At 39.5% G+C, this 259951-nt stretch overlaps 2 protein-coding genes across 3 annotated transcripts; both read left to right on the plus strand.

Moving 5' to 3' along the window:
- The first annotated feature begins 5418 nt into the window (after positions 1–5418).
- On the plus strand, positions 5419–131209 carry npepps (aminopeptidase puromycin sensitive). 2 transcript variants are annotated; one of them, XM_061224874.1, is made up of 23 exons: positions 5419–5895; positions 26145–26229; positions 26523–26600; positions 42144–42265; positions 53302–53409; positions 64162–64362; positions 72011–72107; positions 72196–72229; positions 75604–75718; positions 79993–80157; positions 90590–90694; positions 93471–93531; positions 93750–93859; positions 100584–100647; positions 109640–109779; positions 110283–110417; positions 113433–113652; positions 116288–116430; positions 122110–122166; positions 122923–123030; positions 123155–123310; positions 126897–127008; positions 129183–129320. In XM_061224874.1, exons 1-22 carry the CDS (start codon positions 5773–5775, stop codon positions 126996–126998), a joined length of 2529 nt encoding a protein of 842 aa, XP_061080858.1. In that variant the 5' UTR covers positions 5419–5772; the 3' UTR covers positions 126999–127008; positions 129183–129320. The 2 variants fall into 2 exon arrangements, with proteins under 2 accessions (XP_061080858.1, XP_061080850.1); XM_061224866.1 differs by having other exon boundaries at positions 5420–5895; positions 126897–126944; positions 129183–131209.
- Positions 131210–138850: 7641 nt separating this feature from the next.
- On the plus strand, positions 138851–191534 carry zbtb45 (zinc finger and BTB domain containing 45). The gene is made up of 6 exons (XM_061229242.1): positions 138851–139307; positions 157088–158318; positions 164860–164991; positions 167006–167173; positions 180589–180856; positions 188294–191534. Exons 2-6 carry the CDS (start codon positions 157341–157343, stop codon positions 188644–188646), a joined length of 1899 nt encoding a protein of 632 aa, XP_061085226.1. The 5' UTR covers positions 138851–139307; positions 157088–157340; the 3' UTR covers positions 188647–191534.
- Positions 191535–259951: the final 68417 nt, after the last annotated feature.

Genomic DNA, 259951 nt, shown 5'->3' on the forward strand with positions numbered 1-259951 from the left:
TGGAAACATCATGCTTTGGGGCTGTTTTTCTGCAAAGGGACCAGGACGACTGATCCGTGTAAAGGAAAGAATGAATGGGGCCATGTATCGTGAGATTTTGAGTGAAAACCTCCTTCCATCAGCAAGGGCATTGAAGATGAAACGTGGCTGGGTCTTTCAGCATGACAATGATCCCAAACACACCGCCCGGGCAACGAAGGAGTGGCTTCGTAAGAAGCATTTCAAGGTCCTGGAGTGGCCTAGCCAGTCTCCAGATCTCAACCCCATAGAAAATCTTTGGAGGGAGTTGAAAGTCCATGTTGCCCAGCGACAGCCCCAAAACATCACTGCTCTAGAGGAGATCTGCATGGAGGAATGGGCCAAAATACCAGCAACAGTGTGTGAAAACCTTGTGAAGACTTACAGAAAACGTTTGACCTCTGTCATTGCCAACAAAGGGTATATAACAAAGTATTGAGATGAACTTTTGTTATTGACCAAATACTTATTTTCCACCATAATTTGCAAATAAATTCTTTAAAAATCAGACAATGTGATTTTCTGGATTTTTCTTTTTCTCATTCTCTCTCTCATAGTTGAGGTATACCTATGATGAAAATTACAGGCCTCTCACCTTTTTAAGTGGGAGAACTTGCACAATTGGTGGCTGACTAAATACTTTTTTGCCCCACTGTATTCCCTCACAGGAATAATAATAATAAAGGAATAATAATAAAGGAAAAATAAATCAAAACCGTGCTGTGGCTTTCACTCTGTCGCTTTTCAGCTCTGTCACTTTTAGCCCTGGCTCTCTTAGACAACAGCTCTTTCATCCATAGTTCCCTGGTCTCAGATACCTACTGCAGAAAAGAGCACACATTTAACAGCCTGGAAAAATTTGAAACATAGTCCAGGTGTGTGCCTACTTAACCAGTAGGCATGGTCCTCAGTTTTTGCCCTGATTCCTTAAACCGTGCCCTTGCCACTAGCAATGTGAGGTTTTTGAATTAACTGAGTACATTTTGGATTTTTTTTTTTCAAAAGTCTCAATTTAAAACAAGCGTCTTTGACTGCATATCTCCTTACCAAAAAATATTTGCTTGAAAATAAATGCACCCATTATCTTACAATGATGTCGCAATTCTTAAAGGAAACAATTGACTAAATGATTCATTTATAGACATATACCTGTCATCAGTACAGTACCTGTAAAAAAAAGCTTGTGGTCCCCTCTCCATTTGTTAGCCAGGAACTGTGTATCTTGTATTGCGAGACAATTGAGGTCTTGCCAAAGTTACCAAATTTAAAAAGAAATGGATGGAGAATTTAATTGGTCCTTGTTCCATTAAATTTTGATTCTTTATATTGGCCATGATTTATATTACTATGGAAGAATATCACATTGTAGAATATCAGAGGTAAAAATACTTTTCAAATGGATTCCCTGAAAAACCAGGACTCATCATTTTCAGCAGTCTTTCATTGTTTGTCACTGTATTTATCCATACAGACAGAGGGAACCAATCGCAGACTCAGGGAAAACGTGAATAAGGCAGGCTTTAATGACAAAGGACAGATCCAAAACGTAATCCAAAAACAGTCAATGGCCGTAATCCAGGCAGACAGGTACATGCAGGGGAGGCAGAGCGTAATCAGGAAAACAGGCAGAGTTCAAAAACCAAGAAGACAGACAAGCAAAGATACAAAAACGAAATCCAACAACCAGGCGGAGATCAAAAACCAGAAAAATCCAAAAACAGAGCAAAAGGACTGGAGTTGAGAAACACTGCTCTAAAGCAAGTGAAATGTGCAACACAAATGAACTTGATTTGACTTTCATTTAATTGTGAAATTGCACATACAGTCCCCTCCAATATTGGAACAGCAAGGTCAATTCCTTTGATGAAAAGATATACATGAAATGACAAATCCAAATTTCAGCTTTTATTTCCTGGTCTTTTTATTTTGATTTGTTGAATAACTTAGAGCATATCACGTTTTGTTCAGACCACCCAAATTTTAGGTCAGCAAAAGTATCGCAAAATGTGACTGACAGGTGTTTCTTGTTGCCCATATGTGTCCTGTTAGATTGATTGGTTACAATAAATAGTTCTGAAAGTCTACTCTTGGTTTTGCCTGTGTAGACTGTATTAGAAAAGATAAACCAACATGAAGACCAGATAACTGTCTTTGGAAGAAAATGAATACTTTTGGAGGGGACTGAATGTCCATATAAATTTCCTTCCTCATGATGCCATCTATTTTCTGACGTGCAGCAGTCCCTCCTGCAGCAAAACACGGTTGGGATGCTGTTCTTTGGCTTGCAAGCTTCACCCTTTTCCCTCCAAACATAACAATGGTCATTATTGCCAAACAGTTCAATTTTTGTCTTATCAGACCAGATATTTCTCCAAAAGGTAAGTTCTTTGATGATGTCAAGCAAAGGAGGCGAGTTTGAAGGTACAGTGGGGCAAAAAAGTATTTAGTCAGCCACCAATTGTGCAAGTTCTCCCACTTAAAAAGGTGAGAGGCCTGTAATTTTCATCATAGGTATACCTCAACTATGAGAGACAAAATGAGAAAAAGAAAAATCCAGAAAATCACATTGTCTGATTTTTAAAGAATTTATTTGCAAATTATGGTGGAAAATAAGTATTTGGTCAATAACAAAAGTTCATCTCAATACTTTGTTATATACCCTTTGTTGGCAATGACAGAGGTCAAACGTTTTCTGTAAGTCTTCACAAGGTTTTCACACACTGTTGCTGGTATTTTGGCCCATTCCTCCATGCAGATCTCCTCTAGAGCAGTGATGTTTTGGGGCTGTCGCTGGGCAACATGGACTTTCAACTCCCTCCAAAGATTTTCTATGGGGTTGAGATCTGGAGACTGGCTAGGCCACTCCAGGACCTTGAAATGCTTCTTACGAAACCACTCCTTCGTTGCCCGGGCGGTGTGTTTGGGATCATTGTCATGCTGAAAGACCCAGCCACGTTTCATCTTCAATGCCCTTGCTGATGGAAGGAGGTTTTCACTCAAAATCTCACGATACATGGCCCCATTCATTCTTTCCTTTACACGGATCAGTCGTCCTGGTCCCTTTGCAGAAAAACAGCCCCAAAGCATGATGTTTCCACCCCCATGCTTCACAGTAGGTATGGTGTTCTTTGGATGCAACTCAGCATTCTTTCTCCTCCAAACACGACAAGTTGAGTTTTTACCAAAAAGTTCTATTTTGGTTTCATCTGACCATATGACATTCTCCCAATCCTCTTCTGGATCATCTCTAGCAAACTTCAGACGGGCCTGGACATGTACTGGCTTAAGCAGAGGGACACGTCTGGCACTGCAGGATTTGAGTCCCTGGCGGCGTAGTGTGTTACTGATGGTAGCCTTTGTTACTTTGGTCCCAGCTCTCTGCAGGTCATTCACTAGGTCCCCCCATGTGGTTCTGGGATTTTTGCTCACCGTTCTTGTGATCATTTTGACCCCACGAGGTGAGATCTTGCGTGGAGCCCCAGATCGAGGGAGATTATTAGTGGTCTTGTATGTCTTCCATTTTCTAATAATTGCTCCCACAGTTGATTTCTTCACACCAAGCAGGCTTCCCAGCCTGGTGCAGGTCTACAATTTTGTTTCTGGTGTCCTTTGACAGCTCTTTGGTCTTGGCCATAGTAGAGTTTGGAGTGTGACTGTTTGAGGTTGTGGACAGGTGTCTTTTATACTGATAACGAGTTCAAACAGGTGCCATTAATACAGGTAACGAGTGGAGGACAGAGGAGCCTCTTCAAGAAGAAGTTACAGGTCTATGAGAGCCAGAAATCTTGCTTGTTTGTAGGTGACCAAATACTTATTTTACCGAGGAATTTACCAATTAATTCATTAAAAATCCTACAATGTGATTTCCTGGATTTCCTGGATTCTTTCCATTCTGTCTCTCATAGTTGAAGTGTACCTATGATGAAAATTACAGGCCTCTCTCGTCTTTTTAAGTGGGAGAACTTGCACAATTGGTGGCTGACTAAATACTTTTTTGCCCCACTGTACCTTTTTGCTTATTTATAAGTTCACTCTCGCTCTCTCCATTCTTGGCTCCTGATAAACCTGAATAAAACAGCAGTGCAATCCAATATCTCCCTGTGTCACATCTTTCCTCTGTGTGTGTTATGATAGTATTTTTTCCAGGTCATTTTCCAAGTCATTTTTAAATATAATCACATGTAGGTAACAATGTCATCCAATTAGTATAGCCACTAATGTATACTTTTGCTCTTTAAAAGCAGATCTAAGGATAACATCATGATATACAACAAAACTTTGCATTCTAGGAAATTTCACCCCCTTTCATTTGATAAAAATGAATAGTTTTCAAGTGATCTGCTACGGAACTGAGCTGATTGGCAACTGACAGTCTAGCCACCCCACATTGGAAATACAGCTACAATTGCTGGAAACATGATTTCACACAAATGATTGTACAATGTTAAAGATATGAGTCTTTAACATTGTTACCTTTCATTTGGTAACAACTAAACTGACAGTCTATAGCAAAGCATTTGCGCCCCACACTTGAAATATAGCAACAATTGCTGGGAAAATGATTTCACAGAAGGTACTTTTCTTTGTTAAAGATTTGGGGTCTGTAAAACATAGTTTTTGAGTAATCAGCAATGCAAATGAGCTGGTTTGGCAACTGATAGTCTAGAGCAATGCATGCCTGGGCCACACTGGAAATACAGAAATGATTGCTGGGAACATGATTTCACAGAAATGAGTCGATAATTTTAAAGCTATGCATCTTTAGATTAAATATGCCATTTAATTTGGTAACAATTTATAGTTTTGGAGTTATCAGCTATGCAAATGAACTGGTCGGCAACTGACAGTCAATAGCAAAGTATGGCCACCCTACACTGAAAATACAGCAACAATTGTTGGGAACATGATTTCACAGAAAACAGATATGGGTTTATAGATTTAATCTTTACCCCATTTCTTTTTGTAACAAATTATAGTTTGTTACAAAAATTATAAACAATTATATACAATTGCTGGGAACATGATTTCACAGGAAGCACTGTACAATTTTAAAGCTTTGGGTCTATAGATTTCATTTATATCACCTTTCATTTGGGAACAATTTATAGTTCTGGAGTTGTCAGCTATGCAAATGAGCCACAAGTGAACTAACAGTGTATAACAATGCATGCTTGGGCCACATGTGAAATGCAGCAACAAATACTGTCAAAGAGGTTTTATAGAAATGAGTGTAGAATCTCATATTCTCTGTAATTACATTACAATTATATCAAACTGTATAAATTAATCGAAGAAACCAACAAAACTACAGTTCAGGAACAATTTTATATACCGAACTTTTATTTTGATAAATGTTAACCGGAAGTCTAATTGTTGCCAGCAACAATTACTAGCTTCATAGAGCTTACTTGGCCCTGGTTAGCTCCTATGAACTGAGAATTCTCTGGCTAGCTCACTGTGGGCTAACGAAGGCGTGCTTTCCTGTCGAGTTAAATATGCATGTCTACGGAAGGAGGAGAGGTAGCTAGGCTAGCTAGCTGTAGTTCTTTGGATTTTATGTTGCATGACTTTGGTCGTAGATTTCGTCTAACATTCTAGATTTAATCCCGTGAAGTTTTGCTCTCGAAGCTTCATTTGATTAACTTTTGAGAACAGCTAACTGAAATAGCTAGCTAGCTAGCTAGTATAGCTACCGTCCATATTTAGCCACATAGCACCGTATTCGTAAGCGCTGCCAGTCAACATTCAGAGACCATGCCTGAGAGAAGGCCCTTTTTCCGGCTGCCCACGGACGTCTACCCCGTTAACTACGGGTTGTGTTTGAAGCCGGACCTCATCGACTTCACATTTGAGGGCAAGCTGGAGGCCGCTGTGGAGGTACGTGGTTCATGCGTGCGATAATACGACACCGAGGAGCCTGAGTAACAGCTTCCATGGCGTTGATTTTGTTACGTAATATAGTGTTAGGTAGCTGGCTAGGTAATTTATGTGAGAAGGTAAGCCATAGCCAAACGTTAGCTAGAGCTAAGGGAGCGAAAAACCACGATTTCTTTATTTGGCTAGACTAACATGCTTGCTAGCTAACTAATATTTGCTGTTGAGTGTTCATTCTCATTTAACATTCTAACAAGCTATGACTAAGCCGTAACATTGCAGTTCGCGTTAGCATACAGCTCTAGCTAATAGTAATGAAATCATAGACAGCTAAAGTTAGTTGCACTAGCTAGCTAGCTAGCTAGGTATAGTGTTGAAAATTCTAAAATATTCGGAAGCTCGACTCACGTTACCTCGCCAATATGATATTAGCTAGCTAGCTCATTTGCACGCGCTCAAGAGACAAGCCAACAACAATAACTTACTAGCTTGCTGTCATTAGCTATGTTTGCTAGCTAGCTACCTAGACAAGAAAGGTGAGCAAACGCTAGCCAGCTATAAGTTAAATGAGCTGCAAATAAAGCTGCTAACCGATTCCAACTTTGAAGAAAACTATTCATGTTTATCAACGTAATCAAATTCGGTCTAATCTCAAACATGTCATTAATCACTGGGGACCTAGCGAGGTAAGCGAAGGCCAGTTAGCGTTGACGTTAGCTAACATTTAAGTCCGCATTTTTCACATTGTTCTTGCCGTTCTCAAGGCGTGAAATCTAGAGAATATGCTTTGCGCACATCAAGACGTAGCTAGGTCCAATTTCTGCATTTTTGTCTTTCTCAACCTTCTAAATGTGCAAATCCTATTTTTTTAATGGGGCCAATATTGTAGGCTTTGTGTACCAATTAAAGAAAATCTAGTCATTCAATATTGTTGAATGAAATGACCTGTCTTTCATTTCCATCTCTTGCACTGTTGGCGTGTGATCAGCTGCACTTGTGTAATTTTTATATATTTTTTTAATTGGCACTGTTTAGGCAGTAGCAAATAAAGGTATAATTACCTTCAGAAATATCTCTGCATTAGGTATTTTCCAGCCTCTGGACTAGGCTGGTGTAGGGCACCCACCCTCCTGCCGAAATTGAAGTTGTGCACAGGAAGTCATACGGTTTGTGTATTGTGTACTGCACTAATATTGAAGAAGGCAGTGGATTGCAGACTCTTAAAAGAATTCGTAGAATTGCTTGGTGAAGAAGAAGTTTGATGACATATGTCTGAGCTTCCACAGGAAAGACTGGTGCCCTGTTTCAAGAAGCAGGATTACGGAGATAGGTGGATAACTGCAACCTGGGACCCTCTCAAATCTGGATCATGGCCTGAAGTACAAAGAGCTGAACCAGTTCTACTCAGCACAGTTGTCCAAAATCAGAATCACTTTTTTTGTCAAGTAGTTTTCACATACAAGGATTTTGCTGTGGTTTGTGGGTGCATGCAGACAACATAAAGAATAATACTGAAATTGAAACATAGATATAAAATAAAGTAGAATGTAAATATAAAAAAATAAATAAAAATATTACAATACAAGATGATACTAAGACGGGGTATGTGAAATATTATTAAAGTGCAAACTCTAAAGTCTATGGGGTCCAGGTGGCTAACTCTGTAATCCATCTTTGTGAAATGGTATATTCCCTGGGTTCTTCAACCTTGGCTCAGGCCACTTCAAGTAAACTGAAGCATCAGTCTGAATGTAAGCCTGTCAAAACAGAAAGCAATCTTTGGCAGAACAGATTGAGAATTTAACTAGGATACTTTTTATTTGTTAGATTTGGGGAGTTTTAAAGAAGAGCTACAGACTGATGCACGCCTAAGGAAACATTAGGGCATTCTTTTTTTGTAGCACTTATCAGAGTGCTACTTTTGGCTAACCAGACAAAGCATTAGGCTAGCTTGTTGAAGTGGATTTATTACCTGTTGAGTTTTGATAGCCTTCGATAGTCCTCGGTGTGCAACTGCAACCACTAGTCCGCTGCATCTTAGCCTGTTGCGCCACCACGGCCCTGCAGTGTGCAAATTTAATGGGCTATGTGAGCACTCGTTTTGGCTATGTACAGTGAGCACCATAATTTATTGTATATAATGTATATTCATCCATGTCAGAGAACCTTTTAGGAATTGGAGAACCTTTCGAACATACATTTTTTTTGATGCCCCCCATTTTTGGGCATCAAAATGTATCGGACAGTTTAACAATGTGGAACAAAGTAATAATTTTCAATATTTGGTTGCACATACTTTGCATGCAATGACTGCTTGAAGTCTGTGACAAATAGCCATCACCAGGTGTTCAATATCTTCCCTAGTGATGCTCTTGTACTGCAGCCATTTTCAGTTCCTGCTTGTCTCGGTGACTTTTGCCTTCAGTCAGCATGTAAAATGCATGTTCAATTGGATTCAGATCCGGTGATTGACTTGGCTAGTCAAGGATTTTAACTTTTTGGCCTTTGTTGCTCTAGCAGTATGTTTCCGGTCATTGTCTTGTTAAAACTATTTGCAATTTATAAAACCTTACTGCACAATTAAGCACCATCCGATGAGTTTGAAGGCATTTCATTGAACTTGAACAGATTAGATGCTTCTGAACATTTCAGAAATCATCCTGTTGCTGCTGTCATTCATTGATAATGTAGCAGTTACCACCTGTGGTGGCCATACATGCCGCAACACCATGTTCCACAAATGAGGGGAGGTGCTTTGATTCTTGGTACGTACCTTTTAGCCTCCACACTTTGCTCTTGCCATCACCCTGATAGAAGTTGATCCTGGTCTCACCTGTCCGAGGCGTTTTTTCCAGAAGTCTGCAGAACTGGTTTTGCAAAGAACCTGCATTGGTTCTTGCGCAGTTCCATTTGGATTTATTAAATGAATTTATTGACCGAAGTTGCCCCTGTGAGAAAGTAATTGCCCTCCTAATCTTAAATGGTTTCACCTCCTTTAGCAGCAATAATTGCAGCCACTTCCTAATAAAGACAAATAGGTAGGTTTTTGAGCATTAACTTTTCAGGCCTGCCACAGCACCTCTATTGGATAAAAGTCAGGACTTTGGCTAGACTACCAGAATACTTTCATTTTGATTATTTTCAATCAATTAGAGGTGAACTTGCTTTTGAGTTTGTTTGTGCTCCATAATTACAATTCAGCTTCAGCTCAGACATAATGGGGCCCGTATCTTTCAAAAACTCTGCTGTTCTTACAGATGCAGTCAGTTAAAACCAGCTTCGGTTTCTGCCGGTCTTGTGGAATTCCAGAGGTAAATCCTGTGTTTTTCCCAAGGCATTACTGTTAACTCAGGTTGTTGAAAATAAATGAATTCCTGCAATGACCAGGAAGTGCATTCGTCCTTGTCAGACTGAACTTTCAAAATGGCTGTTTGATAGGCTTGTGGTAATCTTTAGCAAATCATTTCATGACTTCACAGAGCTACAAACAAGAAGTAGGCTACATTATGGGATTATTATTATTGTCTCATAAATCATTAAATAAATATAAACTGTACACAAATACATTTATATTTTCCCAATGTTTTTCTTACAAAATAATTTATTAACAAATAATATATATATTTTTTGTTTTTACAAACAAAAACGCACTCACAATCTCCACCAAACGGACATATTCATTTTGACACACGTTATTACTGTAGTCCCTTGATGTCACTTGGAACAATACAGACACTTCCTTCCTTAAATGGGCTACAGTAAAACCCTGTGATTTCTGATTCAATGGACCCCCCCCCCCCCCCCCCCATTTCCTCATTTTTCTTTTAAGTTTAGTGCTTTTGTTTTGCTTGTTTACTTCCACTGAAAAGATAATTTCGTTAGGGAATGGTAACTGTGTTATATGTTATCACATATTGTCTACGTTCCTTAGTCTGAGTAAGAGTGTGGTGCTATTTCATACTGTAGGCTATTCATCCCATAAAGTGATTGTGTGATGCCATTTCTCCCCTAATACACATAAGGGAGACCGGGGAACCACACAGGTTTTCCTGAATTAAGAAAAAAAATTACGCATTGGAGTAAATATGTTCCATCCCGAAAAAGGTGCATGTCTTTGCAATGACGATCGATACAGTTCTAGGGCATTCATGGCAGTCCTTACAGTTCATTCGAAAGTACCGGGAGTGAAACTGTTGAAACTGCTTATCAAATCTCTGAATACGTACTGGAAAAGCTTTGTTTTTAAACGAGTCAAAGGTTGTTGAATCTACATTTACTTACTTTTTAAATTTTTCATCTGATAATTGTCCTGTAGAAATGGTGTGTATTTTGTCTATGCCTACCACTTTTTTCAAATATCACTCCACGGCGAAGCAGCTATTCGAGTCAAAATGAAAAACCGTTAGATGCAAGACGATGCACATCACCTTGCAGCAATGTTGCCCTGAATTTGCAAGCATGCAGGGACACAGAGTTGCACACTACCTCCGCTTCCACATTATTCAGAAACTATCCATTGCGGGTCTTGATTTGTGTCAGTAAGCAGGCAGAAGTGGGAGAGCTTTAGGGTGACTGACACGTGGAAACTTGTGGAGCGGAAAAAGCAGAGCAGTGCTTCTCCGAATAAGAAAACAAGTAGGCATATGCAACATGAGCTCACTAATGTTGGACAGTTTTTCAGTGCTTGCACAAATAAGCATCAAAAAGGCATACATTCTTATTCACTCACTCTAGCTTGCAAGCTCACTAGCTGGAGAGTTTGCCAGAACAACGTTAGTTCACTCATGTTAAAGTCACTTAGATTACATTTCTTACCCATTCTGACATATTTGGTCTGAATAATGGCTGAACCTCTTCACCATGTCTGCATGCTTTTATGCATTTAGTTGCTGCCACATGTTTGACTGATTAAATATTTGCATTAACAAGCTGGTGTACAGGTCTACCTAATAAAGTGATCACTGAGTGTATATTATTATGTTTGGTAACTGTTAATTAACTGGTAATCTGAAATAAAAGCAATAACTCACTCCGGATGTGGTATATAGAAAACTCCACTGTGTGTTAGGCCGAACAACACCCCTGAGCTATGATAAAATGTCTGTATGCCACGTCCTATGGCTTAAATAGGCTACCTGTCAAAAATAACTAATTCTTCTCTTCTGAGCTCAGTTGAAAATCAATTTTCACCACCAGTGACACAATGCACAAATTGGTTGGACAATTGAAAGAAATATTATGGCTGCTTATAACTTTCCTTTATAAAACAGGCTGGACAAATCTCGCAATCTGATTGCTTAATAGCAGTGTTATTAATGGATATACCACTGCTATCAGTTGTTTACAGTTCCATTTTAGTTATCACTCTGAGGCTATTTAGCTAGCTAGTGCAATGATTGTGCCTGGTGGTTGCTACGCATATAACTATTTTCTGGTAAATTATTCTTGTAATGACATTATTAATAAAAAAGCTTTAATGTGGTTTGTGTCTAGAATATCTATATCATGGTTGGTAACCATTTTCCAGGACCTAATAGTTACTATTTTAAAAATCAAGTAGAATTGTTTGTGGAGACCGGTATCCATCTGACATTGAATGTGAAACTTCCCTCCCCTTAAATGGACTACATTAATCGTTTCACCAGCACGATTGCCCTGCACCAGATAATTGCATTCATTGGCAAAGTCTATGGTTACATAAGCCAAAGTATAAGCCAAATTGTACGGAAGCCTGTATTGACATAAAGGTAGAGTGGGGTGCACACATTTTTGCACCCCTGGTTTAAATATCTGTTTCAATTAATCGGTGTGTCGAAGTGTCCCTGAGCAAGACATTAACCCCCAATTCGTTCTGATGAGCTGCCAGCCAATTGCCGTTGGTGTGCAAGTCTGTGTATAAACGGTTAAATAAGAAGTATCAATTGTACAGTTCTTTGGATAAAGGCGCTATATAAATGCCAACAATTTACGATTTATGTGATCGAAAGCAAACCTGAACTCTAAATGGAGCTAAACAGTAAACACTTAAACACTTCTGCATATTTTAAAGCAAGATTGCTTTTTATTTTCATTTTACAACACTGTATGAATTGTAAAAAAGGGAAAAGGGCCCTGGCGGCACGGATGGTGCAGTGGGTAGCACTGCCGCCTCACAGCAAGGAGGTCCTAGGTTCGAATCCCCGTCGGCCGGGGCCTCTCTGTGCGGAGTTTGCATGTTCTCCCCGTGTCTGCGTGGGTTTCCTCCGGGTACTCCGGTTTCCTCCCACAGTCCAAAGACATGCACGTTAGGCTGATTGGAGAGTCTAAATTGCCCGTAGGTATGAGTGTGTGAGTGAATGGTGTGTGTGCCCTGAGATAGACTGGCGACCTGTCCAGGGTGTATTCCTGCCTTTCGCCCAATGTATGCTGGGATAGGCTCCAGCCCCCCTGCGACCCTGATCAGGATAAGCGGGTTCAGATAATGGATGGATGGATGGATGGAAAAGGGCCCTGTGCAAAAGTTTAGGAACCCTTTTTGATTATTCTTTGTTACTTTTTAAAAGTTGAAAGGCCCAGACTCGGGTGATTTTCTTGATAGGGCTTCAATTCCAGGGCTAAATTGTTTATTCTGAATTAACTCCATGCCTTCTAAAGTATCCAACTGCAGTGTTCTGTCTGGGGTTAACAACCATGGGTTCACCTAAACCGTTCAAGGATTTCAGATTTAATTTCCACCAAGAAGAAGAACACCACAAAAACTCTTAATGTTTCAAACTACCTATTCCCACTGTCAAAAACATTATTAGATAAATGGAACAGTTGAAGTCACAATGTGTTTTGGACTGACGAAAACAAAATTGACCTTTTTGGTAGAGATGTTCTGATACCATTTTGTCCTTCGATACCTGAACCGATACCTGTTCGTTAATTAAAATGTAAAAAATGAAAATAAAATAAGATACAACCCCTAGCGGTCATAGTATTGGTTACACATGGTGTTTTAGTACTGACAAATGTTATTTATTTTTCCAAAGTTTATTTTGGGCCATCTTAATAGTTAAATGTCAGCATTGTAAGTCAGATAATAGCCTAATAAAGATTTACATTTACATTGTGCAGTGTAACCTCACAGTTGCAGAAGACTGTAGTTAAATCCCTGTAGTTTACGTCCAGGCATGCTGGTCGATTGTGTGTCATTTTAATTTTTTTAAATGCATCGGTTAAAATGATAATTCTTCATGTTTTCGTCCCTCTTCCCTGTGGCTTCAGCCTGATAGACTTGATTGGCATTAAATCTATTTTATCATAGGTGACTGGTCTAATGATTTTGCTTTTACGCCAATACAGGTCTCTGTACAATTTGATATATTTATATGGCACGGGATAATCGTGGTGGTGAGATTAATGTGGTCCATTTTTTTGCTGAAAGCAGGGAAAATATATATCTGATGCATAAATAGTCTATTGCTTTAATTCTTTTTATGTAGATATCGCATAGTGGAAAGCGATGTTCAGTTTACCGGTAGTTTGAATTTGCGTGTCAATGAATAAACATGGATGAAGAAACGCTATACAATAAGACATAAGTGAACAGATTTAAAACACAGAAATTATTTGATAACTATAGTACCTTCGCATTCAATTCCCTGTGGTGATTGCATTCTTCCCTCTGAGATGGCTGCAGATTGCTAGTTTAGAATGGAAACAGCGTATTGTAATATTCTGTGCAGCATTTGTCCAAAATACTTTGAAATGTAAAGTAAATTTTTATGTAGATACAGCATAGTGGAAAGCTACGTTCAGTTTTGCGGTAGTTTGAATACACTTTCAGTTTGCCAGTAGTTTGAATTCACATGTCAACGAATAAACACGGATCCTCTCTGAACCTAACCTTTAAAACTCAATTCCCCTTTGCCTTGATGAACCGATTGTGCTGTTTTGTGTGATGCGCCATCAAATGCTTTATAAGATTGTTGGTGTTGAAACTAAAACCTTGCATGCTGTGCACATGACTGTTTTACTGCACAGGGTAAAATGTTTGAAGGTCAGTCCCGACAGTGAAGTTGAAGAGAGGTTGGCTGTTCAATCAAGACAATGATCCAAAGCATACCTTGAAATCAACCAAGAAGTACCTCCAGGAAAGACAGATGCAGGCTTCAACCTTTTTTGACTAGCCCCAAATCTTTTTGAGTTTACCCGCTGTGTGCAGAGTTGTTTGCTAACTTCCCGACTGACTGAAAAGCATAAGCCCCTATTTCGTCCACATTTTCGTCCATTGTGGACAGCCAATGCGAGTGTAGCTGTGGGCGGGCTGTCTGAGACTTCTCCAGCCTTGTAATATTTCTCCCTATGGTTTCCCCACGATTCAAGCAGACTCAATTCCAGAAGTTTTGTTGCGTTCCATTTTCCATCGGAGATCGGAATTTCGCAGTTTAAATTTCCAACTTCAAGCGTTCAGGTGCACAATGCCAAACTTTAACAAAAAACATGGGTTACCGTGAACTGGTGGTTTTTATGTGGCAAGTGTATAACCACACAAACTCTGCATTCTGCACTGACCCAACGGCAGAAATTATACCACTCATTAATTGTGCTCCAGTCTAGCTACATGGTAGCTAATCTGTAAAAAAAAAAATAAATAACACAAAAAAAAAAAAGTCAGTGAATGGTATATTTCCATGGTTTCACATGTTTTTGTTTTTAAAAAAAAAAGAATTTACTTTTTTTTCCCTAAATAACGTTTGTGCAGCGGTGATAGCTGGTTAGGGAAAATCTCTGAAAGTTAACTCATAACATTAGCAACATTGTTTTACATCAGTTTGCATGCAGGCTTTATAATATGACAGTGTACTTCAAATAAATTAAAATGTAATGCAGGAACGAATACTTTGCGTTGTCTTTTAGTTGATGGTTTTCTTTAAGATGTGTGCCTCTATGGGTGCTGCCATAGTTGTGATGTCAGACAACTGCTTCTAGTAAAGTAGGGGTAGATGGATTTGCCCTGCATTAGCGGCAATAATTTTGTTATTGTGATCTTGATGATCAAAGTATTGATAAGTATTTCTCCTTTTTAAAATCTTCATCTGGCCAACAAATCTATCTTTATATAACTGTGAAATATTCCTTACAGTTGTTAATCGAAGTGTAAAAAGAATTATAGTGTTATTATTTGAAGTCACATCCCTGGTAACTATTACGATGGATCATTAGAGAAACCAAACTACCATAAGAGGAACTACTGCAAATCTGCACCACTGTAGTCTGCACAACAATAGCTTGAACAATGTCATTAATGATGGCATGCAGCATGTGGAGTGTCAATTTCTGTGTAGATGGAGCATTCCTAAATTCATGAAATAAGAGGAAAATGACAATGGAATATGTGAAGTTTTATATCTTACCAAAATGTATGTTGATTTAGGATAAAACAATTGAGTAGTCTGGGTTGGAATTCTGCAAAACGCATGATAATCCGGTGGCAGTTCAGTTATTTGTAACTGTTGTAAATTCTTAAAGGCCTATTAAGTCCAGAAAATCTTAACTTGTTTTTCCAATCTGTTTCTGGGGGATTATAATTGGACTTAAAAGGGAGGGAAAGGCTAATAACCTTCACCTATTCAATGTTTGACTGTTCAAGCTATTCAATTAGGTAGCCTACTTTAATTCTTAAAGCAAATGTTGGGAACTCTGTAGACCCGATTTATATTAATTCTTACAAATTTGCAAAGCCTATTGCTGCCAGAATACAGTAGCCTGCCTGTGCTAAATGAGCGAACCTATAAACCAAATATCCTTCAATAGCAAAGCGTTATTGTAACTAACCAATCTGCCGATGTAAAAAATGTACTATTTCCTCTTTGGAATCAGGGAACTATGCTTCTAACTGCAGGTGAAGAACTGCAGTTCCAACCACAGAAATTGTTGCGATGGTGTTTGCAAATGTTTGTCTACGAACTACTGTTTTCAGGCACACCAGATCATCTAAGGACGGTTCTTCCAAGGGCTTGCGGCCATAGTTAGACTAGCTTTCAGGAAAAGCGCCCCTGAATGGCTTGTGTGTTAAATGCTCGGAAGCTGTCAATGGTATTGAAGCTAACCACTCATTTGAGTAGATGTAACTAGTAAGTAATGTGTTCAATGCACTCTTTGTTGTCGATTGTTCCTAAATGATATGCACCTCAAATGCAGATCTCCCACGAGGAGATAAGACACTGATTAGCCTATTGCTCGAAATGAATGCACCCGTTACAACAGCAAACAACCAGCAACACTGTGCACACCTCAAGCCACACACACAATAATGATAATTTTGTTATTGTTCAAAATTTTGTCATTGGATTCACATGGGGAATATCTGCCACTATATCTAACCAAGCAACATGCCGTGCCTATAACTAGGGTCACCAAATTTCATTACATAGGCTTCAGAATCATAGCATGATTGATCATTCTCTCCTGTTGTAGCCTGATTTGTACAAACCAAAATGTATAAGAATACCCTTCAAAAGTTAAGAAAGCTTTAACCCCATGTGAATTGTTTGATTGCAATTCTAAACCTGTTGGCAGGTAATGTTAAGTGATTTCTATGCAATCTTAACATTCTGCCTACTTATTTTTTGAGAGCTAAAATATCATGGATTTTCATGCAGGCCACCTTTTGTGGCTTAAAGTGGCTCCACTTTTAGAAGTATCGACCACCAGTTGCGGTCTATACCTGTCCCCTGTGCTGGCGCTAGCAGGGCGACATCCAACCTATTTCACATCATACCCAAAAATGACAAATCGGCTAATGAAGGAAAAAAAAAAACTCCGGATAACAACTACATTTTCTTCGACATAACTAGTTACGGAGTGGACAGCACAATTTTTTTAAATGTTATCTGATCTCCAGCAACAAACTGTTTATTGTGGGAACTGGGTTAATCGTATGGATGACAGTTAGCCAATGTTTGTTGAATTAAACTATTTTTAGTACATTGAGGAGTAGCAAATTGTTATATTTGGAGCATCTTTGAGAGGTCCGGCAAAGGTGTGTGTGCAGACGCCAGGGACATGCGAAGGAGAATAAACTGGAACATGACAGCACTGTATTATGAATAAAAATACAATTTGGTATCAATAATTAATCCTACCAATCTCCAACATTTTATTAGTCTGACAATAATAACAATCATACAGTGCATCCGGAAAGTATTCACAGCACTTCACTTTTCCCACATTTTGTTATGTTACAGCCTTATTAAGTCCAAAAAACTAAGAAATCACATGTACATAAGTATTCACAGCCTTTGCTCACTACTTTGTTGATGCACCTTTGGCAGCAATTACAGCCTCAAGTCTTTTTGAATATGATGCCACAAGCTTGGCACACCTATCTTTGGCCAGTTTCGCCCATTCCTCTTTGCAGCACCTCTCAAGCTCCATCAGGTTGGATGAGGAGCGTCGGTGCACAGCCATTTTCAGATCTCTCCAGAGATGTTCAATCGGATTCAAGTCTGGGCTCTGGCTGGGCCACTCAAGGACATTCACAGAGTTGTCCTGAAGCCACTCCTTTGATATCTTGGCTGTGTGCTTAGGGTCGTTGTCCTGCTGAAAGATGAACCGTCGCCCCAGTCTGAGGTCAAGAGCGCTCTGGAGCAGGTTTTCATCCAGGATGTCTCTGTACATTGCTGCATTCATCCTTCCCTCAATCCTGACTAGTCTCCCAGTTCCTGCCGCTGAAAAACATCCCCACAGCATGAAGCTGCCACCACCATGCTTCACTGTAGGGATGGTATTGGCCAGGTGATGAGCGGTGCCTGGTTTCCTCCAAACATGACGCCTGGCATTCACGCCAAAGAGTTCAATCTTTGTCTCCTCAGACCAGAGAATTTTGTATGGTTCTGAACTTCTTCCATTTACGGATGATGGAGGCCACTGTGCTCATTGGGACCTTCAAAGCAGCATACATTTTTCTGTACCCTTCCCCAGATTTGAGCCTAGAGACAATCCTCTCTCGGAGGTCTACAGACAATTCCTTTGACTTCATGCTTGGTTTGTGCTCCGACATGCTCTGTCAACTGTGGGACCTTATATAGACAGGTGTGTGCCTTTCCAAATCAATGTCCAATCAACTGAATTTACCACAGGTGGACTACAATTAAGCTGTAGAAACATCTCAAGGTTGATCAGTGGAAGCAGGATGCACCTGAGCTCAATTTTGAGCTTCATGGCAAAGGCTGTGAATATTTATGTACGTGATTTCTTAGTTTTTTTATTTTTTTATAAATTTGCAAAAATCTCGAAAACCTTTTTCACATTGTCATTCTGGGGTATCGTGTGTAGAATTTGGAGGAAAAAAATGAATTTAATCAATTTTGGAATAAGGCTGTAACATAACAAAATGTGGAAAAAGTGAAGCGCTGTGAATACTTTCTGGATGCACTGTATTATGTTTAATGTAAATGCGTGTTTACAGATCGTTGGTTTGAATAGGCAACAGTACCTGCTTTAAAACAAAAATGTGCTCTTCAAAATCCAATTTAGCTGGCAAATTTGAGTAAAGGATTCATTAATGTGCTACACCCCTGTTGTCTGTATGTCTCAATGAGTGTATTGGCCACCATAATTATCTATAAATAAAGGCTCTAGATGACATGAAATGACGGTCAGAAGTCCATCATGAATGCAAAATGCCCCCGCTTCCAGTGGGTGTTACATCCCATCTGGACCTCCCCCATTTGTGTCCCTACCAATGTCAAAATCAAACCTATGCCCTTGGACTCTTCCCAGTCCATGTCAAGAGACACCAAGGCTCTGCTAAGCTTGTCTCGGAGACTGGGAACTGATGTAATCTCAATTTGAACTGATTTGTTTAGTAGGGGATGGGCTTCTTCCTCCTCTATCTCTGCACTGCATAGAGGCTCTCTGTGCAGCTGGTATTGGGGCTCTCTGTGGGCCTGTCTGTGAGGCTGACTTGGGCCTGACTGGTTCTGGTGTGGAGGCTCACTGATCCCCCTCTACAAAACCAAAAACCATTCCAATATGATATTTCATCATTCATGTCCTTCAAATTAATTTTCATAAATTAATAATGAAAATCACTGAGATCTTTCTTAATAATAAAATACGCTATTGGTAAAATGGTTAAGCATGAATCAAATCTAGAACATTTTTGTCAATTCATAGTCACTGATCAATCAATTTAACTCCATTAATGTTTCTGTTAAGTTGCCTAAATATGCATTTTCTGCTGCAACACCAAATGACTTATGGGTTCGCTAAGACAAAAGGTGGATACAGTGCTTTGTCCTGTTCACTTATGGCCTAGAAAGCTAAGTGGCTTTACAACCTTGATCACCTTTGCTTTTTCTTTCCTTAAACTGATCAGTTTGTGATGGCTAATGAATTGAACCAAATTTCAATTTCTTAAAGTGATAACTTTAGATAAGTTTATATTAACGTTAACTCCTCCATTTTACAATTCACTAACTTCACCTTTCTATGCCAGACAAATAAAGAATATGTATATCATTATTGTCTGCTGTCTGGTTCTGGGATCTGCCTTCCTTTTTAGGAAGTCGCTGTCCACTGTAAGCCTCTGTGAGAAATTGTGAAATTCACGTTTTGTTGCAAATGGTGCCCGGTAAGTCTTGGTAAACTACGCTATGAGATGAGCGCTATTCTCTTCACTTTTGCACATTCGCCTACTTCAGGCTATAAGTATGCTGAACCCAACTTCAGACTATGAAACTCTTGTCTATTAACATTACATTACATTACATTGCAAGGCATTTGGCAGATGCTCTCATCCAGAGCGACATACAATGAAGTGCAGATCGAACACAGGAACAAGTGTGAAGAGCACCCGAGAGGACAGTACGGTTCCTAGTCCTAGCGTGACTATACAGATATAATCGGAACCCTTGAAGAATACATCAACACAACCACGGTTGGCAGCTAGAATACCCAGAGTACAACAATACAATGGCTAATACAAAACACAACAATATCTATATATAACTATATAAGTGCCATTATAGTCTATGGCATATACAAGGCTAATCATGGTGGTGAGGTAGGGAGGGAAAGGTGCACCCTGAAGAGATGAGTCTTCAGTCTGTGTTTGAAAGAGGTCAGAGACTCGGCTGTTCTGACATCCACAAGGAGGTCATTCCACCACCGTGGGGCCAGGACAGACAGCAGTTGTGAGCGAGAAGTGCAGGTGTGGCGAGTGGGAGGTACCAGACGGCACGAAGTGGCAGAACGGAGGGGTCTTGCTGGTGTATGTCTTGATAAGCGATTGAATATATACAGGGGCTGATCCCTTAACTGCCTGGTACGCGTGCACCTAAGTTTTAAATTTGATGCGAGCCATAACAGGCAGCCAGTGGAGGTTGCTGAGCAGGGGGGTGACGTGCCAGGACAGGACCCTTGCTTGGACAAGGAGCTGAGTAGAGTAATAACTGGATATGCCACTTTATTGTGTGTGTTAATGCCACTGAACTACATATGCCACTTTATTGTGTGTGTTAAGTCTGATTAATTACACAGCTTGATTTGGAGGCATATGCAGAAATGGGTAGTTGGAAGAGTATTCAGATGGTAGTATATTCAGAAACTTTGCTGAAGTGTACTCAATTATAAGAAATAGTGGCCTGTCTGGTCAGAAAACTATTCAAGTACAAATTCCTTATGTGACAAATACAAATTTTATTTGGATTATTTTGACAGCCGAATAAAATATTTGCTAGAAAAACGGTGTTCAGAAGGACTGCTTACAACTTTTTAAAATAAAAAAGCAGGAGAAACAAAACAATTTCTTGTACAGAATTTGCAGTGAGATGAATTATTGACATTGAAGCGTTATAACATTGTGTAATTCACAGCGATAAAATATTTAAATTCCATTTTATTTTGTCTAGCCACATAATTCAAGAGTGTATGTGTATGCCTTCAAGCTTGTTGGGTCTAAGAAGTGTAATGTGAATGCAGAATAGTGACACATTGGTGTCCATTCAGTTGCTATTGGATCAGCAGTCTTTTTTCCATTCACATGCCAACCTTGATTCCTTTAGTGAAAGGGCAGAGAGGGAAACAAAAACAGAATTCAAGGAATTCTTTCCATTCTCGTAAGATTATAACTGAAAATGGCCTGTTTTAGTCGAAAGCCCTCTCACCGCAGCAAGGTACAGGCCCAAGAGTCTTAAATATTTGCAGGTCTGGAACCGTCAGATATACAAACTAACATTATTGGATTGTACCATTAAATGTGCCGCAATTAGATCTAATAAATTAAGTTGTATAGAGAGACACTCTGACACCGTGACTTCAGGGTACATACTCCGCTTTATTCCACTCCTCGCACCCCCCCTTTCCCTGGGGCATAAACCACTCCCACATCTCCCTTTCTAGAGGAACAACAACAAACTCTATAGAGTAATCAAATAATAATGCTGAACTCAGTATCATATGAATAGTACCCTAAATTAACATTCAACATGTTAACAGTACATCTGTTGTTTCCCCATGTTTTTATTTTGTAATTTTTTAACCATGACTTCATTCTTTCTATCATTGTGCTTGATGTGGTTGTGGTCATTTTAGCAATTTCTATGAACCTTGAAAAGTAGTTGAAGACCAGAGGTTGAGTTGTTGAGATGGAAAAAGGTCAGCACCTAGTTTTCTCCATGGGCCCTCTGGTATCGAACCTGGGTCTGGGGCTTCTGAACCTGCCACAGGTGTCACACTTCTCTGATTTTTCCTGCAGCCGTTTGCTGAGGCCGGGCCACCAGACAGATGACAAAATGGCCAGCCATTTTGACAGTGTTGCTTTACCTGGCACAGAAGTTTGTCTACCTCCTGTTCCTGTTCCTGTTGGAGCTGTTGGAGACATTTCTCTGTTACTGGGAGAGTGGAAAGAACAGTGCTCATGTGTACGCCTCAATAATCTGCTCCTCTGTCTGATTGGTCTGGGGAGAGGTCTGAGGCACCGGTGCCCTTGACAGTGTGTCTGCAGTGGCTAGATTCTTGCCTGGTACGTGAGCAATGGAGAATTTGAAGTGCATCAGTCTCACACGAAAGGGTGACGAATTCTGGGTGACGGTTCATCAAGCCATTTTGGGCAAACGTTCCTGTAGTTCCCTGATGGGCCTGGATTTGTCAGCGAGGTGAGGGATGTATTTCCCCAAGTGATTGACTAAGCCCATGAATCTCCATACTTCACTCATGTTAGTGGGAGCCGGCATTTGTGCGACCTTGTCTGGGTCTGCTTGAACCTGATTTCCATCAATGATCTGCCCTAGGAATTTCACCTGTTTGGCGATCTTACAGTTCTGTGCATTCAGGGTCAGCTCCGCTCGTGCTAAGCGCTCCAGGATAGCGTACAGGCATTTGTCATGTTCATCCCGTGTTGCTGCGTAGACCAGTATGTCATCCATTTGGCAGACAACCCCTTCCAGGCCATCAAGGAGCTGTGACATTTGGCGCTGGAAGTGTTCAGGAGCGGATGAGATGCCAAACGGTAACGCCCAAAGGGCATGATGAACGTGGTCAGAATCTGCCAGAATCCTGCTTGGGCATCCCGTTTGGTGAAGATCTTGGCGTCTTAACTGCCCTAATGTGTGTTCCACACAGGGTAGCACATGAAGCTCCCACCGCACACTCATTTAGAGGGCTTAAGTCCACGCAGATCCGGACTGTGTCATGTAGCTTAGGCACCTCTACCATCCCTGCACACCATTCGTTGGTTCCTCAACACAGGCTATGATGTCCAGGTCATGCATGCGCCCAAGTTCTGTTTTGACCTTCCCCAGCAGGGGGAGGGCCACTCGTCGGGGTGTAGTCAGTGCTAAGGGCTGGGCATCAGGCTTCAGTTGGATGTGGTATTCACCTCCAGTTTTCCAACACGTTGAAAGAGGTTGGGGAAAGTTCCTCTGACCTCCTGCTCTAGGTCAGAAGACACTGCGTCCACCCCAGCCTGTGTTGGCCTAACCACCAATTAGAGCGGGGTGGCCTAGCAAAGGCGTAGATGTCCTCTTGAGTTGACTGTTCACCATGTAGCAGCATGGTCTGGACCTTACTTCTCATGTTGCGGGGTGTTTGGCTGGGGCCTTGAAGAACTTTAGCTGTGTGCAACAACGGGCCTGTTGACAGCTGGTGGTATAGACTTCCAGTATGACCGTGACGGTCTGCCCTGGTGTCTATTTTGAATTGGACGTTTGGTCTATCTGAGTCTGCTCCAACAGAGCCCAGAAAAGCAATCTGAGTCTAGGAGCTCTGACACTGTAGATTGTTATCTGCAGACTGCTGCGTAGTGGCCCTTTTTCTGACATTTCCTGCAGATCACATCTCTTTCTTGGATTCTCTTGTTGAATCTGGCCCTTTCATCGATTACATTATGTTTTGTAATTGTGTAAGCTTAGCTATCTACCGTTGTCACTTACTTAGTTTAAACTATCAAACTAGACACAATGCTCGGGAGTGGGGTTATTTGCTGGCAAGACGTTACCGAAACCCGACCACTTCTTCCGGTTGTATTCACACATTTTGTTGTTATCCCACTCTGACACCGTGACTTCGTGACTTCATTCCACTCCTCGCTCCCCCCTTTCCCTGGGGGATAAACCACTCCCACATAAATGACCATATGAATGTAACATATAGATCTCTGAGATTGTTTGTAGCCGCATTGTAGCCTTACATGATGCCGGTTGGTCACTTGATGAAAAGAATCATCTGGTGACATAAAAGTTATGACTTGGCCTGCTCAAAGACCTTAATCCGATTGAGCAAATCTGGGATTTGCTGGATACCATAAATCTATTTTAACATCGAAAGAATCTCTTTGAAATGAACTTCAAACCATATGGAATGGTTTAACGAGTGAAGAAATAAAAAAAAATATGAACGATTAAATGCTGTAATCAAAGCAAAGGGTGGCCACACTAGATATTGACTTTTCTCCACAAGAGACTATTTTTGTTTTCACAATATATTGTTATCTGTTTACTTATTTTCATCTACATGAACCAATATTGCATGAAATGAATACTTGAATAGTACTTCTTCATTGTGTTTAGTGTATAATCATCACTGCGCACTACTGTACATCTAAGATATATTGAGACGGGACTCATGAAAGGGTCTACCACATCTCCTGCAGAAGCCCAGTGGGTCCCTACCAGTATGGATGCTCCATGGCTGCAGTGGTGTGTACTGCCTTGGCTATGGGGTTTCTCACAGTTCTGGGGAAGGGTGTCAGATTCCCAGCCTGAAAAGAGGCGAGGTCGCATGGCTGCCTGGAGGTATTGGACCATGGAGGGGTCTTTTGCCGTCCTAGACAGTCAAAAACATTAACTGTACCCAGCGCTGTGTTAAGACAATGGGCTACAGGGGCTGCAGACCCAGGCCCCAGCCACTAGGGGGCCCCATGACAAAGCATGATTATCAATAGGAATTGCATTAATGTGATTGAAAAATATTATGATCGCTTGGTCTCTTTTGTCCTTTCAGTGTACCCATAGCATAGTGTACCATTATTCCTTCATGTTGCACTCAAGTGTAAACCACTAAAACTCTATGGTGTAAACCAGCGCCATATAACAAATTTATAATAGCTCGCTAGTAGTTACAGGCAGTTAACTGTGAAAATCTCCAGTCAATGGAAATATGAAAGCAGGGCCCAAAAAAGAAGACTTCAGCAACAGAAACAGGAGAGAGCGTTTGATTTGTTAAAGAAGACACCAAAATTAAAAAACGATTTTTTTCACAAAGCCAGCCGGTCAGGCCTGGCGCCACCGAGAAAGGAATATCTTTAGATGTTGCATGCTGGGGAGTTATTAGAGAAGAGTTGCGTTCCTACTGGCTCTCTCTCTTCCACGATCTGTGAAGAATTTATCCATCTAATGGGTCAACGGGTTCAATCTGAAATAATTATGCAGCTGCAGAAAGCCAAGTACTTTTCTTTAATTGTTGACTCTACCCCTGATTTAAGTCACATAGACCAGCTAATATTTGTAGTGCGTTATGTTTCTCAGGAGGGCTCTTTGAGCGTTTTCTGAAATTTTTGCCAATCTTTAGTCATACATGTGAGTCCCTGTTTGAATCTGTTACCAATGTCCTACAGAACATGAATGTTGATATAAAGAATTGCAGGGGGCAGTGTTACGATAACATGTCTAATGTCAGGGACAAGGGGATTGAGGGCTCGTATTCAGGAAATATGCCCACTTGCTGATTGGATTCCGTGTGCAGACCACTCCCTGAACCTAGTAGGATTGTGCAGTGTAGATTGCTGCAATGAGGCTAATTTGTTTTTTAGACTAGTCCAATCTATTTTTAACTTTCTCAGCCGTGCCTGCCCAGTGAAAAATATTAATGAATGGGCTAGACTCAAACGAGAATAAACGTGTCGAAACAGTGAAAGTGGACTGTCATCAACAAGATGGTCTGCACATACACATGCACAGGCAACAAAGGCTCTTCATTGAAATTACAGAAATATTTACAATACTCTTAACACGCATAGCAGAAGATGACACTCCTAATGCTGTTGTGCGTGATGAGGTGTGGTCCCTGGCCAAAAAAATGAATCAATTGGAAATGGCATTTCTAACTATATTCTTGGACACGGTTCTGCAAAGATTTCAGCCTATAAGCATGGCCCTCCAGAATGTTGCGTTGGACCTAGTTAACTCTGTGGAATTGATTAATTCACTCATCGATAATGTAATATTCTGACAATGGTGTAAGGTGTCTGCCTCTCTGTCGTTGTGCTTTGGGTTTTGTGGAATTATGCTATTCTCTGGCTGTTCAGTTGGGTTATTATGTGCAGTAGTGCTATTATCTGGTTTAGTAGGCCTACATGTGTTTTGGCTGCATAACAGTATTGCTTTGTTATTAAAGGTTTAGTAGGCCTGTGTGTGTTTTGGCTGCATAACAGTATGCCGTTCACAAAAAGACACGCTATTCAGTTGATGCTACCGTAGGCATAAGGCGAATGTATCTTATAGATCGCATCATAGCAACCAAGTTTTGCAAGGGGGAGAGAATTTGTTGTGACCGCGCCAATCAGCTTCAGCTAAGTTTAGCACGACACGTTGCAACATTAACACAGTCACTTTTGGAACAGATTTGCTACAGTGGCACACTTCAGTCTCACTGCAAATATTCAATGTCTTTATTGTGATTATGATTGCTGTATTCCTGTAATTTCTGTGGTCTCCTATTTATTTTTTCCTAATTCTTGAGAATTTACATTCTGTTGACCCTTCTCCTTTTGTTCTTGGGTGCAGGTTGTACAGTCTACAAGTCAGATTGTGATGAACTGTGCTGACATCGATATCATTACAGCATCTTTTGCCCCAGAGGGTGGGGAAGGTGAGTGCAGACAACATAATCTTCAATAAGTGAACACCTTTTGTTGCAAGCTTTTTCATTCAATACAAGCTGCTACGGCCTCAAGAAGCAAAAAGTCTTGCATAGTGAGGCAACACCAATTTGAAATTTGATTGACTACTTTCTTGCTGTGCCAATTTTGTTAATTATGTATTTGGGGAAAATATTTATTTTAACTATTTTACCTCACAGATTATTTTTCTCATCTGAGTGCAAGATAATATTGATAAATATTTGTACAAAAAAAAGAAACCTTTATCTTTTCGCTTTACCAGAAATAAACGCAACAGGATTCAACTATCAGAATGAAGATGAAAAAGTAACGTTGTCTTTCCCTAGTGCACTTCAGAAAGGTGAGTCGCAAAAAAATTTAATGAATTGTTGAAGACGGAATAATGTGGTTTGTAAAGAGCCCTGGATATTATTACTCATATTATTTAAGGTTTCTTCAGTCTTCAACTCTTCAGCCACTCTTTCCTTTGGTGCATCAAAGGTGTTTCATAGGTTAGAATGGAATGACCTCTTGAGCCTGTTGCCCAGTCTGATGATCTGTGAAACACATCACCCAATCTCTATTTATATGGATGTTGTTGCGATTTGCTCCCGATGAGCATTTTGATGATTTCAGGTAGGTTTCTGTCCGCCCAGTGAAGTGGGAGAAATTCACTATATTACCCCTTAATAGTGGCGCATTTCAATATCTTAATCTTGTTAGTAGAGTAATTTAAAAGCCTAAAAACAGATTTTTCGAAATCGATTAACCTATTTGCACAGCCTTCCTAATGGTTGTGACGCCAGTATCTTCACCTTGAAAACATTGGAAATGCAGTGTTTATGCAACTTCACAATCTCATTCCTTGACTGAACTCAAGGAATGTACTGTGTTTATTGCATCAGTATTGATGCTTAGCATTAGTATTAGCTTTGCACAAACGTTAACCTCAGCTTTCAAACTGTGTGGGCGGACAGAAACCAGTGGGAGAGCGGCAAGTGGAAAGTTCTGTGTCTTACTCTTCTTGTCAATCACAGAAAGTGCCATCCAAAATGCATTACTATGGAGGAACAAGTCTCTACCCCGGACATTGAACTGTTAGCTGTATGGCCTATGGCCATATGATTTGTTGCAAGAGTTTTCAAATGCCATCCTGCCTTCTGCATTTTCACTTTGTTTGTATAAACTGTATTGATGAGACGATTGCAAACTATGGCTGTCACTTTGAGCAGAAATTGCAAATATGTACATTTTAAATGCATATTAGTTTGAATATGTTAACTTCAGTAAAAATGTTTGACAATAATTATCGCGTTTGAGCACCTACTATCGACCTCCTAACGTTTCTATTTCACTTTGTTCGAGAAGTGAGCGCTGTTTACCATTAAAATATACAGGTGCATCTCAAAAAATTTGAATATTGTAGAAGTTTTTTTCCGTAATTTTTTTAAAAACGTGAAACTTTCATATTCTAGATTCATTACACATAAAGTGAAATGTTTCAAGCCTTTTTTTGTTTTAGTCTTGATGTTTACAGCTTACAGATCATGAAAATCCAGTATCTCAAAATATTAGAATATTACATAAGACGGGATAAAAGGATTTATATTACAGAAATGTCGACCTTCTGAAAAGTATGTTCATTTATGCACTCAATACTTGGTCGGCAATCATGGGGAGGACTGCTCTCACTTGACAGTTATCCAAAATACACTCATTGACACCCTCCACTAGGAGGGCAAGCCACAGAAGGTCATTGCTGAAAGGGCTGGCTGTATCAAAGCATATTCATGGAACTTTGACTGGAAGTGCTCTGCAACCAATTGTCAAGCCACTCCTGAACCAGAGACAATGTCAGAAGCATCTTACCTGGGCTAAGGAAGAAAAAGAACTGGACTTTTGCTCAGTGGAAAGTACATTTTGCATTTAATTTGGAAATCAAGGTCCGAGAGTCTGGAGGAAGAGTGGAGAGGCACAGAATCCAAGTTACTTGAAGTCCAGTGTGAAGTTTCTACTGTCAGTGATGATTTGGGGTGCCATGTCATCTGCTGGTGTTTTATTAAGTCCAGAGTCAATGCAGCCGTCTACCAGGAGATTTGAGAGCACTTCATGCTTCCGTCTGCTGACAAGCTTTATGGAGATGCTGATTTCTTGGTACCTGCCCACAGTGCCAAAACTACTAGTAACTGGTTTGCTGACCATAGTATTACTGTGCTTGATTGGCCAGCCAACTCACCTGACCTGAATATATATAGATTCTCTATGGGGTATTGTCAAGAGGAAGATGAGACGCCAGACCCAAAAATACAGACAAGCTGAACTTTCAAAGCAACCTGGGCTTCCATAACACCTCAGCAGTGCCACAGGCTGATTGCCTCCATGACTCATTGATGCAGTAATTTATGTAAAAGGAGCCCCAACCAAGTATTAAGTGCAAAATGAACATACTTTTCAGAAGTTTGACATTTCTGTATTATAAATCCTTTTTTTGATTGGTCTTATGTAATATTTGAATATTTTGAGATAATGGATTAAAAATCATATCAATAAAACAAAAAGGCTTGAAATATTTCACTTTGTGTAATGAACTTTTCCACTATATTCAAATTTTTTGAGCTGCACCTGTTAGTCCTGTAGAAATACACAAGCTGTCTAAATGGGGGGGAACAAACCTCATACATACACATTTTGTAATATTGGTAATTAAACATTATAAGACCAAAACATTATAAGACCTAAAAGTTACTAAAAGTTTCAGAATGATCTTACAAGAGGTTATGAGTAACGTATCCATAGCAAGCGAAACCCCAGGTGAAGTATTTGTGCTGACAGGGCTGGTGTTGAAATATGTCACATCAGTCACGGTTTGTAATATCAATCACGCAATTTATTAATTTGTTAAATTGTAATAAATGCACATTCATCACCAGGCGTATTATTGCGGTCCTAAACTAACAATCGACTAGCTTCAGTAGTTTGAGCAAGCAATCTAGCCATTTCAAGGGGTTTAACATGCAAACACCATAGGGAATTGAATGCTACAGTATTAGATATCAAATAATTTCTGTAGCTGTTGGTTGACTTATTGTAATGTTATGCCGTTTCGTAAGGTTTGCAGAAGATCCGTGTTTATTTGTTGACACGCGTATTCAACCTACTGGCAAACTGACTGTAGCTTTCCACTATGCTGTATCTACATAAAAATAAATGAAGCAGTACATCGTTGCACGAAATGTTGCAATACATCGTTTACATTCAATCCACAAGATAGTCGTTCAAGCAAGCAATCAATCTGCGGCCATTTCAGAGGTTTAAGAATGCAAACGCCTCATGGAATTAAATGCTAAAGTCCTATAGTTGTCATTTTCTGTATGTTTTAAATCTGTAGCTGTTAGTTCACTTATGGCTTTTCTATGTCATTTCTTCATCCATTTTTATTCGTTCACATGCAAATTGAAACTACCTGCAAACCGAACTTCACTTTCCGCTATGCGGTATCTACATAAAAATAAATAAAGCAATACATTATCATTAGGCTATTTATCCATCGGATATAGAAAGCAAAAATGGGCACATTCATTTCACCACCACGAATCAAATTGTAGAGACCTGCATTGGGATGAAAGTAAAATCATTAGACTAGCCGCATATGGTAAAACAAACCCGGTGTTATATTCTATCAGGCAAATATTGTGTGACAATGGAATTTTGAGTGCACAACCCTGTCTAACAAACAGCAGCATATTCACAGATTTCATGCCAATCTAGTCTATCAGGCAGAAGCCATAGAGAAGAGGGATGAAAACATGAAGAATTATAATTTTAACCAATGCATTTAAAAAAAACAGTCAGTTCTAGCATTTTCATCTCTTCTTTTGAGATGATCAGGGGAAATTCTGTGTTCACAAAGTAGGTGACAAGGAAAATTTTTCCAATCGTTATATCCTGATGTGTGGCAACTAGCTTTCTTGCCAAAGAGCATGCAGTCGTGATGGAACGAGAAGTAGATGGAGAGTAAATTACACAAATGGCACAATCGACAATGATGCTTTCGGAACTTCACGTCTGTTTACTTCCAGTTAGTTCGCTACCTGAGGAATTTGTATGCTCGCTTAGTTGTACTTTGACTTTTTAAACTGAGGTTTCTGTTTTAAAATATACCTTTTGTACATCATCTACATATTAATTTTACCCATCTTGGTTTATCCATGGCTAATATTTTTTTACAACTAACACAAAATGTAACACAAATAAATGAGAATTGAAAATGAATGAATTGTTTTACATTTATTAAGTTTTGGCTCTTGGCCTGGGCTTCATAAGTGCTTCATATCTTTGTTTTCAGCACAAACTAAAAAAAACATATAATCTATTGTAATAAAATTTTTGGATCGCTGACATTTCTTCATCTCCGTCTTGGGTATCAAGAGATGACAAAATATTGCAACGAAGGTGGAGCTGAAGCAAGGGTCAAGATGGATGGCGGTGTTCGGAAGCATGAACACTTCCTTGTCTTTTGGGTCACGCTTCTGGAAATCGGCAGCTATCTTTTCCTTAATTTATTTCACAACTGCTGTGTCCTCGGCAGGCGTTCTGCGATGAGACAGGAGTACATGCTTCAGTGAGAGAACAGCTGATGCTTTCAAGTAATTATCTTAGCTACTTTGAATTGCTTGAACATCCTTTATATGCAAATGAAATACAGTGGTGTGAAAAAGTGTTTGCCCCCTTCCTGATTGGGCCACCCTTAGCAGCAACAACTGCAATCAAGCGTTTGCGATAACTTGCAATGAGTCTCTTACAGCGCTGTGGAGGAATTTTGGCCCACTCAACTTTGCAGAATTGTTGTAATTCAGCCACATTGGAGGGTTTTCGCCTTTTTGAGGTCATGCCACAGCATCTCAATAGGATTCAGGTCAGGACTTTGACTAGGCCACTCCAAAGTCTTCATTTTGTTTTTCTTCAGCCATTCAGAGGTGGACTTGCTGGTGTGTTTTGGATCATTGTCCTGCTGCAGAACCCAACAATCCCAGCAATCACTGATGATCTGAAACATTTAAGTGTGACAAACATGCAAAAAAATAAGAAATCAGGAAGGGGGGCAAACACTTTTTCACACCACTGTATATCTCTGAAATATTTGAAGAAAAAAAGCCGCATATAGGCTAGTAGTCAAGTTGCCTTACTAAACTTCAAAACAAGTTATATACGGTGTGTGTATATATATATATGTTATGTATGCATATATATACGTGTACACACACACGCAAACATATACATACAGGTGCATCTCAAAAGTAGAATATCGTGGATAAAAATGTTTTTCCATCATTTAATTCAAAAGTAAAACTCATCCATTACACATAAAGTGAAATATTTCAAGCCTTTTTTTGTTTTAATCTTGATTACGGCTTATGACCAAAAATCCAGTATCTCAAAATATTAGAATATTACATAAGACCAATCAAAATAAGGATTTATAATACAGAAATGTCGACCTTCTGGAAAGCGTGTTCATTTTTAAATTGCAACAATGGACCCCACCCGCCAAGTTGTTTACCATGGGTGAGGTCAGTTGTTAGTAGTTTAGAAATTTAAATAAAAATGTGGGAAATTAATTAATAAATTATTTTTCATTAATTGTATGTATTCAGGTACTATTCAGGTTCCCTCACTCTGTTGTTAAAGATGGGGTTAATACGATATGTAACTGGTTGTTTTTATTCAAATTACTTTATGTTGTAGTTGAGCTCACAGGAGCACCTCGGTTTGTCATCCAGCATGATGGGTCCTGTCTATGGAGGACGCTTTGTGACATATTAATAAATAAATCCTTCATTAAATCCATCAATAAATACTTCAATATATCCATCAATAAATCCATTAATAAATAAATCCATTAATAAATCCATCAATATATACGGACATTTATGTATTTATTTAATCATTTATTTACCATTTTATTTTATTTATTTATTTTATTTTTTAATGATTTATTGACACTTTTATTTCAGGATATATTTATGGATTTATTTATGGATTTATTTAAGACTGGAAGACTGGAAGACTTTGTAGACAGCGTTGTAGAAATTGCAGCACTGACTGATTCTGATGTGGACGAGGTTGTGTGGAGCAACCTGCAGACGATTCTGCATCGTGCTGCATTAGAAAATCAACAAGGGAGAAGTGTAGGACGACCCTCTTATGAGATTCCTCTTGAGGTGTTGGAAACGTACATCCTGAGTGGCATTAAACCAGCAGATGTTGCTTGCCTCTTTGGTATGTCTACACGAGCTCGATTTTAGGATTAATGTAGCAAGCTACATTAGCCTACTAACCGTCTCCTGTTTGCCGTTCTCCTTTCCTCCATCTTTTTCTGACATCATTGCAGCAGTGACTGACAGCCTGTGCAGTCCAACCAGAACAGCTCTTATTTGCATGTTGGAGCATGAAATCCTTAAATATATCCTTAAATAAATCCATAAATAAATCCATAAATAAATCCATACATATATCCTTAAATATAAGTGTCAATAAATCATTAAATAAATAAATAAAATGGTAAATAAATGATTAAATAAATAAATGTATTTATTTCCGTATATATTGATGGATTTATTTATGGATTTATTTATTTAAGGATTTCATGCTCCAACATGAAAATAAGAGCTGTTCTGATTGGACTGCACAGGCTGTCAGTCACTGCTGCCATGATGTCAGAAAAAGATGGAGGAAAGGAGTATCGCGGACCTGCTGCGTGAAGCAGCAGATCGAATTGAACGGCAAACAGGAGACGATTAGTAGGCTAATGTAGCTAGCTACATTAATCCTAAAATCGAGCTTGTGTAGACGCACCAAAGAGGCAAGCAACATCTGCTGGTTTACTGCCACTCAGGATGTACGTTTCCAACACCTCAAGAGGAATCTCATAAGAGGGTCGTCCCTACACTTCTCCCTTGTTGATTTTCTAATGCAGCACGATGCAGAATCGTCTGCAGGTTGCTCCACACAACCTCATCCACATCAGAATCAGTCAGTGCTGCAATTTCTACAACGCTGTCTACAAAGTCTTCCACTGTTTCTATAATATTATTGAGTGGTACATTACCACTATCAATGGTATCTGCCAGTCTTAACATTTCATTTCTTAGCTCCGATAAAAACTCAATTTTGGTACCTAGCTAACCGGTAGTATAGTCACACTTGTAAAGAACTTGTAGACAATCCAATCCTAGCATAGGCCACTGCAGTCCAATCAGAACAGCTAGCCCAACTGAAACCCACCCCCTTATTTGCATGTTGGAGCATGAAATCCTTAAATAAATATAAATAAATAAATAAATCCATAAATATATCTTTAAATAAAAGTGTCAATAAATGATTAAATAAATAAATAAATAAAATGGTAAATAAATGATTAAATAAATAAATAAATGTATTTATTTCCGTATATATTGATGGATTTATTTATGGATTTATTTATTGATGGATTTATTGATGGATATATTGAAGTATTTATTGATGGATTTAATGAAGGATTTATTTATTAATATGTCACAAAGCGTCCTCCATACCTGTCTCGGCTGACCTGCGCACTTCTGTCAGCTCAATCAATACAAATTGGAAATACTACAACTCAATGCGATTTTTCTATCTGGTATGTACACTAAGTAAATTGTTTTAGTTTGTATCTCTGTTTTTGGTTGATTACATCTGTATGTCAGGCATATGTAACATGTGTAACAACGTACCCCACTTATGTGTAACAATCTACTCGGCCATGATTTGCAACGTCTGCAACGGCCTGTAGCGTCGTGGTTAAGATGAATTACTGGGACACGCAAGGTCGGTGGTTCTAATCCTAGTGTAGCCACAATAAGATCCCCACAGCCGTTGGGCCCCTGAGCAGGCCCTTAACCCTGCAATGCTTCAGGAGAGAATTGTCTCCTGCTTAGTCTAATCAACTGTACGTCGCTCTGGATAAGAGCATCTGCCAAATGCCAATAATGTAATGTAATGCTAGCTTGCCACAACAATTTTCTCAGTCAATAAGAATATCCAGTGGTTGCCCACATATAATCATATACGTTCTGATTTGTTCACAGCTAAGCACATGACAGTAGTTGAGAAATAACGCGATGCCAGTGACTGCAACCAAATGCATAAACCCACTACCCTGTATTAAATTGCCAAATTTGTTTGTCGAATATGACCCACAAGAACAAACTGACATTTCCCAATCTAGGAAGGATGTGTGATAATGACACAAAGATTTGCCTAAATATTTTAGCATGGCCTAATTGGGGGAATTAAAGTTCCCTGCCATCTCCCCTTTCTTGATTTGGTGGGTTGGGTTTTCATAGTAGCCGATGTGGGTGTGAGCATGATGAAGTCACCCAGAAATGTGAAAAGACTTCCGCTGAAAGATACATCATTGTACAGTACGCTGGGGGAGTGGAGGAGGGCGGAGTTTTAGCAGTTTCGTACCTACACTTCGAAAAATGGGACTGTGGTGGGACGGAGTCCACAAAGATTGGTTTCCATGACACACTCGTTGTCATGTTAGGCTATTTCTGACCACTTCCAAGATGGCAGTTAGCTCGGCTAACATTAGCTATTGATAGCTAACTATCTTGTTAGTTACTAGTCGCTAGCAATACAACTGTACAAAGCTATAATTAAGCAAGTCAACTTAAATAAATATATATTTGTTACCCCAACTTATGTTTTACTTACCTAGCTATCTATCTATCTATCTGATTTCGCAAAATAACTTAGGAACATTATGTCTTACCCTGGATCAATGGGTAACATACTTTACATCACAGAAAACAGCATCTATGGTTACTCTGTTGCTATTCTAGCCATCAAATGTCTATTGGTGTGTGTTGTTGGGATAGCTAGCTCTATGCTTCTATGCTTAGCTAGCTAGTCTATATTGGCTTGGTAGTAATGTTAACATTACTATCTAATTGTGTTAGCTAGCTAGCTAGCTATGTAATGTTAAATAGGAAAATTTAGCTACGATGGCAGGCTAGCTAGCTATGTTATTAAGTCCTGTAAAGCATATACTTTAAACCAACTCCAGCTGGCTAGTTGTCACCGCCAAGCTTACAAAACGACATTGCCTTAATGTAACTTTACCTCCAGATTTGCAGCTATCAACAGCTAGCACATCCGGGCATGAGGTCTTACATCTTCATTCTTTCACTGCCCGCCACCACATTAATTACATTGATAGCTATCATAGCTAGCACGATAGGCAGAGCTAGCTAGTAACCGTCTTCGATCATGATGTAACGTTAGCTAGTTTGAACAGTAGAATTAGTGTATGGTTGGTTGGTTGGTCACATGGCTAGCTAGCAAATATATATTTAGCTAACCTGTGTTGTCAGCGGCTATTGAAATGATCTTGTGATGGAGCTCCCCAAATCCTAACCTTAACCATTAGTAAATGAAAAAAACAACAGACCCTCGATCACAATGGAAAGTCTGACTTTCTTATTTTTATCCTTTTATCCGTTTTTTTAACTTCTGGCAATATTGCTATGGCAAGCTGGAAAGAAAAAAACGTAATATGCTCACACAACCCTACAGAAGTTTCACCACATGCAGTGCCATCTAATTCCAATGGAGGGAAGAAAGGTGAAACTGATGTAGGATTAGGTTGATTGGCAAAAGCCGAAAGACGGGAAATTCACAGAAGCACCTAGAACATTATCTTGACCTATGCACTGCCAAGGCTTCCAACACACATGCATTCATACCTGCTATGGGTACTGTCTACTTCAAACAACATGTACCACTGGGAAGGCTGCTGAGGATTCAATCAAATATTCTCTTTGTATCAACAAACAAATGGAACAGAGGAACGCAGGAGTTGATTAATTTCTGATTTTCCTAAAATCAATTCGGTACGTATTTTGTTGCTATATGTACTTGAAATATACCAATTGTCTTGTTACTTTCTAGGAATTAATGCTCTGTAAAAAAAATTAAGACGTAATCACTGCCAAATTACATAGGAACATAGTGTATATCTGAGCTAATGGTAGCAGCCATGAAAATCGGTGTTCAGACTGTACAACGAGAAAATCACAGCAGAGAAGATTTGTACATGTTTTGTAGAATTTGTGATTTGATTGATTTTACTTTCATTTGAACTATTAGTTTCTATTTTAAAGTGAATAGTTCAATTTGAAATGTATTTCCTGTTGTATTGTACTGCTTCTACTGATTTTTGTTAACACGGAACTCTTGAAAATGAGACGTCTCAATGAGTCTGTGAATAAATGATAAAAAATAAAAAAAATAATCTGAATTGTATTGTAGTCACCATAGTAATTGTCCTTTCCCCCCAAGATTTTGGAAAGTATTTGGGTTTTTGAAAAGTGCTATATACAATTGTATATAGAATCTTCTTTATTATTATTATCATTATTATTATCATTGTGTGTAACATCATTATAACATTATTATATGAGAATGGTATGATTTAGCAGTGCAACCCACATTAATATTTTATGTGGGCTCACATAGACATTACACATATACTCTAAATCAGTTTTGAAATAAATTTACCCACAACTGCACTAGCATTTATATTTTGAAGATATGAGCCTTAAAGCAATAGTTTACCAAACAAGTATCAGCTGATTTCTAATGGCAAAATTAATTTGCATTCAAAAGGATCTTTTCCATACATACATTACCTTGCTCAATCACACATGAATGGTAAAGATAGTAACGCCTTTGGGTTGAAATTGGATTGTATACACCACCGAGCAATACGCCTTCTTTGGTATGTCATGTTTTATTTACATTGTAATATCTTTGTCATGGTGCCTTAAATGACTTTGCAATCAGGGTTGATTTGCCAGAAGCACCTTCACATTACTGGTGTAATTCACTATTTTCTCCCGAGTAGCTGATGTTTTCATTAAAAGTGCACCAACAAGCAAAATGCACCAACACAAAACCAATGTAAGCTACGGCGGGAAAGAAAGAAACTGTCCCACAGCTTCACAGCAAACGAAATGGAGATATTGTTAGAGGACGCAGCATGTTAATTATTTTACAGTTTTAGGACTACGGTGTCCAACAAAACAAAGAAAGAACTATGGTTAAATGTCGCTCCAGCCCACAGAGAGAGTGGGAAATCGTCAGATTATAAATATCATTTAAAGTGCAACATGCATCCTTTGTTTTCATGCAAATAATAAAATTGTACATTACAGTCTCATTAATATGGTCTTTTAGTAATATTATTAGCCAACTACAACTGTACATTACATCGGCTATACATTAATGGCATTTGGCAGATGCTCTTATCCAGAGCGAAGGACAACAAAGTACAAAGTGCATATCCATAACCTGGGATAAGTGTGCTGAAAGACCCTAGAGGGAAGTACAATTTCAACTACCTGTAGAATTATTAGTGTACATATTGCTTAACAGATTGAGATGTAACTAAGAGCAACAGCTGATTTCAGAAGCTTGCGGTCGTAACAGTAGTGGGCACTAGAGGAGTGAGCTGACAATGTCGATAAGGTATAGCTAAGAGTGGTCCAAACCAACCTTACAGAAGTACCACTTACAGATTGTATACTTGGCTAAGAACATTTTGGGAAACACACTGAAATGTGATAGAGCTTAAGGTATAACTTATGAACGACGTAGCGTTAAGATGGCTTCGGGAAATGCAGCCCTATTTGGTTGTTTATTCAAAGAAAATATTCAATCCTCAGCAGCCTGCCCAGTGGTACATGTTCTTTGAAGTAGACCACTGTAGCTACAGTACCCATAGCAGTTATTAATGCCTTGTCAGTGCATAGGTCAAGATAATGTTCTCGGTGCTTCTTTGGATTTCCTGTCTCTTTCAGCTTTTGCCAATCATTATCACTTCTTTAAAACATTGTTTTTGGGTTGAATTTCCTGACTTTTTTGTCTTTTGCCAACCATTATGACATTATCTCTCACTTTGAATGGAGTTTTTGTGTTGAATATATATATATATGTGTGTATGTATATGTGTGTGTGTATATGTGTATATATATGTGTGTATATGTGTATATATATGTGTGTATATGTGTATATATATGTGTATATGTATGTGTATATATATATGTGTATATGTATGTGTATATATATGTGTGTATATGTATATGTGTATATATATATATGTGTATATATATATATATGTGTGTATATGTATATGTGTATATATATATGTGTGTATATATATATATATGTGTGTGTATATATATGTGTGTGTATATATATGTGTGTGTATATATATGTGTGTGTATATATGTGTGTGTATATATATATATGTGTGTGTATATATATATATATATATATGTGTGTGTATATATATATATATGTGTGTGTATATATATATATATATGTGTGTGTATATATATATATATGTGTGTATATATATATGTTTGTGTATATATATATGTGTGTGTATATATATGTGTGTATATATATATATATGTGTATATATATATATATATATGTGTGTATATATATGTATATCTATACACATACATACACACACATACACCGTTAAGTAATTGTATTATTCCTAGGGATGTTTTGCAGTATAAGCAGGACACACAAGTAGAGGGTTAAACTTCGCCTATCTCAAATATATGGCCATTCGTAGAGGTCCCCTGTACAAACTACAGGCGTAATGCTTTGGACTAGCACATGAGTTCAAGCAATCATGTAGTTCTGTCTAAAAACATTCATGCACTTCTACAGCTGTCAGTTTTGATATACTATTTTTTTATTTTGTGTGCATGTTTATGTTCCGTATTGCACAGAGTGTAAAATAAATAAATGCAAGAAAAATGTGTATGACTATGAATTACATTGCATTACATTACATTAATGGCATTTGGTCTGATACAAAAGGTGATATTTGAAGTTGTCTTAACAAATCTAGATATAAAAATACCAGGAAATAAAAGCTGAAATTTGGATCTGTCATCTCATGTACATCTTTTGACCTCACACTCAATTTTCATCAGTGTATAGAAAAAACAAAGGATTTGACCTTGCTGTTCCAATACTTTTGGAGTGGACTGTATAACACTAAGTGTTATTAGTTATTTCTTATACTTCTACTGCTGTAGCAGTGCTTACAAAGCATTGGCATTAATGTTACATAGGCCTACAAACTGAATTGAACAATTAAAAACTAAAACAGATCGAAACACAAAAACTGCATTTGTATTTCTTTAAAGTTTGTTTTGTTACAGTATGTAGGCTAGATTGCTAGATTTTAGTCTTACTGACACATGACCGTAATTGGGAAGGAATGCTTGGCATCAACACTGCATCTGATGGCAACAACTTGACGTAAACTAACCTTTTTTCTCTGTTATTCGGGCTGAGCCATATAAGCCTGCCCGGTTTGTAGTCTCTTGTTTAGCAACAGCTTCCCCACCACAGAGTTACAGTCCAACTGTATGCTGAAGTGGATTGTTTATGTGACTTGTACAAAGTTTACACACACAAAAACCAAAGCTGATCTGAAAGTCATTTATTTATTCTCCATGAAAGTTGCAGTGTTAGGAACACCGTGAGTTTGTTACATGAATGGGGATCTTGATCCCAGCCCATTGCAGAATCTGTGTACATTGTTGCACTTTATTTCCCTCAGAATTTGACAATATTTTTGAAACAGTCAGCCAAATTATGGGAAAACAATACAATGGGAAAATCTTGGTAATAGGAAAAAAAAAAAACTGGCAAAGTCATGAAACTGCCAAAAAAGGAGACAAAACCACCCACTTCTGACGGCCATAATTAACAGATGCAGTAAACCTCACTCATTCTTCACAAGTCCATGTACCGATGAGAACCTGGTCTATGCACACGTCTCTAGTTTAATTTGTTTATCTCCCAGCTGGCTTGTGGAAGGTGTAGGAACCGCATTTCCCACAATTCCACAGGACAATTCCCCGACGTCCACCCCGCACGTCTAGCTCAGGTCAGCCAATCCCATAATGGCGGGAGCAATAAACTTTCCCGTATAAGAGCAAGGCATGATCTTGGGAAAAATCCTTCTTCTCACTTGCTTTTTCAACACTCTTTTCTTCGCCTCATCTGCTCCGATACCCGGACAGAGGCTGAGTTTTACACAGCGCATGACCAGGCCTACGGACACACCTAGTTACCTCGAGGTAACTTAGCGGCCTATAGTGAGTGGAAACTGGTGTATGTGGAACTCTACATCAGTTTACCCCTGCAAAACACAGCAACAAACTTTTCCACCCGGATAAAGGACCAGCGAACATCTTTTCAGCAACCGAACGGACCAGACGACAACACGCACCCCAGCTTTGCGCGCCTCTCCAGGACATCATTCACATTACCATCGCCGCTTCTACAAGGACAGCACGTCTTTTGAATCCAGCAATGCGTATGGACTCAGTAAGACAACAAACATTCAGGCATAGCCAGTGTTTAGTTTAATCTTAACTGATTTTGTGAATCTGTGTTTATATATTTGCTGTCTTATCATTTGAATGTATTTTGTTAGCTATATATATATATATATACCTGAATTGATTCGCCGTCTTTCGCGTATGTAATTATAGAGTAAAACTACACAAGTATAGTCTCTCTTTCCCCAGCTAACACTAACACTCCCACTTTTACCTTTCCTTTGTTCAAGGGATGCTGATAAGAGTAATTTTATGAGTCTGATTACTTTTTGCAGTTATACTGCTACACTACATTAATTGGCGCCCCGGTTTCGTAGAGAGTAAAATCCCTACGTTATTTAAATTCTGGTTTCAAAGTGTACATTTGTCCGGTCGTCAGCAATTAAAGCTCATTGGTTGAAAAATGGTTCCAACTGCCACAGCCAATGGAATTCTGGGGGCTTATTCTGATCTAAACTATCTAGTTCTAAAACAATACCAGTTTGTTATCGGTAGCAACAAGCAAATTAGCTATAGTTAGCTTGAAGAATTTACAAATATCCACTTACGGTAAAATATAGGCAATACGAACATAGTATCGATTGCACAAGCGTTGTGCTTCTGGTGGAAGCTAACTAGTAATCCCTAATTTACTTGTTATAGCGAACTGGTATTGTTTTCTAACTAGTTAAGCAATAGTATACAGAGTTTCAGTGATCGCTTGTCTGGAGTGCAATTTCGGCAGCCACACGTTCCTTTTGTCTTTTTACATGTTCAATCATCCATGAACCTTTATTTCTCTCAAAGTTGCAGTTGGATTGTTTGTGGTAGACTGACATATCTTAGATATATAGCCAGCTAGATACGCAGCCAAATAACTTGCTTGCTCATGATATAGTTGGTTAGCTAAAGTGAAAACTATAAATAGTGTTATGTAGCACACTGAAGTTAAGATCTGTCACCTCTTCAGCGGAGTCCGAAATGACCTAGTGTACCTTTAAGTAAGATGTATTGTAAAAAGACCTTTTATAGGTTTATCTTTTTTAAAAAAATTGTATTTATTTATTTTTTTAATATATAACAACAGAAGTGGTTACTGAGACTGGTGACCAGGCAACCACAAATGGTGGCCAAAACCACTTCAGCAGTAATTTGGCTGCTCTAAGCAACTGTTAATGTTGAACCTTTGGTGTTTGTCTGCCTCCTGTAATCCATATGTACCTAAATCAACTGTCATATTTTATTATTAGTATTAGGATTATCCTATTTTATTTTTGTTTTGCTAAATTTGTGCAATTAAATGGTAATCTATTTTTTGATGGGTAAGATACCTTTGACTCCCCAGCAACTGCAAGCCAATGTATCTAGGAAACAATGGGGAAGCAATTATTTATGATTGAATTTCAAGTAAGGTTCCTTTTTCATGGTATAAAAGCACATGCTTACTTAAACACAACTTCTTACAGGTTCTGGTTTGTTGAAGATTGACTTTGTTGGAGAGCTGAATGACAAAATGAAAGGCTTCTACAGAAGTAAATATGCAACTCCTTCAGGAGAAATCCGCTTTGCTGCTGTCACACAGTTTGAGGTAAACATTCTGTCTTTTTTCATTTGGCTGTTCTGTCAAGATTTCAGAAGCCATTTCATCCTCTACTTATTCAGTTTTTAGACTTAAATTTTTTAGTATCTTATGCTTTCATGGGTCAATTTCTGTAAAAGGGCCCTTGGACAGTATATCCTTGTAATAGGTGCAAAGAAGAAAGCTCCCAAAGGGAAAGAGTATGGGCATTATGATTATTACTAATCTCTATATATCTTTGAGATAATTTGTTCATATTTTATTAATGTTTGGATGTTAGAATGTAAACCGTAAAATTGGGAGACAAGTATTCGATTGACACCTTTCAGTGACTTGATCGTCAGGAAATTAACCCATGCTGTGTGTTTGCAAAATTCTGCAGGCCAATTAAAGATTTTGTGATTGATTGGTAGGAGAGAACATAATTTTTCTTGTCCTTTTATTTATCCATTTAAACACTATGAAAAATAGAGATAGCACTTTCAAATAACATATTAAATGAGTTACGGCTGTTTTAGTAAAATTGGCCATCGACATAATTGTCTGACGTGAAATTTGGTGAAGAATGGATTAAATTGTAAAAGCAAAAAAAGTTATCTTTGGAAAAACAAGCATGCCGGAAAAACAAAATTGTTATCGACATCGTTTCTTCAGGCAAAGTTCTTCTGAAGGAGTAGGATCTAGTGATGCAAGTTTTAGGATTTTACATTAACAAGGCTCATTGTCGGTTTTACCCGATTTTCCCTGGAAAATTCCCAGATTTTTTAATAAGGACAGTCCAGATTAAACCCATTTTCACCCAGATTTTTTATTTTCTATTTTCTTACTGCTATTTCTCCACCTTTGAAATGTTTTTGGAATTAACATCTATTATAGATTTGGTTCTCCGGACCATTGCCATTGTTGGCAAATGAGGGTATGCTGCATTAAGTGTGGGAATCATGGGGGGTTGGAGTGTTCCAATTTCCCCGTATGAATATGAGGTGGCTGGGACAATAAACATTTTTTGGGACAAGTTTTTGCTTGTGTGAGCATTTTGAAAGAGCATGGTCACTGAGAAAAGCTGAGTAAAGGGAGTTAAAGCTGGGGTAGGCTATTTTTCTTTTTTGTTTGTTTGTAAATTCTCTTCACATTTGAAGAGGAATAGGGGTTTGGTTTGCCTCTGTCTCCCAACGACAGTTTGGCGACAGGCAGGAAAAAGTGACACCTTGAAAAGAATACCAATTTTTGTTTCTGGTGAGCGGAGTCTTTCGGAGGACCCCTCCCACCATCCTGTAGGGTCTTATTTTATATAATCGGTTCCTCGATTATTTCAGTTCAGATTTTTTTTAACTAAAGCAGCATCAATTGTACAGCACTTTATATAAATGCTAACCATTTATTGTTGCGGCAATGTTAAGCCTATTTCTTGTATACGTCACTGTGCGAATGTCCTAAAATGTGCAGGCGCACATCATTGTTCCGTTAACAAAGTTAACTGTTTATAATTAAAATAAAAGATTTATACTGGAAATTTGCATTATTACATTGCATTTACATTATATTAATGCCATTTGGCAGAAGCTCTTATCCAGAGCGACGTACAACAAAGTGCATACCCATAACCAGGGATAAGTGCGCTGAAAGACCCTAGTGGGAAGTACAATTTCAACTGCTATACCTGCACAACAAAGATAAGGGCCCATTTTAATTTTTTTTTTTTTTTTTAAGAAACAAACAACAAACAAAGCAGAAGTATGACCAAACCCCTTAACTAGCTGCTTACCTAGCCAAACTAAAAATACTGATACACAAAAAAGTAAATCACAGAAAGACAACAATTAAGGTTCACAGGGAGGTAGGGAGGGACGGGGAGAGGTGCTGCTTGAAGAGGTGCGTCTTCAGTTTGCGCTTGAAGGTGGGAAGAGATTCTACAGTTTTGACCTCAACGGGGAGTTCTTTCCACCACCGTGGAGCCAGAACAGACAGTAGTCACGAGCGTGAGGTGGAAGTTCGGAGAGGGGGAGGTGCCAAGCGAGCTGTGGAGGCTGAACGAAGAGGTCTGGCAGGGGTGTAGGGTCTGATGATTTTTTGTAGGTAAGCTGGGGAAGACCCCTTAACTGCTTGGAAGGCTAGCGCCAATGTTTTGAATTTGATGCGAGCCATGCCAGGCAGCCAGTGGAGGGAAGTAAATGGGGGGGGGGGGGGGGGGACGTGTGTATTTGGGAAGGTTGAAGACCAGACGAGCTGTTGCATTCTGGATAAGTTGGAGGGGTCTGATGGCGGACGCTGGGAGGCCAGCCAAGAGGGAATTGCAGTAGTCCAGGCGGGACAGAACCATCGCTTGGACCACGAGCTGGGTCGAGTAGGGGGTGAGAAAGGGGCGGATTCTCCTTATGTTCTATAGGAAGAACCTGCATGATCGGGTCACCGCCGCAATGTTCTCGGAGAGGGACAGTCTGCTGTCCATCACCACGCCAAGGTTCCTTGCACTGGGTGATGGCATAAGTGTGGTATCCCCTTGGGGAACAGAGAGATCCAGATGGGGAGAGGTAATAGCAGGGATGAATATACTTTCAGTCTTGCCTGGGTCGAGCTTTAGATGGTGGTTGTCCATCCAGCTCTGGATGTCACTCAGGCAAGCAGAGATACGCGCTGAAACCCGTGTATCAGATGGTGGGAAGAGTTGGGTATCGTCCGCATAGCAGTGGTAGGATAGACCATGTGCAGTGATAACAGGGCCAAGGGAACGAGTGTAAAGAGAAAAAAGAAGCGGGCCTAGGACTGAGCCCTGGGGAACTCCTGTGGCAAGGGGCCGTGGTGTCGATACCCTACCAGCCCAGGCTTTTTTAGCTGTGGGGTGATTTGGGCCCTCTTGGAGGATGCTGGAAAATAGCCAGAAGACAGGGAGGAGTTAACAAGGGAGGTGACAAATGGGAGAATGTCAGGTGTGATAGTCTGGAGAAGAGAAGAGGGGATAGGGTCAAGGGCACAGGTTGTAGGGCGGTGGGAGAGCAGGAGTTGAGAAATATCAGCATCTGTAAGGGGGGAGAAAGTGGAAAAGGAAGGGGTGGGCCTAGAGGGGTGAGGAGGTCTGAGGTGGAGGAGGCGGTGCGTTGAGGAGAGAGGAGAAAATGGAGAACAGTTTCCGGGGGTTAGAAGTGGAGTTCTGAATTTGTGTTTGATAGTATTTTACTTTGGCGGCAGTGACAGCGGAAGAGAATGCCGCCAGGAGAGACTGGTAAGTTGTGAGGTCTGAAGGGTCTCTGGATTTTCCCTACTTCCTCTCCGCTGTGCGGAGGCTGGCCCTGGAGGTACGATGGGCGTCAGATATCCAAGGACTGGGAGGGGATGTGCAAGGTGGCTTTGAGACATTACATTACATTACATTATTGGCATTTGGCAGACGCTCTTATCCAGAGAGACAAGGGGTCAGAGAGAGTCAAAGGCGGAGGAGATAGATGAAAGGAGGGTGGCAGATGCAGAGTCAGCGGGGAGTTTGGAGAAGGATTCGAGAGGGGGGAGTGAGGCGGTGACAGTGGTGGCAAAGAAAGAGGATGAGAGGGACTGGAGGTTACGGCAGGCTGAGGAAGTGTGGGTGGGAGGAGGGGGGGGAGGATGGGGAGGAAGAGGGAGAGAGAATGAAATGAAGTGATCAGATGTATGCAGAGGGGTAACCGTGAAATCGGAGCATGGGCAGTTCCTCACAAAGACAAGGACATTGCCTGCCTTGTGGGTTGGAGGAGAGTGTTGCAGGGAGAGGTCAAAGGAGTGGAGTAATGGTAGGAAGGTAGCAGCCTGGGAGGCTTCAAGGTGGATGTTGAAGTCTCCGAGGAGAATCAGTGGGGTGCCGTCCTCAGAGAAGGAGCTGAGAAGGGTGTCTAGCTCATCAAGGAAGCTTCCCAGGGGGACTGGAGGACGATAGAGAACTGTAATAAAAAGGTTAGTAGGGTAGTATACTGCAACAGAATGGAATTCAAAAGTGGATATGGACAGGTCAGAGAGGGGGAGAACAGAGAATTTCCATGAGGGGGAAATGAAAAGACCAGTACCACCTCCACGGCCGGAAGGCCGGGGAGTGTGAGAGAAGGAGAAGGAGGATGAGAGGGCAGCAGGAGTGGCGGTGTTGTCAGGTGTGATCCAGGTCTCAGTTAGGGCAAGGAATTGTAGGGACTGGAGGGAGGCCTATGTGGGGATGAAGTCAGCCTTCCGAGTGGCTGACTGGCAGTTTCATAGTCCCCCTGTGACCGCAAAGTCCTCGCAGGGGGGTAGCTGAGGTTCGAGGGGTTCCGACGCCGTGGAGGCCCACGTTGCAGTCTTCGAGGGAGAGAGCAGACTGGGATGGGGTGAAACATAACATAACAAAAACTGGGACGGAGCGACGCTGCTCTGAGCACACCTATTTCAATTGCCTACAATCGTTTACAAGGAATATCAAGGCTAATCTACTGACAAAACAAACATTCAATCACTTGACAGGTATGCAGTCAGTTTCAGTGATTAACACAGCAATAAAAACAAACTAGCTCCAGCCCTAACCTCTGCTGTTCAAAATAGCAATTACAAATCTACTTCACCGCGTCTAGTGGACGGCCCGCAGCGATACCAGCACACCTGGTTAAAATGATGCACTTAATCTGATTTTCAGTTTTTTGTCATTTTCCATCATATTTTCACCCGTTATAAAAATTTAAAATGAGAAATAAAACCCGAAAAATCCCCCAGATTTTAAAATTAAGAATAAACTCCGAAAATGATGAGCCTTGTCCATTAACCATTGCCAAAGATACGCTATTTTGAACCCTGAATATTAGCTATAGGTGCTTTAGCGCCCCCCGATGGCCAAATTTCTCATGGTGGTATCAAGTCAAGACGAGAACATACTCATTACATTACATTACATTAATGGCATTTGGCAGACGCTCTTATCCAGAGCGACGTACAACAAAGTGCATACCCATAACCAGGGATAAGTGCGCTGAAAGACCCTAGAGGGAAGTACAATTTCAACTGCTGTCTGTACAACAAAGATAAGGACCAGGGCCTATTTGAATTTTATTTTATTTTATTTTTTTAAATTTTATTTTATACGAACAAATAAACAAACAAGCAAACAAACAAAGCAAAAGTGACCAAACTTAACTATCTGAACACTGCTTACCTAGCCAACTAAAAATACCGATACACAAAGTAAATCACAACGACAACAATTAAGGTTCACAGGGAGGTAGAGAGGGACGGGGAGAGGTGCTGCTTGAAGATCTTCAGTTTGCGCTTGAAGGTGGGGAGAGATTCTACAGTTCACTCAAATTTTATGATGATCGGACATTGTTAAGCATGTCCAATGACTGCTCACATCTGATTGCCTGATGGTGGTCATGTTTTTGAAGATGATCAGACATAGGGTTCACAAGTTACAGCGGTTTTACAGGAAACGGTCACGCCCACAGCAGTTAATTGACATTTGCAGTATCAGAAAATAAGTGATAACTTTAAAGGTACAATAGGTAAGAAATTGTAGGGCATTTTACATAAGTGTGCCTCTCTGCAGACCCCCAAAAGGAAACCGACTGTGTTGACCATGTTGACGCAGGGTCAGCAAGGTTTGATGAAAAGACAGTGCTTGTCAATACAGCACTATTGCTCCCATCATTGTGCTGCCTCTGTGCAATTCTGCCACCTCAGTGGAATGCTCCCAGACCTGATGAGTTGAAATAGTACTGTATAAACCATGGGTTTTCCCGCATACAGTGTTTGGTGTCTTTAGATGGCTAATGATGTGGGAAATGGTTTGGTGTCATTGGTGGTGTAGTACACTGGTTGCTGAATAAAGATCTTGTAGGAATAAACCACAGGTAATGCAAGTTACCTGTGAGTCAGCATCCAGCTGTAATAAAAGGTTAACCAGGTTTGACATACAGAGATAACATCAGCAGGACCATTGTTACCGCCATCTTGTGACTCTATTTGATGATTTCTTGTTTTCCTGTATACCCTGAGTATATAGAGGGGAACGTGGAATGGTTCGAGGAGACTCGCTAATACGATCTCCTGCGCACTATTTGCATATAGCCATTCAGGTTGCAACTTGTCATTCTTGTAACACATTTTCATTCTATTTCTGCAATGCACATTGTTTAATAAATTGTATTAATTTGAACCTGCATCCTCTTGGCTCGCACCACTGCACACTTAGCAGTTTAGAGTCCTAACAGACAGACAACCTAGGATACCTGTACCCCGTAGTCACTCGCCTATACACCAGTGCCCTCAGAAGATACATACTAAGTGTATAATTGTAGGCTATACAGGCCACAGGCACGTCCGCGTCTATACAAATAGATAGCGAACATGGCGGACATTTGCTGTTCCTTTCGTTGAACTGTTAGAACAGAGGAGCAGTTGAACTTATCTTTTGGAGTCAGATAAACGAGAATAAATTAACCCTGTTCCAGTAGCATTGGTCAGACTACACGCGTTTCCTTCACCTCTCGGATACTTCCGCCTTTTGGTGTATTTGGGGGGTTTCTTACAAAATGAAGAAAGCAATTCATACAACAGTGGAGACTGCAAGAAAAGTTACATAGCAGTCTTTTGATTTGAACACTAAGTACATTACCATACAATGCTTCTTTTTATGAACAGCTTGCTTATTAGGTTCTATCTGAGCGATCATTTAACGATGTTAGCTAATTGTTATCTTCGTTAGCTAATTTGTATTCCATATTCGCTGGGTAACAACGGCTTTCTCAGAAAAATGGGGTAGTGTTAGCTTAGAAAAACCAGTGTTCTGCCTAACCTAGCAGTACTAATTGCAGTACTAATTCATTAATTACCATTAACCCAAAATTAAAGCCTCTTAATCTGTAAATCGTCATTATTTATACAGGCAAATGTTCCTTCATCTTATTTTTGCCTTTTGTGACTTTGCTTCCTGACCATAGTTGGGACAGCTTCAGGGAAGTTTCAACTGACTTGACTAGAATCTGCAGAATGTGGTGATGCCGAGACTAATTCTGAGGTTACTCCACTTATAAAATGTGGAGACACTAATGTGATGTTATCAACAATGTGTGGAAAGTGGGAGGGCACGGTCTGTCAATCACCGTTTTCATTACCAAACTGTTTTTATGATTGTTTTTCTTTTCCCTTATTCCTTTAACAGTATATACTTCTCCTCCCCCGTCCAATTTGGTTTCCTTTTTTTGTTTTCCGTATTTTCCATTTTCGCAAAATAAAATATATAGTTAGGCTACTGTAGGTTAAAACCTATGCAGATTGAGAATGTACGTTGCTTGTTGTAACTATGTATAGCCTATGGTCAATGATCGTAACCGATGAGACATGAAAGCGTCAACCACTGCAGCAAAGCACTTAAAGGAGCACTGTCACGCTTTTTGACTTGAGCTTATTTGGATGAAATGCTTAAATTTATGTGTGTAGTCATTTTAAAAATCACCGTCAGTGTAGCCGTTTCCAAGATATGGGGCAAAACTTATCAGAACAAACACATCCACATGGACGTGACTTCACTGACTTCGCCAAGTTAGAGGAAGAGATTTTTGATTTTGACAAAGACATACAACCTTACAGTTTTGGATTTGATTTTACTGAGAGAGACAGACAGTGAAGGACGAGGCAGCTGAAGCGAACAGCTTTCACGCAGCTCTGACCGCTTATTGTTGGCTATTTGAATGGATACTCCATGGCGAGCAGCTGAGGAGAGGTGTGCTGCCATCATGTGTAGGACACTGAGGGAACAAATCCGTTACTGACAGCGGCTCTACTGTAGCCATCACATCACATTCGATGGCAGCGTGAAAGTTAGAGAATCGCAGAGGTTCATTTCTTGATGGTTGATGCGTCATTCCCATATAGTGAATTGATTTTAATGGGAAATGTAGTTCTACGTTTTTTCTCATTTAACGCCATACAAATTATGAAGCAGGTGGCTATTCACATCGGCTACGTCATCACAATCTGTTGTGTCCAAGTTAGCCCTGCTCTCATAAGAATTATGGGAGACTGGTGCTAGCTAGCTATCTTAATTGGTTACAAATGAACCAGAGCATTGTTGTTTAATCTAATGAGTGAAAACATCTCAGCTATTGACGACCAACGTACAGTGAGCTAACAAAACGCAACAGTAGACTGACGGATTTATTGATGCCTATGGCTAATTTTGTTCCAGAGAGCGTATTATACAAGATGTAGATCATTCTTCAGGAGAAATTTGAAGTAAACAACTTTACCAAGATCTCTTGTTGTGTCATCAGAGGCCACAGGAAATGCTTCCAGGAAGAAAGTGGTGTTGATACCATTGATTTTGTTGCAATGGTCTCAGATGAAGGTTCAAAGCTTTGCCAGTGTTCTTCCCCAGCATCATGAAGTTCCACTGGCTTTTCCTTGCTCTTCATGACAGTGTGACTGACTGAGACCTCACAATTGGCAATATTTATTTTGAACACAGTTGAGCAAAGGTTTGTTCACAGGTGTTTTTTTTTTTAATGCGGATTCCGAACACAGAGTGCTGAAACCCTATTGGTTTTGTTCCGATTATTATTATTAGGGGCCGAAACTGTGAAGTTGCTGGAACCCTGTTGTTTTTGTTCTGTGTCTATGATGTTTAAAAAAAAAAATTCTCAGATAAACTGAGTAGGCAGCAAACACTGGCACGTGTGTTTCATTACTTTGCCACTACTCAGGTTATCGCAATGATTGCTATCAGCCTTATGGTAATGCATTTAGATTCATAACTCATGTACCATGTAGAATCTCTTTTTCGGCAGATTCCATGGCTCATACCAAACTAAATAAATGTCCCCGATTTAATTTGGGTCTGCCAAACCTTTCTACCATTTTGAATTTTAAAAAATGAACACTTTTTTTGCTTCTCCTACATGTTTAATCTTCATCAAATTTCACACAGTATGCTGGGAGTAGCCCCAATGAAATTAACCCTTTTTTTATGCTGCAAACCGTCAATGAAATTGTGAGCATGGCCATTTATTTATAAAACTGCACCAAACATGGTACACATATGTAGCCCCAGGTCTTCCTCAACTATGTCGAAGCGTGGTGATAATTTATGTCCTATTCATAAAAGAAAAAAATTGTAAAAATCCTAAAAAGTATAGCTAACTGTAATCACACTTAAGTATGGGAGATGGATGCATGCAAGTCACTTTGATCACATTTCTTCCCCATTCTGACATTTGGTCTGAACAACAGCTGAACCTCTTGACCATGTTTGCATGCTTGTATGCATTTAATTGCTGCCACATGATTGGCTGATTAAAGATTTGCATTGACAAGCTGGTGTTCAGGTCTACCTATTAAATTGCTCATGAGTCTATATACACTCTTTATTAGGAACATTTTTACTTTATCGCATTAATAAGTATGTGCAATAATCTAATCAGCCAATTGTATGGCAGCAGTGCAATGCATACAATCATGTAGATATGTTTCGGGAGCTTCAGTAATGTTCTCATCAAGCATCAGAATGGGGTAAAAATGTGATCATGACTGACCGTGGAATGAGCAGCAGTTCTAACAGAAACCCATTGTTAATGAGATGTCAGAGGACAAGGGTCAGACTGGTCGAAGGTGACAGTAACGCAAATAAGCACACAGTACAACAGTGGTATGCAGAAGAGCATCTCTGGACACACAACACATCATATCTGGCTAGGCTACAGCAGTAGAAGTCTAAAAAATAAGTCTACCTAAGTCTACCTAATAAAGTGCTGACTGAGTGTATATTTAATAACCATTTATCCATTATATTACATTACATTTATCCAATACGTCTTTCCAGCTCGACAATGTATTATTGCCGCATGCCTCTTGGTTATGTTGTAAAACCCCACGCTAACCCAATGACGGAATTTAGCGAGGGCCGAAGGGGTTTGCACGCTTGTCCTTCTGGTGTTGCTGGAAGAATATTAGTAGGGTTAAATAATAATGACTGCTATGCGGAGAGTCTAGATCAGCTAATGAATAAACCACATTACAAAGACAGTAGTACCACTCTGCCTTCCGCTCTTTACTGGTCTGGGCTGACCAAGAATCTCCACAGTAGGGTCAATACATCTACCTTCGTTATCTGACTCCATTTAAGATATAATTTAGAAATTTGGAACATACGTGTACACTCGACTCGTTCCTGCGCCACCATTACTCAATATATGCTCCCGGGATTAGCATTATTGCTGAAATCTCAGTTCGGCGGAGAACTCAGAGGCTGAGGGTCTAGCCAACACAATACATGCAAAACACTGCCGTGATAGTTGCGAGCCCAGGTTGGCATGTATTTAGAGGGCTCCTTAGAGTTAACTTGACAGGAACCGGCGTATAAACGCCCATGGGTTCCCTTCACGTCAAATTACAAGAGCCATACACCACCAATCCTTTTACGGGCCGAACTAGACTGCCTTTCCCAGCTTGGAAACACCACGAATATACCAAGCCGCAGTTTTGAATATTTAATCTAGGAGAGCAGTCACCGGTGTAATAACAGCAGTGTCCAAATGGGGGCACTGTGAGTGTCCTGAGCCTTTCCCAAAGGTGGTGGGTTACTGGCTTCTACAGAGACAGCGTTTGCCCAGTTTCCCCTCGGCTCCTGGATGGTTATGATATCAAAGGTAGACTGTTACAAAAACTAGACCATTACACCAGTCGCACTGAACCAATCAGAATAACACCAAACATTTCTATATTCTGACCTGGGATTATCATGAAACATCTTTATGCCATCTCCAGTATTCCTGTGCTCTAACCCTGTAAGGAATGTGAGAGAAGGGGGGCTCCCCAGGTGGCCCAGGAAGGTTCCTCCAGGAATTCTTCTCTAGCTCTCCCCCACAGGCATGTGTGCCAAAAGGTGGGGGCTAACAATGCATGCTCCAGGAGGGGGAAGTCAGCAAGCTGACCAGCATATGACACCAAATGTTACTTATTACTGGCTTGCTCATTTACATGCTTAATTTAATTTTCTCTTCATAGAGCGTTTTATTGGAGTGGGAAATTATGATTATGATCACCCCCTTTTTCTCCTGTCTTTGCAGGCTACTGATGCTCGTCGGGCCTTCCCTTGCTGGGATGAACCAGCCATCAAAGCCACCTTTGACATTACCCTCATTGTTCCAAAGGACCGTGTGGCCTTGTCAAATATGGTACCGTTTGCACACTCCATTAACCGCTTAAGTATCGCCCCCTTTCAACACATGCTTGACTACCCTTTTGACTATAGGCATAATCTTTTGAAAAGTAACCCTTTGGGGTTTATTTTCCAAGTGTCAGAATTACTCTATTACTATATTATTAAATCTAAGTTTTAGAAGCTCAAACACGCTGGAAGTGGTATTTTATTTGTATTTTTTTCCTTGCAAATTCAGTTTGCAAGCAGGGAGGAAAAAGGGTAGATGATGAACAGGGATGACGGACGGAGTTGAGGAAGAGCAGGAGTGGCTGGGTAAACAATGTCGTGGCTGCATTACTCATTAAATGAAAAAAACGCCACATAAAGTTTGAAAACCTGACCTATTTAATGAAAAACCCTGTTCCTTTAAAAGCTAAATCTAGCATTGGAGAAACTGCCTTAATTGAGCAGGGAAACCCCATGTAGCTTCTCCTCTCCTGGATTCAGTCTTTAAGGGAGGTATCATATTATTTAAAAAAATATATTATTTCCCCTGGGAAACAATGGTGGTCTTGCTGGTCCTGCTTCATTCCTGCGTGGAGATCCAGGCTCTTGGTGTTGCCTAGGTCCTTCCCGCCACAGTAAATGAGCAGGATAGCCGCGACTGCTCTTTCTCATGGGGACTGGTGGACGTAAGGGAGAAGGTGATCCCATGTCAGGCCTTTCCAACCAAACCAGTGGACCCTGGCATCCAGACCCAGGCTGGTCCCCCGTGGTCTCCCGTGCTCTCCTCCCCATACCGGAAGTAGCTGGTGGCCACAATCTAGACGTTTTTTGCTGTGAAAGAAATGCACTCACTGAACGCTTTATTAGGTAGACCTGTACACCAGCCTGTCATGTGGCAGCATGCATGAAAGCATTTAGATGTGGTTAAGAGGTTTAGCTGTTTTTCAGACCAAATGTCAGAATGTGGAAAAAATTTGATCCAAGTGACTTTGACCGTGGAATGATTGTTGGTACCAGACAGGGTAGTTAGAATATCTCAGAAACTGCTGATCTCCTGGGATTGTCATGCACAACAGTCTCGAGAGCTTGCAGAGAAACAAATAAATAAACATCTGGTTTGTACCAAATTCTCCTTCTCTTGAGCAATTCTGAAACCTTAGTTGGAAGGAAGTAGGAACTGTGAGGAACTGCTCATGCTCTGATTTCACGGTTACCCCTCTGCATACATCTGATCACCACTTCATCTCATTCTCCCTCCCTCTTCCTCCCCATCCTCCTCCCCCTCCTCCACCTACCCTTCCTCAGCCCGCCGTAACCTCCGCTCCCTCTCACCCTCTTCCTTTGCCACCACTGTCACCGCCTCACTCCCCCCTCTCGAATCCTTCTCCAAACTCCCTGCTGACTCTGCATCTGCCACCCTCCTTTCATCTCTGTCCTCCGCCTTTGACTCCCTCTGTCCCCCTGTCTCAAAGCCGCCTCGCACATCCCCCCTGTCCCCTTGGATATCTGACACCCTCCGTACCTCCAGGGCCAGCCTCCGCGCATTGCAGCGGTGACCCGGTCTTGCAGGTTCTTCCTATACAACATACGGAGAATCCGCCCCTTTCTCACCCCCTACTCGACCCAGCTCCTGGTCCAAGCGATGGTTCTATCCCGCCTGGACTACTACAATTCCCTCTTGGCTGGCCTCCCAGCGTCCGCCATCAGACCCCTCCAACTTATCCAGAATGCAGCAGCTCGTCTGGTCTTCAACCTTCCCAAATACTCACATGTCACCCCCCTGCTTACTTCCCAGCTTATCTACAAACAATCATCAGACCCTACACCCCTGCCAGACCTCTTCGTTCAGCCTCCACAGGCCGCTTGGCACCTCCCCCTCTCCGAACCTCCACCTCACGCTCACGACTACTGTCTGTTCTGGCTCCACGGTGGTGGAACGAACTCCCTGTTGAGGTCAGAACTGAAGAATCTCTCCCCACCTTCAAGCGCAAGCTGAAGACACACCTCTTCAAGTAGCACCTCTCCCCATCCCTCCCTACCTCCCTGTGAACCTTAATTGTTGTCTCCGTCACTTGCTTTGTGTATCGGTATTTTTAGTTAGCTAGGTAAGCAGTGTTTGGATAGTGAACTTTGGTCACTTTTGCTCTGTTTGTTTCTTTGTTTAAAAAAAAAAAAAAAAAATTGGCCCTCGTCCTTATCTTTGTTGTACAGGTAGCAGTTGTAATTGTACTTCCCTCTAGGGTCTTTCAGCGAACTTATCCCTGGTTATGGGTATGCACTTTGTTGTACGTCGCTCTGGATAAGAGCGTCTGCCAAATGCCAATAATGTAATGTAAAGTAGTAGTCATCTCGTCTGGTTCCATCTGGATTGCAATACCATTGACTTTATGCACCACTTTTTAGCGGTTGAGCTTGTTGGCAGTAGACTAGTTGTTTCTCTAATAGGGAGATGAAATTCAGTCCGAAAAGTCTGTTCTAGTCACCAAGTAACTTAATGAAAAAGACACCACGCAAACTTCTGTCTTCAGCAGGTGGTAAACTTGCATTTGAAAGTGCACTGAAATTTTATGCCTGCAAGTCAGTAATTTAAATGTTTGACAGATTTGTTAACCACTAGTGATGGTGTTCTTGTGACTTGTGAAAGGTTGGTGTTAGCTAGTGTTAGCCAGCAAGTGATCGGTTAGATTAACAGCAGCTACACATGTAGCTATACCAAAAACAGCAAATGGGCACACCTGTCTTCGTCAGTGCACATTAGTTGATGTTCATCCATGTACGAGTGCTAATATGTTAACCTATGGTGTGAACTAGCCAGGTTATCTAGCTCACTGGTAAGCTGTGTGGTAGTCTAAGTGAGCCAAGTCAGCATATTAGCTAGCTAGCTGATGTTTAGCTGAGAAGCCTAAACTGAAGATCACTTAACATAATCATATAATTAATTGGAACCAATGGGATGAAATAACATAGTAGTTAACTACAGTCATTGATAAAGAAGGAAAATCTGAAAACATTTCGTAAAACATGAATTAGTCTTAGGCAGACGGCCAGCTTACCTTCGTTTAAAAAAATCATGGATGGTTCAGTCTCAGACTTCCAATCACACTTTCCTCTCCTTGGCACCATGGTCTTCATGACCGTATATGGTTTCTTCCTTTTAGCGATGAACTTAGTCAATCTTAGTCTAAAGGAACTATATTCTGCCATAGCTATCACTTCCTGTTTCTCTATGGTATAAAAGTGATGTAATGCGGATGCAAAATCCCTTTCAATCATCAGCATGGGAAAAGCCAAAGCACTGTCAATTCAGAAGTCAGATGGTAATTGACCATCACAACTCCGGTAATGGGTACAAAAAAAGCGGTTAAACATACCAATTAGCGCTGTAAGATTAATTATAAAACCAATGTGACCCGATGCATGTAAACCCTCCAAATTGTGCGGAGATCTTTTTTATGGGAGTGCATAAAAACCATGGGGAGTCAGTATTGTTTCAAAGTCATTGTCTTCCTTTTATTGTCTATCTGTGAAAAGTCTCCCATTATTTAGAAGAAGCTATTGTAAAATAATGGGACAAATTCTGAAATTTCTGGATAAGTGTAATTGGGGAAATAACGACATTTGGAAATATTTATAGTTATAATGTAATAGTTAAAATGTAATGTAAAATAGAAAAATGCAGTGCAATTTTGAGAGAATGGTTATTTAACAATTCATACATTTCCCTGAAACATTTAAAAATATACTTGTACATTTAATAAAAGTCCTCCATCGTTTGTCTGGTGCCAGTTAATTTGTAAAAGCAGTGTGTGGTTATTTCAACGGGAGAGTTTATTCATTCATATATGGAGTTACCGCCAGAATTAAGAAACTCTCCCGCGAAGGCAGAGCAGTGAAAGTATTTAAGCTGGGTAGCCAGGGCTGTGGAGTATTGGTTACTGCACATTAAGCCAGCTGGTAAACAGTGGAATTTAGAGGGTTTAAGTAGTTTGTTAACCATTCCATGGAGGAACAATCGTCCCTGGTGCAGAATTACGAGTGTGAGCCCTATCAAACAAGTGATAATTTGTTACTCCAAAAGAACCTTTGTTAAACCTAGGGTTGGCTATAGTTTGGATTTTATTGATTTTGGTTACAGTTTTGTTTATCGGTTCCAATTCCAATATCCAATTATAGTCACTTCTTTAGATAACAAAAAACTTTTCCAAGGCTATTGTTTCATTAAAATAACTAAACTCTAGGTCTTTTTAACCTAATTTTCACAAAGTAAATGCATAAATAAACACAAGATTTTCACGTCCAAAAAACAGAGCAGACTTATTACTAAAAACATAGATTTTTTAAAATCCTTGAAATCTATATATAAGCATTAAGACCTTATCAGATCTAATTTCAGCTATTTTCATCATAGACACACTACCATTCAAAAGTTTTGATGTCAGGGTCAAAGGTATGAAATGAGCCTCAAACCTTTATGCTGCTGTCCGATATGCAGTTGATACTTCAATAATCATTTCTCCTCAATATTTTTTACATTGAGTTCAGCAGGGAAATTAGTCAAGGTCAAAAATATATATAAATGTAAGATTTTTCCAATTTTCTCCCAATTTGTTTGCCAATTGTCTAATCCAATTACTGATGTTAGCTGGGGATACACCGCCTACAACCCAGTCCCGGAAAGATCCTGGGATCCCAGAGGCTGACACGCCTTCTCCAAGCCTCATCGTCTCAGACCCCTAGTCCGGGGAGCTGTAGGCGGCGATCCTTCTGATGCCTGCATTAAGGTCCATTACTTTAGCCGTTTGCCACCACGGCTCCCATTCTTGTATCTACTGCTTATCTGGTAGCAGATCTGGTTGAGGCTAATTTGATACCTTGGACTCTTGATGGCTTAAAGCCATTAAGGCAACAAATGTGTTCCATACTGTAACAGCTGAATTTATAGTGTCCCTTTGTGTCTCCAAATATATCCAAATGGATAAATTGCATTGCGGTAAATCATAAAATCTTTTTTGTTGTTTTGAAACTCACTTCTACATCATTTCCAAGTGGGAATTACTATATTTTCAACAGCATAGGGTCTTATATATATATTGGTTCAATAACATGCCCAAAACCTCCCCAAGCAAGAAGAAAAAGTTTTTATAATATAAAGTTTATATTTGATATTTTTTCACCAGAGCCCCGTTAGCTAGCAGTTACTCATCACAATAAGTATATAATTGAATGGGTTTATGCCACGATAATATCAACCAGTTAGAAGACAATGTGTTATCCTTCAATCAGAAGCTCAAATGCTAATTAAACTTTCCAGGTCATCTAGATGAATCCTCCAAACAAATACTGTACATTACATGTATGTAAGTGGTATATAAGGCAAAGCGGAATAAATAACTTGGCAAGATAGCTAGCTTTATAATTCAAATCTAATGACTAATACAGTGGGGCAAAAAAGTATTTAGTCAGCCACCAATTGTGCAAGTTCTCCCACTTAAAAAGGTGAGAGGCCTGTAATTTTCATCATAGGTATACCTCAACTATGAGAGACAAAATGAGAAAAAGAAAAATCCAGAAAATCACATTGTCTGATTTTTAAAGAATTTATTTGCAAATTATGGTGGAAAATAAGTATTTGGTCAATAACAAAAGTTCATCTCAATACTTTGTTATATACCCTTTGTTGGCAATGACAGAGGTCAAACGTTTTCTGTAAGTCTTCACAAGGTTTTCACACACTGTTGCTGGTATTTTGGCCCATTCCTCCATGCAGATCTCCTCTAGAGCAGTGATGTTTTGGGGCTGTCGCCGGGCAAAACGGACTTTCAACTCCCTCCAAAGATTTTCTATGGGGTTGTGATCTGGAGACTGGCTAGGCCACTCCAGGACCTTGAAATGCTTCTTACGAAACCACTCCTTCGTTGCCCGGGCGGTGTGTTTGGGATCACCAGTGCTTCTCTTCTGGCTTTTCTCTTCTGATTCACAGTCCAAATTCATATTAGCCAGGCAAGGATATGCCTTAGCCCTGCTGAGACGTTCTCAAAAATCTATCTATTGAAGATGAGAAACAAGAGTTACCGCTGTATGTTTTTCCTATGGTCCATGAATACGTAATGCATACACAATGCTATCATTTTTACGCCAGCCTCTAAGAAGCTCTACCGAAGCTGAAATGGGACAAATTATATATCATTGGAAAGTACTTACTAATACTTTACTGGCTGAACGGTGTGTCACTCAAATAATAATTAATTGGAATGCCCCACAACAAACTAAAGGGCTGGTTTTATGCACGGCTTGTTCAGACTATGGACAGACTGTGCAAATGAGCCTATTTTTCCCAAATTGGATTGTCCCAGATGATAAATGACTATCAAATCTTGAAATTTGTATGAAATGAAATCTGTAGCCTATCCACTTAGAGGTTTGGTCCGTTGTGTATTCAGAGATGCTCTTCTGCATACGACTGTTGTAATGTTTGGTTTTTTGCGTTAGTGTCACCTTCCTGTCAGCTTTGATAAGTCTGGTCCTTCTCTCCTGACCTATCTCATTAACAAGGTGTTTTTGCCTGCAAAACTGCTGCTCGCTTGATGTTTTTAGTTTTTCACACCATGTTGTGTAAACTCTAGAGACTATTGTGTGTGGAAATCCCAGGAGATCAGAAGTTTCTGAGATATTCAAACCACCAACAATCATTCACTTAGATTCTTCCCCATTCTGACATTTGGTCTGAAAACAGCTGAACCTCTTGACCATGTCTGCATGCTTTTATGAATTTAGATGCTGCCACATGTTTGGCTGATTAAATATTTGCATTAACAAGCTGGTGTACAGGTCTACCTAAAATGCTCAGTGAGTATATATTCTTAATCTTGGAAGCTTAATAAACTGTATAGGGTTAATATAGAGAAATATGAGAAATAAGAAAATAGCAACACGTTGCCCCAATTAGCCTCCTTGATGCCGCTCGTTGGTGTTGCGCAATACACGCTTCCACAAAAAACCCCCAAAAACGTCCACTTCATATGGATCTCCCCTGACACTTCATGAATTTCAGTCTTGGGAGCATTGATTTGTTTTTGACTGTCAAGAGATTGATGAATTAAAATTACCCTTGACAGCGAGAGGCTATCGAGGACAGATATGGATGATATTGTAATATACACAAAGGGATAAATACATTACAACTCCGCTTCTCTTTATAGGGAAGCAACACAAAAGATAAGAGAAACTGAAAGCCTGCAACTCAAACATTGGACCCACTATAATATTGTTTACAGTGTGAAAATTGTCTTAAAGAAAACCTCTGGCATTCAGATAATTCTTACTTAATTTTCTTTTCAGACTATGAATATTCAAGAAATTCAAGCAAGAACATTTTTGAGCTTTAGTTTTTATTTTATTTACTGCAAAAGTAGGGGCTTTTTGAATTTCCTGGGCCATATTATTGAATTTTTCTAAAGCCATATTATTATTTAGTTGGCAACGCACCTATGGAGCATGATGTCACATGGTTGCAGTTGTTTACATTTCGGTGTAGGCATATCTAGAAATTGAATAAGAGCTGACTTGTGTGTAGAGGTAAAGTCTTCACTTTCCCCTCATTAGGTTAATTTAAGGTGGAAGTTCGTTGGATGAAGATGAAGGAAATAATCTCACAGTTTCAAATACCGTTTCACCATTTATTGACCATGAGCTCATGGGAAGTTCATTCACCTACACAGAGGATTCAGGACTTCCTCGAACAAATGCCTTCTCCTCCTTACTAACGAACAAATTAAATGCTTTTCTGCTTATGCCTTCTTATGATCATTATACAATTCAGGCGAAATGAAGCTCGCTTCATACTCTTTCTACCACATATGCTAGGGGGCACAGACGGCTTATAATAATGTTACAAAGTTGTTTGAGCCTTCCTTCCCCATTGTCTATTGCTAAACTCCATATCCTGTGGTCTACTTTCCCAGCTCCTTCTGGGTCATTATGGCCTGTCCTGTCAATATGTGACTATTACATCCTGCAACTTAGCATGGGAGACAGCCAACCCCGATCCTCCCTTCATTTGTCACATATTTTTAGTCTTTCAGTATCACACAGCTGCAGTTTTCTACATATGACGTTGCAGGCTGTATGCCTAGAACAGTACTTAATTTTTGGCCACTACAAAAGGTGCTCGCCTGTGCAACCAACACTTCACTACTGATTGCCTTGACGATGGACTTTAATGGTGATTCCATTACAAATCTTCCGTGCATAACAAGCCACAATAGCTTTCAAACTGTGTGTATGAATAAGGACGTGCTATGGATAGCTATTGTAAATCTGCATGATTGAGATTGCCTAACTGGTGTGCAGTACCAAACGGGTAGGTCCCTTATATGCAAACACACAAACTGAATACTAATTGTGTAGTTATTACTGTTTGAAACTCTCCAATGGGATATCACGTAGCATACTAAAACATACTCGTCAACAAATATGATCTTTTAAATAAGAATTTTCTGAATGCCAGAGGTTTCCTGTAATTAAAAACATATATACAACTCTGAACAACAGATCTAATAGTAGACAAGAAAATATTAATATATGCAAGTAAACCGACAAATAAGGATTCACAAACCATCGCAAATTGTTCTGATTCTGAACACATTATTAGTTTTTACAAGAACAGCTTAACCCCATGAGTGAAAACGCAAAGACAAGCCACGACCCATTTCCACAAATAAGGAAGTTAATCATTACAATAGTACGAACTGTGCAACTATCAATAGGTTGCGATACAACCATTTCTTTACAACATGCAGTAGGAGTACAAGAAATACACACAGCGATGCATCTCAAAAAATAACTGAACAGTTTATGATGCATCGCTGATTAACATTTCCAAATCCAAACTTCTCGTTTGGAGGGGAGCAGGATTAAAACACAGTTTTGCACAGTTTGCATCTCTTCCTAAAATAAAATGAATAGTTCGACCTGCTGATTAGTATGATACCCCGATTTGGTTCCTTGTCAGAAAAACATTGTAATAAAACAAAAATGCTCATGAGTTGTGGAAAGTGAATATATTGTATTCGCTATATACTAAGCTACATGTACTCCCCAAGGGTTTTTTAAAACTAGCAATATAATCATAATTCGGGAACGGATACATTTATTTTTTCGTTAACTAGTTAGATCTTGGCAGCATCTATTTTTTTTAATTTTTTTTTATTTTTTAGGCCTTTTTCAGCTTTATTGGACAGTATATAGAGACAGGAAGAATGGGGGCGAGAGAGTGGGAAAGACATGCGACAAATTGTCAGACGGTCGGATTCGAACCGTTGACGTCGCGGCTCGCAATGAGCATGCGGTCAGTGCTCTACAGGCTGCGCCACCGAGACACCCCAACACAGTAGCGGCATCTTGATTTCATACACTAGTGTATTCAAGATAGGATTATGGTAGCTATTTAATGAATAGCACAAAGTAAGATTTGTTGGTTAGTTGCCCAGTCAATTTGCTGTAGCTACAAGTGTTATGCTCTATAAGCTAGCGATGAAGGCAGGCAAATACGTAAAGGCCCCAGGCTCCTGCTACCATTAGAATTGCATTCAAACACCCACTGTAAACCAACGACTGCCAGTCTTCGCTCTCGCAAAGTTTCTCTGGGGTTCTGGGCATAGCATGTCTATGGCCAGGGGCAAAAAAGTGTGCCTGCTGGGTTTCTGGCAGCAACCAATCAGCCTTGCAAAACAAAACATGTTTGCACGCTTGGGGATTCAATTGGAAGCAAGTAGCCTGCCTAGACAAAGCTGATATGACAAAAAAAGAATAAAATGATTAGTAAATATTAAGTAAATCGGCAATGTAGAAATTACAATATTTTTATTACAACATTTATATTCAAATATTTTCATTTTTTTCTCACTGACAAGATCGGGTTTTCCCACTGACAGATTGTGGGTGGGCCTGATGCACTCACGGATGTGTGTGTGTGTGTGTGTGTGTGTGTGTGTGTGTGTGTGTATATATATATATATATATATATTGCCATGATGTTTTCTTATAATAAACTTGTACTTGACTGAGATTAACTCAATTAAGTAAAATTTGTGCCAATTTCACATTGATATTATTTTCAATAATTGTTAGAGGTGCCTATCATTTTGGCACTTGTGGTTTTCAGAATTTTTAGAAACATGAGAGTAAATGTATTGAAATAAGTATATAGTTTTCCCATGTTTGAACATAAAATACAGATGATTATCCATGTTTGTATTACATGCAGCCTTTTTTCTCCATTTTTTAAGGGTGCCAATAATTCTGGATACCAGTCTATATATAGATTTTTTTTTATCACCCTCACTGGGGGGACAACAGCGGGCAGGCAAAATGAGCCCCTTAACTCATTATGGACTAAGAAACCTATAGAAAGGCCTAGGAATATCAAAGCATTACAACAGTCATGTGTCAAAGTCATATGATCAAATACAACGATGGCGTTGCGTCCGTCTATTTAGGGAGATGCAACTTGCAGGTCGCATCCACCCCTAAGGGGTTAAAACCGAGCCTAGAGAGACTAAGTGAAAAAGGAAACTACTAGGCTTGACTGTGTGGAGTAAAAAATTAAGTGGCAGTATTTTAAATTACTAGTTTAAATTAGTATTTTAATTTGTGCATTGCAATGATCTCTTTGTGTTTTTACAATGTCTGCGAACACCATTTAAAGTCTTGCAGCTGAAAGTGTAGCTCATTAGTGTTGTCTGAATTACTTTTAATCAAAGCTATCTGTCCACTTCCACAGAATGTCATTGATCGGAAGCCATATCCAGAGGACAACAGCCTTATAGAGGTGAAATTTGCTACCACACCCATCATGTCCACATACCTTGTTGCGTTTGTCATTGGCGAGTATGATTTTGTGGAAAGCCAGTCATCAGATGGTGTGAGAGTACGGGTCTACACCCCCACCGGGAAGGCAGAACAAGGGAAATTTGCATTGGAGGTAAGTGTCATTGTAAAAGTATACTTACTGTAAATTGGTCCCCGTCGTGCTAGTAATGCAGTTCTTTTGAACAAATGTTGTCAGGTGAACCTTTCCTTTTTCATATTAGGCAGACTATGCTATGCTGGAAAAAGGTGCTAAAAAGCATTGTTTTAGCCACTTGTGTAAGACTATGTTTGAGCAGAGGACATAGTTCCACTGATTGCGAGTTAGCCTGCATAATAAATGGCAGTTTGACCAAATAACGTAAAATAGCCTTTCTCTTGAAACTGGACATTAAAACTAGTTTATATGGCTGTTGGCGGCAATTATAAGTCCAAGCAATAGCCTGTCATTTCTGAATAGTTTGATACAGATGGATTTTTATCTACTTGTAGGAAGTATGATTTATTGGTGAAATGGTCAACTGGAAATGCGGTCATTTGCATACTCAGAATACATCTTACAGCTTTGTTTAACCAAAGAACCCCTTTATTGTAAATTACGATAGTGTCTCTTGAGAAAGGGTGCAGCAGTTCATGGAACTCATGCTTTGGTTTGGTGTTTTTGTATTGTACTGTACATAATTTTTTTGGGTTGCCCTTCCCATTCTTGTGAACGCAATATCTTAGGACCACTCAGACTTCGGTGGTCAAGGTCGCCGTTACCATAACTCAAGAATTCATACATATTATGACAGAATGTCAGACATGTTTAATAGCATAAAATTATGATTTTATATTCTAAAGGTCAACTTCACATTATAATGTGACATTATAATCTTATTTAGTTTGTTGATTGGTGATTGGTTGGTTAGTTATTTTAGAGCTAGTATCAAACACTTTTTGTTTAAATATTCGGTTATTTTGCTCTAGTTTGTAGGGTACCAGTACCATTGCCAGTACCCATCTAATTTTTTTTTTAAGTGTAATAAAAATGGTTACACCACGGCACTGAAATAACCGACCACCTAGGGGGAATATGGCATTCTGATTGGGCGTGACATGTCACGTGGTTGCGCATTATTTTTGAGTAACCTTTCTAACCAAACGGGTGTGTAGAATTTTGTCACAGCTAAAATATGCAACAAATATCAATGCGCGCAACATCATGCACAATGGATTTACTCTTGACCCCTCTGCCCTGAACAACTACCGGCCTGTCTCTCTTCTTCCCTTTCTCACTAAAACTCTGGAAGGGGCGGTCTGCTCCCAACTGTCCACTTATCTTCTCCAGAACAATCTCCATGACCCCAACCAGTCTGGCTTCAAGAGTGGCCACTCCACTGAAACCGCCCTGCTCGCGGTCACTGAGGCACTCCACTCTGCTAAAGCAAAATCCCTCTCCTCTGTCCTCATCTTCCTCGACCTGTCAGCCGCCTTCGATACAGTCAACCATGAGATTCTGCTCTCATCGCTGTCTGGGATGGGTGTCACAGGTTCTGCACTCGCTTGGTTTTCCTCCTACCTCTCTGGTCGCTCCTACCAGGTGACTTGGAGGGGCGCAGTCTCCGACCCTCAACCCCTACGAACTGGTGTCCCGCAGGGCTCGGTTCTTGGGCCTCTCCTCTTCTCGCTATACACCATGTCTCTTGGTTCTGTTATCTCTTCCCACGGCTTTTCTTATCATTCCTACGCTGATGACACCCAACTCTTCATTTCCTTCCCCCCCGACACCCAAATCACCACACGGATCTCTGCCTGCTTGGCTGATATCTCTGCGTGGATGACTTCCCATCACCTGAAGCTCAACCTTGCCAAAACTGAGCTTCTCTACATCCCTGCTAAGTCCTCTCTCCGTCAATCGACCTCTCATTGACTGTTGAGGACTTTGTAGTTTCCTCCTCCCGTACGGCAAAGAATCTTGGGGTGACTCTTGATAACTGCCTCACCCTGGCTCCACAAGTATCCTCCACTGCCAGAACCTGCAGGTTCTTTCTGTATAATATACGCCGTATCCGTCATCTCCTGACTGAGAAAGCCACCCAGCTCCTAGTCCAGGCGCTCGTCATTTCCCGCCTGGATTACTGCAACTCCCTCCTAGCCGGTCTCCCAGCATGTGCCATCAAGCCCCTCCAGCTGGTCCAGAATGCTGCAGCCCGCCTGATCACCAGTCAGCCCAGGTCGGCTCATGTCACCCCGCTTCTCATTGGCCTCCACTGGCTTCCTATTGCCGCACTCATCCGTTTCAAGGCCCTAGTGTTGGCATTTCAGGCTGCTAAGGGGACTGCCCCACCTTACATACAATCCTTAATCACTCCCTACTCCCCTGCTAGACCACTCTGGTCTGCCAGCTCTGGTCGCCTTACGGTTCCCTCTCTACGTGCACCTGGCGGTCGAGCTGCACGTTCACGCCTGTTTTCCGTTCTGGTTCCTCAGTGGTGGAATGACTTGCCTACCACTGTCAGAACAGCAGAATCCCTCCCCCTATTTCGACGCAGACTCAAAACCCACCTTTTCAAACTCTACCTTAGTCCTCCCTCCTGATTTCCCCTGCCCCTCCTTTCTGATATCCCTATCCTGCACTTCTGGTGACAACTATGTTTAGAACAGCATTTCCTGTGTATTTTGCTAGTTTCTGGATGTGATGCTCTGACTTATGGTAGAACCTATGCACTTGTAAGTCGCTTTGGATTAAAAACGTCTGCCAAATGACTAAAATGTAAATGTAAATTTGTAATTCATGAAAATAGTCTGGTTATAGCTGACCTTGGTAACAAAAATGTTACTTTAGGCTACATTGCACTTTGCATTGCAGTTACACTTTACATTGTTGGAAAAATAACTAAGGGTGATGTTTCAAGCATGATGTAACCAAGCGTTTTAACTCCGGCAATAATGATAACATAACTTACAACACACAAGGGAGTGAGGAGAGAATGTTCAAAATTGTATTGTCTGTAAATCATTCCGTTAAAAAAAAAAAGAAAAAAAAGAATGTGCCGCAAGTGTAGAGGAATAGCAACACAAAAACTGTTTTAAATAAAAAATAATGATTGGCAAAAGCCAAAAAAATTCACACGCGTACCGAGACCATTATCTTGACCTATGCGCTGACTAGGCTTCCAACATACAATGCATGAATACCTGCTACAGGTGCTGTAACTGGTGGTCTACTTCAAACCACATATAGCACTGGGCAGGCTTCTAGAAATCAATTAGGTAAGTATTTTATTGCTGTATGTACTTGAATTGTATCAATTGTGTCTCGTTACTTTCTATTAGTTAATGCTCTGTAAAAGAAACTAAGAGGTAATCACTGCCAAATTACATAAGTTCATAGTATATATCTGAACTAAATCGATGTTCAGATGACTGTATCCCAATTTTTTGGAATGAAAATGAAAAGGAAGCATAGGATTTCAATAGCTGCTGACTACACATGTTAGCTAAATATATGTTTGCTAGCTAGCTACGTGGCCAACCAACCATAGGAGACGATGTCTAACTTTACTGTTCAAACTAGCTAATGCTACAGCATAATCAGAGCCGGTTACTAGCTAGCTCTGCCTGTCTTGCTAGCTATGATAGCTATCCATGTAATTGATGTAGTGGCGGGCAGTGAAAGAGAATGAACAGAGAATATCATGCCTCATGCCAGGACGTGCTAGCTGTTGATAGCTGCAAAAATATAGGTAACATTACATTAAGACAATCATCCTACCCTGTTGCATAGCTAGCTAACATTTCATTGGCTAGCTAGCAAGCGGCTTTGCATTGAAGGGGCATTCTAACAGCAAAAGGTGTGTTTTTTTCCATTGGTCTATAATTAAAACTGGTGTTTTGACGGCATGTTTCCTCTCCATAATTCAGTCAGTTACACATCCTCCTGATAGTAGGCCTCTCAAACGCAATTTGTTTGTGAATATCAAAATCATAGAGCTAAAAGAGTTCAGCTATCAAAACCTAGGCTCATCAAAAGCATTTTTCCTGTGCATATAGAAACAATACATGCAAGAACCTGTGCTATCACACAAAACTGCTGTTCATCATGCCAAACAAATTCCGTTTAGACCAACAACCTAAAACAAAATAAGTGCATTTCTCATGAATAAAACAAAGACATCCCGGTAGGCTATGTCTTACTGGTTCGTTCTGTACCACTTATGAACTGCTGGCTGATTTATACCTTGTGAGTGTTGTAATATGTGATCTAATTTATAGCCTATTGCCAATATAGCACATTACTCCAGCAGCATAAAGTAAATACATTTACAATGTTTTGGTAGGTTCAGCATTACTGGAGCTTTCTTACAAAGTAGTCATGACATCTTTTTTTAATGTTGATGGACCTCTCCCCAGTTATGTTCATTATGCTTTTCTTTGGGCTGTTTATACTAGTAAAATGAAATTGATGTTTGAAACTCAAGTATTAATGAAATATGATTTAGGAATTAAGGGCATAAAAATACTTTTGTGAGCAGCAGTTCTGCAGGCACAAAGGCCTTCTTAATGAGAGGTCAGAGGAGAAGAGCATCAAACCTCTAAGTGGATGGGCTACAGCAGCAGAAGTCTAAAAAATAAGTCTAATAAAAAGCTAATAAAGTGCTTACTGAGTGCACATATAAAGCAACAACAGAGTGAAAAACAAAATAAATAAGTATATTGCTACAGATATTTAAAGGTGAGAACTTACTGTCCAGCTAGGCAAAATTTGCCTTTCGCCTGAACACAGGAAAGCGTTGTCTCCCACTTCATAAACTACTCCCAACAGAATCTTCTGCAGTTCATCTGACAATTATGAGTGGAGCTGTCTGTACTTCAGCGACAGGCAGCATTTTTTGGTTGAACAGGGACTGGTGGACTGGTTTTAGGGCATGGTTCATTGTCCTGCTGGCACTTTATCAATCAGATTGATAAATGTTCATTTTGGGGCAGTAACAGCAATGAAAATGTTTCATACCTACATCATAATGCTACTTTAGTGATTAATATAGAATGCATTAAATATTAATGACTTTTTTTTTTTTTTTTTTTTTTTTTTTTAACTACTGTGACAATTTCTTCATGTTGACTTCACTTCACTTTTGACCTTTAAATCCTAATGTGGCCCATACATTATATTGTGCTATAAATTAGTATGTTCGCCAACAACCAGCAGAGCTTCATATTTATTTTGCCAACAAATGGTAGAATTGTGCATTGGTCACCTATCAGAAATCATAGTTTTGCACCATTATCCAAAACGTAAATGACAAAGAGTGTTGTAGACAATTACAGTAGTGTTTGAAATTAGGTATAAATTATACTTTATCATTTTTATTTTATAGTTAGGCTGCTTATCACCAGACTTGTTTCAGGACACTTAACCACTTTCTATCTGCTTCATTTATATTTACTATTGCCTGGACAATCTATTTTTCTAAAATAAACAATCACATCCAGGAGTTCTTTGTGTTATTAAATACAAATGGTGCCCTTTAGCTGACATCCAACACAAAGAACTCCTGGATGTGATTGTTGTAGTGGTAGGCTACCTGCACTGTGTGAAATGCATGCGCAGCGACTATGTGCCAGTCATCGTGCTTCCATAAAAAATAACCAATATCAACAGCCAACATACTTGTGATGAAATGTGTACAGCAATTAGTGTCACAACAAGCTTGTTAATATACAATACATCAACATACAATACATTAACAACGTACATTCACAGTACTAATGTCTGTGGGACTCCAGGTGTACACTTAATTGGGTTGCTGGCTCGGCTGATAAACACTTGTGCAAAATGGGCAGTGGTAAATTATACCACTGACGCACAGCTTCAATGGACGGAAGCTAGCTTCGTAGTTTAACTGTGACGTGTTGCTATCAAGCAAAATAACGGGAGTTATTCAATGTTAAGTGGCATGTTCCATTTCTCTCATGCTCCTGCTGAAGCTTGTTAGCTACCTAGCGCTAGCGCACATTAATCGGCTAATGTTCAATTCTTAAGCCTCACTTTTAATAGTTTTGACTGCTGCAATACCACAATAAAACCTGTACTTTATTGACAATCAAATGCCATTTCAAATAATGAATGTAACAGTTTACAGAAACAGCTTTTGTTTTTGAGCATAATTAAGCCGCCTGCGTTTACTGAGTGAATGTACTATTTCCTAACAGTTTTGATACACACTTCTTTGGAGGATGCTTTTGGTTGGATAATTTATGTGACTCACTGAATTATTGACCAATGGAAACATGCTTTCGACACACCAGTTTTAATTATTGACCAATGGAAATATGCTGTTGAAATGCACCTTTTGCTTTTTGGAATGCCCCTTATTGATACGCCCCTTACTCCAGTCTGTAGTTACTCTCAACTCCATTTTGAATCCATGGCTCTGGCAATGTATAATTGTTCTGTGTCACTGGCTAACTGACAAGCAAACTTTTCACTGTTCATTTTCAATTGCCTCATTTCCAGAAATATACATTTTAATAACCGTAGCACATGAAAACCCACTTAGTGGAAAAGGCACTAGTAGGATGTGTTCTAATTGGGTGAGAAATTGTATAATGCTCTAAAAAAATGTATTGAAGGGAGCAACATTTTTTTTAAATGCTAAACTCTTCACTAATCTTTTTAAGAAAAACTACCAAAGAGATTTTAATGAAATTTTCAGGATTATCGTGTTGGCATTACCAAAAGTTTTTTCATGTACATTGGTGCTAGAACAGCGAAGCGGCAAGACTGTGATTTTTGTGTTTGGAATGCAAGTGTCTTGATATGCTTTTGTCTCAGAAAGTAGGACTTCAATCTCCGAACTCATGACTCATTTTTGTTATTCTTAGATACCACTTTTGAGTCTTCCTGACAGGCCTAGCATCAATTATGCTAATTCACTATAGTCATGAACGTGCACTCATTTCTGAACAGGTGGGATTCATTATGTTTCTACGGTCATTTAGGACAGTTTTCTGAAGTTATGAGTGTTTGTTGAATCTGATATGGCGCAATTGTATGGGCCCATCAAAAAAAAGTAAGGGAAATACATTTAAGATAAAAATATGAAAATGTTCTTGCATGAATCCCAATGTTTCATGTTAAACCACCATATGGGGAAATGTGCTTAATAGCATTTTATTCATTTTCATGGTTTAGGCGGGTAGGCTTTTGGACCCCTAGATGTGTTGCAACCCTATACTGCAGAAAAGATAATTCCCTCTTGGAAATGATGAAGAGTTTCATGAGTCAAAACAGTTGATTTGTCAAAAAATTATTATGATCTCCAGCAGTGTACAATTTTCCCATTTTGGCTAAATCTATTTTGAGACATCGGTGCGCACACGTGATCAAGTTTGTATGATTCAGGCAATGTATACCTTTATCCCTTACCTGTTTGTGACAAATATTACCGTTGACAAAGACAAAATAAATGGACTAACATAACATCAGCACTGCACATATAATCAGCAAATATCCCAGCAAATATACTCAAACACCCCATCCTCACCATGTCTCCTCAACACAAATAGGCAGACTGATCACTTGGCAACCTTATTTTAGCAGCAACCCATATCAATCTATTAACACTGAGATTTAGTTAGTGGACAAATAATTTAAAAGCAGAACAAGTGGTAACAATTCTTCTAGATACTGTGCAGTATTCAGACATTTAAAAATGTGAATCAATAAAGTTCTACCTGGAATCTAATGTTAATCCTCATCTTCTCTTCTTCCCCAGGTTGCAACAAAGACTTTACCTTTCTACAAAGACTACTTCAATGTTCCGTATCCATTGCCTAAAATTGATCTTATAGCTATTGCGGATTTTGCTGCCGGTCAGTATACAAAGCAAATTGAAATCATTATTCTGTTTGAGAAGTTGCATAGTGTCCAATTTCTGACATGTGTTTCAATGTCGTTTAGGGGCCATGGAAAACTGGGGCCTTGTAACATATAGGTAAGTGTGTGTGTATTTGCTTTCATATCGAGGACACCACTGGGAATTGAATGCTGCAGTATTACAGCATTATTCTTGGTTCGCTTATGGTGTATTGTATGGCGTTTCTTAAGGTTCACAGAGGACTTTGTTGATGTGCAAATTCAAACTACTGGCAAACTGAATGTAGCTTTCCACTATGCCGTATATATATATATAAAAACAAATAAAGCAATACATGATTGGACAAATGCTGCACGCAACATTGGTAAATCGGCAAGTTGAAAAATAAAGGCTATAATTATGTGTAAGCACTGTTCATAATTGTATTATATCCAACAATCCTTTTTTTTTTTTTTTTCTTAAAATTTTTTCCAGATTTTTCCCTTTTTCTCCCAATTTGGTAGCCAATTGTACCTCGTCTGATTCAATTGGAGGTAGTCGTATTAGATGTACCGCCCGTACCCCGTCCCTCGGCGGCCCGAATGAGAGCGACACGCCTTCTTCAAGCCGTCTCGTCTCGTGCCCGTTGCCGTGATTCCGAGGCGCCCGAGGTGCTTATTGTGCGGCGATCTAATAACCCTGCCAAGTCCCTCCCTCTGGAGCAGCGAGCCAATTATTGCTGCCCCACGTGAGCCGGCCAAACTTGGCTTTTGGCAGGACCGAGAATCGAAACAATTAATTTTTTTAATTGAGACTAACTTCCTTAACCTAATAGTGCAATCACTATCCAACTATCCACTATCCTTTTAAAAAAATATATATATATATATATATATCTAATGTTGACCAGAGCTAGCTTACCTACATTTTCCAGGACTGTGTTTAACTGCTTCAAAAAAAAAGTTGAATTGTTGGCATAAAAGAAAAAGCCCTTAGACCAGTAGTCATATCCATCAGATATTGAAAGTGGAAATTCTCGGCTTTAAAAGGACCACATTAATCATGTCACCTCCTAGATTTCCCTGTGCCATATGAAATCTAATTCGCATAAAAGTAAAATAATTAGACCAGTCCACTATGGTATCTGTACAAAATCCCATTTTTATATTTACAATCAGATTTTCTGCTAAAATAGACCAGATTTATTGACGGCGCCATGACACGGTGTTATCGTTACTGTATATCACGCAAATTGGTCAGAGCCACGGTGGCGCAGCGGACTAAGATGCAGCGGACTTGCGGTTGCAGTTTGTTAGTTAGCTGATCGCCACACAAAAAGCACCTTGGGCGCCTCGGAATCACGGTCACGGTCACGAGCATGAGACGTGACGGCTTGCAGAAGGTGTGTTGCGGGCCTGTACGCGGTGTATCTGACTCGAACTCTAATTTGATTAGATTGGGTATAATTGGCTACCAAATTGGGGGAATTATTTTTTTTAAACAAGTCAGACAGAAGCCATTGGGAAGAGGGATGAAAACACAAAGAATATTTTTAACTGATGCCTTTTTAAAAAATGACACGCGATCGACCAGCATGCCTGGACATAGCCTGCACCGACTGCTGGACATGATGTTGATGTAAATGTAAATCCTTAATTTGACAATTAGCCTATTCTTTGACTTACTATGTTGACATTTAAATGAAACTAAATGGTAAATGGTAAATGGCTGGCATTTATATAGCGCCTTTATCCAAAGCGCTGTACATTTGATGCTTCTTATTCACCCATTCATACACACACTCACACACCAACGGCGACTGGCTGCCATGCAAGGCACCAACCAGCTCGTCAGGAGCATTTGGGGGTTAGGTGTCTTGCTCAGGGACACTTCGACACTGCCTGGGCGGGGGATCAAACCGGCAACCCTCCGACTGCCAGACGGCTGCTCCTACTGCCTGAGCCATGTCGCCCATATATTTTAAGATTGCCCAAAGTAAAATGAGAAAATGCAATAACATTTTTGTCAGTGGGCTACTTGTTTTGTTTTTTTCTCCATAAATTACCTAAATATAAATGCGTCCCCGTGCAGTCATAAGCAGAATCAGTTACATGGTTAATCATTTTCAAAATGGGATGGTAACTGTCAGGCTTTGATGACTAACCTGGGGTGAGTTTTCCAGTAATGATGCGTCGTGAAAATGCGCAACATACTTCACAAATAATTTCAAGACAGCTCTTGAATTTCATGCATGTTTCCAAAAACATTTGAATTTTTCAAGTTATTTGAAGATAGCCTTCCCTTCAGTTAACTCTTCAGGTGAGTTTCAATACGGAATCAAAATGACAATTAAGAGGTTTGTGCCACTTTTTTCCAACACAATTGACATTAAAATATGCTACACAATTTACTGAGTTGGTTTGAAAAGCCTTTTTAATCAACACATTAATCTTGCTGAAGCATGAAGAACGCAAGACCACTTTCCCAAAACTACTGGTATCTGAAATGTGTTTGAGGATAGGGGACAGTAGTTTTAGGTATGTTTAGATAGGTAATTTATTTATTCTCTGTCAGTGCGAAGGCTGTAAGGGATTAACAGGAGATACAACTATTCCCAGGATGTTGTGTAAAAACATTCTTGTCTTACTTGAGTAGCAACAGGTTTTGGGAAACACTCATAAAATCTGTGAATGTCTTGAAGAGATACTTAAAGCCAATACTTCAAGAGATCCTTTGATATTAGTGATTTGATAGTGATTTCAAATTGTATTTGTCATTTAACACAATGTGAAGAAGCTGTGTGTTAATTTACAATTGATTCGTCAGATCGTTGAGACACTTGGTAGTCAATGTAAATGAATGAAGTTCAATGATTAGTTAAAAGAAAAGTATGGTGAGCTCACGAGATGCCACTGATATGAGCCCTTATGATGTATTTGATCAATGTGGACCTAAATAAAGAATTGCGATGTGTGCCTTTGCATGTGTATTTGTGTCTATTTGAATTCTACATTCGGGAAATAAATTATTATTCACCCTTTTAAATTATTGGTTCTTACCATACAAATGGAGGTCTAGGTGTAGTTATAACATTAAAGAGGCCAAAAAGCTTGTGAAACCAGCAGTGCCTTAAAGTAGTAGTTCATCCCAAAATGAATGTTGCCATGGACTTGCCAATATTAGCTGGCAAGGAACTTGTGAAAGTTTTCAATAGTTTTACATGCACACATAGCATTTAGAAGACGCTGATTGTTGACTTTATTGCTATGCCTCCTTCAGGTTTTATTTTGGGTTGCTCCCAACATCAGTGTTAGGTGCCTTGCATTATCTTAGAAGTCATGCAGAAACTCATTAAAACAAATGTTTTTAATCTCTGAATTTGACGTTACAACTGTTTGGAGGTATGTGTTTATACACCGCTGAGTGTACATGTCTGTTTTCTGTTATGTTTGAAAGTAGATGTGTCTCATTGATTGTTTACACTTCCATCTAACACACATTTTTCTCTCTAGGGAGACAGCCCTGCTCATTGACCCCAAAAACTCCTGTTCTTCCTCTCGTCAGTGGGTGGCACTAGTGGTGGGCCACGAACTAGCCCACCAGTGGTTTGGCAATCTCGTAACAATGGTAATCCTTCTCACATGAATACCCTTCTTGCAAAATCATAAGAATCCGTTCAGGACAACTGCCATTTAAGAGGATGCCGACAAATCCCTCTGTCACCCTAGGGAACTAACAACATCAGTGCTGATTAGTCTCTTATCTCTTAGAACTCTAAGGTGACTTTTGATATATTTCACAATCCTCAGTTTTTTACAGATAAAACCAGCCCCACATTTTGTTCACAAGACTTGTCTTGATCAGGTCTGGATATGATATTGATTAGTTGATAGACCCTATTATTTGAGAAAACAATTTTCCCTTACTAAAAAAACAGTACATAAGTGCATCAACAGTTAAAACCCCTCAATTATCTGCTGTGTAAAATGTCTTTATTCAATTTAATTGAATTATTATGAACATATATTAATTATCAGATAAATAGCCAAATTTGTTGATGGGCAGAGCAAGTTGGATCAACCTTTTCCAAATTTCCAACTCACAATGTTTAAAATGAAGGATTTTATAAAGTCTCAACAAAATATTCTAATAGTCTAATTCTGAAGATGAGGGTCGACTAACTGAAACTAAGAATGTTACAGACATGGACAGAATGAAAGAAAATACCATATCATAGCTTTTGTTTCCCAAGATCGTCCCAACAAGGCTGAAATCAACGTCCAGAAACCAAAAGACCGCTGAATCTTCCTGAAATCAGAGATGAAAATGTAAAAATACTGGCGCAGCTGTAAGATTAAATCATCACAATGTGCTCACCAAACACCATGAAACACCAGGCCTGATGGAGAGTTCAGATTCCTCAGATGGTAGCAGCAGATATCATCCCCCAAATGTCCATCACCTTGACTCCCTGTGAGTGTGTCATCCGCCTACCAGAAAAGAAGGCCCGCATTCTATGTGGTTGCCAAGGCAGGAGAAAACACTCCCCTTAATGATCAGAAAGGCAAAGATGTGCTTATTGGGAAAGGTGGAGGTGTGGGAGAGGCAGAACTGTCTTATCTGATACTGTCCATTTTTGCCGTTAGAAGCTGGGCTGAGCACTATGATACTGTTATCAAATAAATTGTATTCTCTCTCTAATGAGACCATGAAACATGAATATAGGATGTACACACGCTCAGTTTCATAATGAAGTTGGTATTGGTTTTCGCTTGAATCAGGGTCTTCTGAAAATGCAGATTTTCAATGGCAGGCTTCAACAACCATTATTTGTTTCAACATTAAGATTTTCAATCAATGATTTTAATTTGATGTTAAATTGCCTTCAAACTTAACATCAAATGGACTTTCAGCATGAAGAAATTTGGGTGTGGTTTAGTCAAAAAGTAATAAAAACTTTGAGGAGCAGTGATAGACAAAACAGACCACATTCCTGTTCATTAACAGAGCAGGCCACTTAATTATGTGGACAATGCAAGTTAGCAAAAATAATTTTCTGGGCCTCAAAGCCAGTAATCAAAATTGGTTATCCAACAATATAGATTATTTCTGAGTTCATTATATGCAGCCTTTTTTTCTTTATTTACCAACAATTCTGATACTTGTGGGGCAGCCGAGTGTACATTTTGGTGGAATCTTTCACTTTGTGATGCAAGCATCAAATTTTACACAGGCGGTTAGTTGAAAATCAACCTCTATATGAGTAAATGTCATGCTCTACCAGGGCACACTGGTGATATCGCTGCTGTGAAACTCAGTTCAGTGTCAGCTTCTGTAAAGTAATACTATTAAAGGTACAATGGGTAAGATTTGTTAAAACATTGTTTTAAGACCATTGTAAATCCCTTCCTATCTTTGAAAAAAGCTCATTGATATGCCGACTCACCCTCTGCCGGTGTTTATACAGTTGATGGCCTGAAACTCTATACCAAAACATTGTATAACTGTACAACAATTCAAGATCATTGGTTCTAATTGCCATAGCCAATGGCGTTTCAACATCAGTGCACTTAAAGAGAAGAGGGAGGGATAAATTGTGGTTTGAAGGTGTTTGTTGCTGCTATTGCTCTCTTGACCATTAGAAGTTTGAAAATACCTATTGTACCTTTAAGTGTCCAAAATAATATCTAATTCGCCCCCATGTCAGTTAGATATCCATAACTGAATTGACAGGATGTACCGGCACGGGAGAGCCGAGCCAAGGATGATGGGGCTTTAGTCATCCGGATGGTGGACAAATCGTCTGGGACAGTGGATGAATGATCGGACTAGATGTAGGGCACTTTAATGCATCAACCTAGTTATATTCTATACAAGAAAGTGCTTACAATTAAAGTGGTGGAAGGATAAGCCCTAGGCCAGTGTTTCCCAACTCCAGTCCTCGGGACCCACATTACTGTTGTAACCAGTAACTTACATACTTGATTTAATGATTGAACCAATCAAACCACAAAAATGCCCTTGATTAGTTAAATCAGGTGTGTGAGCTACTGGTTACAACAAAAACCTTCTGGCAAGTGGGTCCTGAGGACTGGAGTTGGGAAACACTGCCCTAGGCCTTTAATTGTTTATTACCCTATGTTCTTGAATATGGCTGACATTGGAGAATCTTTCTCCAAGGGGCGAACAGATTGGAAGTGTTGTCTTTGCAGATTCAGTGGCAGTGGCCAGAGTTTTATGGCGAAGAGAAGTTTGTTCTCATGTTTGGTGGTCTGCATATAGAGATGGCTGTCCTGAGATCCATAGGAACACTACTTCACACCCTATCAGTCAGGTGCTCTCGTTGAGTCTGGTGTAGCAACTCAAGGTACAGCAGATTTGTTCTTGTCAGTCTCTAGTGTCACAAAGGCACACTAGATAACAGCCTGCAGTCTCTACAAGCTCTTGACAGCAGCTTATGAGAAATTCAACAAAGAGGCTTTAAAAGTCAATTGATTTGTTGAATCTGGAAGACTGGTTTGGAATGTGCAAGCAGTTTCAATTTTGGTACCTGGTGTTGACAATGGAATTTTTACGCTAAATCGTTTCAAAGAAGCACATTTTGGTCTCTCCTGTGAAGCCATCACAGAGCTGATACCTTATTTATTTGCCAATGACAATGTGAATGATTTTTGTTGCCGTTCTGTACACCTCAGACATGTTATCACTTGAAAAGCAACACCCGATGTGGCGAGAGCTCTCTGCAGGAAACTTTGTTGTCCACAAATCAGACCGACTGTTCTCAGCAATGGCAATAGACCAAGCCCATGAACAGGCAAATGCTGTTATAAAGGGCGATTGGCCTAACTGAAGATCCATCAACACTCAACCGATGGATGGTTACTCGGCCTGAAGTGAGCTAGCCATTGAGAAGAATTAAAAATCATCAGATGTCAAGAATGAAGCTCAACATAGTGAACCTCATAATCTGGCACAAAAGGCTCAAAACATATTTCTTGATATTTGTTGAGGGTAGAAAAGCTAACCATTGTTTTACAGGAGTTTCGTAATCCTTTTCAGAAGAGTCAGATGACCTTCTTACCCTTAACACAAAGGACATTGCCAATCCTGAGAGTTCTGTGTTAGTAGCCGTCAAATGTATGACTTCTCCATGTTTCAAAACATTGGTATTGACCTCTCAAATTTTGGACAGTTTGTTTTGATTATAGGAAGATCATTTGTATTTGGTGGCCATCTTGAGAAATGTTCGATTTCTGTCAATTTCTTAACAAGCAGCCTAAAGGTGAACCACATGCAAATTTTCATGCATGCATCACAAACTGAACGATTTTGCGCTTAGCTGCCCCTCTATTTTCCCGCAAGAAGGAAAATACTCAAGAAGCAACGGGGGAAATGATGGCTATAGAATGCTCGAGACTCCGGTACTCGCGTAGCCTCCATGGTGTGCACTTCTTTGTGGTAGATAGCCAGGAATAGGCCTTTGCAAGCTTGTGTTTGCCAGTGTCTAACGGCGTGCATACTGAAAAGTTTGTTTATGTAGGCAAAATAAATGTTTTATGCAAGCCTAACAAACAATACACCATTGAAAAAATAATTTTATTCGCTAAAATGCTGCTCAGTCATCACTTTAATACCGTACCTCTAGCCGGTTATAGTCTGTTGCTTGCACACAGCGGGGGGTCATTGCTGATGGAATGTGATTTCTTAATTGAAGCACCACTCTTAAATTTAAATTGGTGTGATTTGTTATTTTAGAGAATCTTTTTATTGTACCCTCTATTTTAGTTAACTGTAATCCCAAGAAGTTGTATTTGCATATTTTCTGAAATAACATTGCCTTCTGGTCCTGTTTTTGTTGTTTTAAGATGTTTTTCATCTGACCAAATATACCCTGACTGCAGGAGTGGTGGACTCATCTGTGGCTGAACGAGGGCTTCGCATCCTGGATTGAGTATCTGTGTGTGGACTACTGCTTCCCCGAGTATGATATCTGGACACAGTTTGTGTCTGCCGACTACACCCGAGCACTGGACCTGGATGCACTGGACAATAGCCACCCCATAGAGGTACTTTTCCCACTCTAATCTGTGCACTTAATTCCTTCAGGGTTCCCACAGGTCCTTGAAATCCTTGAAAATTTGTGAATTTGAGGGGGAAAAAACCAAGGCCTTGAAAGTTTTTGAAAATAGACATGGGTCATTGAAAGTGCTTGAATATATATATTTTTAATAATGGAAATATAAGTTATTTATATATATATATATATATATATATAATTTATTTATTATTTGTACTTAATTTTTTGGTACTGTAAATAACATTTGGTTACATTCCACTGTGTGTGTCGCCTGCCATCTGTAAATAGCACCACCTGCCTCAGTGCGACGGTCATTGGTCAATAGCTGTATTTACATGATGCAGGTTAAACGGCGCCAAGCAAGCTAAAAAGCTATATCGACGGTCAGCTAGTGCCTGGAAAATGCAAGTTTTGGAACTCATGGCTCACAAAAGCCATATGTAAAGAATGGCTATTCAAAGATTCCACTGGACGTCCATATGGCCCAATGTAGAGCCTGCAGTAAATCAATTAAAGTTCACGCGATGGGCGAAGCTGTGTTGACGAGTCATGCAACTGGGGCATCATACCGGACGGCACTGCTCAAGCTAAAAGCAGGTTAACAGGTAGAAGGGAATAATAACCATTTGCTAGTTACTAACTAGTTACTAATGTTCATACCTAACGTCTTTTTTTTATTAAGAGAAACTATTTTGAGGAAGAAAGGTTTTTGTATTATTTTTTTCAAGAAGAAGTTGAGACTGTTTCAGTCTTGTGTATAAAATAGTTAGCTACAACAGCTACTGAAACATTTTCTTGATAAAAAATTAGGAGGAGAAAACTGGCTCTTGCTCTGATTTTTGAAGTTGAATAAAGTGGAGGATGTCCATTTTCTGTAGCTAGCTACATAATAAAACCATGTGAGACCTGGCTTAATTAGAGACCCGAGTTAATGACATGATAGCCTACAGAGGGGGGCACAGTATGCTGGTTACTCCATCTAGTTACACTACCAGACAAACAGTCTAGTTTTGCTAACGACAAGCAGTAAATGCACTGTGTATGATCCATTGAGGTGTGATCGCAGCCCAACCCTGCGCTCTGGCAGGATTGCACGCAGTCATATTTTCAGTTTTCAATCTCCTGATTGACGGTTTAGCTTGTCATAGTGCATGCCTGATCAGATTACAGTCTTGGTTGACTGGTGAAGTTGTGTACCGTACAGCTATGGCGATATATTGAGAGTAACGTTAGAGAAATACCCCACTTTAATTGGAATAATTGAAATGAACAGTAATTTAATGTATTTATTTTAAGGAGAACCATAGTGTTAGGGTGCACCTATGGTGGAAGACATGAAGGACGAGGGACTGCGGTGATGAGGTGCTGAAGGTGTATTTTATTTACAGGTGCAATGGTGGCGGTGCAGAAATATTTACAGTGACGACAAAGTGACTTTGACTGTGGAATGATTGTTGGTGCCAGACAGGGTGGTTTGAACATCCGGTGAGCAACAGTTCTGTGGGCAAGAATGCCTTGTTAATGAGAGCGGTCACTGGTGAATGGCCAGACTGGTCAAAGCTGACAGGAAGGTGACTGTGATGCAAATATCCACACATTACAACAGTGGTAAATTAATTGCTAATAAAGTGAGTGTATATGTAATTTAATCTGGAGACTGAGATGGCCATTGCAGAACATGGTTGTTTTTGATGTATGCTAGGAGTCACTATCCTGCTGGAAATCTACCTATGACCAAGACTTCTTCGTAGCAGAGGCGACCAGATTTGCTGCCAAGATTTCCTAGTACTTCGTTGAATTTGTTGTGCCATTGATCTTAAATAGTGCACCTGGACCACTGGCAGCAAAACATCTCCAGAGCATCAATGACCCACAATACATGTGAGGTGCTTCTCCTTTTATGCATTCCATTTTGCCGCCAAACATGTTGATGGTGTGTGGCCAAAACGTTCAATTTTGGTCTCATGTGACCATAGCACTCAACAGGCTTGGTTTTGTTTATTGTGCTCAGCAAGAGCTGTCTTTGTGCCACCCTTCCAAAGAGTTCCAAAAAATGTATCATGTGATGATGGCTCATTCACACTATTCAGGCAAACAACAACACATGCGGTGCTAGCGGAGAATGTAGAAAGAGATCGCAAAATGTCAGCAATCTGGCACTATTTTATAAAATCTTATAAAGCATTTGAAGGCACATAATGCGAAAGAGCATGATTGGTTCATCGTGGTTCCCCTAATAGAAGATTTGACATGCAAATTCGAACTACTGGCAAACTGATCGTAGAACAGAATGAACAAAGTAGCTAATACAAAATTGGATAAATGCTGCACGGAATATTACAATACGCAGTTTCCATTCTAAACAAGCAATCCGTGGCCATTTTCATGCCAATCAAGTCTATCAGGCAGAAGCCATTGGGAAGAGGGATGAAAACATGAAGAATTATCATTTTAACCGATGCATTTTAATAAATGACACAATTGACCAGCGTGCCTGGACGTAAACTCCAGGGATTTAACTACAGCCTTCTGCAGCTGGGAAGCTACACTGCATAATGTCAATGTAAATGTAAATCTTTAATTTGGCAATTACGTTATTATCTGACGTACGGTGTTGACATTTAACTATTAAGATGGCCCAAAATAAAGTTTGAAAATTAAATAAAATTTGTCAGTACTGAAAGATACGACCCCTAGCAGTCATAAGCGGTATCGGTTACACACAGTTAACGTTATATACGTGTGTATATATGTGCATATCTATATAAATGTATATTTGTGTGTATATATATATATATATATATATATGTATATGTATATGTATATGTATATGTATATGTATATGTATATGTATATGTATAGTTGGCCGTCTGGCCAAACTGAGTTATAACCAGGCAAGAAATCCCTTCAACTGACTATCAGACCTTCAAAAGTCCTTTGTTGAGAACCTGCCAGAAGGACGAGCATCTCAGCAGCACTCAATCAGGGTATAATTAGGTTGTACGACCAAATTTTACCATGAATTGTGCCGATGCTGAAATCCATGCCTCTTCAGCTGTATTGCAGGCATGAGATTATTTTCCATCTGTCAACAGCCGTGATGTCTGAAGCATGTAACCTACAAATTGGGCAGTATAAATGTTGCCTAGCAGTTTGGCGATATGTGAATAATGTAGACAGAAATGTAATTAATGACCTCCCTACATGCGCTTATTTTCATGCGCTTAGTGTGGTTTGTATTCAAATCCATCATATTGCACAATAATGAAAAGGAACTTCCTAAAATAGGCATTCATGAGACATTAACCCTCTGGGGTCGGAAAACATCTGATCAACTTTCCTTTCCACTTTGATGATTCACTTTGTGAGATTTTACCCGCCAGGTGCAACGAACATATTGACAGAAACCTTAAAATCGCAATGCACCTATTGACACATAATAGTAATAGTTTCAAAACGTTTAAAATTAGGTCAGTAAGACCACTGCGATTTCTTGATCTTTACTCATATGTGAGTTTCGCTGAACTCAAATTCGGGCCCATTTCATTCTAATTGAAACGAGGTGATAATTATTCTCTGGCAGCAGTGGGGCGATGCCATGTGCGAGAACACCAACTGTAAAGCATGATACAATGACATACAGAAGCATAGGCTATTCACTTATTTTGAGGTCAACATTTTTCATCACGGAACACGTTTCATTATGGAAACACACTGTGGAGCAAAGAGTGTGATGTCCCCCTGTGCTTGCAGCTAAACAGGAAAAATGAAAAATGGCATGCAAAACTTTGAGGTGTTTGCAAATGGCGTCTTCATTGTATGTGGTTTGTGTGGTGATTTCAATAAATTCCTGCATCAAAAGATTTATTTGTTTCTGTCTTCTAAATGGCTCACTGAGTATTACTTTGTGTAAGGGCTTTGTCTTCGAGGTAGGGAGAAGTCAGGGCAGGTGTGAAAAGACTACTTACCTGGCAGGACTGCAGACCACATAAATATTCATTGAAGAAAGGTCATTAGCCCTCCCATTGTCAACTGCTGCTGACACATATCAGAGCATGGCACAGTCACCAATTTTCCTCATTTTGCCCTCAGCCGAGGCATTCAAATATTGTGTTAAAGCAATAGAAAAAAAGAATGTGAAATGCACTGCGCTACAAAGTAAAAAACGTGTTTGAAACCGTGCACTATTTCTGAAATCGTGGACCACTATTCTTTCTGTACCTCACATTTTTACGTAAATAAATAATATCTACCCGTCTTCCCTGTGTGACAAATTTCTACATGCATGTTTTTTTGTGCAAATGATACAACATATGGAAAAAGGGTAATATGAAGTATCACCCAAATTATCCAACAATTGCATTCAGTGTTTCATATTGTATTCCATGAGAGATTCTTTTTTTAATTTATTATATTTCGGCAGAACTCCAAGCATGTTGGTGGCATTACATTACTTTACAGGCATTTGGCAGACAATCTTATCCAAAGTGACGTACAGTGAAGTGCAAATCGGACACATGGACAAGTACAATGTATGACAAAAGTATGGTTACAAGTCCTAGCGTGACCACATACAAATGAAGAATACATCAACTAACTTGAAGAATACATCAGCGTGCCTACCACGATTGGCAGCTAGAATACCCCGAGCAGCATCATGCTGTGGGGGTGCTTTTCAGTGACAGGGAGACTAGTCAGAATTGAGGGAAGGGTGAATGCAGCCAAATAGAGAGGTCCTTGAAGAAACCCTGCTCCAGAGTGCACACAATCTCAGACTGGGGTGTCTGTTCACCTTTCAGCACAATGGCTCGAAGCATAGAGCAAAGATTCAAAGATTCAGAGATTCAAGGGTTCAAATTGTATGTGGTCACGCTAGGACTCGGAAGGGGTGACATGGTCACAACCTGTTTTTCATGACTCATTTTATTACTGGAATTTCAAAAGTAATTTTTTCTATTAACATGTTTCACATGTGTATAGCCAACAAATATCAGACCAAAATATGAAGTAAGCAGCTGGAGTTTAATTGTGCTTATAGCGGACACTCTTCTGTAGGTTTATGTGGTGACTGTCATTGCAGTTCGCAAGACCTTTTCACCTTATTATTGCTTGATAGCATGCCTCAAACTATTGCCACCAATTCTTGACCAGACTTTATAATTTCAGAGATTTTCTTTTTGTGGCTTCCGAATCCTTTTCGAGCCATCATTCCTCCGCCACTGTATCGTAAATCCTTTTGCACAAGGTGCTGCTTTTCCCACTCTGACTTCAGCCGCCTCTGTGTCTTTCAGAAAACTTCTTCATTTTAGCTGGAAGGCCACAGCATTGCTCCGCGGACCTCAATCAATTGTCACCTGTTTATAAAGTCATCTAATTTTTTCTGAAAACCATAGGTGTCAAAATGATTAGCACCCATAACAATTATTGTAAAGAAACAAATTGCCAATAGCAATTTATTTGAGTTAATTTCAGTCTAAATTGAGTACAGTACTGTGCAAAAACTTCGGCACATGCAAAAAAGTTTCTAAATATTGAAGAGCAGTAAACTGTAAAAGCTAAATCAAATCAAAATTTGTTGTGACCCATGTGATTTACAGGCTTCAATGAGTCGGGTTAATATAATTCCAAGGCTGAACTTTTTTTTCTGAAGTAACTCCATGCCTTCTAAAATATCCAGTTGCAATGGCTGTTCTGTCTGGTGTTAGTGATCATGGGTTCCTCTAAACAGTTTCAGAATGAAATTTCCACCAAGAAGGAGAAGGCTACAAAAGCTCAAGGTTTCAAACTGCCCATTTTCACTGTCAAAAACATTATTCAAAAATGGAAGATAAATGGAAGGCAAGGTCTGGAAGACCAAGAAAGATTTCAGATAGATAGAATGGCCTGGTGATAAATGCTCAGAAGAACCCATACATCAGTGCAAAAAAGCTGCAAAAAAGAGTAGCAAACGCAGGTCTGTTCAACAATACAATGTTCTTTAAACAACAAAGACCTGCATGGCAGAGTTGCCAGAACAACCCCAACACAAAATTAAGCGTCTGAAGTATGCAAAAGAAAACTTTGTGAAGCCTGAAGCCTTTTGGAGCAATACTCTGGACTGATGAAACCAAAATTGAACTTTTTGACCGCATCCAAAGAAGGTATGTTTAGAGAAAAAAGGGGGGAAGCCTTTGTAGAGAAGAACACCTTGCCAACTGTGAAGCATGGAGGTCGCACTGGAAACTGCGAGTGGAAGGAAGAATGGATTCTACCAAATATCAAGAAATTCCAGAGGCTAATATTGAAAGGACAGTCCAGACATTGAAGTTGAAGATTGCGTATTCTGGCAAGACTGATCCAAAGCATCAAAATCAACAATGAAGTACCTCCGGGATATACTGATTAAGGTTTTTGGAATGACCCCCAGGCTTGATTATTATTGAAAATCTGTGGAGAAATCTCAAACATGCCGTATAAGCAAGGAGGCAGAATAATATTTCTGAGCTAGAGGTGTTCTACCAAGAAGAATGAGGAAAAATTCCAAAAGCAAGAAATGAAAGACTCAGCTGACTACAGGAAGCATTTACAAGCTGTTATAGTTGCCTGAAGTTACAAAGTATTAACTGACAGGTTTCCCCAAACAGGGTCTTTTTCCTTTTTTGCTATTTTGAAACCAAAAAAATACAAAGTAATCTTGTATTGAAGAAGTGTGTCACGTTTAATTGTAAAAGGCTTTTTTTATTTTTTCACTCTACTGTTGCCAGTGCATGGGAACCTAGCACTGGAATAATATGCTCATATTCTTTAGTCCTAGTCAAGATGCGTGCGGCTGTATTCTGCACAAGCTGAAGATTCTTTAGTGAGGCACTAGAGCAGCCAGATAGCAAGGCATTATAGTAATCTAACCTAGGTGTAACGAGCACAGATCAGTTTCTCTTCATCCCCTGCTGATAACAAGTATGTAGTTTAACTATGCTCCATAACTGAAAGAAAGCAACTCTGGATACATGTTTTATGTGCTTGTCAAAAGTTAGGTCTGGGTCAATAGTAACACCAAGGTCTTTTACTAAAATATTTGATTTAAAGGTATAATAGGTAAGATTTTTGTGTTAAAACATTGTTACAAGACCATTGTAAATCCCTTCCTGTCATTGAAAAAGGCTCACTGACATGTTGATTCACCCTCTCGTCCTTAAATTTGGGTTTCAAATATACATCACTCTGTACCAAAACATAGTACAGCTGTGCAATAATTCAATCTCATTGGTTGAAAATTGGTTCTTATTGCCACAGCCAATGGCATGGAAGCTTATTCGGATTGTTCCCGTGTAGCTGCCAAAATTGCACTCCCGAAAGGCTTTAACTGAAACTCTGTATACTATTGCTTATTATCCAAGCGAAGACTACATATCTAGTTATAAAACAATACCGGTTCGCTGTCGATAGCAACAAGCAAATTAGCCATAGTTAGACAAATTTATGAACATGGTAGCGAGCGTTGCAAGCATAGTTGCAGAAGCTTTGTGCATCAGGTGGCTATTTGTAAACTAATAACTAATATGCTTGTTGCTACCGATAACAAACTGATATCGTTTTATAACTAGTGCAATTTGGGCAGCTATATGTTCCTTTTATCTCTTTACGTGTTCAATCATGCATGTTTAGCTAAACCCTGATTTGTCTCAAACTGTAAGTCACAGTTGCATTCAGTGTGGTAGACTATCATATCTTTCTTATATTACCAGATAGTTACAATAAGTCGCTTGCTCATAATATAGTTCTAACCTTTTTTTCCAAGAACACTACGAAAAGGCGGCAGGCTCTGTCGCGTTTGTCACTATCAGCTTTCCAAAATGCATGAGAACACAGGACTGTATAATAACACTTTATTGTGTGTTATATTCCTATTCATAGACTGGGAAGGATCTGGGTTGTGGTTTAAGGGTGTTCGTTGTTGCAGTTCCTCTCTTGACCATTAACAGTCCAAAATGATCTATTGTACCTTTAATTAAAATAATCATGATAATAATTTAGTGTAAAGGTACACATTTTCTCCCTTATTCTTCTTGCCTGAGACCAATAATTCAGTATTTTCTGAATTAGCAGAACGCAGAAATTTCGAAAGCATCCAAACCTTTATATCTACAATACAAGCCTCTAACCGAGAGATTGGTAGCGCTTCACCAGGTTTCATTGTGATATACTCAGTGGGCACCTTATTAGGTTTTTTTTAGACTTAAGTCTTCTGCTGCCGCTCTTAGAGGTTTCACACATTGTGTGTTCAGAGATGCTCTTCTGCATACCACTGTTGTAATACGTGGTTATTTGCATTACTGTCACCTTCCTGTCAGGTTCAGCCAGTCTGGCCCTTCTTTTCTGACCTCTTTCATTAACAATGTGTATCTACCTACATAATGCTGCTTTTTGTTTTGCACCATTCACTGCAAACTCTAGAGAGTGTTGTGGATCCCAGGAGATGAGCAATTTCTGAGATACTCAAACCGCCCTGCCTGTCACTTTGATCATCGCATGGTCAAAGTGACTTATCAGAATGGGGAAGAAATGTGATATATTTGGTCTGAAAAACAGCTGAACCTCTTAACTCTGTCTGTATGCTTTTAGTTGCTGCAACATGATTGGCTGTTTAAATATTTGCTGGTGTATAGGTGTACCTAATACATTTCTGACACCGAGTGTATCAGTGTCATCCGCATAGCAGTGAAACTACATTCTGCGCATGAATAATAGTCTCAATATAGTAAATATTGTCTGCCTCAGATGTTCGATATAGGGATATTGTCAGCTTTAGGATATAATTGCAAATCCCTCATTCTGAGGTGCACCTTGCACAATTAAAGTTTTTTTGCAGACTGCTCTCAAAAGTGGCCTGTTACTTTCTATTTTTCTATTTAATGAAATAGAAAAAAATGCTCTCAAATTTCTCTTTTGCACTGTACTGTATATTTTGTCATTACACTTGCTGTTCCACTGGAGTATAAAAATGAAGTAACAAGCATGCAAAATCCCTTTGTCATCCATCAGCTGTTAATTAACATTTTGTAATGGATACAAAAAATAAACTGTTAAACACACCATTTAATTTAAATAAAAATAATAATTTAAAAAAGTGTACTTGCCAGGAAGAGTACTGAAGTCCACATTGTCCCCACTGATAGTGAGGAAGATGGTGAGGTAGGCCATAAAGGTCCTTAGGATTTCAGTGCAATATTTGATTGAGAGAGGAAAATGACCAATGGTGACTTCATAAACTTCGCAAAGGAGCAATTCGCATCTGTAATGAATGAGTTGACTCAGTGAATTGAATATTCTGTACTATTCACAGGCAGTTGGATCCCTCTTGTGGTTAACGTTAGCATATTTTTGAATGCAGGCTTTTTATATTCTGTCATGGACTAATTTATCATGGAGGCTATGTGGTTACTTCATTTTCAGTTTTTTTACATTAACAGTTACCAGGAGAGTAAATAGTTTCCTTGTTGTTTTTAAAATATGACTTGCATGTGGATAATGTATTATTTTGCTATCCCACCTTTAAAATTGTAGGTTGAGTCCTGTCAGTAAGAATGATGTATTCTTAAGGAAAGTGAGTAAAGAACGTGTGTTGCTTAAAATTTGCCTACCTTGGCATAATTGGACCTAACTACTTTTTGCTTCACCATCCTCAAATTCTGCATTTGCTGTAAATATAGGACAGAATTTGTCTGTAGCAGCGTTCACACAGCGGATGGTAGATGGCAGTGCGAAAATTGAATGTCATTGTTGTCAGTGAGATTGATTGAGATTCTTTGATCGTGGAGTGATTGTTGGTGGCAGACAGGGTGGTTTGAGTATCTCAGAGAATGAGAATATAATGAGAATATCTGCAAAGAATGGTGCAAAAAACAAAAAAAAATTCAGTGAACAGCAGTTCTGCAGACAGAAACGCCTTCATGAGACATCAGAGGATAATGGCGAGACTGGTCAAAGCTGACAGGAAGGTGACAGTAACGGAAATAACCACACATGACAACAGTGGTATTGCAGAAGAGCATCTCTGAATGCACAACACATCATAACTCTAAGTGGATAGGCTACAGCACTAGATGTCTAAAAAAAGAAGTCTAATAAATGCCTAATAAAGTGCTCACTGAGTGTATATGATCTACGGCATAGTCCAACATGTCATCCAACAAAAGATTTTTCTCCCCCTGGCAGAATGTTTTGTTTTCTCAATTGATGGGAACCATACCACAGTTTGATTAGAATCGGCCTCAGACTACTGTACAGAGAAACTTGGGTACAGTTCCTTGGTCTGCACATGGCTTCAGAAAATGTTTTGAACCATTCATATCGATTCCATGATCATTTGGTTGTGTTTTTCAAGGCATTGAATGTCAATGTGTGTTCAAAGTTTGAATTAATTATTTCTTTTTGGAATGCAGGTGAATGTGGGGCACCCATCAGAAGTGGATGAAATCTTTGATGCCATATCATATAGCAAAGGAGCATCTGTGATTCGTATGCTGCACAACTACATAGGAGATGAGGTGAGGAGCTAGAAATAAATACTTAATTTTTATTTGATATACATTAATAAAATCAGTGTTCTCCCCAGCATGTTCTTTTTTATTATTATTTTTTTTCTTCATTGGAAGTCTCAAAAATGGTAACAAACCCACTTCCAGTGATGGTCAGCGATTTGATTTGCAATTCTTAATTTATTCTAACAATGGCAGCATCCAAGAAGGCAGCTGAATTACCTCAAAGGTTTTCAGAGATCAACAAAAGGTTTACGCCAAACAGCAAAGAAGTTGCTACAATAGCTGGCCAAGCTATTCAGGCCCAGAAAGATGCAATGCTGACAGATGTAATGAGGACTACTCTAACTTCATTACACAATTTCATTCCTGAAAATGTTACAGTGCTTAGATCTTTGAAGGAAGAAGTGGTAACTTTAGCAAAAATAATGGCCTTAAGACTTTTGATACACAAAGCTAATACCTAACATTAAGTATGAGGATAAAACATATTTTATGTTGCTTCATGTTACCTCTAGTTAAGTTTCTTTGTGGTTAGGGGCACCCTGAAGGCCTTTTTGGGTCCCATGTTACCATAACATAACTCTATGGCATTGTCGGTGGCAATGTTTACGTATTTACATTTTTAAAAAATTGATAATGGTTTATAAGTTACGGTATAGTTAGTATCTTTAATATTTTGAATAGCTTACATCTGCACGTATGGTAAAATAATATGGTCATTTTGTAAGGGTTGTATAAAGACTTGGATAGGTTTCCTATATACGATATACAATAATAATAATAATAATAATAATCATAACAATAATTATGAAATGTAGAAGATCCAGAGAAAGAAAAGTAGTTTGCAATAAGAAGATCCTGAGAAAGAACAGTACTCAAATGCAAACTAATAAAAATAAGAAGATCCTGAGAAATTAGTTTGCAATAAGTAGATCATCAACTAACACCATGTTAGGTCTTTAAAGGCATTTATAATACTTTTTATTAAATGTTTAACTTTTTCATAATTTCTCCATTATATGCCGTAATTAGACACCATGATGTGGGCATATTCCAATACTAATGAACATACCTTTTCACATATAAACATGTAACAATATCTTCAGAAAATAGTTTTAAAATTTACATTTAAAATTTCATTTGTTATCTTAAAACGCAACTGCAGATGGGTTGCGGTTATGAGGCTTCATGAAAAATGTGATAAATGACAAAATAAATGCGCAAGTGGAAAATTAAATTAGCCAAGATTTTGACAACATGATTTTCAAAATGACATTTATCCTATTCATTCATCATTAAGTCCTTTAAAAATTGTGGACAAAGCATTTTACTCTTGTGTGTGCTTAAAAATATTTTGAAAACTGATATAGCTTTTGTGGATGCTCACTCTTTATCAATAACACAGCTTCACTACTGACTGGGAACTGGGGGGGGGGGGGGGGGACTGGCACCCCCCCAGTTATTGGCTTTGTGATGTCTGCTTTTCTTACTTAAACAGAATGACTTGAAAGGAAGTTTGTAGCTTAGTAGTTATTTGAAGAAACTTAATGGTTAGGAAATGATCCAGAATAAGTCATGCCAAGTGAAATGTACAGTGCAGTTAGTATTTGGACAGTGGTACAATTTCACATTTCACATTTTACAAGATTTGGTTAATCACAGTTTAAAGGAACTAGATTGCGTTAATCCGTAATTTTGTCATCCATCAGCATGGGAAGAGCCAAAGAACTGTCATTCCAAAAGAGACCAATTGTAATTGACTTTTTCAAGTCTTGTAATGGGTACAAAAATACATAAACAGTTACATACCACTTAGGCAATAATAAAGCAAATGGAATGGTTGCAAATTTACAAGGAAGAGGATGCAAGTGCACCTTGTCCCTGTGGATGGTGAGAAAGATGTTGAGGGAGGCAGTAAAGAAACCAAGGATCACAGTTCAAGAACTGCAGAGCTTGATTGCATCTTGGGGTCAAAAAGAAAACCAATAAACTCTTAGGAAGAAAAACCCCTTCCTCAGCTCAATAAACGAAACATCATGTTTGCCAAACTTAATTTAAATCATGCCTGGAAGAGATCGGTATGGTCAAATGAGACCAAAATTTAACTTTAGCCATACACACCATTGATATGTTTGGCGGCAAAAGAGTAATTCATCCAAGGAAAAGCACCTCATTCCTACTGTCAAATTTGGTGTTGGGAATATTTTGCGGCCAGTGGTCCAGGGGTGGTTTTTCCAGGAGGACAGTGACTCCAAACATACGCCAAAATCCACACGGATATGGTTATGTGCATTGCAGAATAACATCCTTGTTCTGCAATGGCCATCTCAGTCTCCAGACTTCAATCGCACCAGTCAGTCCATAAGCGCAAGCGCGAGAGCAAGGATATCACTGATCCTGATCTCAATTATAGGTAAAAACTAATGGCTGCCATCTTTGCCAGGAGTTGTTGAACAAAGTATTAAACCAAGGGGTCCACCGCCCAGGCTCTGTTAAAGTGTTCCTGAGCAAGACACCTAACCCCCAAATGCTCCTGACGAGCTGGTTGTTTCTTACTTACATTCTTACATTGATTTCATGTAACCTTTCCCATACTGTTTGGAAATGCAGATGCTTGTACAGTAGTGAGTAGAACTACAGAAATGTTAAATGAGAATTTCATAATTAGCACAGACTTATCATTCAGTACCAGTATTCTGCACTGTCATTTTATATGTTTAATCAAGCAAAATCCCCACATCCTGTTTTATAACACTCGTTTTTCCTGTGTTGTTATCTTTAGGATTTTAGGAAAGGAATGAACTCTTACCTAATGAAGTTTCAACATAAAAATGCATCAACTGGTAATAAAGCAACTTTTCTCCAATTTTCTATTCCCAAAATTTGCCTTTGAACTTTTTCCACATGCATTTTAAAGCCAATTCTGCATTCACCTCACCTCACCTCACCTCTCCAAATCTCTACATGTTTTGTATTTGGTTGCATATCCTTTGCAAGCCACGACTTTGTGATGTCTGTGACTCATCCATGGTACATTGTTCCATCTTCTTCCCCATCACAGAAGATCTGTGGGACTGTCTGGAACAGGCCAGTGGGAAGCCTATTGCTGCTGTAATGAGCTCCTGGACAAGGCAGATGGGCTTTCCAATCATTGTTGTGGATCAAGAACAGGTAAAATTGTGCTTCCCTCTTTGAATTTTTTGTCGCTTCTGTCATATGCAATTTATGTTCACCAAGAATGAGAAACAAAGCCATAAAAATATACACTGTGAGCAATGTATTAGGTAGTCCTGTACACCAGCTTGTTAATGCAGATATTAATCGGCTAATCACATGGTAGCAACTAAATGCATAAAAGCATGCAGACGTGGTCAAGAGGTTCAGCTGTTGTTCAGACCAAAAATTAGAATGGGGGAAGAAATGTGATCTAAGTGACTTTGAGTGTGGAATGATTGTTGGTGCCAGACTGGGTGGTTTGTGTATCAGAAACATCTGATGATCTGGGATTTTCATGCTCAAAGGTCTCTTTGGTTTACAGTAATTGGTGTACAAATATCATCCAGTGAGCGGCAGTTCTTTGGGCACAAATGCTTTTGTAATGAATTAAAGTCAAAGAAAATGGTTGACAGGAAGACAAGAGTAACTGAAATAGCCTTACAGCAGTTGTATGCAGAACACCCAACATGTCAAACCTTGAAGGGGATGGGCAGAGGACAGTAGCAGAGGACCACAACGGGTTCACCTCCTGTCAAACTGGACAGCTGATTGGAAAAGCCTCACCTGGTCTGACTAATCTCTATTTCTCCTGTAACATACAAATGGTGGGGTCTGAATTTGGCATGAATGAATCAACATGAATCATGGATCCGTCCTGCCTTATGTCAACGGTTCAGGCTGGTAGTCGTGGTGGACTACTGGTGTGGGGAATGTTTTCTTGGCACACATTTGGCCCCTTAATACAAATTCAGCATCATTTAAATACCACAGCCTACCTCAGTATTGTTGCTGACCATGTGCATCCCTTTATGCCCGCAGTTTACCCATCTTCTGTTTGCTTTGTGCTCCGATGTGGAACTTACATTTTAAAAGCATTTTTAAATTCATTTTTCTTAAATGAGCACTTGGAGGAAAAATACATATTAAAAGTTTGTTGATTGGGTTCATATCTGCACCAGAGTTATGTTTTTCATGTTCTTTCATTAAATGAACAGATTAATTACAATAAAGCCATGACACACCAGAGGTAAGGAAACTACAGTATACAGATCAGATCTTAAAAAGTCCAAAGAGATGCAGATTAGAGACTGCAGATGAAAATTTGCTAACTCAATGCATATTGCATTGATGTGAAAACTGAAAATGTTGATTAATGCGCACTGTAGGGTCCTTGCACTGGCCGCCAAATAATGTAGGGATTTTACACTCTACAAAATAGTGAGGATGATTATTAGAATGCACAGGGCACACAAATTGTTTGGGATACGCTCCTACACTTTGTGTAGATTGCAAGAATTGATGCATACCATGTTTTGTGATAATAATCCTCATTTATGGCACCAATTAATGTTATGTAGCAGTATAACTGCAAAAAGTAATCAGTCTCATGAAATGATCATCTGAAATATTTAACTACAAATTTAGTATTTTAATTAATAATTAAAATAATCAATATTAATGATTGAACATACAGATAACCTGAAGGTTGGAAGTTCTTTGAAAGACTGATTTGACTCTCATGTCTACATGACACCAAAACAGACACCAGTTTTAATAAAATATATTTACAAACACAGAACTGATATGGGGTTGAACTAACGAGAAGTTAGTAGGATAAGGTATGGTAGGAGTGTCTGTGTGCAAGCAAGGGAAAGGTAAAAGTAGCTTGCTTGGGTAGTTAACTAGAGTTCTGGGTGGGGGTGTTAAGAGTGTTAGCTGTCAGAAAAGAGACTACTTGCATAGTTTAACTCTATATATGCACGCAAAAGAGCAAATTCCATCACGTTAACAGACGGCTAACAGAATGCATTCAAATGATAACAAATAGAGAAGCACAGATTCACAATTTCAGTTAAAACTAAGCTAAACACTGGCTATGCCTAGAATGTTTGTTGTCGCAAATATTGTATTTCACATTTTTCACTTTGGAACGTGTTTGCATGTCCATGATTACAAGCCTGCATATGTGAGCATTGGGGTAGGCTACCTTACTGAATCCATGCCACGAAGAATTCAGGCAGTTCTGGGGGCAAAGAGAGGTCACACCCAGTACTAGAAAGGTGATAAAGTGGTCACGGAGTATAAATCTCCAATATCGACCCCTAATCACTCAAATATGTTTTTCTTTCTGGCGTTAGCCCAGTATGTGCCGGCATTGTGCAGTGGTGAAAGTCGCAGTAGCGTTTGGTAGGTTCAATCAACTCTGGCGCATGTTGCCATTAGCTGCCGATTACAACGTATAACCTATATTTATCTAAGAATTTAACCTGATTATGTAAGATGACAGAGAATTAAGACCTCAATTGATAAAATGCGGGGGGAGAGGGCATCAGCTTGTCATTCTGAAAAAGCAGTTGATAAAAGTTTCATTTGTGATATAAAAAACTAAAAGAACCGGGCGCAGGAACTCAAACGACATCTGCACGTTAGAAGCAGAACACGATTTGATCGAAGGACCTTTGGTGGGTTTAATAAAGAAAATTACTGAGCATACGATTAATATCTGTGTTCATTGTAGTCAGCATTTTTATGTTTTCTGGTTGTTTGTCTGTCGGATGTTGTGTCAAGGTTGCTGTGACCTCAAAAAATATGTTTTTGGCCATAACTCAAAATTTCTGACATGTCTAATGGGTTAAAATTATCAAGTGATGACATTTTATATCTAAAAGGTCAAAGGTCAACTTCACTGTGACATATTTTGCTTACCACTGTATTTGAGAGAACTATCTTTGGTTATTTTGTTTGTTGATTGGTGATGTAATCATTAGTTGATATTTTAGAGTTAGTATCAAGAAATACTCTCAAAAAGTGGTTGCACCATGCAAGATGAACAGAAAAGTATTTGAATTCAAAACAAATACGTATTCCACCCAGGTCTGGATGTGTCACATATGTAGCGTCCTGTCACTCTGTAAACCAAGTCTGGAAGCAGAGGGACCCTCCTCCCACTGTTCCTCAAGGAGGGCTTGTTCCCTCTCCCCCACACAACAGCACAATGTTCCCCAGTAAAGGGACCTCAGCCCCATCCTTACAAAAACAAGCACAGACAGGCCTGTGGTCAGTGCCTTGGAAGGAAAATATGATGATGCAAATCAATTCATACAATGTTGTTTAAACCTGCAATTTTATAAAAATGTAAATCAAGTATTGTTCTTGGTCTTGTCTTATTCCACTACTCTGCCTTTAACTAACTACTCAGGTTCTATTGAGAAAAAAATATTGTATTCAACATTTAATGTTCACATTATAGGCAACCAACAATCTTTTTATGAAATGTGTACAAATAAAAATACATTAAGCTCTACTTGTTGTGGATTCATAAACTTTAGAAGTTAGTTATGCCTGGACAGCAGACAGGGATGTAACCTGCAACTTGACTGTTTGGCGGAGGCGTGCAGTCCCATCCAAAAGTATTGGAACAGCAAGGGCAATTGCTTTGTTTTTGCTATACACTGAAGACTATTGAGTTTGAGGTCAAAATATGTACAGATCTGAGATAACAGATTTTTGGTATTTCTATCCGTTAGATTGATTGGTTAAACCATAAATAGTTCTGAATGTCTTCTCTTGGTTTTAGCCTTGGGTTTTGCCTGTGAAGAGTGCATTTGTGTTAGAAAAGATAACCAACATAAAGTTCAGAATGCTGTCTTTGGGAGAAAAGCATGCCATTTTGAGGCTTGGTAAAGAGGGAGGAAATCCATTGCACAGGTATTGGTGATAGCTTGTACAACAACTTGGAATGTCCTGAAAAACAAAAAAACGCAGGCATACTGAGCAACAGACATCGAACAGGTCGACCAAGGAAAACAACAACAGCACTTGTCGACAGAAACATTGTGAGAACTGTGAAGAAAACCCCCACAATATCAGTCAGAAATCACAGAGCAGGGGTGAGGGTATCTCAGGAAACCTTTCAAAGAAGACTTGGAGAACAGCAATATAGAGGCTATACCACAAGATGCAAACCATTCATCAGTGGTAATAATCGGGAGGCAAGATTATAATTTGCAAGGAAGTACCGAGATGAGAAAGTTCTGAAACAATGTTTTAGGGACTGATGAGACCAAGATTAACCTCTACCAAAGTGATGGGAAGGCCAAAGTGTGGAGAAAGAAGGGATCTGCTCATGATCCAAAATATACAAGCTCATCTGTGAAGCATGGTGGTGGAAGTGTCATGGCTTGGGCTTGCATGACTGCTTCTGGAGTGGGCTCACTAATCTTTATTGATGATGTCACTCATCATGGTTGCAAGTTTTACAGACAGTCAATTCGGAGGCTGTTCTGTAAATAGTTGGTTTGCTCTCTTGTTCCTCCGCTGTGCCAGGTCTAGCCTCTTTGCCTTTCACCCTGTGACTTCCATATGGGTTGGCTTTTTTATGTTCTTTGTCCTTTGGGGTCTTTTGGCCTGACTGTCCACCTAATTTCCATTTTATTTTCTGCAATCTGCCAGATGAATCCCCGCCCACATCCAGGTTGATCCACATTGCATTCTTAACCCCTTGAAATAGCCAAAGACTGCTTGCTAGGACTAGTCTGACGGAAGTTCTTAGGAAAAATCTTTCTTTCAATTGTCCCATCAATTTGTACATTTTCTCACTGGTGGTGAAAGTGCATTTATTCAATTAAATTAATCCGTGTTTACCATTAACATCGGTTAACTGTTTAAATGTTTAACTGTTCACACCCCTTCTGTGCACATGCTGGAAAATAAAGCTTGTGTCAATATCTGTTTTATTTTTTAGTTTACTGTATTTTTGTGCATATTTATTAAGGGTGCCAATAATTCTGGAGGCTGCTGTATATATACCAATGAGCCAAAACATTGTGACCACTCAGATTAAAGGTACAATAGGTTATTTCGGACTTCTAATGGTCAAGAGAGGAATAGCAGCAACAAACACCTTATCCCTCCCTCTTCTGAATACGGTGATGTTGAAACACCATTGGCTGTGGCAATTGGAACCCATTTTCAACCAATGAGCTAGAAATATTTAACAGTTATACAATGTTTTGGTACAGAGTGTTGGGCCGTCAACTGGACTATAATCACTGGCAGTGGGTGAGTCAACATGTCAGTGAGCCTTTTTTAATGATAGGAAGGGATTTACAACTGTCTTGTAACATTGCTTTAACACAAAATTCTTACCTATTATACCTTTAAGTAAATTACATTGATTATCTCAACGGCGCTTGTCAAGTTCTGGGATATAATCGACAGTAAGCCAACCGTTTCTTCTCGTAGTCAATGTGTTGGATGTAGGAGAAATGGGCAGGTGTAAAAACCTGGGCGACTTTGACAAGGGCCAAATCGTTATGGGCAGACGGGTCAGAGCATCTCCAAAACTGCAAGGCTAGTGGGGTGCTCCCGGTCAGCAGTGGTGAGTACCTACTGACAGTGCTCTGAACCGCACCGGTGACTGTGTTGGCCACTCAAGGCTCATCGATGCGCTATCTGGCACTTAGTATTTTTGACTACTTTTTCCTTTTTGTGATATGTCTTGCACATTTTACTGCTTTTCTCAGTGTGCGTGTATATGCATATGCACTTTCCTGTAGCCTATGCCAAACCACTATAATTTAGATTCTGTTGCTAAAAAGTTGTCCAAGGATTTCAGAATGAAATTTCCACCAAGAAGGAGAAGGCTACAAAAACTGCCCATTTGCATTGTCATGAACATTTGAACTCAAGGCATGGTCTGGAAGACCAAGAAACATTCCAGATAGAATGGCCTGGTGATAAATGCTCAGAAGAACCTATACATCAGTGCAAAAGAGCTGCAAAAATGAGTAGCAAACACAGCTCTAGCTGTTCACAGGACAACAATACAACATACTTTAAACAACAAAGGTCTAAATGGCAGAGTTGCCAGACAGAACAACCTAGAAACAAAGTCTGAAGTATGCAAAAGAATATATTGAGAAGCCTGAAGCCTTTTTGAACAACAAGACAGTGATCCAAAGTATACCTCAAAATCAACCATGAAGTACCTCCAGGAAAGACGGATGAAGGTTTTGGATTCTGTGGAGCGATCTCAAACATGCCATACATGCAAGGAGACCGAAGAGAAGCTACAGGTGTTCTGCCAGGAAGAATGGGGGAATTTTATTTCGTTGAGGTGAGAGAGTGTATTGTTGCAAGGAGCTTCACTATTCCCAGAATTGAATGGGAACGTTTGATGGGATGTTTTAGGTCATCTTCTGCAGTTTTTTATAAATGCTTGGACCAACTTATTAATTTATCCACTGACGGCAACTGGCCACTGACTTTTAAATGTTTCTGGGGCAGAATGCATCATATCTGCAACTAGTCACAAAAGGCTTGGTATATCTGCCCTATCATTTTTTTTTCTATCAACCCATATGCAAAACACATTTTTTGGAGAATGAGGCTGTGTAATTATTTGCTCAGATTTCTTTTATGGGCAAACCCCAGTGTTTCAAACCACTTCCTATCTCAGCCAGGGATATTCACCTGTTTTTTTTTTTTAGAAAATTGGAAACCTGAGGAAACCAGTCTCTCAAAACCTTTTTTGTTAGGTTTAAATTGTAAAACTGCTCCTCCCCATGTCACCAGGGATATGTGTGGCTAGTAGCATTTTCTGTTTATTCTTTCTAGAGGATTCATGTAATTAAGCTCCTGATTACTGATATTCCGTAATTCACTTTGTGTTTTCCAGCATGGAGAGGATCGTGAGATAAAAATCTCTCAGAAGAAGTTCTGTGCCAGTGGACCTCACAATGGTAAGGCAGCCTCAAATAATATTACTGTATCCTATACAAAAGACAAAAGCTGACCAAGCAACACATCTGTGGCTCTCTGCTAGTAATATGATTTTTTTTCACTATATCTTTGTTCTATATTTATGGTCAATGGGCCATTATCTATTGTTCCTGCTGTCAAATTGTGTATCCCAACACATAGTCCTACCAATTGAAGGATTGATTTTGAAATACATTTATTTTCTCATCATTTTATATAGACTGTATCAGTATTTAATTAATGTTAAGATTAACCAGCTAAAGATTTAATTAGCAAAACAGGTGTTTGGAACATCATGAGCTAACAGTCTTCAGAGCACAGGGAAGTTGTGTAGTTAGTTATTTGAAGTTTTCTCTATAATTATTGGTCCAATTTACATGTGTGGCATTCCTCAGGAGAAAAAGTACAATTGAAAGGACGTTAACTTCTAGTGGAAATGGCTGCTTACCCGTGTTCTGTTTTGAACACAGTGAGTCTATTAGGCTATTTCTGTTGGTCATCATTCATACCGACATTTGGAAGCCGTTCTTGCCTGTGCAGGGATTGTTGTAGTGTTAGCTGATTTGCCTGGCTAGCGCTCAATAGTTGCTGCTGTTTCATTACAGTGAATTAATTGTGCTCATTTGGGTGACAAATTGTCAGATATTTTATTAGGTTTAACGTGTTAAAGTTTCTTAAATTGAGCCTCAAACCCACCCAATCTTAAATCCATACATGTTGGAATTAGATAGATAAATAGATAGATACTTTATTCATCCCGAGGGAAATTTTAGGCATCCAGTAGCTTATACATACACACATATACACACATAAAGATCAAAATCACTCACAGAAAAGTAAGAAATAAAGTGCATGTGAAGTGATTACAAAGGCCGAGTAGGGACTGGCCCTGTGATATATTGACCATGATAATCTACCATGCTATGGTAGATTGTGTGCAATGGTGGTAGTGCAAAAGTACAAAGAAGTAAACTCAACAGGGGTAAAAGTGAGGATTACAGTCCAGATTGTGTAGAGGGCTAATATAGCCTGTTAGGACAGTCAGACAGATATTGGATAGAGGATGGTAGACAAAGGTGATGTGGTGGAAGGAGCAGGAAGAGACTCATGCTGAAAAGTCCAATTCTCTCCTCCCGTTTTGTGTCATATTGTATAACTGAATGGCCCATGGAACAAAGGACCTTCTTAACCTGTCTGTTGAGCATGTCAGAGACAGGAGTCTGCTGCTGAAGATGCTCTTCTGTCTGTTTAGTGTGTTATATAGTGGGTGGCGGTCATTGTCCAGGATTGCCAGCATCCTGTTCAGTGTCCTTTTCTCTGCTGTTGATATTTTGCACTCCAGCTCCATTCCAACTACAGAGCCAGCTTTCCTTACCAGCTACAAAGACTGATGGAAGAAACAGACAAATTCCTGAAATCCGGCATCGTGCCAAAGAATTAGATTGCAAATATAGCTGTTCTCCTTCTGAAACATTTTTGTGCTTACTACCTTCACATGCAAAAATGGCAACTTCAGCACCATTGAAATACCAGCAGCTCATTTCTCACCCATTACAGTGTTCTCAGACTTTGTAGCCTAAACCAAAAACAGGGCTTAAAGTTCTCAGGCATGTTGCCGGTTTTCTGGAATTTGTCTGTTTCTTCCACAAAAATGTCTTTGTTTTTGTTCTGGATCCATCCTATCCAATCACGTTCAGTCTTGCAACCATTTATTCTTCAATTGCCAATGGTGTGTGAATAAGGCAGTTTTTTCATCAAATGAGTAGGAAGCTACTGTCTGTCCGCCAGTCACCGTGTCAGTCTTTGTGGTGTGCACAAAATTCAAAGTATCAGCTGAAACATGGAAGTGAACTTCGGAAGATACAAGCCTAATTGAGAGGGGAGTGAAAAATCAATGGAGATGGCTTGGGTTGAATAAAATGGTGGGGACGGGCAACTGCTTAACACTTGGTGCAAGAAACTCTGTGAAGCTTGTTGTTGTTTCTGCATGGTGTGTGACAGGAAACTTATACGGCAGTAGCAATTGTTTATCTGACAAGTTTAAAAAAAGGAACGTTCTCTTTAAATGCTAATGAGTCTACAAGCCTGAACATGGATAGAATTATCAGTGTCCTAGTTAGCTATTATGACGACGATCTTGGCAAAGTTATAACACTGCATCTAGCATATTCAGTGTTTCCCGCAGTGGTTTATACTTCGCTAACGTTGGATTAAAAAATGAAAATCGATTAAAAAGAAAAATACGACATCGAACAGTGGCATTTGCCAGTTTAAAATAACATTGCGCAGTTATAGAATCATTATCAAATTGGAAAGTGAGTAGTCGTAACATAAAATACCAGCATAACTTGTCTAATATTTTGCTAATTATTAACCTAATTGTTTTGTCATGGTATTGCAAAGCCATGGCTTTTGCATGTCTGTTTGTTGACATACAGTGGAAGTAATAATTATTTGATCCCTTGCTGATTTTGTAGGTTTGCCCACTTACAAAGAATGGAACTGTGTAGAATTTTAATCATTTTAACATTGACAGACAGAATATCACAAAATAATCCACAATAACATCATATAAATTTTATAAATTTATTATCGTATTTTTGCATGAAATAAGTATTTGATCTCCTACCAATGAGCAATAATTCTGGCTCCCACAGACCAGTTAGTTTTCCATTAAGAAGCACTCCTAATCTCAACTCATTACCCAAAACACCTGTGTCAACTCGTTACATCGTAATGTAGCTGTGTAAAAGACACCTGTCCACACAATCAATCAGATTCCAACGTTTCCACCATGGGCAAGACAAAGGAGCTGTCTAAGGACATCAGGGACAAAATTGTAGACCTGCACAAGGCTGGGATGGGCTACAAGAAAATAAGCAAGCAGCTTGGTGAGAAGTTAACAACTGTTGGAGCAATTATTAGAAAATGGAAGAAACACAAAGTCACCGCCAATCTCCCTCGGTCTGGGGCTCCACGCAAGATCTCGCTAGAGTGTCCTTCAGAAGGCTCTGATCAAATTTCCAGTAGCCATGCCCACAGGGAGATTCTGTTGTCATAAGGTTCATAACATAATGTGGTGATCAGACTTCATTCCCCTTCCAATTAACAGTTTTTTGAACATTTGGAACAAGGGAAAAAGAGTCATCTCCATGTAAATGAGTTTTTGTAATCTCCAAATATCGACCAGGTCTACTGTGCTCATAGTATTTGATATCTCTTTGTATGCATTTGGGTGATAATTGGCGGAATGATTACCTTTTCTATCTAAGGAGTTATTTTGTACCATTTTGTAATCCCCTACCATGATGGTTGAATGCATTTTATCTTGCAAATTAAAATTGTTATCCAATATACTTTTGAAAAAGACGGTCATCATTATTGGGTCCATAGAAAATTATTTTCTCATTCACCTTTATATTTAGTATCTTTCTCCTGTATCAACTTTAGCCTCATGAACAGGCGGCCTGTAGCATAGTGGTTAAGGTAAATGACTGGGAACCACAAGGTTCGTGGTTCGATCCTCGGTATAGCCACAATAAGATCCGCACAGCCATTGCGCCCCTGAGCAAGACCCTTAACCCTGCATTGCTCCAGGGGAGGATTGTCTCCTGCTTAGTCTAATCAACTGTATGTCACCGTGGGTAAGAGCATCTGCCAAATCCATTAATGTAATGTAATGTAATGAATTTACCAATTATGTCGCCCTTCCTATCAAACTGCGCCCTCCATCCCCTACCCCACCTCCCCCCACCCTCCTCCCTACACCATATGTCTTCAGCCTCCAAAGCTACCTCCCCCAACAAAACATCACACTACACCTGGAAGCACGCTTCCTGACTGCCCCTTCATTCCAGCCCACCCAAGTATCTTAAAGTAATGACAGCATGGAGATGCCACATCTCAAATGGTAGTTTATGAACACAGGTACCGCAAAAAAAGCTAAGAAAAACAAATAATAATAACAATAATATTAATAATACAAATAAATTAAATTAAATAATAATAGTTCATGTAATCAAATGGTTTTGCAATTGGCCTATGTTACCAATAAGGATCCGGACGAGAACATGTTGCCGGTGATTCGGGACCTAACGTTACAGCCTGTTGACCATTTAGTACTGCAGAAAGACCTTTTACCTTTACCTTTTCTCTGGTAAGCAATATCACCAAACATGCCAAATTGGTTACTGCAATTAATCTTGCATATGGTTCCTGTTTTGTCAATGTTTGAGAATATACTGTTCGGATTTACTAGCACAAACAAGTGACTTTCAGCTTACAGCCAGTGCATTATCTTTGGGTCTCAAAACAGTTGCCCATTTATATAAAATTTATACACGTTTAGACGCACTTTTTTATTTTATTTTCATTATTGGAAAAAGTTTGTGGATGTCTTTCCACTATCTCCGTTGGATACTGTTATGCTCGATATATAGCAACTTCAGTTCGCTACCTAGTTATAAATTTGTACAATGTCATACAAGGGTTTGCGATGATGTGCCAAAGTGTTATGGATCGTTCTTCATACACATCACAAACCCTGTGACCTTGACCCCTGGAGGACAACCTTCCCATAGAACACATTCATTATTGTTGACTGCACAGTTTATAATTGCTCGAATTGAGCTGACCGGGAGGCTGTTTGTCATAGATTATAACCCACCAGGAATAAGAACATTGAAGGTTGTCAACAGAAAGAAGATCAAGATGGATTGCTTGGATTGATTGGATGGAAAAAAAAATTCATATATACAAGTTTGTTCCAATCACTTTGTCACTGGTAAGCTTATTTTTTATGTGTTCTATCATATAACTCAGTGATATACCTAACCAGTGAGCTAAAAAATCCCAAGGACCAGTTTTACCAAGTGTAGTCCAAACGATTTTATCAAACAATGAAGCGTCTTCCTCTTGGCATTGTAGCTAGTTTGCTTGCTATATCACACTGAAATATCATTTCCATAAATGAAACATCTACTTGATTACCGAGTTGCAAAATGCCATGGTGTTACGGAAAAAATCATGCTGTGTGCAGTAAATATGTTTTGCCGTTATAGTGAACTAGTATACTATGAATGTAGGTGTAGGCTGTAGGACTGTTAGATAGTTACGTTATTCGCTTATTTCCATTCTGTCGCCGCTTTTATGTTGGAAATGTATAAATCAAGAGTATTAGTGGGATTTAAAGTTATAGCTAAGCCCAGATGGACTTTTTCTTGGTTTTCTGTGCTGTTTCAGGAGGAAAATCTGCAGGGTGAATTTTCACACCAGAACTGTACAACTGCAAGATCTTTGACAGTCTGATCTTGCCTATCGCAATATATGGGTGTGAAGCATGGAATCCACTCAGTATGTTTAATTCTGTAGAAATAGCCTATATTAAAAAATTCTAAGAAAAACCCCAACACATTCAAGCAGGGTAGAATTCAGGTCATTCGACTAATTTCAACAGTCTCCTCTTTCAGCTGGTCCTGAAATTACCAAACCTTCAGGTTGAGACAGAGATGCACTTTTTCCTTCAATATGAAAAATTATAAACAAGCAGAGAAAATTATTTTGAGACATTTGAGACTATATACCCTAATCCAGTGGTATGATGGTTTTCGTTCCAAGCACAAGCTCTTACTCATTTATTTTATTAATTTCTTCTTTTTAAAATATATTTCTTAATTTGGTGCTTTTCTTGCCTAGAGGGTTTATTTACCTTGTTAAGACCCATCACGTAAGAAACATCTAAGCACTCCATGAAGGATAACCGTTTGATGTCCATGTTGTGCTCATTATGCTCCATTGCAAACAATTACTTAAAGATGTAACAATATTATTTCATTGATCAAATTGAAGGCTATCGTGAAGCAATAGGCGACTAACTGATGAAAGTGTGGACACATGGCCACTAACACTAATAATTTGGCAGAGCCAAATCTGCATTGTTTTAATAGGTTTAAGGAACAATATTGCAAATTGTTTGCAAAATGGAACAATAAGCATAGGATTCATATTCTTCATGCCACGCATAGCCATTTCAGACATAAGAGGGTAAATAATTCCTCTAGACATTAAAAGCACATAAAGTAACACTAGCAGCCTTCAGGGATTGCAACTTTGCTTGGAACAAAAACAAGCATAAACAGGTCCAAGTTTGGGAACCATGTCCTAATCTGCCCCAACCCACACTACAAGGTTTTTGTTTTTTTCTCCTTTTGTTTTATTATTAATTTTCTTTTCTGAATTTATTTTACATGTCTTATTGTTATTCTTAATGTAGTTAATATAAGGCCAACTGTTTACTATTAGTAAACGATAATGTTCACCCTTCCCCGTCGCGGTTTATAGGCAAAAATAATTAACCAAAATAAGAACATAAATTCTTATAAAGCCAAAACATAGCAAAAGCTTTTCCGCTGCACTGAACTTTTCCAGCCCGGTTGCTTTAATTTCACGTTCAGTGTCATGGACTCGCTCGCTCACTACATGCTCCAGTCTCAGCCTTGCACCATGGAGATTGGAGAACAGCACATGTTAAGGCTGATTTGTGAGCACAACCCACTTATGTGTGCAAATAGATTTGGCTGAAACTGCTCATGACCACCTGCGCTGGATCGAGTGCCATAAACGTGCAGACAAACTGTTTGCGGCTAAACCGCCTGACACCACACTGCATCGATTGTGGGCATGTAATTCTCTTTTTTGACAGACAGTAGGCTAGTGGAAAGCCATAAGTAACCCAACTATCAGTTTAAGAATTGCAGAAATTTGTTTCATCTTGGGGTCACAAAGTCTTAGGAACCATAAAATGGTACCTCCATACCAACAAACTCTTTTGAAGTTGGCATGAAGACAAATGGATCTGGAGCTTGCCAAACCTTGTTGGAATTATGACCGGAAGAGGGTGCTGTGGTCAGAAATAAATTGAACGTTTTGGCCATACACACCATGTTTGCTGGCAAAAGAGGAATGCATACAAAGAGAAGTACCTCATGTTTATTGTCAAATGTAGAGGTGGGTCATTGTTGTTGTAAGAAAAACAGGAAGGTCTCCTGAACTTGATGAAAGTTGTTTATTTACAGAATCATCAGTTGTCAGAAATACATTAAACTTATTCTGGATTCAGCAGAGTCAGACTCAACCCAGAACCTTTGCTGTGCTGACTTTTTAATCCCGTTCCTAGCCTTGATCATGAATGTTCAATACACATTATAGGAGGATACAGACAGATTTGTGATGTCTATCAGTCAGGCCGTCATGTACTGGCCATCCTGCTGTGACTCAATTTGCATGCCAATTGACTCTTTCCAAGAGTCAGAATTACTCCAAAGTAAACTTACAGAAGCTCAAACAGTGAAAGTGGAAGCTTTTTGTTTCTCACTGAAAAGAAAAGTTTTTCACTGGATACAGATTATTGTAGCTGTGGCTGGTGCACACAATGGAGCCAAGTCACAACACTAGAAAAATCCACTTTAACAATACCACCAAAAAGGAGCATTCTGCGTTGTTTTCTCTAATCTATGTCCAGGCAGGTTTCCAAAAAGGACACATGGAAACTAAATAATATTGTGTGTCTTATGAAATGTACTGCATTTTGCTTACTAAATTATACTATATAACACTTTCTATCCTGAAAAAAAGCATTTGCTCTTCCCCCCTGCCAGTCACCCTCCCCTACCTCTCTGTCCCAAACTTCCTCTCCTTGCAGCTATCCTCAGACAGCAACAGGTTGGGAAGATCATAACTATACTATCCAAATACTTATAAGTACAATAATCAGTTATTACGATCTTGTATACTAATATGTTCATTGAGGTCCATTGATTGACATTTCTGTCAAATACCCAACCCCCATCAACAAGTCTCACACATTCCATAATTTCACATCCCATTTATTATTCAGGCTGGCTCCTTATTTATAAGCATACTCAATAATGATACAATATTTTGAGAATGTATGTAGATGCTCACCGATTTAAAAAAATAAATAAAAATGGCGTCACGTCACTGAAAATTCCCTCTATTGTTTTGTCAATGGTGTTTTCACCGTCTCCCTTGGACGTATTCATTCAGACGAGAGATTCATTGTAATTCCTCCAAAGGAAGTCCTCTATTTAAATGTTGGCATCACATAATATTTGTTTTTTGTTGTAAAACTTAAAAATTCTTTGGTATAAAATCTCAAGAACTGTTTTTGCTGTTGCGCAATATACTTCTTATGTGTTTTGAAACGGCTACAGTTTCGTTACGCAGTTGGAAAAATTGCATTGTTGTGGCGGGGGGTTATGTCATTCCTACAAGCATCACCCAAAATGGATGTGAAGACCCTCAGGTTGACTCAGCACTATTGATAGACAAAAAATCATCAGACCCTACACCCCTGCCAGACCTCTTCGTTCAGCCTCCACAGGCCGCTTGGCACCTCCCCCTCTCCGAACCTCCACCTCACGCTCACGACTACTGTCTGTTCTGGCTCCACGGTGGTGGAACGAACTCCCCGTTGAGGTCAGAACTGTAGAATCTCTCCCCACCTTCAAGCACAAACTGAAGACGCACCTCTTCAAGCAGCACCTCTCCTCATCCCTCCCTACCTCCCTGTGAACCTTAATGTTGTCTTTGTGATTTACGTTGTGTTTCGGTATTTTTTAGTTAGCTAGGTAAGCAGTATTTGGATAGTTAAGTTTGGTCACTTTTGCTTTGTTGTTTGTTTATTTGTTGTTTAAAAAAAATAAAATAAAAAAAAAATAGGCCCTGGTCCTTATCTTTGTTGTACGGGTAGCAATTGAAATTGTACTTCCTTCTAGGGTCTTTCAGTGCACTTATCCTGGTTATGGGTATGCACTTTGTTGTACGTCGCTCTGGATAAGAGCGTCTGCCAAATTCCAATAATGTAATGTAATGATAGATCTGTTCTATTTAGAGCTGTGGATTTGGATATAGATTCTGCTGGATGTCACCATTTTGTATTTACCTTTTCTCCAGGTGATGACTGCCCCAACTGGATGGTTCCCATCAGCATCTGCACAAGCGAAGACCCAAGCTGTTCGAAGCTCAGTCTACTGCTGGACATGTCTGAAACCTCTGTCGTCATCAGCAATATTGGCCCTGACCAGTGGGTCAAGGTAAGAGATATGGAGGGCAATGGTTTGGTGTGTTCATCTTCAGAGAAGTGTGATCAGTGTCTGGAATATGTATCGGCTGTACAAGGTTTGTTTGAGACATGCACTTGCACGATTACAATTTTGCATCTCTAGCTCATTTACATTTTAAATTTTAGCTTTTAATCCAAAGCGACTTACAAGTGCATAGGTTCTTCCCCAAGTTAAAGCATCACATCCATAACTAGTAAAATACACTTGAAGGGCTGTTCTCCGTCCTCAGGAGGAATCGGACGTTCACCCCCGAGACGCATGAAACAAAAATAGTCACAGCTGAAAGCATCTGCCAAGTAGCTAACTTGCTAATTTGGTATAACTATTGATTTACAACCCCAGCCAGTCATTGTCGGTGTTTGACACTGCAAAAACGTATAGTTTTCCTTCTGATATTTCTTGAAGATTGTCTTTTGTGTAGTCTACCATAATGCAATTTTGAAGCTGATATTTTATTGGATTCTTTGCCCCAGATCAACCCAGGTACAGTGGGCTTCTACCGAATTCAGTACAGCTCCAGCATGCTGGAGAGCTTGTTGCCGGGGATTCGGGACCTAACCTTACAGCCTGTTGACCGTTTAGGACTGCAGAATGACCTCTTTTCTCTGGTAAGCAACAAACAGGCCAAATTGGTTACTGCAATAAATCTTGGATATGGTTCCTGTTTTGTCAATGTTACTGAGAATGTTTGAGAATATACTGTTTGTCAATAAGAACGCAGCAACAATACTAGGATTTCAAACATAGTCAGCAAAAACCTAGAGCTTAAAAACAGAAACGAAGCATCCCTTTGAAATATACGGAAATTGCTGATTTTTCTTTTAGAGTTTTCTCACAGTGGATGGTTTCTGAAATTTTATATTAGACAAAGGGAAACTGAGTCAACACAAAATAGTTTTCAAACACCCATATCTCCCCTGTTAATATACCATAAAATATTTTTGATAATTTGATTCAGCTGATGAACAATGCTTGGCTTGATTGCAGCCCTGCTGAATCAAAGACAGAGTCCTAACTTGGACCCAATAGAGATGCTGCGACAGGACCTGAAACAAGCAGTTCCTGCTCAAAAACTTTCCTACTTGTCTGAATTATTTCAGTTAAAGAATTATAGGAAGCACAACCACCACCAGGTGGCATATGTTAGCGCACTAATCCACAGCAGACATATACCAACAGTTCCAAAATATTTGCCAGAGGGAAAAAGACATTTGAATCATGGTTGTTTTATTTCTATTCACAAAAAAAGTTTTAAACATGGATTTCTTTTTAAGGGGTGCAATTTCTGTCTCTTTTGCCTATCCTGGTAGAATCTCGACAAGTGTCAGGACAAAGTAGCACAAACCTTGGTTTAAGGTAAATTTAGGAGGATAACATGTATGTAGTCTATATAAACCACCTGGTGAAATCGCACTCAGCAGAAATTAGCTCAGCTGTTGTCGACGAACAAGCCAGGAAGAATAGCTTTTAGAAGGGAACTTGTTTTTTTCAGAAAGACAAGGCCTTTAATGTGATCTTTATTTAGTTGTGAGGGAATCCATTACCACCAGCAATTAATACAATAAACTTTATTTGTCCTCTTGTTTCATACATAAATGCAACATAGGCTACAGTGCATAATCACAAACAAATAAATATTTCCATAGCGTTCCCAAATGTCCTATGAGATTAACCACTTGCTCTTTCGGTGTGTAAGTTATTGGTCATGAATTTATGATTTTATTCATAAGTATACTTTGATTTAGGAGAGACCGGGGCACAAACAAAACAAAAAGATCGATTAAGCAAGTTTTATATTGTATCAAATTTCTCTCTTGCAGAAAGCAGTGAAGTGAAAAGTAGGATATTTTACTTGAAAGGCAGCTGAGTGAAAGTAAAAGAAAGGAAATACTTCAGGTGCAGATACTGCAAAAAAGTACTTAAGTATACTACTGGTTCATTCAAGGCGTCTAACCCTTATCATCCCAAATCTGGCATTGCAGTTTAAATCTCAGTTTCTGAAGTTTGATAGAATGTAAAACTTGCTTAATCCATCTTTCAAACAAGTGGGGGTGAGACTGAAGGCCAGCACCTTTTTAAATTACATTATTGGCATTTGGCAGATGCTCTTATCCAGAGCGACGTACAGTTGATTAGACTAAGCAGGAGACAATCCTCCCCTGGAGCAATGCCGGGTTAAGGGCCTTGCTCAAGGGCCCAACGGCTGTGCAAATCTTATTGTAGCTACAACGGGATTAGGACCTTGCGTGTCCCAGTCATTTACCTTAACCAGCGTAGTGCCACCTTTTTCAGTGGCACAGGGTAGTTTTCTTCTGGAGGGATACCAAAAATGGGCAAAAGATCTCTTGTAAAATTATCAATTATCTTTGTCCAAAAGTTTGGGGCAGGACCACAACAAATGAGCAAGGGTAGCCGGAGAATGTTGCAAGTGGCACTAATATTGCTATATATTTTTGCCGACCTGGCATTCGTATAATGTATTCTATCTAAATTTATGTTCTGTTAAATTTATTGGCTGTTCATGTGCAATTTGTTCAATAAAAGCATGTTGGACATGAAAGACATCAAAATATTGTTTGTTTGCATTTACGGTTGTGCTGCTGAAGGAGGTGAAACCAGTTAAGTTTTTGGGGGAAATTACTTTTTCACATGGGTGTTATGAGTGTAACTTTTAATAAATTAAATGGCAATTTTAAAAAAACGTGATTTGTGTGCTCTATTACCCTTTGTCTCATATTACATTTTGTCTGAAGGTCTGGAACCATTCCATGTGGCATATGCAATACTAGAGAATTAAAGCACTGTAAATGGTTTTGCAAACTTTGTGATTTGTGGTTTTCATACACTTGTCTGTCTGCCTATTGGCTGAGCTAGTATTTGAAATTATATTTAAGTTTAAATGTACATTATTTTAAACAATGTTGTCACTGTCACTGTCCACTCCAAAATACCAATCCGCTTTGGTTGAGGCTTTGTGTATGCAGTTTTGTACTTGTGTAACCTTGCACAAATGAAACTGTGGATGTTTGTGAGAAGTCATGGCATTCTATTTGGCAATAGATGTTGCTGTTGAGTTTTTCAATGTAAATTGTTGCCGCTTTGAGACCACAGGGTCCATTGTATCAGGGTGAGCTCTCGAAAACTTGTCAAATCTCAGCAAAGTTATCTTGGTGCATAGATAACAATAGATAAGTGAAAAGTTTAATTGAATTTTTTGGTGGAATTACCCCTTTTATGTGTATTAGGTTTTGATAGTGAATTTGGAAGATGTGTTGTAATGGGGTGGAATGATTAGATGCTGACATTCCTGGAATTTAATGGATTTGATAATTACAAGTGTACGATTATCCAGGTTAGGATGGTTAATTGCAATATGTGATGCTGTGATATTTGATCAAGATCATGTGTTGATGGAAGGACTGAGGCTACAGGGCCACAGGTTATTTCATGCTGTAAGTTAGTTTAATTTTTTGGGAGGATTTCCTGAAGGTAGTATGAGCTGTGCTCCAAAAGCCTTGGTAGATGGCATACCTTGTGCTCTTAATGCCATCATTTGTATCTGAAGCTTTACAGGAGCTTTTTGGCTCAGTTAGATGTGCACTAAAACCAAAACTCTTCCACAGTCCCGTGCAGGCATGATCAGCACGGTTGAGGTGCTGAAATTGATGGAGGCCTTTGTCAGTGAACCAAACTACACTGTGTGGAGCGACCTGAGCTGCAACCTAGGGGTGCTGTCCTCATTGCTGTCTCACACCGAATTCCATGAGGAGATTCAGGAGTTCATATGTGAACTTTTCACACCCATTGGCCAGAGGCTGGGTTGGGACAGTAAAGAAGGAGAAGGTGAGTCCATCTCAGCCCAAAAGTATAAATCACATGAACAACACACAAAAAAAGGGAAATAAATACATAGTCGTATGTGTTGGATATGGAAGTGGGTAGAACGAAGGGCTGGTCAAAGTAGGACCTACAATAAAGTTCTAACTTGATCTAACAAAACCGTGGTTATTCTTTCTGGAAAACAAAATGGTGAGTCTTCTGCAGTGAGTGAGTCCTACTCTGACATGAGTCCTAACAATATGGTGCACATAAAAAAAAAAAGAATGAACACTGCTTGTCCTTGGCAACACCATGCAAAGACTAATAAAACCCCAGCCAGGGAAAACACAAAAACAACAACCAAGGTGCAAAATGCAATCTGAAGGTGAGGATTCCTCTCTTCAACAGAAGCATGACTTACAGTTGTTTTCAAGAAAATAGCAGTACAACTTCAGTAACCTGATGAACCACTGTTTTTAGTAGTAGTGATATTTCAGCATGGCAAATACTTTTACTTGTAGATGTAGTACTGTAATAGAAAAATAACAGACCCAACTGTCATGACATGCACACTGTTTGTTCTGAGTAATTGACTCATTCATTGAAAGGGCCGTGTTCAAAATAATCGCAGTGTGAGTATAATTAGAGAATTAATTCATTCTGTAAAAAAAATAATAATAATAAAAAAAGGTGTCATTAATTGTCCTTTATTAAGGAAGACGGGAAGCAAATGTTTCACACATTGTTATAAAATATATTTCCTTATGAATTGCCAAGTAAAATGGGCTGTTCCAAACATTGTTCAGAGGAACAACGTCATTTGATTAAAAAGTTGATTGGAGAGGGGAAAACATACAGCAAATTATACGATGCTCGGCTAAAATAATCTCAAATGCTTTAAAATGGCAACAAAAACCCGAAACAAGCGGAAGAAAACGTGCAGCTACTGTTAAAACGGATTGAAGAATAGTCAGAATGGCAAAGATTCAGCCATTCATCAGCTCCAGAAAGATCAAAGATGATCTACAATTATCTGTAAGTGCTGTTACAGTCAGAAGAAATTTGATCGAAGCTAAGCTATCAGCAAGAAGCCCCTGTAAAGCACCATTGAAAAAAGGGCATGTGCAGAATTGGTAAAAATTTGCCAAGGAATAGCCCAAAGAGAAATGGTGTAACATTCTGTGGACTGATGAGACTAAAATTGTTCTTTTCGGGTCTAGTGGTCATCGACAGTACGTCAGACGACCCCTGGGTACTGAATTCAAGCCACAGTACACTGTGAAGACAGTGAAGCATGGTGGCGCAAAAATCATGGTATGGGGATGTTTTTCATACTACAGTGTTGGGTTCGTATACCAGGGATCATGGATCAGTTTGAATACATCAGAATAATTGAAGAGATTATGTTGCCGTATGCCGAAGAGGAAATGCCCCTGAAATGGGTGTTTCACAACAAGGCAATGACCCCAAACACACGAGTAAGTGAGCAACATCTTGGTTCCAGACAAAATGGATTGAGGTAATGGAGTGGCCAGCTCAATCCCCCGACCTCAACCCCATTGAAAACTTGTGGGTGACATTAAAAATGCAGTTTCTGAAGAAAAACCTAAGAATTCACAGGAACTGTGGAATTAATTTTGTTCATTGTGGGCTGAAATACCTGTTTCTCGGTGCCAGAAGTTGGTTGACTCGATGCAACGCAGATGCGCAGCAGTTATCAAAAACAATGGTGATGCAACTAAATATTAGTTCAGTAATTTAAAGTGAAGTTAAATTTTAAAAGATTTCTTCAGTTATACAGTTTAAATACAGTTTGAAGAGAAAAATATCGACATTGTCTTTTTTTGAACAGATTAATATTCCTTTTCTTTGCTTCCTGTAAAAGAATAACGCAGACTTGATAAAATTTGCTTGTGCTTTGATTTGGAATTGAATGTGAAATGTTTCCACTACATTTGAAATATTTAACTAAAAGCTATGAAAAAATATTTGCACTTTATTCACTTTTTTTAATGCACAGTTATTTATTGGAACACAACTGTATGTAGGGTTGTAGGTTGGTGCAGACAATCATATTGTATACTCCGTAGAAGGCCAGTATGCTTTCTTGGACATAACCCTAATCACCAAGGAGAGAGGAAGAAAATGTACATCTCATTTCCCCAATAATTTCAGTCCTTTTATATCTGGATCACCTGGAAGTTACAGATTTCTATAAGTTTTATTTTTCACCTGTACTCACATGTAATCTTGCTATTGTATTATGATCATATATAATTCGTCATGGTTTCTTCTTGTCTTCTATTGAAAGGTTAATTGCACTGTTCATTGAATGCCTTGTCTTGGACATGCATGAAGGGAGTTTCATACCATGTCAGATGTGAATATAAAATATGGCAATCCATAAAACCCATGCGTATTAATGCACTCACTTTCAAATGTCCAATGCATAAATAAATCCACAAATAATCAGACATCACACCTCTGATCACATGCAGTACATTTAAACCATTTGCATTTTATATGCAAATGTGCAGTTTGTTGTTGCATATGTGATTGGATTTCACCATGCAGACAAATAAGGCTACCAACCCTACTATTCATTGATAATTTAATTCATTTTCTCTCCGTTATCACTGTCATTCTGTTTACTTCCCAGGCCATTTGGATGCCCTGCTCAGAGGCCTTGTCTTAGGGAAGCTTGGTAAGGCTGGTCACAAGCCCACGCTGGAGGAAGCACGAAGACGATTCAAAGATCATGTGGATGGCAGCCAGATTCTCTCTGCAGATCTCAGGAGTCCAGTAAGTTTCATACATTTGTTGATGTGCTTTCATGTTTTTCCCCTCAAACAGGTCCTTTTAGATTTTCTCATAATTTTCTTATCCAATGTATGCACTTTTTTGCTGTTTTTCTCCCCTCTTAAAAAAACATTTTATAAAGGCCTAGTCAGAATTCAAGATTTTTAATGGTTCTAATGGTTTAATGGTTCTGTGGGATTAAAAATTTTCTTGTTTTCTGACAGAAGATAGACTACCATAGGTGTAGTTTTAGTGGGGGGTCCTGTCCCTTTCAATGTTGAGAGTGTGTTAAATAGTCCCCCTCACATTTCTGTCCCTTCCGATTGCGTATCTGCACGTAAAGGGTTAAGATCCTGTCAGTGACATTTTGCTATTCTCTGAAAGTAATTTGATTAGATTGTAGTGGAGGAAGGACCAGAAAAAAATGGAAAGTCAGTCATTGCACTGCTGCTAGCCAAAGAAGCGCTTCAGACTGAAAACAGGGAAGTGAAGGCATAGTAGCCTACATATTGAGCTATTGAGTTAGCTAACTTTAAATTTAACTTAGGTGTTAAATTTGCCACGATCACAATGACAGGCTGATTCTTTCAGTTTAACATTACCTAGTAGTAGAAGTTCCTGAAAAGCAGGCTGGCTAACTACATAACTAAATAAATCAACCTTTTATATTTGTAAAGTTAGTTGGACATCATGTGTTGTTTTGTTAGCTATCCAGCTCTCATATCGCTAACATAAACATCTAGCGGTGTGGGAGGTGACCACTCCTATTTTGCTCAAACTTCTTTAAATGTTCTTCATATATTCAATAAAGAACATCCAAAACATTAGGATTTGTCAGTCTAGTGGTATTGGCTCTTAAAAAAGCAGGGTGGTACAAAAGCGTCGAACGACGACGATTGGAAGTAACACACAGCTTCTTTGTATTAAATTATAAATTCAGTTTATTAAATGTATTCTTTAAACATCTGTTTTAATCATTAAGTACACCATATCTAACACTAACTCGAATTGAATTAGAGGAGGGTACAATTGGCTACTAAATTGGGAGAAAAAGGGAAAAAACTGAAATACATTTTTAAAAAAAGATACACCACTCAGTTATAAGAAAGCCTGTGCTTCAAGATTGTTTAGGCTACAATCTATACATTGCAGATCTTTTACACCAGTCTTATTTCCGAGTGTGAGTGCGGAGAAAGAAGTCTACATGTCTGCAAATGTTGCTAAAATGTGGACTATTTCGTAATGCAAATAAAAATAAATACATAAGGCACATCTACTTTATATATATATATATATATATATATATATATATATATATATATGCATACAGTCAGGTCCATAAGTATTGGGACATCGACACAATTCTCATCTTTTTGGCTCTATACACCACCACAATGGATTTGAAATGAAACAAACAAGATATGCTTTAACTGCAGACTTTCAGCTTTAATTTGAGGGTATGTACATCCAAATCAGGTGAACGGTGTCGGAATTACAACAGTTTCTATGTGTGCCTCCCACTTTTTAAGGGACCAAAAGTAATGGGACAATTGACTGCTCAGCTGTTCCATGGCCAGGTGTGTGTTATTCCCTCATTATCTCATTTACAAGGAGCAGATAAAAGGTCTAGAGTTCATTTCAAGTGTGCTATTTGCATTTGGAATCTGTTGCTGTCAACTCTCAATATGAGATCCAAAGAGCTGTCACTATCAGTGAAGCAAGCCATCATTAGGCTGAAAAATCAAAACAGACCCATCAGAGAGATAGCAAAAACATTAGGTGTGGCCAAATCAACTGTTTGGACCATTCTTAAAAAGAAAGAACGCACCGGTGAGCTCAGCAACACCAAAAGACCCGGAAGACCACGGAAAACGACTGTGGTGGATGACAGAAGAATTATTTCCCTGGTGAAGAAAAACCCCTTCACAACAGTTGGCCAGGTCAAGAACACTCTCCAGGAGGTAGGTCTATGTGTGTCAAAGTCAACAATCAAGAGAAGACTTCACCAGAGTGAATACAGAGGGTTCACCACAAGATGTAAACCATTGGTGAGCCTCAAAAACAGGAAGACCAGATTAGAGTTTGCCAAACAACATCTAAAAAAGCCTTTACAGTTCTGGAACAACATCCTATGGACAGATGAGACAAAGATCAACTTGTACCAGAATGATGGGAAGAGAAGAGTATGGGGACGGAAAGGAACTGCTCATGATCCAAAACCACCTCATCAGTGAAGCATGGTGGTGGTAGTGTAATGGCGTGGGCATGTATGGCTGCCAATGGAACTGGTTCCCTTGTATTTATTGATGATGTGACTGCTGACAAAAGCAGCAGGATGAATTCTGAAGTGTTTCGGGCAATATTATCTGCTTATATTCCGCCAAATGCTTCAGAACTCATTGGACGGCGCTTCACATGGCAGATGGACAATGACCCGAAGCATACTGTGAAAGCAACCAAAGAGTTTTTTAAGGCAAAGAAGTGGAATGTTATGCAATTGCCAAGTCAATCACCTGACCTGAATCCGATTGAACATGCATTTCACTTGCTGAAGACAAAACTGAAGGGAAAATGCCCCAAGAACAAGCTGGAACTGAAGACAGTTGCAGTAGAGACCTGGCAGAGCATCACCAGGGATGAAACCCAGCGACCCAGGATTTGCAACCAAGTATTAAAAAGTGAAAGTTTGATTTATGATTGTTAGTTTGTCCCATTACTTTTGGTCCCTTAAAAAGTGGGAGGCACATATACAAGCTGTTGTAATTCCTACACCGTTCACCTGATTTGGATGTAAATACCCTCAAATTAAAGCTGAAAGTTAGTGCAGTTAAAGCATATCTTTGTTTCATTTCAAATCCATTGTGGTGTTGTATAGAGCCAAAAAGAGGAGAATTGTGTCGATGTCCAAATATTTCTATACTGTGTGTGTGTATGTATGTATATATATATATATATATATATATACATACAGTGGTGTGAAAAAGTGTTTGCCCCCTTCCTGATTTCTTTCTTTTTTTTTTTTTTTTTTTTTTTTGCATGTTTGTCACACTTAAATGTTTCAGATCATCAAACAAATTTTAATATTATTCAAAGACAACACAAGTAAACACAAAATGCAGTTTTTAAATGAAGGTTTTTATTATTAAGGGAGAAAAAAAATCCAAACCTACATGGCCCTGTGTGAAAAAGTGATTGCCCCCCTGTTAAAACATAACTTAACTGTAGTTTATCAAACCTGAGTTCAATTTCTCTAGCCACACCCAGGCCTGATTACTGCCACACCTGTTCTCAATCAAGAAATCACTTGACCTGCCTGACAGTGAAGTAGACCAAATGATCCTCAAAAGCTAGACATCATGCCGAGATCTAAAGAAATTCAGGAACAAATGAGAAAGAAAGTAATTGAGATCTATCAGTCTGGAAAAAGTTATAAAGCCATTTCTAAAGCTTTGGGACTCCAGCAAACCACAATGAGAGCCATTATCCACAAATGGTGAAAACATGGAACAGTGGTGAACCTTCCCAGGAGTGGCCGGCCGACCCCAAGAGCGCAGCGGCAACTCATCCAAGAGGTCACAAAAGACCCCACAACAACATCCAAAGAACTGCAGGCCTCACTTGCCTCAGTTAAGGTCAGTGTTCATGACTCCACCATAAGAAAGAGACTGGGCAAAAATGGCCTGCATGGCAGAGTTCCAAGACGAAAACCACTGCTGAGCAAAAAGAACATTAAGGCTCGTCTCAATTTTGCCAGAAAACATCTTGATGATCCCCAAGACTTTTGGGAAAATACTCTGTGGTCTGACGAGACAAAAGTTGAACTTTTTGGAAGGTGTGTGTCCCATTACATCTGCCGTAAAAGTAACACCGCATTTCAGAAAAAGAACATCATACCAACAGTAAAATATGGTGGTGATAGTGAGATGGTCTGAGGCTGTTTTGCTGCTTCAGGACCTGGAAGACTTTCTGTGATAAATGGAACCATGAATTCTGCTGTCTACCAAAAAATCCAATGTGGCTGAATTACAACAATTCTGCAAAGTTGAGTGGGCCAGAATTCCTCCACAGCGCTGTAAGAGACTCATTGCAAGTTATCGCAAACGCTTGATTGCAGTTGTTGCTGCTAAGGGTGGCCCAACCAGTTATTAGGTTTAGGGGGCAATCACTTTTTCACACAGGGCCATGTAGGTTTGGATTTTTTTTTTTCTCCCTTAATAATAAAAACCTTCATTTAAAAACTGCATTTTGTGTTTACTTGTGTTGTCTTTGACTAATATTAAAATTGGTTTGATCTGAAACATTTTAAGTGTGACAAATATGCAAAAAATAAGAAATCAGGAAGGGGGCAAACACTTTTTCACACCACTATATATATATATATATATACACACACACACACACACACACACACACACACACACACACACACACACATATATAAATTAATTGTTGCATTGGTACTCAAGGAAAATCAGCCACTGCTTAGTAATTAAAAAGGATTTTTCCAAATTGTATTTATCATTTAACACGATGTGAATAAGTTGCGTGTTAATTGATTACTCAGTTTGTTGCCACGCTTGCCAATCAATGAAAATGAAAGAAAACAGGTTGGGATAAATTATTAGTTTAAAGGAAAGTTTTTTTTTGCCGCTAGTTTTGAGCTCGCCCCAGATGCCACTGCTAAGTAGGCCTAAGTCTCTTAGTAAATACTCTCTTAGTCAAATATTTAAGAAACAAATATTCAAACATAACACTACTGGAAGGTTATCTCCCCTTTGTCTTGAAAAGTATGAAATTATCATACAGCTAACGTTATGCGGTTGTCAAAATGACAGAAAATTAGAATATCATGGAAAAGTTCAGTAATTTAATTCAAAAAGTGAAACTTTCATATATTCTTGATTCATTACACAAAGTGAAATATTTCAAGCCTTTTTTTTGTTTTAATCTTGATTACAGTTTACAGCTCATAAATCTAAAATGCAGTATCTCAAAATATTAGTGTATTACATTTGACCACTTTCTATAATGAATCTAGAATAGATGAAAGTTTCACTTTTTTAATAAAATTACGAAAAAAAGAAGAACTTTTACATGATATTCTAATTTTTTGAGATGCACCTGTATGTGTAACAAGCGCTTAATTTCAAAGCAGTAATTGTATAATGTTTTGACCCACCAATCACATCTAAAAGCAGGGAAGTTGAATATGATCAATTGATGTCTGTATTCAATGGAATTGCAATCGCTGATTTAACCTGTGCTGGTTTAACTCAGTACATAGCGCAAGGATCTAGCATAAGATTTCCCAACCCCAATTCAAACTTTAACCAAAAAAACAAAACATATATGCAAATTTGCCACTGCCCAGCAGATCTACCTAGGCAGAAGCACCAAATGAAACCCAAAATCACTGTACCCACCTACCAGCATATTGGCACTATACTTTAAAACGTATGTTTTAATTGCAAATATTTTTTATTGGCAGGGGTGATATGATATTGAACTTTTTCATTAAATTTGTGCTTACCCAGTTCTCCTATTATCTAATATCACATTTTGTCACAAGATCTGAGACCATTTCACAAGATTTTTCAAGGCGCTGTACATGGTTGTGTAGTATCTCTTTGAATGTTGGCTGAATAGATTGCTTGCCTGTTATTGACATTACTTTTGTTTCAGGTTTATTTAACTGTGCTGAAACATGGAGATAGTGCAACGTTGGAAACAATGTTGAAGGTACTGTATGGAACCAGGGTTGTGCTGATGTGTAATACCATCATCTCTCGCCTGAAATGTAATGGCATCGGCGATGGTTATCATCGTAATGTCAAAAGCATTGTGTATTGTGGGTTTTTTTTTTCTCTTTTTTACATTGATTCATCACAATGATTCAGTTTCCAATTATGATCACCTTGAATGAGCGGGGAATCATGTTGTGTGGGAATTTATGCTATCCTGTCAGCTTCTCCCTGTCATTAGCTTTTTTTTTTTTTGTAGCTTTATCAAATTATTCCAACTGTAGCTATGAGTCAAATAAGCTACTTACGTTCTTAACTGTGAGCTATTATCTGACTATTATAATGGCTACCATAGTTGCCAACTGCAGACAGAAAACCAGGCAACACCACAAATGTATTTTCTATGCCATTTTGCAGTCGCTGCCTCTCGCATCACTGCTGTTTAACTCAGGCCTACATAAGGAGCATTGTAGCTTTGGCGCTCCCCCAATGTGTTTAACCTCAAGCCATTTTACGCAAGACAATTTTCCTCATCACAGACCTCACAGAACAAAAGAAAACAATTAGCCATTTGTAAGAATGTTCTCATTTGGAAAAATATATATTTATTTATCCATAGCTTTTTTAGAATTAAAATGTGAGAAGTTATGTAATGTGATGCATTGTGTCATGAAATAATAGTAATTTAGTTTATGAATAAACATTGCCAGTCTTGTCTAAAAAACTGAAATTTGAATGATTTCAATCTTCTCAGCTTCACAAGCAGGCTGACATGCAAGAGGAGAAGAATCGAATTGAGAGAGTTCTAGGAGCCATCTCTGCCCCCGACCTTATCCAAAAAGTCCTCACTTTCGCACTTTCGGTATGTGTAGTTCCTTCTTGTTCTTGAGTGACTTCTAAGCTAAGCTCTTTACTTTTTTTGTGTCCGCATATTCTCTTTTTCATAAATTTCCATGTGTGTGCACATGGATTATAAATGCTCACAGGAGGAGGTGCGGCCCCAAGACACTGTATCAGTGATTGGAGGTGTGGCTGGGAGCAGTAAGCAAGGCCGCAAAGCAGCATGGAAGTTTGTCAAAGACAACTGGGAGGAGTTGCATAACCGCTATCAGGGAGGATTCCTGATCTCACGACTTATAAAGGTAAGACCTCAACACATGGACGAGTAGCTTTGGGTATTTGTAATGGTGTGTATGTTTGTCAACAAATGCCACTTCTCACACCAGTGTGGATGTCATGTAGAAAGATGCTTGATCTACATGCTACGTCTCATGCTCGTGACCGTTATTCCGAGGCACCCGGGGTGCTGTTGTGCGCAGCAAACCGCTAAGTCCTTCCCTCTGGAGCAGCAAGCCAATTGTGTCGCTTCATGAGAGACGGCCAAACTTGGCTTTTGGAATCGTACCCCGGTCCTCGGTGTGCAACTGCAACAAACTGCAACCGCAAGTCCGCTGCATCTTAGCCTGTTACGCAGTGGTGATAAAAACCGCCAAATGAAACATAGAACCACTGTATGAGGCTCCAAAATCAATGTTCATATTTAAAGCAACAGTACTTAGTGAGGTTTTATTTAACATTTTTGGCAATTTGTTACCCCACAATCACGATTCTGTCCACCCGTTCCATCTGAGTAGTAAAATGTCCCGTGACCTCGATTTTTAGGTAGCTCAGGGAGGCTGGGTCCAATGGAGTCCAATTCCCAATGCACAGCTTTATCTGTCCTGTAGCATCCTGACTCCCCCCTCTCGAATCCTTCTCCAAACTCCCCGCTGACTCTGCCTCTGCCACCCTCTTTTCATCTCTCTCCTCCGCCTTTGACTCCCTCTGTCCCCCTGTCTCAAAGCCGCCTCGCACATCCCCCCCCGTCCCCTTGGATATCTGACACCCTCCGTACCTCCAGGGCCAGCCTCCGTGCAGCGGAGAGGAAGTGGAGGAAATCCAGAGACGCTTCAGACCTCACGACTTACCAGTCTCTCCTGGCGGCATTCTCTTCCGCTGTCACTGCCGCCAAAGCAAAATACTATCAAACACAAATTCAGAACTCCGCTTCTAACCCCTGGAAACTTTTCTCTATTTTCTCCTCTCTCTTCAACGCACCGCCTCTTCCTCCTCAGTCCTCCTTTGCTGCTGATGACTTTGCTGATTTCTTCGATGAGAAGGTCACAGTCATCCGCAGATCCTTTACAACCACTACAACCTCACTGTGCCCTTCCCCCCCTCTAGGCCCATCCCTTCGTTTTCCACTTTTTCCCCCCTTACAGACTCTGATGTTTCTCAACTCCTGCTCTCCCACCGCCCTACAACCTGTGCCCTTGACCCTATCCCCTCTTCTCTTCTCCAAACTATCACACCTGACATTCTCCCATTTGTCACCTCCCTTGTCAACTCCCTGTCTTCCGGCTGTTTTCCGGCATCCTCCAAGAGGGCCCACATCACTCTAAAAAAAACCTACTCTGGATCCCTCCATCATCCAGAACTACCGCCCGGTATCTCTTCTTCCTTTCCTTTCTAAAACTATAGAACGAGCCGCTTCTATTCAACTTTCTTCTTTCTTTTCTAACAACAACCTGCTAGACCTCCATCAGTCTGGCTTCAGATCGGGCCACTCGACAGAGACTATGCTCCTCTCCGTCAGTGAGTCCATGCCGCACGAGCAGCCTCCCTGTCCTCTGTCCTCATTCTTCTAGATCTCTCTGCTGCCTTCGACACTGTGGATCACTCCATCCTCCTGTCTGCCCTGTCAGCAACGGGCATCTGTGGCACAGCCCTGGACTGGATTGAGTCCTACCTCACTGGTCGCTCCTTCCAGGTTGCCTGGGCTGGTTCGGTATCGACACCTCGGCCCCTCGCTCAGGGCTCAGTCCTAGGCCCGCTTATTTTTTCTCTTTACACTCGCTCCCTTGGCCCTGTGACATGGGCTATCCTACCACTGCTACGCGGACGATACCCAACTCTCCGTCTCGTTCCCGCCGTCTGATACGCAGGTTTCAGCCCGTATCTCTGCTTGCCTGAGGGACATCCAGAGCTGGATGGACAACCACCATCTAAAGCTCAACCCAGGCAAGACTGAAATGATACTCATCCCTGCTAATACCTCTCCTCATCTGGATCTCTCCATTTCCCTCGGGGATACCACACTCACGCCATCACCCAGTGCAAGAAACCTCGGCGTGGTGATGGACAGCAGACTGTCCCTTTCCGATAACATTGCGGCGGTGACCGGGGCTTGCAGGTTCTTCCTATACAACATACGGAGAATCCGCCCCTTTCTCACCCCCTACTCGACCCAGCTCCTGGTCCAAGCGATGGTTCTATCCCGCCTGGACTACTGCAATTCCCTCTTGGCTGGCCTCCCAGCGTCCGCCATCAGACCCCTCCAACTTATCCAGAATGCAGCAGCTCGTCTGGTCTTCAACCTTCCCAAATACTCGCACGTCACCCCCCTGCTTACTTCCCTCCACTGGCTGCCTGTCATGGCTCGCATCAAATTCAAAACATTGGTGCTAGCCTTCCAAGCAGTTAAGGGGTCTTCCCCAGCTTATCTACAAACAATCATCAGACCCTACACCCCTGCCAGACCTCTTCGTTCAGCCTCCACAGGCTGCTTGGCACCTCCCCCTCTCCGAACCTCCACCTCACGCTCACAACTACTGTCTGTTCTGGCTCCACGGTGGTGGAACAAACTCCCCGTTGAGGTCAGAACTGAAGAATCTCTCCCCACCTTCAAGCGCAAGCTGAAGACACACCTCTTCAAGCAGCACCTCTCCCCATCCCTCCCTACCTCCCTGTGAACCTTAATTGTTGTCTCTGTGACTTGCTTTGTGTATCGGTATTTTTAGTTAGCTAGGTAAGCACTGTTTGGATAGTGAACTTTGGTCACTTTTGCTCTGTTTGTTTCTTTGTTTAAAAAAAAAAAAAAAATAATAATTGGCCCTCGTCCTTATCTTTGTTGTACAGGTAGCAGTTGAAATTGTACTTCCCTCTAGGGTCTTTCAGTGTACTTATCCCTGGTTATGGGTATGCACTTTGTTGTACGTCACTCTGGATAAGAGCGTCTGCCAAATGCCAATAATGTATTGTAATGTAATGTTTAATAGTGGTGAGGATTTGGAGGGAATGTATTTCACCTCAGTCATCACCTAGAACTTTTGGAAAGAGTCCACGTCTACCAAGAGATGTGCTTCAGCCTAGCTGCAACACGAGACCTGAATGGCAGGTGGAGGAAAAAGAAAAGGATTAGTATTCTCAGCCTGCAAATGGTAGGAGGAACCATGCAAAGAGATGACAGACACAAGAGATTGTATTTGAAGGAAAAGAGGGGACAGGCCACCATTCCTGGAAATGTAAAATGACTGTCTAGATCAGGGCTGCCCGACCATGTTCTGGAGACCATTCTACTATTCTGTAGATTTTCATTTCAACCCTTATTTGGCACACCTGATTAAACTAATTAGTAGCTCAACAAGAAATGTAGCTGTTAAATGAGGTATGCTTTGTTAGGATTGGAGTGAGCACCAACAGGAGGATAGATCTCCAGGAACACGGTTGTGCCGCCCTGATCTAAATGTAGGATTCAGTCACTAAAGAACAGTATCTGTGATCCTGTTAGAGGTCAGTGTGGAGAGGAGAAGCATGTGGTCTTTGGGAAGGCAGAGAAGACACATACCTTTTTGTGTCTGTACCTTTTGTATTTGTTATTAATTCTTGGACATGCACATTCTCTTACAGCTTTCTGTTGATGGATTTGCTGTGGACAAGATGGCGGCCGAAGTGAAGGTGAGGATTTTGCACAGGAATATGATCATCCTTGAACCACAGGATCTAATCTAATGGATCTAAGGTGTGTTATGTTAACCAGGGGGTGAAAAAGATGACCCCATATAAATATAAAACATTAAAATTTTATCATGGAATTATCAGCTCAAAAATTCTGAAGGTCACTAAAGGTTATCCCAAGTTTAGAGGACACCAACATCAACACACTGAGTTTTGGTTTATTCTCCACTTTTTTGGGTTCATTGTGGCTATGAGTGCTTGGCCCCTGCAATTACTACTTACATTTACCCACATGAGCAAAGCTTGCACAAGAGGGGTATTGCAATCAGTCTCAGTATCTCTATACCTAAGTATGCTAAGTATGATATACCTCTCCCCATCCCTCCCTACCTCCCTGTGAACCTTAATTGTTGTCTTTGTGATTTACGTAGTGTTTCGGTATTTTTAGTTGGCTAGGTAAGCAATATTTGGATAGTTAAGTTTGGTCACTTTTGCTTAGTTGTTTGTTTATTTGTTGATAAAAAAAATAATAAAAATAAAACAAATTGGCCCTGGTCCTTAACTTTGTTGTACGGGTAGCAATTGAAATTGTACTTCCCTCTAGGGTCTTTCAGCACACTTACCCCTGGTTATAGGTATGCACTTTGTTGTACGTCGCTCTGGATAGGAGCGTCTGCCAATTGCTGGGCCATTCCATGGCAATTCCAGGAGGTTGCACCACTACACCTCTTGGATTTTTTAATTTTTCTGTATGCTGTTAGATAATGTTGAGATATGAAAAGTTTGAGCTTCATTGTTTTGCCCGTCACGCCAATTAAAGTTTGTCAGGTGCCGCAATGAAAAACACATTGTGGCGGAAAATGTGATTTTTAGGGGTCCATAACTAGTTTTATCTAGAGGCAATTTTGTAAGTTGAATTCATATATGCCCTCAGATAACATGCATCTACTTTCTTTTTGGAGATATTTGGCCCAAAAAAATTAGCTTTTTTTCCCCACTGGGGACCAATTTTGTTTACAAAAGCACGCATAATTTTTCGTAATTTTATTTGTAAATTTGTCATCTGAGACCACTTTTTCAATTTGTAAAGATAAACATATTACTAATAGCATTAGCTGAGACCCATGATTTTTTTTTTGTGCCACGTATAGTCCTACCTGGATACAAATGTCAGGAATTTCACCAAACCCTCTACTTCCGATATGTTGAAGTTGCATGCTTAATCAACTTTTACTATCCCAACGTCACACTGTACAAACCTGTAATCCTGCTAGCTAAAATGAAGAGTTGAGTTGCATTTACTAGAATAGGCACTGTGGACTATTCAACTTTTTAAACAGGGTTTAATTGATTACTGCATACGTTCTTGATCAATTTGCACAAAATAATCTGTTAATTGGGTTTTATTGTTCTACAGCTAGTTTGACCTAGCTAACCTATCATTTAATTGGCGGTATAGGAATGCAAGTGGTTATTCAGTTAATCAGTTACTCAGTGACATTTTTAACTCTGATAATGCAAACAAATAATTAAGATTAGTAGGCTAAACTTCCAAACAATTGAATTATTTTAGAATTTGTGTATTAAAGCTGCATGCTTGATGGGCTTGCTGAACTACTATACTGCTGTGACAGGGTCATCAGCTAGCTGTCTCATCTGGCAGTCACAATGAAGCGATATCAGCGTAGTAAATTGCGATGCTATTTCACGTAAACAAATGACACTGTAAAGTGTGAATTTTTCGGTACTACCTTAAAATATGAGTGAAACGAGTGATTGGTATGATTATGAAGCACCAAAAAAGCAAGGCATCCTACCATTGCCAACGCTCAGTAATAGTCATAGTTCAATTATCTAGCAAGCGCAATCACGGCTTGTGTTTGAACTGATGGTTATTGCTACACTATTCTAAAGTTGGTAGTGGTACTGCAAAGAACGCTTTGTTTGATAAATTTATTTAATCTGAATTCATAATTTTCCCACCTACCAAAGAACCTTTGTAACCAGTGTTTTTCCCTATCAATAGCAATGATGTTGCAGACCGATTCAGAGCATATTTAATGGGAAAAGAGGAGTTGACTTGCTAGCATGACAAATTTTTAACTGAAAGATCAGTTGCAACTGTAATTCTGAGGTCTCAAAATAGATAACCATGTTCAAGGGCAGAATATTTACAAGGCTCTGAAGAGAAGTAATACTGTATATTATGACCTTGCTGGTTTGTCGTTTGTGTTTTAGAGTTTCTTTGATACCCATCATGCACCAGCAGCAGAGCGTACTGTTCAGCAATGCTGCGAGAACATCCTCCTGAATGCTGCCTGGCTGAAACGTGATGGTGATGACATACATCACTACCTACTGCAGCGCAAGGCACCTCCCAGCACTCCTTGCGATGGAACCCCACCCCCCAACTAAACACTCGCTCGCGCGCACACACACACACACACACACACACACCACACACGGTCCTGCAGTACAAACCAGGCTTTTTTTAAATAAGGAAATTATACAAAATTAATAAAGAATTAAAGTCTGTTTGTAAAAGGAAGTTTCCCTCATTCTACCCATTATATGATTAAACTCATGTAAGTGTATGTATGTAAAATGTAAGATTTGACCACAAAGCCAAACTTGATTATTTGTGTTGATGGCACCTTTTGTGTACATGGGCAGCAGCCCAGAGATACTTTCCCTTCTCTTGTTATGTCTCCTTAGTTATTTCATTATTTCATAGGCTGTTTCATTTTATTTTCCATTCAGATAGCACTCAGACAGTATGCCCAACTACAAGTATTGAGCTAGCTTGCAACATTTTACTGTGTATGAGTAAGAAGAGTTTGAAATTAAGGGGGATACTAATGCATTTAGGCAGCAGTATCAAGCACAAGCAGTTTCATAGATGGTTAGTAGGCACTAGGTCGGGGTTGCTTTTGGTCTGTTTACACAATTCAATGTGTGTGTGTTTGTATACAATATACAAATATACAGTGTGTGTTTACAATATGTGTGAATACACATGAATGCACATATGCCCGTCTACACATACATAAATTCACATGTATGCACGTGCCTTTCCACTGTATACATGAATACATGATTTTTCATGAATTAGGCAAGAAGTGTACATGAGATCCGCTTCCTTCTCCCCCCATCAAATCCCTTACAGATTCTCTCGAATAAAAAGGATATATGTGACACGTTCTATCATAATCAGTTGTAAATCAGTGTTTATGTAAACATAAAGGCATCTGTGTTTTGTAGAACAATATCATGGCTTTCATAATCTGCACGTCTTGATGCCAAATTCAGAGTGAAAGTAAGCTTTTAAATGCAAGATGTCAAAGTGAAACACCGGAGTTGTTCATTGTTTGGAGGCTAACTTAGCCTGCTTGTCACTGTTCACCTGTCTCAAACAACCGTATCAGCTGTGTTTGCTTTCATGGTCTGTTTGTCTAAATTTCACGAATAAATGCTCAGAGTAAAAATATAGTTTAAAGGGTTTATACAAAAGATGACAAGTTATAGTCCCAGAGTTATGTTAGCCGAGAGTCTCCCAGCCACCTGTAATTCTCGCAACAAAACTTTTTTCTTAAAAACATGGTTCGGTGGCACTCAAAATGAAACGGGACACAACTCCCTTCATATCTGGAGTAGAGAGATAACTTTGCTATCGCTAGAAAGCTTACATTCTCCTCTTCCGATTTCTTTATAAAACTCATTATGTTTTGGAATCAGTACAGCTGATTTTGATAGTGCAGGTCACATAATACAGAAAACTATAAAAAGCTTATTTGAATATTCATATACGTATCTGCCTGATAAATTTGATTTGAATATATTTGCGATTCAGTGATTAAGTTTATATTTGGATTGGGAGAAAACTGGGCCTTTTGATTTTGCAGGTAATTCTTAAATGAATTTTAGTAAAAATGTTAAGTTAAAATAAAAGGGCTTCTTGGAGTTTTACCACAATAATGAGTATTTAGACAGCTGTTGTACTCAGAAGCCTTAAATTGGTTTGCATAAATTATTACACTGTGAAGTGGTGATGGTTATTACACTGAGAATTTAAACAATGTTATACTAACATTACAAATCTTCATATAGGCTTATTAAATGAGTATATTTAAATGTGGCTTTAACTTTATTTTAACTTGTAGCTTTGATCCATACTGGAGAAGGTCATTAAACTGTCGAATTGCATCCCTGAAACATGCTGTGGTGTTCAAACAAATAAAAACAAGATCTGAGAGTCTGAAACTAAATGTTTTGGGGTTTTTTCAGAATACATTACATTGTGCTTATAATTGAATTTGTCCAAGTTATTATTGAATACACACCTCCTGAACTAAATATCACAATCACAGAAATAATAATAAACAGTTAGTTTGCATGTAGAATAGGTGCACATGGCTTGTGTGTTTAAAGGTATTTTGAGGTAAGAGAAATTGTGTTTTCTGTACTTTTGAAAAATTAAAATTTGTTTTGGGAATAAATAATTTTATCCACAGTAAATTGTGATTACTCTGGCAAATACAAGTGTACAAACTTATTTGTTAAATATGCTGCTAATGAATTGTGAGATGAATTGTAAAATGACCAATTTAGTCACGATAAATGATACCACGATAATTTTGTTTAAAGACACAACCACATCTGTTGTCTCAAGTTATTACCACACAAATACACATTCACACTTTCTGGGTTACTGTCATTGTTGATAACCAAACACTGACCAACCACGCTTGTTGGGATAACTCCACTAATATTTTCTATAGTTATTAATTTCCTTTTTTTGTTATTATACCCTAATGATCATTACAATCATCTTCTACATTAATTATAATTGGCTTATTTTTAGCAAAATAATTTATTCCCATCATTCAGGCTCCCTGACTATATCCCATCTCTTGGCGTAGGCTAAAAGTCCTATTTCGTATGCCATAAGACACTCAACTGTACTGTACTACTTGACAAAGTTCTTGAATCTCTCAATTCTTAGAGCCTCCACAGATGTCAACCCAAAAATAAATACCTTTGCCAGATATATTATGTGCAAAAGTTTTAGGCAGGTGTGAAACAAAATAGTAAAATAAGAATGCTTTCAAAAATAGAAATGTTGATAGTTTATTTTTATCAATGAAAAAAAATGCATGAACAGAAGAAGTGAATGAAAAATCTAAATCAAATCAATATTTGATGTGACAACCCTTTGCCTTCAAAACAGCATCAATTCTTCTAGGTATACTTGCACACAGTTTTTGAAGGAACTCGGCAAGTAAGTTGTTCCAAACATCTTGGAGAATTAGCCACAGTTCTTCTGTGGATTTAGGCCTCAAATGCCTCTTCTCTTCCAATCCCAGGCAGACTTGATGAGATCAGGGCTCTGTGGGGGCCATACCATCACTTCCAGGACTCTTCTTTATGTTGAAGATAGTTCTTAATGACACTGGCTGTATGTTTCGGGTCGTTGTCTTGCTGCAGAATAAATTTAGGGCCAATCGGATGCCTCCCTGATGGTATTGCATGATGGATAAGTATCTGCCTGTACTTCTCAGCATTGAGGAGACCATTCATTCTGACCAAATCTCCAACTCCATACGTGCAGAAATGCAGCCCCAAACTTGCAAGGAACCTCCACCATGCTTCTCTCTTACCTGCAGGCACTCATTCTTGTACTGCTCTCCAGCCCTTCGGCAAACAAACTGCCTTCTACTATAGCCAGTATTTTGACCAGTCCAGTGAACCTGCTGCCATTTCTTCTGCACCCAAGTTCCTGTGTTATCGTGCATAGTTGAGTCGCTTGGCCTGGCTGGAGGTATGGCTTTTTGGCCACAATTCTTCCATGAAGACCACTTCTGACCAGACTTCTCCGCACAATAGATGGGTATACCTGGGTCCCACTGGTTTCTGCCAATTCTTAGCTGATGACACTGCTGGACAGATTCCGATTGCGAAGGGAAGTAAGCATGATGTCTCTTTCATCTGCTGCACAAGTTGGCCGACCACTGCATCTACGGTCCTCAACATTGCCCGTTTCTTTGTGCTTCTTCAACAGAACTTGGACAGCACATCTGGAAACCCCTGTCTGCCTTGAAATTTCAGCCTGGGGAGAGACCTTGCTGATGCGGTATAACTACCTTGTTGCTGTGCTCAGTCTTGCCATGGTGTATGACGTCTGACATTGGACTTCTGAGTTTGGCTCACCCAGTTTTAACCCTCCTACACAGCTGTTTCTGTGTTTCAGTTAATGATTGTGTTTCAACCTACATATTACATTGATGATCATTAGCTCCTGTTTGATTGAATTGGTTAATCACACACCTCACTATATGCCTACAAAATCCCTGACTTTGTGCAAGTGTACCAAGAAGAATTGATGCTGGTTTGAAGGCAAAGGGTGGTCACACCAAATATTGATTTGATTTTGATTTTTTGCATTTGCATTTTGTTAATTGATAAAAATAAACAATTAACATTTCTATTTTTGAAAGCATTCTTACTTCACAGCATTTTTTCACACCTGCCTAAAACTTTTGCACAGTAGTGTATGTGTGAGTTTCTTTTGTTGCATTACCCAGTAGCACTTTAAACAAGACTAACTGAAAACAAAGATAAGCAGAGATGAGCAACCTTGAACCTTGAACCTTGAAATGGTCTCCAGACTCAACCTCTTCCTGGCAGAATCAGCATAAGGGGCATGACTCTATTCCCCAGATATTTGCATCTTTTTAGTCAACTAGAAACTTGTAAATTAGCTTATACTGAAAATATCTTATTTTTGGATCAAGTGTTTTATAAAGGATTATGCATACCTGGTTCCATGGGACTGGTGTGTCATAACATATTTTCCCACCTATCTAGAATTTTGTATGGTGTAGCAACTAAGCAACTTTGTTCTTTCAATGTAATGTTTCAATGTAAATGTGAAGTATTGTTACTTTAAAGGAGTCATCTAAAAACTACTTGAATAGTACATTTTTTTAAAGTATAGACTGAAAAAACTACTCAAGAGGGGGTTACTTTGTAGGTTCTGATTTAATGTTCAATAATAATTTTTGATAATATTCCTAATAGTATTTAATTTAGAAATCACAGCCTGATATAGCATACATACAGCAAGATCAACATAAATAAAATGTAAAAAATGCACATCCAATGAAATGGTAATAAAATATAAAATCGCCATCTGCAAATTAAAACAGGGCCTAATAATTACACATTATAACAGAGGTATGCAGAAGAGCATCTCTGAACACACAACGCATCAAACCTCGAAGTGGATTGGCTACAGCAGTAAGCTGTACGTCTGAATAAAGACATGCTATGGATGGCTATTTTAAGTCTACATGATAGAGAAAGTACAGGATTGCCCAATAGGTGTGCAGGACCAAACAGGCAGATCCCTTATATTATATGCAAACACACTCAAACACTAACAGAGTACTACTAATTGTCTACATATAAATTATTACTGTATGAAACTCTCCAATGGGATATCACTGTAAATAGCTTCTACCTTACGGTTTATTTTAGCTCAGTATTTGTAAATGCAGCAACTATTGCTAATATATAAAATATACAAGTATGTATGTATTCCATTTTAAATAAATCTGCAATGTTCAATCCTAAGAACCCTACGCTATGCAGCCTACCGACAGTTCCTGGTGTGTAGCTACATGGGAACCTTGGTAAAAATCATACTGGTATTAAAAAGACATATTGGTGTTATTTTGGCTCCGTACCAGAGAGGAAGAGACCGAGTACGTACCATTGACTGTAGAAAAATAGGTACATACCATTGAACTGTATAATAACTGGAAAGGAAACGTGATCACGTGATTCCATTGAAGCCCGTTCAATTCAGCTGTTCTGCAAGTGGCACCGATGCAAAACGGCTGCCATAGCCTGGAAATAGAATTACTACTGAGCCTGCCATTCATTTTTTTAAGTCATAATACTCACTCCAGCATGAATTACAGCCCCAAAGCTAGAAGCAGGGAATATCATTTTACAATTTTCCAGGGTCAAATATCACTGAATCAATGTGATGAGTCAGCAAATTTATTTCTGATTGGTTGAGACAGGGACTCATGTGGCAGTAGCTCAAGGCAGCACTATATCTGATCTGACGGATACGAATCTTGCCTCTCCTGAATTAAATACTTCCCCAAATGAGCTACAGTAGTTATGTCAGTGAGCAAGAATATACCCTCTTTAGGAAGATTTGTTTTTGGTGGAGAATAAGTGAATTACAAATTACATTTTTATTTATGGCTCAAATGTTGATGACCCTGATTTATTTCGTAAAGCTTTGGATTTAATACCAGCTTCCAGCCCCAATGTTATTATGGGAGGTGACTTTAATAGTTATTTAGACCCAATCCTGGACAGACTCTCAACAAAAACACCCCCTGCATTATCTTCATTGCAAACTCTGAATGATTTAATCAAAACAAGGAACATGGTGGATATCTGGTGTCTGCAACATCCTACAGATAAGGATTTCTCTTTCTACTCACATGTTTACAAATTTTACACTAGAACTGACTACTTCCTGATATCTTCTGAATTGATATCCAACATTACTCATTCTACCTATCATAATATTATAATATCTGATCATAGCCCAACCTCATGTCAATTTAATAATATCCTGCTGAAACAAAAATATAGTTGGCGCCTCAGTCTTCTCCTCCTTGAAGACCATTCCTTTATTGAGCTTATGAATACACATATTGATGAGTTTTTTGCCACTAACGATAATGGGGAGGTCCCTGATTCCACTCTCTGGAGGCTTCTAAGGTTGTGATACGGGGACATTTCATCCCATTCAAATCATTTTAAAAAAAGAGAACTTAACAGGCATCTTACAGACATCGAAAAAATTCTTCCAGTACTGGAAAAGACTTATAGATCCTCTCTTCTACAATCCGACTACAACAAGATTGTAAAACTAAAATCTGAATATAATACTATCCTTAGTGTCAATAGCCTCCTACTAAAGTTAAAACAGAAACATTTTTAAATTGGGATAAACCAGAGAAGTTACTAGCAAATCAACTTAGAGGAGAACAGGCCAACCGAGCCATCCACAGGATTAAATCTAAATCTGGCAAAGTTGTCACCAACCCAAGAGAAATAAACACCTGTCTCAGAGACTTCTACAACGAACTATACTCCAGCACAATTAATGCTACTGAAGCAGATTTTTCAAACTTATTTGCTAATCTGAATATCCCTCAACTAGACAGTGACTCGAGAGATGACATTGACACCCAAATTTCTGAGTCGGACCGCCTAAATGCTATTCAAGCTTTCCACGCTGGAAAAACAGCGGGCCCTCATGGCTTCAGCTGTGAATTCCATAAAGCATTTTATAAGAAATTTGTCCCTCTCATGCTAAGAATGGTGAATGACTCATTGGGGAGAAAGAGACTTCCTAGCTCACTCTACAAAGCAAATATTTATTTGCTTCTAAAAAAAAAAAAGGAAAGGAGGAGACAGACCCTGCAAGCTTCAGACCTATTGCGCCTCTCAACTGTGACCAAAAAGTAATAACTAAGGTCCTGGCCACAAAATTGAGTAACCACATTGCAAAAATGATACATTCCGATCAGACAGGTTATATTCCGGGTAGATTTTCTTTTAGTAATGTTCGACTGCTTTTAAATACACTATACTCATCTCAGGAAAAGGACACACAAGCTGCCATTCTGTCACTCGATGCCAAAAAGGCATTCGATTAGATCGAATGGCTGTATATGTTTGTGACATTGAAACAATTTGGGTTTGGGACAAAATTTATAGAATGGGTCAAGTTGATCTACTCCAATCCAGTGTCCTGTATTCTCTCCAATGCAGGCAGGTCCCAACCTTTCGACCTACAACATGGGGTTAGACAGAGGGATCCTGTCTCCCCTCCTTTTCAACATTGCATTAGAACCACTTGCAATAGGAATCAGGGGGCATCCAGATATCCATGGGGTAAAGTTTAGTGATGTTGAAAGCCTTGTGAATTTGTGTGCTGATGATTTAATGATTTGTGTATCATCCTGTAGCTTCAGTTCCCAACCTCTTGAAGTATATTAAGGCATTTGGTAGATTGTCAGGTTACACAATCAATTGGGATAAAAGTGAATTCATGCCTCTGAGAGACAATCTGAGCCCTGCATTCCTGAAATCCCTGCCACTTAAACAAACTACCATTTTAGTTACCTTGGACTTAAGATTTCCCGAAAACCCCAAACTTCTACTGAAATTGAACTTTCTGGACATGGTAGACAAACTAAAAGCTAATATTAGAAACTGGAAATTGCTTCCACTCCCCCCCCCCCCCCCCCCGCATCCCTCAAGCCCACTTACAGAAAGATGCAAAAGAGGAAGGCCTTGGTCTTCCTATACTCAGACATTACTACTGGAGGGCCCTCACCTTCTGGCAGAATGACACCCCTGGAGATGACTGTTCTGCTGTTTCTCCCCTTTGGTCAAAAAATAATTACAGCTCTGGATACCTCCCTCCCAGTGTTGCTTTTTTCAAATATTTAATTCAAATAAAAAAATCTTAGATTATCTTAGATTGCCAGATGTCTCTGTACACACCCCAATAACCTACAACCATCTGTTCAAACCAGCACTGATAGATGGAGTGTTCCTGGACTGGAGGGGGAAGGGACTGTGCTGTATTGAAAACTACTTTCTGAAAGTATTTCAAGCCTTTTTGATATTGCTGGATAAGGACTGAAAGTACACTAAATGTAGAATGGTTTTTGCTGCTATATTGCATCTTGTGTTCTGCATAAATCCTGCCCTACAATGGTTAGACCAATATATTGGCAGCTCCCCACTCACAAGTGTTTGTTTTGTTTGTTTTGCTTTGTTTTGTCTGGTTGTGTATGTGTCTTTTGTTTTCACATGTGTGTATATACTTGCACGTATACATAGGTGTGTGTATATGTATGTGTATGAAAAAAAATTAATTTCTATAATTTATATATATATATATATATATATATATATATATATATATCAACAAACTGAATGAAAGAAAGAAAACGGGACTGAGTTAATATTTCCTGTAAACATGAATTCATTGGTTTGATGGAAAATAAGTTTGTTTACAAGTTGTTATCCAGGAAACAAGCGGTGAAATTAATCATTTCCTCTACTTCCGGCTAAGGTAGAGTTTGCAAAAATCCGTCCGTTCGGCCACAAGAGGGCGCAGTTATGTAACTGTCCATTCCCCAATCTCCATTGGAATCAATGACTTCAGGTGTCCGTCAATCCGATGATGCGCTGAGTTGTGAACATAGCGTCAGTCTTGTCTCCATATAATGTAATACTTCTGAGGATATACTTCTGAGGACATACTTCTGAGGTCATCTCAGGTTAAATGTTGGTAACGTTAGACTATATATGAAGATGAAAAGTACTTCCCAGCTAGGTATTTAGCTAACGTTCAATTTGATAACTATAAATTAAGGTTAGCTAATGACTACTAGGCCTACTTGTCGCTGCCATTACTGACCGCTGAAAAGCACTACTGCGCATGCCTGCTCACAAAAAAAACAATGGGTTGTTCGGCGAACTGAACTCTACGATGTCTTATACACTCTATGGTTAGGCATCTTCCAATCCTGTAAAATCTTTGCTACGTCTGCCATGTCCCGGATATATAATCGTCACCAAAGATTTTTAAAGAAAGATGGCAATCTCAAGGCTAGCCGTGTAAAGTACCATGCGCATGCGTAGTTATGTAAATACCGTTTTCTGAGAAAGCGGTTTCAAGACACTGCGCATGTGCGATGGTGAACAACTGCGCGATAAATTGCCTTTTCTCTGCGTTAACGCTATATTTCGCCCAAGTAAACTTTTACATTTTGTACTTAAAGATCTAGACTAACCAACGACTCGTGCTACCCCAATAAGACCTCAAAACGTAAACAGGAAGAAACTTTCCCATTGGGACCCATTATAAAAACTAGGACCAATTTAGCCTCCAGGATGAACCTCTCTCAATTGTTGCGCTCTGATCGTCACAGCACCACTTAGGAAATTGCGTCCATTTTGGTGACAAAAAGGATCCAACATTCAGTTCCTTCTTCGTATGAAAAGAGCCAAAATGGGTTCTGTCGGATATCGGTTTCGCACGTTCTATGAACGAAGCGCAGTCATTTCTGGCAATCACGAATATGCTCGACAAACAGCCACTGAGCGAACTTATTTTGTGACACAGAATAAAATATTGATTTTAGCCATGAGACATTTTAAACCATTAGTGTCTAGTTAGATCGCTACATTTTTTTTATTTTTTGTACGACTATATGAAGGTTTGTTTTAACCTACTACCTGAAGCAGACAACGGTAAGCAAGAAGTCCAGCTCCTCCGCTAACGTTAGCCTTCTGTCCACAAAAAATAGCCAGATCACCATGTAACTAGATCATTATAATTGCGAATTAGTGTTATATTGTGTTGTTGTTGTTGTTTTTTAAATCGTAGTTATGTGAATTCATTTCTCACCATTCACCAAAATGCACATTTCCGTGGTGGCGAGGCGATGATTGAATTGCCAAGACCAGTGGCTTTCATGGTAACTTGCCTACGTTAGTGTGGATTTATTAGACATCGTTTTGTGTTTCGTTTTTCAGCTTCATGAAAAAAAAGTGTAGGAGTGTTCCGGTTATTTAAAGTCATCCTTAGCCTATATAAAGAATTATGCTTATGCAAACGGGCTTGATCGTTGTCAGGATAACGTTTATCAGTAAAGCAAGGGGATACAGTTTTATGACCTAAGCCATTCACAAATATAAATAGGCATACTATGATCTACCTATAGGCTGCATGAAACCGTGTTATTCACCGGTATTGAACTGAGCTAGCATTTTCATTACATGATGCAATGACGTTACAGTCAGGGTTGCCAGGTTTTGCTCAAATTTCCAGTCCAAAATATGTTCAAGACCCGCCCCAAAATTACTTAAAACTATCCCAAATATAATGTTCCATTTAGGTGTTTTAAATGGATAAAATAGATAATATATTTTCACTATCCCTACTTTTTTAGATTTTTGTTTGCTATAACAGCAAACTGAGTATTTTAATTGTTTTGAATACTGTTGGGTTATTTTAAAATAACCTATGCTGACAACAAAAAAAGGTTAGTTCAGTATGTAATTTATAATTTATTTTAATACTGTGAACCCTAGCAGTAAGTGAAACTGTACACCTCGCTTTTCTCATCTTGTTACAGTGTTTTCTCCCCTCTTTTCTGGAATAACCCACACACCCCATTACTACTATTAAGAAAATTACTATATTCCTTAATTTTTCATCCTATGTTTCATTTTAACAGAAGAATGCATTAAGCATTTTGTTACTTAAAAAGAACACACAAAAGTATTCAAAAACTATTAAGACACAATATTTATCCCATTTGCCATCTGACATTGTAGCAGTAGGGGTAACGTGAACTAGCAAGCTAACAAACATTAACATTAATGTTGAGATCAGTCCTCACCACAAAATCTCCCTCTGCTTCATAGGCCTATATCTTCCTTGCAGATTTGTCTTATTTCAAATTTTTTCTCCTTTACATTACAAACTACTCTGTTCCTTCTTTCCGTCTCCTAAATCTTTTAGAAATATTATAATGCATTCAGTGTTGGGCACTGACCAGTGTTCTCCAAATATTTAAGTAGTAGGCCAAAGTGTAAAAGTAGCTGGCCAGGGGGGTTCAGATGATGTTTTTACGACTTCTGGTGTATTTTAATATATTAAATTAATCCATAATAAATGGCTTTATTCTTAAGCATTTTGTTAAGTTTATGTTCAAATAAACCTACATGACATAAAATTTAAAGTTGTCATGCCATTAACCAGAAATTTGTTCAGAAAGAAAATATTGTAATGATAATGATTGAATAAACAAAGTATTTTACAAAGTGTTACCTAAAAGATCAATGTTTCGCTTTAATGATATTGAACAATAACTCTAATATGACTATGTACAAATTCAACTATTAGGTTTATATAGTCAGTCATCCATGTCAGACTCTGACTTTTGTCAGTCCATTTGAAGAGCACCAATGCTCTGCTAAGCTCCTCTTGGAGACTGGGAACTGAAGTGTCCATTTGAACTGTTTTGTTCATTAGGGCATGGGCTTCTTCCTCCTTGCACTGCATGGAGACTCTCTGAGGCTGGCATTGGGGCTCTCTGTGGGCCCATCTGTGAGGCTTACTGGGGCCTGACTGGCTCTGGCAAGGAAGCTGACTGATCCCACTCTACAAAACCAAAAACATTCATATTATTATCCTTAATATAGGACACAATTGGAATCACTCAGGACTTTAATATTAATAAAATCACAATTAAGTACCAATCAAATTTAGAGCATGTTTGCCAATTCATAGTCACTGATTAATTAATTTTACTCTTTATACATGTTTTTGTTAAGTACCGTAAATAATATGCACAACATATCATATAGGCTACATAAATTGTATTTAAGACATTTTCTGCCGCAACACCAAATCACGCATGAGTTCGCTAAATTACCAAAAAAGCAAACGATATGGATGCAATAAAGTTGTTGTTCAACGCTGAATCCAACGGAAACTGGATACAGTGGTTCTCTTTTTAGCCTAAAAAACGAAGTGGCTTTACAAGCTCGCCTTTGCTTTTCTTTCATCAAGCCGTTCAGTTTGTGATGGCTAATGAATTGAACCGAATTTCAATAAATTGGTAACGTTAGATAAGGTTTATATTAACGTAAACGCGTTGTTGCAAATGGTGCTGGGTAGGCTATATTCGTATTAATATCAATGTTAATTACGATCACAGTACCCAAAGTCAGCAAACTGTTCAAGAATGTGTTAGAGTAGCTAATTGTAAAGTTATTTAGCCAATAGGCTAGTCGGCTATGAAATGGATCACGATATTGGATAATACTAGCTAACCTTAGGGATTGTGGAGCCTATAATATGGTTTACTTTATTCTTCTAACGTTACAACTATTTTACTGTTGAGATTAGTTTGCTCATGGGGTAAACACTGATTAAAAACGTAATGTCTTAACTAGCTCGCTAATATGCGAAATAGCCTACAGAAAATACAGCTCACAGCTGATTGTGATTAGATGACTAACTTACTTTACATCACGCTCGCAGAGAAAATGACGAGCTGCGCGTGTAACATTGCAGTTGGCAGCGGACAATATTATTTAGGCTACTGATTTTATAATTACAGGTACCATTGAATATATATTTTTAAAGATATAATGATGTTTTGTACAGTAGCCGGCCAGGTACATCGACCATTTAGCCGGCAGCCGACGCTTGGGGAACACTGACAGACTGAGAGTGTGAATATTTCATTCAATCATTCTCGTTTGTCTAGGAGAGCAGAGCAGGGGGAGGCCCGCCCCGCATGCACCTCCTCTTGGCAATATCTCCGTTTGCCATGTTTAATTAGTGTAAAATAGTAATAACAATGTATAGTATATTAAATTAGTGGTTAATCTCCTTCTCACCAAATCTTTAATGTCAATTATATATAGTAAGCATCAATTCTAGTTAATTTTTGGAAACCTTTTGTAAATTCACAAAAGTAACATCAGCATGAATGAGAATAACCTTTTTTTTTCCTCCTTTAAAAAAAACAATAGAACACATTATGTGCATTCACATTTCTCTCCCCTAAATAGCCCTCAGACCCAGTAGTTCAGTGGTAGTTAGTTGTTCTGTTACTGCTCACATGTATTGCTCACATTATCTGATGCAGCTGTATGATATATTTGTGTGGAAAATATCTTCTTATACCCTGAAAAAGGGGGAAGCAGTTGCGACTGTCACTCTGGATCATCCTTTTGAAGTGTAAGCTAATGGCTACCTTGGGCTTGCACTTTCCTGACCTCGGATAGAATGTTTAGAATTAATACTTTTTACTTCATGAAGATGCTACACATAGCAGTTAGCTTGGTTACAGTTACAGAACAGATAGCCTACTGTTGATAACACTTACCATTGAGAACACGCAGGCAGAGACCATAGAAGCAGAATGTCTGGCGTTGGACAAGATATAAAAATGGAATGCTTTATGATGGAATACTTTTTAAGTGATATCCCCTTCGAATTTAGAAGGCTCTAGCACCAAAATGAATGGCCCTCTTGTCATTTTATTTTTCGTCCCCCCATCTATCTAATCATTGATCCAATATAGCGCAGTTACTGGCCACTTTATTCGGTATATCTAGGGCCTCAAAATCAGTTTTATTTTGTTCTCAAATAAATTTCTTTTTCCTCATTTTGGGTTTTTATCTTTTTTTTTTTTTTTTTTGAATTGTTGTTTTACGTTAGCCTATAATTAAAGAGTACCATGTGCTCTGTGAAATAAAAGCTTGTTGGCCAATTGTACCCTATGAGTGGTTACACTGCAACGGCCCCGTCGCTCTGCGGCCCAGCAGTATCAGGATGTTACATCCCGCGACCGTGACTCCTACAGGCCCTGCCAAGTCCCTCCCCCCACCCTCGGAACAGTGAGCCAATGATCCTGCTCCACGTGTGCTGGCCAATCTCATTGTGCAACTGCAATGAACTGATGCCTGCATCAAGGTCTGTTGCTTTAGCTGTGCACCACCGTGGCACACCAATGTCTCTTTTAATTTGAGGGCATTTGCATCCATAGTAGGTGATGCGTGTGGTAATCACATGCATTGTTAGACATTATTCTGTTCAAATTAAAATTTTGTTGATAGTTTAAATTTGAACATTTTTCCTTGGAGGTTTCAACTTTTGTTATGCAGGTAGGATTCCTGTCTGTCCATGCATCCTGTTAGGTTTTACAGTGGCTGTGTTATGGTGGTATGTATTAATACACCTTGATGACATCAAGAATTTGTTAACCAAAGAATGGCCAATAAATGTTTTAGTATAATTTTCTATACAGAGGATGAGCTATGTGGCGGCATGGTGGTGCAGTGCATAACACCGTCGCCTCGCAATAACAATGTCAAGGGTTCGAATCCCGACCAGAGGTCTTTCGATGTGGAGTTTGCATCTTGCTAGCTCTTAATCTTTTCAGCTTTTTTCACTTTTCAGCTCTTAATCCCTCTACCAACCTTTTCCCTCTCCCTGTCTCTCCCTGTGCCCACACCCATACAATCCTGACGTACTGAATTTGGAATGTGTGTTATGTTATGTACATTATTTTGAATAGATATTTGATGCATGTGCTGTGAATATATTCATTCCTCTGTGATAATTTTCAGTTATTTAAAAAAATTCCAGCCACTTTATAGTCACTAAGTAATCTGAAAACAATGTTTGATTTTGAGTGTGGGATGTTGGTATGCTAAGTCAGGGCTTCCCAAACTTTTTAATGCCAAGTCCCCTTTAACAGAACAGAATCAGGCTGAGGACCCCCCCTCCCCATCCAAAAAAATGGCATAGGCATTACATGCCTATAATAAACTGCTATATACTGCCTGTCAAGTGCATGTAATGAATCTATATAAAACAATGGATGTTACACTGAACAGAAAGACATTTTTACCTTGCTGGCAAAAAACTGTCACAATAAAACTAAAGAAATGAAACTCATCCAAGTTAGTGGCTTGGACATTCTTGCATTGTTTATCCACTCTAGGTTTCAGTTGGCTTAGTGGCAATTGCATGTCATTCTCCACATGTAGAGGCGCTCTGTTTTTTGTTTTCAGTACTATAAGTGTGGAAAAACCTGCCTCACACAGGTATGTTGTGGCAAATGGCAAGAGGCATCGAATGGCTTTTTCGCTCAACTCTGGGTATTCATTTCTCAGATAGCTCCAAAATTCTGACAGGGGAACAGCAGATAATTTAATTTTATAATAATTTTAATAATGAAGACTACTATCGTCGATTTTTGATTCAAATAGATTTCTGATCCAATTAAAATGAGCATTGTCCAGCTCTAGGAAATAGTTGCTAAAATATTCCTTCAGATGTGACAATTTTACAGGCTGTCTGCTGTCTGCGGTGACGCTGGATGTTGCAAGCTCCTGGTGAAGGAGCGGGAACATTTCCGTAATTCCTTCATCCAGCTTTCTCTCCCAAAGTCTGATTTTTTTGCACGGATGCTCAAACTTTATCTTGGAAATTAAGTATGCTGAGATTACTGCCCTGCATGTTCTGATTAAGGGCATTTAAAAGGTGGAATATGTCTGACAAGTACATAAGCTTCAGAACCCACGATTTGTTGTCAAAACAGGGAGCAAATTGGGAGTTCTCAGATACAAGAAATTCACGCAACTCTTTGCAGAGTTCAAACACTCGTTTGAAAACTGCCCCTCGAGCCTGTGGATGTCAGAATGCAGCAGAAGACTTTCGAAATTGACACATTACATTACATTATTGGCATTTGGCAGATGCTCTTATCCAGAGCGACGTACAACAAAGTGCATACCCATAACCAGGGATAAGTGCGCTGAAAGACCCTAGAGGGAAGTACAATTTCAATTGCTACCCGAACAACAAAGATACCCATATCATGGCAAAGTTTGGCAAACATTCTGTGTTTGAGGGGACATGTTTTGATACTGTTGACAATTTTAACAACGTCTTGAAGCACTTGTTGCAATTCGTCCTCCATTCGTTTGGCGAATAGTGCTTCACAATGAAGCATGCAGTGCTTGGCCACAGCATCTGGAGCTTTGGCCTTGATTAATGCTACGACTCCACTGCGCTTGCCTGTCATGGCTGCAGCACCATCCCTACACACCCCCACACAATAAGACCAGTCAATTGAATTTGTCTGCATGAACTCGTCCAAAACTCCAAAAATGTCCTGGCCTTTTATCCTCAACTTCTTGGCAGAATAGAAGCTCCTCTGCAAACTTTTAATCTCTAATAAATCTTACATAAACAAGAAGCTGTGCCGCATTAGCTACGTCTGTGCTCTCATCCAATTGTAATGCAAAGAAGGGGCTATCAAGTTCAAGTAGTTTCAGTCAAGTTGTCTGTTACGTCCTTAGCCATGTCCGATATCCGTCTGCGCAGTGTACTGTCTGACAAAGGAACAGTGTCAATTTTTCAAGCAGCTTCCTCGCCTAGCAATTCCCGAACAATATCCTTGGTCGTCAGTAATATCAGGTCTTCCCCAATTGTGTGGGCTTTCTTCACACAGGCGGTGTGATACGATGCCAAAATAGACGCCTTCAATGCCCACTCTGAAACCGTCACTTGCTGCGTGAAAGTGCTCGCTTGTTTCATCAGCAATGCTGCTTTTCTTTTGAAGAAGTCTGTATGTTTTCCGACATCATTAGGATGTTTTTGCTCTAAATGTCTTTTTAGTTTAGAAGGCTTTAGGCATTCGTTTGAGAGGATTTCTTGACATCGAACACATTTAGGACAATCAAGCCCATCTTTTTTCTTCGTCAACACAAATCTGAATTCTATGTACGAAACCTCATACTTTCTCGATTTTGATTTGGAAGATGACTGACTTGATGCACTCGAAGTAGAACTAGCTGGTTCTAACTCGGAATGTGTCCGTTTGAAAAAAATGGTCCATGCTCTCTAGCTTGAAAGATAATTATCTACGTTGTCCGTTTTTTTACTAATGTCCCACCCAACTTGCTGTCGCCCGAATTAACAGTTTACAGTGCAACACGCATTAATATGGTAGCCTAGCCCTAGCATAATAAAATGGAATGATCACAATATTACCAAATAATGTCAACCAGACAAGGTTACTTTAGTATTTAGAACTAAAACAATTTTATCATATGAAATAATAAAATAAAATAAATAATTTCTCTATTTATTTTTTTAATTTTGCTGTGGACCCTACTTTGTGAACACCTATGCTAAGTGACTTGCAGCTGCAGATTGCTAAATTGTTTTTAGGCTATGTGACAACATGGGGAAATGTATAGTCTGTGATAAATGGCTCTCCGGAGCATGCAGAGTTGTTATACGCTGCCACCTGTGAACAGATTGTGATTGTTACGGGTGGCTTCCATTCTCAATCTATCAGAAATTCAGGGCATGTTATGATTTCAAAAGCTTAGTTGGAAACGACAAGGATACACATCGGATCATTTGTGTGATAGAATCCTCAATACTCTTGTAAAATGAATTACATTCTGTGGGTTATTTGCAAGCTGGCTAGCTAGCAAGCTGTTTCATGTGAAAAGCAAGCCTTGTAGGCTACTCTACAATAGTGAGCTATATTACGGTCTGGGTAAAACTTGGAATGTTCTCATGCGGAACTCAAATAGAGATGCTTAAGACTATAGCACAATTACAAATCTTCACAGTTATTGCTTTGCCCTATCTAATCCAATTAGTGTTAGCTGGGGGATACACCGCACACACCACGTCCCTCGGCTTCCCGAAAGGATCTGGCGATCCGAGAACAACATGCTTCTTCAAGCCGTCATGCTCGTGACCGTGATTCCGAGGCGCCCAGGGTGGTGTTGTGCGCGGCGATCCCCTAACCCTGCCAAGTCCCTCCCTCTGGACCAGCGAGCCAATTATGCCGCTCCACAAGAGCCGGCCAAACTTGGCTTTTTGGCAGGACCAGGAATCAAACCCTGGTCCTTGGTGTGTCCTTGCAAGTCCGCTGCATCTTAGCCTGTTGCGTCACCGTGGCTCCCCACCCAGTGTTTGTTTATGAGTTGCTAGGGTGTTGCTTGGTGGTTGCTCGGTGGTTGCTTTGGTGTTGCTAAGTGGTTGCTAAGTGGTTGCTAAGTGGTTGCTAAGTGGTTGCTAAGTGGTTGCTAAGTGGTTGCTAAGTGGTTGCTAGGTGGCTGCTTGGTGGCTGCTAGAGTGTTGCTAGGGTGTTGATAGGTGGTCGCTAAGGTATTGCTAGGGTGTTACTAGGTGGTTGTTACGGTGTTGATAGGTGGTTGCTACGGTGTTGATAGGTGGTTGCGTGGGTATTACAAGGTGGTTGCTAGGGTGTTCTAATGGTATTACTCTGTGGTGGCTAGGGTATTACTAGTCATTTGCTAAGTGGCTGCAAAGTATTCATAACGGCCAATCAGAAAGGTTAGGTAAGGTGGTATTGCATTAATGTTATTACCTGAATGAAAGTGTATGAACCATTAGCACAATATATACTTCATATATGAGGTGTGAATGTCACTAGGGTATTACCAATCAGTTGCTAGGTGGTTGCTAGGCATTTACAACAGTCAAACAGAGAGGTAATGCATTACTGCATAATGCAAGGCAGTTGGCTTCATGAAACTATATTATGAGTATTTAATGAGTTTAATTAAGTCTCTGAAGCCTAATCAGTTTCTAGGTGCTTGTTACGTATTCATCGCTACAGCCAATCACAGTCATGAGTCATTATTGAATAAGGCAATTGATTTAATGTACTATAACAACAATGAGTGTCCAATCCTAATTCACTCCCTACTCCCCAGCTAGACCACTCCGGTCTGCCAGCTCTGGTCGCCTTATGGTTCCCTCACTACGAGCACCTGGCGGTCGAGCTGCACGTTCACGCCGGTTTTCCGTTCCTCAGTGGTGGAATGACTTGCCTACCACTGTCAGGACAGCAGAATCCCTCCCCCTATTTCGACGCAGACAAAAAACACACCTTTTCAAACTGTACCTTAGTCCTCCCTCCTGATTCCCCCCCTTTCCGATATCCCTATCCCTCTTGTCTAACCCAAAACATTTTTTTTATAGAATTGCACTTATGATGACTATGTTTAGAACAGCACTTCATGTGTATTTTACTAGTTATGGATGTGTTGCTTTAACTTCTGGAAGTACCTATGTACTGTAAAAAAATTCTTAAAATTCTAATTCCAACTGTCACACACTAGCAAAATAACATTCCACCATTCATTTCCAAGGCAGGAAAATCTGAATAAAAAGTTAAATAATTCAAAAAGTATACGCAATCAATACAAAAATAAATAGCACACCATTCATAAGCAAGCTGAATAGTTTAAAGTTTGAACAAAGTTTCTAGGGGAAAGTATGGCGAAGTAGGTCACTACCAAAAAACTGTGGAGAATAAAGATTGGAGATAACATAAGTGTGCTATCTTACAGCGAGCCCACTAGTGATCTATATTATATGTTCAAGCATAAGGGAAAAGTATGTACTTATATTCCAATGCATTCACTTCTTTCTTTTTTTATTTTGTAAACTCATTTTTTTCTGAAAACCACTGGTGCCAAGATTATTGTGAATAAAATCAAACAAAATGAAATTATCTCAAGGATTTGGCCTTGCTGTTCCAATACTTGTTGAGGGGACTGTATATAAAAACTTTATTAGGTATTTATTAGACACATTTTTTTGACTTATTGGTGTTCTGCTGCTGTAGCGTATCCACTTAGAGGTTTGATGTGTTGTGAGTTCAGAGATCCTCTTCTGCATACCACTGTTTTAGCTAATGTGTGGTTATTTGTGTTACTGTCACCTCCCTGTCAGCTTTGAGCAGTCTGGCCCTTGTTTTTCACCATTCTGATGGTTGATGTGAACATTAGTAACTGAAGCTCCTCGCCCGTATCTGCATGATTTTATTTATTGCACTGCTGCCACACTATTGGCTGATTAGATTAGGTAGATTGTAGCGTTAGTTACTGGCATTATAACAATTCAACAACAGTCCAGTCCAATTCCAACTTGCATTAATATCAGAGCTCTAGCTAGATTTCAGACATGCGTAGGGTTTTAGGTTAATTTAAGTAAAATCATGCAATCAATACACTATAATTTAATACAGCTCATTCAATGACATGTCTGAGAATAACAATGTCGACAACGTTACAGAGCTAAATCATAACAATATTGGCAAGCTAGATATCCTGGAGCTGTGATGCTAGGTTGCTTTCTTTTTAGATGCATGGCCGCTGTGCTGCTGTGTCTGCCGTTTCGACTTTGCAAAGCACCATAAGAATTCTCACACTTTGGATGCTCTGTTTTTTTGGATGCCCTAAATGTGATTTCCTGGTACCAACTCACGGCATCACATACACGGCCCACTTCTGTGGTCTACAGTATTAGTCAAAAGTTTGGACACACCTTGCCTTTTTCTGGCTTTTTTAGTTAATGTTTTATTTCCACTGTTTGTAATCAAGCAATTCATATGTGGTCAAAGTGCAGATTCTCATATTTTATTCAACCATGTTTTTATACATTTTGGTTGCACCATGTAGTAATTCCAGCACTTTTTATACATCGCCCCCCATTTCAATGTTTGAGACAAATTAACATAATGTCAAATAAAGTAGTTTTGTATTTGGTTGCGTATCCATTGCATACCATGACTTCCTGATGTCTGTCACCTATGAACATCAACAGAATCTGGATATCTTGTTCTCAGGTTGTCCTACAAGCGATACTATAACTCTTTGCATTTGATTCTATGGGAATTGGGGGGTGGGACTAGATTCGGCTATAAATGATGCTGATACAGTGTAGAACACATTTGTTGGCTTTAAAAATGGCTTTAAGTCATCAAGGGTCCAAGGTATCAAACCAGCCTCAAACAACTGTGCTGTTTCTAAATATACTGTAGATACTTCAAGGGTTGTTTCTCCTGAATAATTTTTCCATTGAGTTCAACAGGAATTTAGTCAGGATAAATGTCCTTTGTAGTATCTACGGCACATCTGGCAGCAGCAGGATGGTTTGAGGCTCATTTGATACCTTGGACCCTTGATGACATAAAGCCATTTAGCCAGCAAATGTGTTCTATACTGTTTTGGCGTAATTTACAGCTGACTCTAGTCCCACCCCCCAGTTCCCATAGAGATCCATTCAAACACAAATAGATTTTTGTATCACTTTTATGACAACCTTAACATATGATACCCAGATCCTGGTAATGTTGATAGGTCACAGACTTCAGGAAGTCATGGCATGCAAGCAATATGCAACCAAATACAAAACATGACTATTTTATTTGACATCATGTTAATTCGTTTCAAACATTGGAATGCAGGGCTGTATATAAAAAGTATTGTAGACTACATGGTTAAACAAGGTGACCAAATAACCAAGACCACTGTAACGGAAGCGCCACATAAACATGGAAATTTAAATTATACAAGCCGTATCGGTGTGGGCTCCCAAGGGTTGACGAGACAGGCAAGACAGGGTCAAACATCATCAGTACTACATCATGGTAGAGATAGAAGTCCTTTAATTACTTTGATGGGAATATCAGGGCATTGATGGCTAACAGCCTTTCTGAGCAGCAGTACAGAGCAGAAGATTCTTTCCACCTGCTGAGGCCAAGGAGCAACACACAAAAATACCCTTTAATAAAAGCTGAGAATTTGCACTTTGACCACGTATGAATTGTTTGATCACAAACAGAGGAAATAAAACATTAATAGGAAAAAGCAGAAAGAGGCAAGGTGTGTCCAAACTTTTCACTGGTACTGTATATCAACCAATAATCATAGTGTGACCCAGTGTGGGAGTGACGTTTTCAACTTGCTTTCTAAGGAAGCAATAAATTCATGAAGACAGAAGTAGTCTTTTTAAATTGCCCATCTCAGCTGTGCAAACACAGGCACTTCAGAATGACCCGGGTCTTATGCTGGTGCAGTTTCGAGATGTTCGATTTCATTTTCATCAATCAATCAATTTCTGTGTTAGCATAACGTGTTAGCTTAGTATAAAGACTTGAAGCCTATAGGAGTCAGTAGCCTACCTCAAAATGAAGAAATGCTCCTTACAGCAACTTCACAAGGTATTGTGTATTTGAAATACATGTGCAGGGAAAAAATGGTAAAAACAGGAAATGTTTTACAATAGAACCATAAAACGAACTGAATAAGACGCAATATATATAGCCTGAAATAACAAGATAAAAATAAACAATTAGTTTACCTGTTTTGTGATCTGGCTTTAAAAACGATCCATTTTCACATTATTGTCAGGCAGGGGTGGACAAGGGGGAGCTTTTAACTTTTAACTAGGCTATAATTAGACCCGCCATTTATGTGATATCATTTTAGCTAAAATTGTTATAGCCTTGGGAATGAAAGTTAATGGATTTCGTGTGACCATAGCCTAGGCTTCTTCAGCTATAGGCTATGTGAAATTGGCTTGGGCAATAGACCTAGACAGATAGAGGCTATTTTGCTGTTTCTCAATTCCGATAGGTACATATCTAACTAAAAGCACCGCCAAGAATCATAGGCCTGCATAACGTTGTGTCAGATGTAACATACCTGTATATGTTTGTTTCTTATAAATAAGCTGTTAATTGAAAGCATTAGCATCTATTATTGAACATGTGCACTGACCTATGTGTCAATCAAAAACCACGCCCATAGCCCCTCAGTGATCTGCTCTCAACCACTTTCGACTGCTGATGAGGTGCTGCTATGCTTTGCTGTAACCCCAAACTTCCTGTTTAAGAAGTTTCCATTTCACCCCTAACGTAACTATCTCCCGGGAAAATTCATAAAATTGGAGAAACTGGCATAGCTCTTTTTTATTTTTTATTTTTATTGCACATGTTGAATTAGGATATACAGTCAGGTCCAGAATTATTGGCATCCTTGATGAAACTGAGCAAAAAAGGCTGTATAAAATAAACAACACAGATAATGAGCTATATTTTATGTCCAAACATAAAAAACGATATACTTTTATCTTTATACAATTACTCAGATTTTTCTTTTCTTTTTATTGAGTAATTTGTTATTTTAATTAAAAATGTAGGTGTCAATTATTGGCACCCTTAAAGATCATTTTAAATAAAACCAAACAAAGTTAAATCTGTAGTAAAATTCTACTTATTTAAGTTAATCTCAGTCTTAAGGAACTGTATTGTGGCCTTCCATCACTTCCTGTTTCCCTAGGGGATAAAAATGAGGTAACACACATGTAAAGTCCCTTTGTCATCCATCACCATGGGGAAAGTCAAAGAACTGTAAAATCAAAAGATAGTTGTTGACCTACAGGTCAGGTAATGGGTACAAAAAAATAGATAAACAGTTAAACATAACACTAACCACTGTTGTGGCAATAATCAAAAAGTTTCAAATATCTGGAACAGTTGCAAACTTGCCAGGAAGTGGTTGCAAGTGCATGTTGCCCCACGCACAGTGAGGAAAATGGTGAGGGAGGCATAGAAGAACACAAGGACCACAGTTCAAGAACTGCAGACTTGAGTTGCATCTTGGGGTCACAAAGTCTCTAAATCAACCATAAGACTCCACCTCCATACCAACAGTCTCTTTGGAAGGGTTGCACAAAGAAAGCCCTTACTGAGAGCAACCAACAAATTCAAGCGTTTGGAGTTTGCGAAACGTCATTGGAACTATGACTGGAACAGGGTGCCATGGTCAGATGAGACCAAAATTGAACTTTTTGGCCATGTACACCGTCGGCATGTTTGCCATCAAAAAAGGGATGCATACAAGGAAAAGCACCTCATACCTACCGTCAAATATGGTGGTGAATCATTGATGCTTTGGGGCTGTTTTGCTACCAGTGGTCCAGGGGCTCTTGTTTAGATCAATGGCATGATGAATTCCACCAAGCACCTTTTAGCCAAAAACCTGGTTGCCTCTGCCAGGAAGCTGAGACTCGACCGGACCTTCCAACAAAACAATGACCCTTGTCATTGATACTTCAAAATCAACACAGAACTGGTGCCGTGAAAACAAAATCAATGTTTTGCAATGGCTATCTCAGTCTCCGGACTTAAACCCTTTCGAAAACATGTTGTCTGAATTGTAGAGGGCAGTCCATAAGCGCAAACCTATGAAAGGTTCTGCATGGAGGATTGGTCCAAGATCCCTCCAAATGTGTTCTCCAACCTTATTAAGCATTATAGAAATAGGCTCAGTGCCGTTATCATTGCCAGGGGAGGCTGCAAGTACTAAAAACAGGGGTGCCACATTAAAAAAGAAAAATCTTTAAAGAAATTTTTTATTTGAAAAATGTAATTTTTGTTGATTCCATTGAATAAAATATGTTGGGAAAATTACAATATATCTGAGTAATGGTATTATTTGTTTTCTACAGTCTTTTTTGCTCATTTTCATCAAGGGTGCCAATAATTCTGGACCTGACTGTAAAATTGCTTTAGTCATAGGCTACATAATCAGCTCTTGTATAGGCTCTCTCGAACACGATGAGCCAAAGCACAACTGTCTCCAGTATTTGTAATGTAGTTTAGAGAAGTATATGTGTTAGAAATCATCCATGTGTAAGAAAATTCAGTTTAACTTCAGCATCAAAGAACCAATTACGGGAAGGTATTAAATGAGCATCAAACCACCATGCTGCTGTCAGGTATGCAGTAGATACTAGATATGGTAGATACCATTGAGTTCAACAGGAAAATTTGTCGGGAGAAACAATTCTTCTAGTATCTACTGAATACCTGACAGCAGCATAGTGGCTTGAGGCTCACTTGATACCTTTGTCTCATGACTCATGACTCTCTTATTTGATATTGTTATTTTGTCTCAACGTTTGAAATGGGGGACTGCATATAAAAAGTGCTGTAATTACTGCGCTTTGACCACATGTATATTTGATTACAAACAGAAAATAAAATATTCAATCAGGAAAAGAACAAAAAGATAAGGTGACCCCAAACCTTTGAACGTTGTATGCAGATTAAAACTAGCCAGCTAGTTAAAACAGCAATGTTACATCATGTTTTCTTAATATGATCCTTTCCATTGGTGTGAGTCACAGAACTTCTTTTGGTTTGTAAGTGAAGTTTGGGAGGGTAGAATATTTAATAAACGGATTGGACTGCAGCCACATTGACAGTGAAGTGCATCATAACTAGTGGACTGACTACCCACTAAGTTTTTGTAGAATAAACTCTTACCGTCACCATGCCAAATTGCAGCCAAGTGCACACACATTCTGGTAGGCCTATGCTTTGGAGTAGCCAAGTTGTTATTAATCAAAATCAGAGACTTTTGGTTGGCGTGCCCTATGATTGACATATTTACAGGTGCACATGTTAAACGATAATTCATCCTGCCAGTGAACAGGTTGAACAATAAATGGCATAGGAGTTGTGATGAACGTTAAATTCCAGTCAAATCAAGCCAGTTTTCTCAAATGCTTGTTCTGCTTTTATAAAATCAAGTGTGTTTTCATTTAATCATTCCGGTCTTTATTACAATTAGTTCAAGTTTATCAATTATATTTTTCTTTAACTGTCTTTTTATCATTTATCAACTGCATTTTTATCATTTCATTTTTGTAATGCAACAGCCTCCCTTCTTATTCATATAATAAGGTCATTTATATAATAATATAATGAATATAATAATGTGATCTGCTAAATCAGTTTCAGCTTTTAAATCAAATCTTAAAACCTAAAGGTTTTTTTTTTTCTGTATAGATTGTTTTTATATATATACAGTGGTGAAAAAGTGTTCTTTTTTTTTTTTTGCATGTTTGTCACACTTAAATGTTTCACATCAAACTAATTTAAATATTAGTCAAAGACAACACAAGTAAACACAAAATGCAGTTTTTAAATGAAGGTTTTTATTATTAAGGGAGAAAAAAAATCCAAACCTACATGGCCCTGTGTGAAAAAGTGATTGCCCCCTAAACCTAATAACTGGTTGGGCCACCCTTAGCAGCAACAACTGCAATCAAGCGTTTGCGATAACTTGCAATGAGTCTCTTACAGCGCTGTGGAGGAATTTTGGCCCACTCATCTTTGCAGAATTGTTGTAATTCAGCCACATTGGAGGGTTTTTGAGCATGAACCGCCTTTTTAAGGTCATGCCACAGCATGACTTTGACTAGGCCACTCCAAAGTCTTCATTTTGTTTTTCTTCAGCCATTCAGAGGTGGACTTGCTGGTGTGTTTTGGATCATTGTCCTGCTGCAGAACCCAAGTTCGTTTCAGCTTGAGGTCACGAACAGATGGCCGGACATTCTCCTTCAGGATTTTTGGGTAGACAGCAGAATTCATGGTTCCATTTATCACAGCAAGTCTTCCAGGTCCTGAAGCAGCAAAACAGCCCCAGACCATGACACTACCACCACCATATTTTACTGTTGGTATGATGTTCTTTTTCTGAAATGCGGTGTTACTTTTACGCCAGATGTAATGGGACACACACCTTCCAAAAAGTTCAACTTTTTTGCCCAGTCTCTTTCTTATGGTGGAGTCATGAACACTGACCTTAACTGAGGCAAGTGAGGCCTGCAGTTCTTTGGATGTTGTTGTGGGGTCTTTTGTGACCTCTTGGATGAGTCGTCGCTGCGCTCTTGGGGTAATTTTGGTCGGCCAGCCACTCCTGGGAAGTGGGTTTTCGCCATTTGTGGATAATGGCTCTCACTGTGGTTCGCTGGAGTCCCAAAGCTTTAGAAATGGCTTTATAACCTTTTCCAGACTGATAGATCTCAATTACTTTCTTTCTCATTTGTTCCTGAATTTCTTTAGATCTCGGCATGATGTCTAGCTTTTGAGGATCATTTGGTCTACTTCACTTTGTCAGGCAGGTCCTATTTAAGTGATTTCTTGATTGAGAACAGGTGTGGCAGTAATCAGGCCTGGGTGTGGCTAGAGAAATTGAACTCAGGTTTGATAAACCACAGTTAAGTTATGTTTTAACAGGGGGGGTAATCACTTTTTCACACAGGGCCAGGTAGGTTTGGATTTTTTTTCTCCCTTAATAATAAAAACCTTCATTTAAAAACTGCATTTTGTGTTTACTTGTGTTGTCTTTGAATAATATTTAATTTAGTTTGATGTGAAACATTTAAGTGTGACAAACATGCAAAAAAAAATAACATCACTTTTTCACACCACTGTGTATATATATATATATATATATATATATATATATATTATTATTATTATTATTATTATTATGTATTTGCACGTCTAATATGTACCAGTATTTTTGTACTCTTAGCCAAATTTCTATTCTTCTATTCTTGTACTTTGCTTTTATTGTATTTTTCCGTCTGTCATTTTTCTGTTTTTCTTTGTTCAGCACCTTGTGCTCCTTGCTAGAAAGGTGCTCTATTCATATTTTATTTGTATTATTATTATAATACATACATACATACATACATACATGAATACATCCATGTCATGTAGGCACTGAACATTTTTATTTTATGTGAATATGTGAATATTGAAAATCAGATAATTTATCTCCCAATTTCTCTTTTCCTATAGGGTTGTACAAAAGCTTGAAACACAAAGAGAAGAGTGAAAAGTCTACTATTGAGAACTCTATATCTGACAACAGAGAACACTGCTTTCTTGCCACTCTGATGTCTGGGTGTTCTCTCAAGAAAAGTGTCCTGGAGGCTAAAGGGCACAAAAACAGTATTTAAACATCCAGAGACACAGATAACTGGGATTCCTTGACAGACACCCTGTGCAGTGACTAGACCCCTCCTACACACTCTTACCTCAGACTGAAGCCATGTCATCTGGTACAGAGACAGTGCACTATATCCATCTGCACAACTCCAGCCAATCAGTCCTGGAGGCCTTGCGCTCCCAGCGCCGCGAAGGCCTTTTCTGTGATGTGACAGTGCGCATCCATGATTCCTCACTGCGGGCTCATGCCTGTGTTCTGGCAGCTGGTAGCCCTTTTTTTCAGGACAAACTGCTACTGGGCCACTCAGAGATCTCTGTGCCACCTCTCGTACCTGCAGAAACGGTCAAGCAACTGGTAGACTTCATGTATAGTGGGTCATTGGTGGTGCTCCAGTCCCAGGCTCTCTGCATCTTGACTGCTGCCAGCATCTTACAAATAAAGACTGTCATTGATGAGTGCACCCAAATAATTTCTCAAAAGAGGGGGAGTGCTGTTACTGGCACCGGGGGTATTCTGCCTAAACAGGAGGAGAGAGGGGGTAAAGGGAGGGAGAGGGGTGGTGGAGGGAGTGGCAGTTTCCAGACCTTCCCCAATTTTGGAGTCAGTGACTGTAGTTCAGGTAACATGAACACAAGTATAAACAACAATGTCAGTGGGAGTGAGAATGACACGGGCAACCCGGAACAGTCAAGCCCAGTGGGATTGATCCCACTTGTAGGAATGGGACCCAGTTCTGGGTGTGCATCTGGTGGTTTGACTGGATCAGTTTTATTAAAACAAGGCACTGCTTGCACCCAAGATGTGAGGTACAAGTTACGAGACCTGCTTGCGCAGACTGCTAATGGTAGCACCAGTCAGCGGGACAGCGGGAGTGTCAGTGTTTGCTGTAACACAAGCGGTAACAGAGAGGAAACCATTTGTGGGAACATGACTGACCTAAGTGTTGTAAACTGTGAACCTGTCCCGGGATTGGAAAGATACAGTGAGGAGGAGATGGACGGACGAGAGAGGGAGCGTGAAGGAGATAGGGAACGAGGAGGAGGACACAGCAGAAAACAGAGACAGCCACTCAGGTTACAGGTAAAAGATAAATGGAGTAAATTGCTCAAATCGTAAAAGTCATTTTGGATACATGGTGAAAAATGGTGAGCTCCTTAATGTTTGGGACAAATAAATTGTTTCTCTACACAATTTTTAATCAACTGTAAACTAATCAAATACAGTGTTTCATTTGGTTCTGCTGCCTTGGCAGATCATCTCGGCGTGGCAAATTTGCATTTATATTTTTATTTCCACAGTAACTACTTGTTCACGCAACCACCATCACCGGGTGGCAAAGGTGAGCACTCCAATCCATAGTCTATTTATCAGTGGCCTGGCCTCCTGCAAGAACAAGAGGCGTTTTAATGTTTAGCTAAATGCTTTCACAGCTTCACATCCTCCAGGAGAGCTAAACACAGCCCCAGCTAATATATACAATGGGCTTCAGAATTATTGGCACCCTTGATAAATATGCACAAAAAATACTGTAAACTGAAAAATAACAGTTGTTGACATGCACTTTATTTTCCAACACGTGTAACGTAGTGTTCTTTATTAGTGAGGCAATGGAATCAACCAAAGTCTTACATATTTCAAATAAAAAAATGTATTGCCCCAAAAAACAGGTTTCACAATTATTGACACCCCTGGTTTAACCCCTGAATTTCAATTTTTTGTTTGTTTTGTGACTCTGAAATATGTCAAATTGACAGACAGTGGAAGTGGGGTTTTATTTGAGAATAATTTCAGATTTTGCCTGTTTCACTGATATTTTTTATTTTCTCCTCGTTATTTAAATTAGGAGGACTTGCAACTTGAAATTAAAAAGAAACTAACGTGAATAGCACTATTATAATAGTTTATGTGATGTTTTCACTGTTATATAGATATTAATTTTCATATCTTTACATTCTGTGACTGTTCACTGTCATAACCATAGCCATTGTTTTGGAGGCAATACAGTGCCTAATTGTACTGGACGCAGTTTATCACCTGCGAGATAAACCTGCTAGTCACCTGCATGTAATCATTCAGTTACTTGCCAAAACATAATAATTAGTGGTTATTATATTAGTAGGTTCATAATTTTGGTTTGATGTATGATGATCATTTAGCCTGTTTAATGTATTATTGCTTTGCATAGTTATTTTTTGCTTGTTTCATTGGTTGCAGTCATCAAAAAAGGCCCTTTCAGTTATTTGACCCTTTCAGTTCTCTGAGCATGTTTCTGGCACATATTTCTAGATATTATAAAGCACTGCCCTATTAACATGGCTGTAATATGTGGTTACTCCATACAACAATCCTATAATTTCTGATAAGGTTAGAGAACACATTTGGCTGGATTTAATGCTTTAATTCAGACCACAGGTTTTTGATGGGGTTTAAGTATGGAGACTTAAATTAGATGGCCATTACATAGTATGCTTTGGGTCATTGTCTTGCTGGAAAGCACACCTACAGCCCTGTCTCAGCCTTGTGGTAAAGTCAACCAAAACTGTCTGATATTTTGTGGAATCCATTGTACCATTGATCTTAACCAGTTTCCCTGGACCTCTGGAATTAAAACATAACTGACCAACCACTATATTTCACCATGGGTAAGAGGCACATCTCCTTTTATAAATCTCAGTTTTTACGCCAAACAACCAGATGCTGTATCTTTTATACATTGCCAGTCACGGGTGCTTATAATTCTGGAGCCCAATGTATGCATACATATATGCATACATGTATACAAACATACATTCATACATACATACATACATACATATATGTATTTTTTAAATTTTTATTATTATTATTTTTATTAGGAATACTATTATTATTAGCTATGGGTTTGTTTTACCATTTAGGTGGTTTTCAAAGTAGATGTATTAGTTAGATGTCCGTCTTTGGGCCTGTTTTGTCCAGTCTTAATTTCAACACAATCCTGGTCCCTATGGATTGACCAATTAATAAATTGGCTGCCATTTTGAATGGTTATTTTTTCACTTTTTCTTTTGCCATCGACATAAATCCAGCACAGTGCTTAGCACGGTTGCCTCAGAGCAAGAATGTCATTGGTTCAAATCCAGCCAGGGCCGTTTTTGAGTTTGTACATTCTCTGGGTGCCTATGTGAATTTCCTCCATGAAGGCCTCTGTGCTTGCCGACTGCTTCTATGCTACTTGGACCCTGTCAAATGCTGCTTGCAGTTATATATATTTTTCTTTGCTAAAACTGTAAATTGTAGAGCTACAAAACTTGGCAGGTAGGTTCACTTACTCCACCACTAGTGAGGTTATCGCGGTAATGCCTATCAGCCTCATGGCGGCACTGTAATGCAGCCTTTTAAGCTTTAGCCCATAACTCCTTAAAGGTGCAATTGGTAATTTCGGACTCCTAATGGTCAAGAGAGGAATTGCAGCAACAAACTCCCTCAAACCACAACAATGTTTATCCCTCCCTCCCTCTTTGTGAACGTGCTGATGTTGAGCCCCCCCACTCACTCGCTCCAGGTTCTCATGCAGTGTTTTGGACAACCGAGCCTGCCGTCTTTTCGTAGTGTTCTAGTAAGAAAATGTTGTGACTTGATGCTGACTTCAGGGCTTGAAGTTCTCGGGCATGGTGCCGGTCCACAAAATAATATTCTCGCAAAAAAACATAAATTAAAGAGAACCCAATGACCACTTCCCGGCCAAGTCAAGATAATACATAACTTTGCTACTTTCCCCCCTAAAATTATAGTATGTACAGGAGGAATTTAATTCCATGTAATATATCAATATAACAATATTCTTTTGTAACTTTTGTAACGCAAGGTCTTAATACGTAAATGCCATAAGGCGATCCCACGTGTTTTTGTTCTGGATGCATTCTACCCAATCACATTCAGTCTTGCAAAAATGTATTCTTCAATTACCAATGGTGTGCGAGTAAGGAAGTTTTTTAATCAAATGAGTAGGGAGCTACTGTCAGTCCGTCAATCTACGTGCTGTGCACAAAATTCAAAGTATCCACTGAAACATGGAAGTGAAGTTCATTCAAACTCAGGAAGACACAAACCTAATTTAGAGGGAAGTGAAAATGAATGGAGATGGGCTTGGGTTGAAGAAAATGTTGGGCAACTGCGTAACACTTGGTGCAAGAAACTCTGTGAAGCTGTTGTTGTATCTGAACAGTGTGTGTCAGGAAACTTATACACGGCATTAGGAATGTTTATCTGACAAGTTGAAAAAAGGAATGTTTTCCTTAAATGCTGATGAGTATACAAGCCTGAACGTGGATAGAATTCTTAATAGTTCAAAGTCCTAGTTAGCTATTATGATGATGATCTTGGCAAAGCATCTAGCCTATTCAGTGTTTCCCGCTGTGGTTTATAGTTAGCCTTACTATAAACTCCTCACGGTCAAGAGAGGAATTGCAGCAACAAACACCCTCAAACCACAACACTGACTTCCCACGGTCTATGAATGTAATGCAAATTATAAAGCGTTATTATACAGTTCAGTGTTCTCATGCACTGGTTTGGAAAGCTGACCGTGACAAACGTGACAGAGCCTGCCGTCTTTTCATATTCTAGTCAGAAAATGTTTGGTGACTTTATGAAATGTTTACAACAGTATATTTTTAACTTGCTGAATTGACAAATATCCACCTGAGGCACATGCTTGTGCACCGATGCTCGCAACACTCGCTACTATGTTCGTAATGCTTCAGGTGGATATTTGTAAATTCGTAGAGCTAACTATGGCTAATTTGCTTGTTGCTACAGATAGTGAACTGGCATTGTTTCATAACTAGATGTGTAGTCTTCGCTTGGATAATAAGTAATTGTATACAAAGTTTCAGTGATCGCTTGTCTGAAGTGCAATTTGAGGAGCTAACTGCAAACAATCAGAATAAGCCCCCCCTCCCCCCACCATTGGCTGTGGCAATTAGAACCAATTTTCAACCAATGAGCGTGTATTATTGTATAGCTGTACAATGGTTTGATACAGATTGACAGGCCATCAACTGTATATTTTCAAATACATTGGTCTTGTAACAATGTTTTAACACAAAAATCTTACCTATTGTACCTTTAACAGTTTGATACAGATTCCTTGGCTTTCCTTGGCTTATCCCAATGAAAATGTGTATGATTTATTTGACATCTGCCAAATTTTTTCACCATTTGACATTTTTTGCTAAAAACAATCATGCAAACTGTTTGACATGTCAATTAATTGTTGTGGGTGTGAGCATTTCTTCTAAAACAGCTGTAACTTATTATTCTGTCTGATCCTCACCAAACTTGGTACACATACAGTCCCTTCAAAAAGTATTGGAACAGCAAGGTCAGTTGATTTTTTTTTTTTTTTTGCTATACACTGAACACAACTGAATTTTAGGTCAAAAGATGTACTGTACATGAGATGGCAGATCTGAATTTCATTTGCTGGTATTTTTATCTAGATTTGTTAAACAACTTAAAACGTATCACCTTTTGTATCAGACCACCCAATTTTTAGGTGAGCAAAAGTATTGGAACATGTGCCTACCAGGTGTTTCTTCTTGCCCAGATGTGTCACGTCACCAATCCTGTTAGATTGATTGGTTAAACAGTAAATAGTTCTGAAAGTCTACTCTTGGTTTTAGACATAGGTTTTGCCTGTGAAGACTGCATTTGTGTTAGAAAATATAGACAAATATGAAGACCAGAGAGCTGTCTTTTGGAGAAAAGCAAGCCATGACTGTAGGAGCAGGATGAATTCAGAACAATCTGTCTGCCAACTTACGGAGAAATGCATACAAACTAATTTCATCTTGCAGCAAGACAATGATCCAAACCGCACTGCCTACACAACTAAGGACTTAAAAATATTATTTTAAAACTTATTTTCTTTAGGGAGAAAAAGTGGAAGGCTTTAGACTGGCCATGAAAAAGTGGAAGGCCTTAGACTGGCCAAAAGGTGGAAGGCTGTAGACTGGCCAACCGGAACTGAAAGAGGCTGCTGTAAAAGCCTGGAAAGCATCACAAAATAAGAATGCAACAGTTTGATGATGTCAGTGGGTCGCAGGCTTAATGCAGTTATTGCAAGCAAGGAATATGCTACCGAAATAATAAAGGATTAACCAGGTGGTTGTTCAAACTTTCTAGTTTTTATATGGTATTTGCACAAGAGGGCATTGAAGAAACAAGATGGAAGTATTAAATATGTCCATTCTTTCGTTTTGGAGAAGTCTTAGATTTATTGTCCTATTTTCAACTGGTTAAGAATGTTCTTCTCGTAGTGCGCCACACTCCCCTATCCACACAGTTTGCGCCACTGGCCTACAGGCAAGACAATGAAAATATTTGACTAACATTAGGTTCACTTAAATTAGACTGCCTTTTTAGGACTATTAGACTATTACTGGTTATATTCATTTAGCTAGCCATCTAACATTAGCTAGCTAGCTAGTTAGCTTTCATATGGTGATGTAATTGATAATGTTAGCTAGCCAGTTTGCTTTCATGACAATGTTATAGTTGTGCTTTTATCTTAACTTGGCTAGCTAGCTAGCAAGAATTATTAACAGCGTCCTTACCTTAGCTATAGAAATAAGTTAGCTAGCTTGTGAAAATTGACAGTTCTCATTACCACGGCCTGACAGTTTTGGTAAACTTTTATAGTGGGAAATTTAGGCTGTTTTAAAATACATTTAAATAACTGCATAATAAAAACTATGCACATTTGTTTTGTTGTTGCCTAAAGACAACTGGCAGGTGTCACATTCAACCACCATGTTAATTCTTTTAGTGTTGTTTAATTTCATGCAATAAAATTCTCTTCTCTGTAAATTCTATACTTTTTCTTCCCTAAACACTGAGCGGTCTGATGGCAAAGGTGCTGTGTTTTAAGTAGTTTAACATATCTTGGTGTAAATACCAGGAAATAAAATCTGAAATTTGAGTTTAAATGCATTGAAAATGTGAACCACACAACCATTCTTGATTTTATGAAGCTTACTGTGTAAAAAGTGCTGGAGGTTTTTTTTCTGCTGTTGCTAGGCAACTGCAGTCCGCTCCTGTCAATCACATGGCTGATGTCCTGATGTCACTAGCGAACTGATTTCACTGGAAAGCTTGGTTTGTTAGTCGTTTTTTAAAAACAACAGATGAGTGGAGAGTTCTTGCTTTTGCTCTTTTGGAGACAAACCGAATAAGTAAGCAACATTTGTGAAACCACATATGGATGGACTGAAATGGTATCATAGGCAACAAACAATTGCTCCTCCTAATTTGCATATTTATTTATATCGGACCAACTATTTTGGAATTGTGGATTTATCTTGTTTGGAAGCTTTCCGATAATGAGAACCACGCTGATATGTTTAGTTTTAAAGATATCTGGGGAGGTAAGGTCCAATATGAGTAAACTTTGAGGTCTCCTGAATGGATGGTCATTCTGGTTAAATAAACACATTCTAACACTCTCATACGGGTATTTAAATAAAGTGTTCAAATATAAAAGGGTGAAGTAAGAAAGTGATTGCTCCTGCTTGCAAATTTCAATATGCAATTGCCCTTATTTAAGATTGTTTTTTTTAATGTTTTTTCTCTCTTTTCTCAGGTTCTTGGGGGAGAGCAAGTTGTGGTGAAAGATGAAGGGGGGGAGGAGACACAGGGAGGGGTTTTTGAATTGGAGGAAAGAAGAGAGGGAGAGCAAGTGAACACGCAGGAATCCATGGAAACATACAGTCAGGTATTGTTGTGTCTCACTTTATATGTGAATGGCTCCATGCTTCAGATACATTGAGATTGAGTAAATATTTCTGGAGATATGACTGTTTGAAAGATCTTGTTGTGAAATTTGCCTTCGTCATCATAAAATACACCCACAGACCAAGAACTATATGAAATTGTTGCTGGACTTGGTAAGCACCGGCCTAGGACCATATTTGCCTATTGTCAAGTGACTGACATACCTCGTTGAAATATGCATACGCAAGAGCACTTATGCAGTACATACGACATAGGGGAGATTCGGAAAGCTCTAACAAGATGCTAGAGCAAATGACTATGCTGAGCCGGCCTACAATTCAAGATCATACTAGCTAGCTAGCAAGCAATTCACAACACAGTGGAGATTGCAATAAACAATATCAGCGTCTCAGTCATCATTGCTGTCTTTTAATCTGAACACGTTAAGTACTATACAATGCTTCTCTTTATGAATACTTGGCAGTTTTTTGCTGATCCAACACCAAGCAGTACTAATTCATTCATTCCCATCTATTGCCTCAAAATTAAAGCCTCAGCTTGGGACAGCTTCAGGGAAATTTCATCTGACTTGAGAGGTTAAGAATGTGGTGACGTGATCTTTTTTTCATGTCATAGGTTTGTAATTTCCCAGTTGGGAAAAGTATTTTCACAAGAAAAAAAGATATTTCAAGCAAAGGCTGGTAATGGTAGGCATCGGCAAAATGAAGGGTGGGCTCACAGCTGTAGAGTAGTGCTCACATTTGCTTTTCACACAACCAAGCCCTAAACCACTATGGATTATGGGCAATCTTGCTCCAAATGACTGCTCTGCCTGTTACAGATCTAAATGCAACGCGACTACCCCTACTGTCGGAACACAGAAGTATTTTTTCCCAGCCAGCAACATTCTTGTCGCAGCAGCAAACTGCCAAATGAAACACAAAACCAATGTACGTGAATGCGTATTCACACAAATCTTGTTCAAAAAATCTCTCAAAATTAATTAAATTCAGAAATGTTAATCTTGGTCCTCATAGAATGAATGTATGGAAATCCTTTTAAAGACATTTTTTTGTCCCTTTTAAAATAAATTAATACTTTCGGACACAGTTTCACGTTATGTTAATGCGTCACATGAGCTGAATTGCAGTACTTTCCAAATTGCATGTTCTGCAATGGCTATGTCAGTCTCCAGACTTAAATCCCAACAAAAATCTGTAGTGTGAAATGAAGAGATGGGTCTATAAGCGCAAACCCTCGGATGTCAGTGATTCTGAAAAGTTATGTATGGAGGAATGTTCAAAAATCCCTGCAAATGTCATATTTGCCTCGGCCCAAAAATGATTAAACTAGGGGTGTCCATAACTGTGGAACCTGATTTTTGAGGACTTTGTAAGACTTTGGTTGGTTCCATTGAATCACTCATAAAGCACACTACTGGAAAATAAAGCCTATGTCAATAACTGTATATATTTATTAGTTTACAGGACTTTTTGTGCATATTTACTGAGGGAGCCAATAATTTTGTAGCCTGCTGTATGTACAAGCTCAGTGCAGATTGGAGGGTCTCACCAGGTAATAAGTGGGAAATGGAAACCCACGCCAGAGATGGAAAAGGCCCTCGGTTTAAAAGTCCTTCCTCCAATCCCTCGTTGATGGTCTGACATTGGAATTGGGATTGTTTACTGTCCTTACGACCTATCCTAAATATTTTCCTATAGCTGAGTAATCTTTTTAAAAGCGGTGCTCTGCAGTGATCCCCGCATCACTCGAAAGGTTGGCCTGGCGATCCTGCATGGCGTCATACCGCATGACAGTGCACTCCGCAACATCGTGGAGTGGGTTACTATGTTGAGTTCTTTAGTAGGACATGGTTCTGTGATTCATAAAATCTCAGACATATGCGCCATATTGGTCTATTCTTTTGACTGTTTCATTTACACGTTATAAATGCCTGCCTATCTCAAGGATGTTGAGTTTTTGCATATGCCTATCTTTTTATTCTGCTTTGACAGGAGGGGGTGTTCTATGATGAGGGTGCGGCATATTCAGAAAGTTTTTGGTCACAGACAGCGACAGAGTCTGAGTACCCACCATCCTCTGAGCCTGTGACATTTAACACCAGAGGAAGAGTCAGCAAGCCAATGTCTCCACAACCCTCTTCGCAATCAATCAACAACCAGGTTCTTTTTATTTTATTGTGTGTGACTTGAAAATGGTTTCTGAGGGTCAGCAGTGTTGCCAGCGTATGTATGGGAATCTGTTTCTATTATGTTTCCAAGTAAGTGGACACATTGGGCCTCATTCACAAAATATGCATTAGAGCAGATTTGATTTTTAACTAATATGTTGGCATTTCTGATTGTTTTTTTTTCTGAATTTGTTCATTGATCAGTTAAAGCAGTTGATTACATTGTTAATTCAATTCACCTGGATTCTTGGGTCTGAATTAGTCACTGGTCTTAAGTCAAAAACTAAAACTAAGAGGCTCAATGGCTCTGCAGAACCAGAATTGAACTGCAGTAAAAAGAAAAGCAGGTTTTATATGCAAGTCAAGCTTGTAAGTAGTAGACTGTTGTAATTTGCATGTGCAAACAGTGGCTGTATGAAATGAGGCAGAGCCTCCCAGTGTCCCTTTTATTAGTTGTCACAGCTTACTGGGAAGTGTGAAGTGAAGGAACTCATGTCTTTCACCAACAGCTCCAAATGCAGATGCACGTCCACAGACATGTATGTGACCAGGCAATGCTTTCAGTAAGAACATCAACTGTGCTGGCCTCTCACCTCTGATCTGTGCAGTGTGGTAAAAATCTGCCAGGAGTTTCCCCCTCTGGCATAGCTCTTAGAGTCAAAGAGGTACACAAGCCTCCTTATCACAACAAGGTGAGAGCCCACAAGGAGGACTCACAATTTTGACAATTTACTGCAGTACATCTTTCATATATGGAGGTGGAAATAAAGCTCATGATGTTGTCAGTGAAAATTTTTTTTACACAATGTTGCATTTGACATAGCATACTCTGTCGGTGGCAGATTCTGGGCTGGCTAGCTTTTAATCATGTTAGAATATGTACATTGTTGCCATGTTTGAACATGATAATGTGTTTGGCTAGTTGCTGAACCAAGAAGTGAAACAAAATCGGTAGCCTACTGTCTATACAGGCACTCACCTGCATTTTGTGTAAAATAACACACATTTATGGCGCCATCTCCATCGCTTTGGCAGATAAAACTTGTTAATGTAAATAATGTTAAAACAATAATGGCAGGTATCCAGCCAACGTAGTCGCAGACCAACTATACCTACCACTAAGTGTACCTACTGCTTACCTAAACTGCTGTCTCCACTACATCTCCAGGCAAGCTACAGTCCCCTCTAAAAGTATTGGAACGGGAAGGTAAATTCCTTTGCCTTTGCTATACACTGAAGAGTTTGAGGTCAAAGGATGTACATGAGATGACAGATCTGGATTTCAGCTTTTATTTCCTGGTATTTTTATCAAGATTTTTTATATCAACTTTCGTATCAGCTTTAGGTGAGCAAAGTATTGGAACATGTGACTGACAGGTGTTTCTTGCTGCCCAGATGTGGCGTGTTAGATTAATTGGTTAAACAATAAATAGTTCTGAATGTCAACTCTTGGTTTTAGACCAGAGAGCTGTCTTTGGGAGAAAAGCAGTAAGGACTGTAGTCTCTGGTCAGCAGTTGGTGTTAGACTGACGTAAATAGATTCAATATTTGTAGTTCTGCATCTTTTTAAAAGCGGCGCTCTGCAATGGTCCCCGCATCACTCGAAAGGTTGGCCTGGCGATCCTGCATGGCACCCTTGCCTTGCCAAGTAATTCTGATGCTTAGAACAAAGGAGAACTGGTGTACTGAGCAACAGACATCAAACAGGTCGACAGCAGATGATGACAGAAACATTGTGAGACAGTGACATCACAAACACAGGGCAGGGGTGAAGGTATCTCAATCAGCCATTCGAATAAGACTTAGAGAGCAGCAATATAGAGGCTATACCATAAGCAATATAGAGGCTATACCATAAGATGCAAACCACTCATCAGTATTAAGAATCGGAAAGCTAGATTACAATTTGTAAAGAAGTACAGAGAAGAGCCACAAAAGCGTTTTATAGACTGACGACAAGATGAACCTCCACCAAAGTGATGGAAAGGCAAAAGTGTAGAGAAAGAAGGAATCTGCTCATGATCCAAAACATACAATCTGTGATGCACAGTGGAGGAAGTGTCATGGCTTGGGCTTGCATGGGCTCACTAATCTTTATTGATGACGTAATTCATGATGGTAGCAGCAGGATGAATTCAGAAGTCTACAAAAACATTCTGGCTGCCAACTTATGGAGAAATGCGTCCAAAGTAATTGGGAGGAACTTCATGCAGCAAGACATTCACTCAAAACACACTGCCAACACAACAAAGGACTTCATTAGGGAGAAAAAGTTCAAAGGTTTTAAACTGGCCAAGTCAATCACCAGGGGCCTGCGGAGAATCCACACTAAATGATTGCATATGTACAAATGAGGAAATGTTCATACAACAAAAACTATTCTGATTTATAAAACCTTGCCTGCCAATGTGCAATTTCCTTTTATAAATCCCAATCTTCATCTTCCAGCTGAAAAATCCTTGTGTTCCAAACACCCTCTCCATCTGAAGCCTGCCAAAGCAGCCATTGCACATCGTTATACACGGTCATCACCCAGCCATTTTATAACCCTTTCACAATTAGTGGAATTGCTTAACACTTTGAATCAATCAGTGTGGACGAATTGATATTACCTTGTTTCCAGTCATCCGGTATTTCTCCAGTTTCTGAAGACTGTCTCAAAATACTTGCCAATGGTTTAAAAATGATCTCACTTAACTCTTTGAGTACCCTTGGGAATATGCCATCAGGGGCTTGCTGCGTTATTTGTCTTTAGTTCATGTAATGTATCTTGCAATTCTTTATCCCCTATCTCAATATTGGCTAAGACATTCTGAGTATTGAGTCTGCCTTCCGGCCTGTTGCTAACCTCCTCCCTGGTAAAACTCTCAACAAAGTAACCGTTTAAGGCATCAGCAATATCTTTATTCTTATACAGCAGTTCTCCTTTGTTAATCTTAATGCACTTAACCTGTCCTTTAACCTTCCTTTTCTACTACAGTATTGAAAGAAATGTTTGGGATTGCATTTTGCAACTTGGTAAATTTGCCTTTCAAACCTTAGTTCTTTTTTAAGCAAGCATATTACAATATTTAGCCTTATTACTCTCAGTGCTGTCCTTTTTATATATCTTACATTGTTTATTCTTTTTTTTTGCAAAGTCTTATGTATAGCTTTATTCATCCACTGTGGAGACTGTTTTATAAACGTACTTTTCAGCACCTTTGGAATGAATTTACACTGCGCGTCAAGTATAATCCTTTTGAACCTTCATTCACAGTCCTGCAATCAAGAACTTGCTCCCAGTCTATATTGATCACATCTTTTTAAAGTGATCTTTTGAAAGTAATGCATTAAAACTTATTGTGGAATGATCATGAGTTGGTGAGTTTCTGGAATCTCTTGCACATTAAGATTTTCTCTTACATAAACAGCCACACCCCCATCTCTCTTCCTGGATCTATCCTTCTTAATAGGTTTATACCCCTCTATATTATATTAATCTCTATCTTCATCCACAAGCCATGTCTCTGTAATCCCTATGATGTCATAGCCCCCAGTAATAATAACAGCCTCAAGTTCCAAAATTTTTGTTTTATACTTCTACCATTTAGATAAAGACAAAGTCTGTTGATTCTATGCATCCTCTCCCATTCCCTCGCTCCCTGCTGTCCCAAGCCTCTATTACTAGAATTTTGGCTTGAAAAGATTTTATTAGTGCTCTCACCATTATATGTAGCCTTTACTGTTCTGTATGGGCAGTCTTTGCCTCCCTGCCCATTTCACTCTCTATCCTCTCTGCCCCCCAAGTCCCTAGTTTATATAATCCTGTGCTACCCTAAGCATACGCTAACCCAGTGCAAAGGTTCCCCTTCGGATCACACCTGTCCCAAAAGGAGACCCGTTGCCCCATAAACCTGTACCCCCCTTTCCTACAAAAATTTTGTAGCCACATGTTAAACCTCCGGATAAAGTCCTGCTTCCCTCTGTTTGCACATCGTACAGGTAGAATACCAGAGAAGACTACAGTGGAGGTTTCTGCTAATTCTACAAATTTGTCTTGCAGAACCTCAAACCTGCCCTTACCTATGTCATTGGTCCTTACGCGGACCATGACCACTGGATCCCTCCCTGCTCTGGCCAGGAACTTGTCCGCATGCTCCAGGCAACACACCGTGCAAGATTCCTTTTCGCGAGCACAGATTATGCTGTCTACCCCTCTAATAATTGAGTCACCCACTATCACAAGCCCTTTTCGGGGAGGATGTGGCCATCAGGATGCCCTGAGGCTCATCAATCCTCCCTCTATCAGGGACAGGGGCCAGGTCCAATTCCTGCAAGAGCTGGAATCATTCAATTCCATTTTATTTGAATTACACAAATTGTCACAAAGCAGCTGAGACCCCCTCAGTGCAAGCCTAGGGCGACAGTGGCAAGAAAAAACTCCCTGACTAACAGGAACAAACTGTGAACAGAACCATAAGGAAGCCCTGCTTCTGACCGGCACTGGGCAGACAGTGAAATCTATTGTATGGTCAGGAATACTACACCTAATTTTGGGACAGACTGAATTCTCTTTACCATTCATCCAATGTGTCTGACTGCTTAAAAAATCATAATTGCAGTGTGTTGCTTGGATCCTGTTAATTAACGCTTGTAGTTACATTTATTATTTGTATTATTCTTCGGTACCCACTACTCAACTTCTTGAAACTACCCAGGTTGGCCCATAGGTGAAGCTATTACAACCACCTTTATGTGCTCTTGCTTGGCTCAAACTGCAACAGATGCAACTAGATTTTCTGCCACTTAGATTTTTCTTCAAAACCTTTAAACAACATTTCCTCCTCTGTTTGACCAATCGGAAGCATTCCTACTGTAATTTTCTCTCTGTCCAAGGCTCTTTAAAAGCCATAGAAAGAAGGTTGATTGGCAAAAAGAAGGGCTGCTACAAGCCAATTAAATTTAAGGGCATGCTACAATTTCACATAATGAGCTATGATTCCTGAACGCGATTCCAATCGTAATGAAACCTGACACGACCTGTATGTGATTTGATGCATGGTTACAGAACTTGGTCATTCTTGGCCTATAGCTAGTGTTATCAGATCAAAACTCCCAATCAAAACATAAAAAACGTGTTGCTATTATGGATAGTATGGCAGTCATCATCAAAATTCAACACTCATTTGTCAAACTTAGCAGTTATCTACCTGTTAACACCAGTCAACCATGCTTTGCTGTGTACATATGTCAACTGAGTGATCAAGGTTAGTGTGTGGCTCTTTTTCCATGAGTAGAGACAGGTCACGTATTTTGATAGCTGGCAAATATTGCCTTATCAAAAATGCTGTGTGCATATATAGTGGGCTATAGAATTATTGTTGTACGTTGCTCTGGATAAGAGCGTCTGCCAAATGCCATTAATGTAATGTAATGTATTGGCACCTTTAATAAAAATGAAGAAAAAAGGCTGTATATAACATACAACACAGTTAATCTATATGTTATGTTCAAACATCTTAGGAAACAATACGTTTACTTCAGTACATTTAATATCATGTTTCAATAGTTTTTAATAAGTAATCAAATGTTCAAATTATTCGCACCCCTAACAATTATTATAATTGTGTTAATCTCAGTGTAAATGAACTATATTTTGTCATTCCATCACTTCTGATTTGATAGAAAATGAAATATAAAGAAATATATACAAATGAGGTAACGAGCATGCAGAATCCCTTTGTCATCCATCAGCATGGGGAAAACCAAATAACTGTCACTTCAGAAGAGACAAATGTTTTTTGTTTTTTTTAAAGATATTTTTTAGGCCTTTTTCAGCTTTATTGGACAGTATACAGTATAGAGAGACAGGAGGAATGGGAGCAAGAGAGAGGGGAAGACATGCGACAAATGTCAGACGGTCGGATTCGAACCGCCGACATCGCGGCTCGCAATGAGCATGCGGTCAGTGCTCTACAGGCTGCGCCACCGAGACACCCATAAAGAAGAGACAAATGTTAATTAACCTTCATAACCCTGGTAATGAGTACAAAAGAATACATAAATGGTTAAACGTTATGTCATTATACAAACTTGCAAGGAACCTCCACCATGCTTCACTGTTGCATGAAGACACTCATTCTTGTATCGCTCTCCAGCCCTTTGGTGAACAAACTGCCTTCTGCTACAGCCAAATATTTCACATTTTGACTCATTAGTCTAGAGAACCTGGTGGCATTTTTCTGTGTTTTTGTGCATAGTTGAGTCGCTTGGCCTTGTTTCCACGTCAAGAGGTATGACTTTTTGGCCACAATTCTTCCATGAAGTCTTCTGACCAGACTTCTCCGCACAGTAGATGGGTCCCACTGGTTTCTGCCAATTCTAAGCTGATGGTACTGCTGGACAGATTCCGACTGCAAAGGGAAGTAAGCATGATGTGTCTTTCATCTGCTGCACAAGTTTCCTTGGCCGACCACTGTGTCTACAGTCCTCAATGTTGCCCGTTTCTTTGTGCTTCTTTAACAGAGCTTGGACAGCACATCTGGAAACCCCTGTCTGCCTTGAAATTTCTGCCTGGGAGAGACCTTGCTCATGCCGTATAACTACCTTGTGTCTTATTACTGTGCTCATTTGTGCCATGGTGTATGACTTCTGCCATTAAACTGTCTTCAGCAACCTCACCTTGGAAGCAGAGTTTGGCTGTTCCTCACCCAGTTGACCTCCAGTTGATTACTCTATTTTAATAAAGAGACTGGTCGACATAGGCTTAGATGCAAACGCTTGCAATTGGTTACAGGATTATCTATCAAATAGAACACAAGCCATATTATCAAATGAGATTAAATCTCCATTACTAACCCTAAAGAAAGGAGTGCCTCGGATCTATTCTTGGACCTTTACTTTTCACCATTTGCATCAACAAAATTGCCTCTAATCTTACTAATTGTAATATTAATTTCTATGCTGATGACACAGTACTCTATACAACAACTCCCTCGACCAGTGAAGCCCTCCTGCTACTTCAAACAGCCTTCAATTCCATTCAATACTCACTAGCCAATCTGAAACTGGTTTTAAATGCCAGTAAAACTAAATTCATGATTTTTTCCATCAAGAGCCCTGATCCTTCGGTGGTGCACCTCACCACTCTAAACAACATTGAAATAGAATGTGTTCAGGAATATAAGTAATTAGGCATCTGGCTAGACTTTCATCTATCCTTCAGCCACCATATTACATATTTGGGAACTAAAATTAAACCTATTTAGAAATAAAACAAATTTCACCCTGGAGAGTAGAAGGATTATAGAGACAGATATCCTGCCAATTATTGACTATGGCGACACCCTGTGCGTGCACGCCTCAGTCACTATCCTAAATTCCCTTGACCCCATTCATTATAGTGCCTTAAGATTCATCACTGGCGAAGGGTTTAGAACCCATCACTGCCTGCTCTACCAAAAATTGGAGTGGCCCTCCCTTGAGCTCAGGAGAAAACATCATGGAGTGCTATTTACATATAGAGCTCTCATTGCCAAACTCTGTGTCTGCCTCCTTTCATTTCATGCCTCAAATTATCCCACTAGATCACCCGTACCACTAGCATTAAACATTCCTACAGCTAGGACAAAATGGGGAAATTCTGTATTTCGCATTGTGGGTCCTACACTCTGGAATTCCTTCCAGAAACAGAACGAGCCGCCATCCCTTATTCCCCTGTGAACACTTAAAGAAATGTTAGCTGACACCTATGGGACTGTAGTTGGTAATTGTCACTGATTATCTGATTGCTCTGTAGCCGTTTCATTTGCTTACTGTATTTTGACAACTGCTGTACTTTGCACTTTTGTACTTTATCGCTGTATTTTGCACTTTTGTAAGCAGGGCACATCTGTGAAAGAGACCTGGTCTCAGTATGTTCTTCCCTGTCAAAATAAAGGTTTCTATCTATCTGTCTAAACATGCCACTGTCAGGGCAGTAATAAAAACATGTAAAACATATGGAATGATTGCAAACCTGCCAGGAAGAGGATGCAAGTGCATAAAGACAGGAAGGCCATACAAACCCATACAGTGGCTTCAGACCCTTTCACCTTTTGCATACTTCATATTTTACATTTTAAAAGGACAAAATTGTCATTTTCCCCATCAATCTGCACCCAATAAGCCATAATGACGAAGTGAAAATGTGTTTTTAGAAATTTGTGCAAATTTATTAAATCAATTGCAATCACAGCTTCCAGTCTTCTTAGGTCTAGTGGTTTTGTTTTTCATTTGGCGCTTTAGCCTCGTGAGATCTGCCAGTTTGCCCTACCACCACCAGGTGGCATATGTGAGCAGGCTAATCCACAGCGATCTGAAATACTTGCAGGTTCCAACAGTATCCCTCCTTTTTTTCATGAAGAGCTTGCATTATCATTAAAGCTGAAAAGTCTGTTTCCGTAAAGTAAATACAGTACCAAAATACTGGCCTGAGGGAAACAAACATTTGAACAAATGTATATTCATACACAACTCCGATAACAAACAATATGCATGCATCGATTCGCCGTATATACATTGCACATTGAACTACAGTAAATTGGATTTGTTTAATAGTTGCATGATTCTTGTGAAAAATATAATTAAAAAATACCTTGGATTGGTGGAAACAGCTCGCTATCTTTTTGACACCTCCCTTGGCTAACAGCGTGTTGCTTGCTTACTGTATTGCATTGACTTTTTATTTATATTATGCTTTTCAACTTCTACGGTAGTCAGGAGTATTTAATGTAGTCTTTTGGCTTTCAGATAGAAGCCTAGGCATGGAATGTCACGTATGGAGCCAATGTTAATGAAACTAGTCAAAATACAGGAGGAAGCAACTTTGAATAAGTTAATCAATAAAGACACAAAGAGATCACTTCTGGCGAGTTCAGTGCGGAAAAAAAAAAATCCTGAATGAATTTTCCTATTTGGATTTAAACAACCTGCGATTATAAGGAGCCTGTCTTTAGTACAATTAAGAGACTTCAACATGTTGTACATCTATGCTTCTTCTCTCAATCCTGGCATTCCCGGGAAATTGTGCAAATTAATCACTCCCGCTACTTTCGACAGGAATATCCTAGAAACGATGGCCATAGCAAAGACATGCATCTTCTTTCTGGGTAAAAATATTTGCTCTAATATGTGTATATATTTTTTCATCAAGCAAAAACCTAAAAGTATAATGTTGTTCCCTGGTCTCCCCTGATCTTTGAGCGAAATAGCATCATGAACTTCTGAGGAAGCCTAGGTGGTTTCTTTACATTTAATGAGGTGTGACAAAATGGCCCTATAGCCAACTGTATAAATAGTCTGCTTCACTGCACTTACATTTTCTTTTGCCTACTTTTCAGTCATATTTATGCATGTGCATTATAAAATAAAATAATAATGATAGACAAGTTTCCATTTTCAATCATCTATTTTTGGTTTGCAATCACAGAATTTGAACGAGCTAATTTTTCTGATTTTGACAAAATGAGTAGACATCAATTATGCTACGAGGGCCAAGTCTTATGCTGACCAGGTCTTATGCCTATCAAGGCCATAGGATGAGAAACACCCCCAACCCACTGAATTGTAATACGAAAATGTTTGTTCAACATGTTAGCTAGCCGACATTAGCGCTTGATATTTGTTTCTAAAGCCAGACAGGGATGTAACATTACATGCAATATATTAAGTCTGTTAAATTCATGTAAGGAGGGCAAGATGGAGCTTTAGAATGTAGTGCACGTGAACTCAGCAATACATTTCTCACAGAAAACATAGTTTGTCCACTTTCTTAGTTCACAGCAGTGGTGATATAACATACAAGTAGTAATTGCTAGTGTGTTGTTGGCCTTGTCACAACAAATTCTATCCCCCTTACGAGACTTATCCCCTCCGGGGTCACATTTCCGGTTCCATCTCTGCAATGATGTCAAGCATATTTGTTTACTGCTGTGTGTAATAGGCTCTGCATCGGCAAGCTAGTGATGCTTTTGTGAATATGTAGTGCTTCATATGTAATATCTTGATTATTTATATACATTGAACCACGATATAGGCTAAATATAGCTAGCTAGATAGAAAGATCCAGAGTTAGCTAGGAATAAAAAACAGCTATGGCATATCTTCCTAGTTAGCGAGCGATCTATCCTTCTGGCTATCTCGCTAGCTAGATATTTCTTATTTTGCTAGCTAGGGAGCTAACTTAAATATATCTACCTATGTCATGCTCACATCATAGCAACCAGCAGATAAAGCTTGGCAACCATTTGATGCTAACTCATGACGCTAACTTACGCGTGAGGGGAACGTAACTGGAAACCGGAAACGTGACCCCGGAGGGTATAAGTTTTTGTAAGGGGGATAGAATTTGTTGTGACAGCCTCTACTGCTCCCCATATGAGGTTAGTATGATTTAGCTAGCATATGTCAATAGCACTAACCCATAAATTTTGCTTTTTAACGGTACTTGGTCAGTAGAACAATAAAAACTAAAGCATTTGATTACGGTCAACGGCACTGAAGATTTCTGTCGCACCATCCACAATCGGCCGAAGTCTGATTATAGGATCAATTAAAATCTTTAAAAGATATTTATGAGATGCCAGTGGCAACGGCGTTAAGTGCTGCTGTGGAAGATATACCGGACACCGAGCTGACATTTGCTACAAGCTTAAATTCTCCCTATGTTTAAAGAATGAGCATAAGCATTTTGTTTCTCACTTTGTGCTACAGTTTTTGTATAAGCAGTGATATTTTGACTAAACCTAAATACTATTAGAGCTAGCTATTTTAGCTCGCTAAAATAGCTAGATTACAGTTGCCTTGGTAGCTAGTTGAAGAAAACAGCCAATGAAACAGATTATATCCTTGCTTTAGTTTTGACCCCTTGGTTTTATTGTGCAAATCTGTCAGTCTGTGAACATCGTTCATGTCAATTTTAACGTGAACTTGTTGGATGCCTATCCTAAATACGACCAGAAGTTATGATACTCTGCTTTGCTGGAGCATAAGCTGTTAACATAGTGACATGAAATATGCCCATTAACAACCCTTTGCAGTCTTTAATTTTATGAGTTCAATAGTTGCGTAATCTCTTTTTATATATTTGTTTGCTATGTAGCATAACAAGCATAATATGAACATCCAGCATATTGGAAACCACTGGTCTGTGTACCATTGTGTATGAGCTGAAACCTCACTTTGTCCACCCCACGAGTTCCAAAGACCGTAAACTCACAACCAAAAATAAACACTATCATTGTTTTCTGGTTACCAGATTACCCACTGCAACAGGAAAAATGTAAAAAAAGGCAAGTTTTTTTTCTTTTCAATTCACATCCTCTCAGATTGGATGGGAAGTGTCTGTGAACTGCCATCATCAGGTATCTCCACAGATGTTCTATATGGGTTAAGTCTTGGCTTTGGCTGGGCCACTCAAAGACAGTTAGAGACCTGTCCCAAAGCCACTCAAGCGTTGTCATGCTGTCACGGTGAAAGGTGAACCGTCGCCCCAGTCTAATGTCGCATTCACTGTTTTCTTCAAAGCATTAACAAGCTGATGTACAGGTCTACCTAATAAATAGCTCACTGTGTGTGTGTCTGTGTGTGTGTGTATGTATATATATATATATATATTCTTTGTTATTGTATTTTGTCGTACTATTATTTCTTTCTTTTCTTCTTTCTTTTCTCTCTAAAGCACGTTTTGGTACGTAAGAATTTAATTGGTGAATTCTATAAAGCTCCTAAAAATGGTCTTAATCCTAAACATGCCATTAACCAGAAATATATATATATATATGTATATATATAAAGCCAAACAGTCTCAGCCAATGCAAATATAAAAATGTTAAATGTATGACCCAGTGTCAACCTAAGACCTAAAAAAGTTACTGTGCATGGTCAACATGTGTCCATATGCATGCATACTGCAAGTTAAAGAGAGAGAATATGAGAATGAATATAATGATATAGCAGGATAACATGATTTCCAGCAAGAATAATCAATGTTGACATCTCACTTCAGCAATGACATGTGGGCTTATACATACTATATACTGGCAGTTAAGTGACTGAATATTGCTTGGGCCCTATGTATTGCTGTGTATTGCTGTTAGTGTTAATTTATGATGACCTTGTTGGGAACGCATGTAATTTATTGATCAAAATGATGATATACTATAAATACCCACCTGTGCGCAGCCAAACCCAAGATTTGGCAATGGCTTATTTGTTGCTGTTGGATTACTTTGCTTATCATGCTTTGGTGAGAGAGTACCTCTTTAGGGACCCTGCAGACTTTGTGTAAAGTGAAGAATGGCTGCTGGCACCTGACCTTGATCTATCCCTTCTATGGGATTGTTTGGGCAAGTCCTTATGCAAATCAACATCAACCGGCATGAAAATTAAATTTACGATCAATCTTGCAATTTATGATGCATTCATCTTCTTATATAGCTGGGATATGCATCTCAAAGCTCTGTGTGTGTTTCTTGAATCTCAAGTTGTTTTTTTGCAGGAACTTTTATTCAGAATACAAAGGAAGTTTTGTGAATGAGGCCCATTGCATCTTCCAAGAGAATGTTTTTGTAGTTTCCTGACTAATTACATGTCAGAAGTTTTATGCATCTTGGTCAATGAGTGTGACTGTATTTGCAAGCAGATGTTCACAAACAGAAATGTTAGAATTTGTACAAGAGTAACTCTGTGCAGTTACATGTAGAGTCGGGTCCAAAAGTCTGAGACTACATTGGAAATCTGGGGGGTTTTTTTCATGTCATCATGAAAATAACAGAAAGTTTTAGGAAATTTGAAAAATGTAAAAGAAATGAAAGTTACTTCAAAGCTTTGCAAGAACTACTTGAAGACCAAAGAAGAGAAAGTGCTGCACAATCCACAATCACCTGACCGCAACCCCCATTGAATATTTATGGGGACACTTGAAGACTGACTGACTGCAAAGTATTCAGTAATGTCACAAGATGCTTTGGAACAGTGTCAAATAATGCAGGTTTTATTTGACACTGTCCATGCCAACTCGAGTGCATGTTGCCATTGTAGCAAAAGGTTGACATTCCAAATAATTCTGAAATTCATTTTTCAAAAGTTCAACTTTTCGCTCAAATTGTTATGCTGATAATATAATTTGTAATTTAAAAGTTTGTATTAAATTATAAAAGAATGCAAAATGGAAATATTTTCACTGGAGATCTCAGACTTTTAGTCCCCACTGTACATGTTTGCTTTGGGGCGAGTGTGTTCCTTTATATTCACATTTTACATGTGAAGATGAATATATTTTTAAATAAGGAAAAATGAAATTGTGCATGATGGTTTTCTGTTCACAAAGTGATTGGCTGTTGTATTGTTTTGAAAACATTGTAAAATATCCTGTTTTTTCTGCAGCTGCTGTTTCAGTATCCAGTCAGCCAGTCACAGTCATCACCATATTTTGTCAGTGGATCTATGGTGATTGACAGCATGGGGGGAGCAGAGCCAAACCAACAGGTTCCACCTCCAGCACCAATGACTCCTGCTCCTTCCACAAACTCTTCCTGTGCGGCAGGCCCTTCCCCTTCCTCCCAGGGATCTGAGACATCCTTTGACTGCACTCACTGTGGGAAGAGTCTACGATCCAGAAAGAATTACAGCAAGCACATGTTCATACACTCTGGTAGGCAGGTCACTTCATTCTTAGAGATTTTTAATTTACCCATAGAAAATATTGACCAGGACTGCCAACCGTCTGCAGGGCTGCTAAAGTTGGCATCAGCAGTTTCTCATCGCGACATGTCAAGCTCAAAACACTCCTACAAGTTTGCCTTTTATTTGCTTGCATAAATACATATTCTGCAATTAAGACAAAATATAGACAAAACAAAATGTATTTTTAGATTTGGACCACTTGCCTTACCAATGGAAAAGATAAGTTGTTTAGCTGCTCTTGCTGACCAGACTTACCAGCAGCCTGACCAGCAGTACGACTTCTCAGGGTTGCCTGTGGTGACAGGTGCACCGCCAGTTTTTGTTTACCCTTTCCCTCGTCTAACTCTCAGCTGATACAGCTTCAGCAAGTTCTTTCTGCCCATCTTCTCTGACTCTTTAAGTTCCTTATCCGTATATTGAAACCTGTAACCCTTAGAACAGAAATTCACTGTTACGAGAATTTCTTTAACCACCGTTTACAGCTGGAGAGTAACCGTAGAAAGAGGTTTAACCTACAGGTGAATTCAGCCCTCGTTTAAATCTGCTTCTACAGACTGTTTTTACAATTTATCAATTTGGCAATTTAATTTGCACAAAGCTGGTCATGTTTTACAGGGCTAACAGAAACAGGAGGCTAAAATGCTGATAAGCCTGCTGTGACATCTGCCAACAGGTTTTGTTCATATTGTACAGTACATACAATTAATTCAAATACATCCTAAATGTGATGTTCCATATTATGTTAAAATGCATAGTTTATGAAGTAACAAAATTTTTTTATTTCTTGGATAGAAAATACCCCCCATTAAAGTTGTCTGTAACGGAGAGGGGGTTCTGAATGGGACATAGACATTTAATGTGCCTTTAAAGACACATTAACCAATTTGTCACCATTTAGTTCATTGTAAATAATACACCAAATGCAGGCTGACCCTGGGCAAGGAGAACACTGACGGTTCAATTAAAAGTTCTATCATTTCTGCCATGAGGACGCATGGTTAAGGCATCGGACCTTGATGCAGACATCAGTTTGATGCATTTGCACACCGAGGCCCCAGTCCTGCCAAAGCCGTGTACAAGATGATCACATGCTTGATGACCCATGCTATGATACATAAGCTGAATTTGTTTTTATTTGTTGTCAGTCACACCAATCTGGTGGGTGCACTACGAATCGCCTTCCCATGAAGGTAGTGGTGTCTGCAAAAATGCGATGTCAATAATTGCGATGCAGGAGCATGCACAAATGTGTGTAGAGAAGAGCCATGACGCTTTAAGATCAGTGTCAAGCTTGACTCCCACACTCTGGCTGTGATGGGGCAGCACAATGGGCCATGGGTGGCAGTTTTGACTAGCCTATCTTTGAGAATGTTTAGCTAGGTTTATAGTTTAGTCCCCGTTTTGAATATATTTACTAGACCGCTAAAGTGAATGTTTGGTAACGTGAGTTACAGCGAACCTATAAACAACCGGATGTATTGGGGCAACATTAGCTGAGGAGGTAAGAGCGGTCATCTGGCAGTCCGAAGGTTGCCGGTTCGATCCCCCGCCCGGGCTGTGTCGAAGTGTCCCTGAGCAAGACACCTAACCCCCAAATGCTCCTGACGAGCTGGTCGGGGTCTTACATGGCAGCCAATCGCCGTCGGTGTGTGAGTGTGTGTATGAATGGGTGAATGGAGAAGCATCAATTGTACAGCGCTTTGGATGAAGGCGCTATATAAATGCCTGCCATTTACCATTTATTGGAGTGTGTTTTCTTTGGATAAACAAATGCTATTTAAATCAATTTACCATTTATCACAGATGATCAGGCCTACATGATTTGAGCTGTCCACACCTTCGTCCACACAAATACAAAACAAATATAGGTGGAAATACAAGAATTAGGTTGCTATAATTTAGTTTGCAATTAAATACCATGTCCATGAATGACTGCACTGAGTAGCTGGCCTAATCATAGCTTTATTTAGTGTTGCCCAACCATCCAGTAAAAACATAATCATTCACCTCATTTCAAAGTAAAAGACGCCAAATGGTAATGCTGGTTAGGTCTCCCTCAAGAAGAACCTAGTCTGGCTGTAGCACAATAATATGGTATAATTGCTTCTTTAATTTTTGACCAGTGGAGGCTATTTACTAAGAGACGTAGGCTTATTTGGGATGCATGTTATTTATTTCTCAGTTCAAGCGCATATCTGAAGATTGCTCTGGCTTGTCGCTTTGAAGCCAAATTTAACGATATAAATTTGGCTTCAAAGCGACAAGCCAGAGCAATCGGACTACTGATGCAATGGTTTTCAGAGTCTGTGCAGTAATACCTTTCCTGTTGTTTCGGCACATTTGCGTTATGATGATGATGGTGATTATTGTTAAATATCCCTGTTATTTAGCCTCCGTCCTTTGTTGACGTGTGTTGCTGTCAGTGGCTATGTCGTTTCTGGTCGGTCTGCCCACGGTTTCTTGAAGAACATCAACAATATCAGTTATAGTTGTATTGTTAATATTCTGTAAGGATAACACAGGAGTTAGTTATCAATCAATCAAGCATCCATATTTATTTTTATAGCGCTTTTAACTTTTAAGGGCCTTTGTCACAAAGCAGCTTTACAGAGAAACCGGTCCCCAAGATTACGCCTAGGGCAACAGTAGCAAGCAAAAACTCTGTGAAACCTTGAGCAGAACCTGACTCAGTTGGGGAACCCAGCACCGGTTTGTTGAAAGAATGGTTTTAAATACAAAGAGATGAATAAAAGTACATAAATGTCCAATTAGAAAGTTGAGAGATGAAGTAGAGGGATGGTAGGAACACTAATGGGTGGTACTGTCAGGCAAGGGGACAGGCTTGTTGCTACAGCTGAATCAGCAGTGGCAGGAGGGACGTGCACAGCTGGTCTTGGGCTGGAGCTCCGGGCCAGGAGGTGGTGCTCAGGAAAAATTGGGCTAGAGCTCCAGGCAGGTGCCCAGAGTAGGAAGAAGAGGGAAGTAACATTTTTAGGGGTTTCAGATGGTAATTGGTCAATCACAGCAGGAGAGAGAGAGATGCCTGCGAACCCCAGCAGAATAAGGCTATGGCAGCATAGCTAAGGGAAACAGAGGCAGTGGCCAACACAGCCATGAGGGCAGGCTTGATACAGTCACCATCAGACCATGACTGGTTCAGTTTAACACAGCACTATCAAAAATGATTCACTGACAGCACTGACCGCTAAATCCACCTGAGACTATAGCTTATGCCAGCCACCCACTCTCAACTATAGGACAGACTAAAAAGATAAGTTCTTAGCCTAGCTTTAAATAAGGTGATGGTGTCTGCACCCCAAACATGAGCAGGCAATTTGTTCCACAGGAAAGGAGCACAATAAGAAAAGGCTCTTCACCTTTGATACTTTCAGTTTTTCTAGGAATAAGAAGGAGGCTTGCACCCTGCGAACGGACAATTTGTAAGGGAGTGTAAGGATGAAGTCGTTATGTACAGAGGTCAGGCGTAGTATCTTATAATCTATTTGAAATTTAACAGGCAACCAGTGAAGTGAAGCTAACACTGGGCTGATGTGCTCAAATCTAGTAAGAATACGAGCTGCTGCATTTTGAATTAGCTGGAGGCCCTTCAGAGAGGAATTTGCACATCCAGACAAAAGAGCATTGCAGCAATCTAATCTTGAGATAATAAAAGCATGGACTAGTTTTTCTGCATCATTTAGGGACAGTATCTTCTGAATTTTGGAAACATTCCTTAAGTGAGCAACCCGAGAGATGTTTTTAATATCTGTATCAAATGCAAGATCTGGATCAAAAGTAACACCAAGTTCTTTGATGACAGCACTTGTCATCCCATCAATGTTTGGCATATCGTCAGATCATTTAGATCTCAGGGATTTGGGCCGCACTACCATTATCTCTGTCTGACAGCTGGACAACTACCATTAACAGTGTTCATTTTTACAGCAAATTTTGAATTTGTTTTAGCCAGTCTTTTGAATAAAATGGCATTTAGTTTTAGTCATATTTTAGTCATCTGAATTGTTTTAGTTTTAGTCTAGTTTTAGTCGACTAAATATCATAAGATTTTAGTCGACTAAATATACAGTAGATTTAGTCGACTAAAATCTAATGGGTTTAGTTAAAGTGTAATGCATTATTCAAGCATTTCTCTAGAATTTCCACACTCATTATATATTCCTGGAGGAAACATCAATTAACCTGTTATTATGGAATGGTATTAAGGATTGAATGTGCAATACAGACACAGGTAACTGTTGTGATTTTATGAAACATATCTTTATCATGAAATTTAATCCATATAAAACCAAGTCTCAATAATATGTGTTCGGGTTTATTTTGTTCAACACAAAAGTAGTATGAACTTATCGCAAGAAATTAAGCTGTCAGTCCTTTTTTTGTCCACAAGTCAGTGCCAATAGGTACTCTCCGGGCAGCAGCCAGTTTCTTTTTTAATTTTTGTCTTTCATCTGCGCCCAATCCATTTTGCCATGGCCTCCTCCTCAAAAAATCCAAAATTTCTCTCACTTCCCTCTCATACACACATGCGCACACAGCTCCAAGTTGTCTCTATACTACTTTTCTGCTAATTTCTCCCGTCATATGTCTAACATTAAGTAAACCACATTTCTTCAAACGTGCATTCTTCTTTTTATTACGTATTTGTTTCAATTTGAGGACAGTGAAACTTTATACGTAGACTATTATCTTTAGCATGTCAATCGATCTTTTGATTCACAACCTAAGATTAGCTTGTATTGTATTTCAAGTTTAGCGAAAACACACAAGCTCGGTTAGCTGATAAAATAGCATTAGCTTGAAGAAAAACATTTAAAGTAAGTGTGCTTACCTTTGCATGAATTTCGGGATGACTCGTCTGGAACATTTATGTACTACAGTTTATGATGAGTCATGCAGCAAGTGCATGCTAGTGGACTTCCCGCCGGGTAGATCAGTACGTTACTATTTAATTTCAAGTGTGTGCATTAGATTAACCTTGGGATCTCATCCCAAATCGTCCCTCCCTAACATTTCCGTCTCGTTTTTAATCGTTGACGAAAGTGTCAATATATTTCGTCATAGTTTTTGTCATCATCAATTAGTTTTTATTTAGTTATCGTCTCGTTTTTTGTCAGTGAAAAAATTTCATTGACGAAAAATACACTGCTCAAAAAAATAAAGGGAACGCTTAAACAACACATCCTAGATCTCGATGAATGAAATATTCCAGTTAAAAGTCTTTATTCATTACATAGTGGAATGCGTTGAGAACAAAATAACATAAGAATGATCAATGGATATCAAAATCATTAACCCATGGAGGACTGGATTCAGAATCATACTCAAAATAAAAGTGGAAAAATCAGATCACAGGCTGATCCAAGTTCTGTGGAAATTCCTCAAGACAATTCAAAATGAGGCTCAGTAGTGTGTGTGGCCTCCACGTGCCTGTATGCACTCCCTACAATGTCTGGGCATGCTCCGACATCCGACGGATGTTCTCCTGAGGGATCTCCTCCCAGACCTGGATCAGGGCATCAGTCAACTCCTGGACAGTCTGTGGTGCGACATGGCGTCGGTGGATGGAACGAGACATGATGTCCCAGAGGTGCTCGATTGGATTCAGGTCTGGGGAACGGGCAGGCCAGTCCATAGCATCAATGCCTTCGTCATGCAGGAGCTGCTGACACAATCCAGCCACATGAGGCCGAGCATTGTCATGCATCAGAAGGAACCCAGGGCCCACTGCACCAGCATATAGTGTGACAATGGGTCTAATGATCTCATCCCGGTACCTAATGGCAGTCAGGGTACATCTGGCTAGCACATGGAGGTCTGTGCGGCCCTCCAAGGATATGCCTCCCCAGACCATCACTGACCCACCGCCAAACCGGTCATGCTGGAGGATGTTGCAGGCAGCAGAACGTTCTCCACGGCGTCTCCAGACTCCACGTCTGTCACGTGCTCAGTGTGAATCTGCTCTTATCCTTGAAGAGCACAGGGAGCCAATGGCGAATCTGCCAATCCTGGTGTTCTCTGGCAAATGCCAATCGGGCTACACGGTGTTGGGCTGTGAGCACAGGCCCCACTTGTGGACGTCGGCCCTCATACCACCCTCATGGAGTCTGTTTCTCACAGTTTGAGCAGAAACATGCACATTAGTGGCCTGCTGGAGGTAATTTTGTAGGGCACTGGCAGTGCTCCTCCTGTTCCTCCTTGCACAAAGGAGCAGATAGCGGTCCTGCTACTGGGTTGTTGTCCTCCTACAGCCCCCTCCACGTCTCCTGGTGTACTGGCCTGTCTCCTGGTATCTCCTCCATGCTCTCGACACTGTGCTGGGAGACACAGCAAACCTTCTTGCCACAGCGTGCATTGATGTGCCATCCTGGATGAGCTGCACTACCTGAGCAACTTCTGTGGGTTGCAGACACCGCCTCATGCTACCTCTAGTGGTGAGGGCACTGGCAAAATGCAAAAGTGACCAAAAATCTGCCAGAAAGGACGAGGACTGGGAAATGGTCTGTGGCCACCACCTGCAGAACCATTCCTTTATAGGGGTTGTCTTGCTAATTGCCTCTCATTTCCACCTGTTGTCTGTTCCTTTTGCACAACAGCAGGTGAAATTGATTCACAATCAGTGTTGCTTCCTAACTGGACAGGTTGATATCCCAGAAGTGTGATTGACTTGGAGTTACATTGTAATGATTATGTGTTCCCTTTATTTTTTTGAGCAGTGTATGACAAATTATTCGTCAACAAAATTAACACTGCTAGAAGACAAAATGAACTCCTTATAAAAGATTTGTCAAGAAAATTTGGGGTAGGCGCTTGTGCTGGGCTTTTCGGTCACTGAATCTAATGATAGTCATGAGATGCTTTGTATGACGACGCATGATAGCATGATAGATGGGTGTGGCCCATCTCTATTCCAAACACTTATGTAGGCATATACACTATGTAGGTAAACACACTTATACCTTTGTATACCTTCCATATCTGCATTTCTGTTGATATTATTTACAGTCCTCCACTTTTTATAATATCATCAGTAATGTACATGCAAATAAATACAGTATGACGTTTTATCTCTGTCCATATTGTATTGTTTTAGGTTCCCCCTGCAAGTTCAGACAATGGTGAAAAGATGCAACTTGGTGTTGAGAACACCTTACATGCTGCTGGTTGGTGGTGCGACCAGTTATTAAAGAGGGCAATTACTTGTTCATGTGGATGACATGGGTGTTTGATAACTTTTTTCATTGAATGAATTAACCGGTAATTTAAATTAAATACTTTATGTGAAAATGCTTTATGTTCAAAACAAACTTTGATAAGAGCATCTGCTAAGCAACTGCATACTGTAATGCAATGCCAATCAAGACCAACTTTTTTTTGTGTCTTACAGGTCAGAAGCCCCACCAGTGCAGCATTTGTTGGCGCTCTTTTTCCCTGAGAGACTACCTCCTCAAGCACATGGTGGTACACACAGGAGTGCGGGCTTTCCAGTGTTCTGTGTGTGGTAAACGTTTTACCCAAAAGAGCTCGCTCAATGTTCACATGCGCACCCATCGTGCTGAGCGCACCTTCTCCTGTGCTGTGTGCCACCGAGCCTTCACCCACCGCACCTTGCTGGAGCGTCACGCCCTGCAGCATACCAACATCCTGTCCCCCAAGCCTGGCCCACCTTCTTCCGGATCCACCACAATGGGCACCGGCCTCACCACTGTGAACATATCCAGTAATGGTGGCACTACTTAGATTTTGATGCGTTTGATAAGGAAGAGCAGGATGAGATGTATATTTTTAATTTCATTCCGACGGAATTCACAGGAGCACACACACAGCTTTTACCAGAAATGCTAACTAAAAACACTAGATGGTGCAGTGGTTTTACCTCTTCCATTCAATCTAGGAGGAAAAATTGAACACAAAATAATTTCCTCCTGCCCTGAAATGTGACTGAGGTATCATCCAATACTGAATTATAATGTATAGGCTACAGCTACATTGTACAGGTACATTATCATTCAAATGTCTCCTGTTCACTAATGTCTCATGTAAATGACATTGGGACGGGACAGGAGTGGAGGCCAGAGGGTGAGGACGGAATATACTGCAATAAATTAGAGGAGAGATGAGGCTTTTTACCAAAAGAATTTCAGGCAAAGATTAGTACCATTTGATTTATATGCATCACAAAAAAATATGTTTTAAGTGAAATGCATTTGCTGAAAGCCTCAAAGAACAGGAAATTAAATTGATCAGCCCAGACATTCAGCAAATGCAAACATTTCACATAAAATAGTTTTTGTGATTCATTTCCTTAGTTTTTACACTAGCAGGTTAAATTAATACTTGGTAGGTGCCTATAAAAATGCCTTGGCTGAGAACTTGGCTTACATGAAAGAATCTATTCGGCCCACTTCCTAATTAAACAATCTCTTGTGAGCCATTCTTCCATTTCTTGTACGCGGATGCCATCGACGCAAAAAATGACTAAAATGGTTACTATATATACATTACATTACATTATTGCGTTATTGGCATTTGGCAGACGCTCTTATCCATAAGGACGTACAACAAAGTGCATACCCATAACCAGGGATAAGTGCGCTGAAAGACCCTAGAGGGAAGTACAATTTCAATTGCTACCCGTACAACAAAGATAAGGACCAGGGCCAATTTTTTTTTTTTTTTTTTTAACAACAAATAAACAAACAACAATATATACACATGGTTATGGCTGTGCCTGGTCTGCTTAGAAACACAATTGTTACAACCATAATGCTAGACAAATCTGCTACAGAATTTAATGACAATATCACTAAAAAATAACATGCATTGTTTTTTCTAAGCTACAGTATGTCTAGGTGGGTTTCCAAGAAGGCCACACAAAAGGTGACCATGGTAACCAAATAATATTATGGGTCTTAATATAATTGTAAGAATGATCAATATATAGTAAAATATTATGTATTGTGTACTAAATTATCCTGGGATAAGTGTTCTGAAAAAGTTCCCCCCCGCCTGTCACCCTACCCTTACCTCTCCTTGATCTCCCCTCTGGCAGGAGCAGGTCCTGAAGATTTTGCAAAATAATACAATTATTTAAATAATAATATCTAGTATACTAATATATTGATCAAGGTCCATTTATTGAACCTCCATCAAAAAGTAAAACACATCCTGCAATTTCTCCTGCCATTTATGATTCAAAAACAAGCCTGCTCCTTGTAAGAGTACTGAATAATAATAATATTTAGATGCTCTCCGATATGAAATGGGATCACTTCAACTGTGGAGTCAAAAGCATTTTCCCTGACCACCTCAGATATATTCTTCCAAGGCCTCCAAAAGCAGAGTCTGAATAATGGTTTTTTCTGGGGGGTTTTTGAGTCTCAACGTGTGTCCTTGTGCAGCCAGAAAAATCTGTGTTGTTTTATGCAAGCTTAGTCATCCTCAGTCCTCAGTCATCACTTTAATAGCATACCCCTAGCCGGTTGTATGCTGAGCAGAAGTTATACTGTAGTTGTTTGTTTTAGAGGGAATTGCCAATAATGAGTGACTGCTTTACCGGCACTGGTCAGAAAACCTCATTGTTGGGCATCCTTTTATGTATGAAATGGCAAGTATGAAATAGCAAAATTAACAACAATGATATTTCCTCCAAATAAATTTTAAGTAAGCAATGGGCATTCTATCAATGTTTCTCCAAGTTAGCATATCTTTGGAATTAAAAACAATGATGGATTTAGTTATCAATTATAAGAATACCAACTTTGCCCTCCACTCCTTATCTGTCCACACACTCCTTATCCTTATGTCCCACATCTATCCTTGCTGTGACAAGTTTACCAGCTTTACAATAATTCATGTTATCTTTAGATTTTAAAAACTGTGAGGACCCCCCAGGCTTGTTTTGTTACTCCACATGTTACAAACTAAGGAACCATTGTCACGAAAGCAATGGCATTGTAAAATAGTTCACACAGATAGAAAGTTTTAAGCTTTCAAACTGTATATCCTGTGATCATATTAATTGACAATTGCACAGTGAAAATAAATTAATGAATGCAAAAAAATAAAAAACGCTCTCTGGCTAAATATGGTTCAGTACAGTGCGACTTATGGGGTTAACATCTCAACCTACTAATATATTTGTCCACATGTAAATAGGACTACAAATGTGTTTTAGGGCTGTTGTGTCACAATGTTTAGTTTAAAAGAACGTACTGTATTGCTTATCATTATAAAGCATGCATTTACCTGACCGTGTACCTTTACATTATTTTTGTAAAATATAAAATCAACATTTTCAATTGCATTTGTTATTTTTGTGAAATGTGGTGTACTGTTCACTTGCATCTATTCTTTTTGTTACTTCCTCATTTCCATTATGCTTTATGTCACATAACATTCCTTGGTCTAAACATTTTCAGATCAGATGCGACTTCTGTTTTCTGTTTTTCAAAAATTCTGTTATTCTTTTGTTATTTCTTGACTGCTGTTTGTGCAGGGCTGCCTAATGGTGGGCATATGCAGATTGTCAAGATACCACTACATGCTTAGATTTTTTCTTGATTTTCACTTTCACTTTTTAGGACACTGGCATTTATTTTTTGTGATTAAAGTACAAAAATATATCATTTCCTTTCAATATTTGCTCTCTGTAATCTGTGGAAAAAATGTTAGCTTGACCTCCAGATAAATGTGAACTGGACTTTTGTATTTTGCCAAGGAAGTGTCACTTTCACCCATATTGATGAAAATATGTTTGTACAGTAGGTGACCAGTAATGTAATAATCAAATTCTCCAGTCATACTGCATATGAATATAGTCCTGTACTGTATTTGAATACTGATACTGATACTCCTTGGATTCTCATCATTTTTTAATAGATTGCTTCCATTTTATGATTTTTCATGGCTTAATTTAGAAAAGTGAACAACAATTAATAGTAGATAAGTGGATGAGTTTTGATCAGCATCACAATAAGGGACTGCATATTTTCATATTTTCAAATAAATACATTTCCTGCGTTACCATGTATCTGGGAAGTCAGAAATGTAGCATTTTGTAAAATAAATATTTCTATATTTGTTGCACTAATATAAGATTTTTAAAGTAATACATGTTAATATGCAGTATGTCTGTCCCTTTATAGAGTTTTATCAAATCTATCAAATTCACACACTGCAGTATATTACAATAGTTGCAAAACCTGAATTATTGGTAATAATTTGGTCATGGTTATCCACACAAAGTGTGTGTATGAATCTATTAATTGCAAATATGGCTGCAAAATGTTTATGGGAATTTGGCTAGAAAGAATATAATTTTGTTCTATGACCCTTTTATCAACTGAGATGTATGGGTATGTCATTTTCAATCTGCTTAATCATCCCGTTTCAATTGGCAAAAACACAGTTTTCTCCCTCTGCACCTCAGCTCCTGTGTGGTGAGAGTTCTGGTGCAAAAGCCATGCATCACCCTGGTGGGTGCTACAAGTTGGTGGTGGTTGAGGCTAGCTTCCCCCTCATCACTGTAAAGCGATTTCAGTGTCTAGGAAAGCGCTAAAAAATGCAATGATCTATCGATCTCTTCCAAATAAATAAAAATAGGTTTTTATTTAATTTATTTGACATCAAGCTCAATTTAATCTGTTGTCCCCATTTAATCATATTTAAGTTTAATGAAGTAACCCCATGAAAGATATGCCATTCATATATCTGCAAAAATGTAGAATGTATTCAGCATGTGCTGAAATGGCTAATAACAAATATAATCTTGAATATAACCACAGTATTTAAGCAGTATTTAACGTGGTCCAAGCAGTTAATTTGTAAGCTGTAAAGACACACTGGATGAATGGTAAAGAAATTCAGTCTGTCACAAAATTTGACCTGGTATTCCCAAGCATACAAGTTTCACGATGACCTGCTATTGCTAAGGCTGTCACATGCTGAAAACTAATTGGCTGATGGCTGCTATATTTTTTTATAATCTGACCTGCACTTACAAATAGCCTGCACAGTTTCTACTTGATTGGTCAACAGTTCAACAGATATTGGCATTTACACCTTCCATAGAATCACAAGTTTGCTTGATAATGAAAAGGGACTCAAGGAACTCTTTGGTATAAATATTAAAAAGACCTTTATTGATGTGGCATATCCACTAAGGAAGTTATATTTAAAAAAACATGGAAATACTTAGCCCTGTTTTGGCTTATTTTGCCTTCGTCAGGGTATATGTATTTGGTTAGGATCAGACAAAGCATTCGCAAATTAGTGAAAATTTAGTGAAAATAGCTATGCTATTGTCTTTGATAATCTTTGAAAATCAGACTCAACAGATTCTTCCTAGCCTAATTTGGTGATGATCTAAATGTGTTCGCAAAAATATGTTTCACAAAAATGTAAATGGCTGCCGATGTTGGTCCTTGAGGCCAAGCTGTTCGGCTGAAGGAGTAGGGTGTACTGATGTACAGTATCAGTCAAAAGTTTGGGCATGCCTTGCCTTCTTCTAACTTTTCAGATTGTTTTATTTTCTCTATTTGTAATAAAACAATTCACATGTGGTGCAGATTCTCAGCTTTTATTAAACCATATGATTTTCATACAATTTGGTTTCACCATGTAGTATTTACATCACTTTTTATACATTGCCCCCCATTTCAATGTTTGAGACAAATTAACAATGTCAAATAAAATAGTAATGTATTGTATTTTAATTTTTTTCATTTTCTTTGCATGCCATCACTTCCTGTCAAGTCTGTGACCTATCAACTTACTTTCAGGTTGTCCTACCAGCAATACTAGAACATCTTTGCATTTGAATGGCTCTCTATTGGAATTGGGGGGTGGGACTAGATTCAGCTGTAAGTTACGCTGATACAGTATGGAATCTTTTGGCTAAATGGCTTCACGTCTTCAAGGGTCCAAGGCATCAAACCAGCCAAAAATGACTGTGCTACTACTAGATATGCAGAAGATACTTGTAGAGGAATTTGGAAAATGATGTGAACTGGGGGGCTATTATCTCCTTAGCTAAATAATAATGGTTTATGGCTCTCATAGACCCCTTTTCTGTTTGGAAGAGTTTCACCCCCTCAGTTCCATTCCCCAACTGATTAATATATAGCAGGAGTCCTGTGTGTGCTTTTTTAAGTATCTGTGTCTGCCAAGTTGTAAAGATGGGGGAAACTTAACAGTTTCAGAGAACTACAAATGCTTATACTTCTCTCCATGATAATGAAATAATGCTGGACCAAGATTTAATATCACTTTAAATTACTGAACTAATATTTACATTACATTACATTCATGGCATTTGGCAGACACTCTTATCCAGAGCGACGTACAACAAAGTGCAAAGTGCATACCCATAACCAGGGATAAGTACACTGAAAGACCCTAGAGGGAAGTACAATTTCAACTGCTACCTGCACAACAAAGATAAGGACCAGGGCCAATTTGATCATCAGATGATTTTTTTCTTTTTACTTTTTTCTTTTTTTAAATCAGAATACTGCAACACGCAAATGTATGAACAAACCGCTTACCTAGCCAAACACTGCTTACCTAGCCAAACTAAACTTCCTAATACACAAGTAAATATCACAGAAAGACAAGGTTTACAGGGAGGTAGGGAGGGACAGGGAGAGGTGCAGCTTGAAGAGGTGCGTCTTCAGCTTGCGCTTGAAGATGGCAAGAGATTCTACTGTTCTGACCTCCACGGGGGGTTCGTTCCACCACCGTGAAGCCAGAACAGACAGTAGTCGTGAGCGGGAGGTGGAAGTTCGGAGAGGGGGAGGCGCCAAGTGGCCTGTGGAGGCAAACGCAGAGGTCTGGCAGGGGTGTAGGATCTGAGGAGGTAAGCTGGAAACCCCTTAACTGCTTGGAAGGCCAGCACCAATGTTTTTAATTTGATGTGAGCCATGACAGGCAGCCAGTGGAGGGAAGTAAGCAGGGGGATGACGTGAGTGTTTGGGAAGGTTGAAGACCAGACGAGCTGCTGCATTCTGGATAAGTTGGAGGGGTCTGATGGCAGACACTGGGAGGCCAGCCAAGAGAGAGTTGCAGTAGTCCAGGCGGGACAAAACCATCGCTTGGACCAAGAGCTGGGTCGAGTAGGGGCGGATTCTCCGGATGTTGTATAAGAAGAACCTGCATGACCGCCGCAATGTTCTCGGAGAGGGACAGTCTGCTGTCCATCACCATGCCGAGGTTCCTTATACAGGGTGATGGCGTCAGCGAGGGTACCTAGGGAAATGGAGAGATCCAGATGGGGAGAGGTAATGGCAGGAATTAATATAATTTCAGTCTTACCTGGGTTGAGCTTTAGATGGTGGTTTTCCATCCAGCTCTGGATGTTACTCCGGCAAGCAGAGATGCGGGCTGAAACCTGTCTATCAGATGGTGGGAATGAGATGAAGAGCTGGGTATCGTCCACATAGCAATGGTAGGATAGACCATGTGCAGTGATAACAGGGCCAAGGGAATGGGTGTAAAGAGAGAAAAGAAGCGGGCCCAGCCCTGGAGAACTCCTGTGGCAAGGGGCCGAGGTATCGATACTGTACCAGCCCAGGAAACCTGGAAGGAGCGATCAGAGAGGTAGAACTCCAGTTCAGGGCTGTGCCACAGATCGCCGTTGCTGACAGGGAGGACAGGAGAATGGAGTTGCATAACCATTTAGTTATGTATTTCGTTGCATAACCATTGTTTTTGATAACTGCTGTGCATTTTCAATAGGGTTGAGGTCGGGGGATTGAGCTGGCCGCTCCATTCCCTCAATCCTTTTTGTCTGGAACCAAGATGTTGCTTGCTTACTCGTGTTGTATTCAAACTGATCCATGATCCCTGGTATACGAACCCAGCACCGTAGTATGAAAAACATCCCCATTCCATGATTTTTGTGCCGCCATGCTTCACTGTCTTCACAGCGTACTGTGGCTTGAATTCAGTACCTGGGGGTTGTGTGACGCGCTGTCGACGACCACTAGACCAGAAAAGAACAGTTTTACTCTCATCAGTCCAGAGAATGTTATGCCATTTCTCTTTGGGCCAATCGATGTGTTCCTTGGCTAATTTTAACCGATTCTGCACATGCCACTCTTTTAACAATGGTGCTTTCTTGCTGATAGTTTAGCTTCGATCAAACGTCTTCTGACTGTAACAGCATTTACAGGTAATTGTAGATCATCTTTGATCTTTCTGGAGCTGATGAATGACTGAATCTTTGCCATTCTGACTAGTCTTCGATCCGTTTTAACAGTGGTTGCTCGCTTTCTTCCACGTGTTCTGGGTTTTTGTTGCCATTTCAAAGCATTTGAGATAATTTTAGCTGAGCATCCTATAATTTGCTACACTTGTTTATGTTTTCCCCTCTCCAATTGACTTTTTAATGATGTTTAAATGAATAACATTTGGAACGGCCCATTTTACTTCGCAATTCAGAAGGAAATATATTTTATAACAATGTGTGAAACATTTGCTTCCTTTCTTCCTTAATAAAGGACAATTAATGACACCTATTTTTTAGAATGAATGCTCTAATTAAACTCCACACTGCTATTATTTCGAACACGCCCCTTTCAATGAATGAGTCAATTACTCAGAACAAGCAGTGTTTCATTAGGTTACTGATGTTGTACTGCTATTTATTTGAACACAACTGTACATATAGAAATTAAGATAATTTAGTAGCTCCCACAGTTGAGTATATGTGCACTGCTTCCATGATTGATCAAGACATTTGGAGGATGGTATATACAGACCCTCCAAAAGTATTGGAACTGCAAGGTCAATTGCTTTTTTTTGCTATACATTGAAAAAATTTTGAGGTCAGTACAGAGATGAGCCACAAAAGTTCTGGACCAAAGTTTTATGGACTGATGAGACCAAGATGAACCTCTACCAAAGTGATGGAAAGGCTAAAGTGTGGTGAAAGAAGGGATCTGCTCATGATCCAAAACTTACAAGCACATACAGTGGTGTGAAAAAGTGTTTTCCCCCTTCCTGATTTCTTATTTTTTTTGCATGTTTGTCACACTTAAATGTTTCAGATCATCAAACAAATTTAAATATTAGTCAAAGACAACACAAGTAAACACAAAATGCCATTTTTAAATGAAGGTATTTATTATTAAGGGAGAAAAAAAAAATCCAAACCTACATGGCCCTGTGTGAAAAAATGATTGCCCCCCCTGTTAAAACATAACTTAACTGTGGTTTATCAAACCTGAGTTCAATTTCTCTAGCCACACCCAGGCCTGATTACTGCCATACCTGTTCTCAATCAAGAAATCACTTAAATAGGACCTGCCTGACAAAGTGAAGTAGACCAAATGATCCTCAAAAGCTAGACATCATGCCGAGATCTAAAGAAAATCAGGAACAAATGAGAAAGAAAGTAACTGAGATCTATCAGTCTGGAAAAGGTTATAAAGCCATTTCTAAAGCTTTGGGACTCCAGTGTACCACAGTGAGAGCCATTATCCGCAAATGGCGAAAACATGGAACAGTGGTGAACCTTCCCAGGAGTAGCCGGCCGACCAAAATTACCCCAAGAGCGCAGCGACGACTCATCCAAGAGGTCACAAAAGACCCCATAACAACATCCAAAGAACTGCAGGCCTCACTTGCCTCAGTTAAGGTCAGTGTTCATGACTCCACCATAAGAAAGTGACTGGGCAAAAAAGAGTTCCAAGACGAAAACCACTGCTGAGCAAAAAAAACATTAAGGCTTGTCTCAATTTTGCCAGAAAACATCTTGATGATCCCCAAGACTTTTGGGAAAATACTCTGTGGTCTGACGAGACAAAAGTTGAACTTTTTGGAAGGTGTGTGTCCCATTACATCTGGCGTAAAAGTAACACCGCGTTTCAGAAAAAGAACATCATACCAACAGTAAAATATGGTGGTGGTAGTGTGATGGTCTGGGGCTGTTTTGCTGCTTCAGGACCTGGAAGACATGCTGTGATAAATGGAACCATGAATTCTGCTGTCTACCAAAAAATCCTGAAGGAGAATGTCCGGCCATCTGTTCGTGACCTCAAGCTGAAACGAACTTGGTTTCTGCAGCAGGACAATGATCCAAAACACACCAGCAAGTCCACCTCTGAATGGCTGAAGAAAAACAAAATGAAGACTTTGGAGTGGCCTAGTCAAAGTCCTGACCTGAATCCTATTGAGATGCTGTGGCATGACCTTAAAAAGGTGGTTCATGCTCGAAAACCCTCCAATGTGGCTGAATTACAACAATTCTGCAAAGATGAGTGGGCCAAAATTCCTCCACAGCGCTGTAAGAGACTCATTGCAAGTTATCACAAACGCTTGATTGCAGTTGTTGCAGTATTAGGTTTAGGGGGCAATCACTTTTTCACACAGGGCCATGTAGGTTTGGATTTTTTTTCTCCCTTAATAATAAAAACCTTCATTTAAAAACTGAATTTTGTGTTTACTTGTGTTGTCTTTGACTAATATTGAAATTTGTTTGATGATCTGAAACATTTAAGTGTGACAAACATGCAAAAAAATAAGAAATCAGGAAGGGGGCAAACACTTTTTCACACCACTGTATGTGAAGCACAGTGAAGGAAGTGTCATGGCTTGGCCTTGCATGGCTGCTTCTGGAGTGGGCTCACTAATCTTTATTGATGATGTAACTCATAATGGTAGCAGGAAGTCTACGAAAACATTCTATCTGCCAACTTACAGAGAAATGCATCCAATGTAATTGGTCGGAACCTCATCATGCAGCAAGACAATGACGCAAAACACTCCCAACACAACAAAGACCTTCATTTGGGAGAAAAATTGGAAGGTCAATCACCAGACCTTAACCCGATTGAGCATGCATTTCACCTCCTTCAAGGGAAACCCTTGAAAGAGGCTGCAGTTATAGCCTGGAAAAGCATCACAAAAGAAGAATGCAACAGTTTGGTGATGTCAATGGGTTGCATGCTTGATGTTCTTGCATCACTTAAATAATCTCTGTTCTTATACTTTTTCTCACATAAAAATGGGGTGGTCTGATACCAAATGTTTTAAGGTGTAAATACCAGGAAATAAAGGCTGAAATTCGGAACTCTTGTCTTGTGTTCATCTTTTTATCCCAACACCAAATTTATTCAGTGTATTGAAAAAAAACAAGGAATTGGCAGTGCTGGTCAAATACTTTTGGAGGGGGTTCCTATCAAGTGAGATCAACAGGTGTAAGGATCTGAAACATTATCATCCTGGTTGATCAAGAAATTGAAAGGTCTGTGTATATGCCTAAGCAAGTGAGATCAATGCAGGTAATGCAGAGATTGCCCGATCAAGTTGGACTTGAAAGATGGAATCTAGAAAGTGTGGCTGCATACACATGATACAAGAGACTGGGCTGGACATAACCAAGACTTCGGTGTTGGTTTTGGTTTACTGTTATATTGTTTGTTGATTTTGTGGGATAAACATGTTTTCATGCATGCATCTTTACTAACCATTATTTTTACAGAAAAAAAATAGAACGTCTGTGAATATGGAAATTGTATAATGGGAGTATAATTGTTATGGGAAAGAAAAGGGAACCCTGAGTTTCTTTTCACTCAAGAGTTGGGTAGAAGGCATAAGAAAGTTAATAGTTGGACAGAAGGAAGGCAGCAGCATGTAGGGTAATTCAATTTGGATAAAATAAAACTGTTGAAAGAGGAAAATCTTGAATTGGGAAAAATAAATACATGACTACAAGTATAAATAAAAGGGAAACAGTTGTGAATCGGCACCAACACCCAAAGGTGAATGCAAAATAATAATTGGAAAAAGAGAAATATCAATAGAAATCAAGGAAATCACGATACTCAAAGTCAGCGCCCGTTTGAGAAATGATCAATGTTTTAAGTGTGGCAAATAGGGACATTGGGATAGAAGTTGTAGAACGGAACTGCGTGATGATTACACTACCGCTGGGTGTCCAAATCCATTTAAGTTGGGTTATTTGATGTGAATGATGTTCAATTGCACTTTTCCTAGTAGGAGGTCAGAATGTAGAATAAGTAGTTGACTTGTAAATTAAGCTTATAGAAACAGTGCACAAGTTTGCAATTTGAGACGCAGAGCCACATTAAGTTCAGAATGTTCCCTTTCACACTGTGAAGCCGCAGAATCTAATTTTGGGAATCTATCAAATAGAAAGCTTCCGTGAGCATATGACCAGCGCACAATGCTTCGAATGTGACTTCATGGGTAATTCCTTTGTAATTCAAAAATGAAAAACGGCGGTCGCGAACGATGGCAACATGACTAGTCAAAATGTTATCGAGCTCTCGGCACTAATTTTTATTTCTTTTTAACCAATTTTGTCAGCAACTGATCAAAGTTAGTCAACATAAAAAATTGTAATAATATTCTTAATGCAATTGGTTGCACAAATTTAATTAGACCGCAAAAAAATGCCTAAACCCCTTCAAAAAAGACAGATGGAACTGAGCAAGGAGGGGAAAAGTAGCATCCAGGCTACCGAGCACAACTATGACATTAGGATGGACTGCAACTTGCAAAGAGTTTCTTCATTATCCGTAACTCCAAGTATGCCCCCAGTTGCCAAAAAACCTACAATCTTGCATGCCTATACTGATAGTGCTTTAAAATCTGATTATGCTGTTAGCACCCTGTCGAAACTTATTAACTCCAGAAGTGATGCAATTGAGAAAATGGTGGACGTTGTACATGTAGAAAAAAAATACGTGAAACAGAAAATTCTCTGTGTCGAAAAACTAGTGGAGAAAAGTGAGGAAAATGCCATGAAATGCATGAATAGAGTTTCTGACTTGGAAAGTAATGGTAGGCGATGGAATGTAAGACTTTATGTCATACCAGAAACTGAGAATGAGAATGTGCGCGCGGAAGTGATCAAAAGATACTGCCTTCTGAGAAGGAAAAGATTCCTGATGCATTAGACATTGCTCATCGAGTCAGCAGGCGGCGCCAAGACGAAGCTAGGCCCCGCGGTATTATTCTCTGATTCATTTAATTTCCTTCAGAGCAAAAACCTACACTTTACTGAGGACCTAACAAAGGAGGACAGAGAAGACAGACAAAAACTGTGACCCATCATTAAAAAGTCAGGAGGGGAAACCAGCCTACTTTGTGGGATGAAGAGGATTCATAAATGGTTCAGAAATGTACTCTTAAGCACTATTAGGCTTATCAGGGAAATGTGCACAGGTTTGATTTTTTTTTGTTTTTGTTTTTTTGCTTTTTTCCTCAGGCTCAATTTAAGTTTTGAATGTTTAGCATGTATACAGCCTATTATTAACACTAAAATGTTATATTATCACTGATTTCCAATTATTAAGGCGAAATTTAGTAATGACCCTATTACTGCCCAAAATTAAAGAAATACACCCAACTTTACTTGACTAGCTCAGTTTACCTAAGTCTACTTAAATAATAACTTTTACATTTGTTTATTATTATTCATATTAATCTGTCAACTTTATCTGTTGTATCACTTAACGCTGGGGGGCTACAAAATTTTTTTAAACGTAAAGCTTTATTTCTTTTTGCAAAGCAGTTCAGATTTTTTTTTTCTACAAGAATCTCATTCTATCTTAGATGATGCCAACTTTTGCAGATCTTAATGGGGTAACTCATTATGGCTCTCTCATGGTACAGAACACTCAGCTGGGGTGGCTTCTTTAAAAAAGATGTTTAATGGAGATGTCCTATTTACTGAATATGATCCAAATGGTCACTTTGTTTGCCAAGCAGTTAAATACAACAATCTAATATTTATAATAACTAATGTTTATGGGTGCAACACAAAAATGGAAAACGATAATCTTATTATCTATTGAAAGGATATTTATAAACTGGTTAAATAAATTCCCAAATGCTACTTTATTGTTTGGGGGGGGGGGGGGCTTCAACAACATTATGGATGGCAATATGGATAAATGGCCTCCTAGTCAAACAAATAGAACCAATAATAACCTTAAAGCCTTTATGAATAGATCCAGCCTTGTGGATAAAGAGTTAAATATCCAAATAACAATTCATTTACATGGAGCAATAAATCGGGTTCAAAGCAGTCAAGGATAGACTTTTGACTAATTTCTGAGTGTTTTAACAAATAGCTTTAACTCAATAGCTCTTTATTACTAATTGATGAAGTTAAAAAAGAAGTCACAGAATTTATATTATACTGTTGGTCTAAAGCTAGAGAAGAAAAACAATTTGGAAGTAACTGGGAACTCTGGACTCAGAGCCAAATCCAGAAGAGAGGAAGAGGCAAATATAGTAATTGGGCTTACCAGGTTATCACAAAAAAGCCCAGATACTTTATAAGAGGAACTAGCTAACTTGCAACATAATCTAGATATATTATACAGCCAAAAAACTCAAGGTGTATTTATCAGTTCTTGAACAAAATGGCTTGAAAAACAAAATGGCTCGTTTATTCCCCATCCTCTGGGAACGTTTGTTGTTTTTTTTGTAGGCTATTTGGCGAGACAACCTCATCTGCTTTTGCTCATTCTGGTTTTTTGGATTGGAAAGATGCAGTTCGCCTGGTGGAGGAGCATGAAGCAGGCCAGCCCCACAGAAACGCCATGCTCACTTGGCTTGCTCGCACACAGGTGCGTGGGATAGACTCCATGCTAAAGGAACAGTGCAAAGACAAGGAGAATTACTGGAGAGAGTTTTTGAGGCGAGTTGTAGCAGTCATACAGTTTTTATCGGAATGTGGCCTTGCATTCCGAGGAGAAAATGAACATTTAGGTTCTCCCCATAATGGGGAGATTTTGGAACTACTCAGCCAATTTGACCCTTTCCTCATAGAGCACATCCAAAACTTCCACTATCTGTGAAGAATTTATCCGTCTAATGGGTCAACGGGTTCAATCTGAAATAATTATGCCGCTGCAGAAAGCCAAGTACTTGTCTTTAATTGTTGACTCTACCCCCGATTAAAAAAAAAAAAGTGCAAAAAAGTTATTACTGTGATTGCGAAGCAACACACTATTTCTATCCGAAAGTTTTATTTACTATTCCGCCGGTTTTTCCCGCGTACTTACCCGCGGCTTGGCCCAGAATGATGTGCTGTGTTTATAAATGTTCTTAGCCTTTCAATATTCCCATTAATTTCTGAGATATTTAAGGTTTTCCAGTGAAGAAATAGGAATGAATGGAGGAATGTTTGGTTGTGACAGAATTTCTTACACATGCATATAGGCTATTATACATCAAAATGTTAATTTACACTCTGGGTATATGTAAATGGTAATTGTCACCATCTGATACACAGGTTTCAGCCCTTATCTCTGCTTGCCTGAGTGACATCCAGAGCTGTATGGAAAAACCACCATCTAAAGCTCAACCCAGGTAAGACTGAAATGATATTCATCCCTGCCATTACCTCTCCCCATCTGAATATCTCCATTTCCCTAGGGGATACCACACTGACGCCCTCACCCTCTGCAAGGAACCTTGGCGTGGTGATGGACCTCTCTGACCCGGTCATGCTGGTTCTTCCTATACAACATACAGAGAATCCGCCCCTTTCTCACCCCATACTCGACCCAGCTCCTGGTTCAAGCAATGGTTTTGTCCCGTCTGGACTACTGCAACTCCCTCTTGGCTGGCCTCCAAGCATCTGCCATCCAGAATACAGCAGCTCGTCTGGTCTTCAACCTTCCCAAACACTCACATGTCACCCCCTGCTTACATTCCTCCACTGGCTGCCTGTCATGGCTCGCATCAAATTCAAAACATTGGTATGATATGGAACCATTCACCATCATACATATTTCATTTGGAAGCAGCTAGTGTATTCTCTCTTCAAGATATGCTCATTTTCACTTACTATGAAACTTAGAGTGCCAAAGCTTGAAATTGTCAGTTTTGTATTTCACAAGCTCTGAATGCAGTTTCTGGCAAATGGGCATACACCTGATAGATTATCGCCCCACCATCAAACCTTTTCCTTTTGGATGAAATTTGAGTATTGACTTTGAAGAAATGCACAGTTTGAAAAACGTTGTTCCTGTATGGGGGAAAAGTTAAAGTTTTTATAAAGCCTGTATCTAAAGCTCCTAAAGGAGCACATGGTTACCTTTTGAATATATGATATGGAACCATTCACCATCATACATATTTCATTTGGAAGCAGCTAGTGTATTCTCTCTTCAAGATATGCTCATTTTCACCTACTATGAAACTTAGAGTGCCAAAGCTTGAAATCGTCATTTTGGGGATTTCACAAGTTCTGAATGCGGTTTCTGGCAAATGGGCATACACCTGATAGATTATCGCCCCACCATCAAACCTTTTCCTTTTGGATGAAATTTGAGTATTGACTTTGAAGAAATGCACAGTTTGAAAAACGTTGTTCCTGTATGGGGGAAAAGTTAAAGTTTTTATAAAGCCTGTATCTAAAGCTCCTAAAGGAGCACATGGTTACCTTTTGGATATATGATATGGAACCATTCACCATCATACATATTTCATTTGGAAGCAGCTAGTGTATTCTCTCTTTAAGATATGCTCATTTTCACCGACTATGAAACTTATAGTGCCAAAGCGTGAAATCGTCATTTTGGGGATTTCACAAGTTCTGAATGCGGTTTCTGGCAAATGGGGATACACCTGATAGATTATCGCCCCACCATCAAACCTTTTCCTTTTGGATGAAATTTGAGTATTGACTTTGAAGAAATGCACAGTTTGAAAAACGTTGTTCCTGTATGGGGGAAAAGTTAAAGTTTTTATAAAGCCTATATCTAAAGCTCCTAAAGGAGCACATGGCTACCTTTTGAATATATGATATGGAACCATTCACCATCATACATATTTCATTTGGAAGCAGCTAGTGTATTCTCTCTTCAAGATATGCTCATTTTCACTTACTATGAAACTTAGAGTGCCAAAGCTTGAAATCGTCATTTTGGGGATTTCACAAGTTCTGAATGCGGTTTCTGGCAAAAGGGGATACACCTGATAGATTATCGCCCCACCATCAAACCTTTTCCTTTTGGATGAAATTTGAGTATTTACTTTGAAGAAATGCACAGTTTGAAAAACGTTGTTCCTGTATGGGGGAAAAGTTAAAGTTTTTATAAAGCCTATATCTAAAGCTCCTAAAGGAGCACATGGCTACCTTTTGAATATATGATATGGAACCATTCACCATCATACATATTTCATTTGGAAGCAGCTAGTGTATTCTCTCTTCAAGATATGCTCATTTTCACTTACTATGAAACTTGGAGTGCCAAAGCTTGAAATCGTCAGTTTTGTATTTCACAAGCTCTGAATGCGGTTTCTGGCAAATGGCCATCTATCTTGAACATAAAACACTCTCATTTCTTCTAAATGAAAAAAAAATGGTGGAGGGTGACTTCTCACATCTGTCCACACATTAGCCACGTATACTTTTTGGAGCTTGCCATATGACTATAATGCATTTCCAGCATTCTTGCTTTCAGGAACCTAGTATGATAAAATGTGCGTATCTTGAAGAGAGAATGCAGGAGTTGCTTCCAAATGATATATGTATAATTGTGGAAGGTTCCCTGTCACATATTCTCTAATCAGCCACGTATGCCTTTTAGAGCTGGAGATATGACCAGAATAAATACTTCAACTTTTCCTTCCTTTCGGAACTTGCTTTTTGAAAATGTGCCTATCTTGAGCAGAAAAACCAAAAGTACCTTCCCAATGATCTATGTATTATGTTTGAAGGTTATCTCTCATATAATACTTAAATCAGCCAGGAACGCATTTTAGAGCTTGAAATATGAATAAGATGAAAACTTCAACTTTTCCCGCCTTCAGGAACTGAAAAAAAGCGTCATGGTGGAGGGTCACTTCTCATGTCTATACACACATTAGCCACATACACTTTTTGGAGCTTGCCATATGACTATAATGCATTTCAAGCATTCTTGCTTTCAGAAACCTAGTATGATAAAATGTGCGTATCTTGAAAAGAGAATGCAGGAGTTGCTTCCAAATGATATATGTATAATGGTGGAAGGTTCCCTGTCACATATTCTCTAATCAGCCACGTACACCTTTTAGAACTGGAGATATGACCATATAATACTTCAACTTTTCCTTCCTTTAGAACCTTGCTTTTTAAAAATGTGCATGTCTTGAACAGAAAAGCCAAAAGTACCTTCCCAATGATATATGTATTATGTTTGAAGGTTACATAAGAACATAAGAAGAAGGTGTAAGAAAGAGCAGTATGGCGTAATGGTTAGGGTAGTTGACTAGGACATGCAAGGTCAGTGGTCCGATCCCCGTTGCGGCCTCAATAAAATTAAATAATTTCTTTAAGCCAATGGTTTTATTTTGAGTGCATATTTATAGCCTAATGTCTTTTAAAGCATAAATTGTGCCTCCCGGTGTAAAAACTCTGGAAATTAATCTCTGCTCTCCATACAGGACTGTAGCATGTTATCACAATGTGCAAGCAAGAAGTGATTTTTGTTTCATTCTACATTGTCTGATGTGGCTGAAACTTCACACATGTTCATTTTTGGAGTATAATCTCATCCATATACCAATAAAGGCTCAATGGCATAGCACCACCAGCTGGCAACAGGAAGTGAGGATTATATTGTAGTCTTAAGCATTCTTTTTCAATGGGTTTATGACATTCACACTAAATGTGGTCACAATGATGTGAGGATGGTCCTGACAAAACAGATTTTTTATATCTTGGGATGATATAGCTATGGTCAGGCATATAATTAACACATCATGCCAGGCAAACAAGAAGTGGTCATACTTCAATTCGCCAATGTCTGATGTGACTGCAACTTTACACAGATGCTCATTGTTGGAGTGTAATCAAATCCATATACCAATAAAGGCTCAATGTCATAGCGCCACCTGCTGGCAACAGGAAGTGGCCTTTATTTTACTCAACATCTTCTGATGTGGCTGAAAATTTAGAAATAAGTTTATTGTTGGAGTGTAATCAAATGCATATCCCAAAAACGGCTCAATGTTATAGCGCCACCATCTGACAACAGGAGGTGAGGCTTATATCATAGTTTCATGCATTCCAATAGCAGCACCAACATATTCATTGATCAAAGGGGTATTCCTGTGCACACTATACGTTGTCCAGGAAGGTGATTATTTCCAAAGTGTGTACATATTGTGAAATATGTCATTGGCACAACTATGCCACCAAGGCGGTTGCGCCCATGGTGCTTGGGCCCGTTCATTGCTGCTTGCAGCTATATTTAGGGCCCAAGCACCGTAGGGTGCGAAGGACCCTATTGTTATTGTAAAGATTATTATTAGGGCCCAAGCACCATAGGGTGCGAAGGACCCTATTGTTATTGGAAGGATTATTAGGCCCAAGCACCGTAGGGTGCGAAGGACCCTATTGTTATTGGAAAGAATTATTATTAGGGCCCAAGCACCGTAGGGTGCGAAGGACCCTATTGTTATTGTAAAGATTATGAGGGCCCAAGCACCGTAGGGTGCGAAGGACCCTATTGTTATTGTAAAGATTATTAGGGCCCAAGCACCGTAGGGTGCGAAGGACCCTATTGTTATTGGAAGGATTATTATTATTATTATTAGGGCCCAAGCACCGTAGGGTGCGAAGGACCCTATTATTATTGGAAGGATTATTATTATTATTAGGGCCCAAGCACCGTAGGGTGCGAAGGACCCTATTGTTATTGGAAGGATTATTATTATTATTATTATTATTATTATTATTATTATTATTATTAGGGCCCAAGCACCGTAGGGTGCGAAGGACCCTATTGTTATTGGAATGATTATTATTAGGGCCCAAGCACCGTAGGGTGCGAAGGACCCTATTGTTATTGTAAAGATGATTATTATTATTATTAGGGCCCAAGCACCGTAGGGTGCGAAGGACCCTATTGTTATTGGAAGGATTATTATTATTATTATTATTATTATTATTATTATTATTATTATTATTATTAGGGCCCAAGCACCGTAGGGTGCGAAGAACCCTATTGTTATTGTAAAGATTATTAGGGCCCAAGCACCGTAGGGTGCGAAGGACCCTATTGTTATTGGAAGGATTATTATTAGGGCCCAAGCACCGTAGGGTGCGAAGGACCCTATTGTTATTGGAAGGATTATTATTAGGGCCCAAGCACCGTAGGGTGCAAAGAACCCTATTGTTATTGTAAAGATTATTAGGGCCCAAGCACCGTAGGGTGCGAAGGACCATATTGTTATTGGAAGGATTATTATTAGGGCCCAAGCACCGTAGGGTGCGAAGGACCCTATTGTTATTGTAAAGATTATTATTAGGGCCCAAGCACCGTAGGGTGCGAAGGACCCTATTGTTATTGGAAGGATTATTATTATTATTATTATTATTAGGGCCCAAGCACCGTAGGGTGCGAAGGACCCTATTGTTATTGGAAGGATTATTATTATTATTATTATTAATATTCTTTCTCTTCCGTCAAATGGGCATTTTGAGGGCCTTGCCATGGCTAAAAAGTCTTGAAATTTTGTACACACATCTGAAGTGGTGGCCGTCAGGATCTATCAGATGCTCAGTCCTGGGTGTGGCCGAGGGACTCCACAGCGCCCCCTATTGCGCTGACCCCCCCCCCCCCCATCGCATTGTTGTCTATCGTGGGCAGGCACTTTGAGCTACATGAACCTAATTTGGTAAGCAAGTGTGGCTCCTCAATTCAAACACATTTCTCATTCGCATTGATGCAAATATGCGAACAGGAAGTCAGCCATTTTGAATTTTGTGCGTTTTCACATGTAATACACTTTTAAGTACTCCTCCTAGGCGGTTCATCGCATTCACACCAAATGTGGTAAGAATGGTCTCAAGATAGTCATGATTCTAAATTGCCAGGATATTTTTGATATCTCAAACGGTATGGTCATGGCGAGGCGTACAATTTTTATGTCACGCCGCGCCAACAGGAAGTGGCCATAATTTTGTGGTTTACATCGTCTGATCTGGCTGATATTTTACAAATATGTTCATTGTTGGAGTGTAATCACATCCATATGCCAAGAACGGCTCAATGTTTTAGCGCCACCATCTGGCAACAGGAAGTGAGGTTTTTACCATATTTGTATGCCTTCCTGCTAGGGCATTCATCACATTCACACCAAATGTGGTCAGCATGATCTTAGGATAGTCCTCACACTAAATTATGAATGGCATTTTGATATCTCAAACGGGATGGAAATGGCGAGCCGTAAAATACACATCTTACACGCAAAAACAGGAAGGGGGTGTCATTTCGTTCCACATCGTCTGATCTCGCAGATATTTTAGAAACATGTTCCCTGTTGGAGTGAAATCACATCCATGTACACATCCATCTGGGCATGGCTACACAGCGCCCCCTATAGTTATTTTTTTATATTGTGGACATATACTTTCACGTAAATGCACCAAATCTGGGAGACATGTGGGTCTCCGCAAGACACACACATTTCTCATTTGCATCCCAATTTTTCCGAACAGGAAGTTAGCCATTTTGGATTTTGTGTGTTTTTAAGTGTTTTTTCATTCTAAATTGCCAGGATATTTTTGATATCTCAAACGGTATGGTCATGGCGAGGCATACAATTTTTATGTCACGCCGCGCCAAAAGGAAGTGGTCATAATTTTGTGGTTTACATCGTCTGATCTGGCTGATATTTTACAAATATGTTCATTGTGTGAGTATACTCACATCTCTGTCCCAAGAAGAAGTCAAAGTTATAGCGCCACCATCTGGCAACAGGAAGTGAGGTTTTTATCATATTTGTATGCGGTCCTGCTAGGGTATTCATCACATTCACACCAAATGTAGTCAGCATGATCTTAGGATAGTCCTGACCCTAAAAGCCAAACGGATTTTTGATATCTCAAACGGTTTGGCAATGGCGAGGCGTACAATACACACGTTACGAGCGAAAACAGGAAGTGGGCTTAATTCCGTTCTACATCGTCTGATTGGGCTGATATTTTACAGATATATTCACTGTTGGAGTGCAATCACATCCATATCCACATACATCTGGGCGTGGCTTACGTGGCTTACTTTCACGTAAATTCACCGAATATGGTATGCATATGGGTCTCCTCAAGACACACACATTTCTCATTTGCATCCCTTAACTTTTCCAAACAGGAAGTGAGCTATTCTGGATTTTGTGTGTTTTTAAGTGTTTTTACACGTACCAAACTTTGAAATACTCTTCCTAGGGGGTTCATCACATTCACACAAAATGTGGTCAGCATGATATTATAGCCCTGACACACAACTATGAACTGATTTTTAATATCTTGGAATGGTATGGCTCTGGTCAGCCTTAAAATTAACTTGTAATGCTGCCCAAACAGTTCATGTTTTAATGCAATTATGTATTAAATAATTTCAAAAAGGTATTAAGTTCTACATTGCCTGATTTTGAGGCTACAACTTTTCACATATGTTCATTGTTGGAGTGTCATAACATCCATTAAGCAATAATAGTTCACTATTTTCGCTGGAGACTCATTATATCCAGTCTTAAAACTTCAACGCAAGTTTCAAATGACTCTCCCATTTCTAATACGCGACTGCCATCTACTGGCAAAATTTGGTATTGTTTCTCTTTTTCTTGGATGAAGTGATTTCTCAATGAAAAGTTTTGTTTCTTTTTGCGAGCCAGTAACCATAACGATGTATGAGTAACAGCGGCAGCCTACGTGACAAAATGTACTGACAACACCCAGCCCACAGCAACGTTTTTTCTCATTTACCTTAATTATATGGATTGAATAACTAAAATAAAAGACAGGCTTTTACTGGCAGGAAAGTATCATATATTTAAAAGATTAACACATATAATGCATATCTTGCAATGACGTTCAATGTTATTTGGTTTAAAAAAAACCGTGTTGTAGCATTTTAAGGACTCAATACAAAACAGCTGTTCGGAAAGTTAGCTTGAAAAGCAAGAAGCCTTATTAAGGAATTCGATCCGTTTCTATTTGACTTCATTCGATTGAAGTGAATGCCGTAACCCAATGCAATGGAATTCGCGTCGGAATACACATAATAGCCTACACTGTCAACGTGAAATAAAAATATATAGAGGTTTAAATCGATCCTATATTGGGACATTTGTTATGATGGCTGGTGCAACGGGCATTTTCGGTACCGTTGACCATAATCGAATGCTAGCATTTATATCATTACACTGACCAAGTCCTGTTAAAAAGCACATTTTTGGTTCCTTTGTGGAAACACTGAAGTTGTCTACACAATCTATTCTACTCACAGACTAACTGCGTCGCTGTAACTTCCCCCCATTTCTGATACGGGGATTCCATTTATTTGCAGAAAGTGGTACTTTTATTTTTTTCTTCCTTCAAGTGATTTTTCAACGATAGGTTTTTTGTTTTTTTCTAGCAGCAGTAGGCATAACGATGTATGATTTACAGCTGCAGCCTACGTGACAAAATGTATTGACAACACCCAGCCCGACGTTTCTTTGCATCTATTTTCATTATATGAATTGAATATCTGAAATAAATATTAAAGACATTTAATGACTGTCTTTAACTGGCAGGAGAGTATCATATATTTAAAAGAGTAAGACATGAAGTCAAAAAGAAACGTGAGCGTTTGAGGTGGCTCTGGTCGAACTCTGTGTTAACATGAGACCGTTATGTTCAACAAAGGTATCGCATGCAGGTCCTTGCGAGATGACAGGCATGGGCTAACAGCAGCCAGCCTGTCCACTGTCTGTGTGAGTCAAAAAACAGGTCAGCTACGTTGGTTTACAAGAATAGAAAACTTTCAGTTAAATCGCCAGCTATGTTAGTTTATTTTGCTTGTCATTAAACACGAATTAAGAGAACATACAATTTCGCTAGGAATTTTTGACTTAATATGAAAATACCGGATTGAGGGCAGAGACTTGGCATCTCCTTTAGATTTGGCTGAACAAATGCGTTTCAGGCAGCATAATTACCGGTGAAATGGAAAAGAATGATGCTGGCTAACGAGACGTTTAATGCAATATTATCAGACACTTCATAGAGAAATTATTTAACCAAGATAAAAGGAAACATACAACTTTTGGCCAATAGATGGCGTACGTGTATAAGAGGGCAGTATAGTTTAATGGTTCAGGCAGTGGATTAAGACATGCAAGGTCCGCGGTTCCATCCCCGGTGCGGCCACAATAAAGTTGAATAGTTTCTTTAAGCCAATGGTTTTATTTTGAGTGCATATTTATAACCGAATGACTTTTCAAGCATAAATTGTGCCTCCCCGTGTAAAAACTATGGAAATGAACCTCTGCTCTCCATTGTGCGGGTAAACATTACAGGACTGCAGCATGTTATCATGCTGGAAGTGTTTTTTGTTTATTCTACATTGTCTGATGTGGCTGAAATTTCACACATGTCAATTTTAGAATGTCATTTCATCCATATACCAATAAAGGTTAATTGTTATAGCGCCACCTGCTGGCAACAGGAAGTATGATCATTTTCAATGTACATCATCTGATGTAGCTAAAACTTGACACATGATTGTTGTTGAGTGTATTAACATCCACATACTAATAAAGGCTCAGTATCATAGCGCCACCAGCTGGCAACAGGAATGCATCATCATTGAAGTCCCCCATAATGACTATGTTGTCAGATAGTGGAGATAACATAGCCACTAATTTCTGTAAATTAGTTTTAAAAAGAGATATGGGGTAGGATGGTGGTCTGTAAATGACACCAAGTATGGAGTTTGTGTCATAACAGTGCAGCAAAATACATTCCAAATTCAAGTCTGGAAAATGTATAATATTAAAAGACAAGGCAGCATTAGTATACATGCCAACACCACCATGTTGTTGGTCCTGTATTGCTTTGATAGCAGAGTCTGTGCTAGAATAAGCCAAGCAACGTGGACTGCTATTAAAATCATATCCTTCAATGTGAACTTTATCAGTTCTGAAGGTAGCAGGTAGCCACGTTTCAGTTACAGCAAGGCAGGTGGCATGCAAATTCTGTGTACACACTTTTAAATCTTCCAAATGCCCCAGCAAACTCTGAACATTCAGCATAAATACTGAGAAATTGTTTGTGGGCAATGAATGTGGAAGATTAGAGTGACACATAAAACGTGGCATTTCACAAAGTGCCTGCTGAACCATGTCTTTACAATAAATGGCTTTTTCATTAAAATCTTTAATAATTAGCCCAGACAAGCTTTTAACTCGACTTAATGCTACATACGCCTGTCCTGCTGCAAAAACTTTGTCCAAGGACACAACAGCTTGGTTAACAGTTAAACCTTGCACTTTGTGAACAGTACAAGCCCAAGCCAATCGCAATGGAAATTGCCTGCGCAATCCACCTTTATTTGAAACCCTATCTTCTTCTGGAAATATTGGTGTGGAACACATCAATTCAGTACATACAGGGGCGTAACGTTTCCGACGTTGTAAGCCAACTTGCTTATCATCAAACTGCACATACACAGTTTGGGGAAACTTGTTGCCTGCCTTTTGCACTATATGTGTTACCGTACCACACACACCATTGACCAAACCATCTGCAACATCTATATTCTTCAGAAGCATGACACGAGCATTTCTCCCCAAGACTAGAGTATCTGTTAGGCATGTATTATATACTTTAGAGTGATGCCCATTCTTTAATTCTATTTTTCCCGTTTTAGGATTTCTTTCAAAATCCTGAGCCTCAATAGATACATATTCAGCACAACTTTGAATTAACTGGCCAATGTTGTGCTCATGTACTTGGTCATTTGTCGGGAATATATGCAATGCTGAAGTCTGTTCACCAGTTTCACAGTTTTTCAGCATTGTCACATCATTGTCATTAAGGGGAGTTTGTTTGCTGCGTGTCCGCAACCGATTCAATAGCTGTGCAAACGAATGGTCCTTCTGTCTTACAATTGTAGTCAACTCCACCACACTGAAGTTACTACTCCACAAGTCCACACCAGCGTTGTCCACATAAAGTGGTTTGCCTTTCACTGGAGGCAACTGAAAAAAGTCCCCAACAGCAACAACACTGACACTACCAAATGGAGAAAAGTCCCCCATTTGCTTAATTTGACGTAGTCTACCATGAATATACGTCAACAACTTATGATCTACCATTGAAATCTCATCAATAATGAGCATTTCAAGATGACTAAATTTGGCACGGAGAGTATTAAGTTTCTCCTCACCCAAAGGTGTGTAGGGTAACTTAATGTCTGTGCCAATACAAAATGTATGATGAATAGTTGCAGCACCTAAATTGTAAGCTGCAATTCCAGTGGGAGCAGTCAACAAAACGCATGTCTCCTCTGGATTGTCACACAATTGTGCCAACAGTCGAATCGCCTCGTACTGTATGGCTTTAATTAAATGGGTCTTGCCAGTCCCTGCTCCACCAGTGATGAAAACATGAAATGGTGGAGGATTTTTGCCTCTGACTTTTCCTAAGCACCACTGCCTAACTTTGTAAAAAATACACATCTGTGTCTCATTTAGAGACCTAATCAAATGCAGACCATCAGCCCTGGACATGACCACGTGGTTCTTCTCTAAAGAAGCAACCTGTGGACTTACTGACAATTCTGGAATATGTTCCAGTTCAGTGTCACACGTCTGAACCTGCTCCCTACGTTCTTGCTCACATTCCAACCTTTCTGACTCCTGTTCTGGGCAGAGCTCACACCACATATCCTCAACTACACCCTCACTATAAACAACATTTTGAGCAGTATCTAACACATCTGCATCCAGGTCAAACATGTTCCTCTTCCTATCAACTACTTGTTTCACAGTCTCTTCAACACCATTACTACAGCAGACATGTCCATTACTGTAGTACTGCTCAAAAGTTTCAAATCCTGGTGGCTTCAGTTCACCGTCTACTCGATAAGGCAAAAACAATTGCAAAACGCTTTGATAAAACTTTTCTGGAGTTTTACTAACAGAGAACCGTGCATAACGCACAACAGCAGGCTGTGTACGTGTTCTCTTTGACACAAATCCAAAGTTATTCTCTAACTCAATTCTGCTCTTACATCTTTCATTTCTACTCAAAATGCGATACTCGGACGCAAATGTTGCCAAGCACATGTCGCTGAAAACACCTGCAACAGGTCTGCTCTTGTACCGATCGACAATACTTGTCATCCACATATCATTTTGAGAGAGATCCCTTGACGCTACTCTTTGCTTCAAAACACTTAGCGGCAAACTCATTTTTACTATGCTATCACCTGTTGGAACAAACTGCACTTTCCGTGAGCTCTGCTTTAGATGCATATTAGTTAATCTGTACACTGCTTCTTGTGCACAGACATCTCTATTATGCATGTAAACACTGCCTAGTTGTTTTAATGCAGCCTTGGCATCAAGATTGCCATGCTTTGCTGCCTCTCGCTGGGTATTACTCAACAACAAACCCATTTCCCTCTCTGCCTTTGATATATAAGAAATTATATAAACAATGCATGCATATGCATCAACAACAAACTGAATGTCCATATTGGCATTCCAACATTTAAGGAGACTCTTACTATACTGATTTACCCAGACTTCATTCACCTGCCTCTTCAATACAATGTGACTAGGTCGTCCAACACATTGATATGCTGCCTCAAAAGTCTCCTGGTCTATACCTACACTCTCAAACAAACTTTCAACAGAGTCAAATGTTGCCTTTTCATCTGCAACAGCTGATTTCACTGCTGTCAAAATTTTCTGTGCCGTTACTTTCCTCAATTTCCTATCATCTCCTGCCTCCTCTGCACACTCACATGGTGCTTCATTGTCGGCTACTTTGCAATCACAAGTTTTGTCTGGATCGCTATTTTTACGACATATAAACGTCCGCATAGATGGCGGCCTGGGAAAATTAAAACGACAAACCGTATTCTTTTTTTTACAGGTCTTCGAATGCCTCTTACTGTGTTGCTGTACAGATGTAACAACATCCAAAAGGGTGTCATCATTACAAGGCAACTCACAAGTGACATATCTATCGACAAAGTCAATGACCTCTTCATCTCCGTTTTTATCTATGTGAGGTGCTTTGTCAATCCAAAACAAACAATGCACATGAGGGGACCCACGCTGTTGAAATTCAACCCGGTAAAAGTAGTCCACCACCTTGCCAATTGGTTCACATGAAGACATAAGCACCTCATTCAAAAAACAATGCCACCTAAAATCAAACATGCGGGCTGCAGTGACAGGATTGCGCCTTAAAAGGTCACATCTATCTGCCCACTCTAAACCCTCAGCTGTTTCGTGTCTATGTTCACGATGCAAAATACTATTTAATAGGTTTGTCCACCGCATATCTGCAGATGAAAAGGAACAAAACCATGTCGGTATGCCCAATTGCCTTATCATAGCAAATAGGTCTTTTTGCACTCCCTGCCAAAAAGGAGGAGTTCCACGAATGGGACGCAAAAACCGATACCCCGCATCGCTTTGGAGCATTTTCTTAATCGACTGCTCATCTTTCAGCATTCGATTGCTGACTTTATCGGTCTGACCCTTCCTCAGAGCTATTGACACATTTGAAACAACTTGTTCAATTTCGGTCAAATACTGTGCATAAAAGATATAGTCAACATTTTGAGCAAACCTACCATCCGCGTGCAAAATTCTAACGTTGAAATAACGTGACACGGTCAATCGAATTTGCCGCGGATCATGAAAGGTAGGACCACCTTGTGGAAACAACACAGGGAAACACTTGGCTTCATTGGTCTTATCCAAAAGCACCTTCACCGGATTATTCCCTTCTGCTGGGGCAACATTTAAAATACTGTCAAAATACTGATCAAGTACTTCTTGCCCAATATCCACAGGCTGCAAACATGTATCCATATACATGCAATGTTGCTGTCTATCATGCAAAAGCTCATCTTCAACTAAATTCCCAGGAATCTCTTCCTTCCCGTCTACAATGGGATTCCTGAGAGTACCCTCTTCAACATTGTCCATACAAAAGTCGTTCAGCCAATCTCTATTAAATTGTACGTTTCTGTAATATTTATTTGTAGTTTTTAAAGACAGTAAAGCCTGTCTAATACGTTTGGCATCTACAAATTGGTAGTTATAATGGCCTTTGTAAGTTAACTTGCGCTTCAATTTTACACGCAACAAAGAGCCCTCCATGTCTGATCGGGGTAGGACATTTGTTGTGTGGACAATGTTAGCTGGTACACAAGTCACTGGTCCATGCACTCCATTTTGGCCACCTTTTGGTAATGCCAACAACTTCATGAATGGAATGTGCAATGCTATTAAATGTTGCTCTAAACTATTTAAACAACTGAGCTCAACAGGAATATGACAAACCGCTAAATTGTTAACTGCGCTTTCAGCTGGCATTTCACCTCGACCAAGTTTGCTATGACAAGTGTGACAGATCCACAACTGCCCTTTAGGCGTATCCAACCACTGACATGGTGCTACACAATAAACATCACACTTGTGCAAAAACTCGTCTGTAATGCACTTATCAGCTAACAGTGCCTTATGAACTTGCTTCCCATACGTCTCCCTCTTACACTTAACTACCTGATGCCTGAAAAGTAATCTGTGACATACACTACAAACAAAATCTGGACCAAACTTCACTTTGTCCAAAAACTCATTCATAACAAAGTCAAAAACTCCCTGTTGCTGTCTAACTTGCTGCCTTTTGGATGCATTATAGTTTTTAACATTTTCCCTGTGCAATACACTGCCACGATATCTCAATTTACTGGCCTCTTTCACTGACTGCCTATGCTTGGCATTCCTTGCATACTTAGCCTTACTCGCCTCCTGCACTGCTTGCTTATGCTGTACATTTATCCTATACTTCACCTTACTGGCCTCCTGCACTGCTAGCCTATGCTGTACATTTCTGCGATACTTAGCCTTACTGGCCTCTTGCACTGCTTGCCTATGCTGTATATTGCTTCCATACTTCACCTTACTGGCCTCTTGCACTGCTTGCCTATGCTGTGCATTTTTATGATACTTTATTTTACTGGCCTCTTTTTTGCTATGTTTATATGCTGCACTTTTGTGATATTTCAACATACTTCCAAGTTTGGCACTCAACTGCAATTTCTGATGATTTCTATAATATGTCTTCAAACCTGCCTCCTTGTGCTTAACCTGGTATCCTTTGTTATTTGTATAATACAATTTCATATGAAAATTCCACTTCCTAACAGCTCTCTTTGAATAGCATTCTGGAAAATTACACACATTTTTCACATTTGCCTGCTTTTCATTAGGAATTTGCTTTCCTGGGCTGGCCTTTCCATAAACACCACAACAACTGGTTTGTCTTGTACGCACACCCGTACACTCTTTATCCAACGACCTTTGTACTTTACACAAGTCATAACAATTCTGCATGTCAGGATATCGCACGCAAGTCACAACTTCATAATGATTACCATTACAATGTTTTAAATATATTGCTTGCTTTGACACCGCAGTACTTATGCAGCTATATTTTAACCATCTATCACCGTACGTGTAAATATCTATGCCAAGAAGATTTGCTGTGGCCTGAATTTCCACCTCTGTTGCCCATGTGCCAACATACTTCATTCTCGACTTCAACACATAATCTACCACTGACGTATATTCTCTCCTTAGACACTCCACACTGTGCAATTCTATGTGCTTCACTACTGCAAGCCTTATTGTTCTGTGCGTTTTTTGTGTACCACACACAACCTGTGCTACTGCTCTGAAAAAACAGTTGCCATCACCAACAATACTACTAGTCTCACAAGGAGAACCTAAAGGCCCAACATCTGTTGGCACAACCACATCCTCCATGTGAAACTCCATATTCAAATCCTTACTTATCTTCTGCGCATTATTCATTGATAAAGGGTTAAAAGGGAACATGGTTTTCCTGATATCACTGCCAACAATAACATCTGACACAACTTCATCACAGTTAGGTGTATGCAACACCTTCTCCACCACTGACAATGCAGCACACTGCTGTGAAGCATCAACACATTTCTCCCCTTTCAACTGCGCAACACCACCATCTGTGCACTGCCATTTCCGCTTTTGACCCTGTCTACTTTCACCTGAACTTCCTGCCAATGTTGCACGTACACCTGTAATCTCAAACAACTTCTGCCTTCCCCCAAGAGATGTAGCCAAATCCTGAATGTGCCTATGCACATCTTGGAGGGATTTATAAAACAGAACTATGCTCGAGCCTTGACTATCTACCACACCTGTAGCACTGCGTGCATGAGAATCAACAACTGCATATTGATTGTTCCCATAAATGATGGCACAAGTACTACTGCTCACTGTCAAAAAACACATATCATATTTTGCAAACATTGTTTGCAAACCATCAACTAAACGAGTGCATACATTTGACTCTATCAACTCACCATCAACCACATCAACATCTCCAGAAACAAAATCTCCATATTCAAATTGAAAGCTATGCCCGGCAATAGCAATTTGACATGGCAAATCTGGAATGCACAAAAACTTCAAAGCACTAGGATCACTAATTAAGCCATTGTCAAACAAAAATGTAAAGAGCTGGTCACCCAAAATGACAACCTCATCTAGACGTTTAAAATCCCATGAAAACACACTCTCAACAGTATGTATTGCCATAGCAGTCAAGCTAATTGCAACACACTGCCTTCCATTATTTTTAAACCTCATAGCACCTTGGTGAAATGATCCTCTAATATAACCAACATTGCCAGAATCACTTTCTCCACTGCTATTTCCAGCTCCACCATTTCTATTCACTTCAGAACCCTTAGAAACAACACCTGCTTCTGCTACTTCAACTCTGACTCCACTAACTCCATACACTTGCACTTTCAAAGACCTGATTAAATTTGTCAGGTGCAACATCAAATCATAAAAAACACTGTTAAACACAACAACCGATGTACCCAAATTTGATGCCAATCCAAGTGAATTGCGAGTATTGGGATCAACAACCACAAAATAATCTTTGTGCTTAATGATGAGACATACAGCTCCTCCAAGGTCTAGCAAACACAAATTATAGCTCAGCAACACTTCCTGCAATGCCTCAAACAAATCATTGCTATCAAGCAACAAACTACAATCCCCATAAACTGGTTCTTCCACAGCAACTTTACATTGCCTATTAAAAACAGTGTGCTGTCCGTTCACCTTACACAAACTGACCTCATCACCACTCTTTTCTCCAGAATTCACTACATTACAGAGCAACTGGTTTCCTTCCAGACGCACGTCCTTGAACACTGATGTTTGCCAAGTGCAAACGCTAGCAATCTGATGTCTAACAGCAGCTACAACACTACATGCTAGGCTCAAATTTCTATCATTGGCCTCAATTCTGACCTCAGTGTCACACATCACAGCCTCTGTACATCCATCGCCACACACAAACAGTTGAATCAAACACATCACCTTGTCTTTTCTTTGTTGGCGTACGCCGCATTCGAAATCTCTTCAGCTGCGGCATCTAGTCAAAAAAGAAATCCCACAAACGTAAATTACAAAAACGTTTTTCATTTGATTACATTGATTCATTACACAAATATCTTGCGTACAATTGTGCCCGTTCCTATGTACTTAAGTAACCTTGTGGAACAACACCAGTAGGCTACACATGAACACATTACACAGTGGTAATGGCTTTCATTAAAATATCCTTGCACATACCAGGTTTCCAACCTAACTTTCCAAACACCTGTCTTGTATCTAGGCCTTAAAATTCTACAATATATTTTATTAACAGAATAAAAGTTTACATCAATACAAGATATGCATTAGGTATGTGTTTTTTTTTTTTTTTAAATAGCATAATTATATGATAGGCCTACTTTCCTGCCGATAAAAGCATGAGCATAGGCATGTCGTCATTTTGTGGAAAGGCACATCAATATGTTTGTGGTACTTGCCAAATGAAATGACACTTTAAACGCACATTACATTCATTATTATATCATATTATAAAGTAGATTCAGGTGATCTACAAACATGGACTCATTTTAAAAGATGAATTAACTTTCCATTTAGCCGTGGGTATATCTACAGGGCTGGAGACAATAGACCTATTCATTGTATCACTTTACCTGACCTGAGAGAAAAACCCTGGCCTGATAGAAAAGGTATTTTTTCTTTATTTTATTTATAGCAAAAATAAAAACAAAACCTTTTTAAGAAAAAAAAAAAACAAGAGTAGACGCTCTTCAAAACATCACTCACATGTGTGAACAGTTTTCATGACGTTATAGACTACAAATATATAATGTGCAAATTAAAACTTAATTTAATGCTAAATTAATACATTTGTATATAATTAAATTATGTTAAGAAATACATTAGTCAATGCCAATTCATGTTACCATGTAATATTTATAATTTATATTGCTTGTAACACAAAATAAGTTATTGTGGATATTGGCGCGACTAGGAGGGCTGATTTGGCCAAGTGTCATTAGCACACAGAGCTTTCTTCAAAGTACGTCCCGACAAACTATCTCCGTATGCTATTACACTTCAACACAATAGATCAAACAAGCACGTGGAAAACAGACTTCACAATTGCCAAGTCAACTCTGTTTGCATATTATTAGCATACATAGTTCACTTCAAAACAATCAAACAAGCTCACGGATCAATAACACCTAGTCTTCAGATAACACCTAAGGCTTCATGACAAAGATTCAAGCTAGACTCTGTCGCCTCAGATCTATGCAGGCGAGGCCATCACACCTCTGAACACAATACATGAAACATCCAGACACGAAAACAGAGCCATCTGTTTTATCACTCCTAAAGCTAATTACAGGCTCTAACCAGGGACAGTGTCTGCTCCACCTAACTGTGATTTCCATTAATTAGATAGATAGATAGATAGATAGATAGATAGATACTTTATTCATCCCGAGGGAAATTTTAGCTGAATTACCTGAACGTCAGATAATAGCAAGTCATGCTTATTTCTATTTTTAAAAAATAGCATTGAAACTTTATTTTATGAAGATATGTTGTCACATTATAATTAGCCTATGACATTATTATTAGGGAGGGCAAAGTGGAGCTTTAGAATGTAGACCGATGTGTGTGCACGTGAGCTCGCCAATACATTCCTTACAGAAAACATAATTTATCCACTTTTTTACTTCACAGTAGTGGAGATAAAACTTACAATAGCTAAACTGCTAGTGTGTTCTTCGCCTTTACTGGTCCCTGCATGTGGTTAGTATGATTTAGTTAGCATAAACGAATAGCACAAACCCATACAATTAGCTTTTTAACGGCACTTTTTTTGACTTAACGTGTCATTTGAACGATATAAATGAAAGCATTTGATTATGGTCAACGGCAGCAAAAATCTCCGTCGGACCGGCCATAAATCACAAAAGTCCCACTATAGGATCGATTTAAATATTTACAGAAGTCCCTTTACAGAAGTCGATTTATATATATTTTTATTTATTTATAATATATATATATATATATATATATATATAAACGATGATGTTTCAGAAAATATAGAATTTTTGAATATTTTAATATATATATAAGTTTATAAAACAGACAACGTGACTGTTTTATACACTTTTTATACATTTCGCTTGCATTTATAGTGGAAACATGTGAGTTGTGTTGTAACTGGCTGTGTTAGGTAAAGTATTTGCATTTTAAAAATCGCATTGAAACGTCATTTTATGAAGTTACATGGTCACATTATAATGATGACATTTTATTTGACTTTGGTAGGCTACTAAAGGCAAGATTATGATAACGTTCATTTCGATTACAAAGTAGATACAGGTGATCTACAAACACGGAGTCATTTTAAAAGATGAATGAACATTCCATTTAGCCGTGGATACATCGGCATAGCTGGAGACAATAGGCCTACAAATCTGTAGTATTTTATACCCTGACCTGAGAGAAAAGGTATTTTTTCTTTATTTTATTTATAATGAAAATAAAAATAAAATCTTTGTAAGAAAAAAAGAGAAAAAAAACAAGAGAGATACTAGACACTCTTCAAAACATCATTCACATGTGTGAACAGTTTTTATGACGTTATCGACAATAAACCAAAAACAATCGCCCTTTTACTTCAAAGCTTACTTCACAGTGCATCACGACAAACTGTCTCTGTATGCTATTACACTTCAACACAATACATCAAAGAACTGAATTGGAACTAGACTTCACTGTTATAACTCCTAAGCCGTCCCCTAATTACATGAAAAGATTCTCTCCGGACACTGGTTAAATTACGTTCATTTCGATTACAAAGTAGATAAAGGTGATCGCATTTAAACTTCATTTTATGAAGTTACATGGTCACATTATAATTATGATATACATACATATATACTAATATATAATACAAATAATTTGAATCAAGATTGTGCGAATAGGCATACACACACACACACACACACACACACACATATATATATATATGTGGACACTGTCAGATAACGTGCTATTATTGAAATAACTCATAGTGTTTGACGGTCTTTCCGGAATTTCGATCCTAGGATGGTGACTAAGTTGTATTATTTCGTTCCTGCTACTTGCCTAATCAATCAAATGACACTTTAAACGCGCTCATTTTATTGCCAGAATAATGGCAGTGGTGGAACTTAAGGAGTTTTGGCACAAGCTGGCAGGACTCACAACTTAAAATTCAATTACACTTTTATACAACGGTTACCACATTTATCTTTCAACATTTTCACTAAAGAAGGACAAGACAAACTTGAAATCAATGTATTTTAATGGAACTATGTTGCATGGTACTCTGAACAGAAGTTCAAGCCTAGTCAACTTATGTTTGCATATTATTTGCATACATAGTATACTTCAAAGCGCACACCACTACACCACTACATCCACAATATATCAAACGACCACACGGAGGCAATGTTAACAAATGAAATGAAAGCATTTGATTATGGTCAACGGCACCAAAAATCTCCATCGCACCTTCCATAAATGACAAAAGTCCCACTATAGGATCACTTTTGGAGTGCAATCACATCCATATCCACATTCATCTGGGCGTGGCTACACAGCGCCCCCTATGGCTCTTTCCTAATATTGTGGACATATACTTTCACGTAAATGCACCACATCTGGTGGGCATATGGGTCTCCTCAAGACACAAACATTTCTCATTTGCATCCCTTAACTTTTCCGAACAAGAAGTGAGCTATTTTGGATTTTGTGTGTTTTTAAGTGTTTTTTCACGTACCAAACTTTGAAATACTCTTCCTAGGGGGTTCATCACATTCACACAAAATGTGGTCAGCATGATATTATAGCCCTGACACACAACTATGAACTGATTTTTAATATCTTGGAATGGTATGGCTATGGTCAGCCTTAAAATTTCATGTAATGCTGCCCAAACAGGAAAATTATGTCTTCAATAATTTCAAAAAGGTATTTAATTCTACATTGCCTGATTTTGAGGCTACAACTTTTCACATATGTTCATTGATGGAGTGTCATCACATCCATTAACCAGTAATGGTTCACTATTTTCGCTGGGGACTCATTATATCCAGTCTTAAAACTTCAACGCAATTCGCAACTGACTCTCCCATTTCTAATACGCGACTGCGATCTATTGGCAAAAAAAATTGTATTGTTTCTCTTTTTCTTGGACGAAGTGATTTCTCAACGACAGGGTTTGTTTCTTTTTGCGAGCCAGTAACCATAACGATGTATGAGTAACAGCGGCAGCCTACGTGATAAAATGTCCTGACAACACCCAGCCCACAGCAACGTTTTTTCTCATCTACCTTAATTATATGGATTGAATAACTAAAATAAAAGACAGGCTTTTACTGGCAGGAAAGTATCATATATTTAAAAGATTAACACATATAATGCATAGCTTGCATTGACGTTCAATGTTATTTTGTTTAAAAAAAACCGTATTGTAGCATTTTAAGGACCCAATACAAAACAGCTGTTCGGAAAGTTGGCTTGAAAACCAAGAAGCCTTATTAAGGAATTCGAGCCGTTTCTATTTGACTTCATTCGATTGAAGTGAATGCCGTAACCCAATTAAATGTAATTCGCGTCGGAATACACATAATAGCCTACACTGTCAACGTGAAATTAAAATATATAGAGGTTTAAATCGATCCAATATTGGGACAGTTGTTATGATGGCTGGTGCAACGGGCATTTTCGGTACCGTTGACCATAATCGAATGCTAGCATTTATATCATTAGACTGACCAATTCCTGTTAAAAAGCACATTTTTGGTTCATTTGTGGAAACAGTGAAGTTGTCTACACAATCTATTCTACTCACAGACTAACTGCGTCGCTGTAACTTCCCCCTATTTCTGATACGGGGATTCCATTTATTGGCAGAAAGTGGGACTTTTATTTTTTTCTTCCTTCAAGTGATTTTTCAACGATAGGTTTTTATTTTTTTATAGCGAGCCAGTAGGCATAACGATGTATGATTTACAGCTACAGCCTACGTGACAAAATGTATTGACAACACCCAGGCCGACGTTTCTTTGCATCTATTCTCATTATATGAATTGAATATCTAAAATAAATATTAAAGACATTTAATGACTGTCTTTAACTGGCAGGAGAGTATCATATATTTAAAAGAGTAACACATGAAGTCAAACAGAAACGTTAACGTTTGAGGTGGCACTGGTCGAACTCTGTGTTAACATGAGACCGTTATGTTCAACAAAGGTATCGCATGCAGGTCGTTGCGAGATGACAGGCATTGGCTAACAGCAGCCAGCCTGTCCACTGTCTGTTTGAGTCAAAAAACAGGTCAGCTACGTTGGTTTACATGAATAGAAAACTTCCAGTTAAATCGCCAGCTATGTTAGTTTATTTTGCTTGTCATTAAACACGAATTAAGAGCACATACAATTTCGCTAGGAATTGTTACTTAATATGAAAATACCGGATTGAGGGCAGAGACTTGGCATCCCCTTTAGATTTGGCTGAACAAATGCGTTTCAGGCAGCATAATTACCGGTGAAATGGAAAAGAATGATGCTGGCTAACTAGACGTTTAATGCAATATTATCCGACACTTCGGAGAGAAATTATTTAACCAAGATAAAAGGAAACATACAACTTTTGGCCAATAGATGGCGAACGTGTATAAGAGGGCAGTATAGCTTAATGGTTCAGGCAGTGGATTAAGACATGGAAGGTCCCCGGTTCCATCCCCAGTGCGGCCACAATGAAGTAGAATAGTTTTTTTAAGCCAATGGTTGTATTTTGAGTGCATATTTATAACCGAATGACTTTTCAAGCAAAAATTGTGCCTCCCGCTGTAAAATCTAAAATGAATTCATCTCTGCTCTCCATACAGGACTGGAGCATGTTATCACAATGTGCAAGCAAGAAGTTATTTTTGTTTCATTCTACATTGTCTGATGTGGCTGAAACTTCACACATGTTCATTTTTGGAGTGTAATCTCATCCATATACCAATAAAGGCTCAATGGCATAGCGCCACCATCTAGCAACAGGAAGTGTGGCTTAATTTCATTTCACATCGGCTGATTTTGCTGACGCTTTAGAGATGTTCCATGTTGGATTATAATGACATTTATGTTCCAATAAATGCTCAATGTCATAGCGCCACCTACTGGCAACAGGAAGTGGCCTTAATTTCACTCGACATATTCCGATGTGGCTTAGAATTTAGAAATAGGTTTATTATTGGAGTGTAATCAAATTCAAAAACCATACATGGCTCAATCTTATAGCGCCACCATCTGGCAACAGGAAGTGAGACTTATATCATTGATGCATTCCAATAGCAGCACCAACATCTTCATTGATCAAAGGGGAATTCCTGTGCACACGATACGTTGTCCAGGAAGGTGATCATTTCCAAAGTGTGTACATATTGTGAAACATGTCATTGGCACAACTGTGCCACCAAGGCGGTTGCGCCCATTGTGCTTGGGCCCGTTCATTGCTGCTTGCAGCTATATTTATTATTATTCTTTTTTCTATATGCAAATGGGCCTTTTTGAGGTGCTTGCCATGCAAAAGAATTTTGCACACACATCAGAAATGAGGACCTTCAGGATCGATTAGATGCTCAGACCTGGGCGTGGCCGAGGGACTCCACAGCGCCTCCTATCGCATTGTCATCTATTGTGGGCAGGCACTTTGAGCTACCTTCACCAAATTTAGTAGGCATATAGCACTCCTCGGACCAAACACATTTCTCATTCGCATCTAATCAAATATACAAACAGGAAGTCAGCCATTTTGGATTTTGTACGTTTTACACGTACTGCACTTTTAAGTACTCCTCCTCCGGGGTTCATCACATTCACACCACCTGTGGTCAGAATGGTCTCAGGATATTCATGATGCTAAATTGCCAGGATATTTTTGATAGCTCAAACGGGACGGTCCTGGGGAGGCGTAGAATTTTTATGTCATGCCGCGCCAACAGGAAGTGGCCGTAATTTCATGGTCTACATCGTCTGATCTGGCTGATATTTTAGAAATATGTTTATTGTTGGAGTATAATCACATCCATATCCCAAGAACGGGTCAATGTTATAGCGCCACCATCTGGCAACAGGAAGTGAGGTCTTTATCATATTTGTATGCCTTCCTGCTAGGGCATTCATCACATTCACACAAAATGTGGTCAGCATGATCTTAGGATAGTCCTGACCATAAGCTGTGAAGGGATTTTTGATATCTCAAACGGTATGGAAATGGCGAGTCGTACAGTACACATATTGCGTGCAAAAAAATGACTTTTTTTTCGACATCGTCCGATCTGGCTGATATTTTACAAATATGTTCACATGTTTGGAGTACAATATGAAATATATACATATCAATCAGGGCGTGGCTAGACAGCGCCCCCTATAATTATTATTCTCTTTTTTTTCAATGTATTTTGCATTTTTGAGGTGCTTGCCATGGATGAAAACTCACAGAATTTTGCACACACATGAGAAGTGTTGGCTGTCAGAATGTATCAGATGCTCAGACCTGGGCGTGGCCGAGGGACTCCACAGCGCCCCCTAATGCTTTGTCTTCTATTGTGGACAGGCACTTTGAGCTACCTTCACCTAATTTGGTAGGCATGTGGGGCTCCTCTGGACAAACACATTTCTCTTTCGCATCGAATCAAATATGTGAACAGGAAGTCAGCCATTTTGAATTTTGTGCATTTTACACGTACTACACTTTTAAGTACTCCTCCTAGGGGGTTCATCGCATTCACACGAAATGTGGTCAAAGCGGTCTCAGGATAGTCCTGATACTAATTCCAAAGGATATTTTTGATATCTCAAACGGTATGGTCATGGCGAGGCGTACAATTTTCATGTCATGCCGCGCCAACAGGAAGTAGCCATAAATTCATGGTCTACATTGTCTGATCTGGCTGATATTTTACAAATATGTTCACTGTTAGAGTGTAATCACATCCATATACCAAGAAGAAATCAATGTTATAGCGCCACCATCTGGCAATGGAAGTGAGGTTTTTATCATGTTTGTATGCGTTCCTGCTAGGGTATTCATCACATTCACACCAAATGTAGTCATCATGATCTTAGAATAGTCCTGACCCTAAATGACGAAAGGATTTTTGATATCTCAAACGGTTTGGCAATGGCGAGGCGTATAATACACACGTTACGCCCAAAAACAGGAAGTGGGCTTAATTCTGTTCTACATCATCTGATCGGGCTGATATTTTACAAATATATTCACTTTTGGAGTGCAATCACATCCATATCCACATTCATCTGGGCGTGGCTACACAGCGCCCCCTATGGCTTTTTTCTAATATTGTGGACATATACTTTCACGTAAATGCACCACGTCTGGTAGGCATAAGGGTCTCCTCAAGACACACACATTTCTCATTTGCATCCCTTAACTTTTCCCAACAGGAAGTGGGAAAGGGGTTCATCACATTCACACAAAATGTGGTCAGCATGATATTATAGCCCTGACACACAACTATGAACTGATTTTTAATATCTTGGAATGGTATGGCTATGGTCAGCCTTAAAATTAACTTGTAATGCTGCCCAAACGGGAAAATTATGTATTAAATCATTTCAAAAAGGAATTAAATTCTACATTGCCTCATTTTGAGGCTACAACTTTTCACATATGTTCATTGTTGGAGTGTCATCACATCCATTAAGCAATAATAGTTCACTATTTTCGCTGGAGACTCATTATATCCAGTCTTAAAACTTCAACGCAAGTCGCAACTGACTCTCCCATTTCTAATACGCGACTGCCATCTATTGGCAAAGGATTGTATACTTTCTCTTTTTCTTGGATAAAGTGATTTCTCAATGACAGGTTTTATTTATTTTTATTTTATTTATTTTTGCGAAGCAGTAACCATAACAATGTAACGAGTAAGAGCGGCAGCCTACGTGACAAAATGTACTGACAACACCCAGCCCACAGCAACGTTTTTTCTCATCTACCTTAATTAACTCGATTGAATAACTAATATACTGGCAGGAAAGTATCATATATTTAAAAGATTAACACATATAATGCATATCTTGCATTGACGTTCAATGTTATTTGGTTTAAAAAAAACCGTATTGTAGCATTTTAAGGACTCAATACAAAACAGCTGTTCAGAATGTTGGCTTGAAAACCAAGAAGCCTTATTAAGGAATTCGAGCCGTTTCTATTTGACTTCATTCGATTGAAGTGAATGCCGCAACCCAATTAAATGTAATTCGCGTCGGAATACACATAATAGCCTACACTGTCAACGTGAAATTAAAATATATAGAGGTTTAAATCGATCCTATATTGGGACATTTGTTATGATGGCTGGTGCAACGGGCCTTTTCGGTACCGTTGACCATAATCGAATGCTAGCATTTATATCATTACACTGACCAAGTCCTGTTAAAAAGCACATTTTTGGTTCCTTTGTGGAAACAGTGAAGTTGTCTACACAATCTATTCTACCCACTGACTAACTGCGTCGCTGTAACTTCCCCCCATTTCTGATACGGGGATTCCATTTATTGGCAGAAAGTGGTACTTTTATTTTTTTCTTCCTTCAAGTGATTTTTCAACGATAGGTTTTTGTTTTTTTCTAGCAGCAGTAGGCATAACGATGTATGATTTACAGCTGCAGCCTACGTGACAAAATGTATTGACAACACCCAGCCCGACGTTTCTTTGCATCTATTTTCATTATATGAATTGAATATCTGAAATAAATATTAAAGACATTTAATGACTGTCTTTAACTGGCAGGAGAGTATCATATCTTGAAAAGAGTAACACATGAAGTCAAAAAGAAACGTGAGCGTTTGAGGTGGCTCTGGTCGAACTCTGTGTTAACATGAGACCGTTATGTTCAACAAAGATATCGCATGCAGGTCCTTGCGAGATGACAGGCATGGGCTAACAGCAGCCAGCCTGTCCACTGTCTGTGTGAGTCAAAAAACAGGTCAGCTACGTTGGTTTACAAGAATAGAAAACTTTCAGTTAAATCGCCAGCTATGTTAATTTATTTTGCTTGTCATTAAACACGAATTAAGAGAACATACAATTTCGCTAGGAATTTTTGACTTAATATGAAAATACCGGATTGAGGGCAGAGACTTGGCATCTCCTTTAGATTTGGCTGAACAAATCCGTTTCAGGCAGCATAATTACCGGTGAAATGGAAAAGAATGATTCTGGCTAACGAGACGTTTAATGCAATATTATCAGACACTTCATAGAGAAATTATTTAACCAAGATAAAAGGAAACATACAACTTTTGGCCAATAGATGGCGTACGTGTATAAGAGGGCAGTATAGTTTAATGGTTCAGGCAGTGGATTAAACACAATAAAGCACAATAAAGTTGAATAGTTTCTTTAAACCAATGGTTTTATTTTGAGTGCATATTTATAACCGAATGACTATTCAAGCATAAATTGTGCCTCCCGCTGTAAAATCTATGGAAATTAATTCATCTCTGCTCTCCAGACACAATGTCACAATATCACAATGTGCAAGCAAGAAGTTGTTTTTATTTCATTCTACATTGTCTGATGAGGCTGAAACTTCACACATGTTCACAATTTTAGGTCTCGCCGCGCCAACAGGAAGTGGTCGTAATTTCATTGTAGATCATCTGATCTGCCCGATGTTACACAGATATGTTAGTTGTTGGACTGTAATCACATCCGTATTCCAAAAGCGACTCAATGTTCTAGCGCCACCATCTGTAAACAGGCATTTACCATAATTTCGCTGAACATCTTCCGATGTGGCTGAAAATTTGGAAAAAGGTTTATTATTGGAGTGTAATCAAATTTAAAAACCATACATGGCTCAATCTTATAGCGCCACCATCTGCCAACAGGAAGTGAGGCTTATATCATTGATGTATTCCAATAGTAGCACCAACATCTTCATTGATCAAAGGGGAATTCCTGTGCACACTATACATTGCCCAAGAAGGTGATTATTTCCATAGTATGGACATATTGTGAAACATGTCATTGGCACAACTATGCCACCAAGGCGGTTGCGCCCATGGTGCTTGGGCCCGTTCATTGCTGCTTGCAGCTATATTTATTATTATTATTCTTTCTCTTCCGTCAAATGGCAAAATTTCAAGACTTTGTAGCCATGGCAAGGCTCTCAAAAATGCCCAACACATCAGAAGTGGTGGCCGTCAGGATCTATCAGATGCTCAGACCTTGGTGTGGCCGAGGGACTCCACAGCGCCCCCTATTGCGCTGCCCCCCCCCCCCTGCATTGTTGTCTATTGTGGGCAGGCACTTTGAGCTACATGAACCTACTTTGGTATGCATGTGTGGCTCCTCAATTGAAACACATTTCTCATTCACATTGATGCAAATATGCGAACAGGAAGTCAGCCATTTTGAATTTTGTGCTTTTTCACATGTACTACACTTTTAAGTACTCCTCCTAGGCGGTTCATCACATTCACACCAAATGTGGGAAGAATGGTCTCAAGATAGTCATGATTCTAAATTGCCAGGATATTTTTGATATCTCAAACGGTATGGTCATGGCGAGGCGTACAATTTTTATGTCACGCCGCGCCAAAAGGAAGTGGCCATAATTTTGTGGTTTACATTGTCTGATCTGGCTGATATTTTACAAATATGTTCAATGTGTGAGTATACTCACATCCATGTCCCAAGAAGAAGTCAATGTTATAGTGCCACCATCTGGCAACAGGAAGTGAGGTTTTTATCATGTTTGTATGTGTTCCTGCTATGGTATTCATCACATTCACACCAAATGTAGTCAGCATGATCTTAGGATAGTCCTGACCCTAAAAGCCAAATGGATTTTTGATTTCTCAAACGGTTTGGCAATGGCGAGGCGTACAATACACACGTTACGAGCGAAAACAGGAAATGGGCTTAATTCCGTTCTACATCGTCTGATTGGGCTGATATTTTACAGATATATTCACTGTTGGAGTGCAATCACATCCATATCCACATACATCTGGGCGTGGCTACGCAGCGCCCCCTATGGTTCTTTTCTAATATTGTGGACATATACTTTCATGTAAATTCACCGAATATGGTTTGCATATGGGTCTCCTCAAGACACACACATTTCTCATTTGCATCCCTTAACTTTTCCAAACAGGAAGTGAGCTATTCTGGATTTTGTGTGTTTTTAAGTGTTTTTACACGTACCAAACTCTGAAATACTCCTCCTAGGGGGTTCATCACATTCACACCAAATGTGGTGAGAATGGTCTCAGGATAATCCTGATGCTAAATTGAAAGGATATTTCTGATATGTCAAACGGTACGGCTATGGCGAGGCGTACAATTTGAGGTCTCGCCGCGGCAACAGGAAGTGGTCGTAATTTCATTCTAGATGGTCTGATCTGGTTGATATTACACAGATATGTTCGTTGTGGGAGTGTAATCACATCCATATCCCAAAAATGACTCAATGTTATAGCGCCACCATCTGGCAACAGGAAGTGGCCTTAATTTTACTCGACATCTTCCGATGTGGCCGAAAATTTAGAAATATGTTTATTGTTGGAGTGTAATTAAATCCATATTCCAAAAATGACTCAATGTTATAGCGCCACCATCTGGAAACTATAACATTGAATTGACCTTAATTTCACTCAACATCTTCCAATTTGGCTGAAAATGTACAAATATGTTAATTATTGGAGTGTAATCAAATCCATGAACCATACATGGCTCAATATTATAGTGCCACCATCTGGCAACAGGAAGTGAGGCTTATAACATTGATGCATCCCAATAGCAGCAGCAACATCTTCATTGATCAAAGGGGAATTCCTGTGCACAATAAACGTTGCCCAGGAAGGTGATTATTTCCAACGTGTGCACATATTGTTAATCATGTCATTGGCACAACAATGCCACCAAGGCGGTTGCGCCCATGGTGCTTGGACCTGCTCATTGCTGCTTGCAGCTATATTTATCATTATTATTCTTTTTCTAACAGAAATGGACATTTTTGAGGTGCTTGCCATGCGTGAAAACTCATTAATATATATATTAATATAGTATATCAGATGCTCAGACCTGGGCGTGGCCGAGGGACTCCACAGCAGAAAGCCATTTCTGCTGTTCGGCTGGGTGGGGACAGCCAAAAATGATCAAAGGTCATGTTTTATGTCCACAGTAACAAAGGAGATGTGCTGGCTGCTGAGAATAACCCAGATGAAGACCTCTGTGTACCACCCTCAGATGGATGGATTAGTGGATTGTTTTCATAAAACCTTGAAGCAGATGATTTGGAAAATGATAGAGACTGACGGTAAGGATTGGGATCAGCTGTTGACTTACCTGTCACTGTGGTAGGCAACTGAGAGCACAAAGATAGTCCTTTCTTAAACTAGCTATATGTTTATTTGCTGCCTAATGCACTTTTGAAAAGACCAAGACAGATCACACTTGGGGATATGCTAGTTGCAGCACCTCTAACACTTAGACTGCTGCTGTAGCCTATCCACTTAGAGGTTTGACGCATTGTGTGTTCAGAGATGCTGTTGTGTAGTCACCTTCGACCTGTCTGGCTCTTCTACTCTCACCGCTCTCATTAACAACGTGAACTGCTGCTCACTGGATGTTTTTTGTTTTTCTCACCATTCTCTGCAAACTCTAGAGACAGTTGTGGGTGAAAATCCCAGGAGATCAGCAGTTTCTGAGATTCCATGGTCAAAGTCACTGAGATCACATTTCTTCCCCATTCTGACATTTGGACTGCGAAGCATTTTAACCCAGGTTTAAAATGCATTAACCTGTAGAACTGCAAAGATGACTAACTTATTAGATTTCATCTAAATATCTAATAACATTTGTAAATATTGCCTTGGCTCGCAATAAACAGACGGGTGGAAATCCCGACACTCGTTCAACTACATAAAACTTAACAGTGAACCATCAAATACCCCCCAGATTTCAGTGCCCATCAGTCCCAACATTCAGAAATAGAATCAAACAGTCCAAAAGTAAATTAAATCCCAAACCAAAGCGAAAATCGTTTGATAGCCTACCGATATGCTGCTCCAAACAAAACGCATGTCTCACAATAAAACGATCCTTAACTTGCTGTTATCTACGCTAATTTGTAATTGTTCATGAAGGCAGTCTGGCAAGTTGTTATTTTATGGAATCTGGACTTGCATGTGATTTATTGTGTTTGAGAATATTTGCAATAAACTTAGTCTGTTAAGACTGACACTATGACTTACCAAACGGTGTTCCTGATTAGCCTACACTAATTGATTTCTGAATGGTTACAGGAAGTGTTGAACAGTGTTGGCCCACTTTAAGTGTAGCCTTTTACTTTATTTCTAAGAATAAAATTCTACAACAGAAGCCTAATAAGAAATAAAGGCCTGCCTTGAATACAAGCCTGCCCCAAATAAAGGCCTGTGCTTTGTGCAGCCTAAGTAAATAAAAGACCCCGGCCACAATTTGAGGATTTACGGTAATGAAGAAAGTAAAAAGGGAAGAGAGACAATTATTAGAGAGAATAGTGGAGTAAAGGGAGAGAATGAGGAGTTGAGCGAGATTATAAACACACTTTTCACTCAAGTGGAGCTTAATTATGTAATTATGCTACATTATGCTGTACCATCTTAGTGAAGCACCAAATAAGTTTTAATAGAGTTTTATAATAAAGTGTGGGAAGAAGGGAGATTACCCACCAGTTGGAAGGAAGCAGTAATTGTACCTATTCGTAAACCAGGAAAAGATCATAACAATCCAAGTAATTATAGACCTATAGCACTATGTAAAATAATGGAAAAGATGATAAATGAAAGACTAACATTATATAGAAACAAGAGGTTTAATGACACAATATCAAAGTGGGTTCAGGAAAGGAAGGGGAATTATGGACCCAATGCTTTGTTTAGAACATGAAATAAGAAAGGCTCAAATAAATAAAGAGAGTGTAGTAGCAGTCTTTTCTGATGTGGAAAAGGCATATGATATGTTGTGGAAAGAAAATATATCTATAAATAAAAAAATAAAATAAAATAAAAAAAGAAAGAAGGATTTTTGATTAAGTTAGATAAATTAAGAAGAGGAGGAAGAATGTACAGGTGGATAAAGGATTTCTTAAGTGATAACAATTCAGGTTAGAGTAGGAAGATGTTATTCAAAGAAATACATTGTGGAAAATGGTACTCGATTAGTAAGTATAATTTGTCCTTTATTGTTTTCTGTTATGATTAATGATGTATTTGCAAATATAGATAAAGATATTGGAGTGTCAATTTATGCTGATGATGGTGCAATGTGGAAAAGAGGAAGAAATTTTGAGTTTATAGTGAAGAAGGTGCAAGAAACTATTAGTGAAGTTGAAGAGTGGTCATTGAAGTGAGGTTTTACATTTTCAGTTGAGCAAACAAAATCACTATTCTTTACAAGGAAGAAGATAGGGAACCAATTCAATCTAACATTATAAAGGAAAGAGTTAGAGTACAATTTAACAAATTTTTTGGTTTATGGTTTGATGAGAGACTAACGTGGGCAATCCACATACAAATGTAAAAAGGTGTTTAGTAGGAACTGAATGGGGTGCAGCTATATATATAAGTTTAATCAGATCTGTTTTTGATTATGGGTGTGCAGTATATGGATCTGCAGCAGACAATTTGGAAAAAAAAAATTGGAGGAAATACAATGTCAGGCATTAAGATTATTTTGTGGTGCAATTAAAATAACCCCAGTAGCAGCATTGCAAGTGAAGATGGGAGAAGCACCACTGAATCTAAAAAGAACACAACTTTATTTAAATTATTGGGTAAATTTACAAGGTGGCGGCACGGATGGTGCAGTGGGTAGCACTGCCGCCTCACAGCAAGGAGGTCCTGGGTTCGAATCCCCGTCGACCGGGGCCTCTCTGTGCGGAGTTTGCATGTTCTCCCCGTGAGATAGTGGGTTAGGATAATGAATGAATTAATGGTCATAGCAATCAGCATCCAACTCAGAGTACACTGAAAAATAAAAAAGAAAGCTTTGGGTGGGTCATTGATCAAAAAACAAGCGAAATAGAGATCAGGGAGAAGAAGATAAGTCCAACCGTTCCTATTCCTGCAGTTCCCCCATGGTTTTTTCCGGAGATAATGGCTGAGTTTGAACTTTTAGAGAAAATAAGAGGAAAAGATTTGAACAGTATTGCAAATTTAGTAAACTCTTACATAGGAAATAGGTATTATGGATTTGTTCAAATATACACAGATGTATCAAATAGGGTTGTTCCAGAATTTAAAATCGTATATAAGAAAAGATTCATTGATAATCTTTTTGTCTATACAGGGGAGATAATTGCCATTTTTCTGGCTTTGCAGTGGGTGGAGGAAGTAAGACCACTCAAAGAGTAAGTTAATGAACCGATCAGTGATCTTTCAATCTTACTACAGTATTCAACAATAATGGTGGTTCGAAACTCCAGAGCACACTGTCCCCATCAGGCCATTGCCGGTTAATTATCTTCTCTCATGTAGCTGAAATAGTTAAGTAGATAATTGATGATCATTGGCATACAACTTTAAATAGCTGCAACACAGCCAGCTATTCCTCCCTGAAACCAAACAACAAATAAATCTTGCTGATTGCAAAAAATAATGGAGACCCTGCTCACCTTCCCAGCTAAGACCAGCTAGGATCAGGGGCATTGTAGTGGGAGGAAATGTGGAACCTATTACCGGGCATACAATTTTTAATTTATGATTTTGAAATATCTAAATTAATATTGGCTGAATAAATTATAGTGAGCGTGAAAGGTTTGCATTGGTTGGCACTTCAAAATAGCCAATTTTGTGCCTCAATATCTCATCCGTTTCACAACCAATCTCAATGTCATTTCACAAGTTTAATAGAATGCCAACGTGCTCGGAAACTACTGATTGCTATGTTGCACCATTTCTGTGTTATGGATTATTATGACCTCTGTCGTAGGCTGCATGACCATCTTCGTTTTAATTCCGGTTTGCCACAGATTGGCAATTTTCTGCTACCGGTTTGTTTATTTGAAAAGGCCGGCACTGGGTAGACTAGCTCTGCGACCCTTTGCGTGTGTGACGGTGGATTGTTTTGTTGACTTGTGTATGACCGTATTTGTGTTTGACTCTGGCCTTGCCCTTTAGCTTTCTTTGCTGTTTAGATTTCATGTGTTACCATCGACACTGGATTGGTCGAAAAAACATGTGCCTTTGATTTGTCCCTCTGCTCACCGTATAGTGACTCTGGTAAAGGTGGATTGTTTCCATCTGGATTGCATCCTTCCAATGGGACACTGTTTAGTATTTTGCTTTGTTATTTTAACTTTGTTATTTTTTAAGGCAATCCTGGGAGGAGATCTGATCTCCGTTGGGGGTTGGTTATACGCCACTTTGAGCCCGGTAAGCTTTCGAAGATTACCTGAGGTTTATTTAGGTTTGTTTAGGCAGACAGAACTGGAGTTACATTACATTACATTACATTATTGGCATTTAGCAGACGCTCTTATCCAGAGCGACATACAGTTGATTAGACTAAGCAGGAGACAATCCTCCCCTGGAGCAATGCAGGGTTAAGGGCCTTGCTCAAGGGCCCTATGGCTGTGTGGATCTTATTGTGGCTAGAACCACTTGTCGGTCTGCAGTGTTCGTTCCCACTCCCCATTATACACTCCATCTCCCCATCCTTTACCCTGTCACGGCCTGACTGTAGACTGGGTTGTAACCTGGGTACCCTTTAAAGATTTGCATGAAAGATTAAGACTTTTTGTGCAAAAAAAACTCAATTTAAATCCAATGGATCCCGACACAGGAACACTGATTCTATGGGTAATTCATGTACATGCCTTTTCTCATTTCATAACTACTTTTATTACATTTTAAATGTACCTCAAAATTCCAATTCCAATGATCAATTGTCCATGGACTTGACATGGCAAAACACAATGTTGACTTGAACGAGGCTAATTGAATGTTCTAAATGGAAAAAAAAGTTCTGAACGTTATGTTAACACTGCTGAACATAGCGGTCTCATGTTATTGTGTGCAGGTTTTTTGCTAGATGACACAGACAGGCTAACAGCAGCCAGTCTCACTGTCCAAAGAGGAAAGCAAGCACAAAATTTGTGAAAACATGTCAGATACAGTACAGCAAGGTTGGCCAAAAAGAGACCAACTTGGTTGGCATACATAAACAGAAAATGTACAGCTATATTGGCAGCTTTGGAGTTTATTAGCTAGTCATAAATGGCACCAAAGTGAGTTCACTAGGCTAGCCAGCTAACTCTAACGACAATCATTACACGAGAGAACATGCAAGCAAGATGGACCTTAATATACAAATACTGTGTTGATGGCATTCAGTAGATTTTTTACATCATGTGCTAAATGGTCCATCCAACCATCATAATATGTCAAGTAGATATTCCCTATATTCCCTTAAAATCTTGGATTTTACTTACGAAGGAAAGTTTCCCACATCTGAGATCACCCAGTCACAAATTACAGTCAAATTATTGTAGGGCACAGGGGCAACACAATTGCTGCACTACAATTTATGATCATGGAGGAACCTGCTCAGGCAAACATTGCCTGCGAATGCCTGCTCATCCAAGAGGAAGAGGAAGAGGAGTAAGGATGTGTGGTGGTATACACAAAAGTATACACAAAGAGTACTTGCACAGATGTGTTTGAGAGTAAAACTATTCAACAGAAAACAACAATCTATTCCGATCAACAAGACTTATGTGATTGGTAATTAGGCCAATTGTAGAGAATTTTGCTTATTTTCATATATAGCCTACAGTATGGACCTATACATAATTATTAATATTTGTCCAAAGTGTCACCCACATTCTTACTGTAGGAATAAAATGTTGTATGTAATATTTGCAATTAATTTTCTATTTGTTGAATTTATCAAAATAATAACATGCTGCAATGTTAATGCTCTGTAAATAATTTGGTATAAATTAAAAAGACTGAATATAAACTACAGGGTGGTACAAGATCTCTGCTGATACCCTGATGGAGAGCAGGCTGATGTTAGGGTTATGACGTTAGTGCTGATCAATTTAATTTCCTGTCTTTTGACGCAAATGCAAACATTTCACTTAAAACATAGTTTTTTGTGATTAATTAAATTAGTTTGAGACATTTTTCTGCTAAATGGCCTCTGTATATTCCATGATTTAAAATCACAATACAACCATACTTTTACCTATGTTTGTGTCTGGCAATTAAAATGTATTGGGTCCACTGGGGAAAAGAGCTTACTTCACATAGGTTGACTATGTATAAAAAGGAATGTCATTCCTACATGGATCATCCTATCTGGATGAAAATATCTTCAAATTAAAGATGATGTGCTGCACTTTAACCTCACATTCATTGTTTCATTTCAAACCTAATGTGCTGGAGTACAGAGGCAAAAGATATAAAAGATATTATAATCTTGATTATGGATCTCTGTAACAAAGGAGGAGTTTATTGTGCTTTTCAAGACAGAAATCTGAATTTTTATTGTTTGCAACACATCTGCTTACAGTAATATACAAAGAGGAAAACACATCTTCATATAATCAAGAAAATAATTTCTTTCAGCGGACAAGGTATAATTGTAAACAAATATGCCCATATTCACATATTTTCAGGATTGAACATGCAGGACCATTCATGTTTTTTGGAGCATTTTTATAATACTCCAAAAAAACAGACATATTGATACTTTGACTGGGACCCGATAAGAGCCGCCCAGCTGTTGGGCCCTTGAGCAAGGCCCTTAACCTCACATTGCTCCAGGGGGGTTTGTGCCCTGCTTAGTCTAAACTGTAAGTTTCTTTGGATAAAACTGAGCTAAATGACAAAAACATTATTATTATTATTATAAAAAATAAAAAAAATGTTACAGGATTAGGTTTTCCTCCTGAAATTCCTGGTTGAAAGGCAGGTTGTTTTTCCGGTAGACTTTTTGTGGGAATACAAAGTCAGAGTAGTCAATCTCTGGGCTGCCATCCAGATCTGTGCTTGCCTCTTCAGGCTGGAAGGCTCCCAGCTCATGTCCATCTTTCTGGTCTGCAGAGCCAATCACATTGAAGGACTGCCCTGTTCCGGAGCCGTCATCAGATTGGTCCTTGGTTCTAAAGCAATAACAGAAGAACAGGGTTGGGGGAGGTTGCTCCTTATCCTCTGATTGTTCAGCATTACATATAACATCATATCCCTCTGCTTTGTTCAAATTGCCATCTTAAAGAGATAATTCATTTTCTGTAGTTTTTGGGAATTCATTTTAATCTACGCTTTTGATTGACAATTGGAAGCATATTTTAGATAACACCATAACACCAGCATCGCACAATTCTGTGACATAAGCACACATACTGCTTTTATTTTTATCAGACATCTCAAGTCTTCTGAATGTCTGGGAGTCTAGGCATGAGCTCCCAGCCCAGGGGCCTCATTTATAAAACTCCGTGGAGAATCCATTCTAAATGTTGGCGTACGTGCAAATGAGGAAATGTACATACGCTAAAAATATTGTGATTTATAAAACCTTGTGTACGCCTGCCAGTGCGCAATTTCCTTTTATAAATCCCAAATCAACTTGGAATTGTCCGTACGTGCACAAGCCCAACACACCGCCTAGTTCACACTGACAATTACCAATAAATGGTTAAAGAAATGCCCTTAATTAATATTGATAAGAAATGTAGTTGATAATCCCTATATAGGCTATGTCTGTGAATGGAAATGTCAGAGTGCAAAGCTAAGAAGAGAAATTTAGAAAGATAAATAAGAAAGATCATTTGGACATTGATGGAATTGATTCACAAAAGCAAATTTGTCCTTGTTTAAACATTTATTTGCTAACCACTAACCAACACTTTTCTCTGAAGCTGAAATGGTAATCTCAGTTTAAAATAAATGTACATTCACCACCAGGCTTTTAGATTCTAAACTAGCCATCACTCTGTGGCCATTTCAGGGGGTTAAGAATGCAAATACCAGAGGGAATTGAATGCTACAGTACCGTAGTTATCAAAGAATGTCTGTGTGTTTTAAATCTGTAGCTGTTGGTTCACTTATGGCTTATTGTACGGCGTTTTTTTCATCCGTGTTTAGGCTATTTTACCACCGGATATTGAATGTGAAAATTCCCTGCTTTCAGTGAAAAACTTACCACATTAATCTCACAACCACGATTGTCCCACATAAAAATATATCAAATTGTTTGGAGACATATATTGGCATAAATGCAAAATTATTATGGTAAAATAGACTCATAAAATAGACTCAATAGATCGTATTATATCAGGCAAATATTGCACTCCCAACGGAGTGCACAACCACATCTGTAAAGAAAGAGAGGGATGAAAACATTAAGAATTCTTTTAACCGATGCATTTAAAAAAATGACATGTGATCGACCAGCATGCCTGGATGTAAACTACAGGGATTTAACTAGCCTACAGACTGCTGTAAATGCGAGATTGCACTGCACAGTGTCAATGTAAATGTAAATCTTTAATTATCTGATTTACATGTTAAAATTGGCTATTCACCATTAAGATGTCCCAAAATAAAGTTTGAAAATGCAATTAAATTATTCAGAGATGCTCTTCTGCATACTACTGTTGTAATATGTGGTTATTTGCATTACAGTCACCTTCCTGTCAGTGATCATTCTGGCCATTCTCTTCAGACATCTCTCATTATCAAGGTGTTTCTTGAGTGTATTTTCTTTATTTTACTACTTTGCCTGCAGTCGCTATTTCCCTCTGCCTCCATAATGTGTGTACACATGGGTCAAAGTTTCCGTAAATGTACGCCAATATCCTCATCGTTTAAAAAATATATATATATCCCAATTTATGCTTAGAAAGTGCCGTACGCACATTTTTTCTTTTTTTTGTGTGCACACAAAGGTTATAAATGAGGACCCAGGAGAGGTAATAAGCCGGTTGAATCTCCCATAAATATAAGCAGTAGTACTGTGCAGTGGGACCCAGCTAGCATGGTCAGCCAGCTGACATACAAAACTGAATTCAGTTAACTTATAATATCCTCCTCCTTCTATTGGATCATAGAGTGTATGAGTTCAGTGTATTGGTCACATGACACAGACACAGACACAGGTTGCCAGTGTATCATTAGACTGAGCATGTTTATCCTTTATAGTATACCTATAAACTGCATATGTTTACCATAGACCACAAAGTGCTGATGCCCACCTATACAGTAGTATAGGACTATACAGAAATGGTTAATTTACAGTTCTGCTCCTATTTTCGAATTTTAATGGCGGTTTTCGGCTCGCCGGTATTGCCCATCTCTCACCCTGGCCTTCCCTCTCCTTCTTGGGCTGTCTCCTGCTCTGTGTGCGATATGTTTACTTATTTCTTCTCCGCAGTTAATGATAACTGTGTAGGTTAAATGCTAGGCTGACGGAGAAGATTGTTGAATTGGAAACTTGCATCTGTACCTTATACAAAATTCGAGATAGTGAAATTCATAGAATCTTTCTCGGTTCCGGATGCACAAGTTAGTCTGTCTCCAGGTAGCAACCCGGCATAGCCTTTGCATCAAGGCGGGTGGATTACAGTTCGGGAACGTAGTCGAAAACTTAAGCCACCAGTGCACCAACAGCCCATTCACATTTCCAACAGGTTCCCTTAGCAACGCACCGGCTGTGAAACCTGTTGAAAAAACTCTAGTAACTGGCGACTCTATTTTAAGAAATGTGAATTTAGCGACACCAGCGACTATAGTGCAATGTATTCCTGGGGCTAGGGCGACCGACATCGAGGCAAATTTAAAAGTGCTGGCTCGGCGTGGTGATGAAATCTACAGCAGATTAACATCACTAAATCACTGGTTGTCTGTTTGGTGCCCAGCAAACGGTATTGGCTTCATAGACAATTGGAATACCTTTTGGGCGAGGCCTGGTCTTTTGAGAAGAGATGGTATTCACCCTTCGTGGGAGGGTGCTGCTCTTCTTTCTATAAATGTATCGTATAGTCTCAGAAATTCAATTTCTTGACACACCAGAGCCAAGGTCAGGCAGCAGACCTTCTGTCTTACACAGATTTCTGCTTGTTCCCAAGAAATGCTGCCCAGGTTTCATACTATTGAGATTGAGTGTCTGTGCCCCGACCTAAATTAAGCCTTGCAAAAAAGCCCATCAAGGGAGTTTGTATGGCTAATCTAAAAAACATCTGACCCTGTCATTCTAATTATAATGTGGCTAACCAAACTGAGCTAAAACTTGGATTGATTAATATCAGATCACTAGCTCCTAAAGTAACTCTTGTAAATGAATTAATTACTGACCATCAAATTGAAATCCTATGTTTAACTGAAACTTGGCTTAAAACTGATGAAAATATTGCCCTAAATGAATCCACCCCTTCCGGTTACAGTTATAGTCACGTTCCCCGTCTGACAGGTCGTGGAGGAGGTGTTGCTGCTGTATATAATGCCAATCTCCTTGCTACTTTGAAATCTGCCTTTGATTTTAACTTTTTTGAAGTGCTTGTTCTCAGTTTTGCACATCTGGACAAAAAAGCAGTCAGTTGTATACAGGCCACCAGGGCCATACAGTGGTTTCTTACTTGAGTTTGCCGATTTACTTTCCAGTGAAGGTGATCATCTCAGATCAGCATCCCTGTCTATCACTGAATCTATTGGCTTTGATCAACATATACATCAGTCCACACATTCCCATAACCATACTCTCAATCTGGTCTTAACTTATGACACAGAAATAGCAAACATAGCAGTCATGCGTAATAATCCTGTCTTATCAGACCATTATTTAATTACTTTTCAAATCTCACAAGTTTTTCATGTGTCACCAGATCCTACTTTCTACTTTAGCCGTACGCTTTCCTCCAGGACTGCAAATGCTTTTATTAATGAGCTCCCAGACTCATTTGTGCACTGTGAGGATGTCCTTGCCTCCAGCCAAAATGCATACACAACTAGCACTAACTCAATTGATCAGCTGACTGATAACATAAATAACATACTTTGCAGAACCCTGGATACTATCGCACCTCTTAAGAAAAGAAAAGTCATAGGAAATTAGCACCTTGGTACAACGACCATACTCATGCGCTCAAGCACGCTTCATGCCAACTTGAGCGGAAATGGCGCTCTACGAAATTGCAGGTATTCCTGCATGCCTGGAAAGATAGCCTACTAACCTATAGACATGCCCTCTCCACAGCACGTTCATCATATTTCTCTACCTTAATTGATGAAAATAGAAACAATCCTAGGCACCTGTTTAAAACTGTTCCCAGATTGACTAAGAATCATGTTGATCCCTGTGTCTCAATATCGTTTAGAAGCAATGATTTCATTAAATTCTTTGATGAAAAATTTTTAAAAATCAGGGACAAGATTCTAAGTTCTTCTGCCACCCCTCCTATAGGGTCTGTCCTTCCATCCACTGAACACACAGATGCACAATCCTCGGAACGACCGATGGCCTATCTATCTTTTACTCCAATAGAGCTCATTGAATTTAATACCATAGTTCATTCTTCAAAATCTTCTATTTGTCTTCTAGACCCTATCCCAGGGGTCGGCAACCCTGGTCCTGGAGAGCCGCAGGGTGTGCTGGCTTTCGTTGTTGCTTGGCATTAATTGATCAATGAAAGCCGTTGATTACACAGTTAACTCACCTCACCTGGTTTCTTGGGTCTGAGTCGCTTGCTTATTTTAAGGTGGAGACGAAAGCCAGCACACCCTGCGGCTCTCCAGGACCAGGGTTGCCCACCCCTGCCCTATCCCAACAAAGCTTTTGAAGGAGCTACTACCAGCGATTGGAGCACCACTCCTACATATTGTCAATGCTTCTTTAGCATCTGGACACATTCCACAGACTCTTAAACTTGGAGTCATCAAACCACTTCTTAAGAAGCCAAACTTAGATGCAAATGATTTATCCAACTACAGGCCCATTTCAAACCTCCCATTCCTAGTACTAGAAAAGGTCATTTCAAAACAATTTTGTTAATTTCTGCACCCCAATCATATATTGGAAGTTTTTCAATCTGGTTTTAGACCCTTCCACAGCACTGAAACAGCCCCGGTCAAAGTATTCAATGACCTACTCCTCGCTGGCTGCATCTATGTACTTGTGCTTCTAGATTTAAGTGCAGCATTCGACACAGTTGATCATCTGATCCTGTTGGATAGACTTGAAAAGCTTGTAGGCCTCCGTGGACAGGCTCTCTCTTGGTTTAGATCATATCTATCAGATCGATATCAATTTGTGCACTTTAAGAATGACTCTTCTTATCAACCCAGGGTTAGATACAGAGTACCACAAGGATCTGTGCTTGGGCCCTTACTTTTCTCTCTATATATGCTTCCCCTGGGACAAGTTATTCACAAACATGGCATTAACTTCCACTGCTATGCTGACGACACACAGTTGTATCTATCAGTCAAACCTGAGGAAGTTGTCCAGCTGTCAAAAATGGAAGCTTGTCTTAAAGACATAAAGAAATGGATGAATCATAACTTTCTTTTGCTAAATTGAGATAAGACTGAGAGTAGTGGGGTAGTGGGGCCCAAGTCCTTGAGATGTAAAGTATCTGATAATATGCCAAACATTGATGGAATTTGCATCACCTCAAGTGCTGTCATCAAAGACCTTGGAGTTACTTTTGATCTAGATCTTGCGTTTGATGCACATATTAAAAACATCCCTCGGGTTGCTTTTTATCACTTAAGGAATATCTCCAAAATTCGGAAGATACTGTCCCTAAATAATGCAGAAAAGCTAGTGCATGCTTTTGTTACCTCAAGATTAGATTACTGCAATGCTCTTTTGTCTGGATGTGCAAATTCCTCTCTGAAAGGGTTCCAGCTAATTCAAAATGCAGCAGCTCGTATTCTTACGAGAACAAGGAGATTTGAGCACATCAGACCAGTGTTAGCTTCACTTCACTGGCTGCCTGTTACTGGGAGCCTTTTCCTATCGTGCTCCTTTCCTGTGGAACAAATTGCCTGCTCATGTTCGGGGTGCAACATTATCACCTTATTTAAAGCTAGGCTAAAAACGTATCTCTTTAGTCTGTCCTATAATTGAGGGGCAGGAGTGGGTGGCTGGCATAAGCTATAGAGTCTCTGGTGGACTTGGCGGTCAGTGCTGTCAGTGGATCATTATTGGTAATTCTGTGTTAAGTATAACCAGTCATGGTCTGGTGGTGACCGTCTCAAGCCTGCCCTCATGGATGTGTTGGCCACTGCCTCTGTTTCCCTTAGCTACGCTGCCATAGCCATATTCTGCCGGGGTTCTCCTTATCGCACGCATGTACCTCTCCCTCCTGCTGTGAATGACCAATTACCATCTGGACCCCCTAACAATGTTACTTTCCTCTTCTCCCCGCTCTGGGCACCGCTAGCCCAACTTTCCTGCGCACCCCCTCCTGGCCTGGAGCTCCAGCCCAAGACCAGCCGCACAACTCCCTCCTGCCACAGCTGTAGCACCAAGCCTGTCCCCTTGCCTGACAGTGCCATCCATTGGTGTTCCTGCCGTCTGTGCTTCAAGTTATTGGACATTTATGAACTTTTATTTAATCTGGTTTTCTGTTTAAAATCATTGTTTTTGCCGCGGCAGATGGGTTCCCCTACTGAGTCAGGTTCTGCTCAAGGTTTCTTCCTGTTCCACGGAGTTTTTCCTTACCACTGTTGCCCTAGGCGTGCTCTTGGGGCCCAGTTTCTAATTCTGTAAAGCTGCTTTGCAACAACGGCCCTTTGTAAAAAGCGCTATACAAATAAAATTGAATTGAATTGAATTCATTCATTATCCTTACCCGCTTATCCTGAACAGGGTCGCTGGAGCCTATCCCAGCATACATTTGGTGGAAAGCAGGAATACACCCTGGACAGGTCGCCAGTCCATCGCAGGGCACACACACCATTCACTCACACACTCATACCTACGGGCAATTTAGACTCTCCAATCAGTCTAACCTGCATGTCTTTGGACTGTGGGAGGAAACTGGAGTACCCGGAGGAAACCCACGCAAACACGAGAGGAACATGCAAACTCCACAAGGCCGACCGGGATTCGAATCCAGGACCTCCTTGCTGTGAGGCGGCAGTGCTACCGACTGCACCATCCATGCCGCCATAGTAAAATTAACAACGGTAAATTTAAAGTTGAAATATGAAAATATGAAATTCATAATTCTTATAGTCCTTGCAGTTTTCAATCACTATGGTAACATGACAAATCTGTATAATGCCATGCCATTGTTTCCAACAGTTTCTTATTTACAGTTGCAATCAAAATTATTCAACCCCATTGCACATTATCTTTATTGGCAAAATATACAATTTCTCAGCTGTTTGCAATAAACAAATGAATGCTACTTTTAATCACTACTGCAGTCTCAAAATTATTCTACCCCCTGTCTCAAGCACACCTGATGCAACTAATCAAAATTACCCAACCCCCTGTTTCAAGCACACCTGGTGCAACTAATTAGTTCAGGTGTGCTTGAGATAAAACACATAAATACCTGGACTGGCGAGGGCAGGGGTTAGCAACCCTGGTCCTGGAGAGCCGCTTTCGTTGTTACTTGGCATTAATTGATCAATGAAAGCCGTTGATTACACAGTTAACTCACCTCACCTGGTTTCTTGGGTCTGAATCGGTTGCTTATTTTAAGGTGGAGACGAAAGCCAGCACACCCTGCGGCTCTCCAGGACCAGGGTTGACGACCCCTGGGCTAGGGGTTTGTTGAGAGTGACGTTTGATTGCATGTTAGAAATATGGCTCAAAAGAATTGTCCAAAAAGTTCAGAGAAGAGATCATTGCCTTGCACAAACAAGGAAAAGGATACAAAAAGATAGCAAAAGCACTGAATGTTCCTAGAGATCCAGTTCGAAGCATAGTTCGCAAATTTAAAGTTCAAGGAACAGTGGCTACAGTGGCTACAATACCAATAATGTGGCAGAAAGAGCGGTGGCTGCCACCAGATTCCTGAGGAGGCAAGTGGTCAAAAACCCTAGAGTGACTGCAAAACACCTGCAGCAAGACTTGCTGGCAGCAGGCACTGAGGTTTCAGTTTGCACAGTAAGGCGCATACTGAACACTGAAGAGCTCCATGCCCAGACTCCAAGACGTACATCACTACTGACCCAAAAGCACAAGAAAAGTCGGCTCCAATATGCTCAAAACCATCTAAATAAGCCACAGAAGTTTTGGAATTCTGTTCTGTGGAGCGATGAAACAAAACTGGAACTTTTCGGGCCTATGGATCAGCGGTATGTCTGGAGTAAGAAGAATGAAGCATATGCTGAAAAGAACACCCTGCCTACAGTGAAGCATGGCGGTAGCTCAGTGATGCTCTGGGGCTGCTTTGCTGCCTTGCTGCCTCTAGCACTGGAAACCTACAGCGTGTGGAGGGCACGATGGATTAAGTATCAGGAAATCTTAGGGAAAAACCTCATGCCATCTGTGATGAAGCTGAAGCTGTGATGAAGCTGAAGCTTGGGCGTCGTTGGACCTTCCAGCAGGACAATGATCCCAAGCATACCTCAAAGTCCACCAAGGCTTGGTTTCAGAAGAAGAAATGGAAGATTCTAGAGTGGCCGTCACAGTCGCCTGACTTGAACTCCATAGAAAATCTCTGGTGGGATTTGAAGAAGGCGGTTGCTAAACGCACACCCAAGAATATTATTGAACTGGAGGCCATTGCCCATGAGGAATGGGCTAAGATTCCTCAGGAACGCTGTCAGAAGCTGGTGTCTGGCTATGCGTCGTGTTTGCAGCAGGTCATAACAGCAAAAGTACTGAAGATGCTTGTCATGAAGGGGTTGAATAATTTTGAGACTGCAGTAGTGATCAAAAGTTTTTTTTGTTGAATGTGGATAAAAATCCTTGTAATATTTTGTAATATTATGTTTCATTGAACTACTTAAACAGTTCTTGTGTAATTTGTTTATTGCAAACAGCTGAGAAATTGTATATTTTGCCAATAAACCTAATCATGACCTTGAATCATTTTGATTGCAACTGTAAGAATGGGTGGGGGCCTCATCTTCTCTGCATTTTGGAAATCCACATACGACAAGAAATAAGAATGTCAGTGTTCTTTTCGTGGCAAGGGTCCAGCGGGCAAAATGCATAAGTTTTTAATTCCAATGGGTTTGTAGCATTTTCTTCAGGATTAGTAAAGTATCATTTATTTGTGCTGTTTCTAACCAAGTTTAGTAGTCACTGTAGGATTCTGCTGTTTATTTGGTTGTTTGTTTGTTAGTTAGTACAAGTGGTGTTTATTTAGATTGCAGTGAAACTGGGTTGTGTGTTTATTTCTCCCAGGTGAGCTAGGTTATTAAGTATTATTATTAAGTAGGCTATTGTCTCCACTGGCTGGCAGGCCACAGCTTTTGTTGTAGGAGGAGCCAATAGTTTGCACCCTGTTCAGGGTATAATTACTGGCACAGCTGAGCTCACTTCAGTGTGCATTAGTGTTCTCCAGTGGGTTTGTAACATTTTATGTGATTCAGTGTCAGTGTTATTTAAGCAGTTGTGTACCAGTGGCAGCTGGGTGTGGCAGCCTCGTCTAATTGCCTCGGCGTACAAAGTCGAGGCTGTCTGAGATGATTGTTGATGATTGTTTTTGCTGCCTGCCCTCACTTCACTGCGTAGGATTCCTCTTGTCCTCCCTAGTTCCCTCTCCATGTCTTTCCTTCCCATTCTTGTCCTCTCTCCTCTCCCCAGGTCCCAGTCAGGTAGGAGGTTTGCTTCCCGCCAACATGGCCGGAATATCTCTAACCTGATCTTCCCTCCCAGATCCACTGGTGTTGATCTCTGTGTGGCTGGTGGCTTCTGGAACTGCCAGTCTGCCGTCCAGAAAGCAGACTTCATATCAGCCTATGCCTCCCACCTCAACCTTGACTTTCTTGCTTTAACAGAAACGTGGCTCTCACCAGAGAACCCAGCCACCCCGGCTGCCTTCTCTTTTTCGCCTCTTTTGAGTTTCTGTTACTTTCCTATGCAAACTCTTTATTATTGTTGTTTATCGCCCCCCCCCCCCCCCCCCCCGGTCCTCTGGGGAGCTTCTTGGATCAGATGGACATCCTCCTTAGCTCCTCACCAGTCCACCCAGTCTACCTTTCTCTCCCTTTCTTTCTTTGACCTTACCCTCACACTTTCCCCTCCCACCCACAAAACAGGCAACCTTCTTGACCACAAGGAGGATCACAAGGAGCTGCACAACACTTTCTGACACTTTGAAACGCCTCTCAAATGTCCAACGCCCAACCACCTGTCCTCTTGACCCCATTCCCTCTCCCCTTCTACAATCTATCTCTAATGACACCCCTCCGCTCTGAACAACTACCGGCCTGTCTCTCTTCTTCCCTTTCTTGCTAAAACTCTGGAACGGGTGGTCTGCTCCCAACTTATCGTTGCCAGAACAATCTCCACGATCCCAACCAGTCCGGCTTCAAGAGTGACCACTCCACTGAGACCGCCTTGCTCGCGGTCACTGAGGCACTCCACTCTGCCAAAGCCAAATCCCTCTCCTCTGTTCTCATCTTCCTCAACCTGTCGGCCACCTTCGATACAGTCAACCTGAGATTCTGCTCTCATCGCTGGGCTCAGTTCTTGGTCCTCTTCTCTTCTCTCTGTACACCATGTCTCTTGGTTCTGTTATCTCTTCCCATGGCTTTTCTTATCATTCTTACGCTGATGACACCCAACTCTTTATTTCCTCCCCCCTCGACGCCCAAGTCACCACACAGATCTCTGCCTGCTTGGCTGATATCTCTGCGTGGATGACTTCCCACCACCTGAAGCTCAACCTTGCCAAAACTGAGCTTCTCTATATCCCTGCTAAGTCCTCTCCGTTAATCGACCTCTCACTGACTGTTGAGGACTTTGTAGTTTCCTCCTCCCGTACGGCAAAGATTCTTGGGGTGACTCTTGATAACCGCCTCACCCTGGCTCCACAAGTATCCTCCACTGCCAGAACCTGCAGGTTCTTCCTCTACAATATTCGCCGTATCCGTCATCTCCTGACGGAGAAAGCCACCCAGCTCCTAGTCCAGGCGCTCATCATTTCCCGCCTGGATTGCTGCAACTCCCTCCTAGCCGGTCTCCTAGCTTGTGCCATTAAGCCCCCCTCCAGCTGGTCCAGAATGCTGCAGCCCGCCTGATCACCAGTCAGCCCAGGTCGGCTCATGTCACCCCACTCCTCATTGGCCTCCACAGGCTTCCTATTGCCGCACGCATCCGATTCAAGGCCCTAGTTTTGGCATTTCAGGCTGCTAAGGGGACTGCCCCACCTTACATCCAATCCTTAATCACTCCCTACTCCCCAGCTAGACCACTCCGGTTTGCCAGCTCTGGTCGCCTTAGGGTTCCCTCACTATGAACACCTGGCAGTCGAGCTGCACGTTCACGCCTGTTTTCCGTTCTGGTTCCTCAGTGGTGGAATGACTTGCCTACCACTGTCAGGACAACAGAATCCCTCCCCCTATTTCGACACAGTTTGAAAAACACACTTTTTCAAACTGTACCTTAGTCCTTCCTCCTGATTTTGCACTTGCAATGACTGTATTTTTTTGCTTTAGAACAGCACTTCATGTGTATTTTACTAGTTATTGATGTGATGCTTTAGCTTGTGGAAGAACCTATGCACTTGTCGCTTTGGATTAAAAGCGTCTGCCAAATTACTAAAATGTAAATGTAAATGTAAAATTCTAAAAAAGTGCTAACTCGGAGAAACGTTGATAGAATGCCCACTGTCTACTTTCTCTGGAGGAATTATCATTGTTGTCTATTTTGCCGTTGTATACTTACTATACTACACTAGGTATGTTATTATCTACGTTTTGTATAGCCTTCCTGGAATCAGATGTAGTTGCAGAGATGTGTTACCCCCATCTGTGTGTAAGAAAATTCAGTATAACTTCAGCTCATCTAAGAACCAACTACAGTCATGTTAATGAAGTGATGACTAAAAAGCATTTTAACTGATGACATTATGTTTCCAACGGCGTATAGTGTGCATAAAACAACACAGCATTTTTTCACTTGTGTAACGAAACTGTAGCATGTTCAATATGCATGCCAGAATGAGACCAGAATTATGCCTGTAGTCAAAATGGTTGAAACCATTTTTTATTTTGGGTTTGTAACTTTCAAGCTTGTGTCCAGAAAAGGGGTGATACTTAAGGGGATAAGCTCAGACGGCTCATACCCTCATTGTCAAACAATTCCTCACCATTTCTTTCCCAGGCTAATGCCCTGGTTGAACACCCTTTCCCACCACCACATGAAAACTCTTAAACTTGCAGTCCTCAAGCCCCTTCTTAAGAAGTCCATTTCTTTCCTGCTCGGCTTGATCAACCATCTTGATCAACCCCCTAACAATGTTGATTCATGCCTGCCATCTCTCTGCATGACTCCTGTTATCAGGAGGGTTTTTCCTTGCCACTGTTGCCCTAAATTTACTCTTGGGGGTCGGTTCTGTGTAAAGCAGCTTTGTGACAAAGCCCCTTTATTAAAAGCGCTATACAAATTATACAATTGATTGATTGGTTTTCTGTGAAAAAAGTAATACAATGTTTCAGTATGGTGGCATTATATAAGAGCAAGTGCTAAATTAGACTGAATAAATGCATGGTCTACATGGCATATACAACATTACATTAAAAGTTATTGTGGCTGATGCATTTATAACAGGTAGGGGCATGTTGGAACACAGTGTTGAAATAGCTAGCTAAAGGTTTTTGTGTGCGGGGTGTGATGGAAATGTTATAGAGACGTGTATGTTGTTAACATTAGCTCATCGCTACAAACATTAACTTAATGTTAAAAATATCAGTGGGGCAAAGGCGTTTATGCGAACCTCCGATTCCCAGTCACCCCACCCCCGCCAGACTGCTAATGTATGTATGGCCGCTATTCAGCTCCAATAGGATTTCATTCACAGCCATCACCAGTGAAAGTGAGATAGTAGCATGTCATTAATACAATTTTTGATATGAACAGGGAGAACAACTGTTAACATCCAGGACGGCCTGTAGCGTAGTGGTTAAGGTAAAGGACTGGGACACGCAAGGTCGGTGGTTCTAATCCTGGTGTAGCCACAATAAAATCTGCACAGCCGTTGGGCCCTTGAGCAAGGCCCTTAACCCTGCATTGCTCCAGGGGAGGATTGTCTCCTGCTTAGTCTAATCAACTGTACGTCGCTCTGGATAAGAGCGTCTGCCAAATGCCAATAATGTCTAATAAAAATAAAAAAAACATACTTAAAGGTACAATAAGTAATTCTGAGCTCCTAACGGTCAAGAGAAGAATTGCAGCAACAAACTAAATACCTTGAAACAACGACACTGTTTATCCCTCCCCCTTCTCTGTGAACACGCTGATGTTGAAACCCCTCTGCTTGCTCCAGGTTCTCATGCACTATTTTGGAAAGCTGTCAGTGACAAACGGCGAAAGCTGGAAAGCCTGAGACTGCCTATCATAGCGTTCTCGTAAGAAAATGTTCACCGAACAGGTGACTTGATGCTGACTTTATGAAATGTTGACTTTATTGTGCTACACAACACTATTTATATTTGTTGTCTTTTAAAAGTTTTCATTGTAGCTAACCAACTATATTATGAGCAAGCAAGTTATTTGGCTATGTAACTAGCTGGCTATATAACCAAGATATGATAGTCAAACAACGCAACTGTAACTTACAGTTTGAATCAAATATACGCTCACTTTATTAGGAACATTTTTACTTCATTACACCAACTTATTCATGTGATTATCTAACCAGCCAACTGTGCGGCAGCAGTGCATACAATCAAAAATTATACAAGGCTCACTGACATGCTGACTCATCCTCTGACTGTATTTATAGTCCTTACATTTTTAAAAATATGCAGTTGACGGGCTGGCACTCTGTACCAAAACATTGTACAGTTATACAATAGTTCAAGCTCATTGGTTGAAAATTGGTTATAACTGCCATAGCCAACAAGCAAATTTGCTATTAATTTACAAATATCCACCTGAGACACATGTGTGCAACAGTGGATATTTGTAAATTTGTCAAGCTAACTATGGCTAATTTGCTTGTTGCTACTGATAGCGAACTGGTATTGTTTTATAACTAGATATATAGTCTTTGCTTGGATAATAAGCAATAGTATACAAAGTTTCAGTGATTGCTTGTCTGGAGTGCAATTTGGGCAGCTATACGCGTGTGAATAATGTGAATAATGTGAATAAGCCCCCATGCCATTGGCTATGGCAATTAGAACCATTTTTCAACCAATGAGCTTGAATTACCGTACAGCTGTGCAATGTTTTCGTAGTGATGGCCCGCCAACTGTATATGTTGAAATCAGAATTTAAGGAGCAGCCTTTTTCAACAATAGAAAGGGATTTATAATGTTCTTGCATCAATGTTTTAACACAAAAATATTACCAATTGTCCCTTTAACAAATCTAGATAAAAATACCAGGAAATAAAAGGTGCAATTTGGATCGGTCATCTCATGTAGTATATGGCAAAAACAAAGGAATTGTACTTGATGTTCCAATACTTTAGGAGGGGACTGTACATGCTGTAGTAATATAAGTACTAGTGTAGGAATAAAAGTACTAGTATAGTCAGGAAAGCCAAATCTGATTTCTATTTATCCTCATTTGCAAATGCCCAAGGAAAACTGTAAAATCACTTAAATCTGGATCCACCTCTTCTCTCCCACCTCAAATTAGCTATGAGAATGATGTAATTTCAGACAAATCAATAATGTGCGACGCATTTAACCAACATTTTGTAGCTTCTGGCCTTCTATTTGATAGGCTATCAGCCAATACGGTCTCGCCGGGACACGTCCATGACCCGTCATTGGCCGAAAACCTTTCGGTCCCCTCCCCTCTTGCTAATAGATTCTCTTTTAGACCGGTTAGTGACTATGAAGTTTTCATGGCACTCTCCCATCTGAATATTAAAAAGTCTAAGGGTGAGGATGACATAGCCCCTTATCTTTTGCGTCTCAGTGCTCACCTGGTCGCCTCCCCGCTTGCTCACATTTTTAACCTAACTTTTATCTCTGGTGAAATCCCAACGGTCTGGAAGTCCGCACTGGTCGTGCCCCTGCTTAAAGGGGGTGACACCAGTGACCTAAACAATTATCGTCCCATCTCTAGACTGTGCTGCCTAGCTAAGGTTTTAGAAACCCTGGCAATTGAACAGCTGCGGGATTTTTTAGACGCATACAATATCCTACACTCACACCAATCAGGATTCAGACCCGGTCATAGCACTGTTACTGCCACTTCCCTCGTCATTAATGATATTGTGAATGGTCTTGATAATCGCCAACATTGTGCTGCCCTCTTTGTCGACCTCTCTAAGGCCTTCGACACTGTTGATCATGGTATTTTGTTAAGTATGTTAGCTTCCATTGGCCTGGATGACCTTTCTCTTAGTTGGTTCTCTAACTACTTGTCTGGGAGAAAGCAGTCAGTTGTTGCTGGCAATCTTAGATCCAGCTCTTTTGTTGTTAAGGGTGTCCCACAAGGGTCCATTACTGGTCCAATTTTATTCACTCTCTATATAAATAATATTCTTTTCCCTTCTGTACACACTAATGTTCATTATTATGCGGACGATACAATAATTTACTGCTTTGGTCCCACCCCAGCTCAGGCAGCTGCAAGCCTGCAGTCAGCCTTCGACACATTCCAACGATCTCTGCATGATCTCAAATTAGTCTTAAACTCAAACAAAACTAAATGGATGTTTTTCTCTCGATCGTCAATTGTTAACAATAGCCTTTCTCTCCACTCTCTGCAGGGAGAATTAATTGATTGTGTCGACTCATTTAAATATCTGGGTATTTGGCTGGATACCAAGCTCTCTTTTCGCACACATATTGATCATCTTATAAAGAAGCTGAGGGTTAAAATTGGCTTTCTTTACAGGAATAAATCCTGTTTTTCTCTTCAAACCAGGAAATCCATTGTTCAGTCCCAAATTATGTCTGTTTTTGATTATGGTGATATTGTGTATATGCATGCTTCTCCTGCCATTTTGAAGCTGCTTGATGCTGTGTATCATAGTGCCCTGCGCTTTGTAACGGGTGATGGTTTTCTTACTCACCAATGTGTTTTGTACGAAAAATTGGGTTGGTCATCCCTAACTGCACGAAGAGAGCTACATTCCCTTCTATTCATCTATAAAGCTCTAATTGGTAAACTCCCATCGTATTTATCCTCGCTCCTCATTCACAACTCTATGAGTTGCCGAACATGCTCGCAGTCACACATCAGATTGCTCATTCCGCGCGTGAGGATGGAATATGGAAAGACTGCTTTTTCTCACTATGCTCCGGACAAGTGGAATAGGCTCCAGGACACTCTAAAATTGGATCATTTTGTTTCTCTAGATTCTTTTAGAGTGCTCCTCGTGGGTACCATGACTGAGATCTGCTCGTGTTTTACCTGATTTTTAGTGTCCTATCACTTATTATCTGTTTTTTATAACTTGTTTTTTGTCTGCTCTTATCTTGTCTGTTGCAACCTGTATCTTTTATATATGTTTTTTGTAAACAGGGCACCCTTGAAAATGAGAGTTTGCTCTCAAGGGACTTCCCTGTATAAATAAAGGTCAAATAAATAAAAAATAAAAAAATATGCACCGATTGTGACCTGGCAGTGCTCACTCTGGGTTGGAATCAGCCCAGATGAGTGCAGCTTGTTATCTCAATGGCATTTGAACCCATGCTATATCACAAATATTAACACTACTCGCCATACCAATGATATCGGCCTACCAAGGGTTCTGGGCGGGATAATGCAAATCTGTTTGCATCTGTACCCTGGGGTTGATTACTGTCATTAGCGTAAATAAATATGGAAAATAAGAAATGCACATATAAATAAAAATGGAGAAGAATACATACATCACTGAAGAAATACAGAAAGGAGTAAATACAGATATAAATACAGAAATAGATGAATGAAGGAATAAACATTTATTCAGATTGTATCAATTTATTTCTTAATTTCTGTGTCCATTACTTGTTTTATTTATTTATCATACTTATTTCCCACACTTTCCTGCAGTATTTATTCATGTACAATTGTGTTTAAGAAAATAGCAGCACAACATCAGTAACCTGATGAACCACTGTTAGTAGTAGTAGTGACATTTCTGCATATAGTAGTGTAATAGATAAACAACAGACCCAACTGTCATGACATGCAGGTGAAATATTAATTAATTCTGTGAAAAACAGTTGTCATTAATTGTCCTTTATTAAGGAAGAAGGGAAGCAAATGGTTCACACATTGTTATGAAATATAGTTCCTTCTGAATTGCTAAGTAAAATGGGCCGTTTCAAACATTGCTTGGAGGAGCGACGTCATTTGATTAATAAGTTGATCGGAGAGGGGAAAACATATAAAGGAGTGCAGCAAATTATAGAATGCTCAGCTAAAATCATCTCAAATGCTTTAAAATGGCAACAAAAACCCGAAACAAGCAGAAGAAAATGTAACGACTGTTAAAACGGATCGAAGAATAGTCAGAATGGCAAAGATTCAGCCATTCATCAGCTCCAGAAAGATCTACAATTACCTGTAAGTGCTGTTCAGTCAGAAGACGTTTGATTGAAGCTAAGCTATCAGCAAGAAGCCCCTGTAAAGCACCATTGTTGAAAAAAGGGCATGTGCAGAATCGGTTAAAATTTGCCAAGGAACACATGAACTGGCTTAACATTCTGTGGACTGATGAGAGTAAAATAGTTCTTTTCGGGTCTAATGCTTGTCGACAGTACGTCAGACGACCCCCAGGTACTGAATTCAACTGAACTGGTACTGAAGACAGTGAAGCAAGGTGGCACAAAAAACATGGGTACGGGGATGTTTTCCATACTAGGGTGTTAGGTGCGTATACCAGGGATCATGGATCAGTTTAAATACATCAAAATACTTGAAGAGATTATGTTGCCGTATGCCAAAGAGGTAATGGCCCTGAAATGGATGTTTCAACAAGACAACGACCGCAAATACACAAGTAAGCGAGCAAATCTTGGTTCCGGACAAAAAGGATTGAGGTAATGGATAGATAGACAGATACTTTATTCATCCCGAGGGAAATTTTAGAAAAGTAACCAGCTCAATCCCCTGACCTCAACCCCATTGAAAACTTGTGGGGTGACATGCAGTTTCTGAAGCAAAACCCAAAAATTCACAGGAACTGTGGAATGTAGTTTGTTCATCCTGGGCCAAAATACCATTAAATGCATGATTTTAACCAGGTGTGCTGGTATCGCTGCGGACCGTCCACTAGACGCGGTAAAGTTTGATTTGTAATTGTTATTTTGAACAGCAGAGGTTAGGGCTTGAGCTAGCTTGTTTCTATTGCTGTGTTAATCACTTTTACTGGTTGCATACCTGTCAAGTAATTGAACGTTTGTTTTAAATAGCTCTGGAATTAGTCAGTAGATTAGCTTTGATTTGATATTGCTTGTGAGCAATTGTAGGCGATTTAAATAGGTGTGTCAGAGCGATGCTAGCGTCCCAGTTTGTTATGTTTCACCCCATCCCAGTCTGCTCTCTCCCTCAGACACCCCCTGCGACGTGGGCCTCTATGGCGTCGGAACCCCTCGAACCTCAGCTACCCCCCGCTGACCCCCTGTGAGGACTTTGCTGTCACAGGGGGACTATGGAACTGCCAGTCTGCCACTCGGAAGGCTGACTTCATCCCCGCATATGCCTCTCTCCAGTCCCTACAATTCCTTGCCCTAATTGAGACCTGAATCACACCTGACAACACCGCTACTCCCGCTGCCGTCCTCCAGGGCCCCTGGGAAGCTTCCTTGATGAGCTAGACACCCTTCTCAGCTCCTTCCCTGATTCTCCTTGGAGACTTCAACATCCACCTTGAAGCCTCCCAGGCTGCTGCCTTCCTACCGCTACTCCACTCCTTCGGCCTCTCCCTGCAACACTCTCACACTCTCCTCCAACCCACAAGGCAGGCAATGTCCTAGACCTTGTCTTTGTGAGGAACTGCTCACGCTCCGATTTCACGGTTACCCCTCTGCATACATCTGATCACCACTCATTCTCCCTCCCTCTTCCTCCCCATCCTCCTCCCCCTCCTCCCACCCACACATCCTCAGCCCGCCGTAACCTCCACTCCCTCTCACCCTCTTCCTTTGCCACCACTGTCACCGCCTCACTCCCCCCTCTCGAATTCTTCTCCAAACTCTCCACTGACTCTGCATCTGCCACCCTCCTTTCATCTCTCTCCTCCGCCTTTGACTCTCTCTGTCCCCCTGTCTCAAAGCCGCCTCGCACACCCCCCCCCTGGTCCTTGGATATCTGACACCCTCCCTACCTCCAGGGCCAGCCTCCGTGCAGCGGAGAGGAAGTGGGAAAAATCCAGAGACTCTTCAGACCTCACAACTTACCAGTCTCTTCTGGCGGCATTCTCTTCCGCTGTCACTGCCGCCAAAGCAAAATACTATCAAACACA

The sequence above is a fragment of the Conger conger genome, chromosome 2, assembly GCF_963514075.1.
Source record: "Conger conger chromosome 2, fConCon1.1, whole genome shotgun sequence".
In the NCBI taxonomy this organism is placed as follows: Eukaryota; Metazoa; Chordata; class Actinopteri; order Anguilliformes; family Congridae; genus Conger; species Conger conger.

Bases quoted from the DNA above. Each gene is read 5' to 3' on its own strand.
- zbtb45 (XM_061229242.1), top strand. From the start codon at position 157,341: ATGTCATCTGGTACAGAGACAGTGCACTATATCCATCTGCACAACTCC. The intron at 164,992-167,005 runs GTATTGTTGTGT...CTGCTTTGACAG, and splicing joins CCATGGAAACATACAGTCAG to GAGGGGGTGTTCTATGATGA. The intron at 167,174-180,588 runs GTTCTTTTTATT...TTTTTTCTGCAG, and splicing joins CGCAATCAATCAACAACCAG to CTGCTGTTTCAGTATCCAGT.
- npepps (XM_061224866.1), top strand. From the start codon at position 5,773: ATGCCTGAGAGAAGGCCCTTTTTCCGGCTGCCCACGGACGTCTACCCC. The intron at 53,410-64,161 runs GTACCGTTTGCA...CCACTTCCACAG, and splicing joins GTGTGGCCTTGTCAAATATG to AATGTCATTGATCGGAAGCC. The intron at 126,945-129,182 runs GTGAGGATTTTG...TTTGTGTTTTAG, and splicing joins AGATGGCGGCCGAAGTGAAG to AGTTTCTTTGATACCCATCA.